Raw genomic sequence first — 288,358 nt, 5'->3', positions numbered from 1 at the left:
TCATCTATTTAAGACTTGAGGGTATTATTAGGATGTTGAATGGAGTCAGTGAAGATTGTGTGTTTATGTAGGTTTCCACGTGTGAATATCATCTATCACTTGCCCCAGTGCAGACATTCTGGAGAAAGAAATTATTCAATAATTAGTTCATAGTCAGCTTCAGATAATGAGAACTTGTTGAATTTTTTGACAGTTTTCTCTGTATTGGTTGGATTCTGAATCGCCCTTTGGGAAAGTGGCACAGCCATATCTGAATGGAATGGCAGAAGTCATAAAGCCAGCACAGCTGCTTGACGAAGATCCAGCAAAGCTGAGCCTCATGATGGCTGCCATGCCACCTTTGGTTTTCATCTCCACCTGTTACATACTTGGGGCACTTTTAATATTTGTACAATTTGGGGATGTTGGATTGATGGAAAATTCCTTATGAATCATTTATGCCTTCTCCCAGGAATGCTGCTTCTAAGATTCCCTAGGAAAGTCCTGAATATACTATTCCCTCTGCTTTTAGGGATATATCCTTATCTATTTGAAGTTCTTCCTTACACATTGGAGGTTGTGACACACATATAGAAGCCAGAGGTCTCTTCTTGAGCCTATGAGACATTCTTGAAACATCTGTTCCTGTACTTACTCAGGAATAAGATAATCAAAACAAAGTAAACTTAAAAGGGACAACAAGATTCAGTGGGCTAGAGAGGTTGGCCACAGTTCAGAGTATAAACCTCTTTCTACTATACACTCAGACAATTACATGGCACACAACTCTGCCCTTCACAGAGACATATTGATGAGCAAAGTATGGAGAGGAAAGATGATAAAAGTATGAGGTGTCAGGACCTCCCTTTCTTAGAAAGTTAGCACATGTAGAGCCACTGTGGTGTCATATGACCAAGGAACAACAAAATGCCAGGATTAGACATATAAATAAATTCTATAAAGATATAAACATTGTGTTATGCCAGAATTTGAATAATAACTGCAGCAGCTTTGGCCTGAGGATTTTTCTTGGGCACTCTGACCACTAAGAGTTAATAATACACTGCTTGGGACATGACAAAATGCCCGGGGTGGCTTGAAGATTTTTATTTTGGTCTAGTGTCCTTGAAGCAACCAAAGCTACCAGCCTGAGAACAGGCTGTCATATGCCTCTAGATTCTTAAAAATTGGGTTATGGGGTTAATGAGTAAAAATGATAGTTCTGTTTATTAATGATGTCAAAATTTGAGGGAAAATGATTGGAAATGATAACTCTGTTCTGTCATAGTTTATTAATGATGACTAAAAGATGAGCAAAAGGAAGTAAAACACATGTCCAAAAACAAAAATGATATAATTTATGTTTTAGAACATCATGAATGTATCCTTTCTTACTAAATTTTGTACAAATAAAGTAGCATTCTGGCTGCTAGTCGGGCTGCAAGATTCTCCTGACCACCATGGCTTGGCTCACTTCCTTCCCCCACCGACTCCTTATATTCTCTGTTGGGATCTGTCCCACTGGGGATGACTCCTGTATGCTTCCTCTCTGTCCATCTCTACTAAAATGAAACTAAGAAGTGTCCCATGTCTGATTCCTCTGTTGCCACTCTTGCATCCACCCATCTTCAGACCCTGCCCTCATCTGGAGCTGGGCTCCAACAGGAAAGCACATGTTTATGTCACAGGACTATTGTGGCAGTGCTACAGGTGAACCTATGTCTCCTGAGTAAATACCTGCCCACTTGTTCCTCTTATGCAGGGGAAATGCATGATGTGGGTTAGTCAGCACCGGTGTTCCCTTGATGATTTCCTGTCTCTTTGTGAATCCCTGCCTATCAGCAGAGTCCTAAACGGCACAGCTGAGGTCTCAATTCATGGGATTTACGCCATCTGGAAATGAGCTTTAAATTTTGTTCCTGTGTTGAAATTAGGGGTGTGATATAGCTATTACAAGGGACGCTGTGAGCCTGAATTTGATTTTGTTATGTGGAGGTAGGATGCTTTGTTAGAAGGAAAGTGCTTGCCCGGGGAGAGATGGGAGTGTGACTGAACTGCTAACTGCCCTCTTTCTCCCTTTTAAGCAGGAGACATATTTTGTTTTTAAATGAGATGACAAGCGAGAGAATTATCAAGACTCAGTGAAATTTAAGAATCTCCTTTCAATTTTCTCAAGTTCCGTTTAACCTTGCCTCTGATATCATTCTGTACATTACTGTCAAAAGACCAGCTGCCTTTGAAGTCGGGAAGCCCTGCTGCTGGCAGAGTCATGATGGTAAAATATAAGCAGGTTTGCGGTAGAGTCCTTGCTGATACACGGTGATGCCTTATTATGTGCGTAAAAGCACGCGTGTGGGTGAGTACCTAAAGACCCAGAGTGTGTGGGGCGGATATATGATAATGGACACTGAGAGGGAGAACTCATCTCATGAATTAGGGATGCCCTTTCATAATTCATGAGTTGCAGGCTGAGGAAAGACATGAAATCACCTGAAAAGCATCTGGAAGCAATCTGTAATTTTTAAGAGGCAGCCAAAGAGCCTGTATCTCTCCAGTACATGATGATAAAATTGTTTGTGTGGGATTATGGAGGGAGTTACTTGATACTAGCAAAACTTTTCACCGTTAAATGGCCTGAGATTGGATTATGAGGATACTTAGTAAGAGATTGATTGATTAAAGTGAAGAAGGTGGGTTAGGATTGTTTTCTTTGCACATGAAAAATCTTTTTACTCCAGTCTTCACACAGGAGTGTTGCTGGTGTTTACCAGAGTATGTCTAGTTTTGAAGATTAAAGTCATGTTAATCCCCTTTCCTTTTGTTATAACCAAAGATACTATATTTCAAACTTTGAAGCTATCTGCATATAGGTCAAACACACAATCTCTTCAAGTAAGTTCTAGGAAGTTGTCTTTTACCATTGGATTATTGCAGAAAAATTATATTAATGAGTGGTTTCCCATCTGGGTCTTGGAAAATCCTTAGTATACAGAACTATGGAAAGGATGTATTTGTTCTCTGACTTGACTTCTTAACTTAACCTGTCTAGAGATGGGAAGTATTATACCCAATACTAAGAAAGATGTACTTCCTCCTGCTGCCTTGTTCATGAGTAGCTGTGGTCATATGTAATTATAGCCCAATACCCATCTTGAGCTGCCTGCCTGCTTGCTTTGTTTGCCTTTTTTCCTTCCTTCCTTCCTTCCTTCCTTCCTTCCTTCCTTCCTTCCTTCCTTTCTTCCTTTTCTCCCATCCATCTTGTGTAGCCCAGGCTGACTTCCCATTCCTGCCTCAGCCTCACTAGTGTTGGAATTAAAGGTGTGTCCTATCAGGACTGACACTTCTTTTTTCTCTCTCGTATGAATGCCATTTACTCATCTTATTATAAACTCAAAAGACTTAATAATAGTGGACAGAATTATGTGAACTAAATTATGTACTAACAAATTTTGTTGACTGTTTGTTACTGGGTATTTAAATGTTTTCCATTATTAAAATTTCAGTACTTTGTTTTCTTAAAGAATTTTTTCCTTGCATATTTTCTCCAGCTTTTCGTTCGTTGTGATGTTGAATAATAGTTTGTGATTTTGCCTCGTATTTACACTAGCTTTTACCTTTCATACCTCTAAGCATTTGGGTGTAGTCATTTTAGATACTCTTTTTTCTATCTGTATACCTCCAGCTTATTCTGTTATGCAGTAGGGATGGTCATGTGTCTGTATTGTAAAACTCATCTTTTTGTTAGGCCTGATGATAGGAAACATGTGTCTAAGAACAAAGTAGACTTTGTCCAGGGGAGGGCAACAAATAAGCTTTTAATTTTTCTTCTATCCATAGGTACTAGGGGACATTTTTTATTAGGGTTGCTTCCATGAGAGTGGTTATGTCATGCCTAGGAGATAGCATTTCATAGCATGTCTCTACATCCTCAGGCTCTTACAGTCTCTTTGCATCCTCTTCCAAGATGTTCATGAGTCTCAGATGGGGGTGATAGAGATGTCTCATTTAGGGTGAAGCACTCAACATTCATTCTCAGCTGTTTTGCCTGTTATGAGTCTCTGCATTAACCGTTGACCACTACAAAAATAAGCTGCTCTGACCTCCGGTTGTAATGGTTGGGGATGTTATTATCAACTTGGCCTAGAACCACCTGAGAGAGATGCCTCTCGGCTTGCCTGTGGGAATTATTTTGACTGGGCTAATTGAAATGGAAGACTCACCCACTGTGGGTAGCATCATTCCTTGGGCGGGGGATTCTAGACTCTGTGAAGAGAGTGAGCTGAGCACACACAATCATTGCTTTCTGCGTCTCGACTGTGGATGCAGTGTGACCAGTTGGCCCCTTGATACTTCTCTGTGACTTCCTTGCCATGATGGACTGTGTCCTGGAACTCTGAGCCAAAATAAACCCTTTCTCCTTTAGGTTGCCTTTGTCAGTATATTTCATCATGGCAACAAGGAAAGTAAGAAAGACAGGTATTAACATAAATATTTGAAGACCGTTTGACAACATGTCCATTTAGTAAAACAACAATAGTATGTTCCCCTACTAAGCCTATTACCTCCCTAGCCGTGGACTTTTGACTGGGTTTACAGTACCAGGCATGATTTTCCTGCTATGGAGTGGGTCTCTAAGCCAATTAGAAAGCAGTTGGCTAACCTCAGAACCATCACACCACTGTTGTACTAGTGGGCACATCTTATTGGCAGGTCAATATTGTAGTACATAGGATCCACCACTGGGTAGGACTATTGATGACATTTTAACTCAGTGGTCTATATGCATAGAATCTTCTAGCTCTATGAAAGATAGCCAGCAGGGAAGAGGAGGCTTGCCACTCAGTTCCAGCTTAATTTTCCCATGCCCCACAATCAAAGTGTCCGGTGTCTTCAGTAATAGGGTCTTATTACCTAGTTCAGGTGGGCTACCAAGAATAATGATGATGCTTCTGAGCCTTCCCCATATTTCTTATGATAAAGACAGAGGTGATCTGAGGATAATTCACCCAGTACACAAATGGGAGAAATGTAGATTGGAATTTATAATTTATTAGTGTTGGTGAGGCATCATTCATTCTTTTCTATAGATTTTGAATCTCTGGGGGTTTCCTGACAGAGCCAAATGTTAGAGAAGTCCTTCGCATTCCTCTGCCAGGTGAAGTGAACGAATACAACCTGAGAGTGTGTGGTGAAGAAAGGCATTCACAGGTAATGTCCTTCTTACTGTTAGTTTGTGTCAGTTGGGAGTCACCTGGGAAGAGGGAACCTCAGTTGAGGAATTGCTTTAATAAAACCAGACTGGCCTGGGGGGGCATTTTCTTGATTAATGATTGATGTGAAAGGGCCCAGCCCACTGTAGGTGGTCCCATCCCTCATAGGTAGTCCTCCATTGTATAAAATAAGCAAGCCATGGGGCAGAGCAGTAAGCATTGCTTTTCTGTGGTTTCTTCCTCTTGGTTCCTTCCCTCAGTTGATGGATTATAAGCTGTAAGATGAGGTAAAACCTTTCCTCCCCAAGTAGCTTTTTGGTCATAGCTTTTATCATAGCAACAGACAGCAAACTAGGATTTTTATGTATTACTATTGGTATGTATCCAATAATGTTTAATAAACGATTTTTAAAACCAAGTCTACTTAAAGATCTGCATATCTAGGTGAACATTATCTTGTTCAAAGCAGTTTTGGAGAATTTATGCTCACTTTTCTACTCAAAGCATTTATAAAACATTCCTTTGGGAATTGCATCCCGGACTCTCATGGCATTGGTTTAAGCATCCAGTTTTCTGTAGGGGCATCTATCAGCACTGTGACTTTGTATTTGAAAAACAAGGTAAATGCCTGAGGGTAGGATGGTAAGTAGAAACACCGTGATTTTGGCCAAAATCAAAAAGAAGTAATATGAGGCAACTAGTTTTCTTTTTTGTTGTCTCTGTGTGTAGTTGAATCCTAAGAAGAAAGTGTGTATCTAAACAATGATAGTATTGTTAGAATAAGTGATTAGACTTTGTAGTTTATAGATAAACAGTATTTATTTGGCTTATAAATATTGTTGTTCCTTCTTATTAAGATCAATCAATCTGTCATGATTCTAGAAATGTTCCTGTATTAATCAGGTTAAATAAAGTGATATCTAAACTCTCTTACGCTGCATACCTCTCAGGCTTTTTAATTTGCCTCTTATAAATGACTCCCTGCAGATGTTTTGGAATGTTTCTCAAAGTGTTATTAGAGTGCTTGTTAAAATACACATTAAAAGTTTCAAATTACAGGGCTGGGGTGAGGTGGAGAACATGCTTAGCATGAATGAGGCCCTGGTTCAATCCTTCACACACTCACAATTCAGATTACTAGCTTCCTGTCATGTCAGTGTGAAATGGTGGGATAGGTCTGGGAATCTGCATTTTATGAGTGCCACCAAAGATTGCTATCTCTTGAAGAATAAAACCAAACTTCTGCTCAATATTTGTATGTATGTATGCATGTATATATATATGTGTGTGAGTATATATATATATATATACATATATGTATATATATATGTCTCCAGACATATATATACCCACACACATTTGTTTTATAGTTATTTACTTGATTTTTTTGTTTTGAATGCAGTAATTTATTATGCTATTTTGACAAAGAATTGTATAAGATCTTATAAGTAGCTTATAAGATCAAATTGAAGATATAATTGGATAAAATTGAATAAAAGACTTGGATTTTATAGCTACATTTGAAAGGGATATGCTTTTCCTTGGATGTAAATGGGTATGTCTAGTTTTCCTCATCTTGATGCCACACACTAAGTTGTATTAACATCTGCTTTTCAAATGTCCCAGGAGATCTAGGGCAAAGACTAACAGGGTGCCTGCGGAGGCCCTGGAATCATGCTGAGCTACACTGAGCATCCATCCAGTGCAGCCTTTTTCTGTAAGCATCATGCTGAAGATTGTGCTGTGCTTATGCTTTGGAAAGACAAAATGCTTTCTTTCTGTTGCCCTGAGATCTCGTGATGCTTCAAACCCTCCAAATGAAAGGAAATATTAACATGAAATGAAGCAGCTGCTTTGATAGGAAGCTGTTTTCATTATACTCCTGTAATTCTAAGTTCCATTATCCTCTGATGTTTTAAGAAGCACTAGTTCCCAGGGCCTAAGTGGAGGCAGTATTGTGACGGTAAAGAATGGCCACTAAGGAATCCTGCCAAAGATCTGTAGCCATCTCTAACTGTTCACCTGTCTAGAAGTTGTTTGGCCTGTTCTTGCCTCTTAGCTTCAGTGGGCAGAGTTTGTTGAAAGAATGATTCTTAACAGTGATTATTTTTTAACAGTCACACACCCTAAATATTGTACTTTTAGAAATGAAGTCCCCCCCCCCCAAGGGCAGGAGGACCTTGGGAATGGCAAAGAGAATATGAGAGCAATTATTATACCAAATATCCGTATATACGGCTAAAATGTGAGTGGGGATACCCAGAAATCTGAGGGAAGGGCTGTGTGTAGGAGTGGGGAGTGACTTGGGTAATGAAGGACTCTCCCGTTCAGATGTCTCACTGTCTTGGGAAGAGAAGATAGCGGATCCTGAAGGAGCACAGCAGGAGCCACAAGTGGTAATGGATTTGAAAGTGGACTCTCAAGCTCCTGAGGCAGTACGGCATAGAGCGCACATGATCGTCCTAAGGAGATGCTGTCGGCAGAATCCACCTGCTATGAATTTTGGATGTTCTCAGAACAGTAGGACAAATAGCAAGCAGACAGAGGCAATTACAGCTACTCCGAGCTGTCGAGAGAGAATTATGTATGTGAATATACTATTTCAGGGTTAAGAGCTGGCTACACAAGACAGCGGCGGTTATAGCCGCCTTAGAATGCAGCCTTGGTAATGGAATGCTGGGAACGTGAGTCACGCAGAGCAGCGTGGTGATGAAAATTCCTCTGTGGCTTCTCAGGCTCTGTGTGGAACCAGTGGGAGGCTATTTTAAAAGATGGTTTTGAATAAAAATCTGCCCTCGGGAGTTGTTTGGGACTAGGTTTTCTAATAGCACCAATGGGTCTGCCTGAATGAGTTATGGTTGGGTAGTCAGATAGCCACATAAATACTCAAAGTCTTAAGTTTTAAAATTTTTATTTGTATATACCTTCTCATAATCTCATAGGTTTGAATCTATATCTACTTTCTTTTGTGTATGTAGCTTTATTGTTTGTTTATCTCTTCCACGTTTATCTCTTCCCATAGCTCATGACTTTCATAATTTCATTCCTTGTAGTTCAGTTTGTTTCCAGCATTTTCCATCTCTTCTAATAGACTTGAATGGCTGAGGATATTTCTGTTTGATCACATGTCTTGTTTACTTTTCTGGTTTTTGTTTGTTTTGAGACAGGATTTTACTCATTAGCTCAGGGTAGCCTTGAACTCATGGAAGTTCTCTTGCTTAAGCCTCCCAGGTACTGGGATTACAGGTGTGAGCCACCATTCTGGGTTCTTGTTTTATTTTAGGCATAGTTTTTGAAATCCTTCATCGTTTTTGTTTAAGTGCTCAGGTCACACTCAGAAAATGACTCTCACATCTCCAGCAGCTCCACAACAGGAGTTCTCTCAATGTGGGCTTCAGGGGAGCCCTGTCATCCTTACCTGGGAACTTGTTAAAAAGGCACATTCGGGGTAAATCAGAAACCCCTAGGGCAGAAGCCAGAAGTTTGTGTTTAACAAGCTGTCCTGTTAATTCCAGGGCCAGTTGGAGCCTGACAACTACTCTGGACATAGTTGATGTTATGTGCTATTGTTGAAGTCACACACTTGGTCCCCTGAGCGGCAGATTAGGTGTTCTTAACCTTTCTGAACTCATTTGCAAACTTAACCAAATCACCTCCAGAAACAAAACACCAAAACCAGCAAACAAAACAAAAACCAGAACTTCCTCTCACACAGCCGCAAGGATCAATAACCTCTGACCTCATGCTCAGCCAGTGGTTTGGTTGGTTTCAGATGACCCAGTTATCTGCAGTTCAGTCAGCTCTCCAAAATAGTTCTCATAGCTGTGGTCTAGAGGAGATAGTTATCTACCCTTCTCCTCCAGCTCTACAGCCAGTGTGATTTAAATGGCTTCTTTGGGGTTGGTAACTGAAACCTGGAGGCCAGAACTTTATTTGCAAACTACAGTTTGGATTATTTTTTCACAAAAGCCAAATGTGTTCTGATTTCTTCCCTTGAAAAGTCTAATTTTTTTTTTTCTTATCTTTCTACCCAGCTTACTCTGTTTTTCTCTGAAACTTATCCTCTGTGGTAAGGCAGTTCACTACAAAAAGAACTTTTTAACTCTTGTAGACTTAGAGGTTTCCTAAGCAGTTGTTGTAGGTACTTCGTGCAAATAGTCAGTTGAAACAGTGTTTCAGGGAATGCCACTCCTCACTGCCCCAGCTTGTGGAGAAGTCTCCACAACAGTTCCTTAGGAGGGATGCTTTCTTCATCTCAGGATTATTCACCTTCTAGTCGTTTAGTTTTAAAGGACGTCCTCATGAGGACTGATGCGGCCATGTCTTTCTCTTGACTCTTTGCATGTTACATGTCAGTCCTTTCCCTCTGTCCATCCCATGACTAGAGGGGTTTTCCAAGCTGTTTTCTTTTCTGTAATTTTTTCCCCCTGCACTGTGGTTGGAATCCGTACAAGCTAAGAAGGTATCCACCACTGAACTACACTCCCAACCCCCAGGTCTTGTCTTTTCTCCACATTTCACCTACAGGAACCAGTGCGCTCTTCCACAGTGCCGGTTTCTTTGTGTCTGCCAGGTTCTCCCTCCGATGCTACCTTAGCACTAGTCTTTATCAAGGTGCGTCCCATTCCCACAACCCTGTCCTCCCATTCCCACAACCCTGTCCTCCCATTCCCACAACCCTGTCCTCCCTGACCGCATTGTTAGCTGCCTGCTAAGGTGTTCTGGTCTTAGTGCACATCCAAAACTGAAGCCATTCGTTCTCCCCCGAATCTGTGCTCCTTTTAGTTTCCCGATCTCCACAAGGGGCATCACCATCTATCATCCAAATGTTCTAACACTTTCTTGGCATTTCCCATGTTACAGCCAGTGTTGGGAGCTTCTGGGTAATTCTTCCGGAAGTCCAGAGATGGATTCTGTTATTTTTGCCATTTTTCTACAGGGGGAGAAACCAAAGCACATATGGTCAGGTTGTTTTCCTGTGGCCACAAAACCATTAGCGGAGACAGAACTCAGGCCGGACTGTCTCTATGTAGAACACCTGGTCCTAACTGCTGTGTTTTCCGACTTTCCTTTCTCAGGGGCTGTCCTAGTTAGGGTTATTATTGCTGTGATGAAACACCATGAGCAGAAGCAAGCTGGGGAGGAAAGGGTTTATTTGACTCATACTTTCACATCATAGTCCATCTCTGAAGGAAGTCAGGACAGGAACTCAAACCTGGAGGCAGGAGCTAATGCAGGGCCCTTAAGGAGAGCTGCTTACTGGCTTGCTCCTTGTGGTTTGCTCAGACTGCTCTCTCTCTCTCTCTCTCTCTCTCTCTCTCTCTCTCTCTCTCTCTCTCTCCTTGTTTTTGTTTTTCGAGACAGGGTTTCTCTGTGTAGCTTTGTGCCTTTCCTGGAACTTGCTTTGGAGACCAGGCTGGCCTCGAACTCACAGAGATCCGCCTCCCGAGTGCTGGGATTAAAGGCGTGCGCCGCCACCACCGCCCGGCTCTTCCTTCCTTCCTTCCTTCCTTCCTTCCTTCCTTCCTTCCTTCCTTCTTCCTTCCTTTCTTCCTTTCTTTTCCTTTTTTCTTTTCCTTCCTTCCTTCCTTCCTTCCTTCCTTCCTTCCTTCCTTCCTCCCTCCCTCCCTCCCTCCCTCCCTCCCTTCCACCCTCCTCCCTTCCTTCTTTTCTTTTTTACTTGTTTTTTTTTTTTTTATTTTGTTTTGTTTTTTTTTTAGGCAGGGTTTCTCTGTGTAGCCCTGCCTGTCCTGGAACTAGCTCTGTAGACCAGGCCGGTCTTGAACTCAGAGATCCACCTGCCTCTGCTTCCTGAGTGCTGGGATTAAAGGCATGTGCCACCACTACCCAGCCAACCTGCTCTCTTACTCAACCCTGACCACCGGGCGGGGTGGCCGCACCTATATTGGACTGGGTTCTCCCCCATCAGTCATTAAGTATAAAAATACCCTATAGGCTTGTCTTCAGTCCAATCTTATGGAGACGTTTTTCTCAGTTGAAGTTCTCTCCTCCCAGATGACTATAGCTTGTGTCAAGTTGACATAAAACCAGCCAGCACAGGTGACAAGGCCAGAAATCCAGGATTATTCTTTACCCTTCTCAGTCCTGCTTGTCTGGTTGAGCCTTTTGACTTCATATTTCTTAAAATGTGTTCCCCATCTCTGCATTCCATTGTAAGGTTTCTAGATTGGGTCTCTATTGTCTCTCTCTTACTATATCTCACTATAATTAATGGCTCTTCCCATTCATACCCCACCCTCTTTTTTTGAACTACCAGAATGTTATTCTTCCTAGTGTTAAATGTGATCTGAACACCTTTTTTTTTTTTTTTTTTTAAACCAGCCCAGTTCTTGTATATCAGTTACCCATCAGGTAGTCCCCTTCTAGAGTCTATTTCATTGTTGTGAAAGCCCTACCAATTCTGGGGACTAGTATGCTTCAGACAGTTGAGAACCACACTATAAGGCAGAGAGCTGCAAGAGAGTCAGTCATAACTGACACTTTAAGGAGTAGAAACTTAGGAGAAATGATGGGTTTTGATTAGTCTTTGCCTACTTTGGTCCTCAATTTCTTCTTCTTTTGGTGAAATCATAATAAAGAAATTCTAGCTGAGGGAACATAGTCTATACTTTTTGTGGATCGCCAGAAGAAAGATGCTCCATTCCACTCTACTGCCATGCTGTGGCCAGCCTCTGTAGTTGACTTTGCCTTCCTGAAGTACATCACCCTCCTTTACCTCCCTCTGAACCTTTGCATGTATACTTCTGTTCAGTGGATGCTCCTCTTCCAGGAGCTTGCTAAGCACCACTGCCTCATTGTTCAGGTTCCAAATTAAATTTCCCATCACCTGGAAAGCCTTCTCAGATCCCATTGACTTCTTTACATTTGGGTGAACCATTTTTCTGACGTGCTGCCAGAGGACCCCGTTCTTTGCCCATTCCTATGACTTGTTAAACTTTGTTTTAATTGTCTAGTTGTCTCTTTTGGACTTGGTGCTAGGTCTTATTTATTTCTGTGTTTCTGTCACCCAGTACAGATGCTCAATAGGTATCGATTGTATGAAAGCATTGGTATTTAAATGAGCTAAATAATGACTGCCACTTACATATGCTTTTATCTTACTAAACCACCTAGCAGATGATGTGTCAGGGTAGGATGAGGCTCACCTTTAAGTAACCATCAGAATCAATGACCAAACAAATTAAGGGACTATTTTTCTTCTAAGTAAATAAATACGGACCCAGACTCTCCATGGAGTTGAGTGCTTCTTTGACTGTCAGGCCCCACTGCCTCCAGCTCTCTGCTTTCCTGTGCTCCGGGTGCGATTCTTGTCCTCATACTGTGTTCTGGAGATGGAGCAGAACGCTGGCTGGCTATAGGCCCTCCTTCTAGTAATGACAGGAAAGGCCCAAACGCCAGCACTTGCCAGCCTTCTGTGTGCCTGCTTGCACCCTCTCTCGGGACATTCCTCAAAGGCCTTTTAGGAGACCTGTCATGATATCACTTGTAGCTGCCAGAGGAGCCCGGAGATTGAAATTTTGCCTGACCCTTTGCTGCTTGTGATTGATTGGTGTTGTGTTAATAGGGCTGAAAAGAATAGACAGTAACCAGCTGTCTTTGTAACGCAGGTTGGTATGATTTCCTCTTAAGTGATCATAGGCAGCGTTAGTGAGTAATTGGTAGAGCTAACTTCCTCCCTTTTCCCCCCTCCCTCTTCCACCTGCTCCCTCCCTACTTCCCTTTCCTTCCCATTCCCTCTGGTTTACCCACTCTCCCTCCTTTGTTCCTTCTTCCCTTTCTTTGGAATGCAGGGGATTGAGCAGGGCCTTTTTCATGCTAGGCAAGCATTCTCCCATGAGCCACACCCCTTTCCTCTTTCAGTGCCTGCACACTATGTGTAACCATCGCCTTCGGTAATTGGTATATCTATCACCTTAGACATTGTAATGGCGATTCTTGGTTGTCAACTTGACTACATCTGGAATTAACTAACACCCAAGTTGCTTCGTACACCTGTGAAGTCATTTGAAGTGGAAGACCCACTTTTAATCTGGATCTTTGGAGGTGGTTAGATAAACCTTTAATCCAGGTCTTTTGATGTTTGAAGATCCATCTTTAGTCTGGGCCACCCCTGTTGGCAGCTTATATAAAAGGCACTGAAGAAGGAAGCTTGCTTTCTTTGCCTGCTCGCTCTCCCTCTTGCTGGCAAGTCCATTCCTTTGCTAGCATTAGAGCCTACTTCTGTGGGATTCTGTCAGATACTAAAGACCAGCTGAGACATCCAGCCTCATGGACTGAACAACTACTGTATTCTCAGACCTTTCTTTGGTAGACAGCCACTGTTGGACTAGCTGGACTATAGCCTGTAAGCCATTCTATTTTTAAAATTATTCTTAGATTTGTTTTTACTATTTTATGCATATGAATGTTTTGCCTACTGTGCTACATATATAATTATGTATGTTATCCTACTGTGCTACATACAGAACACAAGTTCTTCCTCCTATCCAGCTGCCCATGTTCCTCCTTTTTCCACCTCTTCCTTCATACCCTTCTCAGGCTCTGGTAAATAATATTCTTTTCTCTACTTCTCTGAGCTCACCTTTTAGTTTTGTTCTTTAACTACTTTATTTAAAATTAAGTATTTAACTGTTTTATAGGCACTTACAAAATCTAAATGATCACTTTTTATCAACTTTTTTTTCTAGTGTTTTTTTTACTTGTTGATTTCATCATATACCTTCTCAAGGTTTTGTTGAAATGTTCTCTAGACCACAATGATAGAAGGGTATTGATCGAACTGGTAGAAGATTTGGCAATAGATATTAAGAAAGAAATGATCTATAGTCTCCCATTCATTCTTTATCTACAAAACCATCATGAAAAGTCAGAAATCCAAACAAAATTATAGTCATTTTTTGAAGAAGATTTCTAGTAGTCACAAACTGGAGGAAACTAACAGTTCAATAATAGGAGAAGGGCTGTATAAATGAGGGATATTTATGGAGGAGAAACACTGTGAAAATTGGATTATCTTTTGTTGGGGGTACCACGTAATGGCTTAGAATAATGCTCAGGATATGGTATTGACTGGACTATCCAAGAATCAAGATGGAGTATATATGCACACATATGTTTATGCTCCTAATTTTAAAGCTGGTGCAGTTATTAGAAGGCACACTAAATACTGCAAAGAATTATTGTAATCATCTTAAACTGAAAAGAAATATGAAATCTTAAAAGCAGTTAGTCTTTGTAGTGCTGAGTGATTTTTATTGTTATATACTTTCTCTACTTTTTCTGCTGTGGCTATTGTTAAATCATTTTAAAATTAATTCAGTTAAAATGTTTACTATTTTAGTGATCAGCTGATGCTTTGTGTTTTTATGTGAAAGCTTTTATCTGTTTGTTTTTAAGACAAAGCTGACTTGTTACTCAGGCTAGTGAAGAGCTCATTATCTAGTTCAGGATTACAGTGTTCATCTTGCCTCAGCCTGACTAATACTAGGGATTGCACACAGTTTTAATCCTAGCACTTGGGAGGCAGAGGCAAGTGGATCTCTGTGAGTTTGAGACCCATTTGCTCTTCATAGATGTAGGCTAGCCAGGCCTACACGGTGATATATGTTCTCTCTCGTACACACATACACAGAGAGAGAGGCTTGAACTCCTGGGCTTAAGTATTTTTGTCTTCCTGCCTCATCTTCCAAGGTAGCTGGGACTATAGACATGAGCCTTTGTATTGAAATTTTTTTTTTTGATGCTGGTATTTTAATGAAAGGAGAGTACATACATGGCAGAGAAAGTCTATATGGCTTATTATTTACATATTAGGCATTTCCCCCCTGCCTTTTTAAAGAGACCTTTTCTCTTAGTAATTTGGATGTCACATTGTAGAACCCAGTAACTTGGAATTTAAAAAAAAATGTCTGGGACCTTTTTTACTTTGTTGTTGAGGTATTTCCTGAAGCTATTGGACATAAACACACTGTGAAGTTTAAAATTTCACATTCCAGTAGTGGTGTCTTATGTACCCTTTACCAGGCTTACCATGTCATAATTTCTAGGATAATCCTATTAATATATGAATATATAATTGCCTTAGAGGCAAAGCTGAGGGATTGTGGTATGTGGTGAGTTTCATGTGAGTCTGTGAAAGAAGATACGGTGTTCCAGTGACCTACTTCATACAGTCTGTTGCCAGGAATAGATACATTTTACAGATAGATTATAGAATGTGAGATAAGGAAAGAGAGTATGAAAATTCTAAATATAACCCCAAATCCTGTCAGTTAGTAACAAACCAGATTTTATGCCAACAAGATTTATCTGGGAATTTAGGAGCTAGAAATAAGAATGCAAAGTTTGGGATATATCCAGGGGAAAAGGGAAGATTTGTGGGAACATTTTAGAGTCCTTTCCCACAGGCTGTTTGAGAAAGGGACACTATTGTGTTGAATTATTGCCCAGAAGCCAAATCCAGCCAGCCACCTATTTTATTTTTCAATGACATAGCGACTGAGCAGAATAAGGCATGGCAAATGTAAACTGCAGAACTAGGTATTTCCTTGCCTGTCTCTTTCTGGAGACAGTCTGTCAACCCCTATCTAAAGCAGTCTTCCGTGGGGGATTGTGCACCTAGAGGATATTTGGCAATGTGTTCAGACGTTTTTCGTTGTCATAATGTGTATGAGAGTGTGTGTGTCTACATGTGTGCTAGTGAAAGAGGCCATTGTACCATGAACAAAATGACCCCCCCCCCCCACAGCAAAGAATTATTTGTTCTAAAATGTTGAACATTGACGGAACTTTATGCTCCCTGAGCCCCTTTTTTGACTCATCTTAGTGGCAGATCTCTCTTACCTTGGCTTTAGCGCAGCCAAGGTCTAGCAAGAATCTTGCTGAAGTAGTTTAGTGAAACTCCTTCTCCCCTTTGATATTTGATCACATTTCTCATTTTTTTTTGCCCTTGATGTCTGATCACTCTGGCCTGTTTTCAATCAAAATCCTGTTAGTTCATTTCATCCAGAGCTCCCTACCCTCAATGTCTCCTTTTAGTCATTTTCTGTCTACGGACTCCTCATTCTCTCTCTCTCCCCCTCTCCCTCTCTGCTCCCTCTTCCTTTCTTCCTCCCCCCTCCTCTCCCTCTCCACTTTGCTGCAGTAAATAGTCTTGGCACCAATTTTGTTTGTCCTGAGAAAAATGTTCCTTACCATTTGAGAATAATTTCTCTTGCTGGACATAGAGATGCATGCTTGTACTTCTGGCACGTGGAGGTTGAGACAGAATGTTTGTTAGTTCAAGGTCAGCCCAGGCTGTGTGCTGAGTTCTTGGCCAGGCTAGCCAGCATAGTGAGGCTCTATTTAAAAAAAAAAAGTTTTTCCCCTTCTCAGTATCAATATTCAGACTAGATGTGCTCAGTACAAGTCCAGCTGTTGGACCACTCCAGCTGCTGACTCTGTATCTGTACTTTTCTCTGGTGCCCTAGTTTTGACTTCATAAAGTAAGAACGATTATTGATGGCCAGTGTCCTGTGCATGCTACATAGAATGTCACTCTGCATTCCCTTTCATTTTCCACAGGATTTAATTCTCTTCATTTGATTGATTGGAAATCATTAGAGCAGCCCCGACTCCTGTTTATGGATGTTCAGCTCTTTCAGGTGGCAGAGGGACTTTATGGTTACTACGAGGCCATTCTGAGAGGCAGTTCTAATGACTTGTAATTGCCAGTGGGGAAAATGGCCAGAGGACATGGAGAAATTTTAAAATTTATACAGAGAAAGGAAAGGACCACACAGAAAATTTTAATTAGCAACAATGAGAACCTGAGTGGCCAGTTTTTTTTTTTTTTTCCTGAGTCTCCAGAAGACCATTTTGAAAAACAACTGCTAAGTAATGTGGTAGAGCCTATTAATTTATATTTGTTATTAGGTTAATAGATATACAAAAATATATTTCTCCCCCTCTAGAAATAGATGGAGGTCAATCATTTCACTCAAATAAAAGCCTTCCATTTTAAACAAAAATGGAAGTGTTTAGGTGCCCTCTACAATCCTGTAAAATCAAGACTCACTCAGGAGATGGTCTGCTGTGTTTAAATCCTGGTTCCTTCCTTTGTCATTTGGAACAAGTTACTGAACCTCTCTGCCTCAGTTCCTTCAGCTATGAAGTGGGAATAATAGTATACCTCTCTCACAGGACTGTTGTGAGGAGTGTGTTAGTTTACACGGAGAGTATTTAGCCTGTTGTAACTGCTGCTGGAGCCTCATCTATTATTACTTATTTTATTGTTTCTTGTGGCCCTGGAGTAAAGGACCTAATCTTGCTTGTGATGTTATCAAGGTATTCAAGACAGTACATTCAAACATTTCCAGAAAGGAAAATCTAAGCCTAATTCTGTGCAGTTAGTCCCAAGATGACTGAAATTGTAGGCGACACTACGTATTTTTCAGTGGATTGCCCACCATGGTACGCCACTGTGTATTGAAAGCCTTTTTAGCTGACAGATTGTCATGGCACTGGAAAGTACTGCTGCCTCCGCCCTGAGTATCTCAGGGATGTGGGCTGAAATGACCGTCAGTTAAAGTCAAGTTTTCACTGTGCAAATATGGATTTGTAACTATAAAGAGCATCGGAGTGAAGCTCCCTATGGGGTTAGTTTTGGTGCGGGTAGTAAAATATACAGAATTTAAATTTCAGTGATCCCAGCAGTAATAAAGGCAATTTAAACATACAAATTCAAGTTATTTTATAGAATAAACCACCCAGTTATGGGAGTGAGGCTTTCTTAATTTAGGTTGGTAAAACATGAGTTTAGAAGGTTAAACATTTGTAAGAAATATATCTTTGCTGTTTTGATATCTAGAACATTTCCAAATGAAATGTGCTTACTTAAAACACCAAAGGCAATTTGGAAAGCTTTGTCTTCAAATTAGCCTGTATGTTTTGTATGTGTCTTATGGTCAGTTGTTCCTGTTTTACTATGCACATGCACACACATGAAAGAATGTAATAATGCTACAACCAAACTGGATTTCTTTGTTTTTTCTTAATATTTCTTTATTTTTATTTTATGGGTATGAATGTTTCTTGCATGTATGTCTGTATCACATACATGCCTGGTACCCATGGAGGCCAGAAGAGGACACCAGATCTCCTGGAACTGGAGTTACAAATGGTTGTGAATAGCCATGTGGGTTCTGGAAATGGAACCCAGGTCCTCACCCACTGAGTAATCTTTCCAGCCCAGAATTTTTTTTATTAAATAAATATGAAGCTTCTTTCTTTGAAAGTGGTTTTTAAACATCCACAAAACTGTGAGCCTCATTGGGCCAGTTGATAGTTCGGTTTTATTTTGTGTATTTTGGTGCTGACAATCAAACCTCTGGCCTCATACATACTAGACAAGTGCTCTGTCCCTGGGCTACACCCCCAGCCTTTACCAGTTGATTTTTCAGAAGGGAGAAACAAATACTCCATTGATCCTTTTGATCCTTTTTTTTTTTTTTTTTTTTTGGTTTTTTCGAGACAGGGTTTCTCTGTGTAGCTTTGCGCCTTTCCTGGGACTCACTTGGTAGCCCAGGCTGGCCTCGAACTCACAGAGATCCGCCTGGCTCTGCCTCCCGAGTGCTGGGATTAAAGGCGTGCGCCACCACCGCCCGGCTCCATTGATCCTTAGTGTCATCATTTGTGTGGCTGGTTTTCTACACCAGCAGAAAATTTTTGATTAGTTGCTATTAACTGTGACAAATGCCATGGGTAATGAAATTTTTTGGTCTATCTATTTTCTCCACTTTATTCAAACAAATTGATAAAACAGTCTTGCAGAACACTGTAGAAAATAAATATGTATTCTGCAAAAGCACAGGACCACAGTGCTGTCCGTTGCTTACTTAGGATCTAGAGATGCAGGGTCCTGCTGCTCTTGGCAGGGTCTGAATCCTGAAGTCCGTTTCCCTGAGAGCTTGTATTAGACTCTTGTACTTTATTGAGGTGTTTGCTTAGGCTCAGACCTGCAGTCTGTCACCATTAACACCAAGGTGGATATGGAGTTAATCCAATATTAAATCTTTTGCTTTGATTTTGATAACTATTGGCTTTCTAGTTACTAGGAAATAGGTATTAAATTGTTGCTTCTTAAATTAAGGTAGCAAAAGAATTTGATGTACAATATTTTCCTCAAGTGATTTAGTGCTATATGAACAGACAATTGTCAGTTATAAAGCTAAATAATTGGATAGTGCTATTAAATATAGAGCATGCCATAACAAACTCTAGCCCATCCCTTCCAAACTTAAGTACGTTTGTGCTCTTTCTCCCTCTCTCTCTTTCTAAGGGTTGTAGCTAGAATTTTCCTGCCTGGCCCACAGTCAGGACAAATCTCTGTTACCCGCCAGTCCCACAGCCACTCAGACCCAACCAAGTAAACACAGAGACTTATATTGCTTACAAACTGTATGGCCTTGGCAGGCTTCTTGCTAACTGTTCTTATAGCTTAAATTAATCCATTTCCATAAATCTATACCTTGCCATGTGGCTCGTGGCTTACTGGCATCTTCACATGCTGCGTGTCATGGCGGCGGCTGGTAGTGTCTCCCACTCAGCCTTCCACTTCCCAGAAGGTGGAGTGGGGATGGTGGGTTGAGACATTTTCTCTGTGTAGGCCTGCCTGTCCTGGAACTCACTGTGTAGACCAGTTTAGTCTTGAACTCAGAGATTTGCCTTCCTCTACCTTTGAAGTAAGCACTTGAGAGGATTAAAGGCCTGTGCTATCACACCTGGCTTCCAAACTTATCCCTTTAGGTTACATGTTTTTTTTCTTCTTCTTCTTCTTCTTTCTTTTGAGCCTAGGCTGGCCTCAAAACTGGGGTCACAACATCTTCTTGCCTTAGGCTTCCAAGTAGTTGTTGTGCCTACAGCTGTGTGCCATTACAGCTAGCGCCACACCCTGTTGTCTATGTTGCTGGATTCTGTTTGCTCTTATTTTCTTGAGGAATTTTGCACTTGTGTTCATAAAAAGATACTTGTATGTAGTTTTCCTATCTTTGTTTGGTAAGGTAATGCTGACCTCATAGAAGACTGGATGTATTCTCTCTGCTGTTTCCTGGGAGAGATTATAGAGAAGTGGTATGACTTCCTCCAGTGTCTGGTAAAATTCACCAGTGAACCTATCTACACATGGTCCTTTCTGGTTTGGGAGATTGCTAGGCACTGCATTTCTTTACTACATACAGGCCTACTTGGATCATCTTTCTTTTTATGTGAGCTTTTGTAGAATTTCTTACAAAGACTTAGTTAATTTCATTCAGGCTATTAAATCTACAGACAAAACTGTTCATAACGTCCCCTCATTATTTTCTCAGGGTCTGAGGGATTAGCAGTGATGGCCCAACCTTCATATTATTGATAATTTTTGTTCTTATCTTTTGTCTTTTTGTCTAATGGGGTTGAGCTAAGGATTATAAATATTATTGATTATGCCAAAAAAGCAGCTGCTGGCTTAGTTGACTTTATTGTTTTTCAATGTTCAGTTTTATTGATTTCTGTTGAGTTTTTATTATTTCTTCTCTTCTGCTTATGTAGTTTATCAGTTTTAGGTATTTCTTCTGCACTGATGTGCCCATTCAATGCTATCAATGCTATAATCCCCTCCTAAGCACTACTTCTGTAGCTCACAGATTTTGTATTTTTTTTTGTTTAGTTCAAAATCTTTAATAAATTTCTCTTGAGGTTTTTCCTTTGACCCATGTAGTTTTAGAACTGTGTCATCTAAACTTACCAGAAGCTTTTGTGCCTTAACAGTCATACCTTTACCCAAAGTGCAATTAGAGAATTGTTGCTCGTATAAAACATTGTGTACACTGGGCCTTTAATGGTGAGGGAGGCTGGAAAATGAGAAAGGAAGTCAAAGTTATTGAGTCATTTTAAAAATCTGGTCAGCTGTGTTTGTTTATCCAGTGAGCTTATACCAACATTAAAACACCCATCTAGTTGAATCACTATTGAAATGATAAAATTATGTGATAAAATGGAGAGAATAACTACATTAGAGGCTGGTCCTGACCAGTGGTATTAGCTTTCTGTGGTTTAAGATGGACAGGAGAGTTGCTTCAATGGTTAAAAACACTTGTTCTTGCAGAGGGCCCTGTTTGGATTCCCAGCACAACATGGCAGCTCACAACCATCTGTAACCCCAGTCCCGGGGGCTCCAATGTTTTTCTCTGACCTCTGTGAGCACCAAACATGTATGTGGTGCACAAACATACATGTGGACAATACATTTATACACATAAAATAATAGGATCTTAAATAATTAAATAAAAATAGATGCTAAAAAAGGGAAAGGTTCTAGATAGGAGATAATTTCAAATTAAAGTTTGTGATAAATACTATAATCATGGATGGGAAATTGAGCCAATATTTTATAAGGAAAATTAAAGAATTTGTTTTCAATATCTTCACCTAAATGGCAGGCCATCTTAGCATTGCCCAGAGGTGAACTGTAGTTAAGCCTGGAGAGAGTTTTTTTTTTTTTTTTTTTTTTTTTTTTGCTTTCAGTTAAGATCAGTAACATGACATTCATTTTTATTTCCCTGTTGTTCTAGTTCACCTTGTAACCCACTCCCCTTGAGAAAGTGCTGTGATAGGGTGGATGAGTTTCCTGTTACGGGGTGTGCTGTGGACATAAACTTGTCCACAGCTATCATGCCCAAGAACTAAAACAGCAGCCAGCATGGCAGGGTAATCCTAAGGGTGCGATAGTGATATGCATATCTTGGGAGTAACCAACCATCAATTGTCTAGTTGACTTAAGACCCACTCAAGAAGAGAGAAATTATACCTGGTACTAGAAACCTATCCAGGTCTAGTGACGTCATGGATCCTGGAGGAGAGCTTACAGCTACCACTTTACTTGGCATAATTCCTAACTGCTTTCTAAACATTCATCCTTATACCTATGAGAAGTATAACTCTCACTTCTCATTAAAAATAAACCTGTTTGCAAGAGATGGCGAGCATTACAGAAAAGCACAGCTGATCAAACTGAAGAAAACAAGTGACCATGGGATACGCAGCCTCAAATGATGCATCTGTAACAACTCTTGACTGAAGGCTTAGAGGGATTGTGGAAGCGGGGCTAGAAAGCTGTAAGAGCCAGAGGAACAGGAAGTCAGTTGTGAGGCTGTCTCCTAGAAATGCCAGGGAAGCTAGACTCATGAAGTGTCAGTAACATGACAGCCTAAACAAGATCTGAGCAAGGACTATGTAGCGGTAGACATACTAACATGGACAGGGATGCTCTTCCCCAGGCCAACCCTAGAGAAAGAACTGCAGGCAACTAAGACATGCTGATTGATAGTGGGAGAATAGTCTTCCTCAGGGAAGACCCCCCAATTGGTTATCCAGTACCAAATGATCAGTCACACACATGTAAGGCTGAATGGATAGTTATGTATTTAGGAATATATGTGTATACACACACACACACACACACACACACACACACACAACAAAGGAAAAGAGGTCATGAATTTGAGAGAAAGCAAGGAGCAGTGCATAGAAGGAGTTGGAGGGAGGAACAGAAGGGGTGACATGATATAATTATGTTTTAATTAAAAATAAAACTAATAAAAATAAAAAATATTCATTGAGAATTTCATATAATTACTAATTCACATCATTTCCTCCTACCCTCCTTCTCTTCCCTCCAACTCCTCCTGTGTTCCCTGAGTCCTTCTCAAATTCATGGCCTTTTCTTCTTTATTATTGTTACACACACACACACACACACACACACACACACACACACACACACACTCACTCTCATATAAATTTATAAACACAGCCTGCTGAGTTCCTTTTGTGTTGCTCGTATGTATATCTAAGATTGACTACTTAAGATTGGATCTTATCGGGGCTCATCCCTGGAGAAGACTGAGTCTTCTTCCCTCATCAATCTTTCATTGCTTATAGCACTTCATCTAGGGATGGGGCCCTGTGGGATTTCCCCCATCCACACTGATGTGTTGGTGTTATCATTTTACAGGTCTTCTTTAGGCAACGGTATTGGGATTTCATGGGTGTTGCTTCTCCGTCATCTGTAGAAGACACTGTTCTTGCAGTAATGCCATGGTCTTTTGACTCTTACAACTTTTCCATATCCTCTCCCACAATGTACCTTGAATCTTAGGTTTAGCGGTTGTATTGTAGAGGAATCAATTAGTGTTAGGGAGCCTGTGGTCAGCTGTTCTCTGCATCTTGTCCAGCTGTGTCTTTCTGTAATGGTCTCCATCTGCTGTAAAAGGAAGCTTCCTTGATGAGGGATGAGAACCATAGTTACCCTGAAGGGCAGCATGGGAACTCAAGGACTCAGCTTTCACCATCAACACAGCTCTGTTTTCTCAAGAATGTTACCCATAGCATGCTGGGATATTAGCAACCTGGCTGAGTAGACCTTTCTAGAGCTTCTGTAGTTGCGCCTTATGTTCACCAGCAGTCAGCTTTGTGTGTATCTGTGCAAATTTTACTTAGTAGTGTAAGTTAATAATTTGGCTAAATATATGAACCAATTAAATACAAGAGCAAAAGATGTTTCTTAGCAAACAAAGTTTAACACTTTAGAAAAACTCTTGAGAATGTGCCAACAAAAATTGCTTTTTAATTATGTGTGGATGATATACCATAAGCCACTGTGAAACTTGTAGAAACTTTACAAAGATTCTGCACTTATATTGTATTACAGGTGTCTATAATCTACATTAAAGTTACCAGTTTATTGAAGACACCAAACTGTAAACTATGAAAGTATGTTTTATATTAGAAAGATGATATCAGTACCAATCACCAGCATCTCATACACAAAACATCTACATAAAATAAATGACTGAATATATGTCCATATGTTGAAGTGAAAATAGCCTTTATAGAATTTTTATAGCACCATTGAGCAATCAGCTTTTTAAATTCATGATTAACTGTCCACTGTGATCATTCTGGGTAAAGATTTTTTTTTTTACCATATCTCTTACTACAAAGTCAGAACACTCCATCCCCAGTTCATTAACTTAAAGGACTTTGTGACTCATAACAGATATTTCTATGCTAGATTTTAGGACTGGTTGACTTCACAGTAATAAGGAAATACTCTCTCCTTCCTTTTGTTTTCCATGCATTTCTCTCAGGCTGGCTCCTGGCAGAGTTACAAAGTGGCTTCAGTATGTCCAGGAGTAGAACCAGTCCTATTCATTCTTTGGAACTGGAAAACTTCCCCGGACACCCATCTGCAGATGCTACATGTTTCACTGTCTGAAATGGGTCACGCTTAACCTGTCCCTAACACTGGTGTAATCCTGAAGGTAGAGTCAGACCTGAGTCTTTTGAGGCAGGCATGAGTTCCTTAATGAAGCCTGTACGGGCTGCTTTGTCAACTTGACACATACTGATTCACATGGGAAGAGGAAACCTCAACTGAGATAATCCCTATTTTCTTGATTAATGCTTGATGTGTGAGGGCCCAGGCCCCTGCCGACCTGGAGCAGGTGGTCCTGAGAGGTCTAAGAAAGGTAGCTGGCCATTGGTCTGGAGGGTAAACCAGTGGGCTGCATCCCTCCATGGCCTATGCTTTAGTTCTTGCCTTCAGGTTCCTGGCCTGCTTGAGTTCCTGCCTTGGCTTCCCTCAGTGATGGACTGGGATCAGGACATGCACACTCTTTTTTCCCCAGGTTGATTTTGGTCATGTCTTTATCACAGTGACAATAAGCAAACTCTAGGACAAAATTAAAACCTGTTAGCAAGAAGCCAAGGACAAGCTCGCTGGTGAAATGGCAGCCATGCTTACCAGTGACGGAAGATCTTCATGCAATGCACTGTCCTTTAAGCTTTTGATAAGAGCTGAGCAGCTGCAAAACTAAGGGCATAGTTGTATTTGCCGTGCATCCATACAGTACTGTTGTTCAGGAATGTATTCATTTAGTTCACAATGGATGCTCACTGTCAAGGGCAGGTTGTCTTGCCCTGTTGAAAAAAATTGTAGGAAGTCTAGCAGTCACGACTGAATAGATGGCTTCCCCACCTCTGCATGGAAAGGTCAGTGGTAATGTGGAGTAGCTGGTGATTGTGGTGGTTCAGATAGTTTTGTTCTCATCATTATTTAGTCCCCCTTTCATGGGAGTTTTCTTTCCCATTTCATGAGGGTTTGCAGAAAAAGAAATAATAGTGCTAATTTATAGCCTCCTATTTTTTCCCTCTTATTCCTAGCCACAAGATTAGGTGTGTGGTTTAAGTACAGCTAGTCAGGGTCTATTTTCCAGGCTGCAGCGATGTCTTCAGGGAAGGTGTGAGAATCAAGCCTCATGAGAGCCATTCTTGGGATTTTTGTGAGACAGTGCTTGAAACATTTATGGTTTTAGGATGGAAATGAAAGCCAAATGATAACTTGTTTCTGAGGTTACAGAGGGCAAAGCTGCCCATGGTGTAGGAGAGAAGAAAGCCTGTAGGCGGAGACATGATAAATAGAGGGTAAGGCGCAGACAGGTAAGAGAAAATGAATTTGGGGCAGCACAGTCCCAGTTCCAGTTTTTTTCTGTGCAGTGAGCCACCCCAATATCTGTCCAGCCAGATGAGTTAAACTACTTCCTGCTTTGTTTATGTGAACGTGAGTGGGGTTCCTGCCGCCTGTAGCTCCCAACATCCTGATTAATTATAGGCTGTATCTGAGGAGATATCTGAGGATAGTTCTGTGATATTCATTAGAAGGTTCACTTCAATACTTAATGTGCTTAATGAACTCCTATGGTCCATGATGAAGGTCCCACTCGCATTCAGTTTAACTCATGACCAGAGGAAAAATGACCTCAATCTGGAAATGGTCAGTGGTCAGTTCAAGTACTGTAGCTTGTTTCCAATACATGCTTCTGGGTGAGTGAGTTGAGAGACTTTTTTTTTTTTCTGAGAGATGTATATGATGGCATATGTTTTAAAAATATCTGAGGAGACTTACTAGATTGAATGGAATAGTTTTTAAATAGTTGAACTTGAGTTACTATTGGTGAGGCTGACTTGGTATCAGCAGTTGCCTGTCTGGGTTACCCATAGTTGATGAAATATAACCCTAAGAAAGCCAGGTGGTGGTGGTGCACACTTTTAATCCCAGCACTTGGGAGGCAGAGGCAGAGGCCAGCCTGGTCTACAGAGTGAGTTGAGTTCCAGGACAGCTAGGGCTACACAGAGAAACCCTGTTACACACACACACACACACACACACACACACACACACACACACACAATGTGGTGCATACATATCATTAGGTCCTTTAAATCTGAGATTCACACTCTCAAGGGACCTTCCTATTTTATGCTCAAAGTATATGTGAGTAGAATTCTAATTAATAAGCATGGAGGGCAGGAACAGAATTGATTTGGGGTCTGAGAAGCTGGGTATTTGAGGTCTGGAGACTCTCTGTGTCTGGCATTGCCACAATAAAGCAGTTAGAATTTTGGAACTTAATGTATCCAATGTTAATATATAACATTGGGCAGGGGCACCTGACTAAACGGAACCTGGATTGGACGCGTGTGTCAGCAATCGGCATTTCTTCCATTTTCTAAGACGTTAGTGAAGTTACAACTTTTACTTGTTTCTTCAAAGACAAATAAGGGACAAGTGCAGAGTGACAGCATAGGCCTGGTGCAATTTTAGGACGAGGATGTGGAGTTAATGTAGTAAAGCAAATGTTCAGTGTAGCAGCCCTTTACATTCTTTAACTGTATTGAGAACGTGGGCTGACACCAACCGTGTAATGGCTGTATTGAGACAGGGAAATGACCCTGCTCCAGTATGCCCTGGTGTGCACCCAATGGAGTGTGTTAGTTGTCCCAGAGTGCTGTGGACCGACAACAAAATTGTATGTTGTTCAAGGGCATTGATAATAAACTGAGTGGCCACAAATAAAACTGTTCTTTCATACTCTGACTAGCACTGAATAATTTGGGGTTTCTAAAAATGGGAAGGCATTTGATAATCTTCCGAGCTCCGGACCATCTGCAGACCAATTTCATTTGCTTGGAGTCAGATATGGAAAGAATCAGGAGTCAGACTTGAAAAGGCTCTTTTGACAGAGCAGGACAGATGATGCTACACCCAAGAGAATGATAGTCTGCCAAGACTTGGTCATCGACTTGACTTTAAGGATGTTTGCCATATGGTCTTCTCAGGAAGCTAAAGATCAGGTTTCAACATCTAGCACACACACATTAATAAATCATGTTATTGAACTAAGGGCAGGAACTACCGCTACCTGCACCTGGAAAGGAGAATTCATGTGGAGCTGTGGGAAGTGGAGGAAGGGAATTGACCCGGGCTGTGAGTGGTTGGGGGAGGGTGGTATGTTTTGGGAAGGATAGTTAATACAATATTTATTAGGACTGCAAGGCACTAGTTGAGTTTTCTATGACCTTTGTCAGGGAAGTATTCCCACCAAATAAAAAAAGACATCCGTATAAGAGTACTGAATTTCAGAATTAAAAACAATTAAATCCATTGGGAAGAGATTTGGAACTGTGGCAATCATTTTTGAAATTTATTTACAGACCAACTTTGCTTGCTAGGACAGAGGGACACCTTCCCATTTTTCCGAAGGAGAAATCTGTTGTGACATTCCATTAGCATTTAAGGCAAAGTTGAGACTTCCAGTGTTGAGCAAGAGCTGGATGATTCTAGCTGAGGTCTCCCACCCAGAGTAGCACTAGTGCCTACGGCTCTTCCTCTATCCTGGGATAGCTACAGCTGAGTTTTCAATGAATGATATGCTGCGAGAAAGAGACTAGATGTTTTAGAAGACAATGTTAAAAAGTTAGAAATCCAATTTAATATTTATTTAATTATATGTACTTTATACCAACAATATAATTACTATTATTAAAATAAATATTTACATATTTATCATATGCTTCCATTCAATATGCATTTATTAGTATTTGATAATATTGGCCTTGGATCCTGAATTCAAGCATCCCTCCTGGGCCAGCTCAAGTATCTGAGATTACAGGCCTGTGGCACTGTGTTCAGCTTTTAAATAAGCCCAGGGCATTAAATAAACAAAAGGGCATCTATGGTTACTAATTAACCAGTTAATTTTGGAGCTAGAAGGGAAACCAAGAACTTTGAGCATGCCGGGAAGACATACCGTAGCGCTGTACCACCAGTCCCGGTGTTCACTCTGAAGCTTCCGGTGGCCCGTAGGGAGGTTCCACTGCCCCTCGCCGAATTTGAGAGCATGTTGGGAACCAGTTTTGCCTCTGAGAAAAAGAGGCATTCACAGAACTAGAGGGCATCTGGCACTGAAAAACAAGTTACAGGCTAGCATTCACCAGAGAGATCCTGTTATATATTATTTAAGCAGAAGATAACTGTTGCAGGAGTGGTATTGAACTCCGAGTGTATTTCCTGAGGTATTTTGAGTCTGAAAGATTCAAAGGAAGACAGAATCTAGAAGATCTAGAAGCAAAGCCTGAAAGGACCGTTGTGAGGCAAAGGCTGGAGGAGGTGGCGTAGGAGGACCAAGCAGCCAGCAAGCTCTCACCTAGGCAACTGCTGACAAGGCCAGGGAGAGACAGAGATGGAAATGAGGAGAGAAAGCAGGGACTATGTAACAAACAGCATTTCCAGATTTTACAGGGCTCTGTGTTTCTGATAACTGAGTTTTAATTGACTCTAGAATATCTCAGAGACACAGTACTTACAAATGAAAAACAACCTCTTGGGAACTTGATATGTAGGAAAGACAGAATAGGTGCAGTACCTCTGGGGGCTCTGCCTCCATCAGTCTAGTGCGGACGTATATCTATGGGGCCCTGCCTCCATGCACAGTCTAGTGCGGATGTGTATCTATGGGGGCCCTGCCTCCATGCACAGTGTAGTGCGGATGTGTATCTATGGGGCCCTGCCTCCATGCACAGTGTAGTGCGGATGTGTATCTATGGAGCCCTGTGTCCATGCACAGTCTAGTGTGGATGTGTATCTATGGGGCCTGCCTCCATGCACAATCTAGTGCGGATGTGTATCTATGGGGCCCTGCCTCCATGCACAGTCTAGTGCAGATGTGTATCCATGGGGGCCCTGTCTCCATGCACAGTCTAGTGCAGATGTGTATCTATGGGGCTCTGCCTCCATGCAGTCTAGTGTGGATGTGTATCTATGAGGCCTGCCTCCATGCACAGTCTAGTGCAGATGTGTATGTATGAGGCCTGACTCCATGAACAGTCTAGTGCGGATGTGTATCTATGGGAGCCCTGCCTCCATGGAGTCTAGTGCGGATGTGTATCCATGGGGGCCCTGTCTCCATGCGGTCTAGTGCAGATGTGTATCTATGGGGCCCTGCCTCCATGTACAGTCCAGTGCGGATGTGTATCTATGGGGCCCTGCCTCCGTGCAGTCTAATGATGATGTGTACCAAGGTCCGACCATTGGCCAGTGTCATCTCATTTTGTGGCTTTGGAGTTCTTAGCCTTTTGCCAGGATCTGGCAATCTAGAGGTTTTTCATCAGAGCCCAGGAACAGAAGGCGAGTTGCTATTGCTGTGGCCCCAGGCTGGAGCTTGGTGAAGGGTTGGGGAAGAACATGCTGACTTGTACGTCCTCTCTAGGGGGTCAGCAGCATGTCGTTGATCCAGACCTTTGTGGACTTGGTAGAGAGGCTCTTGAGATCACCATTTGATATTTGTACTCTTGAAAGACTTAGAATCATAGGCTAACCCCAAATTAGCAATTTGGTATCAGAGCCCACAGAGTCATATAACAAAGTAAGGGCTGACTCTCTGGGTTGGCCTGAGCAGCTGAAACGTTGGAAAAGTCTGTTTCTCCACTAGGCTGCTCTTATAGTCCTTCTGCCTCCCCAGTGAGCTCTCCTTAGAAATTATGCATGAGTTTGTAGAAACAGTCCTGAAACTTCTGCCCCCTCACTCCAGGAAAATGTAGGCAATCCTTACAGCAGTTTCTCCTCTGGAGTTTTAGGGACATCTTCTCTGAGGTATGTATTTAACATTATTTGGGAACAATGTAAACAGCATTAGCATAGGGCTAACCTTGTACAAATGAATACTTAATAAATATTACTCGAGGAAAGTAAATGAGCTGGGAAGAAAGCTGACTCTTATAGCCTTTGGTGTCACTGGAAACATTTATTAAACTCTTTACCTTCATGGGGCACTGAGCCAGGGATGGTACAAAATACATTAGCAGATGTGACTTGTGCCCTTGAGACCCAGGGCAGCATTTGCAAGCTCATTCTTGTGTGAAGTGTGAGATTTACCTCTGTTATCATTCTCAGCTGACAAACAAGTAAACAGTAGTTGGGGGCAAGAAGAATGGTGGCCAGCAGAAGGCTGGCATGCAGGTAGATTGTACCCAGGGTGCTCCGTTATTACTCCATGCTCCTGGAAGCACTTTCCAATACTGTATTGTGTCAGAGTAGATGCCTAGGTATGTATAGTATAGTATAGTAATTAGTTATATTTCTAAGGTTCTTGTCTTTGTAGGTATAAATACATTTTTTAAAAGATTTACTTTTGGTATGTAGTTTGTCTATGCCAGGAATGTTAAGGTCTGGATTGGAAACATCACTTTGGCTGAAGAATGATTTATCTTTGCAGGGCAGGGTCTTTTAGGGAGGTCCAAGATTTCCATTACAGTGGGAGTATTGTTAAAGTCTATCTGGTCCCTGACAAACTTGGGAACTGGAAGCTGAGACTTGGTCTTTCTCCTCAGGCCTCTGCTTTTCTGCATTCCTAAATACAGCCGGCTTCCTTTAGTTTCCTCTTTTCATATGTGACCTAGGGTCCTGCCTGTCATTGGTGACAGAAACATTTTCTTATTTTGAGATAATTTTAGATTTGCAGTAAAGCTGCTAAAATAGTATGGAGGATTCCTATACATACACTCTAACTGGCTTCACTGAATGTTAACCTCTTTTGTCCTAGGGGTCTTGCTGTTCACAGAGTGATGGGTCTGAGGGTGGAGCTGGGGAATGGGGGTCTGGACAATGATCTTCCTCTAACTTCCAAGGAGTCTCCAACTGTGGAGTAGATTTTAGTGACCTAAAGTTTTAGCTTTTCATGAGAAATTTAAAAATTTAAAATGTTCTTCAGGTAATAGCAGTAGGGATCTCAAAGGTAGTGGGCATTAGTGGTTGTATTTCACCTGTGGTAGAATTTATGAAAGGAGAATTTTAATGTGAGAGTCCTTGCTGGGGTCTTGAAATACTGATCTGTTTCCTTAGTGTCTACACTGATCTCTGGGGATACCAAGTTGAGCTTTAAGATAGGAGTTTTTAATCAACAGTGTACAAATGCTGTGCTGGAGGTACATACCGTGTGCTGTGGAGAGCATGGCGGAGGCCTTGATGCCCTCCCTGATGGTACAGTCTTCATTAGGCTGCAACGCCTGGAAGGAACACTCCTGGCAGATGGAAACAATCTGTTCTGTCTAGTCCAAACTTACAATTACGATAGCCTAGGTAAATTTAGGGACAGTCAGCGCGTTGTCGTCTTACCAGTAGGTCATTACATTGTTGCCCATAAGTAGAGTGAAAACAGTCATTAAATGCAAGGATGTGCTGATTGTCTTTATCTTCCCAGTGCCACCCACTAATCTCCTTTAACTGTTTTTTTTTACAATGCATAAAATTCTTTATTTAGAACAACAAAGTATATGTATATATAATTCAATTTCAACTTCAAACCTGTACAAAGAAGTCAGGATATATACCTACCTTGAGAACTGCACCTACAGTATATACACAAACACATCACATTTTACAACCATCCTAACGGTTAGACTTCAGTCATAATAAGGCATGAAATAACTATTTTACTTCTTCATATAAAAATTAGAGTAGGTTTCTACACTTTCTAGAAAATGATTGTACATAGAACCTCTTAAAATATGTACCTTACTATATTGTTTAAGCGATGTTGCTTGGGAAAAATGTAGATCTGGACCGGTTTTGTAAAGGTGCCAATCTACAAATGTGCTTTGGTGTAGAGTATAGCTTATTGTCAGTGATATTTGTGTTTCTGCATTCTTGCACTTTAGTGCATGTAGAGACTACTTTGTAATTACTCAGTGCTCCATTGGCTCACCAGCTTGCCTTTTTTATAGGCTCATCAGTAGGTGGTGTGTGCTATGCCTTTCTCTGTGGTCCTTCTAGAGGATGTTCTGGAAATGGGGACATATCATCATAGTAGATTGGAAACTCCAAGTTCATACTAACAGTTTTCTGTAGAAACATTCCTTGTAATTAGGCCCTTCTGCCTAAGGAATGCAGACTATGTTTAGCCAGTTCATTTAAATTTCCTTCTGTAATCTCAGACATATATCTCTCCACGTTAAGTATTAGTTGATTGAGAGTGAGTTCCCATGAGCACAACTCAAAATAGAACAATGGAAACAATCAAAATAGCAGATGGACAAGTTTGGAAAATGTGATTTTGTATGTATGCTGGAGACCAGGGTGTATAGCATCAGGTCGCCATTATAACCGGACGTGGGCAACCTGATGCTATGCACCATGGTCTCCAGCATACATTGTGTTAGTGTCTGAGTCTTGTTTCCAGTTAGAGATTCAAGATGAGACATAGAAAGTGACGTGTCAAATACACATCGATGATCCAAACACTTGTGACATATTAAATTCCAGTGAAGATATCATATAGATGTCAGTGTGGAGAATTTCATTCTGATGAGCTGAAAGCTTTGATTGATTCTTCTTCAATGAAATTAAAACTGCATCTTTTTTGTTTGTTTGTTTGTAATTCCAGAGCACTGGTGGCAGAACTTTGTTTAGCAGCTCCCGTTGCGTGTTCAGTTTGCTGAATCCGGCTGTGAGGGCGTCAGTCAGGAACATCACCAAACCAGTTGTGAACACAGGTGAGAACCTGGATAGCCCTCTTTATCCATTCCTCTGTTGTTGGGCACCTATGTTGTTCTGTTATGTATTGTGAGTAGTGCTGCAATAAACATCGATGTTCAAGTACCTCTTTTGTAGGTTGACTCAGAGTCCTTTGGGCAAATTCCTAGGGGTGGTATAGCTGGATCATGTGGTAGACCTATTTGTAGTTTATTTGTGAGAAGCCTCCACGCTGATCTCCATAGTGGCTGAACTAACTTACCACCTCTTCAGCAGCAATGTAAAGGTTCCCTTTGGTCTGCATCCTTGCCAGCCTTTGTCATTGGTTTTCTTAATGACTGCCATTCTGACCAGGGTGAGAGAGGATCTCAGTGCAGTTTTCCTTTGTGTTTCTCCGATGGTTAGTGAGGTTGAGCGGTTTTCTCACATTTATTGCCCACTTATATGTCATCTTTTAGTAACCGCCTTTAGCTCATTTTCTGTCTATGTTATTTGACTTCTTTAGTTCTTTTGGGCTCTTTGTATGTTCTAGATATCAATCAATCTTCTGTCCACTGTTCTCTAAAGTGTCTCTTCTCCTGATTAGCTGTTTCCATCATGCAGGAACATTTTAATTCCATGAGATGTCATTTGTCCATGTTTGGCCTGATTTCCTGAGCAGTAGGACTCCTATTCAGAAAGTCCTTGTCCACCTGTGTTTTGAAAGCCCTGACTTCCATTCTTGCTTCTTCATTTTCTAAAGACTGTCTTTAATGAGATTTAAATGTTGGCGTCATACTTACTAGTCATGGTCTAGTTCTATACCTGCCTGAGAAACCTCTTCCACATCCTGATTTTTCCTTTGTTTCCCACCAACAGCTTTATGATTTTATCACTTGTATTCTCATTTATATTACCTCCTATCAAGTTAGTTTTTGTGAATGAGGTGAGGTTGTGGTCAAGATTTCTAGTTTTTCTTTACCTGTTGGATTATGCTAGTGACTTTGTGAAAATCTTGATTTTGTATGAGGAGGTCTGTTTTGGGGGCACTCTATTCTGTTCTATAGTTGTTCTTTGATAGTCTTGTACCATTTATGAAACTATTATAGTGTATATATTTGTGTGTATAATGTATGTGTGTGAGTGTGGGAATGTGCATGGAGGTCAGAGTACAACTTGTAGGAGCTGGTTCTCTCCTTCCACTGTGGTTCTGAGGACCACACTCAGGTCCTTAGGTTTACACAATGAGCATTTGTATCCAATGATTCACCTTTCTGGCTTGCACCATTTTTAATGGTTGTTATCATACTGGTGGCTGTTCCATAAGTCACGTGGAATCACTGGGCAATCTTGAAGTTTATATTTTTTTGCTGTTAAAAATAGTAAGTACGTCTGTTCAGCTATTGATATCTGAAAAGGTAAAAATTTATATACAAAATCCAAGGCAAATATTTATAAGTGCAGTACTACTATTTAGCTTTATGTAATATAGTCTAGTTTTTATTCTGCAGCAAATGAGGGTGCCTTCCGTTTACAAGAAAGTAGAATGAATGCTCTGGTTAGAGCCCATGATGCTCTTGCCATCTGGGAGAGGACAGTTTACTTTGCTTCTGGCTCGTCAGGTTTCTGTCTCTGTAATGAAATAAATGATAAATGTAACTTGTCTAGAAAAAAATAACATTTATTACAGGTTTGTCTTGATTTCTGCTTTCAGGGATTCCAATCTAAGGTTGGGTGGATCCATTGCTCTGTGCATCTAGTAGAAGTGCAGGGAGGCAAAAGCGGGGAACATCTCATTACTAGTGCTGAGGACTTACATCAGGAGCCAGGAATCCAAGCTAAAGGGGGAGAGACAGAGACCAGAGCACCCTGTCTGCAAGAGCATGCTCCCAATGACCAATGGGCCTTTCACAAGACCCTACCTCTTAAAGGTTTACTGTCTTCCCGTAGCACCATCCTGGGGACCAAGCCTTTAACACATGGGCCTTAGGGAACACCATTTTAAGCCACAGCAGCCTTGATATACCATTTTCATATTGTTTCTTTTATGTAACAACCAAAATTATTAGAGAATTAGAAAAACCAAAACCTTCAGTGGAAGAACTTTCCTAAAACGTAACTATTCTCCATGGGTCTCATAACATCTTATAAATATACATGCATTTGTATGCATGTCAGCTGACTGAAAATAGGAGGTGAATATCTGACCAATTGTCTAAAGGCATTCGCTCAATTATAGAAACAGAGCAGTGGTCATAACTCACCCTGTGTGTGCTGTCAGATGTGAAAGGTTATCTGTCTTAAGCTTTTTTATATGCTAACCAGAAAGGCATTTAGTTGCATAAATGATCCCCGAGGTCACATGCTTTTATTTTATGTGGGTATATACACAAAATTAGAGTGCTGTGTGAAGTATTTGTAAATGTTTAGCTGCCTTATGCAATCATTTATACACTTAGAGGAGACTTTTGCAGGAGAAGGCCACCCTAGATCTCATTTTAAGTATTGTGATGCTTTTCTTGGGGAAGATGGGTTTTAAGAAGGAATCTGTTATTTTTGGTAAATATTTAATATTTTCCACATCTTTTTCTGTGTGAACAATAAAATAGTTGTATATTATGGTATTTTAATGTGATTTCTTATATTTACCATAATAAAATTATTATCTGTGATAGAGGGACTACTGGTCTGGAAACTACAGTTTTAATAAATTATTTAGTCATCCCTACAGTCTAATCAAAGCTTGATAGCTCTAACTTGTGCTAAGTTAGATATCGGCACACAGAATGCAGAGGACTGTATCTTGGGCAGTACACAGAAAGCTGTGTAAGAACAGCTTCTGCAGACTTTACATATGCCTTTTAATTTGTCTGTGAGTGAGAGACTTCCTTTCTGGGTCATGTCAGTTATTTTTAACCAAGTAAAAACTCATCGTTTTTTTTTTTTTTGTATGAAGCCTTTATTTGATTGTTATCTATTGTAAATAGAACAGAATCTTTAGGAGGACTACCCTCATTTATTCTTTCTCTTTTCTACGTGTGGCATAAAAAAACCCAATAACATGAATGGAAAAGCCTCATGGTCCCCATGCTGACTCCATCTTTCAATGCTGACACAGTTTCTGGATCTCTGTGGGTGTAAGGCATGAGGACCACCCTAACCTGGACCCAATTCAGATTAATTCGTGAGATAGTTTAAGATAGAACTGATGGTTTTGGGGGTATTGGTCTTAACATTTTGAGATATGTTCCAGTGTGACTGGAAATGCTAAACTCAAACTAATCTCCTTCTGGTACTTATGATAGAAACATTTTTTTTTTATCAAGGCAGCAGAGGAACCTCTCTGAGATTCTCTTTAGAATTCTCCCAGGGAAGTCAGTGGAGATGTGACCAGGTAGGAAGAGGATAATCACAGCTGCTTGTTGATTGCTGTGTCTTCCCTGAATCATCAAGTCTCCCACTTTTCTGATGAGAAATAATTCAGAAAACAGGCCAGAACCAAAAACAAAGTTATAGAAGATTAATTTAAAATGAATTTCATCCTTTGGCTCTCTGTCTCATATAATCATCCTATTTTCAGTAACCTTTGATAAAAGGTGTCTGTATAGTTAATGTGTTTTTCCTTCCTGAGACCCTGTATCCCTCCCTCCCTCCTTAAATAAGAGCTGGGAGCTCACGAGCTTTTGTCATTCTAAAGCAGAAGCTTAAAACTAAGAAGGGTTTCTCCTCCACCCCTTTATACAATGCTTTGTAATGTTTTTTTTTTTTTTTTTTTTTTTTTTTTTTTTTTTGGTTTTTCGAGACAGGGTTTCTCTGTGTAGCTTTGCGCCTTTCCTGGAACTCACTTGGTAGCCCAGGCTGGCCTCGAACTCACAGAGATCCGCCTGCCTCTGCCTCCCGAGTGCTGGGATTAAAGGCGTGCGCCACCACCGCCCGGCCAATGCTTTGTAATGTTACCCCCAATGAGAATATGTTTGTTTTGTGGTCAATTTACTGTTTGGTGCTTGTGATTTTTCTCAGGTCTGACTCTTGCTGCTAATGAACATGTTCATTTATACTATGCAACTGTAGTATAGGCATGTTAAATAATTGATTGGGCTGTGGCAGATTGCTATGGTGATACATTTCGTTAAGGGGTCCTGTCCATCATTTGGACCACATGCTTCTGACACATGTGATGTAATTGTGGTTGATGTGGTTGGAGGAGAAAATCAACTTAGGAAGAGGTGGTATTTGAAGCAAATGAATGTATGTTTCAGAAGGTGCTTGGGCAAACTTGCGAATGACTTATACTGTTCTATTAAAAGGCTCACTCCCAGCTAATGCATCAGCATAGAGAATGGGTGAAGTGACAGATTTGTTTACTTGCTATCACAGTAGCATTTGATCATTTATTGCCTAAAATGGTTATTGTGTGAGGTTTACTTTCTTCCCTCTGTCATCCTTAGGAGGGCTTCCAGTAAGTGGAATTAATGCTGTCTTTAGTAGAGATTCTGAGGGGAAGGACATTTCTTTTATTCTTTGTTAAAAGCAAAACCCCCAAGCTGTTAGAGGAGGCCATTTTTGTTTATGTACCGTTCCAGCAAATATTCATTGAGCATTCAGCTGGGGACCCCCAAAAGCTGGGAGACAAGGGCACAAAACAGATATAGTCCTGTCCCCATAGTGGTTGTCTTTCCATTTGCCCTTAGCTCTTCCCTTTACTGATATCTTTTGCCTTGAAGAGGACTTTATTATTATATGTGTGGTAATGTGTTAGATTGTGTGTGTGTGTGTGTGTGTGTGTATGTGTGTGTGTGTAGATGCTTTCATGTACGGGTACATGTGGAGATCCAAAGTTGATGTCAGGACTCTTCCCCAAATACTCTCCATTTTGTTCATTGAGGAAGGGTCTCTCAGTTGAACCAAGAGCTTGCCAGTGTGGCTAATTGAAATAGCCAGCTTGCTTTAGAGATTTCCAGTATCTACTTTGGGCCCTGGAATTAAAGGTAGGCCCGCCATGCCTACTTGCCGTTTATGTGAGTCCCAAGGTCCCAAACTTCAGTCTACATGCTTGTGCAGCAAAGACTATCCACTGAGCCATCTCCACAGCCCCTAGAATACTTACCTTGTTCTTATCCTTTGTGGTTCTTTAATGTGTATATCTCTCAGAATTTTTTTGTTTGTCGTGCTAGGAAGTGAATCCAGGGCCTGGTGTAAGTATTCTACCAGCGAGCTGCCTCCTTACCTTTCAGTACTTTGTTTTGAGACAAAATCTCATGCAGTGTAGGATGGCCTGTACCGTGCTACACTCTCTGAAGCCAGCCTTGGACTCCTGCCTCATCACTGCTGATATGCACCACTACACCTAGTTTTCTCAGTAGAGGTCTGTGTGTGTGTGTGTGTGTGTGTGTATGTGTGTGTGTGTGTTTGTGTGCGTTTGTGTGTGTGTGTACATGTGAATGTGTGTGTGTGCACACGTGCAAATGTGCATGTTTACTTAGGTACATGTAGAGGTCAGAGGAGAACCTTGAATGTTGTTCCTCAGACACTGTCTGTACATCTTTTTTTTATTGAGACACTGTCTCTTGGTCAGTAACTCACCAAGTAGGCTAGGCTAGGCTGGTTGGTCAGTGGGCCCTGAAGATTCACCTGTTCTCCTCCTCCGTAGGGCTGGGACTACAAGTACAAGGCGCTATGCTCAGCTTTGTCAGTGTGGATCCTGGGGATTGAATTCAGGTCCTCATGCTTGTAAGGTTCAACATTATACAAACAGCTGAGTGATTGCCTTAGCCCCCTAGTAGTTACAACAAGCAACATGAAAATAAATATAAACTTCAGTGACGTAAATGGCACTCTTGATCTGTACCTTTCCTGTCACTGGGCCAGTGAAGTCAAGAGCAATCTCTTTTGGGTATTTTACTCAATTAGTTTCCCATACGTTTTTCCTATTTTTTTCTTAAATGCTATTAATTAATCTTATGTGTGTTTTTATTATTCCTAGGCGAAGTCTTGGGGAAGGATGAAATTGAAAGTTAGTAGAGAGACCCTAGCACATCTTTTTTTTTTTTTTAATAGAGGAAGAATTGGGTTGAGTTTAACTCATGATGGGATATCAGGAAGATTAGGACTGCTATCGCAATGTTCTGATTCACAAAGCCCCGGCTCTTTGCTCTCCTTGGGCCATATCTGAAAGGAGGCTTGAGCAAGTGATGCCCTATCATCTTGGAGTAGAAGTTTATAAGGCCTTGGATGGTGAGCAAGAGTGCAGACACTGGTCTGGCTGTGAATTTAGGCATGTGGGGCTATGACAGTGATTGGGCAATACAGAACTCACATACGTAGCACTCACCAGGAATTTTAGTGTGATACCAGCAGCTGGGAACCACTGTGGGGGTCTGGAAGCTCAGTGTGAGCAAGTTAACATTCCAGGGAAGAAACTGGCCCTTGAGCTTGGGGACAGGGAAGTCACCTAGAAGTGCCCTTGGAAGTGTTGAGTACTTGACATATAGAAAGTCAAGGCTCTTTGATTTTTGATCTGAGAAACTAATAAATATCTGACAGAAATAGGAATCATCTCAAATGGCAGGTCAGCTTCATCTCTTTTGATCAAAGTGGGCTTTCTGGCTGGCTCTGAGTTTTGATGATTATCTTATTTTCACATTCTGAAGGATCATTGAGTATTGCTGAACCCCTGCGTTTATACCTTTACCAGAGGAGTTTGGAAACATCCTTGAGATTCAGATTCCGAAGGGTTACTAGCTTTAAAAATTATGATTTTGTTTGTTGGCTGGGAAAAAAAAAAGAACAAAAGCAAAAAGCACTTCTTGAAGCTCGTGATTCATTGCTTATCACCTTGAGCTCTTGCCACTCAATGTCAGGAAGGCATTGAATCTTGTACAGCGGGAAAGCAGAGTAAACACTGTGGGTCTGCAAAGAGCAGCCCGAGCGCTGTTATGCCAGGTATCTCTCATAGCGGGTTGACCAGCAGACCCAGGCCAGTGGCTTTGCGTGTGAATTTTTCTGCCCAGCCTAAGCCCAGTGAGAAGCAAATATCTTGCTAATACAGCAGCTGCATTTGAACCTGGTCCTTCTGGTGGCTGAAGGCAAAAACTAATGGAAACAACTGACCTCAGGCCTGGCTGAGTAGCGGTCTGACAAAAAGTAAATCGAGATAAATTATGCTCTGGTCTGCTAGAGTACCCCTGTCTCCGTCTCCAGGTTTGATTTATGCAGGAGTGCTTGCTGCTGCTGCCTTTGAACCTACAGCAAACAAATTTTCTCTGTTATATGCAGATTTGAGGAAGGCAGTGAAGCAAGTCGCTATGGGGTGCACATCCAGGGCGTTGGGAGAAACCCATCACCCATTCTGCTGCAATACAGAACTCACACATTTAAACCAGATGGCGTGAAATGGAACAAATTGGGCCATAAGCCACGCAACACAATGAATGCTAAATGGGAAGGAACCCCAAAAGTGCTATCGGAAAACTGGTATGGTACTAAAGACCAGACTAGGAGGTGGGCATTGTGGCATGTGTCAGGCCTGGGGAGCTTGCTGTCTTGACTGTCATTTTCTAAATTACTTGGGTGGAGATAGAGGGAAGTGTTGCTTTTAGGTTTGGTGGTTGTTTGAGCGGTTGCTGTAAGGATGTTGGACAGTGTTTATTTTCTCATTCCTTAATCAAAAGCTGTCACAAAGATTAAAACCAGCAAATTTGGGCTTTGTTTCTATCTCAAGAAATCGTTTCCACTCAAAGGAAGCTGGAAATCATGGTAAAAATAGTAGCACTTCTGGACTTGGACTTTGGTATTGTATGTTGTGGAACTTCTTTTTATTACTTTTTTTTTTTTTTTTTTTAACCATTTGGACATAGGTTCATGTAGTTCAGTCTGGCTCACTGTGTTGCTGAGGATGACCTTGAACTTCAGCTCCTCCTGCCTTGGCTTTGAAGTGCTGGGAGTATAGGTTTATGCCACCATCTAGTTTATGTGGTTCTGAGGATTGAACTTGAGGTTGTGCCTCTTAGGTTGTGCCACACTACCAACTGAGACACACCTTCAGCCCTTCATGGAACTTCTTCAAGATGTCATTCACTCATAAGGGATGTTTTGTAAACCCCCCCCCACACACACACCAGGTATTTCTTGTGGCAGACTGTGTCGGTGGGAGGCATCTTTAGCCTATTTCAACTGAAGGAATCAGTTGCGCCCTCCCCACCCATTCAGTGAGGTTTAACAAAGAACCTTAGTGAATGCTTCCCTGCCCCTTTGTGGCCTCTTTCCGGGGTGGGCGTAGGCTTCCCACCTAGCTTGTCTCTGGTCACAGAGAACAGAGAGAGCCTTCTGTGACCTAGATCGTAGGAAGCATATTGTGAGATCCTAGGCAAAGACAGCAGCAGGCTTCAGGCAGGGCAAGGGCTGAGAGGCACTGGACACCCAGTGGCTGCAATCAAAGGCTCTTGGATCCCTACAAGTTCTCCAGGCCCGGCTGTCGTTCCTCACTGTACCCAGCTATTCTGTAAGCTGCTGGTCTGTCTCAGGCTTATCTGCTTCACTGCCTGCTGCCAGGTCACTTTACCACTTAGAATTGAACTAAGAATGTGAATGGCGAAATTAGTGGATCATTATCTCTGATATTCAAGCTTATTGAAGATTGGTGACCAACTTAGAGTTGCTTTGGATTAGGTTGCCACCCTGGTTTTCTCTGTTTCTTGTTGGCTAGCAAGTTATTGTTATTGGTGGTGGTGGTGGTGGTGTGTGTGGTCATGTACTGCTTTAGTGCAGAAAAGCATTATCTAAGGCTGCCCCCAAGCAGGGGCTAGTAATATTACTAGTGTCCCTCCGAAGGGTTATGGTAGGACATTGCACAGCCCCCGTGAAGAGCGTACTGTCATGCCCACAAGGTACCAGTAAGTTAGAGGGTGTTATCTCCATTTTGAAACAGCAGAGATTGGGGCCACAAAAGGTTAAGTACTGTGACTTAGTAGGGAGCAGAACTGGAATTTGAGACCAGATGTATTTGACTTCACTAGATCATGTTTTTAAACACTGGAAAAGCAGAGCTGGGTTGAAGCATCATGATAACACTGGACCTTTCTGCTTTTGGATGGTTGGGCCTTATGATTTTGGAGCCCTTCTTGATGACTGACTACTAGGACGATGCTTCACTTTCTCATCTCCAGGAAAAGACCTTCTAAGGAAGATTCCAAGTTCTCTGTCATTGAGAAGAAATAGTTAAAACTCAGTGCTTTTGGAGTGGGTTTGTTCTCACTATATCACAACAGAATCAGGATCAGGAGAGGGGTTCTCCAGCTGGGTTCTCCATTGCCAGGCAGGTGTTCTGATGCCCGCCGTCCTCTGCCACAGGTTGTCTTCCTCACTTAGGGGTCTATGGTACTTCCCAGCACTCTGAGTCTGGAGGCCAGGGCAGCGTTTGGGTTTTGACACAGAGCAGGCATGCACTACATGTTGTTTGAATAATTAGATAGAAGCGTGCGCCCCGTGCTTCCCCCAAGATCAGCTTGGTGAATCACTCTTCCCTCAAGCCTCAGTCTCGCTGGCTGTTCTTTGTTCGGGTTTCACAGCCCTGTGTGAGAAAGTACTTTATCAGATGCCTGTTTGGATTTCACCCTCCACCCTGTCGATTCAAGCTGGGTAACCTTTTTAAGTTACTATCTCGGAGCGTGTAGTATATAAAACACCTCTTAGTGCAATGTGTGACTCAAGAAAGCTCAGACGTTGCCAATATTACTACAATAATCCTAAGGATAATTATTGCACTTCTTTCCCTGGCCTGTTGCTACTCCTTATTCCCAAACGGGGGAGCTCTTAACTTTGATCAGCAGTAATATAATATTGGACTGCAGCCTTAATTCATGGACCTTTTTGTTTATATTCTGTTGTCACCCTAGGACTTGAAGCATTTCAAGTGTTGTAAAGCAAATTTTGTATGAAGATAATTATCATGCTGCTAATGTAGAGGGGAGCTGAGGTGTTTTAATTAATGATGTGCCAGACACCCTTTCAAATAGGGTGAAGTATAATTTTTAAGGCCTTCATCTACTTGGCCATAATTAGGGACATTTGGAACGTTCCAGCATAATGTCTGCTGATTTGCACACTTTCATTAAGCAATCAGGATTGAATGACCCAGTGCCCAGACTTGCATGGGATTAGGCTCCAGCTTTTGAGGTGGAAGAGCCTGCTTTCTGTTCTCCCTGGCTTGCTTTCTAATAACTTTTACCAAACCATGTTCCTTGTTCATCACAAGTAATACCATACACTTTTTTTTTTCTTTTGAGGCCTTGGTTTTTTATAGAATCCTGCATTTCCTCTTCGTTTTTACATTCTGAACCAGCTTGACTATGTCTGTCTGTTAGAAAACAGATTCTCTAAGCTCAGTGTATAGTGCATGCCTGGGTTCCCTGCACTAGAGGCTGGGGCAGGAGAATTGTGAGTTTGACAGCAGCCTGGGCTATACAGTGAGACCCTGCCTACAAAACATAATATTAAAGTATTAAATGTTTTCTATGACATACTAGTTTTCCTTGGTGTACAAGAAATAATTTAAGGGGGGCCTTGTGGGTCACAGGCTGTCGTGGTGGGTAAGAATGGTGGTAGGGTGGAAGACACTGTTCCCATCGCCTCTGCAGTCAGGAAGCCGAGAGAGACACAGGCTGGTGCTCAGCTCACTCTCTGCTTTTTATCTGGTCTGGAAGCCCGGTCCATGGGTTGGTGCTGTTCACATTTGGAGTGGATCTTCCCTCCACAGTCCAACCTCTCTGGAAACACCCTCATAGACACACTCAGAGGTGGTGTTTCCATGGTGATTTCAGTTACGGTGACAATGATGATTAACCGTCACATATGGCCGTGATTATTTTGTGGGTGTTAGAGGTAATTAGTAATGGAAATAAAAAATGTGAAGTTAGAGCCGTAAAAATGAGAAGAAAAGGAATGAGTTAAAAACTTGGGAACTAGAATGGACTTTGGATATTGTATCTGCCCCTCCATTCTAGATTGATCCCAGTAAGAATAGGGGCAGTGCTTGACATCTTCAGTATCATGTTCCTTGTACTGATGACTGTACCTAAACTGATGGCTAGTTGGAGGCCCACTGATCCCTATATAAATTACTTTGGTAACTACAGGGATGGAACCTGGATTTCCCTGGGATCTGGTAATAGATATATTAAGAAGGAAGTAAGGTAAAGAAGACATGAATCTGGAAGAATAAAAGTCAGCATAAGGGTACTTAAGGAATGTGTAAGAAAGTTGCAAATTAGAAACTGTGAACTTTGCTCACCAATAATTCATGTGGAAGAAACAAAGTACGTAGACACGTGGCATCTCAGAAATCAGTGCCATGTGATTGCTTTCAAGAGGCCTTTCAGGGCTGAGACAGCTCTGTGAGTAAGAGTGCATTGCAAAGCCGAGCTCTGTGGCTGGAGCCCCTAAGAAGATGGTCGGAGAGCATGACGCCTCAGGGTTGTCTTCTGACCATCACATGTACGCCACGGCACACCTACGCCCCAATAACCAATATATCAAGAGCTCTTTTAAATAGCTGTCTTACAGTGTTTCCTGTTGGATCTATGTTTTTTTCTTGGTTTTGTCATTTTACTGCTTAAACCAGGGCAGCTTTTCAAGCTCAGAATCATCATTAGTTTTTTCCTTTTCTACCTTAGGTTTATGATTCCTGTCCTGAATTTCATTAGTTCTTTTCCTTGCTGTTAGTGCAGATTACGCAATTTTAAATTCGTTTCCATTCATCAAATTCTTCATAATGTCATGTGAATTGAAAGGTATATCTCAGATATCTTCTGTTCATCGATTTTGGTCTTCTTCTCCCCAACCTCCTGTCTTTTTAGTGGAGGTCCCACTAAAAAGGGCAGGTCCTTTCTAACAAGAAAAGAGGGGTTCCTTCACCCATGGCATTTAGCCCATGACTGCCATATGGGGATGGGGAGAATGAGCAGGAGTCACTTGCTAAAGGGCTGGACCATTTATATGAAAGAGTCAGCTTCGGGTCTGTTTAGGGGTCTATGGGATGCATTTCCTTTAGCTCACTGGAACACAGATCATGACTTCCAATTACGTGGGTGTCTAGAAAAATTAGTTTTGAAAACCTTTAAAGTATGCCTGCAGACCTATTTACCAATCTACCGTAATTATTTATTGATCACATGTCATGTGAGCAGACCTGGCCAGACCCTGCTCAGATAGAATAGTAAAATTTGGCCTAAGGTTTTCTGCCTGTCATTCTGTTTGTGATTTAGGTTATTAGAGAAAGCCCATTTATGCTGAAATCAAGATAGATCACCTATGGGGGTTCTGAGTGGAAATTCATCTGTTTTCGCTGTCACTTTAGAGACTGCAGCACTTGTGTCTTCAGTAGTGGATTATGCACAATCACAGTGATGAACATATGAGCGCTTTTAATTAGTCTTCATGCCCTCTGTCTAATGCAATCAGAAGCCCTGTACCGGAGCAGAGATTTACAATCAATCGTTCATCAGCTGCGGAGGTAGAGGTAAACCCATTTGCTGTTAGCTTGCAACTTAAAATATCTGCTTTATGTAACCAGACAGACATCTACAAACTGAGTGTATTTTGAGCATGTAGACTTAAATCTCAAGTCGCAGATTGCTTTGATTAAGTGTAATTGTGAGAATTAAGGTGTCTCTGGCTTCCAGTCAGCACATGGAAAACCTCTCAGCTAACAAAACAGCATGAGAGAAAGAGCTTGAGGCTGGCATAAAGGCGCTCTGCGTTCTAGGCCCAGCTCTGCAAACCTAGTTTTACTCATTCTGAAATGGAAAAGAATTTTGAAACAATTGCTGTGGCCATCCTCATCCTATTACACTGGAGGTTTTTTAGGTATTATAGACGTATTATAGGTGCACGAAGGGTAAAGCACTCCCTCAGGCCTCACAGTGGCACAAAACCCACCCTGTCATTTGTGCCGTGCTCCCGTATGAAGTGGCTACTGCTAAAAGGCATGTCTGTCATATCCAGTTCTTGCTGGGGAGGCTGATCTCTACAGGATGAAGATTTGGAGACATGAATCCACAAAGATTTGAAAACTAAACATCGCTGAGTTGAGTACAAAGTGCTACAGAAGTGACGGGGGTGGAGGGCACATTACCTGAGTAGATCTGACAGAATTCTGCAATTTAAATAAAATTGACAGATCTTCTAATTTAATGGACACATATTTGTATTTTGATCTACTGTTAGAAACAATTTCCCCCTCTACAGTGAACTTTTAGAAAAAACAAGAGCATGTTAATCCTCTGTTAATTAGTCGCATGGGTGGGCACTCCTAGCACGCATCATTAACTGCTAGAATATTGGTGCAGCTTCGGGGAGCAGAAGTATTCACATGCATACATCTTTTGATCCAAAATTCGTACTTCTGGGATTTTTTAAAAACTGAAGACAAAATCATGACTATGCTTAGATATTTACTTAGAAGAATATTTTTGGCATACTGATTTTGATACTGAAAACTTAGAAGCAAACTATATATCTAATCATTATCAGATTGGTTGAGTGAATATATTTATTGTTATTATAATTGTGCCATTAAGATAGAATTTATTAATAAGAGGGAAAAGCACTCCCTATTGACTAGCCTCTTCCTTTTCTACTAAATGAAAACATGCAATACCAATGGCACATGTAAAAACAATACACAGATAAGCAAAACTAGTATAATTATGTAAAACACACATATAATCTCACTTTCCGGAAGTAACCATGATTGATATATTGGGTTATATCTTACAGGATTTAGATTATATGCACAGCACGTATGTATGTGTTTGTGTGTGTATGCATCTGTGTATATGCATATGTATATGTGCATTTGTAATTAGACACAGATATATAGATGTTGGCTTCTCATTTGTGTTACACTTTTAGCAGCAGAAGATATTTGGCCAGACAGTACATTCTAATGAGCAGAAAGACCTAACTTTATTTGGCATGTTAAAGATCTAATGGGAAAAGCCAGGCGTGCTGGCTCATCTCTTCCTTCCCAGGGCTTGGGAAGCAGAGGTAGGCAGAGTTCTATGAATCTGAGACCAGCCTGGTCTACATAGTGAGTTTCAGGCCAACCAGGGCTATCTAGTGAGACGCTGTTTTCAAAAACAAAATAAAATCCTAGTGTAAGGACAGTGCCAACATACAGTAGGAATCGAATAAGCATTTGGGAAACAGCTGAGTGTATCTGGACCATCATTCCAGGTCAACTGTTTGACTCCTTAGTTGTTTCGATGACTGGTTGTTAGTGCCTGGCAGTGTGAATGGGCCTCGTCTCACTTTTTTTTTTTTTTTTTCTTGTCGGCAACTGTAATGACCACGGCTCAAATAAATGCTCTTGTCACATGATAGATTATTAATTATAATTACTAGATACAATTACAGTTAATTATGTTTAGGATTGAAAATAGTGTTGTTGGCAAATGTTATATATATATATTTCACTTTAGATAGTGTTGCTAAATGCCACTGATAAGGGTGCCCTATGTTCCCAGTGAAAAGCATGCAGTGTCTGGCATTAATTACCTAATACACTTGAGAGCATGGCTTTTTCTTTTTCTGCTGGGGTTTTTAGTGAGGCAATCGTAGGTCCACATGGAAGGACTAATGCAAAGAGATGCCTCATACTCTTTATTCAGTTTTCTCCAATGGAAACATTTAGCATGATGAGTTTTGAGAATTCTTTAATGTTCTAGGTATTAATCCTGTATAGTGGGAACTGGATGTTTCCCAAGGGCCACATGTTGAAGGCTTGGCCCTCAGCCAGTCCTCTAGTGGTGGAGCCTCAGAGGTGGGGCCTAGTAGAAGGGAGTTAGGTTACTGTTGGTGTACTCTTGAAGGGGACAGTGTATCTGTTTCCTGACTGCCATGAGGTGAACTGTCCCTCTCCATCCTGTTTCCAGCCGTGATGTACTGCCTCGCTGTAGATCAAAACCTTTGAAACTGCAGCAAGAGGACTCTTACCTCCCTGTGAGTTGATTACCTCTGGTGTTTTGTTTCAGTGACAGAAGGCTGACCTGCACATCAGGATTTTTTTTTCTTACTCCATACTTTGTCTTTTTTTTTTTAAAAAAAAAATCAGGTTTTCCCTTTCCCCTCTTCTCACCTTCCTCTTTCTTTCCTCCCTCTTTTCCGCTCTTTCTTTTTCTGGCAGGGTCCTGCTGTGTAGTCTGGGCTGATCTTAAATTTACTAGGTAGCCTATGATGACCATAAACTTGTGTTACTCCTGCCTTAGCCTCCCAAGTGCTGGGATTTCAGGTATGTGCCACCACATCTGCCTGGCATTTCTTTTTATCTTCTTAATATAGGCTTTTACAGAGGAAGTTTTTAAAATTGAGATGAGGTTCAGCCTCTCAGTTTTTCCTTTAATGGGACATGCTTTTTGTGTCCAGTCTAAGGACCCTGCCTAGCTGGCATGGGCTTTTGGCTTCTTAAGAGACTCTCTCATTGTGATCCTAATTTTGTAGCATTAGATAACTGTGTAGGAAATGGGTTGGGATAGCCTTAGCTCAATCAACAATTGTTATCTTTTCCTTTCTTATATCTTGAGTTGGTGGAATGGAAAGGACCTTTTTATTTCATGCTGTCAGTGTTCATAAACTATCCACTTCAGAATGGAGCTGAGAGTCTAGGCATTATCCTCATTCTTTCTCAGTTCCTCTACTTGTAAAGTACACTCTTCATCCTTACCATGATGGTGGCAGTGAATATGACAGTTGAGTGCTAGGGTAAAGGGCTTTACCCGAATCGGGAGCAACACACCTTGAGTTTGTGTTTAGCAGGCTCCCGTAGGCTTCTCTCCTAGTAGAGCACAGGGGCATGATTGTGAACTGTCTGTGGAGATGGACTGGCTTTTCATCCTGCTTCCACCCCTTCCTTGCTTTACAGGCACAGTCATTTTTCTTAATCCTTCCCTTCAGTTGATTCATTTGCACAGTGGGAATAATGTTAGTTCCTTCCTCATAGGATTGGTCCAAGGATTAAGATTGATTCAAGTACTTTGTGTAAAGTACTTGGAAGGAGGACCTGGTATTCTCTTACCTTGAACACTTGTTGAACACAGATTCTTGGGCCTCCATCCCCATTCTTGCAGAATCAGAACCTGAAGGGATTGGCTCCCCAGGATATGTGTCTCAGGAAGACTACCATATTATTCTTAGGAATGCTAACTAAAGGATTATTTATTTGCATGAGCGTGCATGCGTGTGTGTGTGTGTGTGTGTGTGTGTGTGTGTGTGTGTAGGCCTGAGGGCCACGGCATGCATGTGCGTACATGTGGAGGTCAGAAGGCAGTTTTGTGGGGTTGTTTTCTTCCTTCCACCTTTATGTGGGTTCTGGGATTCAAACTCAGGGTGTTAGGTCTGTGCAGCAAGCACCCTTACCAACTGGCTCTGAAGACTTTTGATAGCTACTCTTGGTCCTTCTATGTCATATCTGTTTTTCCATGGCAGATGAACTTTGGTCTTTCTACAATGATGAGGTGGATACTTCTGTTAAGGTAAATACCTTCTCTATAAGATTACTACTAATGTTGCAAGATTATCTAGTTTCTATACAAAATAAAGCTATCATGGTCCTGTATATGCAGCCAGTTCAGTGGCCTGCCCCTAGGTCAGAAGATCATAGGGGTAGTGGGGTCAGTAACAAACAGAGGCATAGTTACCATACCCAAATGTCTCCAAATGCAAATGTTAGTAATAAAAAATAAATCAGTATTCTCCTACTATTTGTAGCATTCTTAAGAATGTTCAGAACAGACTTAGGAGGAAAACTGCATTTGCAAATCTCTCTGTGGCAATTTTCTTCTAAGTGGGCTGTTCTAGGCTAATAATTTTTCTACCAGCCTGTCTATTAGGGATTATCTCCAAGTGTAAATACTATGAATTAAACTCTCAGGATGATTTTAAGCTATAGGGGAGCAGTACATACTTTCCTTCCTGAGAAGAACCCCATGACACTTCTCCCCTGAGCAACGTGGCAGAAAGTTCCCTTCCTGAGTGGCTTGACTCACATTTCCTCTAAAGAAGAAATTTGATTTGGGGATGAGGGAGTGGGAGTGGGGGCTTGAACCTGCCTCTATTGAATGGACCAGGCTCTGCTAACTCCCCATGGGAGGCCTTACCTTGTTGAAGGAGGGAATGGGGGCTGGGTGGTTGTGGTGGGGGGAGGGGAAGGCTGGAGGGGCAGGAGGAGGGAAGAGGGGGGATCTGTGGTTAGTATCTAAAATGAATAAAACATCCTTAATAAAAAAAATAAAGAAGAAACATAACTGACTACTCTGTATAATACAATGAAGGTTTTCTCAGCCCACTGGGGGAATCCCTGGTTCTCCAGTGCCTTCCACTCCCTCTGGAAACACCTCCATCCCAAGGCACACTCCCTGCTGAGTGCGCTGTCTGGATGGCTATTTGCCATGAACTCTCAAAGCTGCAATTTGCTCTCATTGCTGATCAGTGTGCAGTGCTACAATAATTACATGATTTCACTCCATAACTCACAAATGGATTCAGTGTGTGTGTGGAAAGGAGTTATTTCCATGAAGTGGTGTTCTCTTAAAAGAATAGAGGCAAGTTGCTATGTGCCACAGCAGCTGTCACATTGGATATAGAAGAGACACCTCTAAATGATTGGTAAAGATGCTTAAAATATGAACAAGGGGGCTCAGTGGTAGAGTGCAAGGCTTTGACTTCAATTACCAGCACCATAATAACAAGCAAGCAAACAAAACATAGAAAGGTTTTACACTGAGATTGATTCTCACTGAGTTTTTCTTAGTCTCAGGCAGACCAAGTAGGACATTATTGATTATACCATTTATGAGTGTAGCTTATGCAAGAAAGACAAGTGAATGACCATCAACAGGCCTGTGCTTGAAGAAATCGCATCAGTGTATGTGATAACATTGAAAAATATGTTTGATTTCTTATTTTTATGATAAAACATTTAAGCTACATATATATGTTATTTTTATGATTTTTGTGTCTTTTGATCTACCAACCATCATCTAATTGTGGTACGATTTCTGTAATGGTTCTGTCTCAGAGTTGTATGCTAAAAACTGAACAATTAACCAAAAGCAGTGTCTATAAATATGTTAAGGAAATTCTCATTCTATAGTATAAGGTGAAGTTTTAATACTTTAAATACTTAAATATGAGTAATTACGCATTTAGTAACATGGAAAAGTTATTTCATTTTGTACTATATTACATTTATAGTATAAAATGAATAGTTAATAGTTAATTTTTTAAATACTTAAATACAAGTAATTATACATACAGTAAAATGGAAAATTCAATGTTTTCTTTCCCCATGAAAAATTCTTATATAAATGATGCCTACTATTTGATATTAGGTGATATAGAAGAATTCATGTTTCCAGTTCAAGGATTTTTAAAATATTTTGTAGCCATAAATCGAGACAACAAACTGGTACTACTTCAGACGTGAGCTGATAGTTTTATGAAATATATTGGAGGTGAGAATAGAACTTTATTAAATAAACAATAGTCCTGGCACACTTGTGTGACTGCCTCTGTTCTACACAGCCGTGTTCTTTGCCTGCACTTGGACTCTTGCCTCAGAGACAGAGGTCTGACGGATCAGGACGTTCTACCCGCGTTGCCACTCCCGCCCCTGCCTCAATCCAGGGCTTTGTGAGCATGGCTCCCTGGTCTGTCTGGCCCAGGTTTCCTCTAGGCAGTAATGTTGCAATCAAAGCAGGCAAGATAATTTGGATAAACCAACCATATAAGATTTTCTTCATACCATATTGACTTTGGCTTGAATCCATGAAAGAGATGTAGATGAAAAATATCCTCCTTGAAAGAGAAGATCTGCTGTTGGATATGTATTCACTCCCTAAAGGTATCCAGTCAGTTGGCTGCCCTTTGTGCCCAGCAGGCTATTAGGTGGAGCTTAATGTCACTTTTTCTTTGCTCTGGATTCTTTTCCCATTAAGGCTCTCCCCCATACAAACTTGTTTTAAGACTGTCTCTTGTACTAATAACGAAAGATTAGACAATCCTTTATTACCTGAGAATAGTAAATGCCCCAGAATATTTGTTGACTGAATGAAGTACTTTGCCAGTCTCCACAGACTTGTGTTTGCTAATAACCCGGACTGAAGAGAGGCACTGTCAGTTCCGTTAATAAAGCATGAAGTGCAGAGTGGGGATGCTAATGCAGGCATAATGTGGTGAAATTGCCAGCCTGAGCCGCTAATTGGGCTATAGCCACTGCACATACATTTGTACAGCCCTTTATGTTTCCTCATTTCCACCAGGAGAGCACATTCTTTTGAGACTGCTGTCTGTGTCATCACCATCCAGGAATATTCATTAAGTTCCTCCATGCTGGGGACTGTCGGGTTCCATCCCTTTTAATGAATGTGGGTGTCGAAGTTGAAGGGTGGGCTTTTATGTGACATTGCTTTGTCCTGGAAGGAAGAGTCATCTTGGAGTGGCCATCAGGGCGCTAATGATATCACGTATTTTTGTTGGCAAGCTAAGGCTGTGTCTTTAAAACAAGAGGTAAGTCAGCTGGTCTTGATGCTGGGAGATGTTAAGAGACAGGCTCTTTGTCAGCATTAGCCATTAGTCGGTCTTTATTCCGACCATAAATAGTCCCTTTTCACACAGTGGATGTCTGTGGGCTTTCCTATGCTCTTCTTGTTTGTCACCCACTGAAGTCCACTTCTTCACACACCGGGCCTTACTTGAATGGAACATTGGGTTGAATGGTGCTTTGTTTTGATTTACTGTTAGTCTTAAATGAAATATTTTTAAATTAAGTAATTGCATAAAACATTGGACAAAAGGCATAGAAATCAAAATGGAAGGAAACAGTTCTTACTTAGCCCTCAGTGGACTGTCAGATGTGACTGATCTTCCCCTTCTTTTGTTCTCAGTATTAGGTGTTTGTAAGTTCTCTTCGTTTCGTTTTTTGTTTGCCCAGCTCTGGGTTCTCACCAGCCCCATCTCTCATCAGCACAAAGATGTTTATGATATGTTCTCATTTCTTCCTCTGTCCCTCTGGTGTTAGGTTTTTGTTGCTGGGATAAGCACAGTGACCAAAAGCCACTTGGGGAGTAAGGGTTTATTTGACTTACAGGATAAAGTCCTTCATTGGGGAAGCCATGGGAGGAACCGGAGGCAGGAACTGAAGTGGGGACCATGGAGGAACACTGATTCTTGGCTTCCTCCTCCTGGCTTATTCAGCTGCCTTTCTTATGCATCCCACAACCACCGTATTCAGGGATGGCACTGCCCACAGCGGGCTGGCCCTCCACATCAATTGTCAGTTAAGAAAATGTCCTACAGATTTGCCTATAGGCCAATCTGATGGAGGCATTTACTCAATAGAATTCCCCTTTCCAAGTGGCCCTTGTTTGTGTCAAATTGACGAAAACCTAACCAGGACACTTCTCTTCTTTGTTTTCCCATGCTTATCTGTGTTGTGCTAATTTCTTTATATTCCTCCTTTGTCGTGTAACTTGTTTGCTCAGAGTTCTTTATAAATTTGCAATCACCTAGTGAACTAGAGATCAACTCTCTGGCCTGTGTCGCCCCTTCTGACCATAGTGCTTCTTGTACTTTTTTTATTAAGGAATTTTTAAATTCATTTTACATACCAATCACAGATCCCCTTCTCCCTCCTCCCGCCCCTCCCACCTCCCCTCCAACTCACCCCCCATTCCCTCTTTCAACAAGGCAAGGTCTCCCATGGGGAGTCCACAGAGCCTGGTGCATTCAGTTGAGGCAGGTCCAAGCCTCTCCCCCTGCATCAAGGCTGTGCAAGGTGTCCCACCATAGGTGGTGAGCTCCAAAAAGCCAGCTCATGCACCAGGGATAGATCCTGATCTTACTGCCAGGGGACCCCTTAAGCAGATCAAGCTACACAACTGTCTTGATTATGCAGAGGGCTTACTCTAGTCCTAAGGAGACTCCACATCTTTTGGTCTAAAGTTCATGAGTTCCCAGTAGTTTGATTTGCTTGTCTCTGTAGGGTTTCCCCATCATGATCTTGAGAGGGTGCCTGAACTGGCTTAACCCAGGAATCAGATCAGTGAGTCCCCTGCCATCAGAGAGGCTTCATCCAGTAACTGATGGAAGCAGATGCAGAGCTCCATAACCAAGCTTCTTGTACTTTTTAAGAGCAAGTCCTATATGCAGATAGGTTGTTTACTGCCACCTCTGGGATGACACTGTGATGGAACCTGGGCATTGTATTAAGCTTTGCCTGGATCAGATATTAGTTGAGCCCCTTTGCTCTTGTTGGCTGTACTTGCTCCTCTATAAATTGGGGATAGTAGTCTTTCTGCTGGAGACCTGTGAGCCCCGAGTTGTGTATGTATCTGACACAAAGGAAGACTTTAGCAAAAGGATGAACTACTACATTGACTAAATGCTCTTCTAGTGATTGTGTTAGTGGTGCCTAGTATTTATCTTTAGGCAGGTACTGTCCTATAAGCCTTGTGTGAATTTGTTCAAGACTTTCTCTGAGGAAAGAATTGGCAACAGCACCATTTTATACTTGAGAATTTGAGTAACTTGTATTTTCATGTCTTAGTTTCTTAGTTTTCTGCTGTTTTCATAAAATATCCCAACAAAAGCAACTTAAGGTGGAAATGGTTCATTTCAGTTCACAGTCCCAGGTTATAGTTAATCTGTCATCACAGGGAAGGAACTTGAGACATTGCAGCAGGAGCTTGAGATAGCTGGTTATACTGCATCCATAGTCTAGAAGCAGAGAGATATGAATGCTGTGTTCAGCCCTCCTCTCTAGCTTTTCATTTAGTCCAGGACCTGGCCCATGAAATGGTCCTGCCTACAGTTAAGATGTTCCTCCTACATCAATCAGTGCAATTAAGATAATCCCCCACAGGTATGGCAAAGGCCCACCTTCCAAGTAAGTCTAGATTCTGTTAAGTAGATAATTAACATTAACTGTCACAATACTCATAGCCAGATGAATTAGTCAAACTAGAATTTGGACCTAGGAAATCCGTCCCTAGACTCTGTGCTCTTATGCACAGATTCTGTTTATGTGGTAAAGTCCCTAATAAATGGAGAGAGAGAGAGAGAGAGAGAGAGAGAGAGAGAGAGAGAGAGAGAGAGAGACAGAGAGAGACAGAGAGAGATAGAGACAGAGAGACAGAAAGAGACAGAGAGACACACAGAGAGAGACAGAGAGAGACACAGAGAGAGAGACAGAGAGACAGACAGAGAGAGACAGAGAGAGTTTGGTGCTGCTATTCATATACTATGTTACATGTGTGTAGACCATAGACCTCAGTTGGGTGTCATGCCTCCCCTTCCACTTTTTTTTTGAGACAGATTCTCTCTTAGTGCTCACTGCTCCACACACTAGCTGAGCTGGCCTGAGAGCTTCCACAGCTCCTCCTGCCTCTTATCTCCCATGTTCTCCAAAGAGCATTGGGATTACAGACATGTGTGTTACTGTGTCCAGCTTTAATATAGGTTCTGGGGTCTGAGCTCAGATGATCAGGCTTGTGTGATGAGTGCTTATCCACTGAGTCATCTCTGCAGCCCTAGAAAAACCTCTTCTAGGACTCTCCTTGACCTCCCCAGCCCACAGTGACATTTCTCTGTCTGAATTCCTAGTGCATTTGGTAGACAGAGTAAGTTAGTAATTGCTAAAGACCAGTCTCTACTATACAGACTTACTTGATTATAGTTATTGTAAGTTATTGTAGAGAATTTGGAATATGGAAACACCAAAGAAGAAAATAAATACACTCGGAGATAACTGCTAATCACAGTTTGTATGTTCTTTAAGTCTTATTTTATAATACCATGAATATATGCACAATGCATAATTATGTGAGAGTTTGCCTTTATCACTTAGTATCATTCTAAATCATAACTGAATGTGAACAGTTTAATTGCTTAATTGGTCTATAAAGAACATATTGCTTTCTCCCAGTTTTCCAATGACTACAAATATTTTTGTAGTGAAATATTTCCAAGGTTGTCATCTTAAAGAGACTTCTGATAATCATGTAAAATCACCTTTTAAATAGTTTAACCATTTTATCCCCATCTCTATAGTAGGAAAACTCCAGAGTATTTTTCAGCTTTTGTTGATGGCTAGAATTTTTTATTTTTTATAAATCTTTGCTAATGGAAAGCAAGGGCCAGAATTTGAATGGCAATGAACCAAAAGTACCATGTGTAATAAGATGTGGTACTCTTTGAGTATGGTGTGGTTGATTTTTTTAACCGTGATGTGATAGACCTTATTAAATAGAGTTTTTGCCTTCTGCTTTGTCCATGAGCCTACTGGGGGCCAGGGAGAAGATGTGGTGGTTTAAATGAGAAATATCCTCCAGAGGTTCAGAGATTTGAACATTGGTGGTGCTATTGGGGGAAGTCATAGAACCTTTAAGAGCTGGGGCCTTACTGGAGGAAGCACATCCCTGAAGATGTGTTTTGAGAAAGTGTAGTCTTACCCACTTCCAGTTCATTCTCTCTTCGTCATGTTTGTGGCTAAGATACGATCTTTCAGTACCCGACTCTAGCTTCCTGCTGCTGTACCTCCTCTACCAGTCTGCCTTTGGGACCGTAAGCCAAAATAAACTCTCTTCTGTGAGTTGTTCCTGGTCATGGTATTTTGTCATGGTAACAGAAAAGGAACTAATACAGAAATCAAGTAGGATGGAAATTGGTACCAGGGTGTTACTACAAAGAACCCAACCATATTGTTTTCTGAAGGCAGGAGCTGTAATTTTTTTTTTCATTTTTGTTTGGCAGTACCAGGGACAGAATCCAAGACCTCACACATTTTAGGCAGACACTCCACCCTGAGTTTTAGCCCCCCCCCACCCCCGCCTGCATTCTGAAGGAAAGGAAGACACAGAGGTTTAGTGACAGAAACAATGTGACGTAGGAAAAATAAAGTGAGTTAGAAAACTGAAAACCAAATACCTGTTCTACCCCTAAGTTTTCAAGGTCACTAAATTTTTACTGTGTCACATTGTTTATTTAATTTAATATATTCACATAACTGGCTTCACTTACATGAAAGGAGGTACAGCTTATGACTATAGAATAAAATAATTGATGCTTCCTTTGAGCTCTTCAAGACTAAGGTAAAGAGATTCAGATTAAGTTAATCTGATAATCCAGCTTCCTCATGATTTGATCCTCTTTTCCCTACATAGGGCTTCTCGAGTGTCAGTGTTTAACAGATCACAGGGCAAAGAATATGGGACCTGAAATGTGGCTGCCCCTCAGTCAGAGGCATTGGTACCGCTTAGAATGTTCACTGCTTTCTCTTCCTAGGTTCTTTGTGGATGGGAGCTTAGGGGTGATAGAGTAGGTGGCTGTGTGGCTTTTCCCCCCTCTTCTGCTATTATATTGGGAAAGGTATGGCATGGAGTTAAACATTGGAAACGGACTCAACTTGGTTTTTGTCTGCCTTGGAACCAGTTCTCTGAGCCAGTCCCTTGGCTCAACACTGCTTTGTAGACTCTCAAGGTGGAATGCTGACTAGGCAGGTCTGCACAGCATGGATTAATAGTTTTATGTGTTAGTAACATCGAATGAAAAGTAAATGCAACCACTTAGCTGTTCAGTCTTTCTGTGGTATTGTGAGGATTTTAAGGTATTAAAAGGATAGTAGTTTCAAGGCTAGACACATGTTAAATTCATATCTCACCAATTACCAATAAAATTGACTAAAATTATGGAGGCAAACTATTTCCTTAGTCTTTTCAGTCTCTGATTAGAGTGGGTTCTTTCTATTCAGGAGCCAGGAGAGACTACTGGGACTTTGCTTTGTAAGTGGGGCTATCGATTAGCTCTGTTTGCCTTCTGAAGAGCTGTTATCAAGAACAGTAGACTTTGGTTGCATTCTGGAGAAGTGGCAGGACAGCCACAGGTATGGCCCTTCTCTATTATTTAGCTACACTTGCAGCCCCTGGAAAGAGTTTGTTTTTGAAAGAAAAAAAGTGAGTACCTGGCTTAGGTTTTTATTCTTGTTCTTGATGTTGTTGCTATTTATATGTTTATAAATTAGCCAAACTACTTTTTAGCCTAACATAAAGGATAAATGCCTTCCAAATGGCAATATAAATATGCAGGGCTTTAGGTAACATGATAACTTGTGTTACTTCCTAAGGTAGTTTGGTAGTCAATTGGAGCTATAAAGGACGGTGCGTTAGAAAATATCAAGTAAGCATATTGAAGCAGGCTTGACGTGTATTTGCCAGTTTTCTTAGTAGAGGTGGAGATCGCTCCATATTTGAAGGCTTGTACCATTTAAAATAATAACTTAAAACCTTTCCTTTCCTAATTACCTTTAGAAACCTCAGATGTGTTGTTTCTTAGGTAATTGATGGCTGTGTTTGCTATATGCCATCTTGGGTGCAGACTCTGAGGTGGGTATTTGTAGTTAGGATCTGTGCTCTGATCTATCCTTGGCCTGGGCAGAAGGCATTTATTATCAGCCATCAAGTCCCAAGGCCTGGCTTGGCCCTCCAGAAAGCTGGGATACTGGCCTCTCAGAGTTATTCTGAATATGGGATTATCATATTTTCTTAATCATGAGTATGGACTGCCTTCAAGAAGAAGGCTGTAGTCTTGGGCAAAGTTTCTATTTTTCAATAGAGATCAGTTTCTGGAAAAGGGCTGACAGCAGCAATGCTCCTCCCAACTGACAAGGAGACAGGGCTGCTTACACGTTCGTTGCAATGTTATTGACTCTCGCCATTCAGTAAAAGGGGAGGGAAGGAGATCCCCTTGTGTGTTCACCAACATATTTCTCATTGACTTGCATGAGGTTTTTCCTGTGTCCCTCTCAGCTATGTGTTCACACACACGTGGTACTAAGTAAGGAGCTGCTTTTGGGGAATCCATTCCAAGAACTCTCTGCAGACTGGTTCTTGATTTCTCCCTTGATATCCTCCCAGTACTGACCCTGCATCCTGCCAGCAATGTGACTTCTGCACACTGTGGTTCCTTCTTCTATAAAATGGAAACGACAGTCCCAGTCAGCCCATACAGCCACTCACTGGGTAGCTGTAAAGATAAACTGGCAATGTAGGGTTGTATCTGGCACAGATCGCATGCTCCCTGGTGGCCATTGCTACCATTTGCTGGAGCAAACATTTCCCCCAATATTTTAGTTACTATTAGTTATTGTACTATCGCTGTGAAGAGACACCATGACCAAGGCATGGAATCAACTCATGTGTAAAAAAGATAAGCTCCCCCTCTTCCAGAAGTTCTGAGTCCAGTTTTGAAAGAACTATGCCAGGTCCTGTGTTGCCATAGGGAGACATAGTTAAAATAATAGGTTTAGAGAGGAAAGATGTTAGTAGATAAGCTTAAGAAGATGCCATGTAGTAGGGACTTAAGTTCAGTACAGTGTTGTTCAGCTTGGCAAGTAGATGGATATTTTGCTGAAATTATAATGGGAATATTCTATTTTGAATTTTACTCTCCCCATCTCTGTCTGTCTGTTTGGCTCTCTATGTGTATATGTGTAACTCTGTGAGTATATGTGTGTGGTTTGTGTATATGTGCATGTGTACACACACCCACCCACCCACACACACACACACACCCACACACTCATGCATGTGTGTGTAGGGGCCAGAGGTCGAGGTCTGATATCTTCCTCTATTGCTCTCCACCTTATCTTCTGAGCCAAAATCTTACACTGAATTTGGAGTTTGCATTTTCAGCTAGGCTGTTTGGCCAGTGAGTCCCTGGGGTCCACCTTTACCTCCTCAGCACCAAGGCTACAGGCTCAAGTCACTATGTGTAGCTTTTCCCTGGTGCTGAGGATCTGCAATCAAGTCTTCATGCTTGTGCAGCAAGCACTTTATCCAGTGGACCACCTCTCCAGTCCTACTTGAACTTTGAAAAACAACTCATTCTTGGAACTATATACATGGGGCAGGAATGTATGTAACAATCGCCTTTAGTCCAAACAGGTGGAATTAGACTTTAGGGTGTCAGTTAAATGTGTCTACTTCCTTCTGATAAGTCCACAACCATTTCCTGAGCGTGTTATCATTATGCTGGGTAGATGGTAGTTTTATATACCTACTCATAGTCAGTGCATGTGAACAAATTTGAACAGTTTTGCCTTTTAAAAACCTTCACTATATAGTTACCCTATTTAATGACTTTGAAAAGATTTTCTCCAGAGAGAGAGCCAAAGTAGAATTAATTATTTTTTAATCACATTTTTTTTGATAGCATGTTTTGCTTTCTGGTTCTCCCTATAATTGTATAAGCTAGATTGAGGCGAGGATTCACAGGGGATCTGCTCAGACACTTGTTTGAAGCTCCCAGAGGTACTGGCTCTTTGATCTCCTTGTGAAGTGCCTCTGATCTTTTATTCTGTAAGGTGTTTGTGTGTCTGTGTGATGGATGTTTCACTGACCCTAGTAAATGGAAGAAATCTTCCCCAGCCCTTAAATATATTGCTTTCCTCGTTCTTTCCAAAACACATTCTTCTTGGGTAAGAACATTTTAGAGACATTTGGCACCAAATCAACAGGATTGTGGCCTTTAATGGAATTTGAAGTTCTGAGAAATGTTTTGATTGGTAAGAATTCAGTTTTGTTTCCTTTTCCTTGACTTCATCCCTCTTACCTGATAACAAAACAACCCCTTTCCTCCTCTCTGTCCTTTCATTATTTTTTTTTCTGAAACAAGAGTATCCGATTTCATTGAATTTTGAACCTTGGCATGTTGTCACTTTCCTTTTTTGACTTGAAGGAAAAGCTCATAGGTATACAAAGCAAAATAAATTATGAAGAAAATAGTCTGTGAGTTAAACAAAACCAACCAAAGTTTTGAAACAGAATTGGAAGGATTGCCATAATGCTATAGAGAGTCTAATCCATGATTCAGAAAATGTTAGTCATGTTGACAGACCACTGATTTGACTAATTACTCCATAGGCTGGATAGCTGATTCAGTTGCTCAAGTCACCTAGTAATTTTGATCAAATCAACGAGTAATTATGGGTTTTTTTGCAGGCAATAAATATAGAATACTGATTATATTAGATGGAAAGTGTTACTGTGATAGACTCATGTAAACTATTTCATTCTTATGGATGAAATTCTCAAAATAGACAATAGAAAATGTGTAACTTTCTAAGACAATCCCTTTATTCTTTCAATTAACAATATATTTATATGCAATATTCTCTGATGATAAATACTCAGATTTTACATGTCTTTAAATATGATAAATGTAGTTTTGGAAGTCCAAAGAACTAAACATGGCCGGATTTAAAAGAAAAATTCTCTGTATGGCTCTCACAGAAAGAAGCTATAGGTTAGCTGGAATTTATCATTGCAAATTTTCCAGCTCATTTATTAAATATTAATACTGAAGCCTAGTTGCTTATATTTGTTTTGTTTCTGTTTTATAATTATCCTTTCCCTTCCTTTTGAGAAATGTTTCTATGGAACATCCTGTTTATTACTGAATTTCTAATTGGCAGTGTTTTTAATACTATATTTGTGGGAGTAAGTTTAAAATATTTTAGAAACAAGAACATGTTTACTTAATGGAAAAATCTGTCTTTTAGTTTTATCTGAGCTGTCTCTTGGATCACTTACCTGCTTTAGAGTCCTTGCAGATGAAAACAGGAAATATGTGCATATGTATGTACACGGAATTTGGTATAGATTTTGGTGCACAGAATTCCTGTTTGTGAAGTTTCTCCAGGGTAGCTGTTGTGAAAATGTGTTGTAAAGTCACTTCATCCATTGTATATGTCCTTGTCTCCCTGATTTCTCCTCCTCAAAAAGCAAAAAGCAAAACAAAACCCCTAGAGGCCAAGGAAGGACAGAGGATGGTGACTGCTGAAGTCCAGGCCATTTGGAATGTATTCTTGTGGGACTCTAAGTGTCCACTAGCTGTGTCCTTGCCTGGGTGCAGTTTCTACGTGCCATCTCACTGTGCTGAAAGTAATTCTCGCACTCAATGATACGTATTATTTCTATACATTCTGACTCATAAACCTACTGCTTTATTGGGGCTTTAACCATTTATCCAACTTAATGAGAAATATGTTGACTTCCTTAAAGTGCCTTGCTAAGGGATACTTGGTCATAATTTTGAGTATCTTCATGCCTTGCCTTATGTACTTCCCCAGAGAAGTTGCAGGTATACATATACATTCTAATAGTATAGGGTCTGATCATCAATTTTTGCTAATTCTCTAGGGCAGAGGATGGAGTGAATCATCACAGATGTATAGGCTAATATCATACAAAATTATTTTTGTGAAAGGAAAAAAAAGAAGGAAAAAAGGTTTACTTTTTGCTTCCATATTCCCTTCATAATGCCGTTGCTTTATTTATTTATTTTTGTGGTGTCAGGGGTCAAACCTAGAGCCTTACATGTGCTAGGCCAGAGTCCTGTGTCTGAGCTGCATCCTGGGCCTCCTTTGCTTTGGAAAGATAATTGAGTCTAGAGTGCAGATCGCTTTGTAGTGCAAATAGGAACCCTTGCCTGTTCCTACACGTGGTTCCCACCTGAAGCTCAGACTCTAGGAGAGGTGAGGCACCCGTGTGAAACCTGTCTGAAGCACGACTTAATTTAGAACACAGTCTTTGATTTGCCTTTCCTTGTTCCTCCTTCCTAATAAAGGCATTGCCACACATGTATTAATTTAGTGACGTTTAATTAAGGAAATACAGATAGCCTGAAACCATCCAGTCCAGGCCAGTTGCTCCAGAGGCAAGAGTACACCAACTGAGGCAGGTGTAGGAGAACTGCCACCTCCAGCTGCTTTGGGGGCCTTTCTCCTCACGAGGCCAGCCTCTTTGCTGGTCTGCTTGGCAGGTGGTAGTGGCAGCCAGCCAGTCAGCCAGCCAGCCAGGCTTGCTGTGGCAGAGGAATTTCTTAATATAAGTCATTTTAACTTTTCCTCTTGTTTCTTGCAAAAGCAGAAGTAGGGAGCCTGAATTCAGGACTGTGAAGCAGAAATGGGAGCCTCTCTTACTGCTGTCAGCAAGTTACCCAAGGGCTTTTCTGTTGTCAGGTCTCTGAAAGGTCAGCAACGGATGGCTAGTCCTCACCCGTGTGCCGCGAGCTAGACGCGCATGTGCATGCAGGCACGTGAGTGGTGCACAGGCATGCGCCTCACTCCAGCAGAACACCACACGGTGAAGGGGGAACCGATCTCTTGTCAAATTCTGCCCTAGAATTCCACAAAATGATGCCTGTGGCAGGAGGAGCCAACCCTCAAGGTACTCAGCTCTGCTCTTAATTGCTGAATGTTTTGAAAAGAGAACGTTTAAGAAACATTCAGGTCCTGGAGAGATGGCTCAGTGGTTAAGGAAGAGCACGGGCTGCTCATTCAGAGGATTCGGGCTTGGTTCTCAGCACCCACATGGCAGCTCACAACTGTTTGTAACTCCAGTTTCAGGGCATCCAATGCCCTCTCCTGGCATCTGTGGGCACAGGCATGCAAGGGGAACACAGACACATATGGAGGCAAAACCACCCACACACAGAAGGAAGAAGAAACGTATTTATAGGTAATGAATGGTACTTGATTTTCAGATCAAATTTTAGTCTTTAAAAAAAAAAATAAGCCAGATTTTATAGAAGTTTTCAAAAATCCCTGAAGAAAGTCCAGAGTGGAAGAGTGGGAGGCATTAAAGCCACTGTCACGTGACTGTGGGGAAGCTGTAGTACGGGAGTCCTATCTGTGTCGGGAGAAAGCTTTGTAGTGAGCTATATTTATGTCGACTCACTCTGAGTTTTCCTTTTCTTCTCTTTTTCTTTCTATTTAAAAAAAAAATTTGGAGACAGCATCTCACTATGTAGTCCAAGCTGCTCTTGAACTCACAATCCTCTTGCCTCTGCCTTCTTAAGTGCTGGGATTATAGGCATGTGTCACTGCACACAGGTTTACTTTAATTTCTCTTAAAAAGAGGTCCTTGAAAAAATTTACTAAGAGTCTCTTGAAAGTCATCTTGGGAAGCCCTGGGATTGTATTTGGAGATCCACTGATCTCTTTGACAGAAAGCTTGACAAAACATTAACTTCATGATTACTAGAGCTATGAATGCCACAGATTGAAAATAAGCTGCGTAAAATTAATTCTGCTGGTATTATTGCACAGCAATATTTAAATAGCCTTTAAAAATCAGTGCTCTGTAAAAATGAGATCACCACTCTTCTGAATCCTTTACCCTTTTTCAACATGTGAGTTTTGTCCTTATTCATTTCGCTGGCCTTTAACTGCCTCACAACTACAGATGTGCAGCTGGCACTTTTTCTCTTAGCATGTCCACATCCACAGATTCAACCAACTACAGATGAAAAATATTCAAGAATAAAAATGTTGCATCTGTGTTGAACACATACAGACTTTTCTCCTTGTCTGTGTCCCTTGACAATACAGTATAACAACTATTCACATAACTTTTAAGTTATAAGTACTCTAGAAATGATCTTCTGTGTGGCAGGAGGATGTCTCTTGAACATCCACAGATTTTGGTATTTCATAGGTCCTGGAACCAAACCCCTGAGCATGCTGAGGGACAACAGAAGTTGGTTTTCCTCTGTAGGTGTTTGTTGTAAATGTCTTCTGAGCATTTCATGGCCAGCAAGCATGTTGTATTAAGCTGCTCATTCTCCACCAGACGGCTGTCCTTGTGCAGGTATTTGGCTTTCTCTGAGGACTCAGAAGAGACTGAAGAATGTTGTTATTGCTGTATTTCACTTGGACTTGGGAATTTTTCCTTTCACTTAGGATGTTCTTCTGCTTTTTTTGTTGGCTTGAATAATTAAGAATATTGAGTGGTGACCTGGCTCAGTGGGTAAGATCGCTTGTCTCACAAGCCCGATGAGCTGAGTTTGATCCCTGGAGCTCACCTGAATGTGGGAGGAGAGAGCCAACTCTATATAGCTGTCCTCTGACCATCATGCATGGACCATGGCACACCCCCATCCACCTAATGCACATGCACAAACACACCCCCCCACTAATTAATTAAATGTCATCTGCCAAATGGAAGTTCCTTTTCTCGTTGTTGTAATAAAGTGCCAGACAGAAACAACTTGAGGGGAAAGGGTTAATTCTAGCACTTTATTCTGGGAATCCAGCCCATCATGTCAGGAAGCAATGGCAGCAGAGTGGCTTGTGACCGTGGGGACAGAAGCATGAGCTGACTGGTTACATTGCAGTGACAGTCGGATGGAGATAGAAAGCTTGGGCTGGAACCAGGGCCAGGTTAGAACATGAGATCTACGCCCTACTTTCCAGTGACCCACTTCTTCCATCTCAGTCTCACCCCTTAAGGTTCTACAACTTCCCAAAACAGTGCCACTCATTGCTGAGGATCCAACTGTTCAAACACGTGCGTCTGTGGAAGACATTTCACATTCAATCACAACACTTTGCGTCTGACCTCCATAGGCCTATGGCCATCTCATAATGTAGAGTACATTCTAACTTTAAGAGTCCCCATAGTTTTATAACTCTAGCACTGTTCAAAGTCTCCTCATAACTCAAAGTAATCGGTTAGCTATGAACTTCTATAAATCAAAGACAAAGTCCCACACTTTTAGTTTACGATGATACAGAATGAATATTCTGATTCTAGAAGGAAGAAATGGCATAACAATGAAAAGATCAAAACGAAACTAAAACCTAGCAGGGTAATCATCAAATCATTCAGTTTCATGTCCAATACCTAGGGCTCAAGGTGACATCACGAGGGCCCCAACAGGCTGAGGCAGACCTACTCCTGTAGATCTGATATGTAACAAATGTAGACTCTTCCTTGGTTCAGCTCCACTGGGAACCTACAGCTCATCCCAATGGATGTGCTGCTTTCTTAGCATCTAAACCATCTGGGGTTCCCACTGACACTTGGGCTTCAGTTTCACACCTCCACACACCTCCACTCAGGAGCTCCGTGAAGGGAATACTGTCCAGCTACACATTGCCTGACTCCAACAGCTTGGTGTAAGTCTTCACAGCCCCATACATGTTCTGTTCTACATTTTTGCTAAGTGGCACTGTGGAGATGCTGCTGCCTTGATCTGCTACCAGCTTGTGATGTAGTCTGGCCCCCTTCTTCCACAACGCCAGTGGTCTTGGAGCACTGAGCCAGTGAAGACATTCCCCCTTGGCAGTCCATGCAAGGCTATCCTGGAACTCTACTTTCTCAGGTGCTATTTTCTCCTTTCAAGAGAATTTATATTTTTATATACTAGATGGACAGAGTCTTGCCCTCCAGGGACCTTTCCCATCACCCCAGTATAGAGTGGGAAGCTTCTCTTTAATTGCACTAACCTCTTAACAATAATGGCCATTTTGTCTACATTCTTAAACTTACTTATGCTTCTTTCCTTACCAGGCTTCACATTTTTCACATCTTTATTCTCTGTATTTTGCTCTCTTTCAGGTAAATCTGATTAAGAGCAATAAATAGTAACCCAAATGCTGTACTATATTGAAATTTCTTCCACCAAATAGGAGCTCTTGTACCCTCTGAAATGGCACAAGCACAGACTTGACTGTGCATTTGCATTAGCTTTGCGGTCTTCTCAGCTCCACCGGAATGGCCCAATAAACTCTGCTTTCAGCATCCTGGGACTTCTGTAACCTGTTGCTCCATACTCTTCCACATTCCTCTTGCAAACTACTTCCAATAGTCTATAAACCATATGGTTAGATTTTCACAACAAAACCTTATTCAGTGATACTCATTTTCTGCACTAGTTACTTTTCTCATTTCTGTGACAGAATACCTGAAGGAAATAATGGAAAAGAAAGATTTATTCTGGTTCATGGTCCTGAAGATTTAGTGTCATGGCAGGAAGGTACGGTGATGAGTGGGGTTTGAGGCTGTCCTGCCTGAAGTGTGACACAGCTTGTTATATTGCATTGGTAGTCAGGATGCAGAGCGTTGACCCAGACCTGGGGATGGGCTATAGCCAACAAGTTCTGCTTCTCAGCAACCCACTTCCTCCAGCTGACCCCAACTCTAAAGGTTCCCAGACTATCTAAGTCACATCACCGTCTGGAGACCAAGTGTGCAGGTATGTGAGTCAGTTGGGGACATTTCACGTTCAAACCGTAATATTAGCTTATAAATAAATTTGCACATGATTTGAAAAGTGAAAAGGGCTATACAATGAAAATAAGTCTCTCTTCCATTCAGTCCCCTGACCACCTAATGTCCCACATCCTTACAGTTCCTGTGTGTCTTTCTAAAGACCATCTCTGTTTTTTTAGGCATGGTAGTGATTAAAGGAATGTCCCTGTCTGAGGCCTGAATTAGACAAATTCCCTCTCTGTTCGTATAGGTCTTCATTATCAGACGTCACAAACCCCCACAGCTGTCACTAAAGTAGTAGTTTGGGATCTCACCTGTTAAGCTCTTTTGTACTCTACGTACTGTTAACAATGAATAAACTTTCAGGTAGCTTTTAAACTTTACTGAAGGATAATAGTTCATATACTTAGTTTCTTAAAGAGTCTTAAAAGTCACAAACCAAGTTTCAGGTATGAATTTGCATATTAATTTTTATTTTTTCTTTCTTCTTTGATTCTGCTTATCATTCAGTTGTAGGGAACTTCAATGTGACCTAGTTGGAAGGAAGCCCATTCTTGTGAAATTAATGTGTAAAACATGGTGGGATTATTCCTTGGTATATTAACAGTGCTCTGCAATCTTGTTAACTGTTTTGAAGCTTGCATTTATCACAGCTTGAAGCCATTTGGAATGTGTGCATGGTGAGAATTTTCTTTGTGCATATTCTCTGTATTAACCAGTGACCTGCAAGGTGGTGGAATAAAACAGGTTACTTACTGAAATGATGGACATTGAGCAAAGAATGGGTCAGAGTCAGACTCCACAAGTTGAAGGAAGCACAGGAGAACCAGGGGCTGATTTCTCCCAGTCTAGCATTGTCAGACAGTACTACGAGAGGGTGGGGGTGGGGGTGGGAGTGGGAGTGGGAGTGGGGGTGGACGGGATTAGAGCATGGGGAGGAGTTCCGTTTAATAATTTTGTTAGGCTCTAAGGAGAGGTGGTTTGAAACAGTTGGGCCCAAAATGACCCCCCTCTGCTATTAGTTATAATTGAGGGCAACCAGTCTACCTCTCTTCAGGTGTTCCCAATATTTGAAGAGTCATCACCCTTAGATGCAATTTTATGTGGTAAGCACATTTACGGTAATAGACTTTTTATGTATTTAGTAGCAACCAATTTCGGGCATTCCAAATGTACATTCTAAAACAATGAGTTTTTCTACTGACAGTTGTTCAGAAAAAGGAAAAGACAAGATTACTAATTGCAGAGTTACTGTTGAGTGGTTGAGTTTTAGGCTATGGATTCCTTAAAGGAAATGTCTTCACTACTAAAAATAATACAATTTCATTTACAACTAGAATTCTTATAAAGATAGTTATCCAAAGGCCTTTATATTTCTTTGGTGGTTATCTGATGGTAACAGCTGTGATAAAGAACATAAAATAGTTACTTGAGTTGGAAAAAAGGTTGAGTCCCAACCACTTAGCTAAGTGATGTTTTAAATAAAGAACTCCTCCCTTTCCTCCTCAGGTCTTACAGCTCTTAGAGGCAGAACTAGACACAGAGCCCTGTATCCTGTCTGCCACCTCCACGGCCAAGTTCTGAAGTCAAGACTTAATGCTTTAGTTCCCAGGCTTAGAAAACAGCTCTGAACTCTTAGCTCTTACTCTTTCTGCAAATCAACAGGACTCTCAGGAGGGGATGGAGCAGAAATGGAAAGGGAGCCTGCCCTGCCTTTCCATCAGGTTCCAGGTCCTGCTCTGACCTGGTAACTCAACACGAACGATGCAGCTTTGCATGTCCTTTCTCTCTGGGTCTCTGACCTGACAGGCTCCTGACCTCACCTTTCCTCTGCTCTTTTGGTCCACTGAAACCCTTTGTCATGTATCGTCAAATTCCCCATGCTCATTGGATCCTTCTAAGTAGGCTTGCAAATATGGGTAAGTTTCTCTTTAATAAAAACCTTACTTTGGTTCTGTTCTCCTTAAGGGTAGCCATCCCTTTGGCTTTACCTTAACTTTTTTTGATAATTCATTGTGAGAAGAAATTAATTACTTTTAAAAGATTAAAGAAGCAAAGAATAGTATGAGATTATGTGTAACTAAATGCCAAAATATTCATAATTTATATCCAGTCTGCTAGTGAGAGAGTGGCATGTTAAAAATAATTACTGGAACTTCCTGAAAAACAATGTGATTTTTGACACCTGCCTAAGTGTTGTAGCTTCCCAAAGGATATGAAGTCAGACTACCTGGCATGAGGTCGAGGCAGTTTTACACTGGGACGAGGTGGGATCAGGGAACTGCAGATTCTCAACTCGTTTCCCCTTGAGTTAGCTCACAAAGCACTGGTCTTTGCTGTGACATTTGAATGCGTGCACTTGAGTATGCTCGTTCTTATTCATCCAGTTTCCAGTTGATGATCGGCTTCTGAGGATACAGGGAAAAGGAACCCTCAGGACCTCCACTTTGATGATTGCATCCCATATTGTATAATTTTTGTGATATGGGACATATATTTCTTCTTTCTTTAATAACCAAGGACTAATTCATTCAAAACAGGGCCAATAAAACCACATATGATTCTTATGGCTGCATTTCCTGTTACATCAATATTTAATATGAATTTTCTTTCCATATTGATGAGATAAAATATTCTCATGTATAATATTAATGAGATAGAAATGTAGCCAATTAGTAATGTCTTTGGAAATAATATACACGATTCTATCTTTGTTGTGAAAATTTTGTGATGAAATACTAGGCTGTTATAAATACATTTTGGGAAGCTATCTCTTTTTTATCCTTACTCCTCCAAATAAAGAATTTAGTAACTACACCCTAAAATCTGTGTGTGCTATAATTGTTACAAATAGTATTTTGCACATATGAGAGAAAGAGAGAGAGAGAGAGAGAGAGAGAGAGAGAGAGAGAGAGAGAGAGAGAGAGAGAGAGAGAGAGTAGTTTGTTTGAAGAAAGAAAAAAATCACTGGTTAGAGTCAGAGCAGTCTATGGAGCTCTCTCAAGCATGAAATTTGAGTTTCCAGGCACATGTGTGTTTCTGGGAAGTGTTGGCTATGTATCAAGAGTGACAAGCTACACCCTAACACTCCCAATATCATATGGCTTAGACTAAAGAGAGCAGAGGGCACAGGGGAAGAAATGACTACCATTGACTACCATGCTTGTGACTCACACATTCCAGTTAGTGACCACTCACTGTCTCTAGCTTTTGGCTTATGTTTATCTCTATTTTTTTTCCAAGACAGTGTTTCTCTGTGTAGTCCTGGCTGTCCTGGAACTCACTCTGTAGATGAGGCCAGCCTTGAACTCAAAGAGATCCATCTGCCCCTGCCTTTTAAGTGCTGGGATTAAAGACATGCACCACCACTGCCAGGGCTTTAATTCTTTGGTACTGGGACAAGAGATGGGGAATGGAAACATCTAGCTTCTTGATGTCTGATTGTGTTCCGTGGTATGTTTGTGGATCTTCTGGCATCGATTTTCCTGTCTCCAATTTAGGTTATCTGACTTGCTTCATTTCTTCCTTCTCTCTCAAGTTTACTTTATGCTGTTGTTTTTATATTCATGATACATTTTGAATCTTCAGGCACCTGTCTTAAAAAGTGTGATTAGAAAAGCATAAACCAAAAGAGACGCATTTTTTCTAGAAAAGATAGATTCCTTGAGGGAGTAGGACCAGAGACTGTATTGCAGCCAGAAAGAAGAATATAACTTCTTAGCAAGTGCTCTGGACTTGGGAACTAGCAACTTAATGTTCTGTTTCTATCAAAACTGACTTGTAAGCTCAGAGTGTTGGTTAAGGTGTTTTCCCTCTGAACCTCATTCTTCTCTCTCCAAGAAGGGTAAATGTAAGTTCTTTCTGAGAACCGAATTAAGGCATCTTAGAGAACAGCTTTCTTCCCTTTATCTTTCCTTGGAGGCAATTGTCAAGGTATATGTCCCTTCTTTGCTTTGAAGAGGGGTTTTTAAAATCCTGGAATTGGAAAGCATCTTAAGTGTTGCAGTTTTCCAACCTCTGGGATAAACTAGATGCTTTGGGTATCTTCATTCTCACTGCACTCTCTGAATAAAGGCGTTGGTGGTGGACATATAATGCTTGGGACAGTGAGGAAGTTGACTCACAATCTGGTTTTATTGCTCAACACAAAGCTGCAAACTTAAATGTTGATAAGCATTAGCCAGGTAATCTAGGTGATGTAAGGAGACCATAGGGAAAACCAGAGCTGTGGGAACAGGCGAATCAATGCTCTACAAATGTGGGTTTGCCACCCTCATAAAGCGTCAGCTGGATCCAGTAAAGTACAGCTACTTGTGGCAGAGAGCCATGGTCTTTAGTGGACTGTGTTCATGGAAAACAGCCATTGTATTACTAGGAAATACAGGCTGGGGAACTCATCTATTTACAGAAAGCACGACTATACAAGTTTTCACAGGCTGTTTTCCTCAAGTATGTGAATGTGTAGTCCTTACAGGTCTTCCTTTCTATGTACCTCAACACTCTACTACTCTTCCATTCTCCTTTAAAAGCATACTCAAAATCATTTAGTTCTGCAAATGTCCATGACTAACCTCTTATTGACAATATTTTCATTTGGATTGTCCTCCCTCCTGTAGAAGCTTGTTTTTGAATATTTCATATTTTCTTGAGTTTAATTCTACACCCACAAATCCAACTTGAATAACCACTGGATCTGTCCTCATAATTTTCGCCCCCCAAGACAGGGTTTCTCTGTGTAACAGCTCTGCTTGTCCTTGAACTCACTCTGTAGACCAGGCTGGCCTTGAACTCACAGAGATCCACCTGCCTCTGCCTCCTGAGGGCTGGGAATAAAAGTGTGCACCACTATCGCTTGTCTGTTCTCACATTTTGTGGTTGTTGGAAAGGAGAAATTGATCATTGTTCCCTTTGTGACAACCCTGCACAAATCTGTAGTTATTTTTTCTTTCTTTCTATCTACCTATCTATCCATCCATCCATCCATCCATCCATCCACCCACCCACCAACCATCTATCTATTATCTATCTATGTGTGCGCACACACACTCACATATGGGCATGTCATGGCACATGTGAAGAGGTCAGAGTATAATTTCAGGAAGACTCCCTCCCTCAACTGAGTGGTTCTGAGGATTGAACGCAGGTTGTCTGGCTTGGCAGCAAGCCTTTCCTGCTGAGCCATCATATCATGCAGGTCCAAGTCTGAAGACTCTTATCATGGGCTGTTTCCCAGTGCTCTGATAATTATAATTACTTTCTTCTGGACTCTCTCCAATCTGTACACTAAAAGAAATTATATTCTGAACTCTACTCAGTCCTTTTCTGGGCTGATTGAACTGGCTGGATAATACTACAATCTTACTGCTTTTTTCAGAGATCCCCACATATTCAAGGTACAGTCTGTGACCCTAATATTTTTTTTTCCAGTGATGGTAGTGTTGTAGCTAAGATTTCTTCATATCTCATCCACACAATTCATTTTGCATTTCTAAATTTGCCACCTTTTACTCACAGCTAATAAGACACTATCTTGTTTTTGATGGCCATTCCTAACTGATTGTCATTCTAATCGATTGTCAACTTACTTGGAATATGATTATATTTCAGAAAAACTAGAAAACTTCACCTACTTTATAGCCACAAAATGATTGATTTAGAATCACTCTTCCTTCCTTCTGCTTTTTTCCCCTCTTTTTGTGATGTAGCATATCATGTATCTGAATGTTTTCAGTTTCATTGTAAAGTCATTGAGAAACAATACCTCAGTTGTTTTGGGCCAAGGAGGATGATGGTGTGTGTGTGTGTGTGTGTGTGTGTGTGTGTGTGTGTGTGTGTGTGTGCTCGCGCTTATGCATATGTATATTCATGCTCATGTGTGTGGGTACACATGTGTGCTGGTGTGTGTGCCTGTGTGTGAGAGTTCATGTGGAAGTGAGAAGTTGATGTCAGGTGTCTTCCTTGATTTAGTCCCTGTCCACTATATTGACTGAGGTAGGATCTCTCAGTTGAAGCCAGAGATCACTCTTTTGGCTCAGCTAGCTAGCCAGCTTGCCCTGGGGCTCTCCATCTTGGCTTCCTGAGTGCTGGGATATGTAGGCCACAGCACCCACCGAGCTCTTACGTAGGCTGCACATGTGCAAACACACTTTATGCACTGAGCTCCAGTCATGCAGCTCACCCAGGGTTTATTAAGCGGTTTTTTTTTCCTGTGACTATTCATTCACAATTTTCTTATCACTAGGTGTTTCTTAAAATTCTGTGAAAGTTGATAGCACAGTTTCTTGTTTAGTAGTGGAAACTAAACGAGTGATTTGGTACAATAACTTGTGGGTAGTAGTTGCTTGTAGTGGAGAGAAGAAACCCCACATGTTTCATACATGCATTTAGTTCAGCAGCACCTTAGTTTACATGTTTTTAGTAAGAATATGAGAGAATAGGAGAAGCTTTAGATTGACTATAAATAATATGGTATGATTATCATATAGCTACTGTTTGTGTTGGACTTTGAGGGTGTCTATCCTTTTATTTAAATTTAGTAGTTAGTGTCTTGTTAATAGATGAATGTAAGATGCATTTTTTTTGTTACTGTCATTACAGGTTTTGGAAAGTAACCATGAAGACTGAAGAAGTTACATTTTTAACATGATACTTGAAGTTAATGACTGCCTCCGACGTTTTCGTGGAAATTAAATATGACTTAGAAGTGTCAAAGGTTTATGATGTCATCAGTTTCGACAGAAAGCAAACTCCAGCAGGCTGTCAGCCTGAAGGGAGTTGACCCAGAAACGTGCATGATTGTGTTTAAGAACCACTGGGCACAGGTAATAAATGACCTCCACCTCCTCTGCTGGTCTCAGTAGCCCCCTCCCCCACCCCCAGCTTCTGCCATATTGAGCCAAGATTTCCTACTCGGTGACAGCTAGCTGGCTTTCTAGAAACTCTGGGTAGGACAGGCCCTTTCAGTCAATAGAAAAGCCGGTTTTTCTTCCTGATTTCCTATAGTATGTATCTATAAAAACACTTTTCCCAAAGGACTTACTTATAAAGCATTTGCTATGTACTCTGTTGAGTACTTCAAATGCTCTGTATTATCTAATCTTCCCCAGAAACCAATAAGGCAGTTAGTAGAGAAAGGAGAAGTTTGCAGGTTACATGACTGTCTGGAGGTTCTGTGGTCAGCGAATTACCAATTACTTCAATCCCTTGAGTCTAAAGCCCATGGGTCTAACGTCAGTACTCTGCCATTGTCAGGCCTGTGGACTCCATACAACGTAAGGAGAGCTGTCTGGCTATGCCCGAGTCCTCATCTTCTTTACTAAGCACATTAGTTTTTGTGGATGATTCATTTTGACTTCTCTGTGGCTCTTCTCTGATCTGCTGGTGTGAATAATTAAGGGTTGAATGTTTAGAAAATTTACCAGCCTGCCCCTTTCCTCGGGGAGCTTGCAGGTAGTAAAATAAACAAAATTGGTATTCTTTACTGCTTGTCCCATGTTATTCTCCCCAGGTGAGCTGGTAAGTGGCTATTTATGTGACAGTTTTTTAATGACTACCAGGTTCCTTCCTGTGTCTGGAAACAACACATGGGTTAAAGCCCTGAGCCTATAAATCACAGCAATTATGGGGGACACAGTTTAGATCAAAAGGGGCAAAACCAATTCTGCTTCTGGATTGTTCACACCTTAGAGTTGCTTTTCACTATCCATTGTAAAGCTCCCATGACTTTTTTCTGCTTTCCCATTACTCTGAGTTATTGTTCAGATTTTAATGGATTTACTGTGGGCATTGAGGACACCTCTGCTGTAGGGAAGGAAAGGAAGTAATTCCAGGTTATTCTTGATAATTAGATAACCGCCTTTGGCTTTGCACTTTTTAAAGCATTTTAAAGCAATGGCTCCAGAGTCAGCTAGTGAACCCTGAGAGATGTGGCCAGCAGTCCTTAGGAGGCCTGCTTCTATCTTTACCTGTTTGAATCATTCATTATGTTGTATTTATACCATGTGCAATGTTTCTGTGTATTACTACATGCTTGTCTATTTGATTTACTTAATTATTTATCCCCATTTTTGAGTGCACTACCACACTGATGGCGTTTTCAGCTTACCTTTCGACTGATGAGTCTACCTTTGGAATGTGAAATCTTTGCTCTGAGACCCACTATGTTTGTATATAGTACATTTGATTATTAACATTCCTTATGAGGTTACTGTGATGTGATCCATCTGGCTTTCAGTGTTGCTCTTAGAGACATAGATACATCACTGACCTCTTGACTCTGTGTAGGTAGATCATCTACCCTGCTCAATCCTGTCTCTTTCTCCAAAGCAGTTGGAGTGCTCCTAGAATGTCCTGTGTCAGGAATGTGTCTGCCTTTTTTTTTTTCATGTTGTTGAGAGTAAATATTGGCCCCAGAATCCTATTAGACATTTCCATATCTGGCATGAATGGCTTCAGCATTATCAGACACTGTGGGTTATCTGAAGCACAATGCAGGTGCTTAGCACCCTCCTGTTGAAATATATTGAGCTGAAGATGAGAATATCTTGTCAGAGGGAATGATGTTAGTCATTAAACAATTCCCTTTATAAAGGGTGAGCCTATCTTATGATAGTTCAGCAATTCCCTTAACTTTGGTTGGATTTTTTTTTTAAGAATGAAAGAAAAGACCTTTTTATCAATCTCTTTAGACTTAGCTTTTCCTTCTAAATAAATCTGGAAAATGCCCTCAGTCGCTGTTGGCAGAGGCTCTGTGGACCTTTCTATCAACTGTCTGAATGAAATACTGGTTGAGAAATAAATGCATGTGGGTATCTAAGTGGCTATTTTCCCTTAGAGGCTGAGTTAGCCAACAGTTCAAATACATCCCTGGAGCATCCTAGGTGGTAAGTGACAGGAATTAATTCAAGAGAAGGGGCTGTTCTGGGTGGGAGTGGTGAAGAAAGTCGTAGTGTAGGCAGTTTGGCTGTGGAAGAAGTTCTGATGTTAGAGGAAGAGAACATTTTAAGAGGGACATTGGTAATAGATGCTCAGTTTTGACATTTTTCTTGGTGAAAAAGAAGGTGGAGAAGGCAAAAAATTGAGGGTAAGGTAGAGCTGTGGGCTGGGAGTGAGTCCTTCAGCTGTCAGGACTGGCTGGTGTGCATTCATCTCTGGACTTGCATACCTTGGCTCTTCACCATAGCTTCTCCTGCTGGGGTGACTGAAGGCAAACTCAGGAGAGACAAACTGAACTCTGACATGCATACCTCTGTACCTGCTGTGACTACAGCCCCCCAACTCCCCCGAGGAACCAAGATAGCCTGAGAGGTCTCTAGGAAATGTGGCATAGTCAGGACTGAACAGCCACATTGTGTTTACTGGGGTGTGCCATTAACCACTCAGTACAATACTTTTGTATACCATAAATTAGGAAAAATGAAGGCAGCAAAAGTCTGCACTATCTGGAATTCATCTTTGTTAGGATACTTCAGTATAAATTCAACATAACTGACATGCATTTGACAGGCTCCGTTGTACTATTTATGAGTTGCTTCTGTGGCAGAGCTTGAGTTACAGAGCTAACATGGACAGAGAGAGAAGGGTGACTGCTTTCTGTCTTGGCCTCTACTGTCAGGGGCAACTAGTTCTGCAACTAGCTGGGCTCATATCCAAGGCAGTCCATCATTCCAGGGGTGAGGCCTTGAGTGGCCTAGTAGTGCACTTGAATTTCCAAAATCCCTGGGGCATGATGGCATGACAGAAGGGTGCTCCATAGACACCCAGGAGTAGCCTCCTTCCTAATAGTGACATTGGAGAATGTAGGCTTAGGGACTTGGGCCTGGCCCATGCTTCCTCTCACCATCTTGATTGGTTGTCTCGTGTCTTAAATCATCAGAACAGTAGACCCAAAATCCAGATCTATCTGCTACCCCTCTGGTTGGGCTTCCAGTGGCATATGCCCACCCACAGGCCAAGATGGCACAGACAGTTCCTTAGATCCTAGCTTCTGTGACTCCAGAATTGAAGTTGCTTGGCATTCGTGTCCACCATCATCCTTGGCAAATGTCCTGAAGTTTCACGCCTCTGTGCCTGAAGTACTTGCTGCTCTTTCTGCCTGAGCATTCCTCCATCTGGTTAAATGCTGCTTTCTGCAGGACTCATTTGGGACCTCATCTCCTCTGGACACTGTCCCAGCTCTCTCTCATGTTTTCACTCTGTGCCCACCATCACCGCAAGCTTTCTTTTACTGTTCCGTCAGACTCCTTACGTTACAACGGTATACGTAACATCTCCTCCCCAACATCATTGCGAAGCTCCTCAATATCAGAGGCTATTAGCGATGTATTTGTGTTTCCGGTGCCCATAACAGAGTATGGCATATTGTATGTAGTATAACATATCTCAATAAACTGCTGAAAAGCAAGGCAGAGACTAAGAAACACAACTTTAGAAGACCCAGGCAATTTAGGAAGCCACTTTAAACATGCATTAATTGTAAACCACTGTATAATATGCTTCCAGGAGGATCTCTGGACTTACCTTCAGGGATAAGGACAGTATGTACTTGTGTTAGATTTTTATAGTTATTTACAAAAACAATTTATTGTATGGCAGGTTATTGTCTTATCTCATTGCTATCTTTGCATTTTCTCAGTGGAAGAGGTCCAAATGGAAGGAATCACTGACCTACCAGATAATAAATTGCTCAAGTAAACGGGCTGGTGAATTAAACCACTTACCTACTGGTCACTTTTCATGACATGCTTATACTTTGTGACTACATGGACCTTGTAATAGTTATTGTGTCCTTTTTTTTAATCAGGAGAAGGGGAGTGGCAATTGGAGGAAGCTAGGCAAGGTAGTGTATGTCTGTATGTCTGTATTCCTAGTACTTTAGCAGCAGGAGCAGGGAGATCAAGAGTTCACCGTCAGATTAGGCTATTGAGTCCCAGGCTAGACTGGCCTACATTGCAAGACCCTGTCTCAAAAATAAGCAACAAAAGAAAAAATGCATTTCCATTTATCTAAAAAACAATCTAGGTCTCCTTTTTATGGAAACTTCTGTACTCCAAGAAAGCTGTTTTTAAAGACTTTTTTTTGTTGTTTATTTTATAGCATGCTTTGTGACTGTATGGACCTTTTTCTATTTTTGATATACAGAGGAAATAAGTTTTTAAAAATTAGAGAAAGCTGGGCATGATGGTGTATGTCTATAATGCTAGCCCTTGGGTGGCGGAGGCAGAAGGATCATGAATTTAAGGCCAGCCTGGACTAATAGTGAGACCCTGTGCAAGCAAGGAAGAAAATGTCAGGAATGTATAATTGTTACAGTAACAATGCTTGAGAAAGAAAGTACAATAGCTTTTCTTTTTCATCTTGGAAAGGGATGGCAGTGAGAAAAAAATGGAGGCACGGAGATTTTTTTTTTTTCTTTTTTGATGTCCAATACCTTTCTAGTGAAAACTAAAGGGTGGGTTTTAGGTCTAGTACATAGTGTAGAGCTCTGAGTTCCCTGACTCCATTAAAGAAATAGAGAACACAGTGCATGGATTTGACATGCCTATCTGCATTTTTATTTCTTGCTCTGTTTAGCTTTGCTTTTGGTGTGCGTCTTGTCATGGACTAAATGACAGAGAACAATGAAAGCCTTGGGGAGACAGAAAGTTTAGAAAGCTCCGATTAATCTTCTGAATATCTTAGAAAATTGATGTCTGCCAACATTTTAAGCACTTATGTTTCTTTCCAGCTTTACGAGCGGCCTTAAACTTGACAGCTGAAAGTGGACAAAAGCCATACTTCTTAAGAGAATACCAGCAGCTGATGCTCTGGACCCTAAAGTATGCAACAGCTCTCCTGTTGCATACTCACCAATAAATCTGATTTGTGATATGGCTGAGGCTAATGTTCTGTTCAGTATTTTTACTTAGATCCTTCTTCCTGTGTTCTTTTCATAGCTCTTATTTATCTTTTTTTTTTTTAAAGGTTTTATTAACAAGAGTCCTGGCTGGGTTATTGTGAGCTTGACACAAGTTAGAGTTATTTAGGAAGAGGACCTCACAATTGAGTAAATGCCCCTGTAAGACTTATCTGTAAGCAACTCTCTAGTGACTTTTCTTAATTAGTGATGGATGTAGGAAGGCTCACTCGTTATAGGCAGTGCCACTCCTGGACCTGGTCCTGGCTTGTATAAGAAAGCAAGCCATGTGGAGCAAGTTAGTAAGCAGCACTCCTCCATGGCTTCTGTATCAGCTCCTGCTTCCAGGTTCTTCCCTTGAGTTCCTTCCCTGACTTTGGATGGTATACTACAAATTGTCATATGAAATAACCCTTTTCCTCCCCAAGTTGTGTATAGTCATGGTAGTTTTTTTTTTAAGACTGCAACAGAATCCCTAAGACAGTGTGTATTAATTATACATAATCATGAATTTCATATTTGTAGTATCATGTGATTTTATCTTATTCACGTCTTACTACCCTGTTTTGTTCTCCTCTCACTCCTCTTGACCCTTGCAGAAAGAAACGTTTTTTGAATAAACCTGACAGTGGCGTAAACAAATAACTAGAAAGCATTAGCAGTCACTTTATGTCCACTTAACAACACAAGAGTAGCAGTTTCCCTGGTAGGGCCTGTGTCTTCACTTTTTGTTGTTTTAAACAAGGTCTCATATAGCTGACATTGGCTTTGAACTCTGGTCCTCCTGCCTCTACCTCTCAAGTGTTGGGGTTATAGGTATGTACTACCACACCCTGCCTTTATCATATTTTAAAATCCCAGATTCAGACAAGTCTGTGCAGCTGCTGGCTAGAGCTGATTTTATGCAAGTGGAGTAAGTAAACACATTTTACAAGAGGATTATAGCTTTAATATTAAAGAAATAAAGCCAGGCCTGGTGACACATGCTTATAATTCCAGCTACTCAAGAAGACTGCAAATTCAAGATCAGCTTGGGCTGCATAGCAAGTTCAAGGCCAGCCCAAGCAACTTAGATTCTGTCTTAAAAGCCAAAAAAAGGAGAAGCAACAGCAAAACAAAAGACTGAGGTCATAGCTTTAGTGGTAGAGTGCTTGCCCAGTGGAAGCCAAGGCCCTGGGTTTAATCTCCCATTATGAAAATAAGGTAAGACAGATGGATATGAAGGAAGGAGAGAGGGAGGGAGGGAAAAGTGGAGGGAGGAAAGAAGGAAGGGAGGGAGGAGAGAGGAAAAGAAGGAAGGAGAGAGGGAGGAAGGAAGGCAGGTGGGTGGCCAGAAAGGAAGGAGAGAGGGAGGGAAAGATGGAGAAAGGGAGAGAGAGAGAGGGAGAGAGAAAGGAAGTCAGGCAGGCATGGGGTGGGCAAGCAGGCGGGCTGGCAGGAGGGCAGGAGGGCAGGCAGGCAGCAGGCTTGCTTTCGACCCTGGTAAGACCTTGTACAGACAGGTACTCAAGGAATGTCCCAAGTGGAAAGGCTCAGCCGTTAAGTAATGCCGAGGATCCAGTGGAAACCTAACTTCTGTTGTAGTTATTCGGTACATACAGTATAATTCGGTCCTTGACAGTTAAATCCTCCCTCCCTTTCTGTGCACTGGAAAGTGTTGCTTAGTAACTTGAGTTTTTCCACAGTTGCCACTTTAAACCAGCATTCCAAAGCTTTTGGAACTGTGAATTTTCTTCATGTGGCTTTCTTGAAATAAGTAAGCTCCAGCCAAAGTCACATGATCACCTGTGTCTGGAAGGCATAGACCAATGGTATGATTGGACTGAAGCAAGTCTCCTGGCATTTATCACAAGGGATGATTCCTTGTTAGCTCGAGGTAAAATGATGTGATTAATGTGGACCTCTCCTTTGTTTCCTGTTTAGAATTTATCACTCTTTAATACACAGGCCCATTATCACTAACTGATGAGGCCCATTGGAAACCAATGGTAGGGACATTTGATATTCCTTATGAAAGAACTAGACTATTTTTAATTGTATCCTTAATATCACTCCTACCTAAAGGTCAAATGGCTTTGAAATTAGGTTAAATTTAGATGTTTTGATCTGATGGCAATTTGAAAGCCATTGTTCATACTGTTCATTTTGTGTTTGCTTTTAAATTATATTAATTTATACATGGAACTAAGTATGATCCAGGCTCATATTCCACACCTCCCCACACATGCCCTCTAGAGATGAAAAACATTCCTAGTTGTGATCATCAATACATTTATTTTTTTTTTTTACGTTTATTATTTTTAACTGAACTGGCTTGCTTCATGAGTGTAGACTTTTATCATGTGCTAATTAGTTTATTAAATATGATTTTCAGCGTAGTACAGTGGACTTGTTTTGTAAAGGAAATGTTTACAAAGTATACTTTGTTTGCTTTTAGTCTTTCTCCTGCTGTGGCTCTTCCAGCCTTATTAGTTGAGTTTTCCCTTCTGGTTGGAGTACCCAAGACTGATGGTGAACGCCTGAGAAGAGGCTTGCTTGAGTAACACAGCAGACCATCACAGAGACGGCTAAGCCTGCAGGGGGCACTGTGTGCAGCCTCACCGCCCACCGGTCTGGAAGGTTAGAGTCAGTGTAGTGGGTAAACTAGGCAGCAAGCGGAGAAGCCAGAAACTAGAATAGGAGGGCTTAATAGCAGCAGTCCCATGAAGATAGGGCACAAAAGGAGAAGATAAGTCCAAGTCACCCCGGAAGTCAGTCTGCAGCAACTGAGGGGATGCGGTAGTTTGGATAGAAGCTCTTCGGCATTTCAGTGCATACTGAGTTCCTGCCCGGAAGCTTCCAAGGCTCCTGCTAGGGTGGGAGCCAGTCCCAGGTGTGGCCTCAGAACCAGCCTGAAAAGCAGATCATAGGTATGTCTGTCTGCTGGCAAGGAAGGGAAGGCGAGGGAAGGGCCTGGGAAGGGCCCACTGAGAAGCAAGGCTCAGGATTTGTAACAACCTGGGCACAAAGGCAGTCAGCACTTGCTAAGCTTGGGTGCTCCGTGACTCAGAGCACAGCCCTGGTTACAACACACCCATTTCCCATGCAGTAAGACTACCGGCCAGGGGTGCGAGTGAGTAAAGGGCTCCAGGGTATCTCTGCCTTCCAGGTCAACGAACCCTTCGTCTCTGTGGATTATTAAAATCCTGCTCTCGGGTTTCTCTGCCACCCTCCCCGGAAAACTGTAGAAGGGAGCTGCTCTGAGGAGGCTAACTTACTGGATTTAAAAAAACCGCTAAACAGGGCTAGCGCTGGCTCCATCCTCTTGCAGAGGACCGGAAGTCAGTTCCTAGTACCCCCATCAGGTAGCTCACAGGTGCCTGTAACTTTGACTCTAGGGGATTTGACACCTTCTGCACCTTCTGACCTCCACAGGTACCTGCTTGCACATCACATACCTACATAGACATCGAATTTTAAAAACCAAAAGGGGCTACGCAGTTTTTATTCTGTCCTACAATTCTCTGTTCTCCTCCCTCCCTCCCTCTTTCCTTCCCTCTCAAAAACGGGGTCTCTTTATGTAGCTCTGGCTAGTTTGGAACTCACTGTGTAGACCATGCTAGCCTTGAACTCATCACAGAGATATGCCTGCCTTTGCCTCCAAAGTGCTGGGATTAAAAGGTGTGTGCCATCACTGCCTTGTAGTTGGTTTTTTTTTTACTCTTTAGGGGCCCACAACCCAGCTCCCAAATAAATCACACACGGAGACTTACTCTTACTTATGAATGACCGGCCTTAGCTTTGTTTATTTCTAGCCAGCTTTCCTTAAATTATCCCATCTACCTTTTGCCTCTGCACTTTTACCTTTCTTTATTCTATATGTCTTTCTTTCCTTCTTACTCCATTGCTGGCTGGGTAGCTGGCCCCTGGCATCCTCCTCTTCGTCTCCTTTTCTCAGTCCCCCTTCTTTCCCATCTCTCTCATTTATCCTCTCTCCCTGCCAGCCCCACCTATTTCTCTCTCCTACCTAGCTCTTTATTAGACCATCAGGTGTTTTAGACAGGCAAAGTAACACAGCTTCACAGAGTTGAACAAATGCAACATAAAAGAATGCAACTCATCTTTGCATCATTAAAAAATATTCCACAGCATAAATGATTGTAACATATCTTAAAATAATATTTCACAACAATGCCCAGCTCAGTTCTTTTTTAAAGATGTCTTCTAATAGGACTGGGAATGTAGCTCAGTAGTGGAGTTCTTGAACTGAAATCAATAATATATATAAATACAGGTTAATTAGTGAGAAGAAACTGAGTTGTGGTTGTATGGATTGTTTGGCTGTATATTGCACAAGTACATTACATACACAATAAATATTTGCTTAAACATGTATAAATGTATATCCTCATTTATAAATTTATATTGCTTAGGCATTCTAGAGAATTAGATTTTCAATAATTGTCTTATCAGTATTTTCCTCTTTTTAGACATTAATACAAAAAGCTTTTTTACTTATAGTCTGAGCTTACAGCAAAGAACTAACTGATCTTAAAATCTCATTTATCTTTGTTCCTTCCTCTACCTTCCCTCCTCTCTTGTTTCGATAGACAGGATCTCACTGTACACTTCCAGCTGGCCTTGAACTGTGATCCACTTTCCAAGTGTTGGGATTACAGGCATGTGCTACTTTGCCCAGCCTTGTTTGCTTTTCTTAATTTTTTTTTCTGATTTATTTTATGCATATGAGTGTGTGCTTGCATGCCTGTGTGTGTGCATCCTGTGTGTACCTGGTGTCTGCACAAGGCAGCAGAGGGTGCTTGACTCCCTGGAACTGGCGTTACAGAAGGCTGTGAGTTGCCATGTGAATTTAGGGAAGTCAGCCTGGATCCTTTGCAAGAGCAGCCAGTGCTCTTACCTGATGAGCCGTCTCTCCAACCCTGTGTTTGCTTTTTAGCAAAATATTTTATATATCACACACACAAAATTTGTGTGTGATAATATGATTCACTTACATTACAGTAGTTATATTGTATGGTGATGTATTTTAGTTATAATTCTCTTATTCTTGACCATCTGGGTCATTAGTATTTTTATTTCTCATTGTTGGAAAAGTGTGTTGACGCAAACATTTTAGGCATTTCCCCTCAAATCAGATTAGTAAAAGGGCAAGAACAATTTCATAACTGTTGCTACACATTGACGGATTATTTTTTAGAAAGACTGAGGTGATTTGGTGTGTCACTCCCTGTATATAAAGCAGTCTCAGTTTTAGACAGTCTGCACAGTCTGAGCAGAGTGAGAAATGTAATCACATTTTACCTGGAGGCCTAGCTGTAAATACAGTTCTCACAGGTAGATTCAACACATGCACTTTGAAATCTTAGCACTGACAAAGCACAAGCTGATTTGTCCTTCAGAATGCAGAACCTTCAAGGTAGGGCCTTTGGGGGCTGGAGAGTGTGTGGTGTTGAAGTCAAAGCCCCTTTAGGAGCAGTGTGTTACTGTGTTCCTCTCTGTAGATGCTCTCCAGGTAAGCTCAGTTAGGCCTGCAGGAAATCCTGCGGCACCCGAGAACATGTAGGAGAACAAGTGCTCTCTGGAGGGATGTGGCAAGAGGATGTCCAGTGGCTGCCTTGTGGCCACCAGTTCACAGGCCATATATTGTTTGGGTAGCCACTCAAGCAATGCCCTTCCTCATGAAAAACGTCAACTCAAAAGTGGGGTCACTTTTTCCTTTATGAAGCAGTATTATCAGCTTGATGATGAAAATTGATAGAGATTGCAGAGAGTATGGAGATGCATTCATTCTGTCATAATATATGTACCTGATCCACAAAGATTCCTCTCTCATGCTTTTGACAGGTGAGAAATGGAGACCTTTTCCTGAGAAATAGTTTCCCTGATTGCTCATGCATGCTGACATGACACTGTGTATTTGCCAGCTTCCCCAACAACTGAAAAAACTGTAACATAAATACAGAACATGTAACAACACATCATAGAACTGGGCCAGGAGGGAACTGCCGAAGGCAAACATTGCTTTATATGCTGTTCAGAAAGGCAAACAGAAGCAGAGATAGAGTCGTTGATAAAATGTCAGGTGGTTTAAAAAACACCAGGTGGAGTATTTTAAAGGGAGTGAATTGAATGGGATTATCATAGATATCCCGTGTCACTAAGGTAAATGGAAATTAAGATATAAAATGGTTTAAATTTCCAGGCACCCAAGTAGAAGTATTGGTGGACAGAGTGAGGTCAGAAACTTCAGATTCTGAAGGAAGGAAAGGAAATAGACCAAGGATGTGGCATGACCTATACAACAGATACTGAACAAAATGTATTTACCTTAGCCATGTGTTAGGTGGTGTCTAATTTTGTTTCATTAACTATTTTTATCACTATGTCCAAAGCTTTTGTATCACTCCAAACTTCAGGAATTTACTTTGTAATTGATTATCTCAGAGAGTTATTTACTTATTTATTTTGGCTTAAAGAACAAGATGCTCGGACTCCAGAGTTTGGTTCCTGTGTCTATGCCTTCTGTTAGAATTGACTCTACTTGTGCTGGGCCTACAGTTTCTCACTGTGCATTTATTGTTCCTGTTGCTGTGCTGGTTGTCGAGGCTGCCCCTCCAAGTGGAGAAGTGAGGCAGAGTGTTTATCAAGAGCATGGGAGGAGTTATGTTGCTCTGCTGGAGCCTTCAGAACAATTGCATTTATGGGAGAATATGGGTAGCCAGGTTACTTTTCACTTGTTTAATGCATTTGAAACTTAAAAGGCAATGTTGCATTATTGGTAGTTTAGAGGGAAAGTAACTTGTTTTCTCTTTGAATACCAAAGGAATTACTACTTTTGCATTTTTTTTTGCTTTTCTTAACTTTTGCACTATTGGCATATTTGATAATTATAGATATTTTATATCCAATGGCTCCTGTGTTTTTGTGCCAATTTGGTAAAACAAACAAACAAACAAACAAACAACAACAACAACAACAACAAACCCCCCCAAAAAACGGTGATGGTGTGTTTGGGGAATTATGGTGAACAGCAATGGATGACAGACAGGTGGTTGATATGTTGCAGGTTGTGAAGATCTTAGAGAAGCATGACCCCCTGAAGAACGCCCAGGCAAAATATGGGTCCATCCCCCCAGATGAGGCCAGCGCTGTGCAGAACTATGTGGAACACATGCTTTTTCTGCTAATCGAAGAACAGGCCAAGGATGCCGCGATGGGGCCAATTCTGGAATTTGTGGTCTGTGAGAATATCATGGAAAAGCTCTTCCTTTGGAGCTTGAGACGGGAATTCACTGATGAAACCAAAATTGAGCAGCTAAAGATGTATGAGATGTTGGTCACCCAGTCGTACCAGCCTCTGCTGCACCACAAGCCCATTCTCAAGCCCCTGATGATGTTGCTAAGCTCCTGTTCCGGAACAGCAACCCCAGCTGTGGAGGGGAAGCTGGTTGTCCTACTCAACCAGCTCTGCTCCATCCTTGCCAAAGATCCATCCATTTTAGAACTCTTCTTCCACACCAGTGAGGACCAAGGGGCTGCCAACTTCCTCATCTTCTCCCTTCTGATACCCTTCATTCATCGAGAGGGCACGGTAGGCCAGCAAGCTCGGGATGCTTTGCTGTTTATCATGTCTCTGTCTGCTGAGAACAGCATGGTGGCCAGTCACATCGTGGAGAATACCTACTTCTGTCCAGTAAGTCCCTTTTGTTGCTGCACTTTTCTCCCATCTCACCCCTTTCCTCTCATGTGACAGTAGTCAGTGCTCTCATTCCATTTGTTCCAAGTTGCGTCTTCCATGGAAAGACGCTCAGAGGAACTTGCTTGGGAGCAGCAGAGGTCCCCAACTTTCCCTGCTAAAATTTGGCTGAGCAGTGGCAACTCAGAATACACCTCTAGACTTGCAGCCATTTCTCAGTTCATTTTTATTGTGTTGGGAACATTTTTTTATTCTTTTCTAAGAGTATATGCATAGAGGTTGGTAAAACTTGCTCTTTTAAAATTCATAGCCTTTCAGGTTGACTTTGCTCCACTGAATCAAGGCATGTGGTAAGACCCCTCACAGCTACTTCTACAAATTAATTTATTTCTCAGCAAGATAATGACTGTTAGTTTTAGGTCTAGAGCATTGATTTTATTGAAAAATGAATACATATTTGCCGTAACAAAAAATTCTCTACTTTGTATAGTTTCTTAATCCATGATGTGGAAACAAAATGGTATATATTGGAGTAGCCAATGCCCAGTCAGCACTAGGAAAAAATGGGAGCAGTGTGGAATTTTCAGGGGTTCATAGGTCTCTGAGGGATTTTGGTGTTATATTGTTTGGATAGTAGCTATCAATACTTTCTAAGCTCAGTGAAAATTTCTATTGTCTATTCTTTTTATTAGTCTTTATACATCATGTAGCCTTATATGTGTGGAATAGTTTGGAGAGTCCTGGTGAGTTTTGTTGGAATAGGCAAGGCAAGTTGGTATGGGTAGATAAGAGTTTTTGCTATTGTTAGTAAACACTATATGGGTAATTTTAGACCAGTAGAAACACTCCCTCAAGGACATTTAGAAATATATGTGGTGGGTGGGTATGTGCTTAGCATGGGGATATGATGTTCGTAAGGAGGGGTTCACCTACAAATCTCGTAAAGTTGGTGTTCATAGACCATACGAGCAATACCGAGTGCCGGCAAGGATGTGGAAATAGGAATTCATATTAATTACTGGTGGAGATGCAAAATGGTACTTTGGAAGACAGTTTGATAGTTTCTTTTCTTTTTTCTTTTTGAAGTGGTTTATTTATTTATTCCTTTTTATGTGTATGGGTATTTTGCCTGCACGTATGTCTGTGCATGCATGCAGTGCCTGGGGAAGTCACAGGAGGGCATTCTATTCTCTGGAACGGAAGTTACAGGGGGTTATGAATCACTCTTTGGTTCTGGGAATCGAACCCAGGTCCTCTGGAAGAACATTCAGTGTTCTTAACCACTGAGCTATCTTTCCAGCCCTGACAGTTTCTTGTAAAACATGCTCTTATCATATGCTTTCCTTAGTATTACACAAAGGAGTTAAAACTTGTATCCACACAAAAATCTGAACATGGATGTTTCTAGCTGCTTTATTCATATTTTTAGTTGTAGAAGCAATCAAAATATCACCTTTACTTGTTAAATAAAAACTGATCCACCTAGATATTGAAAATATTACTCATCTAAAAGAAATGAGCTATCAAGTCATGAAAAGACCACAGGAACCTTAAACACATACTACCAAGTTGGAAGAAGACAATCTGAAAAGGATGCATGCTTTCTGATTCCACTAGATGACATGTTAGAAAGGAAAACTCTATGGTATCAGTAAAAAGAGAAGTATCTTCCAAAGTAGGCAGGCAAAACATGGGGATGTTTAGGGAAGCGAAAATATTCTCTGTGGTACTCTTAATGTGGATACATGTCATTGTATATTTGTCCAAAGCCACAGAATGTACAGCAGTATTGTGAATTCTTATTTGAACTGTGGACTTTGAGTAACTATAATGTGCCCAAGTGTTTCAAAATATGGAAAAGACAAGAACTTCTAAGAATATAAATTGATATATAACTTAGGAAAGCCATACAGCGGTGGCTACTAACATCACATATTTGCTTGTGTGGCCCTGAAGCTTTACTTATAAATATTGGCACAGGGATGTTCAGTTGAACAACGATTTAAAGAAAATAAAAGTTGAAATACATGAAACAAAAGATAATTAGACCATGATAATGTGTATTAGCATGTAGCTACACCTATATGTATGAAGACCAACAGATCTGAAAACATGTTGCACAATGAATAGGTAGCAAAGTTCCTACCATGTTAGCATTTACATAAAGCTTTCGAATGGTGCCTACCATTTTTTTTGGACACACACATAATTTAAATAAAAAACAAAACAAACAAACAAAACCAAACTAAGAACAAGAGTAATATGTGTTAAGTTCAAGACTCCAGTCAGTCTCGAGGTCGAATAAGGAAGAGGGATGGCAATGGTTGTGGAGTAGTACTTGTTCTGTTTGTTGGCGCTGTGGGTTGACTGAACCCAGATCCTTCCTCATATATGTACTCTACCACTCAGCCCCACACCCCAGCTGGTGCTGTGGCAGTTTTTGAAAAAACATGCAGAATACTATAAGGAAACTATTGCAAAATGATAAAAGTCTGATAAGTATTGCTGGTGGTTTTCAATTCTATTATTCTCTGCTTATCTGTAATAATTCATAATTTAAAAATTCAAATGCATTGAGAGAAGAATGTGGTGTTGTTTTAATGTTTAAATTTCCATTAACTGTGTTTAAGCTGATTTCACTAATTGTTGCTTTTACAAAAATGCATTCTAAAACATTATGCAGTTCATTAAAATTGGAGGGAAAACAACATTTCCAGCTGACCTTATTTGCTAAAATGGAAGACAAGTTTCTTGTGTTAGGTTGCCCCTCAGGATAGAGCCCATAATCTCATTTATACCCAGTTTTCCATAATTACATCTGACAAAATAATTAAAATAAAAAGACCCCTTTATGTTGCAGATAAAAGCATACTCTATTAACCAACCAGCTAAGGGCCACAATTGACAAAGAGCTTTCTCTAATTAGTATGATTGTCAAAGTGTGTTAGCATCAGGCTGTTGGAAGAGTAATGACTCTCTTAGCAAATTGGACCTCTTTTGGAAACTTTGTCTTCAAAGTTGATAGAAAGAGCCGGCTGGTTCTGCTCTCTCATCTCTTGATTCTCAAGAAAAGAAGAATACAGATGCCCTAGAGAGCAATCTGGTACCACAAATGGTTGGGCACTAAATGATCACGCCTCTCTTTTTGTTTTTATAACCAAATGTTGATGGTTACACTTAGACCATTTGTCACATGTTGGCAAAGAGAGCACAGAGCCTACTATACATAAATCAAGCAATACAAATCAGAGCAGGTGACCTTTAGATACAGAGCCACAGGTAGGAAGTTACTTATCCCATATCCAGAATTTATGAGGCCTTTTATTTTGGCAAGTTGTATCAAATGGTCTCCACCAGGTGTTTTGCTGCTAGCTTTCCACCAAAGCCATCTGCTAAAAATCTTCATTTGTGCTAAAATGAACCAAGTAACATGGGATGTTTACAGACTGACTCTAACTTGCTCAGTGATATGTGTGTACATGGCTTGTCCTTCCTCCATCGCCATATGCAAACCATTGCGCTAATCTTGCATGGGTTATTTTCTTTAATCCTTACAGCAGCTCCTGTAAGTTTTGAGAGTTCAATAACCACCAGGTAATGGCAGAGTCTGGCTCAAAACCACATTTGTCTGATACTAAAACTGCTTGTTGTAGCATTACCACACCAGACTGTCAAGAAGTTATTGCTTTTCACTGTTGCTATCCAGATGGCCCTCTATGGGAATCCTTCCTTCCTTTTTTCTTTTCTTTCTTTCTTTCTTTCTTTCTTTCTTTCTTTCTTTCTTTCTTTCTCTCTCTCTCTCTCTCTCTCTCTCTCTCTCTCTCTCTCTCTCTCTCTTTCTTTCTTTCTGTGTGTGCGTGTTTGTGTTTCCATGTGTGGAGGTATAGGTGTGTGTTCATGTGTGTGTTTGTGTTTCCATGTGTGGAAGTGTAGGTGTGTGTGTTCATGTGTGTTTGTGTTTCCATATGTGGAGGTGTGTGTGTGTGTGTGTGTGTGTGTGTGTGTGTGTGTGTGTGAGACACCCCTGGGTTTGATGTTAGCCTTCTTCCTCGACCCCTCTACCGTATCCACTGAGACAGAGTCTTTCAACTGAAGCTAGTTATTGCCATTTGGCTGTTGCAGCTTTCCAGCTTGCTCCGGGGCTTCCCCGTCTCCACTTGCTGAGCACTGGAGTTCTAGTCAACACACCTCCGGCTTTTATGTGGGTGCTGGAGACCAGGACACGGGTCCTCATGCTTGTGAAGCAAGACCTTTCCTTGCTGTGTCATCTCCTCAGCCCATGACAACTCCATTTAAGGATCCTTTTGGGAGATAAGTGGAGAGTACTTGGTTAATATTTAATGTACTGAGAATAAACATGTTTTACAATTTTGTGGTCTGAATCAATAAAAGGCTAAAAGAATAGACGGGCATTTTATTTTTAATTAGCTGTTGAATGCAGATATATGTGCATTTTTATAATTCAGTTTTCAAATTACACAGTGAAATTTAAAAGTAAATCACTTTTGATGTTAATTCTTGAACCTAACAAAAACAAAACAAAAACCCAAAACCGCCTCCACATCTGTTGCCTCTCTCTTACTCTGGTCCTGCTTCCTTGGCACCTCTGTATTCTCAAGGGTCTTGCTTGTGATCATTACCTTGGAGGCTGGCCTCTCCATCTCTCCTGGCCTGACTTGTTCCCCGTGTAAGCACCACGCTTGCCTATGCATGGCCCAAAGCCCCTGTTCTAGAAGAGTGTGTAATCTACATAAACAACTCTGAACTCAGAGCCTTGGAAGGGGAAACAGTTGTCAGTAGCTGTGATGACTCACACTCCTGTCTCGAAGAATGTGTGATGCTTTTTATTTTGCAGAATATTTTTCTCATAATTTTTGCCACTCTGAGGAAAATAGCTGGGCTATTTCCTAGCCCTGTCTTATGGTGGCAGGAACACGGTGAGGACACCCTGCCCTACCTACCAGCTGTCACTTCTGCATGGGGTGTGTCTTCCTGTCTGGGCAGGTTTCCTACAGTTCACATCCTAGCCGTGCCCTTTTGGAATACTCACTTAAAAAGTGAATATTAGGTATGTGTTATTTTTAATTACTGTCACTGATGTATGTAATTTGAAAATTAATGTTGCTGTAATTATATTGATATACTGAATAGTTATTCCCAGCTTTTTAGTCAGACAAATTAAGCTTGTCTTTATGAATTCATCTTCAGGGCCTCAGAGTGGTTAAGAAAGCAGGAGAACACAGAATTAAAGTCTTTGTTCTGTGGTTAATTTAGCATGAGTTAGCAAATGTAATTGACTTTTAAAATGTAGCATCAAGATTGGACTTCTCTTCTAGGAGGACTTTGGGGCTCCATATGCTTTTGCCAGAGGTTTCTAATTTATAACAGACAACTCATTTGGGTCACATTCAAAACTAGTATTAAAGTGATTTGTATGCGTCTGTTGACAAGGAATTAAGTACTTTAAATAGAGGCCATCTTCCTTGGGGACCACAGATGCCCTGATTTTTAAAGGGATAAAGGATCAATCTTGCTTACAACTATTCTTAGCACCGGACCTGAAATTAAGTAGTCAGGATTTTTTTCTTAAATCAGTGAGTTCATGTATGAGTGAATAAAGATTACTAGGCAACAGAACAAAGAACTCTATCTGTATTATCTCCAGTGTTGATATGGTCCATCTGTTTCTCTCACTGTCTTTTATAGTGTGGGTTCCTATACCATCTCAGCTCTTAGCTTCTCCTATGGTTTCCTCAGGTTTCGTTGTATGAAGACCGCTCAGCTTGTACTCTCTTATTGAATTCATTGTGTGACTCTTGGAGGTCACATTCGAGACTCAACACACCTGACTGTATCAATCATCTGTATCTCCAGTGTAGACTGATGTGACCAAGTCAGATCAGGAGAGATCAAGGAGACAGCTAGTAAGATAGTGTATTCCAGAGAGGTGACTGTCTCACCAATGGGAAAGGAGAGGTAGCAGTAGCTCTATGGACAATTTTTCCCCAGGACTTCAGCATTTCTGGCTGTAAGGCTTCTCTGTCTTTGGTTCTCCGTGCCAGGCTCTGTGGATTCTTTCATCTTGTCTTCCTTTCCTCATCCTCTTTGGTTTTATGCTCAAGTGTCATCTCCACATGGATGGCTCTAGATGGCCACCTCTAGCCCAGAGCACTCTCCCAGGCACCACACCCTAACAGCTGTCCATAGGGCTCTCCATCCAGGTGTCTCACAAGCTTTCTGTGCAGGGCCGTAGAACCCCGCAGGATGTGGCTTGTATTTACCTTTGTTTGTGTGGTCGGTCCTCCCTGCTCTGACAGCACTGGGCCTCTCAGTCCTGAGGAGACAGTCTCCTCTTTCTCCGTTCAGCTCTTGGACCGGCTTTCCTCTGCTTGAAATATTCTCCCTTCCGCCGCTCATTTTCTGGCTTGTTCCTGTTTACTCTTCAGCAGCCTAGACAGCACTTCTGAGACCAATTCCCATTTTCACCCCCGACCCGCAAGTCAGAGTGAAGAGCTTTTGTATATCAGCCGCATCCTAAATTTCCTATCGTGCGTTTTGAATGTTTCTAACACTATTATAATTCCTTGTTTGTCTCTCGATGGGCTGGGAGATCAGTGAGACATGCCACTATTTCTTTTCGGGGCCTGACTCGGAATACGTTCTTGAATGTTTCCATCCATTTGAGTCACTTCAGGATCTAGGCTAGAATGGTGTCTCTTGTAATTGACTTCTGTTTTGTTTTGTTTTCTTCTTTCGGTTTTTAAAACTGCATATTTATTTATTTATATTGCACGTGCCGTGAGTGTATGTGTGTGGGCGTGCACATGCCGTGGTGTGGTGGGGTGTGGTGGTGAGAGAACAACTCACTTGCAGGAGTCCGTTTTCCCCTTCCCCCCGTGTGGGTCCCAGGAATAAAGTTCAGGTGCTCAGACGTCGGGCACCCTTCCCTCTGAGCCATCTTGCCAGCCCTAGAGCTGACGTCTTGTGTACAGTCTGTGTCATTCTGTACGTTTGCTAACTCAGGATGGCTGGGACGCTTCATAGCTAGCATTCCTTCCCATTTGGGAAGCCCCTGGCCCTGCGAAAGTCACTGCTTCCCCAGTCTTCCATCCTGTAAGCGCTCCGCATCAACTGCGATCCAACTTAATGATCAAGTCGGAGAACTTGACAGCTTAAAGCTCTTAATCTCACTTGCCAGGCCCAAATACCATCAGCATTTAAGAGCTGGGTGCAAAGGAGAAAAGTAAATCCCAGTTTTGACTTAAAACCAGATGTCTGGTTAGATTATCCCAGCCATTTTGTGTGTGAGGTTCCACTTGATACTTCAGTGTAGACTCCCATTAGCTCCATTTGAACTGTATCCCAATGGCCTGTCCTTCTCCCCACCCAGTTCTTTCTTCTTGTTATATTGTTTGTGGTGGTTTAAGGAAATAATATATATGAAAGTATTTTCTAACATGCAAACTTGCTAGGACGTGTCAGTCCTGACCCTTAACACGCAAGCAGTCTTTCTCCTAAGTATATGCATAGCCTCTGGTCCTGGACCACCTCTATCCAAGGCTGCTTCCCATAGACTAGAGTATGTGCACTGACGTATTTCTCTGTTGGCTCTCTCCAAGTTGTGCTGTCCTGGGTTTCTTATGAGTTTGTCCCTTCCCTGAACTTCTTGGGTATGAGGCTCATATTTCGTTCATCTTTGTGTTTTGCCTTCTTATTTGCTTGACTCCTAGCCCATCATGGTGCCTGACCTAGAAGATGAGTCACCCTCACCAACCTCTTGACTAGTAGCTAAGTAGCTCTGGTTTTGCCTTGCTGTCTGCTGGGGTAGCCTTCCTATTCTATCCATAGGTAGTTGCTACCTTCTTATATTGCTAATCTCTCACTACTCTGCCTTTGGACTAGTAACCTTGGCATCCTTATGAGCTGTTAGCTATAGACCATGGACTTCAGACAAGACTATTTTGCCTTTTGTTTCTGCATGCAGGTACTTGCAACTGGACTCAGTGGCCTCTACTCGTCCCTGCCCACGAAGCTGGAAGAAAAGGGTGAGGAGTGGCACTGCCTTCTCAAAGACGACTGGCTGCTGCTGCCTTCCCTCGTGCAGTTCATGAACTCGCTGGAGTTCTGTAATGCCGTCATCCAGGTAGGCACTGCAGCAGCGGAAGCCATCAGGAGCTGGGGTCCGGTCAGAGATCAAGCTGTGCCGGGGATTAGCGTGCATAAGCACCACTCTCAAAATTCACCCTTCATCAATTTTGAGAAGTATGTACGGAATCATGAGGCTTTGCTCGAATCCCACTGAGTATCCTGAAAGGAATGAAAATGTTTGGTAGGCTTGTGAAAGTTTCAATTGAGAACAAATGAAAAGATTTTATTTTCTCTATAAAAAGTGTTATTCTGTTTTGATTATCCACTTACCCATCAAAAATAAGTTCACTAGCTGACTCATTAAATAGATATTTTTAGGCTACTTAAGTACTCCAAATTATAACCCTTTTACTTCAAGGTCTTTCTGGGAGCTTACAAAGGAAAACACTTTATTTTGCTTAATGGTGCACACACTACATAAAGAATATTGTTATCCCAATTGAATTGGGAAGAAGTTAACAATCTTCTTAGCTACACAAATTAAATTTGCTTTGAAATTGGCTCGCTTTAGGGGAAAAAACAGCCACTGAACTCTTGTGTATTTGGCTTTTTGATTAGATTTTTACCGTCAGATTTCTTGTTACTGTTTTCAATAAAAATCCAATTTTATATATGTTTAAGGGTGTACTAAGTTTTCATCAAAACTTCTTCTATGGAGCATAAATATTACCTTAATATTGGATTTATTAAGAAATCAGGTTTGTTTTATGGTGATTTTTTTTAGGGTGAGAAATGTTAGTTATAATCTGTTTATCTACCAAATAAAGAGACAGCTTCTGGAGGAAAATGAAAGTAAATTACTTTAGTTCCTATCTTATTTTTATTGCTAAGTCAAAGGAAGTTTTATTTGTATTTAAGATAAATGGATTACATTTTAAATTATTTTCCCTTTAATATTATAGTCTATCAACATTTTCTTGCAGAAATGTATGGAAATAAAAATGATGGAACTACTATTAGCTCTTCTTCGGATGTACACAGAGAGATTGTCAGTAATTTAAACAGCTAGCCTTACTTCCCTAGAAATTGCTTTTTACTTGATTGTTTGACTGAATCAATCTCTCTCTCTCTCTCTCTCTCTCTCTCTCTCTCTCTCTCTCTCTCTCTCTCTCTCTCTCTCTCTCAGTAAAGCTGGTGGGCATGGTGAAGAACAGGGAAATTATATATTTGTTTGAAAATTAAAGCAACTATTATTTAAAAACACTTAAATAATGATTTTGGGTTAGGGAACCCCTGAAAGGATTACTTATAAAAAATATTAGTAAAGGTTTGTCCATGTTACCATGTATTTTGAAAATCAAATTTGGGAAGTTCAGTACCACCAGCAATGTTTTCTGCTTTTGAATAACTGTCCACTTTTTATGAGAATGTTTTACAGATCCTTTCCTCCCTAATATAAATATCAGAAAATATATCTTCAAAGAAATCTGTTAGCAAAATAAGCGTATTTAATTATCATTTTTCTATAGTTACACTCTTAAAAAGGTAGCACAAATGGATATGGAGCCCAGAGGGAGTTAAGGGGGCAAAAATTATACTTTCTAATTTATTCATTTTAACTTATAAATATTTATGCATAGTCAGTCTATTCATTGTCTTTTTCAAATCAACTTTAAAATTAACATTTTTCTCTATATTTGGAAGTATAACTTTAGCTGTTTATGCTGTGATAGATATTTGGAAAAAATCATGTCATTGTGTGGTCTGAAGTATTATTTAACAACTGAAAACATGGCCCAAATTTGGGGTTCCATTTTGAATGTAAGATGTGCACAGAACTGCTTGGTCTTAAGATACCGTGGAGACTAAACCCTGTGTTTCACTTCTGTCTCAGGTGGCTCACCCTTTGATTCGCTCTCAGCTGGTCAGCTACATTTACAATGGATTCTTGGTACCAGTATTGGCTCCTGCCCTCCATAAGGTCAGTGATGGGTGAAGGCCATCTTCTGTCTACTATAGAACAGCTGAGGGAAACTGAGGGAAGTAGGCTCAGTGTAATGACTCAGCAGTGGATATAACCTTATTTTTCTTCTCTATCCATCCAAAGTTCTTAGTAGTGTCAAATGTGGGTCTTAAAAATAGCCCTGGTGTAAGTTGGATGGGGTCCTCTTGGTGTTGTGGAATGTCAAGTAAGACAGTCTGTGGAAGAGGTGATGCATAGTCTTTGACTCTGGGGTCTGCTTCAGTTCATGGGTGGAGCTGCTGTGAACGTTCTGTTAAACTGACCTCCGAGGCTTTGTCTTCCATTGAGAGTCATGGGCTGCTGTGGCCATGGAGAGGGTGGAGGTAGCACAGGGGCCAGAGCTTTGCCTTCTCCTTAACAGAATGTGATTTTCTATTATAACAATTATAAAGTGAAGCCACTTTAAGGTCCCATCAAAGGTTGGCTGTCTCTTTAGCACCGCTCTGAATTCCTTATGACTCTCATTTTACATTTAATAAATCAACTGATATCTTTTCCATTGAGAGTTGTTATGAGACACACATAGAATTCTGATTTTAAGGAGTCTTTTTCCCTGGTTGGGAGAGGAGCAAGAATTAATTTACAATGTGACTTGAGTGAAATGCCCGTCTTTCTGGATATTTAAATTACATTTTATGTGTTCTTATTTTGTGAAGTGGGAAAACCCAGGTTCTAGGAATGCTGTGGGTTACTGTGTGTGCTGATGGCATGTCTGGTCCATTAGCAGCTGGTCTCACTGGAGCTGTTTCTCTCTCGTTGTTCAATGCCCTTTGAGTTTAGTGGACACATTTTTGTGAAACAAACTGACTTGGTCTGATATGGGATTTCCTCAGGTTACTTTAGTGTTTTATAGACTCAAAGAGACCAAGTCTGTGGAATTACGGCTGTCTTGGGAAAGGTAAGGCATGCCGTTGGAGAACATGTGCCTTCCGTGTTTCTATGCTGTCCTCCTGTTGGCCAGTATTCTCCTGTTCTCTGTTCTAGGGTGGGGTGAGTGTCTGGCTTTGGAGGTTTCTAAATCTGTGGGGAGAAGAACTCATTTTTAGTGGTATACAGTGGTACTACGGCAAGTCTTGGCAATAATTATAACTCCCTCACATAGTCTTTCTTCCTCTTTCACTCCCAAGTTTTTCCTCACTGACCTACTGACACTAGATAATGCTGTTGATAACTATTGTAATCGTGATAACTATTATTATTATTTCCCACACTATGTGTTATTATAATTAATATATTTTAATGTTATAAACGTTGATGGAAATTCTTTTTGTGTATTAATGGGGTATCAAGTGATGTTTTGATACATGTATATATTAAGATAATGTTGAAGTTAAGTTAAACATATTTATCTTCCCAAACATGTATCATTTCTTTGTGCTGAAAACCCACCTTGTAACTTTTCAGGAGTATAGTACATCACTGTTATCTGTAGACACCCTACGGTGCACCAGCACCGCAGAGCATCTTGCTATGATCTCACTATAGCTTAGAACAGTGAGCTGTTTGTAACTGAGGATGAGCTCTGACCACAGAGCTGTAGTGGAGACCTTTCCACCTCACTTCCTCACAGCACTTAGGAACGAGTGAGGAATGGGCATGAGGTGTGTATGTTCAACATCTCAATCCACAGAGGTAAGCACACTTTCTGAGGGTAGGGGTCCCATATGTTCTGTTCTCTGGGATATGTCACTGCTGAGTGTGGACATCTCCTTAGACTGGAGAAGTATGGAAAACCAAACCAAACCAAACAGCACACAAATAGAATGTTTACTTTAGTACTGGCAGAGCACTGGCAATTGTTGGCTTCCCAGACAGTGCTCTATAAGAGAATGATTTTAGACAGCACTGTGTATACATTACCTGACTTCATTTTTAGAGTTATGTCCATAATTTAAAATTGGAAAATTTTAAAACTATGGAGTTAATACATGTTAATTTTTTAAAAGTCAATATAGAATGCAGGAGATGAAAAGTGAATGTTACTGTATGAGATTTGACTTTGCAACTCCCCAATTAAGATGCTTTCTTAATTTTTATCCATTATTGACAGTTCTTCTCAGAGTATTTCCATTTACTGTCCAGGGAGACCAAAGACTGATTGTTCTCTTATTTATTTTTTCTTCCTATTATCCATGGTGTGTGTGTGTGGGGGGCAGTTGTTCGTGTTTTTACCATTTAGAATTGAAAAGATTAGGAAGGCAGGGGCAACCTCTCCTCTACCTCTGGCTCTCTCAGCGACAGTGATAGGAGGGTGTCCTTGAGCAACAGCCCCGGGACAGATGTGCAGAGAAGGTTGGAGCTTGAGTGTATCTTGAGAAGCTCGCAGTGGGAGCATCCTAGTTCTTACATCTCCTCCTTGGGTGCTGAAAAGGTTGCTTCATGTCTGGGCTCAGGTCTGCTGTAGGAATTCCCAGTGTGTTTTGCAAACTTCGGGTCTGCTGCCCTGACAAAAGGGCCTTAGTTAGTCTTCCAAATAAAATTCCTTTGTGCACTCTCTCACCTAAATCATGCATAACTTTTTAGTTACCTGTCATCAGTGTAGGCAGCTTATAAAGGTGAACTTATTCTCTCTGCCTCATAAATCATACAAATAAATCCATACTTGAAATTCCCTCCACATTACAATCAGTATGTTTCCACAGCATTTCTTAAGCAGAGATTAAGTGTTGGAAAGCCTTGTGAAAGGCCCGGGAAGATGGCTGTCCGTGAAGTGCCTTCCACACAAGCTTGAGGACCTGAGTTGGATCCCTAAAAATCCATATTAAAAAGCCAGGCATGGTGTCTTGTACCTTGTGTCCCTGTCCTGGGGGACAAGGTGGGGCTGGGGCAGGTGGAGACGGGTGGATCCTGGAATTTCTTTAGCCAGCTGTCCTATCTGAATTGATGAACTTCAGATTTAGTGACAAGGTCTGCCCCAAGAAGTAAAGGTAGAGAATGAGGAAAGACGTTTGACACTGTCCTCTGGCTTATACACATGAATGTACACACCTCTACCTACCCTAACAAGTACATAAAACATGTGCACACCTGTTGCTGGAGAATTTCTCTCCAGCTCCCACCACCAAGTCCCGCCAGTCTCAGAGCCCACTTATAAAATAAACATACAGACTCTTACATTATTTAAACTGCTTGGCCATTAGCTCAGGCCTGTTATTGTCTAGCTCTTACTCTTATATTTAGCCCATTTTTATTAATCTTTACTTTGCCACATGGCTCATGGCTTACTGGTACCTTACATCTTCCTTGTCCTGATGGCGGCTGGCCGTGTCTCCCTCTCAGCCTTCCACTTCCCAGAATTCTTTTCCTTGTCCCGCCTATACTTCCTGCTTAGCCAATGGCCAATCAGTGATTTATTTACTGACCAATCAGCAACACACTTGACATACAGACCATCCCACAGCACACACCACATACCATACCCATGCACACATACGACCTTGTGAGTAGGAAAGATGGAGAGGGGCACGTAGTCTGAATGAAGGCCACCTCCGAGGTTCCTCCCCACCGCTGTGTATGAGGGTGGGACTCTACACTCCAAAGCTGTTCTCGGTGTGCTTCCTTCATCCAACACTGAGACACGGCCATTCCTCTGGGTTAGTGCAAAGGCTCACATGGTTCTTCTTCAAGGGCTGCATGGCTTTCTTCTGCAGTCGTGTCCAAGCTGAACACAGAAAGCTTTGGGGCCAGGAGTAGAGTTTACTGAACATGTGTGAGGCCTTGGGTTTAACCTCTAGCATGAGGAGAAAAAAAAAAGGTCACTCAGGAAGCTCTGAACACAGAACATTTTTATCAGTTCATTTGGTATACCACCTAACCTCACTAAGTGCATTTGTTATCTGGTCCTACCTGAATCATCTCAAGGTTGTTGATTTTAACCTACTTGTGTTAATATTTATATGTTCTTTGGAGAAAATATTAATACACCTGATTTATTTTGCTAACCTAGACCTTCTGAGGATTTTGTATAAACATGACAGATAAATACATCATTCTTTTAAAAGTTTTGAATTACCAAATACATATGGCCTCCAGAGTTTGAAATAAGAGATGGGAAGCCTACTTTGGACATTTTGGGAAAGGATTTTTTTTTATTTAATTTATCTATTTATTTTACATCCTGACCTCAGTTTCTCCTCCCTCCTCTTCTCCTACTCCCTCCCCCTCCCCACATCCACTCCTCTTCTCTTTCTGTTCAGAAAGGGGCATGCCTCCCATGGGTATCAACAAAATATGGCATATCAAGTAGCAGTAAGACTAAGTACCTCCCCTTTTATTAAGGTTGGGCAAGGCAATCCAGTATAAGGAATAAGTTCCCAAGAGCCAGCCAAAGTGTTAGGGAAAGCCCCTGCTCCCATTGTTAGGAGTCTCACAAATAGATCAAACTAAACTGTCACATATATTTAGAGGGCTTAGATCAGTCCCATGAAGGCTCTCTGGTTGTTGGTTCAGACTCTGTGAGTTCCTATGAACCAGGTTAGTTGTTTCTTTGGATTTTCTTGTGATGTCCTTGACCTCCTTGGATCCTACAATCCTCCCTCCCTCTCTTCAGTAGGATTCCCTGAGTTTGGCCTAATGTTTGGCTGTGGGTATCTGCATCTGTTTCCATCAGTTCTTAGATGAAGGCTTTCTGATGACAATTGGGGGACCCACCAATCTGATTACAGGAGATGGTCAATTCAGGCTACATATCCACTATTGTTAGGAGTCTTAGCTGGGGTCATCCTTGTAGATAAATGGAGCTTCCCTTGTATCAGGTTTCTACCTGACCCCAAAATGCCCCCCCTTTCCAGTCATTTCTTCCAGTACTCTCTCCCTCCACCTGCCTCCAACCTGATCCCTTGAGTTCCTAAGCCCACCCACCCCCAGTTCACCCAGGAGATCTCTTCTATTTCCCCTTCCCAGGGAGAGCCATTTGTCCCACCTTGGGCCCTCTTTGTTACCTAGCCTCTCTGGGTCTGCTGATTGTAGCATGGTTATCCTTTACTTTACAGCTAATACCATGTTTGTCTTTCTGGGTTTGGGTTACCTCATTTAGGATAATTTTTTCTAGTTCTATCCATTTGCCTTCAAATTTCCTGATGACATTGTTTTAAACTACTGAGTAATATTCCATTATGTAAACATACGACATTTTCTTTATCCATTCTTTGTTGAGGGGCATCTAGGTTGTTTCCAGGTTCTGGCTATTACAAATAATGCTGCTATGAACATAGTTGAGCAAGTGTCCTTGTGGTATGATTGGACATCCTTTGGGTATATTCCCAAGAGAGATATCGATGGATCTTGAGGTAGATTGAGTCCCAATTTTCTGAGAAACCACCATATTGATTTTCAAAGTGGCAGTACAAATTTGCACTCCAATGAGCAATGGAGGAGTGTTCCTTTTGCTCCATATCCTCTCCAGCATAAACTGTCATTTGTGGTTTTGATCTTAGCCATTCTGATAGATGTAAGATGGAATGTCAGAGTCATTTTGATTTGCTAAGGATGTTGAACATTTCTTAAAGTATTTGTCTGTTTGGGTTTGTACCCCATTTTTATTTGGATTATTTGGTTTTTTGATATCTAGTTTCTCGAGTTCTTTATGTATTTTGGAGATCAGCCCTCTATTGGATGTGGGGTTGGTGAAGATCTTTTTCCATTCTGTAGGCTGCTGTTTGTCCTATTGGCAGTATCCTTTGCCTTACAGAAGCTTTTCAGTTTCAGGAGGTCCCATTTATCAGTTGACCATCTTAGTGTCTGTGCTACTGGTGTTCTATTTAGGAAGTTCTTTCCTGTACATTCAAGGCTATTCCCCACTTTCTCTTCTGTCAGGTTCAGTGTAACTGGATTTATGTTGAGGTCTTTGATTCACTTGGACTTGAGTTTTGTTCAGGGTGATAGATATGGATCTATTATCATTCTTTTACATGCTGACATCTATTTATGCCAGCACCATTTGTTGAAGATGCTTCCTTTTTTCCATTGTGTAATTTTGTCTTCTTCCATAGTGTATGGATTTATGTCTGGGTCTTCGATTCGATTCCATGGATCAATGTGCCTGTTTTTATGCCAATACCATGCTGTTTTTATTATGATAGCTTGTAGTAGAGCTTGAGATCAGGGATGGTGATACCTCAGGCAGTGCTTTTATTGTAGAGGATTGTTTTAGCTATTTTGGTTTTTTTTTTTCATATGAAGTTGAATATTGTTTTTTCAAGGCTTATAAAGAATTGTGTTGGGATTTTGATGGGGATTGCATTGAATCTATAGATTGCTTTTGGTAAGATGGCCATTACTATGTTAATCCTACTGATCCATGAACATGGGAAATGGGAATGGGTAAATTTTTACAGATAGATTGAAGTAATGCTTTTCCAAAAGTCATATTAAAGAAAATGGTATTAATGGATGCAGTAAGTAATTCAATTCAGCTGTTAATATGTGTGTAGGCATTCCAAGCTGGTTGGTTATTTTTTTACTTCAGATTAAAGGGATACCTTGTCCACAGTGAGAGCTGTTTCTCTTGCATCTATTTGGTTAATTTGTCCAAGCCAATATTTCAAAGCTGAATGCTCATTGGTGGGTTATATTAGTCTGCGTTCTCAGAGAAGTGGGGGCCAAGGAAGGATTAAACAAACAGGGATTTTACTTCAGAGAGCAAGGAAGGAAGGTACTTGGGGATCAGGTTGACAAAACCACCACCACTGGAACTTGCGTCACCTGTCACAGTGTCTGAGGGAGAGACATGTCGCTTTTATCTGGTAGTGACACATGTCACTCTATTCATATTTCATCCTCTGAAGGTAAGCAAGTCCCCGGGTCACAGCCTCCCTCAGAGAGAAGCGTGATTCTACTGTTTTATCAGAAGAACTGTTTAGGATGTGAATATTTGCCCTAATGACTGTCATTCATGTTGTGTCAGGGTCCCAGAAGGAACAGGTGGGCCTCAGATTGTGCTGTGGGAGGAGCTGAGGAAGTCGAGTCGTTTTGAGAGGGTGACATTTCAATGCTTGAGAGCCGCATTAGAAGCCCTCCTTAGAGTCAGTGCCGTAAACCAGCCTTGGTGGTTGGTGTGGTTCACCACCTGGGTGGTGACTAAGACGGTGCACAGTGAGGCGGTCTGGCTCTCAGGCCTGGGCCTCAGCTGAGATCATTTCTGTGTCCGGGGTCTGAGCATTTGGGCCTGCCTGGACACTTCTCTTCCTTTGCCTCCTCCCTTCTACACAGGGGTAGCCTGGGCTTCTCCCAGCGTGGCAGCCTCGGGTATTGGGTCCCTGTGCTAGTCGAGGTCTCAGGATCCAGAGTGGCGCTTCCGACGGCTTCCAGAGTTATGGTGGACAGGCTTTGCTGACTCCCCTGGGGGGCCTTCCCCTTTGGGAGGAGGGGATGGGGGTGGGTTAGCGGGGGAGAGCGGAGGGGAGTGGGAGGAGGGATGAGAAGGGATCTGTGGTTGGTATGTAAAATGAATAAAAAATTTTTTTGAACAACAACAACAAAAAGAGTTATGGCAGAAGGAGCCAGTGTCCTAAGGTAGGACCTGGAACCTGGAGCAGTGTCACTTCTGCTGTATTTCATTGTTCGCAGCATCCCAGAGCCGCCGCCTTTTAGCAGGAGAAGCTGTCTGTTGACTTAAGAGTGTAAGGGAACCTGTGTCCAGTTTACTGGGACTACCTCACTGAGGTCTGAGTGTGCGTGGAAAGAGTCAGTGTGTGTAGAAAGTGCCTCCTGATGGGAGCTGTGAACTTCAGCCAGAAGCAGATGGGGTTTGAAGGTAAATACGGCTCCTTGTAAGCCTCCAGGACTCATAGCTCCCGGTGTTAGCATCGGAGAGCATTCATCAGCAAGGGCAGCTGGCACCTGTCATGTGCGTTTGGACTCCAGTAATTTCAGCTTAAACTTTTCTAGAAAGGCATTAGAACCTCGTTTTTTAATAGCTTCTACTCACCAGTTCTCCTCTGGAACCTACATCATAGTTAAAACTTACTGTGACAGCTAGAGATGCTAACAGCATACTGGGTGTGAATATGCATGCAGTAAAGCAGTGTGCAAAACACAGATGACCGTCACCAAATGTGATGTGTGATCACATAGTCTGGGCAGAGGGACAGTGTGCAGCAGGGCAGCACTGGGCTAGGGGTCAGAAGACCTGCCTGCCCTCTAGTCCTGGCTCTTCTGTCCCGTTTACTGGGGAGTGGCCCTGTGCCCAGCCTCCAACCTCTCTGAGTCTGTCTCTGCTGCTGCTGTACGGTGAGGAGAGCAGTTCCTCTTGCTGCCCTTGGAAGGTATGAAGATAGCATCTGCACATTTGGAGAAGCATGCAGATAAGCCGTCTGGTTGTTCTGGGAGAAACCCTGCCGTCTCCTCCGCAGCAGCAGGATAATGCTGTTTGTTCAGAGGCCATTTAGAGAGCATGCACAGGTGCTCCGCACTCTGTCAGTGCTCACAGGAAATGAAGGGGGCCGTGAAACCCTCTCATCTCGATGGAGTTTGTAATGGGGGGCCTCGGAGGCTGACATCTTAACCACAGACTTAGAGCAGGAAGGGATAGAAGAAGTGCTGTGACAGAGAAAGAGGCAGAGCCAGGTGGAGGCAGACGTAGGTAAATGGTTGGGAAAAGAAGTCCTCATGCAGAGCCTTGCTAGGTGAGCAAGGAGGAAAGGTCACTTGGGGACAGAGCACCAGGAGCCAGCATGTGGAGGAGCCTGTGTGGTCGGCAAAGGTGTCGGGGCATGGGGGCTGAGAAAGATGCTCGTTTGGTTCCTAAACCAGGGGCGTTCGTGTCCACTGTCATCAGGGCAGAGGGAGTCAGATGTACTGGGCGTAGGCAAGGCCTGGCAGTGACAAGGCAATGTCTCATGGCCTGCTGTCCTGAGAGGTGTGGACGAGAACAGAAGAAAACAGAATTCTAGGCATGGCGGCACTAACCTGTCATCCCAGTGTTGAGGAGGCTGAGGCTGGAGGATTACCCATGAGTTCAAGAACATTCTGAGCTATATAGTGAGTTTCAGCTCAGCCTAGGCTTCAAGTTAGTCCCCCATCCTCTCCGCCCCCACCCCTGCCTCACCTCCAAGGCTTCCCACGCTGGGCTGAGTTACCCCACAGGAACTCTCATTGCTCTTTATGTCTGTGCGCTACGCTGACTTGTTCCTCTTGAATGCTGGCATGTCCCCGGAATTGGCCCTCTGCTGATGGGCTCCTGCACAGATGGGCAGAAGTCTGGTGGGCTGAGCTTCAGCCACTGGTTTGGTTTGATTCTCCTTAAATGTAGACTATAAAAGCCCAATGCATTAGCAGACCTTTCTTTGTTCCCAGGCCAGCTCGGCTTATCTGCATACTTTTTTGTTGCTAATATAACCTTTCCCAGTTGCCCTAGAAGGCTTGAATATTCTCTAAACTTTTCTCTTACACTCCCCAAGTATAGACCAATCTTTTTTTTTTTTTTTTTTTAATTCTTTCATCTGTTTATTTCTTCTCCCAATGGTTTCACTTCAGGTCTTCATCTCTAGACATCTTGACCAGGGTTAACTTTCACTCGTGTGGCTCACTGCTGCAACTTCTCTTACTACCGTCTCACACTCTGATGGAGTCTAAGTCCACCACCCTTCTTCTCCTGTCCCCTGAAGAAGCTCTGCGTCCCTCAGTGTTAGTCTCCTCAGTGTGTTGAGCCCTCTCCAGGCCTGCCTGCACTCAAGCTGGGACGTGTGCCCTTGGGCCATGTCAGCCTAAGTCCCACACCTTCTACTGTCTGTAACTTTGGAAGCTCTAGGCTTCTTGCTTTTCTAGAGGTTTGGAACTTCCAGGGCCTGGGTTGGTTCTTCATTGCTGAACACACGTCTCTCTAATGTTGGGCACATTTTGTGTTGGACCCTGCCTGTCCTCTGACCTGGATGGTCTTGGATTCATGGTTCCCAGGCTGTGTGCCCAGGAGCCCCAGAGTTCTTCAGTACCCTTACACAGACACCAGGGTATTTTGAATTTGTGAGGGAAGTACAGAGACACCGTTGGATACCAGGTGAAACACTAGCTCAAATGATTTGCAGTTTCAGCATTAAGCCACATTCATTCCTTTCATGTGAATGGATGAGAATTCAGTGGGTGCTATCCTTGAAAGCAAGTGGCTCATAGCCGTCAGTGTGGAACAGGAAAGGAGTCTGCAGGTTCTAAGTGATTGTCCAGGTCGAGGGTGTCTAGTAGATTGTTAGACACTGACTAAATGTTATGTCATTTCAACTTAAATACTTAGTGATCAACATGTATGGGTAAGTGTTCTTTTGGCTTGGGGTGTGTCCTAAAAAAGAGTTGCGGTATATGTGGATCTTTGGGGCTGAAAATTTTGCAACCTCTGCTCTATTTTTTTTTTTTTTTATTCATTTGACTCTAGAGCAAGGTGTAGCAAACTGGAATTCAAGGGCCTACTTTGGCCTGTGGCCTTTTTTGTATATCCCCAAATTTGAAATAGTGTTTGCATTTATCAGTAGAGGACTAGATAAAGTATGGTAAATGGATAAATGCTATTCAGCCATTTATAAAGAAAGATTCTGACATACTATAACATCAATGAACAATGACAGACAAATACATGATTTAACTCACACAAGATACTTACTGTTACATTCACAGACACAGAAAGCAGAAAGGGGCTTCTCACAAGTGAAAGAAATGGGAGAACAGGGGAATCATTGTTTCATAGATACAGGTTTTCAGTTTTGTGAGATGAAAAATTCTGGAGATTGGTTGTACAACAATATGAACATCACTGAGCAGCATGTTTAAAATTGATGAGGATGATGTGGTTTTATGTTCTGTGTATTGTACTACAATTTTAAAAGATGGAATAGTGTTTTACATTTTCCAAGTTTTTCTTAATGCGAAAATATATAGGTTAGACTGTGCCCCACCCCACAACCCTAAAATCTTCCTGGTGCTAGGGGTATAACTTAGTGGTACATTGCTTACCTGGGATGTACGAGACCTTGGGTTCTACCCCAAATAGTAGTAGTAGTAGTGGTAGTAGTAGTGGTAGTTGTAGATGAAGTAGTAGTAATAGCATAAAATAAATATAACTCTGGATCTTTATAGAAAAAGTGTGCCAACCCCTGCCTTAGGGGCAGTATGGTGTCCTGTACATTTTGGGTGAGCAGCAAGTGTTTGGGGGTGACAATAGTAGAAAGAAGTCCCCATGTAGTAAGAGGAGGCATTGAGAAAGGGTTAGCAGTGGTCAGGACCAGAAGCAGGAGACCCAAATAGCCTGACTGGCTGTCAGCCGCCTGAAATCTCTGCCCAGGGGTGCTGTTGGCTTCCTGTATTAGCAGGAGAACAGTCGGTAGGCAGTGGGCCATAGGGAGTGTGCATGGGAGACAATTGCCTGAGCAACACCCTGGCACACTTGCAGGATTTCCAGAAGGAAATGAGGGAAGATGCTTGGAACTGTCTCTGTTAGATGGAGGAACTATCTCTGTAGACCTTGAGGGTTGTGTGCTAAGGCAGGCAGTGATTGGAGGGGAATTAGTCACACAAGTCCTTTTCTGCATGCAGCTCACAGGCATGAGCCATGGAAACTCTGACCTCAAAGCCTGTACCTTTGGTTTTGACAAAGATCAGCCAGTTATATTTCACTTCCTGTAAGTGTGCATGGAAAACCGAAGCAAGAAATCTACCAGAAAAAAAAAAAAGTGATTTTTCCACCATCTTCTGTGTGCTGCAACTGTGCTTGAACAATGTACATGGCTAGCATAATTTCAGATGTTTCCTTAAGGGCATGTGTGTTAGCTTCCTCTAAGCCACCGTGGAGCCCATTTGTTTTACAATCTTGCCTTGCAAACACACACATACATATTCATGATCTGCATCCTGCAAGCTTGATAATTCATGGCTTATTGACTTAAGTTGATGGATGGAAATTTGGGGGTGATTGAAAAGAAAAGATGGAAATTCCAAGAGGCTGGGCATGACCACACAAGATTGCCCACTTACCAATAATGTGTTTTGTAAGTGGGATGGGACAAGGACTTGAGTACATCCCAGTTTGGCTCTCCTGGCTCAGCATACTCTGGACTTTTATGCCCAGTGGAAGTCGTGACTACAGATTTTTTTTTAAACAATTAAATAGCGTCTTCAAGTTGTCATCATTATAAAATATGAATGGGCCTCTGTTGGGTGTCTAGCTTACAGGAGGAGCAGCCTGTGGGTATCTAAGGAGGGAGCAGAGGGGCTGCTGCCTCCCCACTGTTCAGCTCTGCCTCTCTCTATTTCCTGGGCTGGGAGATAGAAGAGAGGGCTCCAGGGGGAGGGAGGGTAAACAGTCCCCTTTCTGCTCCTCTGGGACACTTGCTGCTGGGGTTTGGGATGTGTAGCATGTTTGTGTCCTCTGTCCTTCTGTCATCTCCGCCACTTCTTGATGGGAAACACTTGGACATTTGTATCTGGTTCCCAATAACGCTGTGCAATTTCATTGGGGAAAAATGCTTTCAGTACAAAACTGGAAGAAAGGAGTCCAAGCGTGGCACTAGAAGCAGCTATGCTCACCACCGTACCGCCAATGCCCCCCCAGCGTGGAATTAGCGTGGCATGTTGGCTGTGGAAGCCTGGGATTTTTCTCTTTCTTTTAAACTTAGTGGTTCTCTGCTGTGCCTGTTGTAGTCGCCCTTCAGTTATTTGGTCACCAAATGAGACCCTGGCTCTGCAGCTCTGCAGTGGGCCACACTGGAAGTTGTAGCAGGGTGGCTTTGCTGCTCTTTACATTCAATAGTTTTACTTATACATTTCAGTAATTTGCTTTTTAAAGCCCATTACTGGCCGAGGCTTTTAATTACTAAAGGCTCTTGAAGTTGTCTTAGTTTTGCTAGGCCCTTACTTATTTTCCTGTAATGATGTTGGGGTTTAATTTTTTTCAATTCCTTCCCCTTTTCACTGTGCCTGGAGTGAAGACTGTGTCCCAGGAGTGAACTTGCTGCTCACATTGGCCCATAGACCGTTAGTGGTGTGAGGGGAAGGCCGTCCCAGAAGTGACCTGAAGAAGCAAGCTCATTCTTCTAAGAGGTTGCTGCTATTATCTCCAGCCTCAGGGGCCAGCACTGGCTAGCTTCAGGACAGGCAGCTATCCCCTGTATTGTCATCTAGAAGCTGGCAAGACTGTAAGTTGTGGGTGCCTGAGCATGGCAGGAAAGCTTGAAGTATCTGTTGCCATGGCCCCGTTAGGTTGTATCGTGTGCAGTGCTGGGGTGGTGCCTAAGGGACCACAGGTAAGGAGGCTGCCTCGGCTGCTGTCTTGGTTCTCTACCTGTTGCTGTGATAAAATACTCTGAAATAAACAGCGTGAAGGAGGAAGGGCTCATTTTGGCTTACACTTCCAGGGTGGAGCATGTCACTGTAGGGAAGCCATGGCCGCAGGAGCTTGAGGAAACTAGACACACTGCATCCACAGTCAAAAAGCAGAGAGAGATTTTATGCACGTTAGCCTTCAGCTTACTTCTCCATGTCATACAGTCCAGAATGGAATGGTCCTTGCTCCAGACTAAAATGGCTCTTCCCACATTAATTAACATATTCAAGATAATCCTCACAGGCATGCCCAGAGGCCCATCTTCCCGGTGATTCTAGATTCTGCCAGGTTGACATTTAACACTGTTGTGACAGTTACAGTGTGAAGGGAGGGGTCCAAATGGTTGTTGTGTCTTAAATAGAGTCTTGTGAAAGTGGATGGGCCAGTTGTGAAGATTGCCAAGGTTGGTCAGTGACTGCAGGTGAACAAGATAACTAAAAGGCCCAGTCCTGTGCCAGGCCTAACGCTCTGTGACATGGGACAGCAGTGGCACTGTCAGACGGGACTGCGACCTGCACATGCAGCGAGGCCAGCTATGGACAGACTAAAGAATGGCTCTGTCCAGCTATCTGAATGGACCTAGAAGAGTTTACAGGTAAATATAAGGGGCTTTGTCTTGGAAATAACTTGATTTAGTAATTGAAAACTGTGAGTCTGTATCATCTAATAGATCTATTCAGGTAATAAGTTTGTAGAAACAATGTAGATTCATGTAAAAAATGTACCTCAAAAATGGATTTTGGGATTAGCCAGACCTTAGTTTGCATGCGTCTGGTCTCCGGCTACTTTAATCAGCTTTGTGAGTGTGGCAGGGTCCTTATCTCTCTGTGTGTATATAAAATGACAGCTGCCTTCTTGGGATTTTGTGAAGAATAAATAGATACTATATTTGAAGTAGTTATCATTGTCGCTGATACTTATACGTACTAAATACAGTAAATACATATTGCCTGTCATTATTCATGAAAGTAGCCAACCGACTCTCTCAAATGAGATGGTATCACATGATATAGTGTCACCGCCTAGGAACTCTTGCCCCATCTCAGCCAGTGAGACACTGTGAATTTAGATAATTTTCTTCTGTTTCTTACTGTGCTTTTAGTTCACGGAAAGCTTTGTGTTTTCTCTTCTCCTGTTTTCTGTGGGATATGGTATCAATCCAGCTATCACAGTTTTACTCTTCTGTGTATTCTGATTCTCAATAGCAGGTGTTTTCAGACAAAGACAGTTATGTTGGGTTTCTTGAATGAAAACTCTTAGTCTGTGGAGGTTCCGATTTGACAGGAGGGCAGAAGCCTGAGAGTTTGAACCTCAGCCACCACTGAGGCTTTCCAAGGGCCACACTTGGAAGAACACTGACCTGTGCCCTGACCGCACTTTACAATTCATGTTACTTCATTGAACTAGGATTCAGAAGTCACAACGTGGTGGTGGACTTGAACTCTCAACTTGACAGAGTCTAGAATCACCGAGATGTGCCTTTGGCCATGCCTGTGGGGATTGTCTTGGTTTTGTTAATTGAAGTGGGGAGAGTCCGCTCCATTGTGGGGAGCACTCTAGTGGGGAGGATTCAGTCCTCCCCTGGCTGAGACCCTGGACTGTGGAGGAAGGGAGCTGAGCAGCAGGCATTTATTGCTCTCTGCTTCTGACTGCGAGTGTGATGTAACCGGCCACTTCAAGCTCCTCTTGTCTTGACTTCCTGCCCACAATAAACTTTCCTTTGACTGTGAGCCACACCCTTCCTCCCTGGATCTGCCTTTGTCAGTATCTACCACAGTGATGAGAAAGTAACCGAGACACATAGGTTTTAGTTTTCTGTGAACCTCCAGAGGTCTTCACTTAGTTACCCATCCGGCTTTGTCCTTTCTAACCCCACCCTGCACATTCACCCCTGCAAGATTATATCATTTCTAACCCCACCCTACACACTCACCCCTGCAAGATTATGGTGAACATCAAATAGGAAGGTGAACGTGATTTGAGAAATGAATTGTTAGAATGGGTAAGGGCTTCTTGTCTCACTATGACAGGTCAAAGTACTTTGCTTCATTTAAGGACACAGCAGCAGCAGCAGTAGTAGTAATAGTATTTGAAAGTGTGTAGTAAAAGGAGATGGTCGGCTCCATAAAGGTGTTTCTTCTCTGTTGTGTGCATCATGTTGGATTGAGAGAGGTCCTTTGTAGTTGGAAGGTTTCTCTGGTCCTGCCTGAGCCACACCCCCCCCCCATCATGGTCCTGCAGCCTGCTTATAAAATAATCATTCAGAAGCTTATATTAATTATAACTGCTCGACCATGAGCTTGGGCTTATTACTGACTAGCTCTTACACTTAAATTAACCCATAATTCTTATCTATATTTAGCCACATGGCTTGGTACCTTTTCTCAGTTCTGCCTTGTCATCTTGCTTCCTCTGTGTCTGGCTGGTGCCTCCTGACACTGCCCTTCCCCTTCCCAGAATTCTTCTAGTCTGCTCGCCCCACCTATACTTCGTGCCTGGCTACTGGCCAATCAGCGTTTTATTAAACCAGTGTACAAGAGCATTATCCCACAGCAGTCCTTCCCATTGTTGAGGATGGTGGCAAGTTCTGCTACTTACTGTGTGAAGTCAGCTCTGCTCTGCTGCGTGGTGCTGTCTAGGTGTGTGGGCAGAGTTATCAGTACTGTAGACACTTCCCTCAAATGGAAATGGGCTCAGCCAAGGACGACAGTGGTGCCTACTCACTGGCGTTACGTGTATCACAGAATATGGTAAGGTTCCAACCATTCCACCACACCCATTCCCACGGCACTGCTATGGTGCTGTGGGAAGAGGGAAATGTGTGCTTCTTTTAATGTGACTTCATAATAAAAGGAGGCTGGAAGATTTCATTGTCACTGTCACTGCTCTTCGTCACCTCTGGTGTAGAAAGATGATGCATACAGACATCCAGATCCATATACAAGCACATGCTTCCCTTCATCAGTATATAGAAAAACTTAACAGTCCATTCTGTAGCCTCGAATAACACTTATGGGCCAACTGTGAAACATAGAGAAATGATTAATGTTTATTGGGAAAAGCCTCTGGGAATATTAAATGATAGTAATAGAAGCTATTGGAACATTTACTTCTTTTTTAGAAAAGAAAATGTTGTAATTAATATCCTCTTAGGTCTTGTTGCTGAGTTTCCAGACTAATTAAGTACCACATTGTTGAGCATCTTTTAGTCAAGGCAGCTCCATCTAGGGCCCATGACGCATTCTTATCTGATACTAGGTATATTATTCAGGGACTGGAAGCCTAAAGCTTTCCACTCATCTTTCATGTTTACAGAATAATGGTAAATTAATTCAATTATGGCCATTTGTGACCGTAGGATCAATGGTGTTGTCAGCTTGGCCCATGGCCAACTTTATGGTGTCTTGGAAGCACCCTTATCCCTATAATGCTTTGTCTAATGATGAGCTTAACAAGAATAAATAAAACTGGCTGAAGTAAATAGAATTAAATTAGAGAGTGAAAAGGCAGGCAAACTTATTTATACAGGTGACTGGAACTCAGAGTGAAATAACACCTAATTGTGCAAATCCAAAAGGAAACCTAAGATTTAAAACAGGTATTGCTTTAAAAACATAAGGGAAAACATAAATTTTCTAGAAAGAAGGGAAAAGACTAATTACAATATTATTGAAGAAGCTGTGTTAGCTGAAGAATCATGCTTGCAACATGCTCTCTACATATAGAAATGAAATTGTTCAAGGTGAACTTCACTTCTCTGGGTTTGGTTAAGGGTAATTGGCAACATGTCATTGCCATGGTTGCTTGTCAAGATATCAACTCTCTGAATAAGCCCTGTGATATTTACATTTATGTCAAATGCTTTAATATAAACATGAATCAATTAACTCTAATCCAAAAACCCTAAATGCTCTGAAACCGCAGGCTGCACTTTGGATGAGTGGCACTCAGTGTATGGTGTTTAACTGTCCAGATTGCTTCTGTGTGTAAGAATCTATGTGTTTAGAGATTCCAAGTCCAGGAGATTTCCATTTCCTAGAGGATCATCATAGAGCACAGGGGAGGAGCTCATTCTTGTTTCCTGTCCTTATCTGACTCAGTGTTTGCCCAGGGCTGGGTGCCTAGACATTCGGGAGTATTTGTCAGTAAGTGAATTACTAAGATCTCAGTTTTAAAGCTTTTCACAGAGTGCTGGGTCCTATGTCCCAAGCCTGTACTCCCAGCTACTTGAGAAATTGTTGAGGTACGAAGATTGTAAGTTCGGGCTAGCCTGGACTACAGAGTGAGTTCAAAGCATAGTAACCTAGTAAAGCCCTGTTACAAAGCAATAAGTAAACAGTGGGCTGGGGATATAACTCAGAGGTAGAGCCTACCAAGCATGTGTGATGCCCTGGTTCAATCCTCAGTCCTACAAAACAAATAAACAAGCCCATACACATTGGTATATGAACTTTGTGAAACATTCTTTGTGTTTAAAGTTCTTATCAAATCTGGATGGAATAAATTTGAAATAGAAACGTGGTGTGTTATGAACACTTACAGAATGTGAGTAGTGGACATAATTCTAGAAATTATGTGTTCCTTATTTCTCAGTCAAAGGCATTAAAGACCAGAAAGGTGAGTTGACTTATAAACTTGGTGATGTTTACACAGGCGTTATTGACCAGTCTTGTACCCAACCCTCCAGTGCTATCTGCTCATTGTATTAGCTTTTTATTTATTTATTTTTGTAAATAAATCTTACTTAGGTCCATGAGACCTTCCATGACCTAAGTTTAACTTCTGGGTTCCCAAAGAAGAATTTAGAGAAAACTCTCCTTCCTTTGTTAAACACAAGATAGATTTCCATTTCTTGTCCAGGCTCTGGCACAATGCAGGGTGTTGCTTTGGTGCACCAATATTCATTTGTAAAGTCCTTTTCTCTAAAAGGAGAGTTTGCGCCACCTAGTGGATTGAAGAAGAGGCTCTTGGGGTGAGGGTTTCCGTGGCCCTCCCCTAAAGAGAAGAAAGGAATAGTTTTAGTTCATGCATCTCCACTCTCTCCCAAGGAAACCTTTATTAGTGTCCTGGAAGTGGTGTTCATAGCCCAGGATGCACATCACTCACTTTGTACCCCACTGTGCTGAAAATAAGCCACACTATTGCCCATGCTGCTTTTCGGCAGGGGAAGGAGGTGAGGCAGTAGGAACCCCATCAGCCCTGTTGGCCCTCCCAGCTCTCTCTTGTCTGGACTTTTTCATTCATTAATTCAAAAATACTGTAATAGGCCTTCCCAACATTGTTGGCAATCAGTTAAGTCCTGTTCTTCCCAGGAATTCCCCTATGGTTCTTTTGGACAATTATTCAGTATTGTACCAAATTCTAGGTTTTGGAAGTTTCCAAATTGCTCCATCTTCAGTAGAGATGCTCAGTCTTTTCATGTGCGCTGGGGAAGATTTGTTTTGAGTGGCAGGTGGTAGAAGGCAGTATCCATCTGCAGAGTAACTTGAAAACTGAGTGGCCAGGGCAGGGCCAGGTTTCTCAGCAGTGATTTTCCCTGTTATTGGAGGTGTCTCTCAGTTTCTTGCATTGGATTTTTCCTTGAAAAGAGTGATTGGTCATCTTTATAGTTAAGAGTACAGCTCAGCAGAAAAGCATTTCAAAAGCTCTCAGTTCACTGACCAGCAGAAGTATCTTTATTGGGGTGCAGTGTCTGGGAGGTATAGAGGACTTGAAGGTCAGAAGAACCATGTAGTTTTATAGTGGTGCAGGTGACAATCAGAATCAAAAGAGAAACTAGCCCAGCAGGGGGGCTATCCCAGCAGGGAGGTTAGCTGTGCAGAGAGGCTGAGTTAACTGGGTCAGGATGGGTCCTAAGCAAGGGTGTCTTTTGGGAGATCCAAAGATGGAATTGAGACCGCGAACAGCCACCAAGTTGTTACCCAAGTGTTTAGGGTGAAAGCCTTGACTCTATTGACTCCATTAAGTTAGGTTCAGTCACCTGTCCCTGGTATGCTAATTAAGGAGAGTAATTTTGAAAGGAGTTTTCTTCAGCATTGCCACATTGGGGAGAAAAACAAATAAAGGTCCAGTAACCCCCAGGTTAGAGTGTGGACATGAGGTTTTAATAAAGGACAAGAGGTTGACAGGATGGAGTAGCATTGGTCGGTCTTAGCTTCCTGTCTGTTCTGTCCCAACATTCTACAATACTGTGTTAGATGGCTAAGCTGCTAATGCTGAGGACGCAGCCTTGCCTTCGTAGTGAATTGGCCTTCTCTGGGAGAGTGAGTTGTCCCTGGAAGCTTGTATCTTCCTGGGATTTAAAGTAACTCAAGAGGAAAGGTTAAGGACAATTGCTTATCTCTGTGATGTCGGCCAAAGCACAGACACAAATTGAGGGCAGAGATGTCAGGCTCTCACCCTGTCTTCAGTTACCCTGTGAGCCAAAGTGAGGAGCCAGTGTTGGTTAGCAAAGCCAGCTTCCAAGTGCCTGTTTCAGTATGGTGGCCTTAAGAATGGGTCGTGAAACATTGGAGTCTGATGAGTTTGGTGAGCTCTTAGGCTTTAAGTCATGTACACATCGGAGGTCCCTCTCAGGGATGGAGGCCCCACTGTTAGCATACTACTGTTGGGATTTCGTCTAGAGGACTCCAAGTTTACTTCTGTGAGAGGCTCTTCTGGAGTAGGTTCTGAGTCAGACTTCCATTCCAGTAACTGTGGGAATGTGGGTGGCTCACAAAAAGCGTTTGTTCTTTCTATTGGTTTAATACAGAATTTCACCTTTACCTGTGGATTCCAAAGGTAGTGTGCCCAACCATTTCTTGGAAGAAGCTTCTGGAACAGAGGCCTGATATGACACTTGGAGCTGTTTTCTTTGGCCTAATAAACTCTACTGATTTGACTTGGCGAGAGGGGGCATGTGGAATGTTGAGAGGGCAGGGGGTGGCACCAGTCCTCTGGAGTATGGGGACCTGCATCTGTACCGTAGAAGACCTTGTCTGCCCACCTGCTCCAAGCAGTTGATACCAAGGTTCAGGTCTGAAGAATTTCTGCTCTGTTTTCAGAAGAACGGTTAGAATATTGTCCTGACATCTTCTCAGATGCTATAAAGACCATGAAACATTGGTTTGAACCTGGTCTCTTCCACTTCCTGGGTATTTGGGGGACAAAACTTTGAGTCTCAGTTTTCCTACTAACTGCCTTAAAGGATCAAGGAGAATTAGCCCCAATAATATGCCTCTAGTACCTAACACACTGTTGCCAAAGAACTAGGGTCCCTTGAACAGTAGTCATTGGGGGAACTATCACAAATAGTGCATAATTAATTAAGATGATAGTCACCAACAACATTCCTTTCTTCTTTTGGAAACAGCAGCTTCACGGCCCAGGTGCAGTTGTTGTCTAGTGGGGAAGACAAAGGGATGTTGAGGGAGGCTCCCCCAAGAAAGGCAGACTCGGAATGTCCCTCCCCACAGTCGGCACGTGATCAACCATAGTTTCATTACGTGTCAATCCCTTCACATGCAGTTCCTTGAATCGGTCACTTTCAGCACTGTGACAGAATGCTTGAGAAGACAACCTAAGTGGGGAAGGATTCATGGTTTTAATCCATGGTCACATGGCTCCATTGACTCTTGGCCCTTGCTGAGGTAGGACATCTTGGTGGGAAGCATATGGTTAAGAGAAAGAAACAAAGATGGGGAAACGAGTGGGGAGGGCAGGCAAGATTCAGGAATAAGATGTACCCTCGGGCTGGAGAAATGTCTCAGGAGTTCAGGGGTCCAGTTCCCAGTACCCACGTGGCAGCTCACAAGAGTCTGTAACTTCAGCTTCTGAGTGTCTGATGCTCTCTTCTGGCCTCCATGGGCACCAGGTATGCACATGGTAAACATATATGCAGGCAAAACAGTCATATGCATACATAAATAATTTTAAAAGATAACGCCCTTCATGCCTTGAGTGACCTACTTCCTCCACTCAAGTCTGTTTCCTCATAGCCCGGTCACCTGTGAACACATCAGTGGATTAATGAATTCATCAATGAGTTCCATTGATGAAGGTAGTTGTCCACATGATCCAGTCACCTCTCAAAAGTGCCACCAGCTGAGCATCTGCTGCTCATTCAGAGAGTATAGAATACAGGCTTTTACTTGAACAATGAGAAAAATACAACTTCTAGTGTTTATTTTGACATGTTATACCTGCCATGGAGTGGTGGGGGCATTGGGAATCCATGAGTTAGGGCCATTAGGGAAGCTGAGAAGCAGCATGAGTGACAAAGGATGGTGAGGGCCCCGTACAACAGCCATCAGTTTTGGGTTCTGTATAGACTCACTGTTGGGGTTGCCTGTATGCTGTCATGAGTTTGTCTTGCTACTGTCATTTGCCATGACTCAGCAGTATGTGGAGAACAACACACTTCACTGATGCCCTCAGCCTGACAATAAAAAGCATCTATGTGAATCAGTGTAAACTGAGTTTGCAGCCAAAGTAACCTGAAATAAAGTTCTAGAAAAGTCAATATGGCCTGAGTTCTGAGTCTTCCCTACCTGTGTTCTGAGGAAATGGGAAAAAGGAAAAATCAGTCAGGCAGGGATCACCAGATAGCATCTTCATGACTTTGGGAATTCATGCTGGAGAATAGGGCTTGTTCTGGTAGATAATGTTTCCTAATATTAAACGCCCCCCCAGAATTAGGTAAGCATAGACGCTGCAGTCGGAGAAGCACAGAAGAATGTGTGCTTGCTGCCAGAAACCTGGCTTCCAGGGAAGAGAGGGGAAGGGAGGGATAGATTCAGTCTGTCATCATTCCCTGGGGAGAAAGGCTGAAAGAGGCAGCTGGAAGCACAATGCCAGGAGCTCACTCCTCTACCCAGTCTTCAAAAGTCTACCCTTCCTTAGTTCTAGCAAGTTTATGAGTGGTCACACACACTTTTTAAAACCCAGCTATTATGTGTTGCCCCATTCCAAAGAACACATCCCAGGCCCTGTTTCCCGCAGAAGACAACTTGGATTCCTTTTCCTGGTTTTGCAAACCGCATCTAACCTGGCCCCATCCAGCCGCTGCTCTGTGATTTCCAAATGCAAATCTTAAGTCAGATCAGCGTTGTCACACTCTGCAGAGCCTGTCCTTGTCCCTGTGTTCTTGAGGGAGTGTCCCTTCTACTTCCTGCCTGTCCACCCCAGAGTGTATATGTTTAAGTCCCAGCACAAGCTCCACACTGAGACAAGCTTTGCACTTGAGCACACATTGATTTCTCTCATCTCTAAACCACCTCTGAGCAGTCATGTGAGATCAAGAGCTCGGGCTTAGCACTTCTGACATTGTATGAGCTTGGTCGGCCAGCGCGTGAGTACCTCCAGGGACAGACACTTTCTGTTCTGTGTATCTCCAGCTGCTTGTGTGATGTGCACGTGTAGTTCACTCAATAAATTCACTAGTGGTTGAGTAAATATATCAAAAAAGTGAGCATCTTTCTCACTATACTGGCCGTGTGTTCTTATGCTAGAGAGTAAGACACTAAGATACAGAATTCACGTTAGCTCTGAGTTTCAAGCCACTGACGCAGAACTGGAGACTCTCAGGATTTCAGAACCGAGACAGTGGTCCTCTAGGTCAATACTATTGTTTTACAGCTGAGAACGGTGGTGAGAGAAACAAGGCATCCTATTGGTTGTAAGCCATCTGCAGTCTTCGGCCTTAGACTGCTCATAATAAGCCATCAAGGTTAGTTGGCAGCTTTATGTTGGCCTTAGATGGTCCTGGGAGCATTCCAAAGTACGTTTCTGTTATCTTAGAAAGCTTCACTGCTTATCTTTTTGCCAAATTCTGTAGAGGAAGGTACTGTATGGATGCTTCTGCTACATCTCACTGCTACCCCTCTTTTATTGTGTGTGTGAGTCCACTGTGGAAAACTACAGAGTGTGTAAGCTTGTTCTATACCTGTAGCCACTAAGACAACAGAAAGTGATTGGCTTGCCTGTGGCCCCAGACACTAAGCATTAAATTGCAAGTGTCTTCTATTCTCACTGCAGATTATTTTATATTATCCCATGGTACTCTCAGCTACCTTAAATGGTTACCCATAGTCCCCGAGAGACTCTCAGCTGAGAAAGAAAGCTCATTTGCAAAGATCAAGGACAGTTACCACAGTGCTTAGTCACCAGGACAGGCCATTACAAGCCAAGCTCCTAAGGACAGCAGCTCTGATGGGGGTGCTGGGAGAGGAGGCAGCTCTTTGTCAGTGTGGACCACCACCAGGAGCTGGGATAGGGTGTGCTGGATAGCTCCCAGTCTGCCTGTGCTGGGGGAAGGCCTCTGTACTCATGTTGTGCTGTGTTGTATAGTGTTGTGTTGTGAGTGTAGTGTTATGTAGTATAGAACTGTGTTGTGTAGTATAGTGTTGTGTTGTGTGTCTTCATGTCCTCAGTGATCATGTTTATTTTGTAGAGAAATCCCAGTCACAACTAATCATGCTATTTTGATTATCTGTGCCATTGTTTCTTTTTATTATATTTAAAGCTTTTTAGAATTATAACTAAGAAATTAAATGTTAGCACCGATTCTTATTGGTTAGTAGAAAAGTCAGTAGAGAAGGTTATATAGATCTATATTTTAAACAGGTTTTAAGCACTGAGTCAGCGTGTTAATGAATTATAAAGTCACCTTGGGTCAAGATTAGCATTTAAAATGGAACCAAACAATAAATATCAGGATGCACACTGTGGTTAGTGCTGTGAGTGCTGTGTGTTGTTCAGTATGCGTTTTATGATAAGTCATGGTGTGATCAGTCTTGGAAACCCTGCCGTCATGCGTTGGAGGGTTGTTTGGAGGCTGGGTCACTGCATTCTATTTCTGCATTATTATGAGCTGTCAGTGTTGGCTGCTCTTCTCGTGTTCTGAAACGTTCATTCATTAATTATTTCAACACATTTATTTTGAGCACCCAGTATGTGCCAGGCACTGCTCTAAAGGCTGGGGAGGAGATCGCTGTTGAAATTTACAGAGGCAATCATCTTATCTTTAGAGAGCCCCTGTATTGGCTTGCATAGATTAAGCTGTGGTCAGAGACATCTCCCTTCAAAGATCCTTTCCCATGCCTCGCATGGCTTCCACTTATAGTCTCCCCAATCAGAACATAGGTAGCCACAGCTAGATACAAAGCAAACATATTCTTCGTTGTTGTTGTTTTTAAACTTTTCTTTTTTAAGATTTATTTATTTATGTATACAGTGTTCTATCTGCATGCATGCCTGTAGGCCAGAAGAGGGCACCAGATCTCATTACAGATGGTTGTGAGCCACCATGTGGTTGCTGGGAATTGAACTCAGGACCTCTGGAAGAACAGGCAGTGCTCATAACCATCTTCAGCCCCTGTTGTTTTTGAACTTTAAAGCCAGGGTTTCTTGCAAAGAGGGGAGAATGACCGTGGGGAAGACATCTCACAGTGTCTCTCACACACTCAGAGTTTCTTAGGTATTAACAGATTGGGTTTCTCTTGATGGCAAGCTGGGCGTTTCTGGGATTGTAAGTACAGGGAAGGCCCAGGCCCTGCAGAGCCATGGTGTAGAGTTGCACAGGTTGTCCACTGTACCAGAGCAGTCTGCAACTCTGCAGGGAGAGATGAGCTCACATCTTGGTCTCCAGACTTAATGCCTCGGCAGGGGGCTGTCTCCACAGACAGCACGGGGGTCGAGTTAAGTGGTAACTCTCTGACCAGACATCAGCCAAACCAACCACAGGCCAGGGAGAGCTACCTCTCTCTATCCAAGGAGACCCTTTCACTAATTGCCGAAATGCCCTGTGCGGGCTGTTGTTGGCTCGGAGGTGGGTCTCAGGAAGCCCACGGGTGGCCTTAAGCACCTGCCCTTGGGTGTGCCTGGTTCTGTGCCTTCAGCTACAGCTCTTCTTGCCTGGTTTTACTACTTGTAGAATCACAGAAGTGAGGTGACACACGGGTATCTACGGTCTTACCACACCGAGGAGCAGAGTTTGTTTTCAGAGGCTAAAGCAGGTACTGTGGCAGTCTCATTTGCTGACCTCTCTGCCATGGCTCATGTCCCCTCCTTCCCATTGTAGGAGAGGAAATTAGGATGATAAATTAAGCTTCCAGTTACTTGTGATTTGAAATGGGAAATTAGATTTCTCTCTTTAATTTCAACAAGTGCACAGAAGCGATAATGCCACACCAAAGAATGTGGTTCGTAAGCCTCGGAATTACGAGACGATAGGACGGGGCCCACCCTCCCTCACACAGAAGATGCAAAAAGTAACTCACACAAAACCCCACCTTATCTATGGAAGCCAGGTGGTGTTCACCTCAGAAACAAGTGCAGACAGACACAAGAGGGAAAACTCTGAAGTTTGGTGTGAATCATTTCTTCTTTCCCGTGCACCATCCTAAGAGAACAGTCAAAATCAATCAGCAGCCATGCCTGTGAGTTTCTCTTCAGGCAGGTGGTAAGAAAACCAGAGGGTGAGGGACTCAGCAGAGGCCATTGGCCTGCTGGGAACCGTCTTGCCATGGTTGTCTTTTGCCCCACACTGACTTCCGCAGGACAGGTTGCTCCTCATTTCTTTCTGACTTGCATTCTGCTGTGACTCTCCAGTGCCAGACGATGAGCAGGTTTGGGGAAAACAGAGAAGATTGGCCATGACCAGAATTATTGAATTTGTTCTGGCAGACACCTGGGCTGCTTCTGTCTCACCATTGTGTGGTATTTCTTTGTCGCTCATGGAAAATAAGCCAGGAGCGAAATCTGTCTTTTGTCATCCGAGCTTGTTTTTGCTGTAGTTTTTGTGCCTGGGAAAATTGGTCTAAATATAAAATTTCACCCCAAAATGATGCACTTAGCCCAGCAGGCAGATGGAGTCTGGGGGTGAAATACAGGCATGGCAGGCAATCCTGCCTTCCTGGAGTCAGCTGCTGGCTGAGACTCTAGCCCATACATTTCCCCTCCACTCATGGGTCGGGAGCAGCCTTACCAGAACTGAATAGGACTGTTGTGTTAATCTGGGAGAGAAATGGAGGGAAAGCCCAAGGAAGCATTTCTTCTTCACAGTGGGTCCCTTATCTGAGTTGCTCTCATTCAAGAGTATGGCTTGAGTTAGGTCTGTGTTTTCAATGAAGCACTATTCGGTATAAATAACTGCTCCTGTTACAGATATCAGCCCCAACATGGGCTGTGGACACCAGGTTTTATTTCTTTTTCTTCTTTAGTGACAGGGTCCCAGTGTGCGTCTCAGTCTGTTTATTGATTATGCTCTGAGCACTTGACGGTGCACGGTGTCCTTTGAGAACTGGCTCAGTGGGTTAGATGTACATGTTTCTACAGAAAGTTGGCAGTCTTAAAGGATGGATAAATACATGAAGGAAACTGAGAAATGGCACTGACCTGGCCGCAAAGATAGAAGTGGAGATTTGTATGAATGGAAAGTTGCCCTGGGGGCAGGGACACATTTCCACCATCACTTATTAAAGTGAGGGCAGGCCACGGAACACTGGAATGCATCCACAGGGCTTCCCTCCAGACCTGTTGTATGGCCAGAGACAGTAGTCTGGCCTTTGAGTTTAGAGGAGGCTATAGCAGGAACTCGTGACTCAGTGGGCCAGCCTCAGACCTCCTCCTCCTCTGTCTTGGTTAGGGTTTCTGTTCCTGTGAAGAGACACCATGACCACAGCAACTCTTATAAAGGAAGACATTTAATTTGGGTGGCTTACAGTTTCAGAGGTTTAGTCCACAATCATCATGGCAGGAAATGATGGCATACAGGCAGATATAGTGCTGGAGAAGGAGCTGAGAGCTCTATCTTTGATCCACAGGCAATGGGAAGTGAACTGTGTCACTGGGTGTAGCTTGAGCGTAGGAGACCTCAAAGCCCACCCCTACAGTGACACACTTTCTTCCAACAAGGCCATATCTACTCGAACAAAGCTACACCTCCTAATGGTGCCACTCCCTATGGTGGCCATTACCTTTCAGACCACCACATTCTCTAACCCTGTTCCTGGAGGAACTGCTTTTCCAGGAGGGATTTTTTTTTTCTCTTTTGTCTGGGTCATTGGAGTTGGTTCTGAAAGGTTGCATGGATGCCGTGGACTGAAATAATATGCTTAGCAGAGTCCTTAAATGCTCAGGGGATATTCAGCAACTGATAGACAATGATGCTTTTATCATTTTTCATGTTGCAAATAGTAAATTTGAATCCCAAGGCAAGAGTCTTTATCAAACAATTAGTAAACAAGAAAGAGATAGATGCCATTTTCTTTGGAATATCCCTCCCATCTTTGCTTTCGAGTTACCCCCACCCCAGTTTTCTCACCAATTCTGGCCCCAGAGTTAGACTGTGAAATCTACTCTTATATACTGTTTGCAGTATGCCTTCCCTCCCTTCATCCTTCCTTCCTCCTCTTTCTCTTTAGTATGTACAGGCTATCCTAAATTCCTATGCAGCCCAGGCTAGCCTCCTTGAACTCAAGTCCTTACGCCTCGGCTTCCCACATGCTAGGGTTACAGACACATTTTTACCATTCTTGACTTGGAGTATCTCCACAGCTGAACTCTGTTAGATGAAATTTAATTATACTGGGTCATATATTAAATTATTGTCTGGTAAATTACATTATGAAGCCAGAGGGTACAAATAATATGCATATAATATGGGACAAGAAGCTTTAGAAGTAGCCCTTTGCCAACTGCTCCAGAGAGGTGTGTGGTGGGGGTTGGTTTGTGGTTTGTGAAGGGCAAGAGAAAAAACATCTTTATGTTGTAAGAAGAGTGACTTCAACGTGGCCAACCCTTTTGTCAAGCAGAGATCTCTTAGACATGGCTGTTTTCTGCTGGCAACCTCATTATTATTTCTTCTCTAAACTATTGTTCAGCTGGTCCTGTGGGATTAGAACGAGGTTTAAATGGGTGAACATGGCAAACAGAAAATGTTTTAGAGAATCCAATGGCCCTGGCAAATCCATCCTGCCCTAGGACACACTTACTCTTTGGAGTCTCCTGGGCTTATCTGTTGTAGTGACCACAGCCCCTCCTAATTCTGCAAAATGCTGACAAGGAGAATTAGAAGGGCTTTGTTTCTGGAAGAGCTGCTGTAGTGTCCCGCCACTTCCCAACGTAAATTTGGACAAGCACATTTGTCCTGACTGTCACCAGTACCTCTGCTCACCCGATCCTCAGTTTATTTTAAATTGATGCCCCAAATCAGAAAATAGTAGCCATTTTGTTCCTGTTAGTCCCATCTTGCATTGAGATGCATAGGCATTGTCTTTAATTCTCAAATACTTGTAGATATTGTGGTTATCCCCATTTTACAGAGGAGGAAGCAGCTCAGAGAGAGTGAATGGCACAGTACAGCCCACACAGTAAAAACTGTTAGGTTTGAACCCGGGTCTGCCCGCCTGAAAATCCTGTGCTCTTTCTAAAATCCACTGTCTGTCCACGACTGGCAATCATGCTCTCTGGCTCTAGCATGACTCCCTTGCTCCTAGGGTAGACCTAAGTCAGGTCCCAGTGCTGGCCTTTGTGTACAATAACAAACAGAATGGTGTTGGCTGTCTTTCTGTCCTCATCGCTAAGTGCTGAGTTTCAATGTGTTCAACAAATGTTTGTTGAAGAGGGCCATTCCTGAAATGTGGGCAAAGTTAGGAACCCCAGAAGGTACCATCTCTATGGCGGTCAGCAGTATGCACGACAGGCCATCTCCGTCTGCACTGACGACAGAATGGGGTATAGAGAAAAGGTTGAGACTGGCTTTCATTTCAAACCTATTGTGTTACAGATGCCCTCAATGTAGCCATCACTTTCATTTCCTTCTTTTTAAAGTATTTTGGGAATAAGTAACTCAACTTCATGACATTGAACGTCACCTCCATCCTTCTCAGCCTGCCTCTGGCAGTGGCATCAGTGTACTGTGTGGCCTTAAGGTGGAGGAGCAGAAGGGAGACAGGAGGGGGCCTGATTCAGCAGCTACAGACTATTTTCAGACCTTGGGTAACTGAATCTTTTCTGTCCTGAATTTTTGGCTGACATCTGGGGTGGGCCACCCTTTGGGAACCAGGATGTCTGTCTTCCCTTTTGCACTTGAATGTGAATCTGGGGGTCTGTGTCCTTGGAAGGGAGAGGTGGCTGTGAAGAGCCCATCGGCTGCTGCCCTTGGCTACCCACAGTGGACAAGCTTCCTGTCCATTGGCTTGCTTCTCTGGCAGCAGCTGGTGGGCTTCAGCATGGGTTCAGTAGAGACTTTCTCAGTTCTGTTTCCTGTGATGTAACAAGTCTCCCTTCTCGCTCTGCTGATCCTACTGTTTCTCCACACTGCTTGGAACCATGGGGTGGGAGAACTCACCATTGACCCATGGAACCAGCTACTTAGTTTACTCCTCTGCCTCAGAGAAAACGCCAAAGAAAGGTGGCTTCTGTCCTATAGAGGATGTCACAGTCACCTGACCCCCACTGCCTGCCACCTACCTGAGTGACAGAAGGTAGGATCCATCTGTTTGCTCCAATGTGACTGGATCACAAAGAAACAGCTAGCAGATGGGAAATTTATTTTTCAAGACACATATAAACCAGTCATCACAGAGAGGACACTGGTGCTAATTTAGATGCAAATGGGATCACCCAACTAGAGCTGATTACAGAAGGGTCAGAGTGTCTATATGCTCAATTTCACTCCTACGTATCAAGTTAATGTGCTGCTGCAGTGTGGGCATGATAGCTGGGCTTTTTTTTTTTTTTGTATAGAGTTTTGACTTTGTAGAAGTAGAATGTGGCATCCATCTCCTTTTAGAAAGAAAATAGCGGTCCATTTGGTCTGTTTCTCAAAAGCTTGAAATTCTAATAAAGAAGGGGGGGATCCCTCTAGAGCTTGTAGGCTAAGATAAAAAGAAGTAGGATGACTATAAATTCAGTTGCCATCCTGCTCAGAAAGCCGGGGTCAACTCTGTGTACTTTGCTGAGCCATAGCCAGAGCTGGATCGCTGGTGGCAATGGACCCGCACAAGTGGTTTGGAGCTGTGTGAATGTACTGCTTGTTGGATGACTGTGCTTCTCACACTCAGGGCTTTGTACACTGGCATATCACATTTCCTAGGCACACCAGTGAAGCGCCTGCACACAGTGCAATTTGTATGTATTTCTAACAAAATATATATGCCTAAGTTCCTCAGAACAGAACTTGCACTTACTACATTTTCTATTTGAAAATGGTCTAAACCATTAGTGAACCAGCAAATTGAATTCATTCACCCAGTCTCAAGCTATGTTTTTTAGAAAACACAACTTTAAGGGACTGGCAAAGGCTGTTGGCATGAAGAAAGAACCAAGCAAGAGCTAAAGGAAGATGGAGAAAGTAGGTAAAGAAAGACTCGCATCAGCGAATGGACCAAATTGGACTGACAGTATTAAAACCAAGTCCCCAAGGAAGGCCTCCGTTCTAGCACTTGGGCTGGGGAGCAAGCAGAGGCAGTGCCTAGGCAGCAGGTGTATTTATTCTTCAGGTCACAGCTGTCTTTATCCTATCGAGGATGATTTTGGGAGTGGGTGGAATTTGAGTTTTCAAATGCTCCTTCACTCATTATGGCCTGCCTTTAATATGAAATAATATTCTTAAGCTGCGGCATGTGTAGACATTGTTAATTTGAGTGACAGGTTAATTTGTATAGCTGGCTAGTTTTGTGTAAGTTGGTAGCTGCCTGTCATCCTTTATAGAACAAGGTAGACACTGACAATCTTATGAGACAAAAGGTCCTCATGCTACAGCTCGTTGTCCTTCATCATTGACTAGTTAGTTTGCGACTTCTGTGTTTTGCTAATGCTGCTCTGGAATCCTAGCAGAAGGCTCCATTTTGCATTCCTCAGGCTGAGCGTCTTTCCTCTGTGGTTATCGTTAGCTTTCAAGTGATCACACTTAGGCTCTCAGTCTTAGCCTCATTAAGGACGTTGCCTATTTGGGAGGATTAGGAGAAGTTGCTGAAAGTACGATAATGGGGCAGAAAAGCTTTTCTGGGATAAAAGGCTTTGAAGGATACAGTGCGGGCAAGAGGTAGAAGGAGAGGACCACTGGGTTTCCCGGGTTGGGGTATTAGTTTAAGGTAAGTGTGACCTCAATCTATAAAGAGTTTGCAACTTGATATTTAATGGGATTGGGTTTTTAATATTTATAACATGTTATGTAAATGCTGTCCCCCAAGTGCTTCCTTAAATCCTCTTAGCTTATTAATGACAGCTTTGATTTCTAAAAAGAAATAAAATCTTTTCATTTATCCAGCCTAAGAGTAGTAAACAATAGCTGCTCAACACCCCCCTTTCATGTTGGCCCCTGAGGACAGACTTGGATTCTAGCTAGTTGATTGCTGGGCTTTTGAGCTTATTAAGGTCACATGTGACCCAGTGGGTATAGCTTATGTAGCACTCCTGCGGTAAAGCAGCTTCTGGGAGTCTCGTGACATGTCAGTTCAGCAGTGCTTGGTAAAGTTGGAGACTTAGTATCAAAGGAGCTAACTGTCAGCCCATTTGGAATGATTCCGTTTTTCTGCTTTTTTCTATTTATATTTTTTTGTCTTGATCATTTTGGTTGAGGGTTCCATCAAGCGATCCCAATGTTGCAGTCAAGTGGATGTGAATAGTTGAACTCCATGTTTGTGGTTGAGCATCATTTCCTGTTTAGCTGTGTTGAGTGGCATTAATTATTTTGGAGATCTTCACTAAAAATGTACCTACACCCAGATGTGGTAGCACACACCTGTGATCTTAATGCTTTGGAGATTGAGGCAGGAGGATTATTAGTTAGAGTTTAGCCTGGCCTACATAGGGAGGCCTGTGTCAAAAGCTAAGGGTTGAGATGGTAGTGCAGTGGATGGAGAGGAAGCTTGGGTAAAATTTTATTCCCAGAAGAACACATGCATGAGCATACACACACACACACACACACACACACACACACACACACACACACACACACAGAGAGAGAGAGAGAGAGAGGGGGGGGGGGAACAATGAGGAAGGACAGATGGAAGAGCCTCCAGGACACATGTTGAACAAGGCTTCTTCGGTGTTTGTCTAGTTGGAATTCCTTGCCTGAGCCATTTTACCTGACCCTGGGTACACAGGTGTATTCCTTACTTTTCTCGTTACCATAACCAAATATCCAGCAGGAAGCAACCAGAGGAAAGAAGGGTTTCCTTTGGCTTATAGTCTAGGAAGGGACACTGTCCACCATGGTGGGGAAGGGGTGGCAGCAGAGGAATCGGTCGCACAGTGTCAGCAGAAAGGACGCAGAGAGGGCAGGAGTCAGGGCTGGGTTCATGGCCTCCATCAATGACACCTCCAGTGAGGCTCTGCCTCCTGAGCAGCACTACCAGATAGAGATCAAGTGCCCAACCTATGAGTCTATGAGGGACATTACACGTTTTTATCACAGTAGGTATATAAAATAGGTATACAAATTATGTGTTTATATTAATAAATCATGAATTTATGTAAAACAATTATTTGTTGCACATACAATTTTGCCATTTATTAAGATGAAATCAAAGTTACATAGTGACAAATGTGCCTATTTATTTTCCCATAAAAAATTAATTCTTGACTGAATATTTAATGCTGTAGGATGTGGAACATTTTCATAATTGATTGATGCTTAGATTTTATAACTGTCAGTTCTGAGACCATCAAGTCACATGAATACCTACTACGAAGTTAGCAGTACAGTTTAGGGTCATTTCAGAAATTGTTGGAAATCCTGACCTAAGCCTAATTAAAAATTAATTTAACACTTTTTCCCCGTGAAACTCAAGCTAACAACTCAAACAGCAGTGTTTACAAGCAAGCATTCTAACATAATACAATCCAAACATATAGTAATTCCATACTTATGTGCTGAGTATATGGTGGTATATTATGTGGCATGCAGTATATGGGAGAATTAAGTTATGTTCAACTCTGGCAGATATCAATTGCTGGATCTTTGAGGAATAGCTGCCATTCACCTCCGAGGAAGTCCTCTGTGTGCGCACCTTTGTGTACTGTAGTAGGATGGTTAGGTATGGACCTCAGGATAGTTTTAGACATGTCCCCTGCAAGTCCCACTGGAGAGCTACAGAAAGGCTAGAGCAGCTAGCTGCAGAAGCAGGACAGTGGTGAGATGCACTTTTCTCAGTCTCACTTATTTGCCCAGAGTTGATATTCCCTGCTTCTGCTTCCTTTACTGTATTTGGGCTACAGAGAGCCCTTTAAAGTGGACGGACAACTTCATATGGTGTGAATGCTTGTGTGCTCACACTATTGCTACCAAGCTGGAGGAGGGTGTTTGCACTCCAGTGATGTGCCCTGTCACTCAGAACACCATTGTGGGGGGTTTCGGTGGATTCTGAAAGAGTGAATTCATTTGGGCTTTATTACCATAAGGTCCATTATGTATTAGAGTAAAGAAAGGAGACAGCTGATTTTGTGATATTTTACCCACCTGGACTCATCTATCCAGAACACAGCTGAGCACCAAGAACTTATAAAAAGTAATTCAAACCACCAAAATAGATAGCGTCAAGCCTTTATTCACAGATGCAGCCATTCATGGCCTATCTACACTCATCTCGAAGCTCTGGACATCTGGTTTCTAAACTGATCTGTGGGTTTTTAAAGCTGAAAATTAAAAGGAGAAGAGGAATGTAGTATAAAAAGAATGGCCCTGGTAATGGTACGATTAAAGTGACACTGAGCACTTTGAAAGGGAGGGAGAAATGGAAAAGAGGAGACACACTCATTCACAGAGCATTGCCATCTGCTTCATTTAGAACCAAGTGCATGGGGTGGGCCGGGGTGTTTGCAGCACGTGGTATTGGAACTCCGGAGCTTGAACTGTGCATTTGGTGACTTCAGTGCATCCAAGGTGGACGTTTCTGTGCCCAGCAGAGACATTAATAGTTTGGTGATAACCTCTAGATAGAAAGATCAGCTGCTACATTCTGCTTCTAGGAGAACAGGGAGCACATAGTAGCTCTTAGAATCAGCATGTTTAAGGTTGAGGGGCTGAGGACATGCCTCAGTCAGTGAAGTGCCTCCCATGCAAGCCTGAGGACCCAGGTTCAGATCCCTACCATCCATGTAGAAATGTTAGGTAACAGTGTGTTTCTGCAGCTCCATGGCGAGGGTAGCAGACACAGGCAGATCCCTGAGGGGCCATTGGCCATACTAGTGGAATGAGTGACCTCCAGGATCAAACAGATATCCCCTGCCCCCCCCCAAAAAAAAATCCCATAAGGTTTAGAGTGATCAAGGGATACACCTGACTTTGACCTCTGGCCTCCACTGTAAGCCTCCACTCCTCAGCTCTGTGAGAAACCTAACTCCAGTCTGATTCCCTGAAAGACTGACTTTTTTTTCTGAATAGGAAAAGTATATAGGTAGAAAAATCTGAATTTGTGTTATAAAAGTCACCATTACTTTATTAAGTAGTAAGTTCTTATAGCCCTTTATAAATAATGTTTTATGTGGGGTACTCATTTATAAAAATATTGGCTTGCTGCTTTCCAGGAACACATCTGAGAGAACATCTGTAGCACTCCATGTCTGCACCTCTCTTTTGCAATTTATTACATGATCATTTAATTTGCTATAGCTCAATTTCCTGAACATAAAGCATGTTCTTATGTTTACAGCTCCTTGTACATGGAGGATCCCAGTAAATGTTTATTGAATGACTAATAATGAGACAAATTACACCAAACTTTTTAATTATTTCTTTATTAAGCATATAAATACTTTTCATAATCTCTCATGCCATTTTGAGTATGTACTAAAACTTTTATAGGGTTTAAACTGCATTTGACTGGAACCGTCAGAGCATGTGGGTGCCTTCCCTGTCTTTGTGTAGCTAGAGTTTTCCTGACTGGCCCACAGTCAGGACAAATCTCTGACACCCGCCAGTCCCACAGCCATTCAGACCCAACCAAGTAAACACAGAGACTTATATTGGTTACAAACTGTCTGGCCGTGGCAGGCTTCTTGCTAACTGTTCTTACAGCTTAAGTTAATCCATTTCTATTAATCTATACCTTGTCACATGGCTCGTGGCTTACTGGCATCTTTACATGCGGCTTGTCATGGTGGTGTCTGGCAGTGTCTCCCCACCCGGCTTCCTGTTCTCTCAATTCTCCTCTCTGTTAGTCCCGCCTATACTTCCTGTCTGGCCACTGGCCAATCAGTGATTTATTTATTGACCAATCAGAGCATTTGACATACAGACCATCTCACAGCATCTTTGTGTTTCCCCGCTGAGCTACAGGGCAGGTGTTGTGTCCCATGGACATGTTGTTGGCTCAAGTGGTTTCATGGCAGTGTCCCTGTGTTGAGTGGGGGTGTTGGGGTGAGTCTCTGGCAGCCTTGGGAAGGTGACTTTCTGTGCTCACTGTCATTGGTTCCAGGTGACGGTGGAGGAGGTCATGACCACAACTGCATACCTGGACCTTTTCCTGCGCAGCATCTCTGAACCAGCACTCCTGGAGATCTTCCTCCGCTTCATCCTACTGCACCAACATGAAAATGTCCACATTCTGGATACTCTCACCAGCCGAATCAACACCCCTTTTCGGGTAAGGAGAGCTTCCGAGGAAGGATGCATTCAACTCAGATTCTACAAAGGAATTGTTTGGGGAATGAAATTATGAATATTTCCCTCCATCCCTCCGTGCTTTTCCACTTTCCTGCAGCTGTTATCCTCTTTCTATTTGAGTAGAGATAATTTGATAACTTTTTCCCCCTGTCAGGTGTCCCTTTGTTAGGGAGGTGGCACTAAGCTCCCACCCACCCCCACCCCAATTTTCTCAATTTGTCTGTGTCGATGCTTCCTTCTGTGGGACTGGCAAAGTGCACTTCTGAAGGAACAAAATTCTGAGAACATAAAGGCTTAAATGCAGGGAAAGCCAAGGAACTGGAGTAACCAGGGCCTGAGGTAGCAAATCTCTGTCCATGCTGTTTTGAAGTGAAAGTCTGGGAAACTGTGGGTTTAGGTTTTCATCTGTAGCCCCACTCAACTTGGAAGAGTCATTAAATACTAAGAGTGTCACCCAATGAGTGTCATCCCTCCTCAAAGACTATCTGTTTAACGTCAACAACTGTATTAAAAGCAAAAGATAAAAATCTAACAGTCTATCTTTGAGTTTATAGTATATGTGTGTTACATGTTTAAAAATAGTATCACAGAGAGGGAGAGGAGAGAACAGAACTATACAGGAATACTATTTCTGTATTTTGTTTGAATTAACTTAGTTTAAGTCCAAAGTAGAGTCTGATAAGTTTATTGGAAGAACAAAAGCAACTACTAAGGAAAAAAAATATTATATTTTATGTATTATATTGTATGTATTCATAGCCAGGAGGCAGGCACTGTAGCACAGGTCTGTAATCTAGCACTTAGGAGGCTGAGGCAGAAAGTTTGCAAACCTGCTTGGAATACATAGCAGGGCCCTGTCCCAATTAATTAAATAAATAAATAACTATGAATAAAAATTAGAGAAGCCGGGCGGTGGTGGCGCACGCCTTTAATCCCAGCACTCGGGAGGCAGAGCCAGGCGGATCTCTGTGAGTTCGAGGCCAGCCTGGGCTACCAAGTGAGTCCCAGGAAAGGCGCAAAGCTACACAGAGAAACCCTGTCTCGAAAAACCAAAAAAAAAAAAAAAAAAAAAAAATTAGAGAAATTTGTGGTGATATTTTATTTGTGCTGAAATGTGGTGATATTTTATTTGTATGTTAATAAATAAAGTTTGCCTCAAGATCAGAGGGCATAGCCAGCCATAAACAAAAGTCACACAGTGGTAGCACACGCCCTTAATCCGATCACATGGCAAACAGAGTCCCTGTGTGTTCAAGGACACACTAGGGAACAAGTGTGGTGACACACGCCTTTAATCCCAGTACCAACCATAAAGACCTGGAGGTCTGTAAAGACAGGCAATGACAAGGAAGTGAGGTAGCTGGGCTAAGAGCCAATGAGAAGGCAGAACAGCAAGGCAATAAAGGCACAGGTTAGACAGGAAGAAGCTGGTTCTCTTGGGAAGCTACGGTGGCATGGTGAACTAAGGTTAGCTGGTGGCTCTCACTATTTCGGATCTCTACAGCTTTCACCCTGTATTTGGCTCTGTGTTTCTTATTTAATAAGACTGTTTAGAAATTCGTCTACAGAAATTAAAGTGGTATACTAGGAAAAAAAAAATCTCATTTAATATTTTACCTGCTAGGAGCAAGGTCCACATTCAGCCTTCTCTAAGGCAGACCACAAGCCAAATCAAACCAACAACAAGGCTCAATGAATGTAAAAGGATTGAAACCATGTATATTATCTGATTACAGTGAGTTTAAATTAAAAACAACATTGACAGAAATTTGAGAAATCCCCAGGTAGGTAGATATATACATATTGTAAACAACATACTCATAAATACCTACAAGATCAGGAAATTACAAGGGACAGGATAAGTTGTTTTGAGATGTTACCACATGGATGAACCTTGAAGATATAACACTAAGTATCAAAAAGATATTACAGCCAGTAACAAAAGCATGAACTCTTTGATTGTATTTGTCTGAGGTAGATAGAAAAACAATAGTAAAGCTTACAAAAACAGAGGAGAATTATGGTTTCTAGACACAGCAGACCATGAGTAGTGGGGGACTTCCTTAACCTGAGCCAGGTTATCTATGAGCTCTGAGCTAACAGTGGAGAAAGCATTCCCTTAAGAAAGGAGTAAGGTAAGAGTGTGCTTGTTAATTATTTAAGCAGTGCTTCTGTTTATATAATTAAGCAAATAAAGACCCAGATAATTAAAGCTGCCTGCTTTTTAGATGGCATAATCTTATATGCAAAAAAAAAAAAAAAAAATCCTAAGGCCTATGAGGTCGGTGAGGCTGCAAAAATACAACATGTACAAAATCAACATTATTGTTATACAATAGTGAGTGTTTTAACGCCGCTTTTCCTGTTGCGAGGATAAAATTTTCTGACAAAGACAGCTCCTTAAAGGATGCAGTGTTTGCTTTAGGTCAAAGTAGAGTTCTTCATGGTAGGGACCTCAAGGCAGCGGGAGCTGAAATGGCTGGTCACATCACATAGTCAGGGACACAGAAGGATGACTGCGTGGATGGTGGGGCTAGCTTCACTTTCGTGTGGCCCACAATTAAAACGGGCTTTCCAACATCAATCAAGGTTGTTAAGATAATCCCCCACAGGTGTGCCCAGAGGTCTACCTCCCAGGTGATTTTAGGTTCTGTCATATTGGCAATAACACTAACCTTCTGAGTGAGCAATTGAGAACAGCTCAGGACCCAGAAGCTACCGTGACTTTTGTAATTGGGTGTCTCCCCTGCTTGGTAGTCCATTGTTCCTTCGTAGAAATTAGAAGTTGAAAGAATTCATGTGTTTGTTAAAAAATATTTAGTTTCATTATTCTTTTTGAGTGAACTCCTTAAGGAAGTAAATCCTCATACTTGAAGCACTATAGGAAATGGAACCAAAGAGAAAAATTTGCCCCAACACCAAGAGAGAAACTGAGGCTTAAACTGAACATTCTAAAGAGAGTTGGCCAGGTTTTGAGTGCTTTCCTGTGAGCCCTCTCTTGTAAATAACCAGTGTCACATTTGAAGACAACTTAAAAAAACAAATTGTCCGAAGAGGCGGTAGGAAGTTCATATGTGTGTCGGGAGTTGAAGGGGCACATTTGTATTATCTGGGTCTTTGATTCACAATATGAGCATGAGTATTTCCCAGGCAGCCGTTAGGTTGCTAGCCAACTCGTCCCCTGGGGGAACTGGTATTTGGAATACATTTTTCCTGGCAGCAATGTGTGTTTTATGAAAACTGCTAGGGATGGAGAGTCCATTTGGTTGTGTAATTCTGATTTATTTGTCACCTACTGGGGGTGGAGTTATCAGCCTGACATCTGAAGCCGTGCTGTGTTTATTGTTCCCCCAGCTCTGTGTGGTGTCCCTGGCTCTGTTCAGAACGCTCATCGGTTTACACTGTGAAGATGTGATGTTACAACTAGTTTTAAGGTGAGCTTCCATTATTTGTCCTCGTTAAAGAAGTTTCCTTTGCAGTGTTACTGTTTTGTTTTACTTTGATAATGTAAATGAAGTCAGGACAGTGCCTCTAAGGAAGAAAATTATTAAGAGAGCCAATTTAATTTTTTTTTGGTGTTATCTCCTAAAGTTAATTTTGTTTCATTATGAAAAGTTTTTAGTGGGGGCATTTGTATTGTATTATGAATGTGTTCCTGGAAACAATAATGAGAATGTTGGAAAATTCTGCAAGTATTAAAGCTCTTTGGGGTCATGGCTGAACTTTGGTCTCCTGGGCCACTCTTTGTTGTTTGCGCTCTTAAGGGACCCTTTTTATTAAAAACAACTCTTTTTTCAAATATAAAACACTTGGATGTGGTTTTCAGCCTTTTCTTTAGTAACATTACAGTGTGACTGTCCAGGCTGTGAGCTTCGGTTGAGAGGACAGCATGAAGCAGATGGATGTCAGGGCTCAGCACAAGATGGCAAAGCCAAACTCCAGGAAAGTGGGGAAGCTCTGAGGATGCTGCCGTTTGAGGGTGGGGGGGTCTGAGTGCTCTTCAGATGGTCTGTTTGGTGATTAGGCAGCAGGTTCAGCAGCCCCCAGTCTGCCTTATCCCCCTCTCCGCCTGCCATGGGAACCCCTGCTTCTGTGAAGGAAAGTGACTGTGTTCCTTGGGAACATGTGGTTCTGTCCCTAATCCTCCTGCAGCACTCCAGAAGCACCAGGCTAGTCCCAGTCATTGTCTTTCCTCCTTTGTGCTGAACCCAACCCCTAAATCCTGAATGCACTCCTCCAGTGAGACCCGCCCTAACATGAGATTCAGGGTGTGTAAAGGGGGCCCACAGAACTAAGATCCCTACAGGAAAGACCATGCCCCTGTCCTCTGTAACCACTATGGACAAGGCAGGGACAGGCCAGGGACTGTAAATTAACTTCCTGTAGAGAAGTGTTTGTCCTATCATCTTCTCTCAAGTGGGCTGGTGTCTAGACACACAGCTCCGCTTTCTGGAGGGTGGGAATGGAAGAGTGGAAAGCTTTGGGAGCAGAAGCAGGTAGGCCTGACCTGAGGAGCTCTGCTCTAAGAGGGCGTGGCCAGCAGGTGTAGTGTCAGAGGATCAGCCTGTGCACTGGTGAGTGCTCTCCTCCTTCCTTAGTGGAAATAGGGAGCAACAGTGGAAGGAAGGACAGGGCGAGAGGGAGGCCTGGGCTTTCCCTGTCTTCCACTGCGTGTTGACATGACTGGGGTGGGAGTGACTGAAGAGGGGCTGGGAACACAGCTCATGTGATAAGGGCCTGCCATGCAAACGAGAGGACCTGAATTTGATCCCCAGAACCCACTTTAAAAATAGCCGGTGTGGTAGTGTATGCTTGTAATCCCAGTGCCGGGGAGGCAGAGACAGGATCTCTGGAGTTCCCTGGCCAGCCAGCCTGGAGTAATAGTCGAGTCCCAGGCCAGTGTGAGAGCATGTCTCAAAATAAACAAGGTAGATGGTGTCTGAGGAATGATATATGAAGTTGACCTCTGACCTCCATGTGTATATATATGTACACAGAGATAGAGATTGATTGATTGATTGATTGATTGATTGATTATTGAGGTGAATCCAGGATCACTGAGATGATAGGTAGCTCTAGGAAAGCCAGGGGATGTGAAAGGTCCGTTCTGGGAGTGGTCATTGCACAGGACTGGTCAGAAAGGCAGATTCCCCCAGAACCTGGTAAATCAGAAACCCTAGAGGTGGTGTCTATGAACTGTGTCTTACAAACACTGTGGAGGGTCCTGGTGTACCACCAGAGTTGGAGTGTCACTGGCTGGAGGGATGGTGGGTGTGAGTATAGCATCCTACAAAAAGTGGGAATTAAAACCGAGTCTGGAAAAACTTGGTGGCACACTCTGGAGGGCCTCACAGATTGTTGCTTTATGGGAGACTATCATTTATAAGATTTTTAAGTAAAACAGTGTTTTTGAACTTTTAGGGTTTAAATCAGGTCATCAGTAACTAATCTCAAGGCATTAGCAGAGAACAAATCCGATCATAAGGACACAGCTGGTAGTCTGTTTTAAAAGGATTACTTCAGCTCCCCAGCAAGTCTCTACCGACAGACAGAATGCATTAGCAGGGCCTGAATGAAATCCAGCAGAACAACTTGGCAAAGCATTTTTTTTTATTGCTCAGAAGCAGGCTTTTACTCAAGGTGGGCAAAGCCTTGATTGCATTTGAATGTTAAATTCCTAAATGCTGCATCGTTGATGGCAGAGAAAACAGCTGTGTTTTCAGGGTCCCTGAAATGGCAGTGTCCCTGGTCAGGTCTGAGATCTATCACTTCCCCACTGTGGGTCACCAAGGTCTGGCAAGGCTAGAGTGGCAGGTTTGCTGGCTGGACATCTGATGACCTTTACAAGATGAGCTCTGACCACGTTTTGCTCAGAATATTCAAATCTGTCCTCAGCAATGGTGTTAAACATGATTGCATCTGAGAGCCAGACCTGGACCTTATGAAGATGAGAAATGTGCATGTGTCCAAGTCAGATCTAGTCAGTTCTGTGATGTCCCAGAAGGTGCCTGCAGGGCATGATGCTATTACAAGTTCTGAATGGAAGAAGTTCTAAATTCTGGGCCTGAGGTTAGAGACAGACCTGGCCCTAGGTTCTCTGGCTAGCTATTTTTCCAGATGGGTGGATGGGTGCTAATACAACACCACAATTGCTCTTTCCTGAACACTTCCTCTATTTCCAACTCTATCTGGAGTACCAGAGGACCTGAGAGGCCTGTGCAGGAGACCTCTGGCTCCCGCTCCTCCCTCTAAGCCTGAAGATGTGCTTGTCTCACTTCTGGAACATGCTGCCTCATAGCATTGTTGAGAGGACCAATTATGGTGACATCCATGAAAGCATTTCGAAATAATGCAGGGTATTATATACACTTAAGGGAGGGGGACTTTCTAGAAAATGTATTTTAAACTCCTAAGAATAATGTCTTTCTGATTTAGAATCTGTGCCTGAAGCAAGGACAGCAACAAACTTTATTCTTCTCGCCACTTAAACTTTGTTGGAAAGAATATAAAAATAGATCATAATCTCCCTTTCAGTTTTGCCTGCTGTGCAGTCGTTTGACTGTGCGTGATAAGCTTGGAGGTCTGAGGGCCCATGCAGCAGCACAGGCTGTGGGGATCCTCCTAGTGAAGGTGTTCTGTCTGTCTGTCTGTATATCTGTTATGTATCTATCTGTTGTAACTCAAGCACTCTTAAATATTGACACTTCAAAGTAGTATTCTGTTCATCACCGTTGGAGTTTCTCCTTTGGCAAAGGGTCAGAAGAGTCACCTGAAATGAGATTCCCAGAGAGGGGGTAGGCCAGTGAGCAGAAAACCCAGGAGAAATTGCCCACGTGCAGCTGAGAGAGGCCAAGGGCAGGCAGGGACTATTGACAGGTAGTGATGCGGCAAACTCCTCTGTTCCAGGAATTCCCCAGTTCTGGTGAAAGTCAATTGCTATACCTTAGCTGCCATTTCTGAATGTTCTCGTTAGGGTGTTTTTGTTTTTTAATCAGGTTTGTGAACCCCATTGCCTGTTGTGTTCAGACAGGAGCAGTTTTACTTGAAGCGAGGCTGTGTGTACGTTTCAGGAACACTTCTGTCTGGCAAAGGAGTTGGGGATCAGTGACAGAGGTGGACAGCCAGCCCAGGGAGAGGTGGAGAGGAGAAACATGGCTGGACTTTGAAGCTCACTGATGGCACTTGCAGTTTTGTGTCTGGGGTCCAGGCTTCAGTTCATCACTGCTGCCATCCATTCGGTGTTTCCTTGTCAGTACATCACTGAATAGTGTGTGCTCTTTGTCCTCACTGGTTAGTCACTGACCACTCTGAGGGGTGGCCTACTTTTTAAAAATGTGTCAAGAATATCATGTATATATATAATGTATTTTGATCATATCTACCCGACTCCTCCTCCCACTTCACCTCCCATGTCTTCCAAACTTCATGTCATCTTTTTTTTGATGACTTAAATGATGCCCAATGAAAGGTTTTAGAGAGTTGGGCAAGTGATGGAAACCTGTGTGCATAAGTGTAACATGGACAGCACTGTTTATTCCGGGTATATTGGGAAATGACTTAATCTGGACATTTAAAGACCGTATTTCTTAGTCTGTGAGCTACACGTGGTGGTGTTGACCTGTAATCCCAGTACTCAGGAAGCTGAAGCAGGGGAATGATGAGTTTGAGGCCAGACTGGGCTACACAGTGATTTGAGGAACATAGCATTTCAGTCAATAAACACACACAGAGATCTCTAATTATTACTCCCTGGATTTAAGTAAAATCTCCAAACAAAATTACGTAGCATGTAGTCAAAAGATGGCTTCATAAAAAAATGCCTGTACTAAATGCTCACATTATTTTTCTGTTAGCAACAACCATATTATCTTGGTATTTATCATTTGGGAAGCTGTTAGCATTTATTCTGTTCCCTACCATTCCTTCAAAAAGATGGAAGGACACAGGGCTAGAGTATGGTGTGTGTGTGATTACCCTTGATTTAAAAAGCCAACAGAGCACCAGTGCTGGGACCCCTTGGGGGGTCGTTCACTGGGGTGCCTGTCCCCATTTCCGTCCCATAGAACCCCTGCTTTAACCAACAGGCATCTCCCTCCATTTACGGAAGAGGACATTCTTAGCTTGTGCTGAGAACAGGTATTTTTAAAGTCGTACATTGTCAACTCTTTCTTCTAAAATAATTTCAAGCTATCTACTGGGTGGTATTTGATAAATAGCTTTATTAGCTTTGATCCAGTGCTCCATTTTTGTTTAATACTTCAAACAAAGAGTAGAAGCATGTGTATCAGTTTAAGTCATGAAACATGATTGGGTTGAGCTGCAAACAGGCATCGAGTTCGTGCAGTCCATGAAAACACTGAAGCTGTTGATTCTATGAATAGTTAATGATCCACGTGCAGGTACAGTAAGTCCCACGTAACCTGCATTGCTGTAGACCTGGCCAGCCTGGAATAGAAGAGTTCCCATCGGTGCTATGGGATTCCTTGCCTTGCCTTTGTCCTTGTCATCTCATATCAGACCTTGGCCCTCTGGGAAGCAGCAGCCATCACCTCCCCAAGCCAGAGCTCTTATGTACATTCATGAACATGTCTTTCTCCCACCATTTTCACGTGGTGTCTGCCCTTGCTCTGGCCCTTTTTTTAGGAGCTGTTTCACTTCCATTATGTCCTGGCCCCTGGCTGCCTGTGCCTGCCTTCCACCCAGCTGCCCCCCAGTTGCCTCCATCCTCAACTGCCCTGAGGTGCTGGGCAGCTGGATTAGCTGTGATGCTCTCTGAGTTCCAGCTGGCCTGTGTTCAGACAGAGGTGGGGAATGCCTCTCTCCCCTTGTCCCCTGTATTACTAAGGCATCTCAGTTCACAGAGCCCTTAGGAGAAGGGATGTCTTTATTTTCCACCTGTGCCATCCAGCCTCGGTCCTGTACAGTTCAGACCCAGGTCTCCAAGGTGTCTGGACAGACCCGTCTCCTCCCCTGTGCTTCCCTCCCACTCTGTTCCTCTCTGTTCTTGTTGCTTTCAAGAAACAGCTTAGATGTGGATGCCACCACACCAGAGTGACTGATGGGTGAATCTGGCTCTTAGAAACAGCAGTGTGTGTGCGTCCATGAGGGTGGAGGGAGTGAGGAAAGACAAGACCCTATTACCTAGCTACACTAGGAATTTAAAGGACTCAAGAAATGGCTTGATTTGGGGAGAGCGGCAAGTTTGTGTTTCATACCCCGAGAGTGCTCTTGAAGTGACCACTTCGAATGGATCAAGGGCATTGAATGTTTTTCTCCTTGACTCAAGCTCCTTGCCGCAGATGGGCCATTAGAACAAACAAGTTTCTTCATTGGGATCAACGGGAGATGTGGGGACCAGTCCATGATTATAAGCCCCTAGACATACCCTGTGAGCTGTGCTTCTCAATCTCTTTCAGGGGATTCTTAATTACAGCTTGTTTTCCTCTGTGCTGCCTCTTTCTCGGGAGCTGAAATGGGAAGTCAGAAACATTCTGGTTTACCGAAAGGTTGTGGTTGCTCAGATGGGGGCTTAGGCTACTGTGAAATTGTCTCTGGCCTCAGGTCCTTCAACCACTTGGTCCATCCTTGTTGAACTGACTGGTGCAGTGTTTGCCTTCAGAATGGGCAGCCACTCAACCCACCCGTTCTGCCCACAGAGCTCGGTGGTGTGCTCAAGTGTGTCTGAAACAGATGATGGGATCTTCTGTTCTCTGGGTTCATGTTAACACGAAGATGCTTTCAGTCACCAGCCAGCCTGCGCAGCGGGGTTCAGCACTCCCCACTGAACTGTTGGGCACCATTTTCCCTCCTGTCCCAGAGAACAGAAGAGGCTGTGGAGGGGTGTGCCACCTTCACCGAGTGCCTATTGTGGGCCAGAGTTTTAGGAATCCAAAGACAAAACTATTGATGAAGCAGTCCTTGCTCTGGTAGCACGCATTCGAGGAGGTAGATTAGAAATATTCATGATGCGAGATTAATAATGCTTCCACGTACACACAGTGGAGGGAGAGAAGAGCTGCTGTGCCTTGGAGAAAGGAGCTGGGAAGCCTCCCCAGAGAATGTGGTGCTTCCACAACAAGGAGCTGTCAGGTGGAGAAGGGGGAAGCCTCACTCTGGATGGAGTCTGTTGTGAGTTTAAAGGCGTAGGGTAAAGAGGGACATGAGAGGGTATTGGAGAGGGCTAGAAATGTGCTGAAGAGAACAGTTCTGTCAGAAGGAAGAAGCCCTTGGCAGGCTTTTAAGCAAGGGAGTGAATAACCAGTGTGCCGCCGCTCATGACTGGTTCCAGTTGTATTTTATGGCGTCGTTCGTGGTAGTGTTTAGGGCATTGCAGAGACGTTGAACTCTGGCTCTCTGTCATTCCAGGTACCTGATCCCCTGCAATCACATGATGCTGAGTCAAAGGTGGGCTGTGAAGGAAAGAGACTGTTACTCCATGTCCGCGGCCAAGCTGCTTGCCTTGACGCCCGTCTGCTGTGCCAGTGGCATCACTCTGACACTTGGGAACCAAGAAAGGGATTACATCCTCTGGTCAAAGTGTATGCATGATGCTTCAGGTGGGAGCACGTTAGGATGGTCTTTAAACGTGATGCCGAATCCCTCTCTCGGCCTGGTGCGTCTCTCTGGGTAGACAAGATAACGGCAGGGTGAAGGAGTAGTTGGAGCTTTTTCTGCTGCAGAGGAGTTGTAGAGTCTGTAGTTAGTGTTCACCAAAGCACCTGCCTTCACCTAGTCATTTCCACAGATTTATATGTCCCTTTTAGTGGTGTCTTCCAAGTCCAAATGTGAAAATAATGTATTAACACATCTTCTAAAACAAAGTGGGTTACAAGTGTTCGGTCTGTAACCAAGACAGACCTGCTTTTTAATTTCCAAAATTCAAAATTCAGATTAAAAATGACTTTCCAAAACTGGTCCGCTACTTTCTCTGTGCAGTCACATTTAAGGATGTGAAGGGAGTAAGTAAGTAGTGCTATCATTTGCAGATGAGGAAACAGACTTGGGGAGAATTGACTCGGTCATGGTTATGGCACTGGCAACTTCTCTGATTCCCATGCCCCATGTTTGTTCCGTATCCTGCCTCTGGAGTTACCACAGATGTGTGTCCTACTGGGGACACACAGCTAGCTGGCAGGATTCCTGTGCAGCAGTTAACTTTTCCTCTTTTCTGTGAAATAGTACCTTCCCCAAAGGACTGCTCCAAGGGTAGGTGAGTTCAGGCACACAGAGCTCTTAGGAGGCTTGCCCGGCACGTAGCCACTGCTCAGGAAATATTTCTAGGAGTAGTTTGATGTCTTTTTCTGTAAAGTGTGTAAGAGAAGCAGCACTAGCCTCTGACAGTAGAATGGTAAACAATGAGGTGTGTATCTGAGGTAAACTGGACTGTGTGCATACTCCTAAAGGCTCAAGCCTGATCCATTACGAAGGGGCACAGAGCTCACAAAGATGTGGCGCCAGAGTGTGGAAAGGGTCTAGAGGAGGCCAGCACTCGAATCATCCATGACCCTGCCACAGATAGGGGCGGATGTTCTTCTATCTGTGAGCAAGTGGGGAAAACCGTATCTATCATATAGGATTATTAATTTCCATGCCAGTGATAAAGCACTTACAGTATTGTAGATACTTAAGGAATGGTGGACAGCATGTTTCCCCCCAAGTCTGAGTTTTTTCTAGACATTTCATTTTCCAGGAAATTACAAATGTAAATACAGGCGTTTTCACAACTATTTCAGTTCTGATGTTGGAACTTATAACATGAAGTCAGTCACCTTTAAACACAGGACACCTTCTCGGGTTGAAATGACTGTTGTGATTGACGGTGACTTGGCTTCAGGAGACCGTCTGATATGTATCAGCATCCTGATTATTGCCAACAAGGTGCAATGAGTTAATTGCCTTTTCTAGAAACCCAGGATTTTTCTACTAGAAAACCTGGTTCTCAAATGAGTCATTAGCCTTCCACTTTATTATCAAAATCAAAATACTTTAAAATTATTACATCCTGTGGCAAGCACCACATTAGGAACACTGCCTGTCATCCCCTTGTCCTGGAGAGTGGCCCTCATCAGCTCTTGTTTCTCTGATGACTAACATTGTCACCAGAGAAGTCAGGATCCCCTCCATTCGGGTCCCTCATCTTGTTAATAAATGAATTTAGAAATGGACTCCGAAGGAAACTCGAAGACAATTTTAGTAGAATTTGAGGGAGAAACACACGGACAGGCAACTGTAAGTCTTGGCAGATGGTGGGAAGAGGGAGATGAGGAAGAGGAAGAGAGAGGCCATGCCTCATGCCCTTTCAGTTAGGGTCCCAGAAAGCAGGGAGACCCTGCAGTCGATGAGCACCAGCTACACGCAGTGTATGACACAGGGGTGGGGTGTGGGTGGGGTCTTCAGAGGAAGAGTGAGGCTGTGCCTGGGTTTCTGGCCAGTATCCAAAAGAAAAAGAGAAAAGAAGGAAAGTTAGTTTTCTGAGTAATTCAGAAAATCTGGAAGGCTCCATAGCAGAGGCTCTGTAAGAGGCTGCATGAGGAAGGGGTTTCTGGGAGGGGTGAGTGCATTATCTCTTTAAGAGGATAATTATTCTTCCCATCTTCCTAGCATATCTTCAGGTGAACCAGCTTTCCCGTGGGGTGGACTCAAGGCCAGGTGATTGACAGCCCCAGCTAGATTAACTCTTAAGGGAGGAAACAGTAGCATGTATGTAAAGCTCTGATTTCATGTGTCCTCCTGGGGCCGGAGGCATTTAATTTTTTTGACCAGGAGGCCTGAGGAGTGAACAAGCGGGCGCTTACCTTTCTGGTGTTGCCAGGAGATGGGAGGTAGGCTCCAAAGCTGACCATGAAGGAGGGGACCATGCTCATGGGCCTCTCCGGCTGTCTGGTTACCTCACAGCATTACCTACAGTTTCTGTAGCCCGCACCTGGCAATTTTGGTTTTATATCTTCTTGAGGGTGGAGTGTCTGTCACTGTCTTTCCCTCTTAATTCAGCGTTTATTATCAGAAATAATGTAACTAGCCATTGCTGACCTAAACGGATAGCAAGTCCCCGACTCATCCCCACCTCTCTTCCTGATGGCTGTTTGTTCCTGCACAGGGCCCGAGGAACAGCCGCTGCCAGAAGCGCCCTGCCCATCTCCTCCACCCGGCCCTCCTTCCCCTCCTGCCCCCGCAGCCTGCATTGTGGAGTATGGGAAGGCCCTGGACATCAGCTACCTGCAGTATCTGTGGGAGGCCCACAGCAACATTCTCCACTGCATGAGGGACTGCAGGGTGTGGTCAGCCCTCTATGATGGGGACTCACCTGACCCTGAGACCTTTCTGCAGAGTCTGCCAGAGGAGAGCCGAGAAAGTTCAGGCCAGCCAGAGGCCAGACTCCCTCAGCAGCACACCAGGACAGCAGGGCAGACGAAGGACAAGAACCAGTCAGAGCTGGAATGGGATGACAGCTACGACACTGGTATCTCATCTGGAGCTGATGTGGGCTCTCCTGGGCCTTATGACGATGTGGAGACTCCAGCCCCACCGGCACCCGTGGAGCCCCCCAAACACATCCAAGAGATGAAGAAGAACGCCATCCTCCTCTTCAAAGGGTCCTACATAGAAGAGTCAGACTTCCAGGATGACGTGATGGTATACAGGCTGTGTGCTGAGAAGGACTCTGAGGACACCAGGGAGCCACAGGGAGACATGGCTGACCCACCAGCTGAGGCCCAGCCCCAGGACCAGCCTGAAGCCCAGAGTCCCCCCATGAGCAACGGACCTCTCTTTAGCCCTGATCCTGAGGCAGAGGCACGGCCCAGCAGGGAGAGTTCAGACCTGTGTCAGAACATGTTCTCAGAAGCCAAGCAAGAGAGTGAGCCCGATGCAGCCTTGGAATCAAACTCGGAGTTGACAGCCCCTGCATTTGAGGCGGAAGTCCAGTCAGACCCGCCCGTTGCCGACTCAGAGAGTGAAGATTTCATTGCACAGTATGACCAAATCATTCAAGAGCTGGATTCTGGCACTGAGGGCTTGATGGACCAGAGAATCCCCTCCTCGGACCCCCTGCTTCTGACAAACCAGGAAGAGAGTCGAGAAGAAGGCAGAGGAGAAGAGGAGGATGACTTCGACTCCCTCATGGCAGAAGCTCCTGCTGTGGAGACCGTGCCGTCCCCATTTGGTGTCAGAGAGGACGCGGCCTTCACCAGTCGCCATCCCGTGAGGACTCAAAGCACCCCGTTCACAGGTGACAGCCTAAGTTGCTTTGTGGTTTCCACTTGTGCTGTGGTAAGAGGTGAGGGTAAGGTGTGTCCGTTTACCTGACAGGAGTGAAATACCTTTTTAAAAAAATTTAATTAATTAACTAATTTATTTATTTATTTGGGTTTCCCGAGACAGGGTTTCTCTGTGTAGCTTTGCGCCTTTCCTGGATCTCACTCTGTAGCCCAGGCTGGCTTCGAACTCACAGAGATCCCCCTGGCTCTGCCTCCCGAGTGCTGGGATTAAAGGCGTGCGCCACCGCTGCCCAGCAGGAATGAAATATCTTTGCAGGGAGTGAAGGGGCAGTCTTGTTTTCCATTCCTACTATGATGGATGTGTTTGGTTGGCAAATCAAGCTTTACGTTGTCTTCTGTCTCATCTTCTCCCGATGTTCCTGATAAAGTCATAGGTCTGATTGACCACACAAGAATCGAGTCATTTTTTAAAGCTGCTTTTCCTTGAATCTAATTTATTTTTCTCCTTAGCACTTACTCGTATGTGTATTGTTAAAACAAATATATTTTGCTGTTAGAGGGAGTGCTCCATGATGGTGATGTGTTTGTTCTATGGTCTGTCCCCAGTAGCCAAGAAGTGACATCATGCTTGAAACACTTGCAGGATGACGGTTGGGTGAGAAGAAGGGCACTGCCATTAGTTGGGCTCTCGCCCTAAAGGAAAGACTTAACCCCTCAAAATAAGACTAGATCCACATACACTAACCACTTTCCCAAACGTGTATGTTCCAGCGAGAACACTGCCAGCAGCAGGGAGAATCTGTGTAAGGCAGAGGGCTAAGACAGGGTCTAAAATGAGCGCGTCAGCCGAGGAAGTATGATAGAAACCATGAGTAACTGTTAAGCAGGAAAGTCTGAATCTACACACACAGAGGGAATTCCCACACATAAGCGCTCAGTGTGCCCAGGGAAGGCTGGATGACGTTTGATAGCAAACAGAAGTGCTGGAAGAAGCTCATGACACAGAGGGACAGACAATGGCCTTGGAGTCACCCTCTGGGTGTATCCTGGCTCTTAACACTTACCAGGCATGGGGCTTTGGTGTCCTCATGCCTCTGTGAGGACAGACTGAGGTAGAAAGGGCACTGCTATTGTTCTTACTAGTGACCCTCTCAGAATCAGTTGAGAATTGTTCTTCCTGGGGAGCAGCTTGGTGAGGAAGGACATTGTCCCCACCTTCTAGGCTCCCCATAGACAGATGAAAAAAAAAAAAAAAAAAGATTGCCTTCTAGCCCAGTCACAGAGATCTGCTAGGATTTCAAGGGGGCTCCCCACCCTTCTCCCCCAATATTTATTCATTTATTTACTGATGCCTGAAGATGTATTTAAACAGGGAGAAAGCTTTTAATTCCACAATTATCAGGCTTGAGCTTCTAGCTGAGATAGCATTTCAGTGTGAACAAGTTTTAATTAAAATTGAGCCAGTTAGTCAATCATAAGTTAAAAGGATTAGATCATCTTAGGTTTCCAGTAGATGGGGAAGGGACAGAGTTGGGGAGCCAAGTGAGGGAAAGGGGCCTACGTCAGCTGCCTGTCCTCTTGACACACCCAACAGGAAGAAGTCCCAACCATGTCCTGCAACCTTTTTGTGGGACCTCAGGTTTAAGTCCCGGCTAAAGAAGGCTGCCGTTTTAGGGTGCCAGCTTCCGTCCCTGGGAAGTATGTAAATTGGGGGAAGAAGTACAGCTTAGGGGAAAAGCATGGAAAACAACACCATATCATTAACATCCATCATATGTGTGTGTCTACACCGGTGAGCTGGTAAAATGTAGGTTCCTTGGTGCACATGGCTCATTATACCGAAGATCTTGCCTTTTCCCTTCCTCTTTTTGGAACTTGTACATGGTGTCAGGAAACATCTTTCCATGTGTGAGTTCTGTTGTTTCCAAACTTCCAAGTATGGGCTGAGGTGGTAGCTCACCTTCCCTTTCTCCACACGATCACCAGGGATCAGCAGCAGAAATTAATTCTGTTGAGGTGAATTTGCTTCGTAGAAGTATCATAGTATTCCACTTTTTAAATTTCATTTATTTATGAATATGACAATTTTTATTGATCCTATGATATTCGGCAAGCTCTGTGCATAGGACCTAAAGACACAAAATTAAAAGAATATACAATCATTCACAGAGACACCAACAAAGAATTTTGTTTTCAGTGCAAAATGGTTGGAAATGGGATGTGTTCCAGGCGGGAAGAGAGCCCAGTGGAGGGAGGGTGAGTGCCACACAACGGGGCTCTGGTGGTGAGTGGAAGAGGAGACAGGGTTGTGAGACTTTTCCTGGGGATGCATGATTAAATGTCTGTTTTCCCTAGACAGGCACTAAGAGCAGACAAGAACCCAGTCTATCCAAGTTAGAGTGTTGAACAGCGGGGTTTGTTGGGGCTCCTTACATGAGCGTGTATGAAGGGTACATACAAGAGCATGGGTGACTCAAAGGAAGCTGCATCCTTGAGAAGCCCGTCCCAGCATGGGCGGTGACTCACAAGCTGCATCCCCAGAGGTCCCTGCACAACTTGCAGGCAGCTATACCAGAGTCTCCTCCCCCCCTCCAGCAGTCTCTAACTGCCCGTGGAACATTGAGGAGAGGCCTTATGAGTCTTGCAGGTTCATAAGTTTTCTGAGCCTCCTAACTTTAGTTAGCTTCTAAGTCTTAGGAGCCTCCCTCCTTCCCCCAGAAGGAAATGGCTGACTTTAAGCTGGCAGTGCGAACGGAAGTGAAGAGTATGGTCTCATAGGGCAAAGGTGGGAGAGGAAGCCCAGGAGTAGTTGATGTCTGCTTGTAGAGAGTCTGGGCCAAGATGAAGAAGGGGGACCTTGTACTCCTGGCCAAGCATTAAAGTTGGAGTGAGGCATGACGGCCTCAACAGTGTTGTGGAGAGGGTGGAGGTGGGGAGAGGTGGTGGCAGGAAGAACAAGCAGGAGACCTGTTATTGCATCAGAATTTAGGCTGTGCCCTTGCTTGACCTGGGAATTGTTTCTAGAGCCATTTCCACAACTTCTGTGCCAGACTCATACTTCGGTGCCACACATTCACCCATCCATGCATCCATGCATCCATCCATCCATCCATCCATCCATCCATCCATCCATCCACACATATCCATCCACACATCCATCCATCCTTCCATCCTCCATCCACACATCCATCCATCCATCCACATATCCATCCATCCATCCATCCATCCATCCATCCATCCATCCATCCATCCACTCATCCATCCACACATCCATCCACATATCCATCCATCCATCCATCCATCCATCAATGTACACACACACACACACACACACACACACACACACACACACACACCTAGGAATCAAGGTAATATGCTGGTTAATAGCCCTGCAAAAAGATGGTCCAAATTGAAATTCTGACTCCACTATTTCCCAGTTGTGTGTATTTAGCATTCTGCCTTATCTTTAAATGGGATAAATAATTAACATACTTCCTAGGATAATTTTATCAAGTGAATCAGTACAGGAAAGGTACTTGGAACTCTGATTTCTGTCTAAGATGTACTTAATAAATGTTTTCAATAATAATTCAGATATGACTTTATCGTATACATACAATGTTTCTATAATATACTAGAATCTATAATAAGGGTTTCTTCTAGAAGGTGGCCTATTTTTCACTTTACACCTTTATACTGTATAAAGATGCATGTGTTTATGTATGTATGTATGTCATTTTAATCTCGTTAAAATAGAAAGATTATTGCTAGAGTCCAGACAGGATGTGAAAGGACTGTGTCTAAGGCAGAGATGCAGAGGTGGAAGTGAAGGTGAACATTTAGATGTTTCCAAGGTTGGATTTGTGAACAGAGCTGACTCACAGAATCAATGACAACTTTGTTTCAGAATTGAGAAATGCAGGGAACAGACTCAATATAGACCAGGGACTGAGCATTTGAAAGGCAAGAAATGAATGCTGTGGGGGGGAGGAAGGGACAGTGAGGACTTTCTGAAGATTTAGCTATTCTGTGGATGTTCTGTTCCTCAGCTTTGTGGGGCTGTGATAAGATGTCTGAGGTCATCGCCTCTATTTTGGATCACTGTTTCAGAGGACTCAGTCCATTCACTCAGCCCCATTGCCTTTGGTCCTATGATGTGTAGAATGTGCCCAGGAGCCTCCCATCTCATGGTATCATGGGAGCAAAAAAGAACAAGGACTATCAGGATCCCATTAGCCTCCTCAAGGTATGCCCCTAGTGACCCAATTGCCTTCTACTAGGCTCCACTTTCTAATGTTCCGCCACCTTCTTATAGTGCCGCGAAGGGGACCAGCCTTCAGTAAATACATGGGCCTTTGGGGGACATTCACAATCTAAACTAGCAGGTGGGGAGCTTATTGTCCTCCCAGAAATAGAGCGGCAAATATTCACCCTCCACTTCCAACGTTTCCTGTGACTTTCTGAGAGTAGTGCAGTCTTCTGATTTTCAGATGCTTATGGTTCCCCTGGCAACTGCTTTTTACTAAGCAGCTTTCTTTGATGTGCTAGAAACCAGCTAAGAATAAAGTCAGGATTCGGAGTTTAATGTATAGATTGTTATTGCCCATGCCTACGAATGTATAGTTAGCATCATTGGTGGATTACAGTGGCAGTCTCCTGTCCTTGACTTAATGCACTGTCACTTTTAACCTTATTCTCCACCTTGCCTGGGAGTTGAGCTATTTCAATCCCCCTTGTAGTAGTGATGGACATACATGTCTACCCTAGTCACTGATGGCCGGCAGTATTCGTGTCTGTAGGTAGGGTGGCTAGATGCAGACAAGAATACTCTGGGCTCAGGGAAAGTACATTAGGAACATGTTTTGTTGAAGGTTCAACCTACTTGATTATGTCTTTACTAAACAGATTTTTTTTTGGTATGGAAGGAAACAGATAAGGAAGCAGAGATGTCAGCACCTGGGGGTGGAGTGAGGGTGTGACAGACGAGAGACAGGAAAACAGGCCCAGCGTAGAAGAGGGTAAGGAAGGCAATCGGAAAGAGAACTGTACTGCGGTGACTTAAGAACCCCAGGGACATTTCTGCAGTTCTTAAAGGGACAGTCATTAGGTGCTTTCAAACCAACATTCCAGTCTGTGGGGTTTCTGGGTACGTTTGGTAGACTTCCACGTTTGTTTGGCAAGATTCTCCAAGGCTCATCAATCCCCTTAGGGTTCATCACCCAGTCAGCATAGAGAGTGGGTGAAGAGTTCTGCCAACCCTTCCCAGGGATGGTATGGCCTGTGAAGGGATCGTACCTCCCAGGGCCTCTTAGAGATCCTGACACAGGATCACTGCATTGCCCATCCATGTCAGTGTTCAGCATAGTTGTGTGCTCTCATTTCCCAGAGAGCTTGAGTCCTTATAGGGATTTTGCCCTTCGCTGCTGGCAGACTTCAGCATGAAGCATCTGGAGATGAAGTGTGTTTGTGTCACACTCGCTAATGGTGGTGAAGTCTTCATAAGGCGTGTTTATCTGTCAAGGGTTATGTGCATGTCTTATAAATATTCCTGGGCTTAGTGGCATCATCAACAGCTCCACTGGGGGAAATAGAGAAGTCTCATCGATCTTGCTTAATGGAACACTTTTATGGTAAAAATTTAACACATCTCCAAGTAATTTTATTAATTCCAGATTTATTATTTTTTTTGTTTTCTTTGTCCTCAGTAAACCAACACATAAACCATATTAACTTGTTACCAATGTGAAGCAGAAACAGCTTCCTTTGCTAATATATATATTTTTATGAACTGCTTTTGTAATCATACAGCTTGGCATTTTGAGACCCCTGTGTCACACTGGACCACATTTCCTGAGACTGATCCCTTCTTTCTCTCTGGTCAGAAATAGAAAATGCAGATACCGAGTTGCGAGGCATCGCCAGGCCTCCATCCAGGGCCTCTGCATTCACCTGGTCTCCCTTTCCCACTCCTCTGCATTGTGACACTTTCTGAGGCAGGGCCTCTCTCAGGTGTGTGGATAGGATACACAGTCCCTGGTCACATGTTAAACATTGCTCAAACATGTGTGGTACTCTCCACGAAGACTTGTTGCTATGACACTTTCCGTGGCCTCTTACATCTACATGTAGTCCACAGCACCAAGAGATAGTGAATTGCAGATTTTGAACACTGACAGAATCAAGGAATGAAGAACCAGTGTAGAGAAGCAACTTCAATCTTTAAAAAGTATTTAGTGTCTGAGCTTTTCAGAGTCCTTTCTAGCTTTCAAAGTATTGAAGGTGGTTGAAGAGTCAGGGTGTTCGCTCTCACTCACATGAGAAGCAGATATCTGTCATGCGTGTTCACACCCTGGGCCCAGGGTGGTTCGTGACCGTGGCCCCAGTGACTCTGCAGCTGTAAGAAGGTCCCACATGGCCAGCCAGCCCTGACACTGTGTGTCCTCCCTGTAGGTCCATTCATCAGTGTGGTCCTGTCAAAGCTGGAGAACATGCTGGAGAACTCTCTGCATGTCAACTTGCTTCTCATTGGCATCATCACCCAGCTGGCCAGCTACCCCCAGCCACTCCTGCGCTCCTTCCTCCTCAACACCAACATGGTCTTCCAGCCCAGCGTCCGCTCTCTCTACCAGGTATATTATAGCCACACCTGTTCCTTTTCTCTTTCCCTTCCTCTCATGGTTTTGTTAGTTTTCAAAATCCCACATTCCATTAATTTGCTTTCCTTCCCTGTCCTATTAAGCTGGTTGTGGTGATTATTCTAGACAAACTGCAAATCTTCATTTAGTTTGATGTTTTGAGGGTACCTTACCAGGACCACACAGGCAGTTAAAAATGAGCAGGCATCTGATACCATTAACAGTCCCCGTAATGAGGGCTGGACCCAAAAGATGTATTGGTAACAGTAGACTTTTGCTGTAGAGCAATAGCATCATTCATGTGGTTTTTGACAGGTCCTTGCGTCTGTGAAAAACAAGATTGAGCAGTTCGCTTCCGTGGAGAGGGACTTCCCAGGGCTCCTCATCCAAGCCCAGCAGTACCTGCTCTTCCGGGTGGACATGTCTGATGTGACCCCTGTGGCACTCACCAAAGGTCAGGAAGCTCTCCCCACTGTGTCCGTCCCAGCCTGGTCCCACTCCCCCACATTCTGGGTTGCGTTTGCAGACATTGCTTGGCATCTGGACCCTAGGAGCATCAAAGGATGTTTTTATTCGTGTCCATCTTAGAACAGCCTCTTCTCAGATCTGAGGGAGGGGCTTCCTGGTTTCCACAGAGGCTCTGGCTGGCCATTCATTTTCCTTGCTGAGGTGGTTCAGGGAAGGAGCTGATGTGCGAGATGGTGTTAAACTCCAGTAAATCACAGCACCTGTGGACCACAGAGAGGCATTATGTGGACTCCTGGAACCATCTTTCGGCCATCTCTGCCCTGCAGATGCCATCTGTTCTCTTTATTATATTTTCAGAGCATCTTGCACACACACACACACACACACACACACACACACACACACACACACGTGCTTTAGGACTCTAGGAGGTGGACGCTGTTAGGATGAGAAGTGAGGATTGCCCTCAGCCTGATTCCTGACAGAATAGCCCTGCTGGCCCCTAGGCCTAGTGAGCACTGCTGCTTGGCCTTGTTTTGGTTCTGGTTAGACAAATCTGATGTCCATTGTCTTCTGAGCTGTGACATGGGCCCTGGTGAGCACAAACGAGCCAATGTCCAATATTGCTCTGGCTTTACCACAGTTGTCCAGGTGTGGAACAAGGTTTCCATGGGGCAGGTAAGCAATGAGGAGACTTGGGCCTAAGGGCTAAGGCAAGTGGCCAGGAACAAGGCTGGGAATGAGAGGCAGAAACATAACTCTGGGAGAAATTCACACCATTAAAAGAAACTGAAAAGAATCTGGAACTGTGTGCAGCCACTGGATCGTGTCTCTCTGTTTGCTCTCTGATCTTGGTCACTTTGCTTCACTGGGTCTCAATGTCTCTAGCTATGTCTGGAGTTGGGGCTATGGATGAAACCCAGGGCCCCCAGCAGGTTAAGCACACACTGTACCACTCAGCAGCATTCTCTACCCTTCCCTTGACTTTTAAAGGAAGGATCTGTTCATCTCTAAGGTACTTTCTGGCCACAGCAAGAACTCTGGTTGTGGTGAGCTTCTGGGGTACTGTAGCAGATTTCAAAAGGAAGTTGCCGAGGTACCACTGGTAAAATGGTGGGCCGGGGTTTAACTTGTGGGACTTTGAAAAGTGAAGGCAGGCGGTTGAGGGAGGGAAGGAGGGCTGCGTTGGGTGGGAAGGTGGAATTGAGACCCTGAGGCCTCTCAGCCACACGGGCCACTGATGTGTGAGCTCTGCTGCTCCTGAGGAGCTTGTGCTGCTGTTCACCCTGTGAGAGAAGGTGCCTCATTTGCCTTTGTGTTTGATAGGTCACTGCCAGAGCTTGGTGGCTTCAATCATGGCTGTCTCCGATTGTGTACGAATGCATGTACAGGTGGGCTTGGGGTGTGTGTGTGTGCCCTGACCCCAGCCAGCTTGGCCGCTTTGGCCTGGACCCACTCACGTGGGCCATGGCGGGATGTCTAGGATGGCCCACACATCTTTGCCTATCGAGTGGGGTGGTAGGATGTTTCTCACCACTTAGCAGGTTAGTTCAGGCTAGCAACACACCTGGCTGTGGAGCTCCGGGAGTGAGAGCGGGAATGTAGCAAGCCCCTGAGGCTCAGGCTGAGAGCTCACTCAAGGTCAAGTCTGCCACTTGGAGTTGGCTGAAGCAAGCCTCTGGGTGCTATAAGTGGGAAGACTTGTCAAGAATGGTAGCCACACACTGTCCACTAGACAGAAGTGGCTCAGTCTCCTTGCTTCATTTGTATTTTATAGTTTGTAAGGTGCTTTCCTATTTCCTAGACAGTCAACTTCTGTTGTTGAACAGCACTGTGAAGTGGACAGGTTACACTGGCTCCATCTTCACATACAAAACTAGTACGGCCTGCTCAGGGTAGTCAGCCAGAGGGCTGAGGCTCAACTATCTGAGAGTATCCAACCTCATTCACAGAGGCAAGGGGGTGCATGCATGCACGCACACACACACAAGCACAAATGTGTGCATCCTCAGGAGACACTACAGTGAACCGTAGCCAGCATATGTGGAGTGGGCAGGGTGGGCATCACTTGAACCCTAGCTTGGCCCTGGATCACCTTGTTCGGCAGCTGTGGTTAGGGGATATGTGCTCAAGAACTTCTTACCACAGAAGTCCTCACATTAGTCAGCTGGTATCAATGCTTTTAGGACCCTGACACTCGGGGGACTTGATTTGTAGGAAGCTTCTCTTGAGAAAGAAAACTTTCCCTTTAATTGGTTTGTCTTAGTTACTTTCTGTTGCTGTGATGAAGCACCATGACCAAAAGCAATTTGGGGAGGAAAGGGGTTGTTTCAGTTGCACTTCCAGATCCCAGCCCACCATCACAGGAAGTCAGGGCACGAACCTGGAGATGGGAAACGATGCAGAAGCCATGCAGGGGTGCTGCTCACTGCTTTGTTCCTCATGGCTTTCTCTGTTTGCTTTCTTATAACAGCCAGGACCACCAGCCCAGGGATGGCACTACCACAGTGAACCAGGCCCTCCCCCATTCATCATAATCAAGAAAATGTACCACAGGCAAATCGGGTGGGGGCATTTTCTCAGTTAGGGTCCCCTCTTCCAAAGTGACTCTACCTTGTGTCAAGCTGGCATAAAAGCAGTCAGTGTAGAGTTACTTAGACTAACTTTCTAACTGCTTTTTAGTTAGCCAAGTGACACTCTCCACTGTAACCAGAAATCCAAATCTCAGTGAGATAGCTTTCTGTCACCAAGAACAGAGAGCTGGCTTCTGATGTCCTTGTGATATGATTGCCACAAATAGGTCCTGTTCTCACAGGGCTGGAGCAGTTCATGGTGAGAATCAAGTGCAGGGCCACATTATCTGGGTCTCCAGTTCTGTGTGCCACGCCCTTTGCCCAGCCCTGATGCCAGATGAACGGGACATTTTCGCTGCCCAGCTTCTGAAGTCCTCTGAGTCAATCTTGAACACCTTCCACAGCCGCTGTTCAGACCCCGGGCACCATTTCAGAATCCAGTCCTGGTCCTGTTGACTGACACTTCCTTCTCCTGCTGCTCCCTTTGGGTGTGGACATGCTTGTCGGGCCCTTTTTATATTCAGCAGCCAGAGCTGCCCACCATTTAGCTTCTGCACAGCCTTCACTTCATGGTGTCCCCTCGGAAAGGCCAGCCTCCTCACGGATGCTTCCAGCAGCAGTGAAGACCACCACTGCTCTCACGACAGGGAAGCAGAGGACTGCCTGTGCCGGCTACACAGACCAGTCACCGCCTACTGAGGGTTAGGGACCTTTTCAGCTTGAAAAAAGAAAGGGAGGGAGGGAGGGAGGGAGGGAGGAAGGAAGGAAGGAAGGAAGGAAGGAAGGAAGGAAGGAAGGAAGGAAGGAAAAGAAGGGAAAGCCAGCCCACATAAATACTTTAAAACTATGCAACAATAGTGCTGGGCTCTGACTTACACTCAGAGCCTCTAACTGAGCTCTGATTCTAGAAGGGTGGCCCTCTGATTCTAGATGTCGGCCCGTTTTATAGAGAAGGAAACTGACCTGGTGAGCTAGGCCAGGTGATCACTCAAGTCTGCTTACTGTGACACACTGAAAGTCCATTCCCTGGTGGCAAGCCAGCTCAGGTCCACCTCAGCAACTGTGGGAACCGCCCGAAGGATGTCCTTGCAAGTTTCTAGACTCCTTTGCTACTCTTCTGCCTCATGAGCAAAGATTCTTGGATTCAAACGGGGCAGATAAACCTTAGCAGTGACACTTCTAATTCACAAGTCACGCTAGATACATACCCACAAAAGCCTGGTTTAGAGGAGGGGCGAGTTTGAAAGAGAAAGCTGGAAACGAGGAATGCAAGGCACTCTGGAGAGGAGCAGGAGTGTGAAGAAATGTGGGTCACACTTGGTGCAAAGCATTTTTGGTCTTCAGGAATAGACCGGCCAGAGGCTGTGAGACACGTTCTTGGGTGGGTTTGACCCTTGGAGACACTAAGTACAGCACAGGTAAACGAGCAGTGTGTGGCTGAAAAACGGTGCAAGCCTCTAGTACATGGGGCAGGAACCAGGGAGGGAGGGAGGGGCTTGAGGGGCTGTGGAGCAGGAACCGCACAGGCCGTGGGAAGTCAGCGGCAGCTGAAGAACTCCGTATGCAGTCTATGGCCCCTGTGTACTTGACACCCAGTGACTCACTGGATCCTTAAGTCATCCCAGGAGCTTTTGACAGGTCAGTGGAAGCAGAAGTACAGAGAGGTGGAGCCACTTGCCTGGAGTAACCAAGCCAGGAGGCGACAAAATCTGCTGTTAGCGCCTCTGAAGCTTAGGAGGATGTAGGTGAACAGAAATGTGGAGATGGAGTTCCAGATAGTGAGCAGCGACACAGCATAGACTCTGGTCTGAGCAGGAAGCCTGCGAGTGTCCCGATCCCCAGTGGGATCCAGGCCAGCTTCATCAGTAAGCTTGGATGGCCCGAGGGAGAGCTGTGGTGCCTGAGGAGCAGTGTGGAAGGGATTGCCAAGGCTGCCCTGTGGACCTCCACGTTGTTCCCACTCTTGTTCATCTCCTGTCAGGACATGTGAGGAAGAATTTCTGGTAGGGGTAGTGGGGGACATCTTCTCAACTTCTCTAGTTCTCTGTGACATGAACTGTGATAAGCTTTAATCCAAAAGGATATTTAAAGCAGCAGAGCGGAGGATTTTTTTTAACACTGAAGACTATCGTAGTGAGCTGTGGAAAGTACTATAAATGTCAAGCATTTTTAGTGCTGTCGTTAAGCAACACTCTGAAAAGTGTTGAAAAATGGGGCTGAATTCTAAAAAGCAGCCAAAATAATGAAGAGCTGGAATATAGAGATCTAGAAGGAGTAATGAGATCATTTGGGTAGGGGGCAGAAGGTGGCATAAATAATTCCTACAAATATATGAAGGTTGGAGAGCCCAGGAATTAAAGAGTCAGGGATATTGGACCATTTTAATTAATAAGGTTGATATGGTCTAAAAATGCAAATCAGTTAGATATGTTAGAACTTGGGCCCTGTCATCTCAGACTTGTGTTACTGAAACGGGGATGCAAGCCTCTAGCAATGCTCTATAAACGCTGGCTTCCCAGCCTTTGTTACCACTGGATCCTGATGGCTGCATGAGATTCTTAGTCTGGTCCTCGCCATTATTTCTGGTGATCTGGAGGAATCTCTCACCCTTGTGTTTTGAAGCTGCAGGACCCAGCCAGGAGGAGCTGGGGTTTCTGGGAAGCCCTGGAGGTCATGGCAACAGCTGCAGAATACAAGAGCTTAAGGAGCTGCACCTGGTGACCAGGACTCCCCCCCCCCCCCCAACACACACACACACTGGGGTGTTAGGAGAGCAGAAGGGCCACAGGTGTCCTTGGTAAATTTCCCATGAGCCCAGTCTCCACTCAGTTGACACTAGTGGTAGCAGGTACTGTTGGAAGTCCGACTCTTGTCTGTCTGTCTGTCTATCTAATCTGTCTGTCTATATCTATTTATATCTATCTATCTATCTATCTATCTATCTATCTATCTATCTATCTATCTATCTATCTATCTAATCTGTCTGTCTATATCTATTTATATCTATCTATCTACCTACCTACTTACCTACCCATCCATCCATCCATCCATCCATCCATCCATCCATCCATCCATCCAACCAGGGGTTTGCTTTGTTGCCCATGCTGATCACATGGTCCTTCTTCTTTGGCCTCACAAATAGCCAGGACTTCAGTGTGCCAGCACAGTGTCTGGCTGGGAGTTTGTCAACCCTGTAGTCTTGCCACAGCTATGTATGAGGTTCCCTGTGTAGAGTTTTAGGCTAACAGTCCTGTATTAGAAGCTGAGTGCTAGCTGTTATCTGCTGGACAAGCTGGTCATGGAGCACTTGAAGGCTGTCTTCAGGATCTAGTCAGCTGAGGAACTGCACCCAGGACTATTCCCTCCCCTAAAGCACTTGCCCCTCTCCCACACACTTGTTATTTAGGAGTTCCAGGACTGCCGTTTTTCTGCTTTCAGATCCCATTCAAGAGGTCTCCAGGACAGAAGGAGACAAGACCCTTGTGGATGGCCCTCCACGAGTGCTTCAGCCCTTCCTGAGCCACAGGGCCAAGGTGCCTGGGGCACCCCCAAACCTGCCTCTGCCACTGAAGAACACCATGCTGGCTGCCGCTCTATTCCCAGAGTTCCTGAAGGAGCTGGCAGCCTTGGCTCAAGAACACTCAATTCTGTGTTACAAGATCCTGGGGGACTTCGAGGACTCCTGCTGTTAGCTTTTTATACTACTATTTTAATAGAGATTCGGTTTTATAAGGTTATAGTGTCTTGACTGAATGTTAAATGCAAAGCTGCTTATCCAAAACTGTCTACTTTGATACTTCCTGACAATACTTGATTTGTAGGGAGGGTTTCTGCGTGCATCTCCTCTCTCCAGCCGGGTCTCCCCTTGTTATACAGAATGTAGATCTCTGGGCTGGCGGTCCCCTTGGTGGGTCTTTCTGCTCAGTTTTTCCTCTTCACATGATCTGTAGTTGCTCTTCCATCCCTTGGAGTGGATCATTCAGCTTGTAGCTCAGACAGCACCGAGCACACACTGAGGTTCTGTGACCTCTGCACATCTGTGGTGGGGGTCAGCTCTTCGGCAGCCTCAAGGAAGCTCCTCCACAGCTGTCTGCACATGCCTGGTAGCCTCTACCCTCTGTAAACTGCAAGAACAATGTGGAGCTCCGCCTGCCGCACAGGCACACATCATCTGCCGCTATGAATTTACTCTAGGACTTGCAGTCTCTCCGCACGTATTGCCTTATTTGTGGGAGAATCCCCCAGCCCCGGCTGTCCGCCCGAAAATTCCCACGGCAAGAATTTGGAATGTGGGGAGTTTCTTCCCGCTGCAGCTTGAGAGCTTGCTCTAGTCACTGGAACACAACCCAAACCCAAGACTGCCTTAATTTAGGAAGATTTGCACAAAATGAAGCATACCTATGCAAACTTTGGATCCTAGGCATTTGATCAGATGAACAAAGTGTAGTATCATATACTTATGCAAAAAAACCCAACCCTTATTGTTTAGGTGTTTTATGAAAAGAAACGTTAACTTGTGCAGCCATAGAGGATGTTTTTTGTGGGGGTGAGCAGAGTTTGGAATGGGTACAAAAGATAAAATTATCCTGATGGCAACTTGTAAAAACACTGGTTGTTATTCTCTTTTGCTAATAGGTTGCACTTTGTAGAGAAGTGAGCACTGTTCAGCTCATGTTGGTGGCTGGGATGGAATGCATACGGGTCCCAGGGAGCTTGTAAAGCTAGATGCCTACTGGTGACTCCCTCTTCATGGCCATGGTGTATGTCTAGTATCCAGTTGTGGAGGATACGCCAGTGGAGATGTACTGGTGACTCTGGCTACTTGCCAGCCTGCTCCTAGCAGCATGGTCATACTTCAGCCACAGCCATACAAAGACAGGGAAGAACCCAGAAAAAACGAGACCACAAACAACTGGTATTTATGATTATTAAAGTCCCCTTATGTTCAGACCCAGCTCTGAAGTGAGAAGGTGGAGGCTCCCCAATGGAGGGATGCTAGGCCCAGCTCTGTTCTTTGTGGGCATCTCTGCTGAGCCCCAAGGGTGACACCAGTTCCATTGGTTGTACCTCAGGAACACTAGTATGTCATTCAGGTCCTGGTACAGGAGGGCATTGCAGAGCTGAGGGGTCTTTGTAGGGTCTTGAAGCAGCTTTGGATTGAGGAAGCTAGAGAGCCAGACCATGAGACAAATGCCCTGGAGATCTGGCCAGGGCTGGGTGAGCTTTAGGAGCCAGCCTAGCAGTATATCATAGGCTAAACAAGGATCCCTGATACCTGTTCATGGAACATTGCTGACTTTACATTTGTCCTGAAAAGCAGTTTGCCTAGCCATGGTGCAGCAGCCAGCATGGGGAAGGCCCAGTAAATTGGCCTGCTCTTGTCTTCCTGATGAGTGCCCTCAAGTCTCCATTGAAAAGGAGAGTAGCTTCAGTTAGTGAGAGGAACAGCTAGAGGAACTGTTACTCCTTCAAACCCCACTTTGTCTGGTTATCTGTGTTTGCCACATCATGGAATGCTGAAGCCGTATCTGCAAATGGAGTTCTTTAGCTTTGTGGTTTTATGCCCGTCAGTATCTGTATTGATTCTTCTCAAGTCCTTATTTCTTTTTTCTTCTTCCTTTAAAAAAAATATGCTAAGCAAGCATGCTGCTACTTGGCTATACTCTCTACCTTTTCTACATATTTATTAATTTATTATACACCCCAGAGTCCCCTTTGTGGAAGGTGCTTGTTGGGGAAGAGTGACTGTGTGTTGTTCTTCCCCACCCCACCCCAAGGTACTGACGTAGACTTAGGTTAAGGGGGAAGGGTCTGGAAATCAGATTCCCTGGGGTGGGATGTTGGTAGCAAACTCACTTGGCTCTTCTCTGTTTGTTTCTGAATGCTTACAGACTTCCTCAAGAGGGCTGTGCTCAGAGTTTTACAAAACGGAAGTCAGAAAACTGATCTGGGAATAGAGCATCGAGCACCTCAAGGCCCATGCAGTTGAGCTAAGTAGTCAGGAATGGTGTGGACATGCCCAGAGCAAATCGGAGCTATAGACAGAGAGCAAGTCCCATCCGATGATCTGAAGAGTGAACACTGCTCTAGGCAGACAGGTGACGACAGGAGCTCTTTGTGGGAAGTAAGAGTCGCAAGGTAGGTTATTTTAGTCCTAAAGTTCACAGGTTGAACCCCCCTCCTCTCTCTGTCTCTGTCTCTCTCTGGTAGTACATTTTGGGAGAGAAATTGTAAAGGTATCTGACATGTCTAAACTATGGTCCAGGGACTGTGTCCTCTTCCTTTGACGGTGTCACCAGCTGGCATGCTTGAGGAGCAGCAGTAGACACTGCTGTTTGGCACAGACCCTGGATTGGCGTCGCTGTGTCTAGCCCGATGGACCTCAGCAGGGACAGGGAGAAGAGGGTTCCTGGAACATCACAACATCAACCTGGATCCATAATTCAAGGTCTGATTTAAGGTCTAGACTGAGTGAATTTTATGGTTCAAAATACATGAGCACACCGGGATAGTTAAAATGGATTTTGAAAAAATCTGAACAAAGAAAATCCAGTGTAGATTCAGTCTCAAATAGTTTCCTGGGATGAATTCCAGTCTCCCAGCTCTGGAGCGCAGTTACAGGAAGAACTAATTAAAGGTGGTTGGATCATTAAACCCTTCCTTTCTCTGATGGAGCCACTGGAAGATGGCCCCCATTTGGTTTAACATGGTTGGGGAAAGTACGGTGACATCCCGAGAGTGGAGTGATGTCTGTTGTGTGACACGGTCTCCATACAGTGCTTGGCAGTCCTCAGTAGCAGGTCCTCACCAAGTGGCTTGTATTTAGGTTAGATGTAGTTGTTGGTTTTCAGCCCACTAAGACATCTTGAGGTGGGGTGTTGTCACGTGAATCGAAGCTAGAGACTGGATCTGTGACTGTCTGGGGTTGGTCTAGTTGGGGCGGCCAGTCGTTTGCATCCCTGCAGTAATCACGTGAGCTTGCTTCCAGCTCCATTTAGAGGTCTAAAGTTGTAATGTGGCTACCCATTCCGGATTAGTGTACCCCAGGTTACTTCAGAAGAGAAGTCTGGCCAGCATGGTGGAGCATGTCACAGGCATGATGTTAAACATGACTATGTTCCAGTTCTCACTGAAGGGCAGTCTAGTTGGGTTGCTAATTAGCAGCTGGGTGTTTACAGAGATGGCTATCGGGCTTGCCATGTTCATGAAATGCTTTATTGCAGGGCAGCTATTCTTGCACATGCCACTTCAAGTCACTGGCCTGGGACAGTACAGTTTGCTGCAAACCTCGAGTCATTTCTGCCGTTAGCTTTTCCCGAGGCAGCGGTTCCCTGGCAGCTGAGGCCACAGCAGCTTTAAAACATTTAGGGGATATCTTAGCCCTTTCCATGTCCTCTCCCCATCACATACCAGTTTAGAACAACTTGTCAAGAGTGTGTACTCCACCCTTAAGTCTGTCAAGGAAGGAGACATTTAAAGAGAATGGAGTTGACTTTTTCTTCTTTTGGAATGACCATCACAAACCTAATGCTTCACAAAAAGCTCTTGGATGACTCAGAATGGCTTCTGGGATAATTTTGCCTCAGCAAATCCCCTTTACATCCAGGCATTATTAACTCATTACTTGTTTTGGAGGGCAGATTATTTCGGTGGCTCGTTAACTGGATAAACAGGGCTTTAGCAAGAGATTTTCTGTGGAGCTCTTTAGGGGAACAGGACCACAGGAGAGGGAGAGGGAAGCTGGGTGGGTCGGTATCTGTGGCTCCTTGTCCCAGAGCCCGCCGGCTGATGTGGCTGGTTTTAGCTAGAACTGGTCACAGCACGCTGTGTTCTTGTCTTTGAAGATGTGAGTTCACCCAGGTCACTGTTGCCCACACAATCCTGACCACAGGATTTTGTCCCTGTGTTCATTCTGGGTTCTTTCAGGGCATTGAGACGGGCTGTGTCACCTCAGAACCTAAAAAGGCAGGCGACGGAAGTGCTCAGGCCAGGTTATACTCACTGAGCTGAGGCTGCACAAGCCTGTCCTCAGTGTGTCAGGTGAAATGTCCTGGGCCAAGTCTACAAAAGGAGCGCCAACAGTCAGGCCTCTTCTGTCCCTGCAGACACTGGACACGGGATCTGGTGCTGATGATCTTAAAAGACTCTGCTCAGTCCTGACCTGGGAGCCAGGGGAAGCGGACTTCATGCATTGCCTTCTACTTGCCCACCCATGGGTCGTGGAAGAGCACTCCCCAGGTGACTCTGTCTAGAACCTGCCAAAGCAGCCCAGTGGCCGCATCCACACTGCTTCTGGCAGTGGGCTAATTACATGGCCTTCTAGATGGACTGTTTTCCCTCATTAGTCTTTGGAGTCCTTGAAATGAGAACAACTAAATTCAATCTAATTGAAAGACACAATATAAATTGTGAGCCATGCCATAGGCTACAATACTGAGATGACCCACTTGAAGAGGTACATTCTCAAACCTTTCATGGCTATTTCCAGATTACCAATAATTATGTTAAGAGGGGGCAGGGATGGTACTGACCTTGGTAGAATACTGGTAGTTTTTCTATCCGTGCCTTGAGAGAAGTGAACAGAAGTTCCCCTCATGCATGAACCTGGCAAGTGTAAAAGGCTGGCGTTTGACCGAGAAGACCCAGAATTGAAAGTTGTGGTGGTTAGCAGCCCCTCTTACAAAGGGAGGGGAAAGCTGCCTGGACATTTGTTCCTTGGGTTAGACGAACTTATATTCCCTGTGTTAGCTTCCCAGGAGGACCATCGATAAGCCACGATCCGGCAGGTGCATGGTTTGGGCCTGAGCAGGCAGAGGTGGCTGGGGTGGGGCTGGGTTGAGAAATCACCAGTTTCCAGCACTTTCCCCTGCTCGGGATGGCTTCTGAGTCACACATCCAGCTACAGGTGTGTGGATTCCACTGACAGATGGCAGTAGCCTCAGCTCTGGCCCCAACTCATACATTTTAATGAGAGTTCCCCTAGCTGGTACAAACAGAACCAGACCACATTCATGCTTGTGCAGTGATGGAAGGCCTGTGCACCGGCAGGCCACCCTTCCTGAGTTTTAAGGTGTTCTGTAAACACATCTTTCAGATGTGTCAGAGCTGGCCTTGGCTTTTCCCTGGAATCTGTGCCATGTATGACCTCTAGCCGCCTGGTTTAGGGTTTCAAGACAACAAGGGGACAGGGTGGTTGTGTCAGAGCTGGATGGGAGAGCCTCAGAAAGACTGTGCGAGGGCATCGCCTCTGGGAATGCTCACTCCATATGCTCTTCTCGGTCGACAACATCGGTTCTGGAAACGACTCCTACCCAGCTGCACCACCACCAAGGTGAGGCCAGGGCTTCAGCTGTCAGTGCTTTCTGAGAAGCTTGATGACCAAGCCAGAACCTTTGGTAAAAATGGAGTTTGTAAAAGTGAACCTTACTGTTCTCTATGAATTTGAATCTGAGCCCTCTGGCCACTGGAGCTCAGGCTTGCCGAGCCACAGGCTTGCCGAGCCACAGGTGTCCCCTCTCTCTCTTGTAGGGAGGTTAGCAGAAAGCCCTGCAACAGGCAGTCTTCGTCAGGGAACACAATGTGGGGCCCGGGGCTCCCTGGGGGAGGTAACGTTCTACAGGGCATCTCCTCCTGCTCGTCGGAAATAAACCACAGCATTGGTGTCCACTCTATCTCAGCTTTTGGCTGGGCAAGGAGCCACTGTCTGGTGGTGGAAGTGGGCTGTCTACTCTCCCCTATCCCTCAGCTGCCCCTGGAAGGATGGCCCCCAGCAATGATCTTACCAAGCTGGAGAATCTGGTCTAAGATGAGGGCCTCCAAGGTTTCCCCCACCCCCTTCACTGACAGTTTGACAGCTATTTCTAAAACACATTTGGAAAACTAGTCATTAGGAGTGTGCTGTGTCTGAGGGAGCAGGCACGTAAGAAACAAGGGGGTGCCCAGGACTCCAGAGAGGGATGGAGGCAATGGCCTTCCTCACCACCGTCAGCTGTACTTCAAGACAGTTAAAGGTCAACATTCTGACTTATTAGTTTATGATCTTATTATTGCCAGGTAAAACAAGTCAATGTTTCAGATCTTCTCTTTGATCTTTTTTTGGCCTAAAGCATTGTGTTGGGGAAGGGTGTACATCTCTGACGTGGACGTTAATTTTTATGGCTATTTTAGCATATATCTTATTCATTAAATTTATCTGAGACCGTCTGTGTCCCTTTACTCACTGGGAGCTGACCACACAGTAGAGCCTGTACTCATCAGCAAATGAGAGCGCCTACACCTTCCTTCCCACCCTCGATGAACAGTGTTTGTGTGACATGAGTTTGGGTGGTTGTTTTCTTCCTCATAAGCTCACTTGTAGGTCTTAATATACTGTATCCATAACATACTACATCCATATTGCCATCCCAGTCTGTCGGCCTTCAGTACCTGGCTCCGAGGAAGCATTCACCGGCATCTGCAGTTGAGACATAAGCTTTATTCTGTTTAGAATTCCTTCACAGTAGAACATGCTATTTCTTTAACCAGGGCTGGCATCATCACAGAACCGTTTCCAGACAGCGAGGCAGACCTCCAGCTGCTTCCCAGGTCATAGGGTCTCAGCGGACACATGTGTGAAATGTTACCTCCCAAGAGGTGTAGCTTGGCCAGGGACTGAGAGACACAAATTGTACCCACACAAACACCAGCGTTCACGGGCTCCTGTTCTCAGGGCCACAGTGTCCTCCCTCAGGTAGAAGGACCTCACCACATATCACAGTGACAGCTTCTTCTCCAATATTTCCTTTATCAGAGTTGGGTCTGCTCGGCTGAGGCTTGCTTTCCGGACCAACCCAATCAGCTTATTTATAGCTTTGGGGTTTCTTTTCTTCACATCCATCACCTGTAAAAACAAGTTAGGAGGTGAATTAGGAGACTCATACCAAGAATCTGCAAGCTTTCCACTGATTGCAAATTAAATTCAGGTCTTTCTTCCCTTCATGGAAGATGTAAAGTGAGGAAGGAGATGAGGGGGGTTAAATCGAGAGCTCTCTAGGCTCCTGTCAAAAGGGCCCTGGCTCCTCTGCTTCTGATTAGAACAAGGGAATGGTGATCACAAATGATTGCTGCGGGACCCAGAACACTCTCCTCTGGGGCTACAATGACACAGGGAGGAGCCTGAGTCAGTCAGCTCTGTGATGAGCATCGGGTATAATCAGGCAGGGGTGCCTCTCAAGTTCTCTAGTGCCATTGGACAGGCACCCCTGCTCCCTGCCAACAAGAGCTGCTCCTTAGAAAACAAACCTGCAGGATGGCAGCTCTCTCAGCGAGCACTGTGGCAGGGAGGGGGTGGTAAGGGCAGGAGGGACTGAGCGACATCAAATAACCACACACTGGCCTCTCTCTGCAAGTGTCCTGATTGGCAGTTAGTGTACTTGAGTGCCGCAGGATGAGTCTGAAACCAAGTGTGTCCTTATCAGTCACTGCAGATGGGGCAGGAAGATGGAGACTGCTGGGATGGGGTGGGCTCGTTTCCCCATCAAGGGCTCTTTACAGAGCCGTCAGCGTCCCTGCGCACTGATAGGCGGTGTGCATTATTCTGAAAGAGATACTAGTAATTTTTTCCCCACTGAAAATCTCTCTCTAGACAATATGATTAGACCTGGGGTGGGTTGGGAGGGGGAGACCTGCAACTTGGCATGGTTTTTCTCTCTCGTGCTATGCTAAGAACACAAAATGACTTGGTTTTCAGCCATGTTTCTGTCAAAGGATTTCTCTGTAATTTACAGATCATTTTCCTCTTGGTCTCATCCCTCCTCTCCCAGGCCACAGAACTGAAGCATCCCTGGTCTCTTCCCTGCTTGCAGCAGGTCCTCCTGACAACATGGAGGTGGCCACACAGAATGTAAATGACAACTCTGGGAGAGAGTGCCAGACCCCCCAAGTTAAAACCTGGGATTGGAGCCTTGACACTGCCCCTTTAACTCCACAGAGAGCAAACACTAGCGAACTTTCCTCACAGGACAAGAAGTGTGTTCTTCTTCTGATTTTGTCTCTTTGAGTTTCAAGTGCTGACACTAAAGTAGGGATGGATGGGCTGGGCCAGCCCTCAGGAGGGAGGGTCTGGGGTGGCAGCAGGAACTGTGGACAGATGTCAAGCTGACTCATTCCTGCTGCATAGGAAGACCTTGCTCCCATTGGAGATAGTCACCGCTTGGGGGTGTCCATCTATGGTGGCCTGGCAGAGCTGTTCCAGGGCCTCTCGATCCTGCATCAGCTCCAGCTGCTGTTCTGACACAATCTGGGCTGCTGTCTTCCCCTCGCCCTTCCACAGCTCCTCAAACACCTGCAGGTGGGGAAGGAGAGCGAAGGAGACACTCAGCACTTCTGCCACCTCTGTGTGCCTCTGGGGTGACGTGCACCACAGGGAAGGGACTGCAGATACACCTAGCACCTAGCTACATGGCCTGGCCCAGGGAGAAGCCACCATCCCTCCCATAACCTTCCCTGAGGCTGGGAACATCTCCCTTCAGCAAGCCCAAGTTTCTCCTGGGGTTGGCCCGCTCCTCTCTGCAGAGGATGAGGACTCCGTCCAGCCACGTGTATTCCCATTTGATGACTCAAGCCAGGCAACCTGTCCTCATGGAGGGCTGGTGCTGGATCTATCTTGAGTCCACTAAACTAATTGAGGAGGTGACATTTCCTAAGGGACAGACCACACAGGCAGCAGGAGGGAGCAGCTCCAGAGCATGCAGTCCAGAGCAGCCCGCTAGCAAGCAGGGCTGAGGGAGGCAGGAAAGTGACCTCAGAGAGAAGGTATAAAATAGAAAAGAACTAAAAACAAATCACAGCTCACAGGCTCCGGCCTCCCTTCGCTGGGTCCTGTTGGGAGAGCTGAGCCCACTCTGACCGGGATAAAACGCCAGTCCTCTGCTCATTTCCCTACTTAAGGAAGAACAACAGACCCCAGAGGAACGGAACTCGGGGAAAGGCCAACACTGTGGAAGGCCCTGCTGCTTGGGTTGGTTTCCTCATCCTTACATCCAAGGGAGGATGCAGGGCGTCTCAGCTTGGCTCCCGCCCTCAGCCTGCAGCCCTGACAGGAACATTCCCTGTCCGTGGTGCCTCTATGCAGCCCTCCCTCCAGGAAAGACTGGGCTGCAGTAACCAGCACTCATGACAACGCATAAATGGAGGAGGAGGAGGAGGAGGAGGAGGAGGAGGAGGAGGAGGAGGAGGAGGAGGAGGAGCTCTGGATGTCAGCAGGACGGCACTGCCCAGTGAGGGCAGAAAACAAGCCAGGAATCTGCATCGTGACTTGGGAGGCACCAAGCCTGTTTAGCTGGCCAGGCTCCGGTCCTAGAGGGTCAGGTGCCTCTGAGGTGAGTCCCACTGTGAGTGTTTCATGGGACCTCTATGGCCACCTCCGCCTAGTCCTGGTGGCCCAGGAAAAAACAGAAGAAACGTGAACCACAGGCCTTCAAATAACATAAGATGTTCAGTGAAAACATAGGACACAGATCCTCAAATCTAATTCATAAGAAAGCAACCCTGACCAGGAGGGAGCTGTGAGAGAGGTGGAAGGTGGTCAACTTCTCTGTGTTTGAGCTGAGCCAATCAGCCCAGAAAGGCGGCTCTGAATGTGCTGTATCTGGGTGGGAGGCTGCTCAGAGGCTTAATGAAGACTACAGGAGCTGGAGGCATGGCTCAGTGGTACAGAGCTTGCTGTGTAAGCATGGGGACCTGAGACTGGCCCAACCCTGGCAGGCAGAGGCAGGAGGATCTCTGCAGCCTGCGGCCAGCCAGTCTAGTCAGATTGGAAAGCTGCAGGTTCAGTGGGGTCCTTGTCTCAAAGACTCATGTAGAGAGCAATAGAGGAATGTGGGCCCAGCCCTCCTTATTACACAAGTACTTCTATTAATAAAAGCTAATGTCTGCCAGCTAGATTTATCATGACTTGGTGAAGTTAACCCCCATCCTTCAGGTCATCTGCACAGACTCCTAAAGAAGTCCCCCTAGCTCAGGCATCCAAACCCAGAAGAGAAGATGGTCCTTAAGCCCAGCTCGGGACAGATCCACCTGCAAGACCGTGTCACAGAGAACGTGCAGGGCAGCTATTCCCGGTAAGGAGGCAGAGCTGCTTAGCACACATGGAGAGGCACCCTCCCAGCTCCTCCCAGCCCGTCCTGAAGTCACTGGGCCACTCCTGGGCCAGGAAAGCACTTCTTGGGCCCAGGAACAGGCTGACAAAGGAGTCTTTCCTCGCCTGGGACCCAAGACTCAAATGCTGGTTGGAACTGCGCTAGGTGCTGGGGGCCACTTCACCGGATGGAAAGGAATGCCCTCTACGACAAGCACTCCTGAATGGTAGGTTGCTGCTCTGGGGACGGGCTAGCAGTACAGAGTCACATGGCTGAGTGGTTCCAGGAGCCTCTACCTCCGAGTTAGAAGCCACAGCTGCCCACTTCACATACCAGTGGCTCCGCAGCCCACACCCAGCTTTGGGCCTGATACAGCAGACTCCAGTTTCCAACCCTTTGCTCCTTCCTATTTAAGCAAGGGCTAGGAGCTCCTGGCTGGGGCCCAGCAAGAAGGAAACCACTGAGGGGCCTCGCCCTGCTGTCGTGGCCCTCTGGCCTCTCACATAATGGCCTCTGTGGCCCAGGCTCCCACTGCAGCATAATCCTCAGCGACTGTCTGTTCATCTCAGGAGATAAATAGCCACCAGCAGTAAGGGGAACACGAGCTGGGAAGCCCCAGGTGGGGCAGAAAGCCTATATCCTTGGGGACTGAATCTATACTCTTACTTGCTACCCCACCATGAAAGAAGGCATACAGGCCCCTCACCTGCCATTGCCTGCCCTAGGCTTTTGAGTCAGAATAGAAAGGAAAGGCCTATTCAAGAGAAATGTCATGGAAGGAGCCATGTCCCTACAGAGAAAGCCCCCCCCCCCACTCCCCTCCCCCGTCAAAGGCAACTGTAATGAGAGGCCATCCCTGTAGGAAGTGACCAACCCAACAGAAGCCCCTGAGGAGGCAGGGCAGACTGAGGTGTGCAGAGAATGTTAGCACCTAGAGAGAGACTTCAGTCACGTGACAGTGTCAGTACAAGGTGCATGGTAACATTTCTACATCTGAAAAGCTTCCGGTGTCTTCTCTCAAAGGCCCACTCCGGAGCACACGGAGGAGGTTGGTTAAATGGCACTGAGTGTGTTAAATGTGGCTTTCATCTCTACGGACCCCATCTGGCCTGGCCCCACCAGCAGCCTTAACTGGATAATGCTCAGGAGACCAGGGACCTTCCACTTTCATAAGCTACAAACATACCTGCCATCATCCCCTGAGCTGTAGGCCGGCCAGCAGTTGGGACATCGCCTGGGCCTCCTTGGACTATGTGCATGTTAGCTGTGGTGCTGATAGCTCTGGAGTCTGATGTGTCCCAGTTGGTCCTGTCCTTAGCAGGAGAGGTGATGGGACTGCCACCTGCCACTTCATACACAGACCTGGCTCCTGAAAGAGGACCGCAGGGTGCTTTTGTCCACAGTGGCCAGGAGGTTGTGCATTACGGCACACAACCTTCAGGTTTCTATTTCTGAAAACTAGGGCTGTTTCACAGTGGACACCTCTTCCTGCCCTGGCCCCGGAATGCGGAGGGACTAAGGCTGTAAGCCTCAAAAGCCCCACTGGACCACCTGGGAGGGGATGCAGTGACATGTGAAAGGGCACAACTAATTGGTAACAATGTCAGCAAGAGGCAGGAGGGGAGAGAGGGATTAATAACAAATGACAACACAAGGAGGAAGCTCTCTGGCGTTCAGGGCACTCTCAGGACAGGGTGAGTCTTTGTGCACATCTTTACCACCAGGCAGCCATGCAGGTAACTTCAGTCATACATGCAATCTCTTCCGGTGCTCTCAGCGGCAAAGCCAATCATCAACAGGACCAGAGACTCTTTGTTCAGCCAAGTTTCTAAAGCCTAAAGTATACTTTGTTGGACTCTTCTGTTAACATGTTAAAATTAATTACAACAGTTTTTATTTAAGAGACAATACAAAAATAAGATGCAAAAAGATGTTTAACACAATTAGTCATTAGAGAAGTCCATCTATCCAGTGAGATACTACTTCATATTCAGGAACATGACTAATAAAAATCATGTGTGCTGATGACGCCTTAATCCCTGCACTCAGGAGGCAGAGGCAGGAGGATCGCTGTGAGTTCGAGGACAGTATAGTCTACAGAGTGAGTTCCAGGCCATTGGAACTCTCTCCAGTGAGAAACCACAGGAGAACCTGCTGCAGCCCCTTAGCTGAAGCAATGGGGCCCTCACTGCGTTCTAAACCCTTACTCTTCCAGAGAAGTGGGGCTCTCGGCTCTCAAAGGCGCCTCTCTTGTAGCAGACAGAGACCACTGCGGAAAACCACAGCTGGTCAAGACACAATCACAGCTGATCTTGGGGTGTTCAGCCCCTACTGACACTGCTACAACACAACCCCCATTCCTGGGGCTCAGGGCCCAAAAGTCTGCTGTGAAACTGGATCTCCTAGAAACGACAGGGAGCCTCACCCATGGAACCCCAACACGGTGGCTGCGTAAACAAGACTGTAACAATGGCAACATTGGTAGACATGCTGTTGTGGAAGGGGAAGCTCACAGGTCCCTACCCCTAGAGAGGAGCTACAGACAGTTACAGACTTCGGAGAGGGAATCGGCTGTCAGCCAATACCAAGTCATCTCTGAAAACATATACACATAAGCAATTACTTTAAGGGACTCGGCAAGTTTTTGTTGGCTTGGTGTTTATTTATTTGTGTACACACACACACACACACACACACACACACACACACACACACACACACACACTATTTTCAAGACAGGGTTTCTCGGTGTAGCCCTGGCGTCCTGGAACTCGCTCTGTAGACCAGGCTGACCTTGAACTCAGAGATCCACCTACCTCTGCCTCCTGAATGCTGGGATTAAAGGCGTGCAACACCATGCCTGCCTGGCCTGTGTGTGTGTGTGTGTGTGTGTGTGTGTGTGTGTGTAGGCATGCACGCACGTTCATGTGCATATAAACAGCAGTAATAATTAAAGAAAAAAAGGCCATGAATTTGAGAGAGAGGCATGGGGATGATGGGAGGGTCTGGAGGGAGGAGAGAAGATGGGGAAAAGATAGATATATTTAATTTTTAAAACTTGCTAAAGTAAAAAGAGATCAAGTCCTGCCAAGAATTGTGGAGTACCTAGAACCTTCTACACGGCATGGAGAGTGCAAATAAGGAATGATGCAGCCACTTAGAATAACAGACAAGATAATCACACATTCCAGAGATGCCATTCCTGTATCTATACCCAAGAACTTGGAAAACATGCATATTAAAGGAGTTATACATGAATTTCAAAGCTGCATCATTCATAAAGTTGGAAATGACTGTCCATCAACTGACGCATAAAATGCAGTATACTTGTAGGATGGACTATTATTTAGCCATGAATATGAAGTGCTGAGGAGATGGCTCAATGGGTAGAGTGCTTGCTGTACAGGTGTGAGGACCCGAGTTCAAATCCCCACGACCTACACAAGGACAGGTGTAGTGCATGCATCTGTAAACGCAGTGTCCCTCAGTGAGATAGGAAGTGTCTACAGGAGAATTCCCAGAAGCTTGCCAGCAGCTTGCCTGGCCTACATGGAGAAAGAGAAGCCCTGTCTCAAACAAGGAAGAATCGAGAACTGACACCTGTTAATGCCCTCTGCCCTCCACATGCGTGCTTTGGAGTGCACATGTGCCAAACTCAACCAAACGTGCACTTCCACAGCATCACAGACATTTATTTACATGAGGGTAAAAGAGCGAGTACCCATGATGTCACAACACGCATGGACTTTTAAAACACTGTGAAGGAATCGGACCGAAGGGACCACATGTTGTATGAGTCTTTCTACACTAGAAGCCAACCACAGGCAAATCCAGAGACAGAGGACAGACTGGGAGAATGTAAAGGCAGGGAAGAACTGCAAGTTCCTTCCTGATGCAATGAAAGCTTCTAACTGCGTGAACAGAGTGAACGCCAGCAGGATTTTAAAGAGGCATGCACCACTCACTGAGAAGAGCTAAGGGACCATGGGCTCTGCATTTTGCAGTGAGAGACCATGGGAGAATGATGGAAACCAGAGGCCTGTAAGATAGAGCCATGAGATAACAGCATAGAGAGAAAATGCTGGCTGGCACCTGCTGCCTTGGCTGGACGCCAGGGGCGGGGCCTCTTCCCCTGCAGAGGAGAGGGCGAAGGGGAGAGTCTCAGCAAAGGTTAGTGGAGGTGTGGGCAATCCCAGCTCCTGGCAGGTGTGGAGGTGCGGGCAATCCTAGCTCCTGACAAGTTTCACAAACTCACAGGCTTCAGGCCTCTTGGAAGTGTCGCCCCAAATCTGCCCAGGTTCCTGGCTGTGGAGAAGGACTACACATCTTCTCCCTGCAGACCCTGGGGTGCTGTAGCTGTTGGAACACAGTCCAAGAATGGAGTCGTAGGAGAGGAATTCTGAGTGCTTGTGAGAAAACTCTAAGAAAGGAGGACAAGAGTCTTGGGAGCTCAGTTTCTTTAAAATACGGACTTGTCCTTGGAATGTGTTTGTGCTCCTCCCCGGTGAGCAGACAGGAAGGACTACTTCCGATTACTTATTACAACTGGCCATGGCTATTCGTTTATGTGCATCTATGGAAAGACCTGTTTCTGCCTTGTGCGGCTTGTCCTTGTGGTTCTGAACCTTCCTAATGCTGTGACCTTTTAATACAGTTGTGGTGACCCCCAACCATAAAATTATTTTCACTCCTACTTCATAACTGTAATTTTGCTACTGTTATGAATAGTAACGTAAATACCTGTGTTAGCTGACCCCTGTGAAACAGTCATTTCACCCCCAAAGGGGTCAGGACCCACAGGTTGAGAACCACTGCCATAGACATTCCACTGCCCTGGCCAAGCAGAGTGACGTAAAGCCACTGAATGTCTAAACAGCAGGGGACAAGTATGATGACACAGAGGAGAAAGGAAGGTACCACCCCCAAGCGCAGGGCAATCGAGTGTCTCACCAAGACCAGGGATGTGGCCAGGGGTGCCTACGGATTCATACCTGTGCCAGGTCTGATGGCAGTTACTCAGACATGTCTGCCACCCCCGTCAGCCGGGTCCTATACTGGCTCCTCTCAGGAACAGGGCAGGCAGCCTGATATGTGCTACCATGGGTGTTTCAGCTGAGTTCTGGGGAGATGAGTCCTGGCTGTCACCTCATCCTTGGCCACACAGTAAAGGGAGCATCTGAGGGGAGTTCTGCCCAGCTCAGGCTGGGTGGGGTTTCCTTTTCTTTTCAGCACTGAAAGAGTTGGGGCAAGAAAAGCTCCAGCCATTGCCTTAACTCTCTGGATACATGGCCAGTCCCCACCCCCAAGATCTTCCTTCTGGGTGGGTATCACCTCAGTAGCTGCCATTATACCCAAATGTGACTGCTGGCCACTAGGACCTGTCTAACTGTGACTGCTGTTAGGAATGACTGTGAGTGCTACAGTGGGTGTGCATGTGTGTGCAAAGGCATGTGTGTGTGTGGGGGGGCATGCACACATGCATACTGTTCCTGTCCTCACCTTTCCCTGTCAAGTACCTGTCTAAACTCCTGTCTACTCAGAAGACAGGTGTTCCAGGCCCTGACTACTGCTGGTTCTACCAATGCTACACGCCCTTACACTAAGATCCAATATGGACAGAGTCTGAGGAAACCCCCGTACCTGATAGGACAACAACTTCCAAATGTAGCAGTAGCCACACAGCACCCAACACTGTGCTGTCTATGCCACACCTACTTGAACTGCTACTGGATGATTTAAAAGAAGTGTCTTGGTGAGAATACAAATGAACAGTTAAATGAAACTAGGAAGGGCATGTGCGACAGGAATGAGAAATTCATCAGAGATGGAGATCTGGAAAACGAATAGAAATGCTGGAAATGAAGAGTTCATTAAGTCAAATAAAACTTCAGCCAACTGTCTGCAGCAGAGCAGATTAAATGAAATAAAGAGTAACCAAGCTTCAAGACGGGTGTTGTGAACTATCACAGTCCAACAGGAAAGGAAACAGGAAAAAGCAGCATTCAAGCTCCCGGGGACTCCACTAAACAACCTGGCTATGCAGATCTGAGGGAGGAAGCAAAGGCTCAGAGCACAGGAAAGCTGTGGGGTGAAGCGATGGCAGAGGAGGCCACAGCCCTATACAGATGTGACCAGAAAACATCTTCACCAGTGTTCTAATCAAGCTGTCAAAAGGACAAGAAAGGACTGACTTAAAAGCAACACTGTTAGAATTACAGCAGATTTCTTCTTGGAAACCTTATAGGTCAGGATAAAGCAGAATGGATAACTCCAAGTTCTTAAAAAAAAAAAAAAGCCAAACAAGATTATTATGCTCAGCACAGTTGTCCTTCAAAATGAAGGACAAATAAAGACCCCGTATGACAAGCAAAAATCAACCAACACTATGAGGGATGCTTGAGGATAGAATTAAGTGTCCAGAAGTGAAAGACCGCTACCATCATGCTATGTGATCATTAGCAGAGTAGATGTACATACAAAAGAGAAATAGAAAAGAATCCAATATTATCAATACAGCAAACAAACATAAAGATGAACAGAGGAAAAATAAAGAATATTTATCTGCAAGAAAATCAACAGAATGGAAGGTATAAATTCATACTTTTCAATAATAATATTGAATACAAGTAAGCTAAATTCTTCAATTAATATATACAGATTGGTTGAATGAATTAAACTCAAGACCCAACAAAAGCTGACAACATGAAACTCATTTCACAATGAAGATCATACAGATACTAAAAATGAAAGGATGGGAAATGGTATTTCAAGCAAATGGGTTAGAACAAAAATCATAGGGAGGGACAATAAAGGTCATAACAATCATTAAGGGTTCATTTCATCAAAAATGATCAACAGTTATAAATCAATATGCACCCAATATTGTGACATCCAGTTACAGAAAACAAAAACTACTAGGTCTAAAATGAGAGACAAGTTCCAGTGTAGCCATGGAGATTTGAATTCTCCACTCCTATCGGTGGACAGATCACCCAGGAGCAGTCTCAAATTCAGAGTTAAAGTATATTACAGACGAGTGGACTTAACAGAAATCAACATAACATTTGATTCAATAGCCACAGAATACAAATTCTTTCCCTTAGTGTGTAAAACTTTCTTTACAATGGACAAAGTTGTAACAAACTCAAGGTTAGGCTGTAGGGTGCTGGTAGAGTGCTCACCCAGTGGGCACAAGGCCCTGGGTTCTGTCTCTAGCATGGAATACTCCCCACCCATACTTAGGAGCTAGAGGTGTAACTCAGGGTACAGTTCAACCCTAATACCCCAAAACAAACACAAAAACCAGAAAGCAAGTTTAAAAGCTGAAATCATATCTTCTGTATTTTCTGATCACAACCTAATGAAACTAGAAGTCAATAACAAGTCAACTTTAGAAGTTACACAAGTAGGTGGAAACTGAAGACACACTTTTGAACAAATAGTGGGTCACTGGGGAAGTCAGAAAGGAAATGGACAATTTTCCTTCAAATAGTGAAAATGCAAACAAAACAAAACAAAAAACCAACATTCCAAGACCTGCGATCTAAGGCAAAAGCTATATTAAGAGGGAGGTCTTTAGGGCATGCACTAAAAAAGGAAAAAATTTAAAAAGGCTTTTTTTCTTTTGCGCACGTGTAGTGTGTGTGTGTGTGTGTGTGTGTGTGTGTGTGTGTGTGTGTGTGTGTGTGTGTTTTCACACACATATGGATGCACATCTGTGTTTGGTATGTGATGTAAGTGTCTTTCTGAATTGTTCTCCATCTGATCTCTCACTTGAATCCAGAACCCAAGTTTACTATTGAGCTTGCTCCAGGAATACCCAGTCTCCACCTTCCAAACACTGAGGTGGGCTACCATGCCTGTCCATGAGTGCTAGAGATCGGAATTCTGGTCGCACACAGAGTCATCTTCCCAGTCCCCCAACCCCCAACCAGTGATATAGCTTAAGGATTTAGAAAAACAAGAACAAACCAAACCAACTAGTAAAGAAAGGAAATAAGAGGACCGGAGCAGAGAGAGTGGAAAAGACAACACAAAGGAAGTGAGGTGGTTCTTTGAGGAGATAAAACTGACAAGTCTTTAGCTAGACTAACAAGACAAGACCTAAAGTTAAAAAACAAAAACATGAAGCCATGTGGCTGGCACACAGCTATAAATCCCAGCACCCTGGGAGTGTAGACAGCAGGACAGCATGTCTGTTGACAGCCTGAACTACACAGAAAAACCATCTCCAACAAACATGAGAAAGGAGACATTACCACCTATACCATAGCAATACAAATTATTAGGGATTATTTTGAAAAATTTATATTAACACATTGGAAAATACTTCCTAAGTAAAAAATATCAGCAAACTATACATTTAATGAAAACAAACTTAATTACAGTACAGCCTCTTCCTTTTGAAGTCTTCAGCTCTCTGAGTGTCTGTCTGGCCGCCTCCGGCCCCACCTCCCTTTTCTGATTCCTTGTACATACACATGGTTAGCGTCTGAGATTGATGTTCACCCAACAGCAATGACGATTACATTCAGGGTAGCATTTGAGAATCTATATGTTTAATGTATCACTGAAGGGTTCTGTCTGTCTCTCTGTCAGTCAGTCAGCCAGCTGAAAGCAGGGTCTTCTTAGGTAGTCCGGCCTGGCTGTGAACTCACTATGTAGTTCAGGCTAACTTCGAACTCTGGATCACTCTGCCTTAGTCTCCTGAGTATTGGCATTACAGGCTTATACCACCATGACTGGCTACTTAAATCCTTTACGGTCAATAAACATAATATTCATTACTTATGCTCAGAAAAATCAAAGAGTAGAAAATATAAGACAAAGTCCCCAAGGCCTTGAGCCGTGAGGGAGATTCCCCTAGCAGCACACACTACACACTGCAGGTCAGGTATATAGAGGTTTTTCGAGACAGGGTTTCTCTGTGTAGCTTTGCGCCTTTCCTGGAACTCACTCTGTAGTCCAGGCTGGCCTCGAACTCACAGAGATCCGCCTGCCTCTGCCTCCCAAGTGCTGGGATTAAAGGCGTGCGCCACCACCGCCCGGCTAGGTTTATATTTTCATTTCATGGCCTCACAGAAGTCAGGGTTCACCTGCTCCTTTAGACATGCTGGACGTTTGACAAAATGCAAACGTGTCTCTGTCTGTGGCTGAAGGCAGCTGCCAGCATCTTCCAGCCTTTCCATTTCTCCCCACTGGAACAATCTCACTCAGTACACTTGGTTTGTGTCTGTCTGTGTGTGTGGGCGGGGGCAGGGTGGATAGGAAGGACAAGGGGAGGGTTTTTCCTTCTTTCATTTCAAACGCTACAACTCACCTGCTCTTGCGTGTAGACACAGTGTTTCTGCCCCCAAGCCATCTACTCTTTCCCCCACTGCCGAGCACTGTCATAAACATTTGTAATTCTCTGACATGCACGGAAGGCAAAGCCTCTCCTAAGTGCTGGGTCCCTGTCTTTGACAGCCTCACACGAGGCCGCTCACAGAACCTTCTCCAGCTCCTGTCTCCAGGTTCACAGCAGAGAGCTTGGAGTATGCCAGTGGTGTCTCATAATTAACCAAAAGCAGCTGCTTCCCCACGCCTCACTTTGTAACCTGCCACTACTGTCGGAGTATATAAATATTAAATGCAAAAGGCACCATTAAAATAACATTAGGTTTCGGCTGCAGCACTGACAGCTGCACCCGCCGTCTCTGAAGTTGAGAGGAGGCAGCCCCTAGGTGTTCTGGGTCCTCATCTGCAGAGCTTTCTGAAATCTAGGAATCACTCACCCACCTAGCCCTGTTAGTGGAGGTGGTTGGGAGGCGGATGCTTGGCATATTCTCCTTTCCCGTATCTCCACATCTAGGTGCGCATGGAAAGTATCATCTCCCGGGCATGGAGCAGACTGACCCCAGCTCCTGACTGAGGACCAACTCTCAAAGGGCAGGTCTGTGACAGGACAGAGGCAGCCTTGGAACTGCCTGTGAGGACAGGAGAGGGGCAGGTGGACAAGGCCAAGCTGTGGCTTCCTGGCCTCGACACTGGGGAGGCTACCTGGGAAGCAGCGTTTGGGGTGGACACTCAAGGAAAAGCCAGGCAACAGCAAGTTCTCCCAGGAAGCTAAAACCAGAAGCCAAATCCCTCTGCTGACTCCTGGTGCCGCACTTTGCTGGCTTCCTACCTTCGCCAAGTGAAATCCTCCAGTGTTCAAACTGACGGGCACTTAATACTTCAGTCATGAACATTAACTGGGATTGTGGAGCGATGGGAAGTCTTCTGGGAATGTGCACATACCTGTTTAGCTGCTGATGAAGAAATGGCTTGGCTGTCCAGGAGGTCAAGGAGCTCGGCGAGCGCAGCAGGTGTGACAGGACTAGCGGCCCCAGAAAAGAGGAAAAGTCAACATCTTACATCAGCAGGGCCCACTGGCTACCGGAATCCAAACGTTCACTCTTGTAGGTTTAAATAATCAACCATACCCAAGGATGAAAAAATAGGCTAGCTGGGCTCTATTATTTTGTATTTTAGGAGAACAAGTTTTTGTACTGGTGTGCTTTTTAAAAGTTTTTATTTTACCACCCAACAATAACAGCTGTTTGATGGCAGGTATAGCAAAAGGCAACTGCTCAATGTAATTAGTTCAAAAAAGGAAGTAACTGCAAAATTCATGAACCACAAAGGGGCAAAAAATCCAGTAATTAAATATTTCAGGCTGAAAGATCAGCCTGAAAAATTACTTCACACAAAATAGCTAATAAAGCCACTTTCCTGAGTGTTTTTATGCAAATATAAATTTCTTTTCATTGGAAGGAATTTTTCCATAAGGGAAATGCAATGTTTACCTCATAGGCCTTTTATATACAATGTCCTTGTACAATCTGCAGATTCTTAATGGCTTTCTCAACACAGATGGGCCTAGAAACTCACAATTTCTCTACTTATATGATGTGACTTATTGGAGGATGTAGCAGGAAACTTCAAAGTTCTTATTAATAAAATCAAACCCGGGGCCAGTTATTGGGGTGAAATGCTGGATGGTCAGAGAGACAGAACAAGCCACAGCTAACCTCACCTGGCCAACTTCTCAGCTGATCTTGTTTCCTCAGACTGGAAGCCTCTGTGTCTTCATCCCAATGGCTCTCAGCTGAACTGTGCTGCTAGAAGCCTGAAAGCTTAACTAGCCAAATGCTTCTAGTTTCTGGTCCTCACACCTTATAAACCTTTCTGCCTTCTACCACCACTCCCTGGGATTAAAGGCTCACTTTCTGGGATTAAAGGCGTGAGTCGCCATGCTTGGCTGTATCCTTGAACAGATGGATTTCTGCCTCTGGAATGCTAGGATTAAAGGTGTGTGCTAACATTTTCTAGCCTAAGTATCTTGTGGCTTTTCTGTTCCCTGACCCCAGATAAGTTTATTAGGGTACACGATATTTTGGGGAACACAATACCACCACAGGAGGACACTCTGACAGAAAGTTCGGGGAAAATGAACACTGTGTTACTAACTCACACTCAGAGAAGAGTGGGATAGGTAAGCACTCGGATTGCTGAGAAGACAGTCATAGAGCACATCTTTACAAATACACATCTAGCCACCTCTAAATATCCACAGTAACTAGGGTAATGAAATGACTATCTGAAGTCATCACGGGACTAGTTAAAATAGGAACCGTTTATAAATAGCACCTAAGTGTGTCAGTATAAAAGGACTCTGAAGCACTGGAGCACTTGAAACACCTTCTGTACAAGTCTTGGCTCCTGTCACTCACTAGTCATTTCTTTAGAAACTTTTGGGTAACGAGCAGGGAACTATAGCTTATCCTCAGTGGCAGTTTCCATGAACTCCAAACCAACAGTGTTCACGGTCACCACGTTCTAATTCAAGTCCCTTACCTAGGGTTGTTCATTTAGTCTAGGGAGGTCCATCATCCTTAAACTACTGTTTACTCCAAAGTACGGAAAAAGGGTAATTCCAAATGGAAGTTAGGTTTGGAGACTATCTAGTGTTACCACACTCCTACTCAGAAGTCTAAGAACTATCCTGTTAAAGCCTATGGGGCAGAAGGCTGCAAAGTAAACACTCATCTTTTCTAACCTCCCATCTTTACTGGCAAGAAATAAGAATCAGTTTATTTTCAAAATGTAGGTTGCTTGGATGTTCTAAAATCCATAAACTACAATCACCACTTATAGTGTAGACCATATACAGAACCCATAACAAACACTGAGGGTGCACTAGGCTTTTGGAACATGAAGAGAGGTCCCCATTCTCAATGATCACCATGGTCCATTGGATCTGCTGCTACAGGCTACCATAGGTAGGGTGGCTCATAGACAGAAACATTATTCTTCCCATTCTCCAGGCTGGAAATTAGAGATCAAAGTGCCACAGAGCCTGTAGTTAGTGAGTTCCTGCTTCCTGTTCCTGGTACCTTCTTGCTGTGTCCTCACAAGAGTTAAAGGGTAAGCTAGCTCTCTAAGACCCATAGAAAAGCACTAATCTTATTCCACAATGCTCGACATCCCAGACTCCATTTCCTAAGACCACAATCTATGACTCTGGAACACACACAACAATTCATACCATGATGCTATGAAAGATGTGAAGTAGAGAGGGACAGAGAAAGAATGTAAGATCACATAAGAAGGAAGTACTCTGCCTTACAGAAATTCATCACATGACCTTAATTGATTAGTTTGCTTATAAATTTTCTCTATAGATTTCTCGAGTGATCTAACAGCAGATGGGATTTCTCAGTCACATTTTTGTTCTCACAACACACTGATGCATAGTAGGCCAATAGTTCCTGTGTCTTGGGACTTGCTTGGACAATTGACACACTACACAAACAGTTGCTCTTTGGTACCTAAGGGTCTGGTATTCAGAATACACTATCCCACGGATACTAAAGCCTGTGGATGCTCATGTCCTTTGTACATGGTGGTATAATCATTTAGAACCTACGCACTCCCTTCCCTATGCCTTAATTTCTTGATTACCCACATAATATGATATGGACGGTTTGTAAACAGTTGTTACACTGGGTTGTTTAGGAAATACTGGTAAGAAAAAAGTCTGTACATATTCATTACTGTTGTAATTTTTCAAAGGTATTTCCAATCTGTAGTTGGTTGAATCCCAGATATGGGAGGCTGACTGCAAATTGCAGCTATGCCAGGGATAAACTTGTGAGACCATGACAAAGATCAGTAGCTGTCATACTGATCCTGAGAGACACCCTTCATCAGTTAAATAAATAAACCATCAGAATTCAGACTCGGTGGTGGCAGCAGCATAGCCTACTAATTTGCTGCTGTCAGATAATCTTGGATTCTGGACAGCTAATGTGTCTCCATGAAAGAAGAATCTGACACCTCAAGGTTAAGCTTCCTGTACTCGACTCTCGTCGATTCTGAACAGGGTATCTCGGAAAGAGTGGAATGGGATCATTCAGTCCCCTACAGCTCTTTTAGGATCACAGCTCCAGCTCCAGCTTGGATCCCAAGAGCAGACCCCCTGACACTACGCTCCACCCCCAGGAAATGGCGGCCCATCTCAGTCCTACACTTACCTCAGCCCCATATCCCTCTTCTCTTGTGCTAAAGCAAGACTCAAAAGGCTCCTGGAAGAAGATGCAGAGGCCTGGACTGCCAAGTGGCACATGCTGTTCACTGATCCTTTTGTTCTCTTATTTTCTGGGGCCCCACGTGGCACCCCACTCCTAACTATTCTCCAGGCTCTCGTTCTCTGGACATGCCCTTAGCTATTTCCTAAGAGCTTCGGCTGAGAGGTGCAGTGCTTTCCAGATGCTCTCCTTTTCCCATGGCATCTAACCACTCCTCACCTGCCCTGCACCCAGAACCTCCCCCACATCCTCCTGGGATGCTCAGCTCCCTTGTCATGCAGCTAATTTAATCCTGTCCCTTGTACATGCTCAGACCTTCCTTACTGGGAAACATGCTAACTGATCCTGCAGCTACTTGCCCTGCTTGGCTTAGTACCTTCTGCCAGTAAATAAAGGACTGAATGAATGAGTAAATCGACATTTGTTACCACTGGCCCTCTGGGAGCACATGTATTGGGATTACACCCTACCCTCTAGAGAAGCTCTCCTCTGAAAAACCACACGCTCACCAGCTGCTGAGCACCAGCTTTCCCTCCTCATGTACCCTGTACCCTGACTCGAGAGGAGCCCTTCTCCAGGGCTGTCACTTCTGTTCTGGATCCTCTTTCTACCTGCTTCATTACGGGCTTCCAGAGAGGCCAGAAGCTCACCAAAACTATGCGCTCTACACGGGACAACAAACTTCAGGAAAAAGCCACATGGGAAATGTCTGAAGCTTGAAAAAAGAACGGAGGTGGGAAGTACTACCCAGTCATGGTGAGGCAGCTGGCTTTGCCACACTGGTCCTGGTGGCTAGAGAGGTTCACAAACTAAGGTTAGCTCTGTGGTTAGGCTGGCACAGTCAGTGGCTACTGTATGAATATAGTTTGTTCCCACTGAAACTCTATGCTGATATGCTATCCCTATGAGGTACTAAAAGAGGGGACCAGGAGGGACCTTTAAAAGGTGGTTACTTTGAGTGAGTGTCCAAAAAGCCAGCTTGGTCTCCCTCATGTTCCTCGTCTCTCACCAAGTGATGAAGCCCTACATGGCAGTAGGATTCTGCCAGCAAGCCCATCCATCAACATACAGGCACTCAACCTTGGGTCAGAACTAGGAGCCAAACTAATCCTCTCTCTTTAGATGGTCCCTAGTATGTGTCAACAACAGAAAAAGGACTACGGCACCCAACTGGCTAAAAATCCCTTCCACTGTGTGGTCCCTGGCTTCCTCTTCATGCGATTTTGGGATGATAGTATACTTTTACTTGGAATGGAATACCTTGAAGAGATCACTATATGCTAGTGCCTATGAACCCTTCTGAGGAAACACTAGGGGGTCCACGTTCACTCAACAGGCTCATTTCCTTGTTATGGCAGAAGTTGTTGAGAAGGCTGTTCAGAGAGTCCACTAAGGATCCTGCAAACACCTTACATGAGTGCCAGTAAGAGCTCAGAGTGTCAGGAAGGACAGGCAAAAATGTGTTATCAAGGGGAAATTTCTAGAGGTCTGCTTGCTGTCTGGACTCATCAGCCCACAAGTCCTTATACTACCCTGAAGACATTCTTACTGAAATAACTGGACTGTGTAAAAATCAATGTGAGAGAAGGGCGAGGGTGGGTGGGTGGGGAGACGGACGGACAGACAGACAGACAAAAAAAAAGGCTGCTTAGCAAACTTCCAATTCACAGACCAGCACAAAGACACTGAGTGGAGAGTCAGGGTGACCAACCAGCATACAGACACTGAATGGAGGAGGGTCTTGCTTGCTGTACCTTCTTGGGGAGGTCATCTGATCTCTTAGGGTCTCAGTTGCCCCATCTGCTCAATGGAAGAGCTGAATCTGAGATACCAAAGTTCTCTCCCAAGATGAAATTTCAGGGGCTCACAAATTGCAACCATCAACACAGTGACTGTAACTTCAAAGCTAAAAGATTTCCACTTCTGGACATTGTAGCCCCCTTTCTTCTTGGAACCTTCTTGGCATCTCCCGGCTCAAGTGAATCTCCCTGCTCTCCACCCCACTGCACTGGATACACACATCGATGACGCTGCTAACACAGTTCATCTCCATCCCCACAGACATCACTCAGGCCTCCCCTCACCAAAACCTTTCCAGTCTTCAAGGCTGTGGCATGGTTGTGCCACCTTCACACTCTCCCAGATGGCTCCCATCCTCCCTTATGGGCCACAGTACTGCCAGCGGAAACCAGTGAGTTTCTGAAGAGAAAGGTTCCAGCTGGGGAAATGGGTGACAGACAGAAATGCAAAGGACGCTGTGGGACTTCAGGTTGGAGCATCCCCTGTTGGACACAGCCATGGATGTGCTGAGGTAATGTCACAAACACTGGCCTGGGCTCCCTAATCCATGGGGACCTTAACAGGACCCTGCCATTTTCCTAGCTGCCACAATGAAACTCTCTTGCTCATTCTCCATATTTAAACCTGTTGCTCCTTTTGGGTGTCTGCATGTTTTTAGGTTGTGGTAGTTGGGATGACAATGACCCCCACAGGTTCATACTTCAATGTTTGGTTCCCTGTTAGTGGAATTTTTAGGAACGATTAGGATTAGGAGGTGTGGCCTTGTTGAAGGAGGTGTGGCACTGGCTGTAGGCTTTGAGGTTTCAAAAGCCCATGCAAGGCCCAGTCCTGCTCACTCTCTCCGCCTTGTAGAACAGACATAGCTCTCAGGTGCTCTAGTGCCTGCCATGCCTGCCGCCGTGTTTCCCACCATGATGGTCATGGGATTACTCTCTGAAACTGTAAGCAAGCCTCAATTAAATGCTTTCTTTTATAAGTTGCCTTGGTCATAATGTCTCTTCACAGCATTCAACAGTGACTAAGACATAGGTACATACGCACATGTGTGCAGGTGTAAGTGTGGCAGCCAGGGGTCCACATGAGGTATCTGTTAGGGAAGATTATTTTAAGGTGTGTTACTTTTGCTTATGTTGCATTTGTTTAACTCTGTGAAGCTGTGTTACTGTGCCTGTCTAAAACACCTGATGGTCTAATAAAGAGCTGAATGGCCACTGGCGAGGCAGGAGAAAGGGTAGGTAGGGCTGGCAGGCAGGAAGAATTAATAGAAGGAGACATCTGGGTAGGAGTAGCCAGAGAAGGAGGAGAACATCAGGGGCCAGCCACCCAGCTACACAGCCAACCATGGAGTAAGAGTGAAAGTAAGATATACAGAAGTAAGAAAAGGAAAAATTCCGGAGGCAAAAGGTAGAAGGAATAATTTAAAGTTAATGAAAGCTGACTAGAAACAAGCCAAGCAAAGGCTGGGCATTTCTAATTAAGACTAAACCTCCATGTGTAATTTATTTGGGAGCTGGGTGGCGGGCCCTCAAAAGAGCAGAAACAAACAACAACAGGCATTTTTTTTCTGAAGCTCTCTACCTTTTTAAAGAGCAGGTCTCAGGGGGATGCAGGGCTCACTGATGTGGCTAGACTATGGGGCTCCGAGATCCGGCTATCTCCCCCTCCTTCTTTACAAGTGTGCTGAAGCTCTGAACTCACATCCCCACGTTTGTACCACATGAGTGATCTCCCCAGCCCCTCACTCTTTCTTTTGGCCATGTACCCCTTCTTTGAGTTCTGTGACTCCTGACTGTCCTTCTACTCCCTGACATTTTTGCCCATCTCCTTCTTTGTCCTGCTTCTGAGAAAGGCATGGGATTCATCCTCAGCCACTTCAGGCCACTGTCTTTCCAAGGGCTCCTCACTGATTTCACATGCTGCCATGTGCACAATCTGCTCCACAGCACCACAGTGACTCCAGGTCTCACCTCAAGATCTCCATGAGTGTCCTGAGTGAGGACACTTTCACTCTGTGAATGTCTGACTAGCCCCGTGGTCCTGGGCCAGGACACTTTCTCTCTGTGAACGTCTGACTAACCCTGTGGTCCTGGGCCAGGACACTTTCTCTCTGTGAACATGACTAACCCCGTGGTCCCCAGCTTGGGTCTTAGCTAGTCTGCTGCCTTCTTCACCTCTAGGGCTTCTTTCACAGAAGTGCCTATGCCTGTCCTGTGAGCTGCTCTTCCCTGGTTGCTACAAGGCTGAGTCCTAACAAGTATGCAGAACGAACGAGAGAAAGTGATTTACACATCCTAGACATCACCTGTCAGCTGTGGGTCCCCATGCCTTGAGCGCTGCACACCCCACTGTGGGCTTCTGCCCTACTAGCCGCTCAACTCTAAGCATCCTTCTCAGACCCTCTGCCTCTTCCTCCAGCTCCCAACAGCCCTCAAAAGACTGCCATCTGTTTCACCTTGCACATGTGAGAAATTTAGAAGTGGAACATGTGAGAGAGAATGGTTCCCTTGTTCTATCTCATTTCGGCCAGGCTACCACCATCTAGCCATAGGCCCCTATCAGGAGCACTGCTCATCAGAAGTCTCATGAGATGCTCCCTACTGGCCATCCTGACTACTATCTTACTCAGCTAGAGGCTGAACTGTGCCCACCCCACAATATACACACTGAAGCTGTGACCATCTGATGTGCCGCTATTAGGAGGTGGAAACTTCAGGGAGTGACTAGGGTTGGCCGAAGTCATGAGGGTGGGCTCCACGATGGGATTAGGAACCTTATGAGGAGAAACCACAGAAGTTTCTCTCCTTCTTTTCCCAATATCCCACCATTGAGGATACACAGCAGGCTGATGGCCACTTGAAGTCCACAAGGGAATAAATCAGCTGGAACCTGATTTTGCTTGTTTTTGTCCACCTGCAGAATTGTGGGTAATCAATGTCTATTTAAGGGACTCATCTTGGATACTTTGCTATAACTGTCCAAGCTATTAATATATGCCATATTCCTCCAGCATGGAATTGGAGTAGCCCTGTGATCCACAGTTTGGCCTAAAAATCCTTCAGGTAGCTCCTGGTCATCTCTCCAGCCTCTCACCTACCTTTCCAGCCTGCCTACCTCAGTATCCCAGAGCCTTTGGGTTTTCTGAGTTCACCTGGCTGGCTGCTTGTCTGATCATGGAACTTCTAGATGTTTGTACCCTACACTCCGACTCAGCCACCCCAAAATTCTTCCGGGGTTGGTTTCTCAAGGTTCATTTCCTGAGAATTTCCCTGGGCCCCACACAGGCCCCAGTTCTGTGCTTTACAGTGGTCTGTGCATGCCTCTAGCACAGCAGGAGCAGACCAAGGAGACTGCTGTTTTCTTAGGGGGTTGGATTGGCCACAAGTGAGCCAATTATTCGTCTTGTTCTCCTTCAGCTACTAAGCCCTAGCATAGTACCCCAGCACAGTACCCTAGCATACTACCCCAGTAGAGTACCCCAGCACAGTACCCCAGCATACTACCCCAGCACACTACCCCAGCACAGTACCCCAGCAGAGTAGCACAGACAGTGCATTGCGAGATTTGAGCACAGAGTGAATTTTCAGATGGGCTGGAGAATATTTTTAGAATGTGGAACACAAAGGGATGTTTGTTGTCTTGTTAGGGGACTCTGAGGGAGAACAGGCAGAGTAAAAAATTCACACTGTCCTATTTCAACCGCCTCTGGACACAGAGTTCAGGATAGAGAAAGAAAGCAATCCCCAGCCCTCACTCACCTCTCACTGACTGCAAGATTCTGCTGCTTTAAATAGTACAGGAAAGTGTTCAGGACCCAGTTCGTCACCTTTTTTGGCTCTGCCCTAGTTTCTTTTATCACACTTTGGAAGAACTCCAGTAGGCCAACTTCATTCTGTTGAAAAAAAAAGTTACACTTATATGTGTATGCATCTGTGTGTGTGTACGTAGTATATACATACATAGATATACACACACACACACACACATCTCCCCAGACTGGAAGAAACGACTGCCTTCTGACTCCACGAGACATCTACTCTTTCTCAACCACCAAGCCGTCACCAGATCAGTCAGTTCATTTTCAGCCAACATAAAACCCTTCTGCTCTGAATCCATAGACTTTCCCAAAGGAATGCATATATTTCAGAGTGCCTAACTTCACGGACCTGAGGACAGCGAAATTCACTGTCCCCACACTTGCCTGCCACTCAGGCCCCTGCCAGCCATCAGTCCTGGGTGGTGACGTGGACTTGCATGGCTTGACTTTGATGCCCTTCCTCTCTTCTGTCCTGTCCCCTCCTAGACGTCCTGGTAACCACTGGCAAAGAAGTAACAAATGGAGCATAACCACATGTATTCTTCTTCATGTTGTCCTAGGAGGTGGGCAATGATGCTGGAATGTTCCAAACCAAGCAAGAAGATGTACACGTGTGACCCAGTGAGACTAGCTCCACAGTGGGTGGAGGAAGCCTCTGGATTCCAGGCCTTCTGAGACAAGCTGGTGTGGTAGCCTCGCCTCACCTCATGCTCTATGAGATATTCATCTGGGTTGGCCCAATGACGAGACTTGTTTCATAGGCTTTACTGTTTGCGCCCCCTCTGGACTACAACATGAGTTACAGCCGCACTGTTCCTGTTCCTTCTGTTAAGTACAGCCGAGTTGGTTCTGGTCACAGAAGAGTCTGGTAAGAACCAGTGGATGGAATAAGGGTCTCTTGTCACCATGTGCCTACTATAAATCACATGTGAACACTCATCCTTTCTCATGCCACATTCACCTTTAAGTACTAGGGACTGCCATAATTATGCATGAGAGTAGCCAAGACACTTATTAAGTTATATACTGTGACTACTCAGTGACTGTCATCAACTCAGAGTGATTGCGCTATCCCTAGTATTTCTGATAGAAAAATAAAAACATATTCTATTTGTAGTAGAGGCTTAAATCTCCAAATGCAGATGGTTATGTTTTTAAAGGTTTAAGTGGTGTGTGTGTGTGTGTGTGTGTGTGTGTGTGTGTGTGTGTGTGTGTAGGTATATATAGAGCGGGGGTAATGTACACGTGAGTGCAGGTGTCCATGGAGGCTAGAGGTAATGGTGTTGGAGTTATAGGTAGTTGTTCCAATGTGAATTGTGGGAAGTGACCTCAGACCGGCTGCAGGAGCAGAATGCACTTTTAACCACTGGGCCATCTCTCTAGTCCCCAGATGGTGTATCTTTAAGCAGCATATTTTCCTTACCCACTGAAATCCAAACTAAACATTATCCTCAAACTATTCTTATGTTCACTCTGCAGCTAAACCTCCAACCTTTCCCACTTTCTTAGAATCCTTCATTGAGCAAAAGAACATTCTAGAAAAACAAGATACTGAGAAGAAAAAAGACATACTAACAAAAGTACACTCCAACTTTAGCTACTGTACAAGTTTTAATATGTGCCTGGGCACACTGCTGCTAAGGTAGAAATCCCATAATAGACAGTATGTAAGTGGCCTTTCAGATAAATTCTCTGATGACAAGCCTACTGAATAATCCCACAATCACGGCTTGCATCTCCTTTCAAGCTATCACTATTATTCTGCTCATGCTAAACTAGGGCAAAAGGCCACCTCAGCAGCCCAAACTTGCTTACAGATAAAGGCAATCTAGGTAACTTGAAGAGGAAGTGTTGCTTAACTCTGTTAAGTCTCCAAACGTCTCCACTGGTTCATGAGTCACTGGGGAAGAAAAACTGGGCTCTGCAGTCACTGGGGAGGCAGAATTCTTGTTCTGATGCAGACAGGCTGGCCCACCAGTGGAATGAGCCGCCAGGAGGAGACCTTTCTGCTTTGCGAGGAAAGCTTTCCAAATCCACCTAGAAAGAATGCACTCGGGCTTGCAGGCTTGGCTGAGTGACTGCCATGTGATGACTGCGCCTCCACCCTTGGGTGGTTTTATTATTGGATGGATAACACTGCGAGTCAGATTCCTGTTTGTCTTCTGCCAGTGCTGTGATGAAGGCTCTCGAGCTGGAACTCTACTTCACTGGGGGATACAGGGCTTCAGTGCACAGTTTGAAGAGGATGTGAAACTTGCAATGGCAACAGGGTGAGCTACAGGGAGTGAGGCTGCAAGAGGCTGCTGCTGCCGCTGCCTAGAGAATAACTGATCAATTAGAGCTGCATGGGGACTGCCTGCCTGCTCTGCTCCTTAAAGCAGCAGTCCACTTCCCAAGGAGAACATGTGCGCATGCACGCACAGGCACCATACACACACACACACACACACACACACACACACACACACACGTCTGCTGCTTTCCACAGTTTTCTTAGTCCCACAAGATTGGCAAATGCTAATAAGCTTGGCACAAATCTCTGAAGTCTCTGATGAACATGGCAGCTCAGCCATCTGGTTTTGTCAGGAAAACAGTGGACCTGTAATTCTCTTACACAAAAATCATATTGAGAGCAGTACAACAAGGCTCCTGGAGTAGGCCTTTAGTATCTTCCCCCAAACAACAAGCCTTGATATATCCAAACCTCAGCCACACAGCAAGTCAAGTAGTCTCCCGGCTGATGTGACCACAGCTGTTCTTTCAGAGATGTCTGGAGCAGCAAGGACCACAGATCCTGCCTTATGGAGAGCACCAGGCAGTCGTGCAGTTCCTGGACTGCAAAGCATCTTCGCCACTTTTTAATTTCATTTCTCAAAGCGTTCAGTTATACACAGAGCCAATGTCAAGTCAGCTGCTTAGGCACTAACAGGAACCCTCATTACTAATGGATTTGCCAGCTACCCGATGCTGATGAGCGGCAGAACAGAGGGGTAACCTTGCCCTTACTGCCTGCTCTAGGAAGAAGCCTCAGTTTGCCCTTGTGCTGGGCTCTGGAAGTAACATGCTCCTACAATGTCTCTTGTAGGCTACCATCAGTGATGGTGAAATGTTGGAAGACCATCCCTGGGAAACAGGATGAGGGCTGATTTCTCAAATCCATGTCTTGTTCTAAGTCACATATCCTGTGATCCTGATTCTGGTCCAGAAATGAGGCTGGGCTGTATTTATAGGTAGAATGAAACCCAGTACAGACAGCTGCCCAGTAGTACTCAGGAAAAACTGGCTGAGGAACAGCTATTTATGTGACAGGGAGTGTCCTTGGCTGCCTTTTGGGACCTTGCATTAGCAATTCCAGGCTGGTCAAGGGCTCTCAGGAGTAGTAACTAAATATGGGATTTGTGCCTCAATTTATCACCATCAGATCCCAAGGCCACCAAGGATAGCTGGAAGCTCAGGTGGTGTTAACCTCGATGGGTTTCCTAAACACACACAGCCATGATGCTTAATTTACAAATCTGATACAGTAAGCAACTAAGAACAACAAAACAGAACCACCATAATATACTGTGCTAGAAGCTTTTTTTTTAACTTATTATTATTATTTTTTTTTTATTTCAGAAATTTCCCATTTGCTCTGCTTGGCCCACAGCTGACTGTAACTCAAACCTTGAGAATATGGATTGGTCAGGATACAACTACTGCACTTGTTAGCCACAGACGACAGCAGGGCCCTGTGGGCAGCTGCATACTCTGTTGCTGCTCATGACAATAATGCAGTGCCCTCGGGTTCATGCTTCCTGCTGTGGGGTATTTGTACACTGTGTGAAGATGTTTGCTGCCATTGTGTAATAAAACGCTGAACAGCCAATAGCTAGGCAGGAGAGTGTAGGTGGGACTTCTAGGGAGAGAGAACTCTGGGAAGAAGAAAGGCGGAGTCAACAGACAGACTTGGAGGAAGCAGGATGGGCACAGAGATGAGGTCACACCACGCGGCAGAACATAGATTAATATACATGGGTTGACTTAAGTTATAAGAGGTAGTTGAGACAAGCCTCTAAGCTAAAGGCCAACCTTTCATAATTAATAGTAAGTCTCCTTGTCATTATTTGCAGGCTGGCAGTCCTGATGAGAAAGTACTACTACACTTCCTCCATGTTATTTCATTCAGTTCCAACAGTCTCATGAGCACACGATCAGGCCTCTGCAGATGAAGGCACTGAGGTACTTGTGGCCTTGAGGTCACCCAGCCAGACAGCAGCAGAGCTCTGTAGGCTGGGCTCTCCAGGGGAAAAGATGGAGGCGGGTTTGCTGCCTTTCTGGGGACTGAAAGTGAACACCAATTAATGCAGGCACAATGTAAGCCACATCTACAGAACAGATGTTCCCAGCACTTCTATTATATTATGTCTGCCAGCTGCTCAAAGCTTCCTGACATTAGAGATGCCACAGATGCCCCGATCAGTTAGCTTAGACTAGAAGGAGGTGGCATGCTCACTATCTGCCTGTGCAGAGGTATACCCAAGTCATGTGGCATGACACACATCTGTCCCCAGGTCAGGAAGGAAGACAGTGGCACACACACCATCCATTCTACCCCAGGTGGCCAGAAATCCCCATGTGCCTCTCTTCTGCAACACCTCCCTCCCCCTCAATTAGAGAAATGATGAGGCACTCATCAAGGCCCTGCCACTACACTATTTTAAGGACTCCATTTTCTTTCATTAATCTGAATACTATGCATACTCAATTACTGCACTCTAATCCCCTACCACAGGGAAGTCAAGTGGTGGGTTTATAGCTCCAAGCTGATAACAGCCGACTACCCAGAAGGCCCTGTACCTACCCTACATGAGCAGCAGTGGTTTCTTCAACTGGGTAAGGCTCTAACATGTCACCATGCGGCACTCTGTGGAGTTCAAAGTAGACTCTGGACCCATGGTGACAAGGGTGTGAGGAGCAGAGCTCTGAACATCTGTGCAGATGTTTAAGGGGGACATCAACTGTCCATCTAGAGACTCTGTTGTACCTTCATTATACTAGTGGCTCTGGTCATCCTTACAAAGTGAGACAAACAAATTCGAATCCAACAACTTTGTAAATTATGGCCATGAGAATAACACCAAATGCTAGTGTCTGGGGTGGAGATGCAGTAAAATGGGCTATAATAGCAATGCTTTTAGGCCAGAAAGTAGAAATTGCATAGTAAAATGAGGGCCTGCAATGTTCAGGTGGTAGTGACTCAGGTCTGTGATGTGAACATGCTTGTCTCTGGGCTGACAATCTTCAGTGAAAGCTCCTGTGAATGGCAAAGTTACTTATGCAGCCAGGTTTCTCCATGGGGAGAACAAGCGACCCGGCAGTGTGAGGCTGGCCTAGGAAATAGGACTCTCTCTGGGAAGACAGAAGAAAGCCAGAAAACCCTGAACCACTGCTCCAGCTGCAAGCATATATGGGTCCATGGAAGCTCCGCATCAGCGCCATGAGCCCTGGGTGTACCCTTCAGGCCTTGTGAGGCAGACAACTAACTGTAGCTCTGCCTTCTTTGCTGGGCCTCACAATCCCTACCTAGGGTTGCTCCCACTGGGTGTGAGAGCTTCTAAACTCTGAGCGAAACTCTCAACCGTGTTACTTGTGCTGTGTTCCCAGAAAAGCCGAAAGCACACACATCCTAAGCTGAACCAGCAGCAGCTCTCTGCAGAGTGCCTTTAACTAATGTAAAACTCACTTTGGCTCTTGGAGACATATTTACTCGAAGACAGAATTTGTGCGTAATCAGTTTGGGAATGCACATTTCCCTTGAATAATCAAAATATAAATAATTAAGGTAATAAAAGTTGACAGCAGAGTGGCAGCAGAGACTGTGTCTGCAAGAACGGGGCCCCCAAAGTGCGCTGCTAACAAATCAGTTCTGGCTACAGTCACATTTCAACTAGTCCAACCCAAGAGAACCTGGGTTGCTCAGGAGGAGCTCTGTGCTGGGGCTAAATGGCAGAATGGGGCACCAAGGCAGCATAGAGCAGTATGGATATCCATTACCTCCAAGCTTTGCTTGCCTGAAACCTGAAATAAAATCTCTTATTTGTCTCCCAAAGTATATTATTCCACAAACAGGAAATCAAGTGTCAGAACAGGATTGGGACCTAGGCCTCTGAGGGTCCCCAACTGGGCACTAGGATGTCCCCCTCTTCTTGCACTTTTTTCTCAACAGACAAAGGTCAAATGCCTTGGAGCCCAGAGCATCCTCCCTTAAAGTGCCTGTCACTAGTATCTGAAAGGAATGAAGCCGTGCTTTTGCAGATCTGTCTATTCTACATTACCAGAAGAAAAGTTTGGTGATTTTTTTTCCCCCAAGCATGGAATAATTGTAAAGTACCCTTAAGCTGGCAAGCCTGAATGCAATTTAGAAAATGAAGAATAAAATCAATTTTAAAAATTGTGTGGAGCTGAAATATGGTGTGCTCCAATGTTGACCAAATGGATTTTTCTTCAGCAGTAGTTAAAGATGATGACGCTGCACCACAAGAGCTTGGCCAGTCTAAAACCAGTCACTATGGCTTCAGATAAGATTTCAAGCTATTAGCTTTAGAGCAGTACTACATGTGGGACCTACAGAAACTTGCCATGGGGACTGTTTAATGGGCAATCCATCCAGAAAGCAAACCAGACCCTTTCTAGCTTACAAGAGACCCAAAGAATAAGCTTCAAAACCAGTTCATTTACCAATCAACTGACACTTCGTTTCCTTGTCCTTGGGAGACATCGTCACCTTTTCTATGATATCAGAATCAAAGACTATTCCTTCCAATGGAGAAAACGGAGCTGTCCAGTAAGATGACAGGTCTCAGTCTGACTACAAAGCCTCACACACACACACACAAACGGTAGGTAGCACAGGTTACTGGTTGGAGGGGAAGTGGGGCTGACGTCACATTTTTCTGCAGATTCACGGAGGCCAGACTGGATTTTCATAAACTCCTGCTCTGCATGGTTCCCCCTGAGCCACGTTTGCATGTTGCCTGATACCAACACTCTTTTCCCTGGAATCAGACTCTGGAAGTCCATTTAACTCTCTTTACAATCTTTAGACTCAATGAAGATTCTGCTATGTCTACCATCTTTGGGGTGTGAGTCATCCCCTCTTCTGGGGGAGCTCTGACTGCCTATGTCAGATGTGAGAGCTTTAACTGGGTTGGGACTACCCAAACTGTGAAGAGTAACAGGCCAAGTTGAAGTCTGTACAGAGGGAGAGGACACCAGCAGGTGCAGCAGCCCTCCCCAAACCCTGACCTGGGGCTGCGGCAGCTGCTCCTCTACTGCAGCTCTGTGCAGATGACTCATCTATTGTTCACATGCACAGGCAGCTGCATGAGAGCTCACAGCAGGTCCTGACCAGGTGCCTCATCTGCACCAGACTCAACAACACAGGGCCTCAGAAAACCAGCCCCACAATCCCTACCCACTGCCCTAGGTAGGAGCACTTCTCAGTGACCCAGACCAAAGGCCCCAGGTACCTCCAGCAGAAAGTTTAAACAAAATAAATGAAAATGTACAAGACAGCTCATGTTACCTTTGACCTAATTTTTCCACTTGGAAAATCAGCAGGACTTGTGCTGTTCATTTTCCATTGCAGTTGACTGATTTTCACAAAATTTAGTAGACAACATTTTATGTTTATTTATAGCACAGTCTGGCATCTTCAAAACCAACAAGAGTGTCTAAAAGCTTTCAATGAACATGTACTTTCTGACTGAGCTTCATAAAAACAATCCTGGGACTGTATTAAGCATTAAGTTTTAGCAAAAGTAAAACTCAATTTCCTCCACTAATGAAACGAAGGCAATCAAAACCAGTCATTACCTAAAACCATTATTTCCACTTGGCATGGCCGCACATTGTGCGTGTGAGCAGGGAGCAGAGCTCAGAAACATAAAGCATGGTCCAATACGAGTATGAAGTTCCTTACAAAAAGGTTCCGTTTCCTCATGTGTAACAGGAGAGCACCTGCCTTGGGTGCTGTCTGAAGCAAATATGGTAAACGGAAGAGCATGCTGCAAGCAAGCTGCCTTTAAATAGACTGCTTGGAAAAATGGCTACCATCCTGTGTGTTTCCTGAAAGAAACAAGACACTCAGGCTAGGAGGTGATGGTCCCATGAAAATCAGCCTAGAAGATTTTGGAAAAAAAAAAAAAAAGCACATGCATATAACTCTAATAATTCTAACTGTTCTTCCAACATCCACAGACTCACAGAAGGTATTGCTTTACTATCAGAATCTCTGGTTTTCTCTAACCCTAATAAATAGATCTCAGCTTCTACATTTCTACATTAATCTTTACAAATGAGATTAGAAAGTAAGTCGGTTTGACTAAGACGGGGAAGAAGGTTAGCTAAATAACTTGAAGTCTTCAGTGGGTCAAGATCCAAATGTGGGTAGAGAAAATCAGTATACAGGTTTCGTTTTGAGAGGGGATTCTCAGGACGGCTAGGAGAGAAAATCCAGACTAGGGGTAATCTGCTAAGAACAAAGCTGGAACATAGTGTGTGAGACCAAGTGACTGACACATGGCATGACCGGAGCAGTCACTTCAGTCTGCTCACCAAGGGTGCAGCGATGCTTACACAGCCCCATGGCTGTGCTGGGTTGTCAAAGGGTGCTCTATGTATCTGGTCTTTAGAAACTGTCAGGAACACTACTTCTTAAGGATTTTCATGTGTAATACAGTAGTATCCCATTCATTCAATCATCTGTCTGTCCAGGCAATGAGACCTACTACATGCTTGATAAGACAGCAGATGCCAAGGTATATTAGCAAAAGTTCTGTAAATGTCAAAGACGATACTAACAAAACATAATTTAGTGTTTACTGCACAGGAAAACAGCAAGATAAATCAAAAGTGAGTTCAATTCTGAAGGGTTTTTATTTGTGGGGAGTATATGTGTGTGGGAGGTGCACACACTACTTAATTAAATAAGAAGTCCGAAGGCACTGAGCTGAGTGGAAGCCACGCGGGCACACCTCGACCACTGCCATTTATTTAATGAATACTCCTGGGCACTCTTTAAATTGAAAGATGGTTCATTAGATTTGTGCATCTGCCCTTCTCAGCAATCTGTTGTGTTTCTGACGAAGGCAGAAAAACATGAACACATCATTGTCGGGAATGTTATGAGTAACTCAGCTTCCAATGATTATGGAGTCATAAAGGGCTCAGGCTGCCTAATTTCGGGAAACAATTTGTCTGAATCATTCTCTGTCTGTTCCAATCTCCAATTTTTATTCATTCTGGAAATCTCAAGGACAAACCCTTTTATCTTTTTGTTTTATAAGTCACCTAATACATTATTTCCATCTATAAATATTATGTCTTAAAGGTACTAAGAAAAATAAGTATAAAAAATGCTCCCCCCCAAAAAACAATCACTTCCTTGAAGTTTCAACATCTTGTTCAACATCTCCTCTGGGCTCCTCTACTCCATTTATCTACTGTAGTCTCCCAAGAGCTGACCAGGTGTAGTACCAGAGTAAATGTAAACACTATGAGGGGATGAAGGGGGAAACAATTTTGCTCCCCACCCAATGCCTGCTACCTTGGAGAGTTAGTTTTCCCTAAATAGGTTCACGAACTATTCAAACAGATGCACCCCTTTGCTACTGTCCTTAACAGCACTTATTCAAGGCCTGCTGGGCGTGGCCCAGAGAAGACTAAGACACAAACATACATATCAACGGCCTGACTTTACAGAACTTATACTCAGCAAAGTGCGGCAGACACATTCCAGGGGCCAAGTGTGATAACGTCAAGAGTTGCTTTTCAAGGGAGTGAAACAGCTGTGTTCAGAAAACCCTTCTCTTTTCTTACAGAGGAAACTGATATACAACAACAGTTCTTAATTCATATTCATTATCTTCCATCTATAAATATTATGTCTTAAAGGTACTAAGAAAAATAAGTATAAAAAATGCTCCCCCCAATAAAACAATCACTTCCTTGAAGTTTCAACATCTTGTTCAACATCTCCTCTGGGCTCCTCTACTCCATTTATCTACTGTATTCTCCCAAGAGCTGACCAGGTGTAGTACCAGAGTAAATGTGGATTCTTCTTGGAAATCGGGCTAGAGCAAAGAAATCGTCAAGAAACTTTGGTGCATCGCAAACTACTTCAAATGTCTGGCTTGAAGCCAGCTGCTCAAAGGTCAGATGGAGAGATAGCCTTGACCTCTATGAAGCCAAAACCCTTGGTTCCCTCCGTTCTTCCCTGAGATGAGCTGCAGAATGCTAATAAGATGCAGGTCTGCAGTTCAGTGTTGGGTTCGGGTGGCAAAAGTGACGGGGAGACATGTAAAGATTAAGAGTTTGTTACAGCAACTGTGCTGGCTAGTTCTACGTCACCTTGATATAAGATGAAGTCACCAGAGAGGAGGGAGCCTCAGTTGAGAAAACATAACCATAAGATCAGGCTGCAGGCAAGCCTGCAGGGCATTTTCTTAATTGGTGATTGATGGGGGAGGGCCCAGGCCATTGTGGGTGGAGCCATCCTGGGTTCTGTAAGAAAGCAGGCTGAGCCATCCATGTAAAGCAGGGCAGTAAATAGCACTCCTCCAAGGCCTCAGCATCAGCTCCTGCCTCCTGGTTCCTGCCTTGTTTGAGTTCCTGTCCTGACTTCCTTCAATGATAAACTATGATGTGGAAGTATAAGTCAAATAAAACATTTCCTCCCCAAGTTGCTTTGGGTCATGGTGTTTCATCACAGCGATAGTCACCACTAAGACAAAAATCTAAGAAATATACACGAGTTGTAAGGAGCCCAGGTCTAGAGATGTTCTGTACAGGATGCTGATCAGCTGAGTTCTGCAACTATCTGCTGATGGCTCAACTAGCTGAATGACAGCCTGGAGCAGTGCTTTCCTTTAGGACACTGGCCAAGATACGCTACTAACTTAAGTGCAATGATAGTTATCTCAGGTGAATGTATGCATAGGACACAATGGCACCCCCCTGGAGGCAATGATCAAGTCAACCTAGAGTGCTAGAAAAACAGCAGTCTTCTTAATCATCGGTCAGAAAACAGGAGTTCTCACGCTAGGCACTGTTTACTCTTGAAGCAGCTGACTTATGGAGGATAAAAAGAACCAGTCAGCCAGGAGTAGGCTGCCTAGTGCACTGTAAACCACTATATTGTGGTTATTAAGTGTGTGTGTATATATATATATATATATATATATATATATATATATATATATATATATATATATATATATATATATATATCCTAATACTCCCATATACTTATTGGATCATTTAAAAAGCAAGAATCCAGTTCCACAGGTTTTGTTGATCTGGAAATGACAGGAGTTCAAGGCCAGCCTAGATTACATGATACTCTGTCTCAAAAAATACTCAAAACCAACAAAACAACTTCCCAATTTCTCCTGTTGACAAGAAGATGACAACTGTGACAGAATGCCACCCTCACTGATGCTGCATCACTTTACTGTTGTCGTGGCAAAGAAATCCACAAAGCCCCAAGTAGTTCTTAAAAGGATGGAAAATCCCTAAGCTACCTAAGGGTATCACATTCTCTAATGGCCCAAAAGAGGCATCCCCAAGCTTCACAGGACGAAGATGTTTAGTAGTTTGCAACATTTTATACAGGATGTTTTCTGGCTTTTGGGAACCTGACATCCTGTCATGGCTCAACATGATTAAGACATCTAGAAACTCTAAACATTGATATGTATTTGGTCCTGCAGACACACTCGTCCTGGGGACACACTCATCCCTAAGATCTGAACTAGCTTCCTAGTCTCCAGGGCTCCTGTGGGCAGCTTGGAGGTCGTTTCCTCTTCTGGTGTGCTGAGGAGGAGCAGGTGAGCATGTACTGTCAAGGGCAGCAAGTGAGGCACTGTGCCTTACCCCTCTCAGAGTATCTGGATTAGGGGAAATGCACCTGACAGTGCATGCAGGGACTCTGTGGGGGAAATGCACCTGACAGTGCATGCAGGGGCTCTGTGGGGAAATGCACCCGACAGTGCATGCAGGGGCTCTGTGGAGGAAATGTACCTGACAGTGCATGCAGGGGCTCTGTGGGGAAATGCACCTGACAGTGCATGCAGGGACTCTGTGGGGGAAATGCACCTGACAGTGCATGCAGGGGCTCTGTGGGGAAATGCACCTGACAGTGCATGCAGAGGCTCTGTGGGGAAATGCACCTGACAGTGCACGCAGGGACTCTGTGGGGGAAATGCACCTGATAGTGCATGCAGGGGGTCTGTGGGGAAATGCACCCGACAGTGCATGCAGGGGCTCTGTGGAGGATCATCCAATCTGCCGAGCTGGGCTAACTTCGGATCCAGTCGACACTTACCACTAATGTGAAGCTGTGCTCTGGCAGCATCCCATACTGCCGGACAAGCCTTTCTCTGGTTGCACTGGGAAGCTCAGGAAGCATGTCCCGAAGCTGGTCAATATTGATCACCTGCTGAGAGTCTGCATCTGAAGGCAGAGATGTGGCATCGTAGAGCACTAAGGGAGGCAGGTTGGGCTCTGGCATAAACCTAAACAAAGAGAACAGATGGGATCTGAGTCTGGGTGTCTGGATTGATTAGAACCACAAATCTAACAACGATGGGAATGCTCTGTGCTTAGGTACAAAGCCAGAATACTTGCAAAGGTTTCTGAATGTCCCAGTGAAAGATCACACAGCAAACCCATTCTTCACATTACAGAATAAAGATGGGGAAAGGGTGGCATGGAACCGAGCCACACTCTGGTTTATACCAGTGAGGAAAGTGTCAGTGGGCTGGAGACTGAAGGACAAGTGAGACAGTTTACCCGTGAGGAAGAAAGATGACTGTCCCTACTTTAAATTCTCTACTTTTAGCAGTACTTGTACAATAAATTAAAAGTCAAAGAGGGAAGAGAGGGTTCTTCCCTTCTTGAGAAGTAGAACAGAATGGATTTTGCCTAAATGAAATGTGGAAGCTAGTGGGGAGGGAAAAAGGGTGAATAGGTGCAGCCTGGCACACTATCAGAGTAGTGAACCTGTGTAACGGTGAGTTCATGCCGCTAGACAAATGCCAAAACCCACAGAATGGACAGCCAAGAGTGAATGCATCTCAGTGTAAACTATGGATTTCAGGGAATAATGAGCAGCAATACGGTTGGTTCACGGTTGTAGTAAACCATATTAATTGAGTGACAGGAGCCTGGGAAGAAGTACATGAGAACTCCACTTCCCATTCAAAGCTGCTCTAAAACAGTCAGTTGTGAATACTCACATGGACTACAGTACTGCATTCATCTTATGAAATCAAATACAACTTTGCTTGTTCTGCTTCAGCGCTGCTTTCCCTCTGCCCAGAGCCAAAGGGCAGGGTAGTGCTCTGCAAATGCAGGGTAGTGCTCAGCCATGCAGGGTAGTGCTCAGCCATGCAGGGTAGTGCTCAGCCATGCAGGGTAGTGCTCAGCCATGCAGGGTAGTGCTCAGCCATGCAGTGAAGTGCTCAGCCATGCAGGGTAGTGCTCAGCCATGCAGGGTAGTGCTCAACAATGCAGGGTAGTGCTCAACAATGCTGGGTAGTGCTCTGCAAATGCAGGGTAGTGCTCTGCAAATGCAGGGTAGTGCTCTGCAAATGCAGGGTAGTGCTCAACAATGCAGGGTAGTGCTCAGCCATGCAGGGTAGTGCTCAGCAATGCAGGGTAGTGCTCAACAATGCAGGGTAGTGCTCAGCCATGCAGGGTAGTGCTCAGCAATGCAGGGTAGTGCTCAGCCATGCAGGGAGGACCCAGAGCAGAGGTAATTCCTCAGTGCAGTACTAAGTCTCAGCTGTGGGCAGTCTGTCCTCTGGAAGCAATAGGAAGCCCAAGAGGAAGGTTTCTGGAGACTCAACAGCTCTCTAATGTGGGGGTTCTAGGAGAAGCCACTGGCTGAGTTAAAAGGCAAACTCCATGGTCAGTAGGAATTATAGGGAGCAGCAACATGGGAGAATCAAGAGGGTGGAGAAGTCTGAACCTAGAAGACCGCTGTAACAAAAGCCCCTGCCTCTGACAGGCACACGACAGGAGTATGGCAGAGAAAGTAGATCACACTTCACAAAGGAAAGCCATGCGAATTCCAACAACTTTAGTGCTAGAGCTTCCATCTTTGTAGTCTGCTGAATTCTGAGAAAAAGCAAAAGGTTCAATTTATCTTAAGTCTATCGTTATTGTTTTATGTGAAAATCTTCTGTTACATAACAGCTCCTCCCCCAGGGTTTAGGAATGGAACCCAGAACCTCTCACATAATAGGTGAGTACTCCATGGGTGAACTAGTGCCCTAATTTGCTTATCTTGGGAATGAACTAGCATCACCTGAGGTTTGAAGGGACCCTCCATTAACAGACCGATCTCTTTTTCACATCCTCCCAATATATTCCAGAATTACTAGCAAATGTAAGCCTAGGCCCTCCCTCACCTGCCATTCTCTTAGTTAAATGACAGCATCTTCGTTACAGAAATCTGTGGACAGGTATCTTCCAGCAACTGAATTCCTATTAAAGAAACTCTGCAGCTATCAAGTCAAGAAAATATCACTTCTCCTAGTTTACATATAACAAAATAAGCAATCTTGATTTCTTTCATGTAAAAACAAGTAGTTGCCCAAATTCTCCAGCATCGTTATGCTGATTTTCAAATGGATTTGAAGTGTACCCCGATGAGGAATAATCACCTGTAGTCTTGTTTTCCTTCTTTGTCTCTCATGGGCATGGTGCACCTGCAATAGGCAGAGCAGACAGCATTACGTCAACACTGCATGCAACTGGCTGGACCACGTGCAGAAAGGGGCTTTACTATGTATGGGCTGGAGCTCAAGTATTTCCCGCGAAGGCTGTATGTTAAAGGCTTGGTCCTATTAAGAAGAGGTAGAAACTTTAGAAGTGTCAGAAAGAGATGGGGCCCGATGGAAGGCCTTTGGATCACTAGAATATGCCCTCAAAGGAGATTGTGGAAGCCTGGTCGCTCCTTCTATCTTTTGTTTCCTAGTATGTTACTTTCTTCATGCTTACCAATACCGGGTAGAAACAACTTAGGAGGAAAAACAGGTATTTATTTTAGTTTTTGGCTTCAGAAGTATTAGTCCATCATGATGGGAAAGTATGGCAAAGCAAACAAAGAAATGGAAATACAGGAACAGACAAATATATATACTCAAGGACATGCACCCAGAGACCTCCTCCTTTTACCAGGCCCAACTTCCTAATAATACCATCATAGGACTCCATGAAGGGATTCAACATTCATTAACCTGGGGGCTAATGGTCTCTGAAAACACCACTAGATATACCTAAAGGTATGCTTTACTAATCAAATCAAGCTAACAATCAAGATCAGGAGTTTAGCTCAGCCATGTGCTTGGGGCATGATGTACCACCATAGGCCAAATCACAGACTGAAACCTTTGAAACCGTGAACCAAAATTAACTCTATAAGATGAATAGCTCAAATATTTGTTATAGTAACAGCTGTCAGGCATAGGGCTTTCTCAATTAATGACAGGCAAATTCAAGCTCTTCAGATTTTTATGGGCTCTCCTATGGACTGGATCTTCCTATGGCTCTCCTATAAATAAAGGGAAATGCTTAGAAAAATAATTTTGTAAAAACAAAACCAAACTGCTTCAATATTTCGTGTATGTGCAGACAGGGACTGAACCCGGGGTGTTAAAGCATTTGCAGCAAGCATTCTATTGCCGAGCCAAACCCCAGCTAGCTTTCAGACAAACTCTGTAGACTTTTGAGCATTCTTTGGTATTTTACTTAAAGTAAAAAATCTTAAAATTCAGACTGAGAAAAATTAGGATCCAAGTTATCTAAACCACCATAGAAAAGTATCCGTGGTGGTGTGAATGAGAATGTCCCCAGCTGACAGTGCTGTTTCAGGGGACAGTTCAGTCATGCTGAAGGAAGTATGTCACCCGCAGTTCAGAGCTTTGCCCATTTGCAACTTGCTCTCTTTGGTTTGTGTTTGTGGTTGAAGACTTGAGCTCAGGGTTTCCTGCTCCAGCCACTTACAGCTAACCCTCCCTTGCCATTATGGATTCTACCTCTGGAATCACAAGCCAAAATACATTCCTTCTTCCATAGGCTGCTTTTGATCATAGTGTTTTATCACAGTAACAGAAAAATAACTGGTGCCGTATCCCTACAACCAGCTCTTAGCCCTTTAAGCATCAAGCTTAGGCTGTGAGAGGTCTCACAGATGATATAAGGGAGTAAAAATTCTTCCCACAAAGCAGGAAGCAAAGGGTAGCCTAGAGCTGAGACTAAGCACTTCTGTATAACCTTGGGTCAGCTGAACTCCAGGGCCCAGAAGACCATGTTTCATTCCAATGGGATGCAGTGATCTTTTCTCTTATGGCTACAGAGAAGCTAAGGACCTTTGTTACATGACCAGTCCATGGCTGAGCCCCAACCTCTGAGCTGTGGTCAACAGGCTTATCAATACAAACTCACCCCAGCTTATAATCAAATGAACGAGTTTCATTTAGAATTTCACCTCCATTCTCAAGTTCAGTGATTTGCCTTTGAATTTCATAGTCTATAAAAAAACACAGCAAGTTAGTATATTTTGAATCCCTTTCATCCATGCAGGCAATAATTAGAAACCATTCTCAATTCTTAAGTTAAAGGAAAAAAAAGTCAAGGAGACTATTTATGATGATCATTCCCTTGTAGGTTGTATTTTCTTCTCACAACTGGGAAGGGCCTTAAGAAGCCTGTCTCTTCCCTCCTCTCTCTTTCTTTTTTGGACATCTCAGCTCAAAGAGATTAACAACCTAGTACTAGACAACCTAGACTACAACCTAGACTACAGACACCTCGGTAGACGGATTGGGACTGCTGTGTAGGTCCAGTGACTGCAGATCTAGGATTATGGTCTATTAGAATTCCTTATCCTGGGACTAGCAGATGGGTCACAAGGAACCCTGGTAACCCTCAAAATTTTTATACAAAATATGGGTGAAAATGTATGTACACTTTTGGAAAGAGAATAATTTTCATTTTATTTTCCAAGATATCTGTGACCACTGCTTTGTAACGCATACTCCCACTACCCAACAGAATAGATGGACTATGCCAATCAACACAGCTAAACATGACCAAAACACAGAACAACTGCTAAGCCCCTTTGCAAAAGTAAGCCTTCCCAACTTCCTACCCCACGTTCCTTGCTCAGACCTTTTAATCTGGCTGCTAAGAGACAGCAGCACCAAACTGGTCCATTTGTATCCCCCCTCCCTCACCTGAATGTTCTCCTTGATTGACCTGAAATGATGGCTAAAAGGTCCAACATGATTTGAAAAAACCTGGTGGGAAAATTACAGGCTTGGGGAATTAAGCCCATGGTGGCAAAGCTTTGGTTCTGCTAGGCTGTGTTTGAACACAGGTAGAATTCTGACTGTTGCTTCAGAGGGCACTTCATATTCAAAAAAACATTTGGGGCAGCTAAAAATACCCGGGTTCCCATACCCGTTACAGACAAGCTGTAAACTCTGGTTGCCTGCCTCTGGTTGGTCATCGCCTTGTAGATCAACACAGCCCTGAACACGGCACGTCCAGGGTGAAGGCAGATTCATTCCACTCATTCCAAGCTCCTTCACAAATGCAGGTTCCAAGCACGAGCCTCTCGCCTTACCCCTTTGGTGGCTTCAGAAAGTGGACTATGTCCCCTTTCAGAGACAGGAGTCACTCCTTACCCTTATCCTGCTGTCCCATGAGTGATCCCTTGAACCATCTTCATGCCTTTTCTCTAGAAGTCTGTCCCTTCAGGTGTCTGCATTAAGGCTGGCTAATCATTTCAGGTGTGGACACGAGGTTTACACAGGCGAGAACAACCTCTCCGAACCGCGTTAATCCTCTCCCCCAGAGACCCAGTGCCCACTAAGCATCTTGGCTGCGGCCCTGCGAAGGCCACAGCTTCAGCAGGCTTGCTGTCTGTGTACTCCTGACAGGACTCACCCCTCCCTCCTCTCCCGATGTCTCCGCCTTTAAAGTCTACTTTGAGTCTTCTGAGACGGCCTCCCTTAGGCTGTTTCTAGCTTCTGTGGAACTGCCCATAGAGCTAGCCTGTTCTACATGAGCTGTTCTTGGACATTTGTCATCAGTGAAATGTTCACTGTATACTCCACGAAAACCAACCTTGACTGAACAGGCACATGCAATCTACTAGCTGAAAACAGTAAAAAGTAGAAACATACTAACCAAACAGACTATATCCAACCTAAAGAATGAACTTGACTTCATAAAGCGTATGATATGAGGTAGGACACAGCCACCATATCTTGTAAATCCTCCCAAAGCAGGTGGAGTCTATTTCCCTCCCTTTGGGTCTGGCTTGAATTCACGTTGCTTTGAAAGAAATGTGTCCGAAGTGACACTGTGTGAGTTGAATTCCAGAATTGAGGACTCAAGTGAATCTTGAAGGCTCCTGCCTCTTCCATCCTGGGATCCTCCACTGGCAAACACAAAAGCCTGGGCTACACAGAGGAAGGACAAAAGACCACACGGATGGAGAAGCCTCCAGTCAGAGGGCCCCACGTGACTGAGGCCGTCTCAGAGCTTCGCTTCTGCTAACCTGACGGTTTCCGGAGCTGCAGAACTACTATCTGGTCCACAGGCCTGTAAGAACTAGTGATCGCTGCAGAGCCACTAAGCACAGTTGTGCACTACAAACGAGAGGTGACCGATACACAGAGGAGCACACAGGAGGTGAAGGTGACATTCACCTATGGCCTTGGCCAAGAACCTGAAGCTGTTGAGATTCTTCACTTCAGTCCGGACGCCCAGAGGTTCCCCAGGGTGATGCACTGATATATTGGCGTCTACTCTCAGCTGACCCTCTGGAAGGAAAAAATACAAAAACTGTAGAAATTCTTTGAAGCAATGTTTGTAGGGTGTGGAGACGTCGAGGTAAGTAGTGTCTAACTTGATTTTCTGTCTAGTTAGAACAACCTAGCTTTGGAGGGCATATCTGGCTCTGAAACATAGTTATTCCCCTGCCACGGCAAGAAGTCAGAGTCCTGAGGTGTGAGGAAATAGACTGCTTCTTGTGCACACACAGACATTCATGATGCACAAGCTGGAAGGATCTATCTAGTGTCAGTGTGCTAAAGGAGAATAAGGTTATTAAAATCGAGGTTCACTCTTCAGTTTTACTCCACGGTTATTTTCCATGTATCTGAGCTGGGTTTGGGGGAAGCCTCCAAAATGATTATGTGAAGCCCCTCCAGTGCTCTCCAGTGAAACAGGATCTCTATGTGTTTTTAGGAGATTTGTAAGACAGTCCTTGAGAATTTACAGCTCAAGGGCAGGAGCTGAAATCTGGGCTGTTCTCCCTCCCTTCTCAGGCACTGTAATGATTTTCTTTCCATAAACAGGCATCTGAAGCCTCCCTGGTTGCCATGAGGATTTGCTGAAGCAGAAAGACTGTAGCGAGATGGGTGGAAGGGTGAGAAGAGAGCTGACCCATCCTTACGGGACCTTCTCCGCCCTGGAAAGCTCCTTGGCTTAGGAGACACGACCCTAAAGAAGCAGGTGGCTTGTGGAAAGGACTAAAGGCTTTTGAGGAAGAAGAGAGAGGCAAAAACCCCAAGACAGATATGAAGACAAGAAGTAATCACATTTTCTATCTTACAAAGGAAAGCTCAAGTTCTAGTCTCCAACTTTATGTGCAATACTTACAACAAGATGGGAAGACAAAATCTTGCTCTTATTATTTATTTCCTGAGACACAGCCTCACTATGGAGCCCTGGCAAGCCTTGAATTTACCATCCTCCTATATCAACCTCCCAAGTAGCAAGGACTACAGGTGTGTGCCACTGCTCCTAGCTCTTAGGTAGGTTTTTAAATTTAATAAACCTGATGATGGGCTAAATAAATTCATTGCCCAAATGTTCCACAACAAAAACATATTCAAACAATTAAAAGAATCAATAAATCCCATGTCAGGAAAAGGAGCGCTCTTTGTCACCCCCACCCCGGAGCTGCAGCAACAATCCTCTATCAGCCTGAGACCACTGCTCAACCGGGCACTGCACCCCTCCCCAGCCTCCCCTGAGAACAGCTCCCCACTCTGCGGCCAGCTCTGAAAGGCTAACAAGATGCCTTTCGGCTCGGGAAGGGCTCCACCTATTTTGCCGGTTGTGACTTTTCGACAACTGCACAGATTCCACATTTGCTGATTTTTAAATCAGCTTTTGAACAAGTCACGTTCTTCCGAATTTTGAGAAGTGGCACCCACTTAGGAACCTTGATGTCACCTTGTATTTCCTACTTTGTCCTTTACCTCCAATCTATCAGGTCCCTCCAGACACGCTCAGATTCGTCACTCCTCTCCATTCTGCTACTGCAACCTTTGAGACCACATCCTGTCTCAACACAGCAGGGCTTCTTGTCCAGTCCCAACGATGTAACTAAGCAAGACTATCATGCTGGTGTGGTGTGGCTTTTATCATGTCCATTGCTTACTGGAGCACAGCGGTCCCACTGTGTCATCTCCTCTACTTCATATCTAAGATCTTACTTGGTGAGATCAACAGGCAGACCATTCATTCCATGGGAAAGCTCTCCCACCGCTAGATAGGGGAGCAGTCGACTGTTTACTCCATTGGAGCTTTTTATTTTCATTTTTCAAAGAGATGGGAGTGTTGAGACAGGGTCTCATGCCATTCAGGCTGCCCTCAAACTCACTATGTAGCTGAGGCTGGCCTTGAACTCCTGGTCCTCCTGCTTAGACCTCTGGAGTACTGCGATTACAGATGTGTACCCCATATCTAGCTTTCCACTGGAACTTCACCCATGTTACTATCTCTGTGTCCCCTTAGGCTCAACCTCCAAGACTACATGTGAGTGTTCCTTCTCTCTACTGGGCATTTCTGTCAGGAAGCGAGTCTCCCCGTGGAGGTCCTGCAGCTTTCTCAGAATACAAGGAATATAAGCCATATACAAGAGCCAGTGACTGATACCTATTGTGAACTAAGCTTTTTGCTAAGTCCAGAATGGAAAGGCCTTCGAGGATGGGCCCAATTTTCAATCCCTTCTTGCCCTCCAAGGACATGGGCCTCACTAATCCTCTGTTCCATACAAGTCATCAATCTTTCTAAGCATTCCTTCTGATATGTATACACGTAATAGTGTTTATTTCTCATTAAGAAGATACATAAAAGCCTCAAAACCTATTCCCATGAGCCCAATTTTCCCACCATCAGCCATCAGCCATTTCTCTGCTTTCCCTCTGGGCAAATCCTCTCTAACAAGTTAGTGCACACATTGTCTCCACTCTCTCAACCCAGTGAATCCTAACCCTCCACAGCCTGGCTTCTGTCCTCAGGTCTCTCAAGATGCTTTGTCAGGGCTGCCACAACCCCCATGGTGCCAAATCCAGTGGACAGAGACACATTCTGTTCTCACCTCACTGTGACATATCAATTAATCCTTAGTTTCCTCTGTCTTTTGAGACAGGACCTTAATATACAGCTGAGGATGGACTCAAACTTGCTATACAGCATAAGCTGGCCTCGAACTCACAATCCTCCTGTGAGCCAGGATTACCTTTACCTGGTTTCCTTCCTTCCTACATCAGTGTTGGTCACTGAATGCTATCATGGTTTTCCTGAACACTCAATTTGCACTTCATTTGCTTGTGTCCTTTTCCTAGGAAAACACAGGACTCTTTTCTTGACTCACGTGCTTTCCAGAGTGTTTTACAGTTTTAAATATCATCTGTGTCCTCATGACGCCTAGATCTCCATTGGCAGACTTCTCCTGAGCCCTACTCCAGGCTTTATAGGTATTCCAGTTTCCAAATCCAAATCCTGACTTGCCGCTTTGCAAAGACACTCTTGTCCTTCTCTTCCCGTCTCAGACAACGCCACAACCTGCTTCTTCAAACTGCCTGGAGGCCACCTTTGCTTTCCTCCCGTGTCTGCTCTTCCGCAGCAGCCTGTCGTGAGCCTTCTTCCTAAGAACCATCTTGAGTCTACCCATGTCTCCATCATCCCAGCCACCATCACTGTCCAGCAGCATCACTTTGTACCTGATCCCTCACTCTCCAATGGGTTCATGCTTCTCTCCTGGACCATCTTGAGTCTACCCATCTCTCCATCATCCCAGCCACCATCACTGTCCAGCAGCATCACTTTGTACCTGATCCCTCACTCTCCAATGGGTTCATGCTTCTCTCCTGGACCTGAGATCCACTCTCCACAGCAGCTACAGTGGCTTCTAAAGCACAAACCAGTCTAAGTGTTCTCTCACTCAAATCCTTTCCCTGAGTCCCACAACACCTGGATGCGTACACTTCCGACTCCTGCCCACTGCTCTCTGTTTGCCTTTCTGCCTTTTCCTGCAGGTCTGCCACCTTCATAACCTTGGTGGTACTTTCTGAGCTCTTCTTTAGGCCAGGCCCTTTGCCTTAGCTGTGTCCTGGAATGCTCATCACCTTGTTCTAGGCTGGCTAGGGCCCTGAGTCATTCTTTAGTTCTTAACTGAACATCAACTCTGCCGAGTGGCCTTGAAAAACAAGACTGTCACTTTCCAAGTTGTTCAGCACTGAGATGCATTTATTGCCTTAAAATAACTATAATAGTTATTTTCATTTTTTCTCTTGATGTAATTCTTCCCAAGGGTAAGGTCCTCAAGGCAGGGACAAGGCCTTTTTCAGAATCTTGAGCTGGGTCTGACCCATTGTTATTATCCAGTGAAATGAAACCCCATTGAATGACGAATTCCAACACACTGGTATTTTCCTGAGCAATAAGCAAACAGACTGGTTTCTGTCTCACACTGGTTCCTAGTGAGTCTACAACCTGACTAGAACTAATCTATAATTAGAATCACATGAAAGGCCCATTAAGCTCAAAGGAAAACTGCCCAAGTATGCTGAGCTCTGCACGACCAAACCTCGATGCTTGGGAGACAGTTTAAAAAAAAAAAAAAAAAAAAAACTCGAGGGACCTTGAATTACTACTCACTTTCATGATTTAGAATTCTAATTTGGAAGAGGAATAAAGGCATGAATTTTCATCTCTCCCAGAGAATCCCACACTACATAAATGTCTGAGGAGAATCACTTAGTGTCCTGCCGTGTTGAAAGAGAGTTCACTAGCCTGGATTCAGATATAGTATCAGACTTTAACAAAAGACATTCTACCTCGTGAAGACAAAATGCCTTTTAAACAAATTAAGTTAAATTTCCTCCAGTGCATGAAAGCCTTACCAGTCAGGTTTACCTCCGTGCATTCTGTCCTACTGAGGGGGCCTTCCTTCCCTCATAAGAATGTCATCGAGCTCAACTTCCATCTTCTCAGAGTGGACAGCTGTAACAGCTAAGCTACAAACTACACCACTGAGCACCGTGATAGACTAGTCACGTCTTCTGAAACACATCTGAACAAGAATAAAACGCGGGCACAGAAAACTGTTTCCGCAAACAGTGAGGGTCTGAGGCCTGGACAGGGAGGTCTGTGGAGACGGCCGGTCTTTCTACTGCTGAATAATCTCCAGAACTGAGAACAGAACATGAGGCAGGACTGATTAAAAACCTCGGTTTGCAGTGCCGAGATAGGCCTCACACATGCTAGACAGGTGTTCTACCACTGAGTACATCCCCGGCCCAATGAGATCAACGTTTGCTGACTACAACTCACAGGACCCACTCATCCCAGTGAGCGGAAACTGGAGACAGAAGTGTGCGGCACGCAGCCAGCACAGGCCTTTGTCAGACCCCACGCTGCTCTACAGCCGTTATCACATCCACTCTCTGGAACAGGGCGGTAGTGACAAGGGTACCTGGACACCCCTGTGGCATTTCAAACCACGTCCCTACCAGAACCCCAGACCTGCTCTTACAAACTCACTCCTCTCCTCGTCACCCAACGACTCCCTGCCTGCCTTTCTCTTCCATCTCTTTCTCTCTACACAACGACTTGAGAATGACTTCTAAAAGTGCAGGAAATAAGACTCCAAGAAATCAAGTAACGTGCCCAGGTTTGCACTGCTAGAAGGCACAGGCTTGGACGCTATCTCGGATCCAGGCTCTCTGTCCACATTCATGCTTCTCCACCTACTACTGCTCTGAGCAGGTCCCTATGGCAGCCTGATGCTGTATGGCTGACCACTGGGAAGTGTGGTACCAAGTGGAAACAAGGGAGGCACACTTGGGCTCAATCCCAGTGCAGACACTTGTAACGAGTCTTGGACAAACTTGTAAACAGGCATACCACTATCTCCCAGGAATGTTGTAATGTTTAAGTTACAGCATAAACTGCTTTAATAAGCACATACTAAACCTTCCAACTAGTAGCTAGTATTACTGTTAAGGTACTTAGTAGGTCTATTTCTGTTCCCATTCAGATCAACACACTGCTTTGGGGATCTCTTTTAACAGCAGCGACATGCTGAACACGAGAAGGAAATGACTTAGACACTGTGCTCATTAGCAAAACTACCAGGAACTTACTAAATGGAGCCCAGAACAGTTCACACTTCAGTCCCTAAGCACCGAGTTTACTGGTCTCCAGTGGCACCTCTTCACGACAGCCTTCAGTTCAAGTGCAGCCCCCAGGGCTGACACAACGGTCTCACAGTGGCCACATGAAAAAAGGAGCAAAGACATTTAGGCTAAGAAAATGCTAATGGCCAGGGAAGTTAGACTCTTAGGCCTCCAGGCAGCCCTCAGTGCCCCAAAGCACTTCAGAACAACTCACGCTTCCTGGCTGCTGTGCTGGAAGCAAAGCTGCCCGACTTGTGTTGAGAAGAAACAGAAAGTGTCACAACAAATGAGATTTAATTGACCTGCTCAGCTGCCACTGACTCATGAGCTCTTGCCATTGTGGCTTCCCTCTTTGCTAGGACCCAGAGAGGACTCTCCCTCAGCTCACACACTCTTGGTATTATGGCTCTCCTCTTTGCTAGGACCCAGAGAGGACTCTGCCCTCAGCTTACACACTCTTGCTATTATGGCTCCCCTCTTTGCTAGGACCCAGAGGAGACTCTCCCTCAGCTAACAGGTGTTCATTTATTCCATAGGTTTGCAGGAGTCAGTGATTTTGAGAATATCTAGGAACTTTAAAAACATGATACAGAATCAACGCTTAGCGTATTAATGGCTAACCATCCAACCTGCCCATATTTCATTTATGTTCTGTGGGCAAAAAGGAGCATGAGTGATAAATGGAAAATAGAGAATTCCCTTATTCTAACATGGTCTTGTTTCTATAAAAGAAACATGTGAGCAGCTAACCTTTATGCCACTCAGACTCACAGGGGTTGTTTCTCCAGCCTTTAAGGATGAATGAGAGCAAATAAGCAATCTTGGTCTTCAGGTCTCACTTGTACCACAATTTGGAGTTATAATTTATCATTTGTAAGAGGTCTTATGTGACAAGTGTGGCGTTAAAAATTCAGAAGACCCTCTGTTACATGCAGACACATTATGTGATGTGATACGGGTGTCCACAGTATTATGCACCAACAGGGAGATGAACATCATCATTAATGGTACTTACTAAGTGCACACTGTGGCCACTTTAATGTGCATGCTGTGGAAAGAAGACTATAAATGCAGAGCTTGTATTCTGCCAGGGAGGGCCCCCAAGGGTGCTGGGAGTTTTCACACCGCCTCTGGGAAGGGAAAATGAGGGGAAACCGTGGGAGAGATTTGCTCCAGGGACTTAAGGGAAGGTAAAGGAACACTAGGCAAAGGCCAAGACAGAGCTGCCATGAAGAAACAAGTCAACAGACCTAGGACTTGCTAGAAATAATGTGTTTCGTTATGACACTTTCACTCACGAATTTCCATCATACTCCAGACCCAACGGTCTCTCTCCTTGAACTTGAAGACCAAGACAGTTTGCTACAATCTTTTTCTTTTTGTAGTGCTAGGACCTCACACATGCCAGGTAAACACTCTACTGAGCTGTATCTGTAGGCTGGAATAATCACAGTATTTGTTTATAGCCAAAAAACTGGCTTTTCCTGCACACACATGAAAACTTTTACTCCGTTTTAAAAATCATTGGTTGTTATTGTTGTTTCTTGAGATAAGATCTCACTGTTTGTCCCTGACTGGCCTCAGACTCTCTTTGTAGATCAGGCTGGCCTTGCATTCAACAGAGAACAAACTGCCTGCCTCTGCCTCCCAGGTGCTGGGATTGAAGATATTTTAATTGTACAAATGAATGGGAAATAGTTGGATATTTTACTATCTGCATCCACAAAATATGTATACATAGATACATAGTATTATTACATACTATGTATGTAATAATCAAATCACGGTAGTTCACCGTTCCAGATGGACGAAAATTTTGCCAAAGAAGAGAACTAGATCTTCCCAAAATAGTAACTGGCTAGGTATGTAGAACTCACAAAATAAGAATTATTATTCATGAACAATGTTCTCTTCTGAAAGGTCTGAACTGAACACACTCACGAATCCCCACAGTTCTCATGCAGCAAAGTGGAAGAAGGTAAATCTTGCCTCCTGACTCGTATGCTCACATTCTCAGGCTCAAGTTGTATGCAGTGTTTTTGTGTTTAGTTTGGGTTTGGGGCTCCTAAAATGAGCCCAAGGGAAATTCTAAGGGGGAAAAAGAAGTGGGGTGCAGAAGGCTAAATACAGAATGTGCCAGAAGCAGAGAGGGGGATGACGCGGAGCAGGGACACTGCCCACGTAGCCTCTACCTGCCATGTTCGCCTGGCTGGTTCCCAGGGCTTGAAGGATCAGCTGCAGTTCCCTGACAGCTATGGCTGCCTCCTCTCCACAGCACAGGTCAGGCTCCAGGACCACTTCGAGCAGGCCAACTCCTACCAAAGAGAGGCGAGTCAGCCTGACTTGGTCTTGACAGACTCATCAGCTAAGGAAGTGGAGAATCTTAGGAAAGCGTGGCATCAGTGCACAGCCTCCAAAGCAGCCCGCCCGTCCCTCCTTCCCTGCTTCTGCCACTTGTCGATTCCTAACTCTGCTTCCCTTCTGTCAGTGTCCACTTACGGACATCCAGCTGTGGGCCGTGACAAGGCAGACAGGTCTGCCCGACTTTAGGGGTGGGTAATTGGCAAGCCTAGCAGTGAGCACGGTTCAGACTGTGCTCTCATCAGCCCTGCCAATACCACACAGATATTTTGATCTGCCAGTCAGGCTCCTGTGTCTGCTTTCTCAATTGGTTTGGGAAAGTCTAGAAGGGAAGAGAAGTGCCCAAGACCCCAGAGCAGAGAGGGTTGGAGGAAGTAGGGCAGACCCAGCCTACCGGCTCTATTCAAATCAATGAGCGTCTGGGACCTCAGGTCATCATGGAGGCTCTTGCCACTGTCCTGCTCCAACTGGATTTGCTTGATCCTCACCGTCTTGGTGGTCACCTGACTCCGTTTCTTCCCTGTGTAGGTACTGTATGTCAAGTGCCCCTTGGCAGCAATCGGGAACCTCTGCTGGGTGATCTGGTAGCCCGCCTGCTCACAAACCAACATGGATTAGTCACTAGCCCAGAACTGAATGCTGGGGTTCACTTCACGTTTAGTTTCACATCATAAAGGTTGTCTTGAAACAAACACAATGAACAGGAGAAACAAGGAAACAACAACAAAACCTTCGTTTATACAGTGCTGCCATAATTCAGCCTTTCTTCTTTTTGGCTTTTCCCATCACCCCGTTACCCACCCCAAGTCTCTCACCCCCAATAATGATGCAATTAGGAACAGGAATCCCATCTTCCTTGCTGGAGTGCCATTTTTGAGAGTAACAATAATCTCATTGTCAGAGGCCCCTAAGAGAAGAATTTATTGTTTTCATTTAGCTCATTAGCCTAAATTCTGCATCTCATTACCAGGCTCCTGCTGGGCCCCTTATTAGGGAATGCCAGCTAAGCAGTTAGCCATCCACTTGCAACTCGGCTTGCAGCAACTGCCACTGCATTTCAGCTTGTTTGGGTTCTGCTCTTTGGGGTAGGCAATCTGCCAGCTGCTCTTCCCTTATTCCTCTGGCCAGAAGGTGTTGTGATGTGCTCACAATCCGCTAACGGACAGCACACAGCACAAAATAACTGACGGACGTTGCGAGGATGCCTGCCCCTTCTAAACTGAAAAGAAGAATTACTTTCAAACACACACTGGGAATGCAGGGCGATGGGAAGACTGGAGATAAACAGAGAGTAATGGCTGAAGCATCTGCAGTACCTGCCGGACACCGTCATCACCCTCATTCAATCTCACCCTCATTCAATCCCACAAGCCTATCTAGTACAGGCAAGGGGGGACAAGGGTCTTGCCCAAAGCCACACACAGAACCAGGAGATCTCCAGGCCACATGGGCCCAAGTCGGTACCTCTCCTTACTAGGCCAGTGAAAGACTTTTAAAATTTTTACTACTTCAGAAATACAAGTAGACATGTCAAATCATAGCGTGTTTTATGTGAGCTTCAAGGTTTCTGATGCAGGAGGCCTGGAGTAGGGCTGGAGAATTTCTACTCCTAACAAGGCTCTGGGAAACGCTGACACTGGATGCCCTGGGGAACTGAGCAGAAGGCTAACTCCCTCTCCACCTAGAGACCTGAATTCTGGTTTGGGTTGCTGGACGAAACACCAGGGCACCTTGCTAAATATGAGTTCCAGATAAACAACAAATGAGCTGTGTTATACGCATACCTTGTGCAACATTGTGACCACCTGTTCTATACATGCTGAACTGCTCAAGCCAGGAAGAACAGGCTAGAGTCCAAACATTTCCAGGGTTTTATGAGTCAATGATACACAGCTCACCTAGCATGAGCAAGTCCTCAGGTGCCATGCCCAGCACTGAAAAATTCAACATTTCGTTCTCATTTATACAGCAGAACTTGTGGAAATGGGGGCTGTGGGGGAGCTACAGAATACTATTTACCTTGCTTTTTATTTATGTCTATTTATGCCCTCACCACTAAAACCCAACTCTTCCAAATCTTCAGTTCTGGGAGAATAAAGCACGGCAATGTTTATTGCTATTGTTTTTCAAAATTATACTTACCTATCAGAATAGCTGATTAAATGACACATTATTTTCAGAAACCCATTCAACATTTCAATTTTGTTCCAGTGCAATACTATGAAAAATTGCCTCTCGTTCACACTGGCACCACTTTAAAACAGAAACTTTCTAAGTTTAGGGGAAAAGCAGGTAAATATTGAGTTTGCTGCTCAACTAGTTACTGTTGTTTGTGCTCCTTCCGGCTCCCAGGCCTGCCTACTACTGCCCAGTTCCTTGCTCCTTGGGAGATGACACATGTCTCCCGAGGAGCCAGCCTTCTTATTAGGAAAGTCTGCATGAAAGAGACACGTCCTCACAATGTTTGCAGTGACAGTGGCTACCCGCGGCCGCATCAACCACGGGGCTAGCCTTTGTCCTAACAGGCAATTAGCACCAAACACCATGGCTGGGAGAACCTGACAGCACTGGCCTCTCCTGGTCCCCGTTCAATTATAAGCGAACCAACAGAAGTAGAGAGTAAGCAAGGAGTCAGAGATCAGGACAATCTCAGCCAATCTAGTAAACATCGGGGGGCCTCTGCTTTCATTAGGGCTGGGCAGAACCTCCTGCTGCGATGGACAGAGGGCTGATTGAAAACACGAGTGGCACATCCCCTGGCCTTTGCTTCCATCCCCCAAGGCAGGCGGGCCCAGCTCTGAGGACTGTAAGGGCAGATCACACAGCATACTTACAGGAAGGTCTGCGTAGAAGTAGTGCTTCCTGTCAAACAAGGACTTCTTGTTTATGCGGCAGTTGAGTGCCAAGCCAGTCATCACCGCGGCTTCTACACACCTCCTGTTGAGAACCTTGACAAACACCACACAAGCTTCTTTTAGAGCCACAGGCCACACAGTTGCTCCTCTCCTACTCTGACATCTTCCCTGAAGAGTCAAAACTGTTATCTCTGGTTCTCTGTGGTCAGCTCTGCTTCACAAGCTGACTGCGAATCAGAAAAATATTTTTTAAAAATGTACGCAACAGTGGGGCCCACTGGGCACTTAATAAATTTGCCATCCCAGGCACCCTTCCCTGGTATACAGCATCAGAGAAAAGAGTTTCAAAATGCTCACTAGAGCATTACTACATGACGGAATCCCTTGTCCCTCACTGAGGATCTGTGAGGCAGTGATTTGTGAGGGAGGGTCCTGGGTCTACAACTTCCTGCTGTGGTGAAGTGTGACATGGAGAGGCAAATGGGACCTAAGAGGCTGAGAGGGTGGCTGAACCGGCAGAAAAAAGAACAAACTTTTAAGAACACAATGGCCACGGCGATTTTGTCAGGGGCTGGGCTGGGGTGATGCCTCCTCCGGGCATGGCCACCTCCTTCAGAGAGTGCTCTCAGTGCCTTTTGCTCTGGGCTTGGCAGGGTTCCTGGAGCTCCCAGGTTTTATTGGACCCAAGAGACAACTAGACAATGTCCCAGTGCCAAGGTCAGAAACAGAATTTCGGAGGTTATGAACTAGACACTGACTAGGTAACACCACAGTAAAGGAGACAGCTAAGTTCTAGAATCAGGTCCATGTTCCACTTCTCTGGATATCTAGTTACAACATGCCTCAGTTTTCCAAAAAGGGATATGACCTTGTAGAATAGATAAAGTAACACCTGGAACACATACTAACCCCATTGTAGGGACTCAATGGCTCATCAATAACCCATTGTATTTTGGGAAAGTCAGTGAGGCTGCTGAACTTGAGGATTAGATTAAGTTCCATGTTCTAATGGAAGATCTGTGGTATTCTCTGATGTAGTTGGCATTTCTCTGTAATATTATATTTAGCATATGACAGTATTTATATCTACTAGGTTAATGTAGCGAATGCTTTCCAGTGAGAGTTTTCACATTAACTTTTTTACTTGGGCTTTTACAGCAGCCCTCTAAAGAAGGAACTTAGTACTATCCCAGTATTTCAGTAAAGGGAAACTAAGCCCCTCCAAAGAGGCCTGAGAGACCTGGCTAAGGAGCCCAAGTGATAGGTGAAACCTCTCTGAAGCACACACATGCCCTTGCCTGGGTGGCAAGCGGAATACCTGTGACTCAGTGACCAGCATTCTCAACTGCGAAGAGAACTGATCGGTCAAACAGACTAGAAAGTAAACTGTATAGGAAACCATAGACGGATCTCTAATGACAGCAATACATAAACCCCCAAAGGAAACTCAATAGATTCCCTCTAGAGACAATATCACACCCATCTTGAGACCTACGAAAGTCGCCAATGGAGTCATCTCCCAGCATTTCCAAGTTCTCCATTCCGGGTCTCATGATATGTCAGCTCTACAATGAAAATGGCTTTCAAGGAAAGACATGCATGGGGACCAGGATGATCTAATGATCAGTGTGCTTTTACGTGCCATTGTCTGACATCTCATGGAACCGTGTTAATGCGATACTAATAGAGCCCGTGGACAGGGTCAAGGCACACAGGCTGCAGTGCTGGAGCCCCAGCACTGAGATGTGCTCTTCCTGAGGCTAGGACACAGCCTGGCTGTGTGCATTCTTTACCTCCCTGCTCTACATCTAATTTGCTGGCTGGCTGCCACTGGCTTCCCAACTTCGGCTTTCTCTCACATTTTGGTCCAGCATGATTGCTCCCCTTGGCACAGAGAGAACCCAGGTCACTCTGTTCTGAGCATGCACAGTAAGTTGCCTGTTCCTGGCACCAGGAGGGAGTCTGAAGTTGTGGGTGATCACAGATTCTCACTGTGTACTTATCAAGAACACGGGCACTTGAGAAGCCATCAATTTCCAAAGACTAAGAATGCAGTAAAACACACAAACATTAGAGTGATATTGAATATATTTTAATCTTTTTCTGATGATTTAGGAGCCCTTAAGTACTTCAGGGTCAGAATTATAAACATCAATCATCACCACACTACAGTTGCACAGAGGGGCTAGTAAACAGAGCGCCAGCTAAAAGAATGCCAAGAAAAGAGAATTTATTATGATCTTAGTCACGCTGCTTGTGACAGATGGAAGGCCAGGTCAGCATGTTCTGGGGACAGAACTAAAAAAGAAAACTTCAACTTGAGCTAGCTTCATTCCAAATATTTCCTAAATGTTTATAATGTGCCAAACACCAGGACACAGAGATAAACAGGACCGTGTCGTGTCCCTGCCCCAGTCGTGATCATCAACCTGTGAGAATGCGACAAACCCGCCTTTCCAAGTCTAGATTCCACACCAGAGTCATGCTGTTAAAAATATATCCTGTGGCATTTTGTTACCTGAAGTCTCTCAATGGTCCAAATAGCCCCAAGACAAAAGGCCAAGCTCTGGCATGTTCTAGCTCCTTCCTCCATCTACAACGCCGTGTCTTACTATGCCCTTCCCTCACTCATGGGTCAGTTCTCCTATACAAACCTACAGATCCTGACTCTTCTGCCCTGCAAAGTCTAAGTGCCGTCAGCACTGCCATAGCCAGTTACTATCCTTCTATGCACCAACCTTGCTTCTGTGCATCTGACCTGGGCTTACATCACAACGACCGGGTCCGCTCCACAGTTATATACACAATCAATCACCAATCTCACGAGAACGGGATTCCTGTTCATCCTTCCATCCCTGGACTGCCAGAATCTGAAGAGACTCATGAACAGTGAACTCAAATGAGGATGAAGGGAACAGGAAAGTTTCACAGAGGCAGTGACGGCTGAGTCTCTTTCTAAGTGTTACCTGTCACCTTCTGGCCTTTGAACTCATTTCTGGAAGTTCTCTATGTGACCAAGTGATTATATATAACATGATCAAAGGAGTAGCCTGAGAATCATAGTTCAAACAACCAACTTGTCCTGAAGAAAGCATGTTCCAGAATTTTCTTTCAGTGACTCTAAAGAGTATAGGGCTAGCCCTACCAACTCTTCTGAGGAAGTAAGTCAACAACCCCTGGTTCTCATACACATACCTCTCTAAGCTGAACCTTCAAAAACTCCCCTTTGGTGTCAGGTATGACCCACAGTAAGTATTTACTGCACACTGCTGGGATGTCAGGAGGAATGCTGTGTGCATCACATACATCTGTAATCTGAAGGTAGACACTGTCATGATCTCATTATGGATAATGAAGGGAAGCATCAAGATGAGGTCATTTGGCCATGATAATGCACATTTTAAGACATAGGACAAGAAGCCAGACTCCAGAACCCAGACTCTCAACCACTACACTCAACTCTGAATCTTCAAGGAATACAGCAAGTTAGTTTTAGCTCTTAAAACTACCAACATCTGCCACAGCTCCAAAGCAGCACCTCCCAAAACACTCACTGTAGACCACTTAAAGCAAGTGCTGCCTCTGATGTTTTATTTCTTACCAGGTTCTAGCTCTATAGATCTGTTTCCAAATGCTCAGCTCCATGGGTGCCATGTTCAACTTTCTGAAACACTCAGTACACTCAGTACACAGTCCTGGTATATAGGAGGTCTAGTGACAGGTGGAGCTGTGGATTTTATAAATTAGCAGAGAATGTCCCACTGGTAGACTTCTAACACAAGAACTCATACTATGACTTCTCAGCTAGAAAGTTAATTCTTTCATCAGGAAAGAAGGAAGCTGTGGCAGGTAGAGTGGGGAATGAAATGCACAGTGGATGGATAGTCAACAAATTTCATGACTAAAAGAGAAAGGCTGGGGGGATCAGAGCCTGGAAAAGAGAATCAGGAGTGGTGGGCAGTAAATAGGTTCTTAGAAAGAACCACTATTTGGCTTGTCTGTAAAACATGAGCAGGGTTGCAACCATAATTTTTTTATAACCTGAAATATACCCAGCTCATAAGGCTTCAAAAACAACCCAGAAAGATGCCTGGGACCTCCAGAAGAGGCTGTGACCTCAATATGACAAGCAGTCTTCTAGTCTGGAAATTCATTTTGCTTTATTAAACAAGCGTGTCCTGCTCCCTGAGTACCACAGACTTTCCCTGATGCAGTGCCAGCACATGCAGAAGAGTCACCAAATCCCTCACCATATACTGATTTCCCTCCTGTATCCTCTGGTAATCCAGGACTCCAGCCAAAGCCCACCCTCTTCCACCAAGGTTTCTGCCCCTTCATCTGGCCAGAGGCTCTCCTCCAAGTCTTCTTTCTCCACACCCACTCCAGGATAGCCTTTGTTAGAGTCAATGTGTGCAGATACTTCTCTGATTAAAGTTCTCCTTCACTGCTCCCCTCTACCAAGGCTGAAGGTCAAGTGCTTGGAGACTCTTCAGAGCCCTGAAGGAGCCCGTTGAACAACCCTCTGGCCCCTCTTGCTCTACTACACCAGCCCAACACTCTTCCTTTGGCCACACTAATGTGCTCCTCAGTACAAACTGCTGCTTCTACAAGCCCCTTGGATGTGTGAGCTCTTACCCATCACTACTGCAATACAAGCATTCCTTCTTGGCTCCCACTGCCCTCAGGGAAGCACCACCCCCTTCCCAGGCTGAATTCCCAGGGGACAATCAAATCATTCTGCTTGGTTCTTCTTTTGCCCTATCACCTAAATATAATACCAAATTGATTAAACATTAGCTGAGATGATGAATAATTTAACATCCCCTTTATCAACACCCCAACAATGATAGCTATGAGATAAAAGCAAAGCTGTTCTAGAAATGCATCAGTCGGGAAAAAGAAAATATTCTTCGCATATAAAATAGAACAAATTAAGACCAAAGACTTCATTACCCAGATGACAGAAGGGTGAAAATGTCAAAGAGGGCACAGTGAGGCAGCTAGGGGCATTCTCCATGGCACAAAGCCACCCTATCCTAGGGCTGCAGGGACAGGGGAGAAGGGTGGGGCTACTGGAGAATACTGGGAACAGGATGGATCTGCATCCCAGGAGCTGGAGTCACAAAAAAGAGCCCACCACACACACACACACACACACACACACACACACACACACACACCACAGGGAGGGGGAGATGCCAGCAAAGGCAGAGAAGGAAGAAGAAGCACCCATTACTTCCTTCCTCCTAGCTGCCATCTTTCAGCAAAACATTCTGTTGGCCAAACCCAGCTAAGAGCCAGCTGACATGGGCCCTAGCGCTGTACCAGAAAGAGCAAGGAAATGGGAGACATGGATCTGAGAACATGCAGGCTTCGACTGTAACAGCATGCACATACATTTCTCCATCTATTTCTGTGACTTTTTCTTTTGATAGATAAATAAACAATAAAATGCTGCATTCTCAAGTCTGTCTGGCCAACATAAAACTACAAATTATGTGGGCTCCTTTTTCATACACTGCAGGCAGAATGATGGAATGCTACTAATTTTATAAGGAACGTATGTAACTACTCCACCTGGCTTGAACTGAGTGAACTCTGAGTCTGCATCTAGGACTAGGAAAGGAGTTGCCAGGCAAACTGAAAGAATAAAGGCTCATAGCCTACTCAAGTTAATTCTCTAGGATTTAAGCATTTTTATGGGAAATTATATTAATTACAAATATAGTTCATTAAAACTATCTTTAGGACCATTATCCTAGAAAATTATCTGGGGTGTATTTCAAAGGAAAAAATCCATGTTTTCCCAGAGTCGTCTGCACCTCACACCACTCCTCTGTTGGTCCTACTCTGCCTCTGCCTGGTGAGCCCACAATGCTATGACAACCACAGTCTAGTGAGTACCATTAGTACCTCTGAAAGTTGATGTAACACAGCAAGCCCATGTCTCCACTGAAAATCCAGCTACTGAAGCATTAAAAGAAAGACTATAAGGCCATGTCTCCCCAAAAGCCCAAATGGCAATTATTCTGTGAAATTTATGCTATATATGACACATCTGATAATTAGGATATAGCATGGTAAATGTTGGAATTTATGGAGAGAAAGTAATTAAAATTTATTAAGTAAAAATAAGGCAGTAAAACGGGCCTTTATCTTACTACTAACCATAAATTTGTTTTAAAGAATGAACTCCCTGATTCATATTCAAAGCAAGCTGCCACATGATATGTTTTATTACCATAGAGGAAATGGTTTCCCACTTCCTTACCCCTATACCTCTCCTCACCATGGAGACCTTCCATCAACCCCTAAACAATTACAAAATCTTTCTGCTACCATAAATAGACTTGATGAACTTGTCAGTCAGTGAAGATCACTTTTAATGTAGAATTTTACCATTGAAAGTGCTGGTCGGTATACAGTCAATAGACATATGTATGTGGATACTACACAGCTTACATATGTTCTTCATGTTTAGCACAGGGAAGAAGATGCATGCTACATCCCCTCTGTTTAAGTCCCTCTTTAACAAAGAGGGGAATCAAATAAAGGCAAGAGCTCCTGTGGAAAGAAGAGAGTGTGACTGGGGGTTCCAATGGCCCAGCTCTACTGTCCCCTCTAATTCTAGTCATCTTGTCCTAACTCCACTCCACACAGGGAGTCAGACGAGGGTAAGAACTGCCTTGATCCAAAGTACCAGAAGCCTCATTTTTCTCCGGCTTCTGCCAACTAGCAAGTTCAGGTATCCCAGAGCCAGCTCACATCAATGCCAGCAAGCCTGGCTGTGGGCACTAGAGCAGACACTCCTGTTCTTTCCTGGATACTAAGGTCTGACATTAACCCCGGGGGATGTAAGCACAAGGAAGCAATCCTATGGCCCATGTCAGCACTGGGCCTATGCCCAACTTGGGTTTGTTTTTTCAAAAAGGGAGTTCTCACACAACACTGCCTGGCTATTTGGTTCCATGCTGGCTCTGGAAGTCACTGATGTAGTCTCATCTTTGGCCAGTTAGTCAAGTTAGATGGGAAAGTCAGAGAGTGGCTGGCAACCAGTAAAATACAAAACTGGGTATGCTGGTCTCCTTATGTTCTCACAGGTCTTCAGCAGTTACTAATCAGGTACTACCCAGACGTTTACAAATCCTTGAAACAGAGCAAACTGAACCAGACAGACCTGAGTCTGAATCTCTTTTGTTGGGGGGGGGGGGGTTCGAGACAGGGGTTCTCTGTGTAGACCAGGCTGTCCTCGAACTCACAGAGATCCACCTGCCTCTGCCTTCTGAGTACTGACTAAAGGCATGTGCCACCACTGCCTGGCCTGAATCTGATTCTTTCTATAAGTTGCAATTGCAGTCTGAGCTTTACAAGTGACCTGACCTCTCCAGGTCTCAGTTTCCTCATCTACTGAGAGAAGAACCTTTGTTTTGCAAGATTGTCCCATACATCAAAAGGAAAGACATTTGCTCTGGCAGACAACTGGAAACACTGGTTTCAGAAAAGGGGCATTAATATAGGCAAAGTGTGCATCAGGTGGATCTTTCATTTGCAAGTGTTTCAAGGAAACCCAGGGAATCTAATTGGAAAAGGTTCAGACAGCTCCACAGAGTTATTAGCCTGGATTCCGAACCCACGGCAAGGTATGACAGGTGTCATGTTTATGTATTACGTCAACATACTATTTCCCCTTAAAGGATAACTGGCACCTTTGCAATAATCTCCAGGCTCCAGCAGTATAGAGACCATATTTCTTAGTGCACTGGGAAGCTGCCTTGCTTCATTTTCTGTCTTTACAGTGAAGCAATGTTTTCTTGAACAACACTGTGTGCTCACCTGTGGCAGGAAGAGCTCCCATTCTCAAGTGAAAGAAATGAATTTATAACAAGCTGGGCATGTGTTCCCGCCTTCCTCCACACTGCCCACCGTGGCCACACAGCTGTGACTTCCTCTTTTAAGGTAGTGGGCAGCTGCTTTTGAAATGCAATGAGTTCATGGAGAAAAGGCACAGAGAAGACATTGAGAATCAAGGGAAAAGACAACACCAGCCAGCCAACCACATTAAAATAAAAACAAATAGTTCTTTTTGACAAATTTTGGGATGGGGCCAAGATTTTTAATGTAGAACTACTTCCCCCTATTTAGTCTTTCCCGTTTTCCTAACTTAAAACTTCTAAAGATTATTTCCAGGGGGAAAGACTAAAACGTACACTTCTTATATGTCCCCACACAGAATGTTAACTTTTCTGACTTGTCCGTAAGTTTACAAATGAGACTCTACACCGAGAGAGACTGCGTGGGATGGCAAACTGTGTCGCATCACTGAAATCTCAGGCACAGTAGAGGGTGATAAGAAACACTGGCGTGAGGAGTGATAGCCCTAAAGATCAAGCCAAGATTTGCTTTCTTCCACACACAGATTAGCTCAGTACTAAGTTGAAAGATTTGATTATGGCTGAGAAAGACACAACTGGCTTGAACCAGCCAAACTCTAAGTCAAAAAAGCCACTGGGTACTCACTGTCATTATGCGGAAGAAACTGGGGGGATAAAAGCCTGTGACTGTCAGAAGCCTTCCTATCAAAAACTGCACCTGAGCTGTCAGCAGCCCAGGGATGTCCTGAGAAGTGAGGCTTTCCAGATGCTTCCACGGAAGACACAAAAGTTACGGAAATTCAAGGGAAGCAGACATGAATGTGTGTGCACATACCAAGCTTCCAGTGTGCAGTAATTGGTGCTAATTATGGATGCTTCAACAGTATACAATAAGACACAATCACTGGCCTGGACATTTTTTAAAATATTAATTTGTGAAAAAGAAAAATGAAATAAGGCAAAGGAAAGAGAGAGGGGAGAGAAGAAGAGAGAAAGAAAAGAAAATAAGACAACTTCAGAACTAGGGCAGCTAACTGCAATGTACAGTCTTTGACTACATTCTGGAAAGGGAAAACAAAAGACACACTTGAATATGAACTGCCAAATAATGATACTGCATCTAGGTTAGTTTTTCTGAGTGTGACATCAACAGGAATCCATACAAATGTTCTTTGTTCTCGGGTGGTAGATGCAGAAATATTTAGAAATAAAGTGCTATGTTATCCATAACTTACGTTCAAATGGCTCATCTAAAGTGGGGGACAATCTAGGTACAAGGAAAATATTCACTGTACTGTCCTTTCAGATTTTCTATAAATGTGAATGCTTTCTAAATAAAAATGTAGGGGAAGAGTAGGAGTAGATCCTGCCTGAGAGGATAAGATGCCCACACCAAACGGAGCGGGACACAGAGCTGGAGGAGGTGGGACTGGTGCCTGGTGCTAACTCATAAATCACAAGGGTACCTGAAGCCTCTATTCACTACTGCTAAAAAAAGGGTTGGAAATGAAAGCATCCCATACACTAACTGAATCTATCAAAACCGTCCTATGTCACAGATCCAACAAAGTTATAGGATACTGTAAGACCCCTATATAGGCAATGAAGTATGGTGCAACTCTCAGTAAAAGGGGACAAAAAATATTTGTGAACAGAGAATTCTATAATATCTATATAGAACCTAAAAATCCTACATATAAGTAGCCATGTATATTTTTATGAATACAAACAGAAAATTCATTCTTTTAAAACATATTTTATCTAATATTCATACTTGCATATATATTTGGTGATTAAATCCACCCCCATTGCTTTCTCCCATTCCCTCCCCTAAGAATTATTATTTTACCAGTTATATCTTTTCTCATTGAAACACATTTATCAGGGTTGGAATAATGGCTCAACCATTAAGAGTGTGTACTGTTCTTGCAGGGGACCTGAGTTCTGTTCCTAATGATGTTAGGAGATTCACAAGCATGTGTAACCCCATCTCCAGGGTGTCCGGTGCCTCTGGCCTGCCAGGGCACCTGCACTCTTGTGCACACTGTCATACAGAAACAAAAGCACATACAATAATTAAAAACAAAATTTAAAAAAAAATACATCCAGCTTTCCCCAAAGTTATAGGCAAGCTTATTTTCATTGATACTATCATTCTGTTGCCTCATTATGTAAATATGTATGTAATTTTCCAATTTGTGCTTTTCTGAAAGAAAAGACTTAGGGTTTCTGTTATTGAAATTTTAATATTAACTATTAGTCAGATTACTGTGCTGTCTAAGTTATTACAGGAGAGTGGTGGGTATCTACTACAACCATCCTATTTGCCATGATAAGTAAGTGTTTATAGTTTAATGATGAAAAGTCAAGAACTGAATAGTATAATAATACCAAATAAAATCTATGTGCCACTTGAGAGTCCAGGAGGTGCTTCCAGACATGCACTTCTCTGCATGGATGTAAAAACGGAAGGGAATAAGAACTAAGGTAAATAAGCCGGCTACATTATTTAGTGATGAATAAACAAAGGTGATGATGAATGGCTACAGGATTCTAAAGGTTTACAAAAGCTGTAAAAGAAAAATCTCTGTTATATTTTGTTGGAAATGAACAATTAAGTACTGCAGAAGGTGACACAGACTGGCAGCAAGGCCACGCTCACCCATACTTTAGGTAGGTTGCTGGCCGGCCTATGTCATCGGGTACATCAAGCCCTCAGCTGCCTCACCTACCAAGTGGGGTTGGTGCTCACTGGTGTGCTATGAGAGTTTAACAATCACAGATTCATGAACGACAAGGACCCTTGATTACCATTCTTGCTTCTTTCTATACCTGTAAAAGGAGATTCAAGTATCAACATTTGGAATGAAATATCTTAAGGCTCCTGGAAACACTAGTGTATTTTCATTTCTACCTATTGTTCCTGCCAGCTCCAGTCTTTTCTCCAAGGATGTGGCTGGATGTGGAAGGCTGAGAGGCATCAGGCTCACTAGCAAGAACTCTCTGCCATGAGGAACAGAATGCTCTTTGAGGAGCTTAGCCCAATTACCCAACTCTGCCAGAATCATCCAGCCCACGTTTGCCATCTCTGGATGCCAAGGCAAAATGACTTCTTAGCTTTGCCAAGATTGTAAAAAGAGATGAGGGAAAATGTTCCCCAAGATGTCATGATATAGAAGGCAGCCAGATTTTCTCCAGCTCCCCAATGCTAAACATGGAGCTGAAGGCACATAATAGTGTCCACCCTAGGATGGCCTCTCCAGAGGCCTCAGACAGACCACAACTACATACTTGTAGTGTGAACAAAGAATTCCACAGAACCCACCCTAAATGTCTCACATCTCCTTCCAGATATGACACAAATGACAAAAATAGCCTCATGCTCACTTTCTTCAAGAGTTCAGGCAATCTCCATTCCCTTGTCCCCATATAGTAGGCCTTTCTATGCTATACTGTCCCCAAAGAGTCACTTTTCTGACAAGTGACTTGAAAAAAACGAACTGGTCACATGTGGACTGGCTGTGAAGAAACAGCATTTCCAGCGCAGGTTCCTTGTCTAACTCCTCAGAACGAAGCCGGAAGGAGCTGTTTTGGCTGAGCAGCACAGACGGCCACTCCAACCACGTGATCATCTGTTGGCAGATGCAGGTTCTTCCTTACAATGGGAAGGCATGCAGTTTGAGGAAGCCGAGGTCAACTTGGGCAGAAAGTATTAGAAGCCATTTGGCTACATATCAAGTGTATGTATCAATCAAGTAATTACCAAAATGAAGTTGATACATTCCTCTCCACCTGCCTGGCTGCAGTTCTCAGCGGACAGAGGGAGTAGGATTTTTATTACCCCTTAAAACTGCACTACATCTTCTAGGAGACTCTGCTAGCTCAACCTGCCCACCCCCAGCATCACAAGGACACCCTGAGGTAAGCTCGAATGGCAGCCACCAAGTGCTTTCCCAAGTCTGCTGCAAGGTTTTAGTTCCAGAACTGTCCATGGAAAATGAATGGTGCCCAGCAGCATGACTTCAGGCTGCATTTTATTACAGGCTTCTGTATAAATCACTGGAACAAAGCCTGTGCGAGCTACCTGGATGTCAGACAGAAATAGTGTCACAGAACACTGTTAGGTATTTTTTTAAACTACTACATATTTATATCACCAAAAGATCCCTACGCTTTGTACTCCTGGTATCTTTGGTAATATGCTGATATTTTATTTTCTATACACCCTCACCTCCTTTTCTAGTGTTATAGTCTTTTTGTGCTGTGTAGACGAAGTCCATCTGAAACAGTTCAGAGTTCTAAGTGTGGCACTGGCCCCTCTAACAAGGGCTCTTGAAGCCCTTCTTGTTGGAGGACAAATTCTAAGAGAAAAAGAAACCGATAAGGGGGAATATGGAAATGGGACGAAAGCCCTTCCTAGACACAATTCCCATGGCTTCTTGCTCAAAACCAAGCCTGGAGAGCCAAGCCTGCTGCCCAGGAACAAGGTATTGCTGGAAAAGAGCAGACTCCTGAGAGCGGGGCTGGCCTGTGGGCTGCTCTGTAGCTCCAGAAGTCATCTGGACAGGCTGACAAGGTCCTTCCAGGTCCCCAGGGTGAGGACAGAGGAGAAAATGGACTCCAAGTCTTCACTGCTGCTCCCACCAGAGCAGCTGCTCCACTAAGTTCCACCCCCATTGTCTCTGCTGCTCCTTCAGAGGAATGAGATGACATCATTTCCACACAGAGGTCAAGGGACAGATTCATTAAGGATGAGATAAGAAAGGCCGTTGCTGTAGTTTACATCTAAAATGCCCCCAAAGGGCCATGTGCAGTTTCCACCTTCGTGAAGTGTTAGCTCGGGTTCTGTGCAGGCAGGAGCCAGCCCTAAGGATGGATAGGCTGCTCAGGCAGCTCAGGTCAAAATCTCTAACGCCGTGCACCAGGACCCTCAAACTAAAAGATAAACGACATACACCTCAGATGGGAGCATCGGACTGTAGCCAAGAAAGCAGGTCTCTGAAAAGACTCACTCTCAGGCAAATCACTGATGGATCCCTATCGTGATCCTTCATCAACCAGACTTACAGAACACATAAGGCAATCACTGACCCTTAGCTAGAATCAGAAAAAAGAAAAAAAAAAAAAAAGCAGAGTAAGCTAGTAAGATCACCAGGTGCTGTCCGATACAATTACTAAACGCAGACTATAAAATAAGCAGATTACAGTTCTTGAAGAAACAAAGATCCTAACATATTTTTAAAAAGGAAGACATTATTTTTAGAAAAACAAGATATCTGAAAGAGAACGACACTGAAATTAAAAACAAAAAACAGACACGTTATAGAAGAGACACAATAAAGAGAAACTCAGCAACCTGGAAGAGTATAGAGAAAATCAGCCAAAATGGAACACAAATTATAAAGTCTAAAATAATGTTTTGTTATTGTCATGATTTGAATCCTGGCAAGGTGCCTGACGTCACAGCTGTACTCAATGCACAGACCGTGGATTTGCAGTTAGGTTAGATCTCCTTTCTTCTAAGCACATTTCTTTTCTTTCTCCGGGTTTAATCAGAGGTCATCATACCTGGCACATGCAAGCAATGTCAATGCCCTGTATGTATATAAGCAGACAGGAGTACATCTTTAAACATATAAACGTGTGTGTGTGTGTGTGTGTGTGTGTGTGTGTGTGTGTTAAAGGTATTCATGTTTGAGATATATACTTATAGATTTATCTATCTCTAAAATAATAGCCACTTACATAAATCAAAGTTCTTGCAACTCCTTTACAGAAGACCACAGACTGGAGGCTGGGTTGTCAACATGATCGGAACTATAACCAACTAAATGACCTCTTCTTCTGGGTGAGTTTGTGAGGGTGTTTCCTGAGCATAGACTGGGAGGGGGATCCCCTGTAGTGAGCAGCACCTTCCACAGCAGCCCACATACAGGAGGTCTGAGAGAACAGTGATGCTTCTCTTGCCTGCCTACCTTCACTCTTTGCTGGTGAGTCCATCTGTCCTGTTGCTGCTACTGCCGCCATTCCTTACTGACATTGGAACACAACTGCTTCTATCTCCCACCATGGACTGAAGACCCAGGCTCTGCAGGAACCTGCAGTGCCAGACAGTGAGTGCTAGGGCCTCCAGCCTGGCAGACTGTGCAGGCACCAGGTTCTCGGCCTTCCACTGTATGACAGTCACAGTTGGACTACCCAGCCCCAACTGCACAAGCCACTCTACTACATCTCCTTTATAATATATATTCACTCCATGAGAGTTCTGCCCCTCTGGTGAATCCTGACTAACACAGCAGCTGATTATTAAACTGAGAGGAACGCTGGTCCTGAGTGGGTGATTGTGTGACTGTGGATGGGCCAGTCACAACGGCACTTCCTTTATCTGTACATTAGAAAGACCAGACCAAGTGACTTAAGCATTTCTTTCTACTCTGGTCTCATGATATCTGCACCTTCAAGAATGGCTCCTGCACTGTCTGCATACTTTACTTGTAGGACAGAACTCTATGCGGAGCTTTGCTTGCATTTACTCTAACAATTATAATGACCTGGCTTTCTGGCTAGTGGAGATCAGAAATAAGAATTCAGAAGTGGGAAACGATCAAGAAACAGCTTCTAGAGTCTAATACATCGACAGTGGCTTTAAAAGAAGAAGGAGGAGGGGGAGGAGGAGGAAGAGGAGGGGGAAGAAGAAGAAGAGGAGGAGCAAGAGGAGGAGGAGGAAGAAGAGTGGGAAGTAATGGTTGCAAACATAAGGAGAAACAGTGTACTGTGAAATCTAAAAAGAACAGGCTATTGCTAGCATTTACTGTGTGATCAGATAGCTTCGCACAGCTCAGCTGCTCTTCAAGGCCCATTATATTACATCTCCAGCAGTAACTGATGTTGTTGATAACCTTAAACAATCAAGTAAAGATTGTCTTACGTTCAAGACACTCTATTTAAAAGTTGGGAAAACACATAATATATTTTAGAAAGAGACCCATAAAAAAGTTCTAGATGCTTGGAAATTCTTCCATACCTTCTCTTCATGTGTGTCTGTGTGTGTGTGCTGTGTGCACTGTTATCAAATTCCTAGGGGTGGGCATCACAACACATTTATGCTCCTTTACATGTGCTTTATTGTTAGTAGTATATACTCTTGTGAATAAAGGTTCTATAAAATGTACTAAACAATGTCCCAGTTGCCAGAGCCAATTCTAAACACCTCTGATATGGAAAACCCCAAATGCTTTTTAGACAGTCTGACAATGAGAAAAGCAGAGATCATTTTTACATAAATGTATGAAAAATGGCTTTCATTGTCTTTGCCCAGTTTTGGGAAAAAGAGGCCTTGTGTTTGCTAGGGAGTTCTATGGTGCATACAGATAAGAGCTCCCAGATAAACAAAACAAGAGCAGGTCACAGGTTTCCAATTAATTTCATTAATGGCACAACCTGATTATCAGAGGAACTTATATACTGAGTCACACTGAGCACCCCTACCTGCCGGGGCAGAAGGGGGAGGTGTCCTCTCTCCTTCCTCCTACTTAGAGAATGAACCAGGGCTCAGGCAGTTGAAATCACAATGAATGAGTGTACATGTGTGTTCGAGCATGCAGGCTTGCACAGGCATATATTTCAAACTAACTTGATGCTTGGCTAAAATCTCATCATTCCTGGAAACATCTGGACCATTATAGGATGAATAAACTTGTAAATCCTATGATAATTTAGCAAATAAACATGTTTTGTTTCTAATTTTCATCCTATTTCTCATCAAGAGTATTTCAACAAGAGAAACTGGAATGATATTGATAAACAGGAAATAACCAACTCTAAGCAAATAATCTAGGATCCTGTTTATAGTTCTACAGGCCAATAATTAGTTAATAATTTAAGGGCAATGGGTACCATAGTAGGAAGTTTTACTTCGTCAAAATAATGAATGAGGCTTCACCCTCACTAATAAAAACAAAGAATGTTGTCCTTGGCTTGGCTGTAATCCCGCCAATAAGCAGCAAAATGGGCTGACTGACCTTTTCAGTCTGAAGATTCATGATAGAATTCCATAAAATTCTAAAACTAAGGTAAAATAAGAAGATAAAATGTCTGTACTCCTAAAAACCATTCAGAAAGGTCACTAACTGAGAACCAGGAAGGGATGTTCACCCAGAGGTCAGGATGGTAGCCTTGACAGAAGCAGACATGGTAGAGCTCCTCAGAGAACAGGGACAGAGGCAGGGAAGTCATTATATTTATACATACATACATTGGTACATACTGATGTTCCTAAACGACACACATGCACGAGCACACATCTACCAAACAACAGTCAAGCTCAATGCAAGAGCGAGAACCACCCAGGGCCAAAGCAATGCTGGGTTTAAGGCCACGTAGTGTCCAGGGCAGCCACAAGCGTCAGGGCAGCTCTGGGACAAGGGCATGAGCTCTGAAGCCACACGACTGGGTTTTAATCCTGGCTTCTCCACTTACCTTCTAATTTCAGTAACCATAGTAACTGCCTCAATGGGTTGTTAGGAGGTTAAAATAAGCTAATATGCCACAGAACAAGCACTCTGTTAGTAGATCATTATTGTGAACGCAGCTGAAAACTCCAGCTGTGGGCAACTGAAAACACCCTGGAGCAGAAGTCAAGACTCTGAGCCCACGAAGGTGGAGATTTTAAGTGGCTCCCTGACAAAAGCTTTAAGCCAAAATGCCAAGTCCAGTCAGAAAATCTGCCACCACCTGGAAGTAGGTGGGGGAGGTCACCCACCTCCAGTCATGGGTGAAAGACAACTTTGAGTAGGCAGACTCCTGACCTTGGAGCTGGCTCCAGTGCGTGGCAGGATTTTGATAGTACCTAAGCTGTAGGGGGTCGAGAAATTAATGCAGGAACTGTTCATCCAATAAAGACCAATGGGCCCTGGTGGAAGCTGTCATGAATTCATCCTAGAGACATCTTTACAGTCCAGGGTACAGTCAAGTTGAAAATCACATTGAGCACAGAGAACAGATGATAACAAATCCACACCTGGAACCATCCTGGCTAACACTTTCAGAGAGAACAAATTACCTACAGAGACAAACTCCTCATCAGCAGTAACAGATGCCCGAGAATAGTGGAATCGCATCTTCAAAGTGCTGAGGGGAAATAAATGTCAACATGGAATTCTACACTATCATTCAAATCTGAGGGAGAAGCACAAACAGCTTGAAGTACACAAGAACTCATCACCCACAGACCCAGAATGCAAGAGACACTACCACTAAGAGGAGTGTGAGGCACAAAAACGTGTTTGCTAGAAGAGGACAAAATGATGAGGCCTTCCTCAGCTTCACATGCTCAAACCTACAGAATGTATTTGTGCCTCTGTAAGGAGAGTCCCATCTTTCCCTCGGTCTACAGCGGGGAGTGGTCCTTCCCCCTTGCTCTCAAGATGTCTGCTTTTGAAAGATGCTTTGTCTATGCATCCCTCCCACTTGTCTTTACTCACTTAACTTTGACTACTTTAACTGCTAATGAAAGGCAGCGGTGTCCCACCCCACCCCCAAACACCCGGTCATGTTCCTGGCAGCAGCCACCTTCAGATCTTTGGGCATTCTCCTCCGCTATTTATCTTCCTATTTGAAATAACACTCTGTGCCAGGAGACCTTTGGAAAAATCCATCACCTGCCGGTGAAGGCTAAGGCTGCTTGGCCATTTGCCATCTGACAAGCCCTCCTAAAACCTGGCAGGAGGACAGGCTTGGTAAGCTGTGACAATGAATGACACGGTACACTTGTTTTTAGAACTTGGAGCCACAAGATGTGGCCCACTTCAGTTCCAGAATTAACTGATGCTATTCCCTCACCTTGAAACTCACAACAGGAAACATTCCCCCACCACTTTATACAACTATTTCATAAGGACTTACTCATGCTTTATTATTTTATATCTATTTAAAAAAATCGAATATGTTCACCCCTGAGAGCTCGCCCTTCATGATAAGCGGAGTAATATGAAAGTCCATGAAGCCAGGCTGCCAGGGCAGTTGACTATACCAAGAACAGGAGCTCCAGGACATGCCAGAGCTTGAGTATGGGTGAGTGTTGTAAGGATGGAGGGAAGAAAAGGTCTTAATTATTTGGCCTTTGAGAACAAAAATGGAAGAAATTTCACCAACAGAACCTGGAGAGCAATATAGGAAATGTGACTTAATTTTATCTTGTGTATAAAAGAAAAAGAAACCTTGGGGAAAAAAAAATCCCCATGACCAAAAATCTGTCTCTTCAGAGCTCTAAATTGTTTACTATTGCCCAATTAAAAATGTAAACACAAAACAATAAAGTAAAGGAAACAGTAGCAAGTCCACTCCCACCCCTCCTCTAAGAGAAACAAAAAACAAAGCCAAGCTACTGACTACAGGTCTGAAATGAAGAGGACTATTAAGTGCCCAAAGCTGTTCTTGAAGAATATCCCTCCCTCCCTCCCTCTTTCACTTTAGTTTAGAATGTGACTTCCAATTATAATAATTATGAGTTTAGTTTGCTCTTCTCCCTAATATCTGAGTTGTCATAGATTTTGTTACATCAGGGTCCAGTGCTTCTATTATTTCTTCAGTATGCTTTCTACTGAGGGATTTCATATGATTTTATTTCCTTTCTAGAACATCCTGTCTTCCCCTAGTTGATATCCCTTTCATTTGCTTCTTTGTACACACTTGGTGCTCATTCTCCTTAGAGTGCCCAGCTTATAGACACCTGCTGTTTGCATCTCCCCATCTTCTCCAGTCCTCTCTGCTGGAGCTACCTTCCTCCTCCCTCTGCCAGCTGCAGGGCCTGCTGCACAGCTGGCTAACTGGACTGTTCATTCACTATCCAGACTGGACAGTGAAAGCTGCCCATTGAACACTGACGTTATTCTACCAGCACACTTGACTATATAGTAGCGGGGCAGAATTCTAGTTGGAATGATTTATTTTCTGCTAAGAATATTTAAGACTTTGCTCCACTGTCCTCCAGATGTAAGTGCTGCTGCTGAGAAGTCTACAGTCTCTCTCATCCCAATCCCCTGCATATGACCAGCCCTTTTATTTCCTCTCTCTTAGCTGCTTCAGGATCTTCTCTTCAGTCCTAGTGTTCACAAACTGCATAGCATGCCTACATCAGAGGCCAATTTTATTCTTCGTGTTGGGTGGTTGGCAGGCCCTTTCCACTCAAGAGATGCAGGTGCTTTGGTTCTAGGAAACACAACTGTGTTGCCTGTGTGGAAGGGTGGGTCCTAACACCTATTTTCTATCCATCAACTACCCAGGCTGAGTCTTGAATCTTCTTCTATTGTTCAACTTACTTCATTATCTGTTTTGTCTTTGGGAAGATTTTGTTGACTTTCTCTTCTAACTCCTTTGGAGTTTTTGTTGTTGTGTTTGTTGTTGTTGTTGTTGTTGTTGGTGGTGGTGGTGGTGTGTGTGTGTGTATGTGTGTGTGAAGTAGGCAAGGTCACTATAATTTTAATTTTAAGAGCTCATTTTTATTCTTCTCTGTATGTTTGGATGTTTACTAAAGCATTTGAGCTTATTTTCACCCTTTCTATATTTTACCATTATCTACTGCCTCCTAGCTCATTTAACTTTCATTTTTATTAAGGACTCTGTCCGTCATGTTCTGGCTGGGTTTCTGGCTGTCGAGCTACACTTTGAAGTGAGTTAGTCAAGTGCTCATTAACCATTCTATGTGACTCTCCAGGGCCTGCTGACTGGTGGCCTCCCACTTGAGGCAGTCAGGAGGCTGTTGCTTTCTTACTGGGAGACAGACCTCCAGCCCTCTGCAACATTAGCAACCTGAAAGTCCTCCCTCTAAGCTCACACTCTCCACAGCCATCATTATAGATTCTTATCTGGAGAAGGAAGGGAAGAGGAAGGATGGACAAATCAAGCCACTTGAATGTCTGGAAAAAAGGCAGACATAAGGTATCAATGAGCATTAGAGGTTAGAGGGCAGACATCAGTGCTATTCACAGCTGGTGGCATATGGAACATGTTCTGATCCCTAGTGCTAGTCATAACCTGCTTTTCTTCTGGCCTCTTATTTTAGTTAGGGTTACAATTACTGTGATAAAACACCACGACCAAAAGCAACTTGGGGAAGAAAGGGTTTATTTGACTTACATATCCTCAATTCATTGAGGGAAGCCAAGGCAGGAACTCAAACCAGGCAGGAACCTGGAGGCAGGAGTTGATGCCATGGAGGAGTGCTCCTTACTGGCTTGCTCCTCATGGCTTGCTCAGTCTGCTTTCTTATAGAACCCAGGACCACCAGCCCAATACCACCCAAAATGGGCTGGGCCCTCCCATTAAGTGATTTCTTAATTAATCACTAATTAAGAAAATGCTCTACAGGTTTGTGTACAGTCCAGTCTTAGGGAGGTATTTTCTCAATTGAGGATCCTCCTTTCAGATGACTCTAGCTTGTGTCAAGTTGACATAAAACTAGCCAGCACCTGTCTGTACAGTCCATTTACTTTCTGCTTTGACAATTTATAAACTCCTTGTATCATGGCTGCCCATCCTATGTTTTCCTCAAGCACACTCTATTTCTACTACTTACACATGTATTAGCAGGTACTATCACAGTGTGCTTAGTTGCTCCATGAGGGCAAGATGACCTGGCTCACAGCTGTCTCTCCTGAGCTAGTACAGGACTAGCACTTGGTAGAGAGAAAAAAAAAACCCTAAATCAGGAGATGATACCATACACTTTGAACATACTCAGTAAGTGTTTACTGACTGCTCTCAGAATATTCTAAAGCACTACTTCTCTTAGAGGCACTTGAGGGTTCTGTAATCATAGGCATCTCTTTAATGGTCAGCAGACAAAATAAATCAACATAGACCAAATGTGCTCTACAGAAAAAGACTTTAGTCTATCTGAAATGACCCATCACTGCTTTCTGAACAAAGCAAATCTCTAATTTATAAGGACACATTAAAATAAAACATAGTAGCCTTCTATTTCGCAAAAGAAGTATTTTTTGAGAAATGACTTTGTCTAATACACTATTACAGCTCACATAATTTTTCAATGTATCTATGGTGATGGGGGCATTGGGTTGTTTTGTGGTCTAGAACACTGAACTGATAAAATGCAAATAAGGATACCGGCTGTTATCTGTAGCAGTTACTTTTGCTGTCGCTGGCAACAAAATTGTGCTTAATAACTCAAGGGAGTCTTTGTAAAGATGAAAGTCACCAATCACTACGGATTAATACTAATAGGTTAGATTTATGAAGCACTTATTACTTGCAGTGACTAAGCATCTTAAAAGAGTTTATTCATTTAATTCTCATAAAAATCCAATGAGTCTAATACATTACCTTCACTTTGAAAGTAAGAAACTGAGGCAAAAGATGATTAAGTGATCTATCTGCACATATATTCTACTCATCTCAATGAAAATTTTATCTTTAGCAGTTTCCTATGCAACTAAAACATCTTCATAAACATTAATAGTGGCTTCATAATACTCTACTATATACATTTATCACAATTTATTCAACCATTCCCACACCACTGGGGAAATTCTGGTTGCTTCCAATTTCACATTATTACAAACAGTCCTGATGTAGACATCTCTGCAGATAAGTCTTTACCCACTTTTAAAAAATTGTTTTCCTAGGGCAGACTCCTAAAAGATTCAGTGGGTCAATAAATACTTGTTGGATGACTAAAATATACAAAACAATATAATTTTGCCTTATGAGATTTTCTTCTTACTTTTAGGCTCCCTATCCCAAGAACAAATGAGTATTATCCTATATTTTGTTAATCTTACATTTAACCAGTAAATACATATTTATATATATCATATAATCATGTCATATAAGTATATTTATATCATATATTTACAAGTTAAATGATGTAATATATAATGCTGTATTATATAGGCTATATATGTCACATATATATTTATGTGTATATACTCATATACATATATCATATACACATAAATACATATATACAAATTGTTTTATGCACAAGCTACATATATTTTCTCTAAATAGCTAACCAATTTTTCCAAAACTATCAATTAAGTAACTTATTCTTTTCCCAATGACTTTTGTTCTTTGTTGTGTGTATGTATGTATGTATGTATGTATGTATGTATGTGTCTGTGTGTGTGTGTGTGTGTGATACATATACCCTCATGTACACATTATTCTCTTAAACATCCATTTCTGAGCATAAAGAAATAATAGGATAAATAGGTAGATCACTGAATCTACACTGAAAAGAAAAAGGGGAAGATATAAAAATGACAAAAGGTAGACTACTGAATCTATTATGAAAAGAAAAAAGAGAGAACATGGATATGATAAGATAAAAAGGGAGATTATGGAATCTACTTTTAAAAAGGAACTACTTGTTTTAAATAAGATAAGTAATGAAAATTTTTTGGTCTGAGTTTATCAGATGTTACTGAACTGGACATTGTTAATATATATAAAATGGAGTTTTTATCTGAATCTGTCAAATGTTAATAGACTAGATATCGTTAATGTAATCTTGACTGTGTATATTGTATATACTTACTGGATATAATTTTTCTTGTATTAGTTATAAGCTTTTTAAAATTTTAGACAAAAAGAGAGGAAATGTGGTACTGTATTCCCCCAAACATTGTGCATGCCAATAAACTTATCTGGGGTCAGAGACAGAGCAGCCACAATATTAAACATAAAGGACAGGCAGTGGTAGCACACGCCTTTAATCCTAGCATTCCAGAGGGAGAAATCCATCTGGGATCTCTGTGAGTTCAAGGCCACATTGGAAAGAGCCAGGCATGGTGACACACGCCTTTAATCCCAGGGAGTGAGTCTTTAATCTCAGGGAGTGATAGTAGAAGGTAGAAAGATATATAAGGCGTGAGGACCAGAAACTAGAAGCATTTGGCTGGTTAAGCATTTGGCTGGTTAAGCATTCAGGCTTTGGAGCAACACAGTTCAGCTGAGGTTCATTCCGGATGAGGACTCAGAGGCTTCCAGTCTGAGGAAACAGGACCAGCTGAGGAATTGGCAAGGTGAGATAGCTGTGGCTTGTTCTGTCTCTCTGATCTACCAGCATTGACCCCAATAACTAGCCTCAGGTTTGATTTTATTATAAGAACTGTTAAGATTCCTGCTACAGATGTTTTCCCCTGCTGATTGATTTATTCTGTTTGAGGGGGGGAAGCAACAAGATCAATAAAGTGCTATATTTTAATACATTGATGAATCATTTGTGTAGAAATAGATACATTAGAAATACAGACGGATATCTAGACAAGAGATAGGAGCTCTATTTGAGGGCAAAAGATTCCTCAGGAAAACATGTAAAACAGAAGTGAGATCTGAGGAGGAGAGCATGTGAAACGAAGACATAGAGTTGGTAGAGGACAGCAGCCATGTGAGGAGCAGCAGTGAATGAGGTAGGAGAAGGTGCAGGAAGGAGGGAACAGCATAAAAGTGGGAAGCATCATTGTGAACTACAAATACTTGACAGAACTGATTACACAACAACATACTATTCCCCTCCAGTCTTCAAAGAACATCACTCAGGTTCTTCATTTGTTACAGGTAACAGATGCAGAGTAAAAACATCAGATATAACACTGTGTCCATGGGTCTCAGAGAAGTGTTCTACACCATTTTAAATTGAATGACAGGCAAAGAAGAGAGGAATGAAATGCTTTAAGTGACATCTTAGTCTGAGGGTTTTCTTTTTTTTTTTTTTTTTTTTTTAATTTATTATGTATACAGTATTCTGCCTGCATGTGTCCCTGCAGGCCAGAAGAGGGCACCAGATCTCATTACGGATGGTTGTGAGCCACCATGTGGTTGCTGGGAATTGAACTCAGGACCTCTGGAAGAGCAGCCGGTGCTCTTAACCAGAGCCATCTCTCCAGCCCCAGTCTGAGGGTTTTCATATTCCTTGGCTCACGGACGGAAACAGATCCTTTAAAAAGAAGGACACTTCTGAAGAGGAGGCAGATCACCCTGCTGGAAGAACAGTCATGGAGACTACTGGAGCCACGAGTGCCGCTGGCTCTGATGAAGAGAAACAACCCCTTGCTCATGCAAACTCCAAGTGTAGCCCTTTTCTGCTGTCCCAGGCTCAGTGTCAGACGTTCTCAATGCACTCAGTTTTACTGACCTGCTCATCACAGAGCAGGAACTTTCTAGGGCACATAACAAGTCTTTGCAAATATGCTCACCTGCTAGTTACTCTGATCTGTCTCTAATATTTGACTATATTGAGGGACAACAGAAGACTCTGTTATCTGTTTACAGAAAATGTGCCGAACTGCAAAAATAGTCTCTAAATGTGCCCCAAGTACTCTGCTAGACACCACATTCTCAGCTGAGGAAAAAAAAAAAAAGCAATAACAAAACTCAAAAGTTTACATCTAGACTCTTGGTGGTCAACTACCACCTAAGGAAAACAGGTTTTCACCTGGGAAGGGAAAAGGCAGACGTGCTGCAAAGGTGTCTCTTCTCAAGCAAACAAGAACTCTTCCTCCAGAGACGGACACCGTAAGAGAACCTGACAGGAGGGGAGCACAGGTCTCTGCACCCGGCTTCCTTCAGAGGGACCCACCAGCAAGTGAGCAGTGGCCAGGGGCGTGGTTTAGATGGATGGGATTCCTCATGATGAAAGGCACAAATAAGAACCAAGTTCTAGGACTGAGATGCTGCCTTAATCCAATCAAAGCTCTGAGTAAAGCAACACATGCAACACACTGCCAACAGCCTGTGCGGTTCAATCTGCCTTCACTTGTATTTAAACGTCTGAGAGTACAGAGCACGCTCATCACCGCCTTGTCTACACATCCTCCTAAAATGGAAACTCCATTCAACTTGACAGAGAAGTTCCTGAACAGAATGTGAGCCACATATTAGTTTAAATATTTACACTGCTCCCTCCATCTTATTCTTCAAAATGCAACTTATTACATAAAAATACCACACTAAAAGTCTTGCTGAGGGTTATACTGGCTCAGTCACTCCTTGGGATCAAGTGAAAATGAGTAGCCAAACCAATAATCAGCTCTCTTTATATTGTAGTTGTCTCTTTTCTCCATTACTGGCTGCTTCTTAGCTTTTAATAACCACAATTGCTATTGATCTTCCACTGTGAAATCACATAATACATGTTCTTTCCTTGGACTTCTCCCTATCCCTCCATGTACTCTACTTGCTTGTAAGACATATCAGCCCTATCCATCTTTAAACTCATCCTAAAGCAAGGATCTTTGCTCATTTGTATCAGACCATTCCTATAAGTTTCCGGTGTATGATGGACACTTACAAATGCTTGTGAAATGAGTGAGTAGATGCTATGAATACATTAAGATTTAGAAACAGAATTAGAGACAAGTCCTTATAAACAATTAATGCATCATGTTCAATCTAAAATTCCCTAAGAAGTACTTCCTTAGAGTGAGTCAAAATATTAAAATAAGGAACTTTTTATTCATATTCACTATGACATAAACATTTTCTATATACAGACTATATAAAACACCTTACCGGCAAAGTTCCAGGCAGAGATGCATCAAAAAAAGAAACCAGAGAATTTGGGGGTGCTGCAAAGCACACCTGAGCTCCAGAGAAGAGCTTGGAGTTGGAGGAAATCTGGGCATGAATTTCCAATCCTACCACAGCTGCCCATTTGTGTTCACTAAAGAGAAAGAAAATGGTTAAAAAGTTACATTTGTCACCACAGATAAACTTTTATAAACCTACATTTCAAATGATAATAATATCCTATTTGTGTTTTTAAACTAAAATTTAATATGCTTACATTTTAAAATGTGTCATTTTATTGATGAGTACTTCATTAGCTAATAAATATTCAGTAAATATAAAGGTTTATCTTCCCATCATTATTTAGGTTTAACACAAATGCCAGGATTCTACTACTAGAAAAACAACGGATAAAGAATAAATTATCAACCACATTTTGAATTCACTATTAGCAGCATGCAGGTACAAGGAGCAACATGCCGATACCATAGACCACCACGACATAGTATTCTTGAAACTTACAAAAAGAAAAAAAAAAGAGAGAGAGAACAGTAAACCATCAGAGGAGACATTTTTTTCACCCTCTAAGTCACATTCAGTTCCTGAAGTCTAATTATAAATTCTTTCATTTGTTCATACTTGATTGCTAGCAAATCTTAGTAAATGCTATGAAATGTCTCTTATCTGACCACTTCTACTCTGGTGAGCCAGTACTCAGTTCTCTGGGGAAATGAAATTCCCATTCCACATGAAATCTATGTATGTACCTATCCTGCACTTCTCCCATGCAATTTTCTATACTATATGGGTTTTTCTTCACATGTATCCAGTTCTGCTTTAAGCATTTTAATACATGAAGTTCTACATCAAATGAGAAAAAAGACTAACTCCTTAAATTTTGGACACAAAGCTTGCAAGTGAGAGGAAATAAACTGAGAAATTCAGAAATTCGCCATGCTCTAATTACTAATCAAAATATTTCTGCTGTTTCATTGCACGGAAAGGAAATGGTCTAATTTATGAAAAGAATAGAAATGAGATGCTTTTGAACATTTTTCCTCTCTTCTTCACTGAAATGCTAAAAGAATGCCAACCTCAACAAAATATTAGAAATTTGCCTGATGTTTCTGTATTTTAAGGCAGCTTTAAATCATATACCGAAGTACCCAACAGCTGTTCAGGATAAGCAAATCTTTACATAATCAGGGGGGAAAATTCGTCAGTCGACTTCATCCTCCTAGGTTGAACATGCTCATCATAAAATCACAGCTAGCTAGTGTTTTCTGACTAATAAAACTTCTAATGACATTAAGCTCTACTATCTGGGGCTTCGTACAAAAGCGTTTTCTATCTTTAGATTACTGCTAGCCCGTAGTAAAGCTAAATGTTTGCTACATACAAGCCAAGTCTAGTGTCACAGACCCACGCTTGTTATTAAGACTAGGGAATCCAGTCTTCTGTCTGCGAAGACCGCTGGAGTTACACTCGCACGTTGTCCAAACATGTCTACTTTAGGACAGAAGTTTAAGTGTGAGAGTGGGGGTTACAGGCCTGGTTTTGTGTTTTCATTTAGACTTCAGTTGCCCATGTTATACAGGTGCACACCCTCCCGCCCACTAAAACCCTCACTCAGGCTGGGCTACGGAGCCAGCATCTCCGTTCAGCACTTCCATTAGACAGGCAAAGGTATGAAGATTATATACCCTTTCCTCGGCTTCTGAGCCTTGTGGAGGGAAAGCTGAGTCACTGAACTCTGTCCCCTAGCCCAATTGGACGTGGGCCCAGTCTGAGTCCCACTTCGGGGGCGGGAACCACCGTCAATCCACGTTAACGCCCAGCGTCTTCCAGGACAGCTCAAACGCAGCACGGACGCCGCCATTGCATCTCCAGAGTCCGGGTCAGGTGATCTAGCCTCCCTCTGCCGTGAGGCTCCCTGGGAAACGTAGTTCTGGCAATGCGCCACAACGTTGTAGGCCTGGACCGGAAGACTACTATTCCCGGCAACCCAACTCAAAGGCTGCCGGAAATCTGTTGGGGAGGGGCGAGAAAGAGAACCAGAGAAGTGGGAGGGTTTCTGAGTTCTGTGTGACTCCTCCTAGCGGGGAGCTGGAGAGGTTTGCGGCTGTAGAGCATGTGTGTGAGTTTGACAGCTTGTTGAGGGAGAGCCAAAGCCAGGAAGCCCCACCAAGGATTTTATAGCCGGCTTAAGCCTATGAGTTGAAACAAATGACCCTGATATCACCACGGAGACTTCCTGGATTCCTAAACACATTTATTTTCTCTGTCTGCTAGCGCAAACACTTTGTACACTAATTTGTGCATTATTTCAGCCAATACGTATTCGCATGCCTGCTATAGACCTAGTCCAATTCTTAGGCATCAGAGATGAAGAAGAAAGCAAGACTTTATGGCTGTTATTTAAGAATTGACATTTTAGGGAGAGGAACGTATAGAAAATAAGTTTTTAAAAATAAGATGTTTTCAGATAGGCATAAAAGCACTATATTTAAACAGAGGTACTTGGAGACAAACCTAGATTAAACTTTTATGTGCTTCTTTGATTTACTATTTTTTTTCTCAGCCAGCATCTAAAAAATTATGTTTAAAAGCCTTGATAGAAACAACACCTCAATGGATTTCTTTTGTTGTTTGACTTCAGAACTCATCCTGATCTAGGGATATTGCTCAGTGGTACAGCATTTGCCTACCATGTAGAAGGTGCTGGGTTCCATCCTCAGCAAGGCAAAATCAAACAAAATCCTTCATATCCCTTGTTGAAATTCCGGGTGATTTTTTTTTTTATTTGAAAACTTAGTCTAGAACAGTCTGCATGCACCTTTATCCAATTTTAACTCTCCACATAGGACCTAATAGTTATCTAATGTTTCTCTTCGATTTCAACAGATCCTTGTTTGGTATTCACCACAATATTTTCATAGTAGGCATCTCAAAAATATTTGAAGTAGTGCAGCGTGGAGAATGTATTTGACAAAAGACAGTGGGTGCTGTTAAGAGGGTATGATTTTTAGAAAAGAGATGCTGTATTGAGGTGGTGATGAAGGGCAAAATAAAATATCTATTTTCAGCAGATGTGTAAGGTGAGATTGAGGGACCTGTTGAAAAGTAGGGGGTGGGGAGCATAACTTTTGGGTTTCTGACTTACGTGTCTGAGTGTCTAATGTAAGGTAAAGAAGCCAGAAAAGAAAGCCATTTTCTGTGCAAACTTAGGTACTTGATTGCGTTGGAGATTTCCAAGAGGAGCAATCCGGCAGAAGTCATCAATGACTGATGCCTGAGTATAGAGAAAGAAAAGATATGTACTCCGCATATTTCATACTGATTGGTTTTCAGTTATTGATCACTAACCTGCAGATTAGACAGCTACAATTTATGATGCTTCCATTAATATTCACAAGAAGTTGTGGTATTATGTAATAGAGTCTCTCCATTTGGAAAAATAAAGTTTAAACTAACACAGAAATAATTCAGTGGTTAAGAGCACTTTCTGATCTTCTAGAGGCCCTGAGTTTTGGTTCCCAGCACTCATGTCCAGTGACTCACAATTGTATGTAACTCCAACTCCAGAAGATCTGACACATTCTTCTGGTTTCTGCAGACACCTACACACAGCCCTCCCCATCCCTGTCTCTCTCAAACATACATATAAAAAAATAAAATTTAAAAAATGATTGTCACTTACTTTTCTATATTTTCTACTTTTTTTTATCTACTTCCAATGAATAATCTGAATTGCTTCAGCAGAAATATTTTTGCATAACTAAAGATGAAAATGAAAGGAATGAAAGTGACTGGAACACAAAGGTAGAAAATGGTTTCAAAATGTATCTCTGAATAGTTCCTTTTACAGCATGTGCATATCACTCTTGAGGTCCTTGGTCTCTCTTCTGAGTGCCCATGTTTTCTACCTTTGCTGTGTATGGCTCTGCTTTTTCCTTCTCACTCAGCTTCTTGGGTGGTTTTTCTGGTCAGTAGAGTTGCCGTGAATGCAATGTGCTTTCACCTTTCCTAGGACTGCAGAAGAAAGGCAACACTGAGAGCCTTCCTACCTCACCCTTAGACAGCATAATTAGGAGACAGTTCCCTCCCTCACACGGAGTATTAGGCCAGTTTCTGAAATCACTAAAGAGAATGCGAGGACACAAAGAACAGCCTGCTTTCTGTACAAAGTGCACTCCAGTGGAAACCTATCCAGATTCATAAAGCAGTATTATGCAATGACATGCTGTCACTTCAAAGGCCTCCACCCCGCCACTAGAGGGAGAGAAAATCCTATGCATGTAAATGTATTTGCTTCCTTTAACAAATGGGGACCTTCCAGTTTGGGGCATTTTATGTCTAATCATGGACTTCCAAAGGCCTACAAGAGCTAATAGTGAAAACAGGGACTTATCACTCATTTTCCTGGGTTCATTCTCTATCAAGATTATCTCTCATTTCCAGAAATGCCTATTGGTCTTGGTTTCTTGGTGGTGTCTAGGAGGGGCAGTGTTTTCCAAACATCCCTTGCTCTTCAGGGAGGACAGTTCTTCTACCAAACCTTCTTTCCTGAGACCATTTCTTGCCTTCTTTCTGAATACCAAGTATGTATCTATCTGTCAGAACTCTTACTGATAGACAGCTTTCTGGCTGAGAGAGCTATTTTAGATCCACAACAAGGTGGCTGTCATCTGGAAGACACAGAGATTTTCATTTTCAAGGCACTCAGGAGGTAGCAGGACAGAGTTTCTAACCGCGTTCTTTTCAAGGCAGGGTCTCAGCTCTCCCCTCCCCCCAGCATTATTCACACAATACAAGCAGATTTAGAATGTGTTTTTAAAAAGATGTTTGAGCCAGAGCTAATTTTCCGTTGTGACTTACAAAGGAGACTGGTTAGGAAGTATGTCTTAAAGAACATGCTAGTTTGCGTTAGTCCTTTCCCGTGTCTTGAATGGTCAGAGTTGGAATGGCCTGGTTTACCTCTCTATTTGACTCAGCATCTTTATGTATCTATATAAATGCATTGATTTCTAAACACAAAAATATTCCCCCAAATCAAGACTGTGTTTAAATGTGGCCCTTCCCATTTTCCATCCTTTTACTAATGTGCCATGGAGGAAGTGATATGGAAAAGGCATGTGTGTGCTAAGATTTGTAACTTCTTCCATACCGTGTGTTACAATGCGAGGGGCGTAATACAAGTGGCACAAAGTTTCTGCTTTTTAAGATGAAGCAAACAATTTTAATTGCAACATTATAATTTCAAATAAAATTAAAAGATGGCATCTGCTGTCGTGGCAACTGTATCTCAAAATCTACTTGAATATATGTGCGAATCTTAAAACTGTGTGAACTACTCTTTTCTTAAACTACTTTTGTCCTATAGAAACAAAAGCGATGCTGTAAAAATTCTTAGCAGATGAACACATAAAATATCCCTTATAGTCTAACAGAGCTGGCTGTGGCTTGTTGTCATAGTGTTACTTAACACAGTAATGAGTTTGATCTCTCTGTTGGCTGTTGTTATTTTCTATTTGGTTTTTGGCTATGGAAAGAAGCCCAGTGTTGAAATTTCAACCATGTGCATAGGAAAGGTTGGTAGTAAGGTCAATATAAATTCCCTATAAAAAGAAAGCAACAACAAAATTCATTTAAGATGATGGGCATGTGACAAAAACTGATAAGACTATCTGCATGTAGGAAAGTGACGGGAACAACGGAGGTCATGTTTTTGAAAAGACGTTCTTTAAATACAAAGTTTCTTCTTAGAAAACCCCACATTTTAAGATCCAGGGAAGCACAATAGGGGGAAACAAAGACTGGGAATACATGCCTGCTGAGCAGTTGGGAGAACAGGATTCATTTCCTTTTATTTTTCCATTAAAGTCTTGCTTCTGATAAAATACTGATGTGGAGGGAACAATTGCCTTCTCTAGAAGATTGCTTTGGGGCAAAGAAATCTATAACCCTTTCTTCATTTCCAATGCAAGGAAATAGAGCACCCGGCTCAGGGCCTTGGTGGAGATGAAATGCCAGCTGGGAAGACGAGGCCAGCACATCGTTATTAGGCCTGGCCTAGGAACTATAATCTTTTTGTGGTCTTCTAACTGATTTCAAGGAATAGCTTGCTGTTCTAAAAATATGACTAAGCCTTGGGAAGAAACAGGAATTATGTATCAGCAAAAGTTCTACCTGCATGTATCCCCTTGACTCATCACTTGCTCGAAGGAAGATAATCCAGAGTTGTAAGTACTAAGAGCTAGAAAACATTCAACTCCATGTTTCTGCAAGCTCTGGTTTGCATTTCATCGGAGCCCTGCAAGACACTAAACGAGTTCTCTATTTTGTGCTTTGGAATTGAGTATTCTAGCCATCAAAGCTAGAGAGTTTGTGCACATGGGTGTACACACACACACACACACACACACACACACACACACACACGCACACACTCCTCTAAGCACAACTCTCATTAAAAAAATGCAAAATAATAACCAGTGGCTATTCAGTTTCAAAACAGACATTTTTGTAAGTCAGATGGTTCTCTTGTTTTGAAGCCAGAGGATGGTGAAGAATAAATGTATCCCATTAAAGAACCATTCAGCCGGGAAGTCTGGGGAGATGATGGCTCAGTTGGTAAAGTTCTGTCTGCCCAAGCATGAAGATCTGAGTTTGGGACCCCCCACACCCATGTAAAAAGTTAGGTGCTGTGTTGTGTATCTATAACCCCAGCACAGAGGAGGCATCTCTGTGTACAGTTTCAGTGAGAGACTACACCTCATAAATAAGGTGGAGAGTGACTCAGAAGAGGCTCAACATTGACCTCTGTCTATAACATAAACAACATGCACATGTGTGTGGGCACACACACACACACACACACACACACACACACAACCTCACTGGGACACATGAACTTTGTCGAGACCTTTCTCCTAGTGAATCAACTCTTCTTTGATCACTGAGGGGAAAAATCCATCACGTTCCACCTGATGGTGGTACAGACGAGAACAGAACAGCTTATCTTATAGATCCTGTCAGAGAATTGGTGTCGCTACCTGTGCATGTCTGAACTGGTATATCTGATGTTGAATCAAGAATAAATGAGCTACACAAAGCAGTAAGGGCTGAAATGTTGGTGGCTGAGCCTTTAGGGCCACCACAGTTTAATGCATAGCTATTGAGAGGCAACATCGTGCTCTATGAAGAGGTGCTGTATTGGATTAAAATCAAGCAGCAATCAAATGATACAACTGCTGAGATAAATGCAGAGAGAGGGGAGAGAGGGGGAAAGTTCTCAGCAATTCATGAATACTAATTAGGAAGGGAAAGAGCAGTGCAGAAATTCTTTGTGTCTCCTTGGAACCTGACTCTAGAGTCTAATTCAACAATAACATTGGATGATGGCCCAACAGTGATTTCAAATTGATGTTGTTCAAACATTTAGATCAGCCTTGCTACTTAAAGGTATTTTCACTCCTCTCTACATACAGTAAAACTGAAAAGATACAGTGTTAAGAATGGGACTGAATATTGTGTATTTCAAAAGGCAAACATGTAAGAATATATAAAATATCACTCCAGCAAACAGTGGTCGCATTTCAGTCTAATATTTATTTGTATTCATTCTATAAAGTTGTTTTCTCTATTATGGTTGCTGTTGTATAAATATACCTCTGAAGAATATTTTACAGTGATGCAGAGCCCATGGATTTTTAAAAATGCTTTCAGATTTATTAAATAACTTTATTATCTTTTACTTACCACAGTTGAACTTGTGCAGTTTCAAACAATGTTATCATGATTTATGTGGGCCAGTTTGACATTTCATAGTTTGTCAGAGTTGAATGACAATCACAGATGTCAAAATGAAGTGTGTGGAGTTTAGAAAAGAAAATCTTTGTCTTGCTTAGTTTTCTAGGCAAAGCATCATTTTAGATGCTGTGGCCTTTCTCCTGGGATCTGCAGAGGAGGTCACTGCTATTTAACACCCTCCCTATGACACTTGCAGTGCCTAAATCAATGGTTTTCTAATGACACTTGTAGTACCTAGAACAGGGATTCCTTATGACACTTGTAGTGCCTAGAACAGTGGTTCTCCATGACACATGTAGTACCTAGAACAGGGATTCCTTATGACACTTGTAGTGCCTAGAACAGTGGTTCTCCATGACACTTGTAGTGCCTAGAACAGTGGTTCTCCATGACACTTGTAGTGCCTAGAACAGTGGTTCTCCAAGACACCTGTACTACCTAGAACAGTGGTTCTCCATGACACCTGTACTGCCTAGAACAGTGGTTCTCCATGGCACATGTAGTGCCTAGAACAGGGTTTCCCCATGACACTTGTAGTGCCTCGAACAGTGGCTCCCCATGACACCTGTAGTGTCTATAACCATGGTTCTCTTCTTCAAGGACAGCCATAAGTATTTTCATGTTGGTATACATTTTCTTTCTTTAAATCTCCTTCTAAAATTTTCTGCTAGACTTACCCAACTTGGGTATGAAGCATCGTTTATTTCAGAGTGATAACACCCCTTTGCATTGGCTTAGGCATGCACTGGATCAAATGCATTGTGCTATGTAAGTTAACAGAAGTTCTTCTTGAGGTTGAAAAAGCAGTTGGAGTATATGTTTTGGTTGGATTTGTATGGCACCATAGAATCAAATGTTGTGTTTCCTTTTTCTTCTTTGAAAAAACATTGTTGCTCATTTTCAATTGTCAAGAAACAGCAAGCTTGGAAGTGGTAATTTTCACTTGGTCTGAAATATAATTTGGCAAGACAGGCCAAATTACAGAAAATCAATTAGTTTCTGTTACAGGAGTTGAGTATCTGAGGGCTGTTCTGCCTCTGGTTACTGCAGCTGATGTCTGTTTCACTGCAGAGGATTTCTTTCAAGACAACTACTCAGAGACTTTTTTCTTTCTAGGGCAAAAACCTGATTGTATCTGGGTATTTAATCCTTGTCAATTAGGATGGAGGCAGAAATAAATTTCTTCCTTGAATTACTTCCTCTTTTCCTGAAGTTTTAGGCCACATGCTGTTAAAAGAGCAGTTAACATTTACTTGCTGAAGCATGGAATTTCAAAATATTAAAATTCTAAGTCTATCATCTGTGTCTTTTTATATACAGTGATGACTATAATGGTACCAAGCATGGGCTTTCACATCAGCCTGATCTACGCTAATAACACTTCTCTTTTGATCCAAAGATCAGCCAACAAATTGGACAAACATATCTAGGCCCGGTTTTCAGTATTCCTAATGTCACTTTTTATATATTTATATTGGAGCATGCCTTTCTGGAAAGAGAAACCTTGCTCCCCTCCCCAAATTCCCTTTGTCCTTTTCTTTATTTGAGGATTTTTGTCACAAATATTTCATTTTATTACTACATAATTTCTGGTATTATATCCAGGAAAACCCAAGAGATTTCAAAGTAGGACACACACACACACACACACACACACACACACACACACACACACCATAAATGATACTGATGATTGATTTAAGATTGCTGACTCCATTTTCCCTACTCTAGACCAGGGCAGCCATAATCAGTAAAATCCTTAATTAACCTTGACTTGCACTTAAAATAAGGTGTGGATATAAAAGAATTATTTTAAGGGGTTGTGAAGCAACTCAAAACTTGTAGTGATCCAAGTTATAACTCCTGTGTTATGTGGGGCCCATAATTAGCTTTTTAAAAATCAAAACACTTTTTAAAAATAGTCTCATATGTTGAATTCCAAGCATGGCACTGCTTTTTGTAGAGGAATTTCTGTAAAATGCAAGTTTATTTATAGATTACAAGTGACTCAAAGATGTTCCAATAAAAAAGAAAATGATACTCTAGAGTCTTTGTTCAGGCTGTTTGGGGCTGTCTTGGAATGTTCAATTTACTCCAAGGGATTGCTTTTAATCTTCTGCAGGAAAAGGAATTTCATAAATCGAAATTGTTGGCCAGATGGAATTTCCTGATTAATTTTTTAGTGTTAGGTATTAAACATAATAATGAAAAAGGGAGTTCTAAGAGTAAACCCGATTAACATTTCATAAAAGTTATTGCTCTAAATATGGCTTACCTTTCATTTTACAGTTGCTACTGGCTGCCTCCTTGGAGAACCTCATTGTACTTTGAAAAATCGAACATGGTCAACTTGCCTCCTTCCTTCCTCCCCGTCTTTCTTTCTTTTTGCTGAGCTTCTTTCCCCAGTGTATACAAATTCCTGGAGTCCCTACAAGGCCGTCAGCACCACTTTAGAGCTTACTTTGTCCACTTCTTTATGGGCCTTGTTGGAATGTTTTTAACAGTTGAGGGTATCGAGTCCTGGTGCTCGAATCGAGTTGCTTTTGTTGTGCAAATTTCTAATGCTACCTATAATCATACTGCTGGATCCCAAAGTTTAGGGTCTTAAGTGGGCGCCCCAAGAACCCAGACTAGTCCAGTTGATGCAACAGCACGAGGATTTATTAAACTTCTGTAAAGAAGGGCAAACTCTGCTCCTAAGAGCAAGAGCCGCATCTTACTGCAGCCCCATAAGGGCTTTTAAAGGAAAAACCCAAGAAACCCACAAGATTACAATTCCCATACAATTTCATGGCCTGATCACAGAGGGGGTACAGTTACGTAAACCTCAAGGGGGTATCAGGGCGGGAGTGGAGCTTACACACAGGTCACGGTGGTCCTTCCTGGAACACCTGCAACTATCCCAGTCACAGTTGAGCACATCTCTTAAGAGAAATCTTTTTACATTGTTATATTGTTACAGGGGTGATTGAGTAGTGGCTGAGTCAGGTTGCCCTGGGAACTAGATTTTTAGTTTCTCATTTCCTGGTGCTTGAAGTTTCTCTCTTTCTGAGGCTTGGGAGTGTAAGCCTGAAGGGCTACAGTCTTTCACATACACTAGCATATATGTTTATAAAATTGCTCTTCGTTGCTGTGGGATGTTCTGTATGGCAAATGTGTTGCTCTGATTGGTCAATAAATAAAACACTGATTGGCCATTGGCTAGGCAGGAAGTATAGGCGGGACAAGGAGGAGAATAAAGCTGGGAAGTGGAAGGCTGAGTCAGAGAGACACTGGCAGCTGCAAGGATGAGAAACAGCATGTGAAGATGCCGGAAAGCCACGAGCCACGTGGCAAGGTATAGATTAATAGAAATGGATTAATTTAAGCTGTAAGAACAGTTAGCAAGAAGCCTGCCACGGCCATACAGTTTGTAACTAATATAAATCTCTGTGTTTACTTGGTTGGGTCTGAGCAGCTGTGGGACTGGCAGGTGAGAGAGATTTGTCCTGACCATGGGCCAGGCAGGAAAACTCTAGCTACACTTCATGATTTTTTTTTCTTTTTCCATTTGCCATTTTCCTATGGTATTTGATCGTTTCCATTCTTTCTGAAGCTCCGTATAGTCATCTGAAATTCCAGGGATTGGAAATGGAAAGTTTGAAAAGAAAATCTGTTCTTCTAGACTGTGAGATTGTTCGAGGACAGTAATGGTGGTTTCTGTTTCTGTGGCCTTTCTGTTCTGTACAAGTTGTTACAGGTTACCATCTACTCACTGCTCTTGGGAACTATTTCTCTGTCCCCAGTTCCCTTCCTGTGTTACAGATTGCTGAACTGAACCACTACTCAATTCCAAGGTTAGCCTATAATTCGTGGCATCCAATGCAAAATTAATATTCAGAACGTTATGTAAATGGCAGCCACACAGCATTAAGCCAAACATGGACCCCTCCAAACATAGGATGCAAATGCACAAGCTGCAAGTCCAACTTTAGCCCCACTTCGCCCCAGCTGTGGCTTTATTGAGTACTGTGGGAAGGGACTCTCAGACCCAGAGAAGAAAAACAAAAACCAAAAAAAACTTGGTCCAACTATGTAAAATCGGGGACCCAGTTTGAAGAAAGCCACTGATGTACAGAACACACATCTTTCTGATGAAGACAGAAAAAACTAGTCAGGCAGTATATGTGCAGGGATCTTAAAGATGAACATTTCAGCATCTTGTCCTTGACAACCGGTTCTGTCTGGGCAGAAGCTGGAATTGTCTTTGGTTCAGAGGCCAGAAATACCAAACTAATTAGGGCTCTAGTTCCTCTCTGGTTGCCTGCCTTTATCTTTCTTTTCCTTTTGTACAGCAACTTTAAAAAGCATAGCTGTCTGGAAGCTGAGCATGCTCAGATACTTCATTGGCTCTGGAAGATGTGCCTCAAACTCTAGTGTAGACAAGGGATAGAGAGCTGTATAACCGCCTGGTGGGTGGAGCAACTAGCCTGGCCAGCTCACCCTGCCCCCATGTGTCAGCTCAGTAAACTTTACTAACTCTTAGAGTGGAGCCCTCTCCTGCTATACAAGAACTCTGCCCACCTCCCTTTTCCTAAACTTTCACCTATAACAAAACTCTTTTCTGGACCTTACCCTTCCACTCTTCTGTGGGACAAACGACCCAGAAGACCCTGGCCTGGGGTGCCTTTGGAGGCCATTGATTATTAGCATCCTGGCTCCCTAAGTTATTGATTCCCTGAGGTGAAAAAGGCTCTGTTACAGCTGAAGACTCCCTGTTCACCTTCCACAAGCATCACTCTCTCGCTGGCAAGAAGTGTAGAATTCCACAGTCCCAACATAACTGTCTAAGACCCTGATGGTCCCTGTGTCTTTCTGCTGGTCCACCCCTTGGTGTTCACTAGCTTTAAAGCTCTGGGGAGTGAGAACACTCTCTAGTTCTGAGTTGATAACCAGGTTCCCTAAGATTGACTATCTATAGTCAATGTTTAGGTTAGTCTGTTTAGATTGCCGAAGAGTGCCCACAGCTCCTTTTCCTCAAATTAATACAGCAGTCATTTGCTTGTGGGCTTAGTGGTCTAATGACCAGTGATATAAGAAAACAAAGCCTGACCATTTAAGGCTGACCACCAGCGCGGACAATTTTTTTTTTAAAGCCTTTCAGTTACAAAATGATGCTGAGCTCTTCCCTAGGGGAAAGTGTATTGAGGCCAAAGCCAAGGCCTCATGCCCCAGGGAGGCCCTGTCTCCACATAATCTCTTTCTCCTTTTCCAAACAGTATGAATCTCAAGAATGTTTTGAAAGAGAAGTCAAGAAATACTGATAAGTAAATAAAGATTGGTTCCTGGGAGACCACTTGACAGGCATTCTTCTGGGAGCTCATTGTAAAAGGCAGTATTAGGGGCACAGCACTATTTCCAGGGACTAGGGTCTGGGCTGATATTTCATGAATTTTTTAATGACCATATTCGGCCCCATCACACACACACACACACACACACACACACACACACACACACGCTTCTTTTGCTACCCAAGTATTTTATCTTGTTAATTAATTAAACAAGCTGCTTTTTAAAAATGATTTATTATTAATTGTGTATGTACATGTGTATCTGTGTGTGGGTATGTTCATATGAGTATAGGTGTTCAAAGGAGGCCACAAGAGGAAAATGGATCCCATAAGGCTGCGGTTATAGGTAGTTGAAAGATGCCTAACATGGGTTCTCTATGAGAGCATCAGTTCTCTTTGCTGCTGAACCATGTCCCCAGCCTTAACTGTCAGCTGTTGTGAGATAGGGGTTTACTATGCAGCCCAGGCTGACCTTGAACTCATGATCCTCTTTGCCCCCATCCCCTGAGTTCTGGGATTACAGGTATGCGCCACTGCACCTGATTTTTATGTTTATAATTATTTGAAGATTTTGTGATGCTTCCCAGCTTGATCTCAAAGTGGTGGACTTAGGTGAACCTTCTGTCTCAAGTATTTTAAAGTAAAATATCCATAGTGTATTAGTTACTGTTCTATTGCTGTGAAGAGACACCATGACCAAGACAGCTTACAAAAGAAAGCATTTAATTGGGGGCTTACTTACGGTTTCAGAGGTAACCCTGAAAGTCATGGTGGCAGCATGGAGGCAGGCCGGCAGGCATGGCGCTGGAGCTATAGCTTAAGAGCTCACATTTTATTTGCAAGATGGAGGCGGAGAGACTGGGCTTTTGAAACCTCCAGTGACATACCTCCTCCAACAAGGCCACACCTCCTAATCCTTCCTAAACAGTCCTCCAAATGGGAATCAAGCCTTCAGATATATGAGTCTTTGGGGGCCATTCTCATTTAAACCACCACACATAGATCGAAATGTGTTCTAGTGAAAAATGAATAATTCCTCCAATATACTTGAAATTTAGGGTCATCGATACAGAGTAGTTTGCTGCAGTATATTTAAGCAACTTATTCCTAGGAAGATGTTTTGTAAAAATAATCACCTCTCTGTCGATCTATAGTGGAGAATGCTGGGCTCTTGCACGGTTAAAAACTCCTATTTTCGCAGCGTGTATGTAGACCCCTCCAGACCATTTTTCCTCCGCTCCTGGCTGGGTTAATATGCAGAGCCCTGCCTTTGTGCACGGCCTCGGAGGTGAGAAATTGATATGTGTCATAATGATGGCTTGCTCTTACATTAATATTTTCCATCCTTTCAACTGGATACACTTAAGCCTTTTATCGCCTGAGTGAAAACAGGATGAAACAAAGGTGAGAAGCGTTGGCCCGGAAGTGAGAGGAAACCTGCAAAGCCAGTCGCTAAGGAAAGGCTCCTCTACACAGGTCCAGAAGCTCACGGCCATATGGTTTTCTGGAGCTTTCCCAAGACAGTCAGAGGATCAAAATTATCTTTTCGTGGCCATTATGCAGTGTCACATCTTACAGAGCCAAAGGAATAAATCGCAGACATGCAGAACACACACCCCTTCAGCCTCTCTCAGGCAGGCTGTCAACGCTGCAGTATTAATGTGCGAATCCGAAAGGGCAGCCAGAGCCTGAAGACTTTTTCTGCTTCACTGTTCCTCACTGTCCAGCCCCCTAGCATAGAGGGACGAGAAAGCCACAGCCGGGCCTTTGTCCTCTTCACAGCCTTCCCTAGGGAGGTACTTTTGAACTAGAAAAAGAAACAGAGGCAAGGAAGGACGGAGAGGGAAGAGATGTCGTTGGACAAAGAGGGGGAAGGAAGCCAAACACTCAGGAACTACCTAGTAAAGACACTGGCACAGAAATCCGACGACTACCGCCTGGCCTAACCGGTCACGTGCACACTCCCCGTGCGTCACCCCTTCTCAGCCCTCCTCTCTTGCCCTGCTTCTCTATGGTTTGTCCTCCACAGCTGAATGGTTCAGAGTTCTTTCCCTCTCGGAAACACCACGATTCCTGTCAAACCACAGTTTAAACTTTTCAGAAAGGCTCTGGAGCTGTCATCTCTGCACCTGAGGTCAACAATCTGTCATGTGCTGTGGCTTTTCCAACTGTCCGCTGGAGCCCTCCACCCGGATATCGTGCAAGCACGTTGAAATGAATCCGTCCACCACCTCAGCATCTTCCCTCCGGAATGCGATGTGCCTTCCCTGGACTTTTGTTTTTTGTTTTCCTGATAAGCCATTTTCAGTTGTTCCAGTTATAAGGATTGAGATTTTATCTGATTCTTGCTTCCTCTATACTGCCTTGTGTGTTTGGTGATTACCAGGTGTCTAGCACCCGAGACTGAGTGGAGGCGGTCCTCTAGACGCATACTAGGTGTGTGGGCTTGGATTCTAAGTGAACCTTTGGATAGATTGGGTTGAGATGTTGATGGGACAGTTTATTGGGTAGTTGAGAGCCAGTGGAAAATACCAGTCTAGAGAACTAGAAACCAGGAGTTCTAGCACTTAGCAGATGGAGGCTAGAGGATCAAGAGTTAAAGGTCATTCTTAGCTACATATTGAGTTAGAGGCAAGCTAGGGCTACACAAGATCCTATCTCACCCAACTTCCAAAACAACAACAACAACAAAGACCCACAAAACATGCAATGTGTGTTAATTACTTATAAGAAAGCTTGGCATTGGTTTTTTGTGTTTTTTTTTTTGGTTTTTTTTTTTTTTTTTTGGTTTTTCGAGACAGGGTTTCTCTGTAGTTTTGCGCCTTTCCTGGAACTCACTTTGTAGACCAGGCTGGCCTCGAACTCACAGAGATCCGCCTGCCTCTGCCTCCCAAGTGCTGGGATTAAAGGCGTGCGCCACCACCGCCTGGCTGGTTATTTATTTTAATGCCGAACATATTATTCTGACACAAGCTGATTGAGCTATTCTGCTCTTTGCATTTCCACATAAATTTTGGTTGGAATCAGCTGGTTAACTCTATGAAAGTAAATTGCTGGAATTTTGGTTGAGATGAACCTGAACTATAAATTAATTCAGGGAGAGAAACTTTCTTAGCAACCTTGAGTCTTGTTTAGTTTATTTAGCTCTTCAGTTACTTCCTGCAATGCTTTGAAGTTTTCAGTGCACATGTCTTGTCTAATTTTCTCGCATTTATCTGTTAGCATTTTGTACCTGGTGCTATTGTAAGTGACAGGGCTTTAAATTTGTCATTGTCTTTTACTGGTGTGTGGAAATACAATTGAGTGTTTTTGTATATTGACTTCATTTTAAACATTGATAAAAATTACTTCTTACTTTTATTAGCTTTCTGGCAATTTACATCAGATCTTCTACATTTACAATCATATAGCCTGAAAACTAGATTAATTCTGCTTATTCCTCTTGACTCTAGGTACTTTTTTTTCTTGTTTTGTATTAAGTAGAATCTCCAGCTTAAGGTTAAATACAACTGGTGGTAACTTCATTTGTCATCCAGTGCTGTAGCTGGCCGGTCGGGCCTCTAGCTGGCCAAGCAAGAGTTTGATACCCTGATCCTCCAGCTTCCACTTGTGGGGTGGCAGGGATCGTTATCATTTGGAAAATTCCTATCTCCTAAGCTCTTTTCCTCTCCCCACCCTCTAGACAGTGGTTCCCAACCTTCCTAATGCTGCGGCCCTTTAATACAGTTCCGCAGGTTGTGTTGACCCCCAACCATAAAATTATTTTCGTTGCTACTTCATAACTGTAACTTTGCTACTGTTGTGAATTGTAATGTAAATCACTGATATGCTGGATATCTGATATGCGACCCCTGTGAAACAGTCATTTGACCCCCAAAGGGGTCAAGACCCACAGGCTTAGGACCACTGCTCTAGAGGCAAGAATGTTCAACTCTTGGCTGCTTGCCTACAGTACACCTTCACACAACAGCAACAGCGTTTCTTTATACAGAATATCTACTTATTTTACTACAGGAAACAAGGATTTCCACTCCTTGTATTTGCCTAGTCACTCCCTCCCCCCTCTTGTCTCCCAACATAATTATGCCCCAGTTTTACTCATTCAATATTTAATGCTTATATTTTTATGAACATGTTACTATTATTCAAAGTCAATCCACGTAGTATACTGTAATTATATACCCTTTACATTTTTTTAAAATTTCCACCTACTCTTCTTCTTTGGCCTTGAGCTTCTAATCTCCTTGCCTCTACCTCTCAAGGGTTAGAATAACAGGCACATACCATCATATTCAGCTTACATTTATGATAAAATGTTCATTGAATTACTTTTGTGTTTGCCTAGAGTCTTCTTTCTAAGCTTTTAAATTTTATTTGTTATTATTTTGTATGTGCATGACTGGGGGTGGGGTGTGCCATAGCACACATTTAGAGGTCAGAGGACAAGTCTGTGGAGTCACTTCTCCCCTTTCACCCTAGTGTGGGTTTCAGGGATTCAACTCGGGTGGTCAGGCTTGCAGGGTAAGCACCCTTACCCTCGGAGCCATCTTGCCGGCCCATTATTCCTAAGCTTCTGGGTAGATATTGCTTCCTCATATGGTCAAATCTACCTTTTTCTATCCATTTCACCTTTGTTTTACAAATATGCTGCTGAAGTCCTGTTTTTCTTCTTGTTTGGATACGGTCTACTTGCACAGCTCAGCTGTCTTTGTCTTCCTGAGCAATCCCAAGATCACTGTCATTTGGGATTTCCCTTCATTTCGTAAATAGTTCCACATTCTGAGTTTCCCATTTTCTTGTTCTCACCTTATGTCTGTTTTCTTAGTTTCTTGGTTTTGTTTTTTTCTTGTTATGATAAGACACCCTCCAGTGTCTTCTTAAGAGAGGATATAGTGACAGTCAATAGGCTATGCTTTTTCAAATGTGTGTGTGTGCTTAATAGCATATATATGTATATATAGTATTTTTGTTTTAGCCTCATGAGTGATTGATGGTTTGGATGGCTTTAGAATGTTATGTTACAAGTAATTTCTCCTAGATGTTTCCTTCTTCTTTCTCAGACTTCTGAAAGCTTTCTTCTGCTCTAGTTTCTGCTGCTGCCTTTGAGAAGTGACATGACATTCTGCTTCCTAGTCCTCCATTCATTTTAGATGCTTTTATGATTTTTTTTTTTATTTCTAGTGATTGGACTTTCATCCTGATGTCTCCATATGTGCGTGTTTTTACATATACTGAGTTTGATACTGCATTGACCAGTTCAATCTGAAAATTTATTATTTAGTTCTGAATTTAAAAATTTGGTTTTGGTAGTTCTTCCTGTTTATTTCCTTCCTGGAGTTCCTGGTGTGTAGATATGGAGCCCTTCTACGTTACTTGACTCTGAATATTGTTATTGTAGTTTCTTTTAACACCATTTCAGTAAGCAGCAGTGGTAAATATGTAATTTCAGGCCTCTGTGTTTAACTGCACTCCTCTATTCTCTTCTCAGATATCTCTATAACAGACTCTCCCACCTACCACATTTTCTTCAGGATGTTTACAGAAAGTGGAAACAAAAGCAAGTAAATGAGAGTAGAGCAGGAGCAGGTGCAGGCCCTTTGGGCATATTATTTACCCTCTGTTTATTGTGAGGTTTATTCATTTCAGAGGACAGGGACAATAATGCCCACTTTCGCCATGAACAGAGGATGCTAAGCAAAGGAACATTGCTGGAAAGATACATGGTAGCATATGAGTGTGAAAAATTAAAATTCTCAGAAAGGGACATAGACCCTCCTGGTGAATGCTTAATTAGAACTTCTTGTTTCTGCTTTTGATCAAAGGAAACAAAATAAAGCAAGAACCAGGTGAGATTAAGATAATCAGTGGAAAGGGAGACCACAAAAGCAGCCTAGGCAGTGGGGTGGAGCAGATGCCTTTCAGGTGAGTGATGGCTGACAGACAGGATTTACACCCTGATACTGGGACTTACTGGGCCATCCATAAATGTCCTTGTCTGCAAAATGAGGAGGGAATACCTAATTTTCAGTGTTTTTATAAGAAATAGACCTATAGGTGGCGCGGGAACAGCTCAGTAGGTAAAACGCTTGCCATGCATACAAAAGAACCTGAATTGATAGCACCCAGGAAAAAGCCAGATGTGATGGTACATGCTTGTAATACCAGCACTGGGGTGGTAGAGATGGGAGGATCTCTGGGATTGCAGGTAGCCAGTCTAGCCAAATCAGTGAGCTCCAGGTTCAGTGAGAGACCCTGCCTCAGAAAATAAGGTGGAAGACAATTGAGGAAGACACAATGTTGACTTCTCACCTCCACCTGCACACAGATGGACACACACACACACACACACACACACACACACCCCAAATCTAAAAATAAAATAAAAGAAATAGACTTACAGAGGTAAAAATAAGTCCTTGGCACACAGTGGTCATTTCACAAATAGCAGTGATAGTTAGGTCTTGTGTCTCAAGAGCTGGCTTTCTGGGTTTTGCCTCATCCTATCATTTATGAGTCTTGTGATTCAAAGGCAAGTCACTCAAACTCTCTGGGCTCATCTCCTTCTCTGTAAGATGATATAGTAACCAGTAGCCACCTCAGAGGACAGTTATGAATATTAAATACGCCAGTCAATAGAAAAGTGTGTAGAATGGAGTTCTGGTGCATAATCACTGCATAATAAACATCAATTTATTGTTGTTAGCTACTAAACAACAAGACAATTTCAACCATGCACCAAGTCTTCATTTGGGGCACAAATAAAGCTGCAATTTAATCTGTGTGCTCTGTGTCTGTTCAGGCTTCTATAACAAAATATTTTAGGCTGGGTATTTTATAAATGAGATAATTTTATTGTTCATAGTTCTCAAAGCTGGGAAGTTCAAGACTGTGGCACCAGTAGATCTGGTGACTGATGAAGCCCCATTTCTCTCCAATGGTGCCTTCAATGACTTCTCAAAATATAGAAAGGTGGATGAGCTCCCTTAGGCCTCTTTAATGCAGAGACTGACCCCGTTTAAGTGGCCTAAATTCTCATGACTTATTCTCTCCTTAGGTATCTATCCAGAGATTAGACTTCATCTAAATTATGGTAACCACAGCATGTAGTCAATACATTGTGCATAATAATAATACAGATTATCTTTCCTGGTTCCAGGGGGCTCATTACCTAAAAGACCTTCAGTCCCAAGACCAGAGGCCCTTAAGCCAAGAGTGAAATAAAGGTATTTGAAGACATTCTGCACTGTGGTAGCTAGTTTTATGTCAACCAATCACAAGCTGGAGTCATCAGAGAGAGAGAGAGGACCCTCAATTAAGAAAATGCCTCTATAAGACTGGGCTGTAGGCAAGCTTGTAGGGCATTGTCTTAATTAATGATTGATGAGGGGGGGGCAGGCCATTGTGGGTAGTGCCATCCCTAGGCTAGTAATTCTGGGTTCTATAAGGAAGTAGGCTGAACAAGCCACATGGAGCAAGCCAGTAAGCAACACTCCTCCATGGCTTCTGCATCAGCTCCTGCCTCCAGGTTCCTGCCCTGCTTGAGTTCCTATCTTGACTTCCTTCAGTGATGAAGTGTAAGTGTAAGTCAGTCGAACAAACCCTTTCCTCCCTAACTTGCTTTTGGTCACGGTGTTTTATCACAGCAATAGTCACCCTGACTAAGACAAGCACTATGGCTAAGTCCTGATTCTGATCCTGAAAAGTGATGCCAAAGTCCTAAATTGGGAAATAACTAAGGAAAGAAAGATGGATTGCTCATAAGCAGCTCTCCAGAACTTATGAGAATTTTCATATAGCTTCTGTCTTGGTTAGTATTCTATTGCTGTGAAGAGAAACCATAACCAAAGCAACTTATAGAAGAAAACATCTAATTAGGGGCTTGCTTACAGATTCAGAGGGTTAGTCCATCATCATCATATAGGGGAGAATGTTATAACAGGTGGGTAGGCATGGTGCTGGTGAAGTAATTGAGAGCTCACATCCTGATCCTCAGGGAGAGAGAGAGAAAGACAGAGACAGAGACAGAGAAAGAGAGAGAAAGCCTGGGTCTGGTATAGGCTTTTGAAAATTCAAAGTCCACCTCAAGTGAGCCACACCTCCTAATTCTTTCCAAACAGTTCACCGACTGGGAACCCAGCATGCAAACAGATGAGCCTATGAGACCTATTCTCGTTCAAACCACCACATTCTGCTTCGTGGCTCTCACAGACTTGTAGCCATATGAGTAAGTAAACTGCATTCAGTACAGCTTCAAAAGTCCAAATAGTCTTTTCCAGTCTCAAGACTGATTAAAAGTCTAAAATGTTTCTTCTGAGACTCAAGGAAATCTCTTAACTGTAACCCCCTATAAAATAAAATAAAAAAATCAAACAAACCAACAAACAAAAGCAAATCAAAAATGGATCACATACTTCCAACATACTTTGGCACAGCATATACATTACCATTCCAAAAGGGAGGAAAGGGGGCATAGGGAGGAAATACTGGACTAGAGCGAGACCAGATCCCAGCAGGGCGAACTCCAAATTCTACATCTCTGTGTCTGATGTCAAAGAGCTCTTTAGATCTCCAATTCCCTTCGGATTTGTTGACCGCAGCACACTTGTCTATCTGGGGCTGGTTCTACACCACATCTGCAACTGTCAGGTATCCCATGGCTCTGACATTTCCAACAGGTTTGGGTCTCCAATGCAAAGCGGGCTTCACCTTCACAGCTTCATGCAATGACCTCTCTGGGCCTCCATTCAGGGATTTCCCTACCATATGCTTGTCCTAAGAGACTTTCCTTAACCTCAGAGAAAAACTCCACAACCCTCTTCCTGTATCCTTCTTAGCTCTAATTCAGAACCACATGGCCATAGCTGACAAGTTCTTCTGCTTGCTGGTGCTGGAACCTGGTCCCCTCCTTGAATTACATTTGCACAAAGCTTTCTGTCCTTGTTTAGGCTGAGGAGATCCACAGCCTTTTCTTTTCATGGGTTGGAGGATCAGCTGGGTGTGGTCTTACCCTGAGGACACCACTCCCTTTATTCCATTTAACTTTAGCCTTTTCTTTAACTTTCTCATCATCTTGAACAAGACTTGGGTCCAACATTACATTTTCTAGTGCTGCTTTTCTCCACAAACTGTGCATTCTGTTATTTTTCTTTGGCCTGCTTGCTCCTTGTCATTGTAGATATGCCTAAGAGTGATCACAAATAACCACGTAACACAGTCAATTCTAGGCGGTCTTGATATCTCCTCTGCCAATGCATTAATTAAAAAACTCTTTAGTTTAGCTTCAGGCAGATTTTTAGATTAAGGGTAAAAAACAGCCACATTTTATTTTTTGCCAAAATATCATAAGAATGGTCTCTAGGCCACTTGTTAATATTCTCGCTTCTGAAACCTCTTGAGCCAGGCCTGTCTAGTCCAAATCTCCCTGAGCACTACTGTCTTCCATGGTCCTACTACTATGGTGGCCCATTAAGCCCTACTTAAAACTTGTAACTACTTTTCTAATCCCAAGTCTCAAAGTTTTCCATATTTCACCAACAAGCAGCATGGCCAGGCCTTTAATAGTAATAACCCAGTCCTGGTACCTACATCTGTTCTATTGCTATGAAGAGAAACTATGACCAAGACAACATACAAAAGAAAACGTTTAATTGGGGCTTGCTTATAGATTCAGAGGGTCAGTCCATCATTATCATGGAGTGGTGGTGTGGTGGCAGGCAGGCATGGTGCTGGAGAAGCAGCTGAGTGAGAGCTCATATCCTGATCTTCAGGCAGCAGGCAGAGAGGGAGAGAGAGGGAGTTTGGGGGGGGGGGGGACTGGGGCTAACATGGGCTTTTGAAAGTGACATTCATCCTCCAACAAGGCCACATCTCCTAATCCTTTCCAAACAGTTTACCAACTGGGGACCAAGCATGTAAACATATGAGTCTGTGGGGGCCGTTCTCATTCAAACTGCCACAGCTTCAGAAACCATTTCCCTACCATTCCATCAGCTACAAAAATGAGTAGCTACAACACTGACTGAACTTTGAAGTCACCCCTGAACCAGCTGCCTACTCCCATCCACTGCCTAGGTTAACTAGTGATGCCTGCTGAGCTTTTGGCAGCCTGGACTCTACCCCATCTTGTCATCAGCACTGGGCTGCCTGGCACTGACAGCCTCATATCCTAGCATGGCTCCTAATGACTGAGAGGGCCGTGGTGCTCAAACACTCTGTGACTAATTGTTGGAAGAATAACTTAATGTGGGAGGGGGCAGAATAGTGACCATGCCTGTGTTCGTATGGTGTCATACATCATGAAATATAAATGCCCTGTCTAGTTCAGCACTGTTTCTTCCTCTCCCACACTCTCACTATAATGGTTTAGTGCCTATTTCTGTTATAACTGCGAACTTCTCAAAGGTGTGGACTAATTTTTGTCATTGGTTGTATCTGCAGAGTGGATAAATGAACACATTCATCCAGTCAATAGATACTTGCTGAGCTGTAAGCAATGCTGTGGCGATACAGTAGAGCTTGAGACAGATGTGGTCTGTGATGTCACAGAGCTTCCATTTTTAAAAATGAGACAACACATAGATGAGCAGCTGAACAAGCCTGATTCCAGAGGGTGATAAACCTCACAATCTGCCGATGATGCAATTGCACTTGGCACTTCCCCACAAGGAAAAGCACTGTGTTCTTTGGCCCCATGTTCCATCTCTGTGTCTAAGGCCTCTCCAAAGGGAAGAAGGATGGATCTAGACTGCTAACCTGAAATGATCCAGCCCTCCAGCACGAGAGAAGCAGTCGCATGGCTTGAGTGCTTTAGCTTGTCCTGCAACTTGCTGGCCAGTGGCTGGAGGTGACACACCATAAAACTCCCCAGGCTTTTTAACGGAGAGCTTTACAGGAGGGTCACAGCAAATCTGTGCCCTGTAGTTGGAAGTGTAAAGGTACAAATTTCAGATCATTTGAATGAAGGAAATTTCCATACTCCTTCTACCCCCTTTTCTTTCTCCTTTACCATGAAATAGAAAAAGCAGTAAATTCATCATCACTCCCTATAAGGAGGAAACTGGAAACCACCATCAACGGAGTTCTAATAGTAGGAGCCCATTGCACTTGTAAAATATGTGTATATGCAGAAAAGTTATTTTTGAATAATATAATAAATGTATTGTGATGATTTTACATGCCTGAATAATAAAAGAAAAATAAATTTAATTGGCCCAAACCAAATTTGCCCTTGATACGTGTAGGTAGCTCCCACAGAGATAACTATACAAAAATGAAGGTGATATTTGGATCTCAGCATAATGTGTGTCGTCCAAAGGTAGAGATCGATCTTCAGCATGTGTGCATGGGCTCTGCATCCTATGTTGGGTTTGTGTGTATGCCTGGGGTCCTGTGTTTCTACCCACAGCCTGGGATGGAGAAAGGCTGTGAACCACACTGATTGGGGGTCTTGTGTTTCTACCCACAGCCTGGGATAGGGAGGTGTGTTGAGAACTGAGGTGACTGGCAGAAGCTAAGTGGGTAGAAGAGAAGGTGAAGAGCATTAGTGCTCTCCTTCCTTCTCAGTAAAAAGTTTTCGCACACACTTTTGGAAAAACTTACATTTTAGGAGTTTCCATGGTGGTGGTGACTTCTGGTCTTCTGTGATTAGTACTATGTAGGTCACAAAAGGGACAAATAGCAAATGCCATTTGCTTCTCTGCACTGGGATTGCTTGGCTTTGTTTATGAGCCTTGTCCTGTAGACATTTGAGCTAAAGTGGGGGTAGAAATAAGAAAGGTGTGATAATAACTTTCTCACTGGTGTTACCAAATGCCTGGCATAAAGGAAGAAGGCTTTTCCTTGGTATAAAGTCCTCCATGGTGGGAAGGGCATGACAAAGAAGAAATGCTCACAGAGTATACAGCAGAGGGGATTTACTTCATGATAGATAAGGAGACAGAGACAGAGAGAGACAGAGAGGAGGGATGAAGGGAGAGAGAGACAGAGAGAAGGAGAGAGGGAGGGAAGAAGTGTGTGAAGTGTGTGTGTGTGTGTGTGTGTGTGTGTGTGTGAGAGAGAGAGAGAGAGAGAGAGAGAGAGAGAGATCAGAAGGGACCAGGAACCTTCAAAATCACTCATCCCCAATTACCTACTTCTTCTAGGTAGGGCTTATCTCTTAAAGTTATACCATCTCTCCACACAATGCCATCAACTGGAAGCCAAGCATTCAGCACATGAGCTTGCAGGAGACATGATCAAACCATAACAGCCATCTTCCTCACTTTTAAAACTAAGCTTCAGAATCCTAGAGTGGGAAGCTGGGGTAGCGGGGGTTGACATCCCTTCAAATTTGTATGAAGTCAAATTTTATAAAGTGAAATGATCAAAACAAATTATGTATTTATTTAGGCACCCATGGAAATTGTGAGGGTAAATTATTCCAAAGCAATTACTCTTCAGAAAAGAGTTATTATTCAATTTCTACTCTTGCTCCTAATGTTTCACTTATATTTATATTCATAATGCTATCAGAACACATTAATCCAGGCAAGACACTAGCCAAGAATCTTAGCTATTAGTTATTCTCTGGATGCCTTTCTATATGCATTTACAAGGCTGATGAAAACACATACATACACACAGACAGGCAAACAGAGCCACAAACACACACTCCTCCCTTGCCCACAGTACAGTCATTTGTGACAGGCTAATTCCTAGTAGGTACTCAGTCAATTGGTTTCCCGGCTTAGCTATTCATCGTCAGACAGGGAGTCTGTGTTTCCCCCCCCCCCCCTCATGCACTTCCAGTTTACAGAATGGTGCCAGACTGGCATCTTGTCTTGTGACTTGATAACAGATTCCATTAATAGTGCATCCAGTGGCACTGACATCCAGTCCCACTCAGCTGGGGGCATCTGGCAATTAGTGCCAGCCTGGAGAACTGCAAGGGCTGTGGAACCAGTGCCAGGTCATACATAGAGGCTGGCTGTGATTCACACCCTCTGTATGCACAAGGGATTGCAAAAAAAAAGGGAGCATTGAAATGAAAAAAAGATGAGGGGAGATAATGGGTCCAGACCTTCTTGATATTTGCCATCCCTGCCTTGTGAACTCTGGCATGAAACAAAACCACCATTGTTTCCCTAGGTTGGGCTGAAGCCTAGTTCAGTACTCTATTTATTCCGCAGCTCATTGCTGGGGCTCCGTGATTGTCATTATCATTATTAATGATGGTAATAATTGACAACATGGTAAATAACTTGAAAAGATCTAGCTTCCTGAAGAAAAAAAAAATGTAAGTCGCTGTAAGAATGACTCTTTTACATGGAAATAAATAGCACATTTGTGTTTTGGTACTTTAAATTATGTCTTTGCTGGCTGAGGCTGGAGGGCACAGGGCTCAGTTTTAAACTCCAATAAATGAACAAATGGATTAGCATTAGGCACAGGGTACATGTTGATCAAAACCAGTCATTTGGACTTTGGGTCTGTAAGCACCCATAGCCTTCCCGCTTTCCTTCTCTTGCCCATCATCACTCATTCCTGGATCTGCAGAGCTGGCCTTCCCCGGAAGAGAAGGAGAGCATCACTTACTGCTACTGAGATTTTAGGTTATGGCAATGAGAATAGCTCTTTCTGCCCACAATCCCCTCCACTAAAGCTGAAAATGTAAATATACGGAAAGCAAGAATCTGGATCTGGAAACCCTTGGGAAAGTCCTCGCCCAGCCAACTTCTCTCTCTGACGTTTCCCCAACAGCATGAAAGACAGGCCTAGACCATCACTCTCTGAAAACCCGAGTTAATTATTTTTTCCACAACACTTGCCAAAGTCACTGTTCCATGGTCTCACTGAGTCCCTTCGACCTGTGTCAGGAAACAGTTCCCCACATAGTAAACATGTTTACCTTGGCAAATAATTTCAATTAAACTGGAACTACGTTTAAAAAAATGTTTAACAATGAAAAACAATTGCTCAAGCTTTTTCATTGCCTCTCTTTCTGTGACTTACGGTGATGTCTAATAAAGGAATAAAAACTCCAACATGATCTATGGAGCTTGACGCAGATTGCTTTTTGAAGTAGTTTGACATGAATGTATTTGTGCAACTGAACTCATCTGTTTTAAGAGATGGCAGAGTAGATTTTACCTAGAAAAAATCCTTTAGAGTTCTAAATATGTATCCTCCGGGGTCTGCATTTGTTTTTGGAATCTGGTAGAAAAAGATACGAATCCATTTCAACTCGGAAAGCCCTTCTTGAAAAATCAGCTCAGTCGACAGCGTCAACTTGGTCAAAGTAATAATAATAAAGATGATGATGACATCTCCTAGGAAAGCAGATTGAGCTTCAGGCCCCTGTTCTGTGGAACACCAGCAGCTGCGCCACATCTGCACATCACGAATTGGCATTCCTCCCCCATGCCTCTGTCCCTGAGATTTCTTTTCTTAATGCCCTAAAAGCAACTCACATACACTGGGAGAATATCATGCCCTGTATTCAAGCTTTGTCCCTGATTCCTCATCTTAGATAGCTATGCACCTGGGAAACTTCCTCCCGTGCACTTTAAGATGGAGGTTCATCTTTGTCTACCACGGGCCCAGCTCCTTCTGGGGCCTTCTAAGTAGTTTTTTAGTTTTGTTTTGTTTTTTCCTACAGTATGGATGAGTCCTTTTCCTAAGGCTCAGCTTTGTTTTGGCAAAGCTTGCCACTTCGGAGCAGCTTGTGCCCCCAACCACTTCTGTGCCACTCCACAGAAAAGGAGCACGCCACTGTCTAGGCAAGGAGCTTCCCCCGAGCTGAATACCCTGTCGAAGCCCCTCTTATATAGTATTTGTAGTTCCCGAGAGTTACCACTTCAAAAATGTGACTGTCTTAGTTACTTCTCTGTTGCCATGACAAAATGCCATGTCCAAGGCAGCTTGTCAAGAAAGAGTTTACTGGGGGCTTGCTTACACTTCCAGAGGGTTAACGTCCATGACCCCATGGTGAGAAGCCTGGCAACAGGCAGGCAGGAGGGCGGGCCTGGTACTACAGCAGCAGCTGAGAGCCTAGGTATCTTCAAGCACCAGAGAGAGAGAGAGAGCTAACCTTGAATGGCATGGGATTTTAAAACTTCAAACCCAGTGACACACCACCTTCTCCAACAAGGCCATGCTTCCAAATCTTCCAAATCCTTCCCAAACAGTCCTACTAACAGCAGAACAAACATTGAAATATGTGAGCCCATGGGGGCCATTTCTATTCAAGCCATCACAATGACATAAAAGGGTGGCAAAAAAATAACAGTGCTTTGGTTCCCTTGAAGATTCTAAGGGATTCTTTGGAAGGTCTCTTTCCTGGCTTCTGGTGGTGGCCAATAATCTTTGACATTCATTATCTTAAGGCATTCATCATCTTATGGGTCAGCTGACTGTCTGTTACTGTAAAAGATGTCTGAGATAATCAACTTACAAAAAGAGAGGTTTATGTTGGCACATAGTGTTGGGGGTTTCAGTCCATGCCAGGCTAGCCTCATTGCTTTGGGGCCCGTGGTGAGGCAGCATACCATGGCAGAACAAGGGGTGTAGCGAGCTAACTTGTTCGCAAAGAAGCAAAAGGAAGAGGAAGAGGAGGGGCTGGGGCCCTAATGTCTGTTTGAGGGCAAATCCTCAGTGACCTAATTTCTTCCTGCTACTGCCCAATAATGCCAGATGCTGGGGACCAAGCCTAAACACAAGCCTTTGGGGGACATTCACGAGCTAATCTATAGTACTATAGAATTCCAATCTCTGTCACTTCTTTATACAGGAGACGTTGTCCCCTGTGTCTGTCTGTGTCCTGTATCTCTTTACTTATCAGGATGGCAGTCACAGCAGATTAAACTCCTCTTAAAACAAAATATGACATCATTTAACTTGATTCCCTTTGCAAAGACCCTACTTCTACCAAAGGCACTTTCTCAGCTATGGGGCATCAGTGCTTCAGTGAATAGGTGTGTGTGCGTGTGTATTTTGTTGGTTTTTGCTTTTGTTTGTTTTTTATTTTTTGTGGGAGCACACAACTCAACTCACAATACTGTAAACTCTGCTTACCTGGTCACTTTCTTTTTAACTTCACTGTGCACTCTCTGGGGCTAGTTCTGTATCTGCTATTTATATCCCAGAGCCAGGAACATTCCAGTGCTCAACACATGACTGATTAAGGAGTAAATAAACTCTCCATGTTCATAATGACGAGGCCAGAGCTTGTCAGCACTAAATAGAAAAGCACCTAATTCAGTTATCCTGTGAAATTATCAAATGGAATGGGTAGAAATAATACAGCTCCACTTTGTGAAACTAGTTTCAATATTTCAATAAGCCTGGCAGAAATGGTATGTAATGTCCAAGGGAAGGCTTCACAGGATAAAAAAAAAAAAAAAAAAGTTGAATATCTTTGCCCTCAACTCAGAATTTATATTTAACTGCCTGTGAGAGGCTCAGCAAAACTCTTCTCAGAGCCTCCCTGTGTGGCACTGCAGGGGCAACGTGAAGGAGCCAAGGCCTGGGCTGGGTGGTGTCTTCTGGAGTCCGGAGCAGATGGGGGCTCATTCACTCTTAGTGTTAGCATCACTGTCCTCATTAACTAGCCACAGCAGCCTTGGCTGCTCCTCTGTGTCCTCCTCTCTCTCCTCCTCCTCCCCTCCTTGTTCTTTGCAGGCTTTGGCTTAATAGTTCCCTCTGCACCATGCACTAAAGGAGTCTGGAGCTTCCCTGGCTTTTCTGTATTAGGAAGGAGTATCGTCCCACGGCAGAACACCACCATTATGGGCCCTTGATAAAGTGGATATTAGAGTAATTTGGAAAATCCTCTCAGTGAAAATGCCTGACTTGTAAAACTATTGTTTTACTGCATAATCCTCTTTGGCATGTCAGAGCCTAGCACCAGCCTCCTGCTTTTTCTGGTTACATCTGCAACTTTAACTTTTTAATCTCCTCCTAAGCAGATGGACACCTTGGGCCTATTCATATAAAAAACAAACAGGAAAAGCTGATTAAGTATTGGGGGAGGCACTTCCAATTTGCTAAGTAATTACAAGTTACTCAGTGACAGGTGCCAAAGAGGGAACTGACTGTGTGAGGAGATAGCGAGAATGATTCTGCGGCTGATTCCAGAGCACTTCCTAGCCCACCAAACCACCCAGAGGCCGGGAAAGACTTAGGCAAGTGCTCCAAAGGACCGTATCGTCATCAAGGCATAGATATGTTCTATTACCATTTCATGGTAATCACTTAACTTTACTCTGAAAAATTTCTCACTTTTTGTCAGATTGTCAAGCATTCTCTAAGTATTCTAGTTTAGGGTAAGCCTTGTAATGCTCTCAGAAATCTTTAGCTAGTAATTTGGCATTCTAGATTTGAAAGATCCATCATTTCCACTGTAGAAACTGGAAGATAGAGGAGGAAGAACTAAATCTTCTGCGAGGCTGCAGTTAAGGCTTGGTATATGATCCCCTACAATTCATTTTTATTTATGGTGTGTGTGTGCGCACACACACACACACACACACACACACATCATAAATGTATTGGCAACCATGGGGGTCAGAAGAGAGTATCAGATCCCCTGGAGCTGAATTTACAGGTAGTTGTGAGCTGTCCAATATGGGTGCTAGGAATTGAACTCAGGTCCTCTGGAAGACCAGCAACCACTCTGAACCACTGAGCCATCTCCCTGCCCTACAATCCCCTGAAGAACAGCACATTGATATGCAGAATGTTTGGGTATACCAGAATAGAAGAAGCTCAGAGGGTCTTAGAAACAAACATGTTTCTTGGATCTCTGCCTTCCTGTTTCCAGTCCTTTCTCCCCACTAAGTGGGTCATAGAAACTAGAATTCGTCTCCCCAAAGCGAGTTATAAACCTGGAGAGGTTACTCTCTGGCCTCTGTCACCCCAGAGGCCCTGAGGTGTCCTGCCTCATACACAGGGTGAAGGAATGTCTTATAGAGACCCAGCAAAGGATCTGAATAGTCAGCCCTTACTGTGTTTCCACGTCCCCAGCTTATTACCAATAGGGTAGATTTGTGGGCACTCATGTTTCTCCACAACTCTGCAAGTGTTTCATCAGACTTAGCGTAAAAATGCAGTTTTTTTTCTGGGTCCTTCAGTCTAAATAGTTGGAAGCACTCAGGTCACACAGAACTTCAAGAACATTTGTTCAGCTCTTCTGTTGTTAATCTGTCTTGTTAGACAGACGCCAGCTTTGACCTTTGCAGGAATCGGGAAGGAATCATTGCTTTTTTCCCCAGAACACTGACAGTGTTCTGATCCTGGCCTGCACATTAGACTCACCTGGGAAGGTTTACCAAGACATACAGGGAAGAGTGTGAGCGTTCATTATTACTTAAACCCTGGCTTCTGGGCTAGCACTGGGGTGCTGAATTCTCAGAAGATTTCCTTCAGATCTCCGTAGTCACATTGGATCTTGCTGCCTGTGTTACACACACACACACTCTTCATCCTCTGCACCTCTCCTCTTGATATCAGTTCATTGATCAGCCTGAACATGTGCCACAGTATTGGACAGATGAAGACATCTATGTCACTGTGAGACCTGTGGTGTCATCCTGTAGCAGGAATCTTAAAGAGTCTTATAATAAAATCAAACCCGAGGCCAGTTATTGGGGTCAATGCTGGTAGATCAGAGAGACAGAACAAGCCACAGCTATCTCACCTTGCCAGTTCCTCAGCTGATCCTGTTTCCTCAGACTGGAAGCCTCTGAGTCCTCATCCAGAATGAATCTTAGCTGAACTGTGTTGCTCCAAAGCCTGAAAGCTTAACCAGCCAAATGCTTAACCAGGCCAAATGCTTCTAGTTTCTGGTCCTCATGCCTTATCTGCTTTCTATCACCACTCCCTGGGATTAAAGGCTGCTTTCTGGGATTAAAGGCGTGAGTCACCATGCCTGGCTGTTTCCAATGCGGCCTTGAACTCACAGAGATCCAGAGGGATTTCTGTCTCTGGAATGCTAGGATTAAAGGCGTGTGATAACATTTTCTAGCCTAAGTATCTTGTGGCTTTTCTGTTCTCTGACCCCAGATAAGTTTATTAAGGTACACAATATTTTGGGGAACACAATACCACCACATTTCCTCTCTTTTTGTCTATGTCACTGTGAGACCTGTGGTGTCATCCTATCCAGTGTCACTGTGCCTGAGCAAGTATAGGTATTTTACCCAGGTCATGTCATGGGTGACATGTGACTTGTTATAGCAGTGGCGCCCAGCTAAAGGTCCAAGCTAGAGTGCTGGGATACATACTGAATGTAAATGTCTACTGTCTCTGTAGTATTTGCTCATCAAATGTTTGTTTTCCTTTTACCCAGAAGTGAGGGGATTAAGAATAAAACTATTATTTCTTGAGATCCCATAATTCCCTTGTCCAGATTCCTCAGTATTTGTGGAACAGGTCCACATGCGTGCATTTGGTTGTTGTGGGGCTCATGAGATCCTGAAGTCTTCTTGGATCTCTAAACCTGGGCCATCTCTAAACACAGCTTGCATGTGCTGACTCTGAGGAAACACTTCCCAGAAGGTTTTACCTCAGTGATGCTGGTCTCTTCTTAGTCACCACAGATTTCTTAGCTCCAGCTGACCATTGTCAAGTGTCCCAGTAAAGCAAAGTAAGGTTATTTATGTATGAATTCAATAGGAGCCCAGGGGAATGAGTTAACCTAGCAGAGGGGTCCAGAGACTAGGATGGATAGATATTCAGAAGCCTTGACTGGTTCCTTATTCCATTCTTTCATTTACTGGTTCAAGAAACATTGATTGTATACCACTGAGTTGGAGGGCTGTGTGTACCTGGCTCACTGTAGGCATACTTCAAATATTTGTGGAATAAGCTTATCATTAATTGGTTTGACCGATTTGTTATTTCTTATACTTTGTCAGGTTACTTCTACGGTGACAGTAGATCAGGACTCCGCCTCTCCTCTCTCTCCAAGTTAACCTTTTCCTTCAGGCTATGTACTGGAATGATGTCATGTCTGTCTCATTCCTATGTCCCCTGCTGTATCACCATGTGGCTTTTCAGTCATAATATTCAAAAATATAATTTTAGAGTTTTCTATTCCCTAGGAAAAATTGTGGTTCACTTTAAAGTTGTTTATAAATGATTTATACTCTACTTTTATGTTTTTGTCTTATTTTTCTGTTCATGTTTCTATAGCTTTTTGCTTACTTTCTTCTCTTCCTCCATTTCCTCCAGTTTTCTTTAGGATTAAGAATGAGACATAGTAAAATAAACCTTTTCTTTTAAAAGAGAACTTACAGAAGAAAGAATATACTTATATAGAATAAGTACACTCTTCTTTATTTGTGTGTGTGTAGTGTTTATATGATTGCATGTGTGTTTATGTGCAAAGTTGAAAGTCAACATTAGTGTCTTTCTCTATCCTTCTCCACCTTGTTTTTTGAGCAGGGTCTCTCACTGACCCGGAGCTCACCTATTATCTAGGCTGACTGGCCAGTGAGCTTCAGCAACCCACTTTTTACTGGCCCCCAGAAGTACTGGAGTTACAGATGTGTAGTGCAGTTCCCAGCTTTTATGTAGATGATGGGGATCTGAACTCAGGTCCTCACGCTTGGGTGGCAGACATTTCACTGTCTGTTTCAACTCCCTTTCGATTAATTGTGAGCTATGGTGTGAATTTCCTGAGCTAGTAAAATGAAACCACAGAAGGCACTCTGCTGCTTTTATGGTGTGGTTTAGCCCTGTGGTCCCAGTCTCACTGCTGGACAGTAGATTCTTAATAAATGTTCACTTTAATAACTAGAAAGAAAGCAAAGAAGCATAAAGACTCAGTGGTAGAGTGTTTGCCAAGCATGTGCAAAGCGTGGGTTCAACCCAAGCATGGAAAAAAAAGGAAACAAAGAAATAATTGAAATGGAAATCAAGATGTAGGGTCTCTGTGGGTCATTTCTCATGTCTGCCTTTTTTTTCTATCAGCCCTGGCAATTGCAAATTTACTGCATTTAATTTTAAATTTACTAATTAATGGGCAATTTATTTTTCATGGAAAAAAATCATTGTTTGAGTACTTATCAAATTGATTTCTTCAATTAATTTTAAACTTTTGACTTATTTTTATCTTACAAACTTGGTCTAGACTTTGTAATTATTCAAATAAATTACTCATATAAAACTACTGGAAAGTTAAACAGTTAAGCTTAGTCTCATAACAGCAGGAGCAAAATCCAAACTTGGGGAACCCCATTTTCCAGAAAAGGGGGCTTTCTAAAATGAGAGTGCTGTCCCTTTGTCCTAATTAGAGTTATTATTTACTTGGCTTACACTGCCATTGTTCACCATCAAAGGAAGTCAGGACAGAAACTCTAGCAGGGTTGGAAGCTGGAGGCAGAAGCTGATGCAGAGGCCATGGAGGAGTGCTGCTTACTGGCTTGCTCCCATGCCTTACTCAGCCTGCTTTCTTTCAGAACCCAGGATAACAATGGACTGGGTTCTCCCCCCATCAATCACTAATTAATAAAATTGTAGATAGGCTTGATTTTTTTTGTTAATTAACTTATTTATTTTACATCCCAGCCACAGTTCTCCCTCCCTTTTCTCATCCCAGCCTCCCCACTTTCCTCTGTTCCTACCCCCCAATCTACTCCTTCTCCATTTCCTACAGTTTGATCTTATGGAAGCATTTTCTTAGTTGAGGTTCCCTCAGATGACTTTAGCTGTGTCAAGTTGACAAGGAGTCAATTGTGCTGGCTAGTTTTATGTCAACTTGACACACAAACACATCATTTTTCAACTAGAACCTTTCCTTTCTCATTTATCCCCAAGATAGCATCACAAAATAAAACATAAATAACTTTAAAAGCCCCAAATCCAAATACATTGAAAGTTCAAAAATCCAAAATCTCTTTTAAAATTTCAAAGACTCACAATTGTGGGCTCCTGTAAAAATCAAAATTAAGCTAAATACTTTCTTATTACCAGATGGAAGGTCCAGGGCACAATCATAATCAAATCAAAGTAAAACCCAACTCCAACAGTGTAAATCACTCAATGTCCAATATCTGTCTGGGATTCACTCAAGATCTGGGTTCTTCCAAAGGCCTAGATCACTTTTCAGGCTCTGCCCTCTGGAGCACACACAGCTTGTCTGGAGCACACACAGTTCAGGCAGGTTCCATTTCACCACTAATGCTGTTCTTGGTGTTCATCCCTCAGTACTGGCACCTTCAAAATGCCAGGGTCTTCTGCTGTAAGTGGACTTCACTTTCACCAATAGCCTCTTCTGGGCTCTCTTCATGGTGCCAAGCCTCAACTTTTCCTATGAACTCTTTAATCCTGGGGCTTCTGCTGCTACTCCAGCTGCACCTTCAGCAATGCCTCTCCTGGCCTCTCACAGTGACAAGACTCAGCTTCTTTCCATAACCTCTTCACACCTTCAAAACCAGCGCCACCCTGGGTGACTCTTATACTATCAAGTTTGGCTGCCAGCACAAGGTACAACCTTGGCCATCTCTAAACACAGCTTGCATGTGCTGACTCTGAGGAAACACTTCCCAGAAGGTTTTACTTCAGTGATACTGGTCTCTTCTTAATCACCACTGATTTCTTAGCTCCAGCTGAGCATTGTCAAGTGTCCCAGTAAAGCTAAGTTTTCACTTCAGTGGTTCTGGTATCTTCTTTATCATAGCTGATTTTTCAGCCTCAGCTAACCAGAATCGCAGATTCTTAACTCTAAATAGGAAACTGCTCTCATAGAGTCATTAAGAGACCCCCAACTTCCCCTGAAACTTTACGAGTCAGGCTTCTATCATCTGCATTACTTTCAACATTCTTCCAACACAGAACAGCTTACCAAGCTTTGAACACTCAATGGCTTTTCTCACCCCAAATTCCTAAGTTCTTCCACAGTCCTCCAAAAAAAAAAAAAAAAAAAAAAAAAAAAAAAAAAAAAAAAAAAAAAACCACCCACAAACAAACAAAAAAAACCCAAAACCTTCATGGCCAGGTCTGTAAGCACTACCCTATTCGGGATACCAATTTCTGCCCCAGATATGGCTACTATTGCTATGCTGAAACACCACATGCAAAGCAACTTGGAGAGGGAGGGGTTTATTTGGCTTACACTTCTACATCAGTTTTCATCACTGAAGGAAGTCAGGACAGGAACTCAAAAAAGGTGGGAACCTGGAGGCAGGAGCTGATGCAGAGGTCATGGAGGGTGCTGCTTACTGGCTTGCTCCCCATGGCTTGCTCAGCCTGCTTTCTTTTAGAACCCAGGACCACCAACCCAGAGGTGGTACCACTCACAATGGGTGGGCACCCCCCGCATCAATCAATTATTAAGAAATAGTTAACAGGCTTGCCTACAGCCTGATCTTAGGGAGACATTTTCTTAATTAACTGCCCCCTGCCTCAGATAACTTTAGCTCATCTCAAGTTAACTAGTTTAATATCTGTTTCTGCTCAAGATGTGTTGGGTAGTTCTCTTCCATGAGTTGTCCGTTAAGGGCTGATGGCCATGATCTTAGCTGTGGTCTCTGTTCCCCACACTTGTCCATGGTTCTTTCGCTCTAACACCACCAGACGGGTGTCAGTCACTGGAAGTGTCCTGTTTCACCTTTGTTTCCCCAACCATCTTCTCCTTTCTCATGCCCAAAGACTGCCTGGGTTTCTGTTTGAAGATGAGTCTGTCATTTAGATTTTTTTTTTCTCTCTTTGCTGGATATTGGTTGATGTATTTGTTGGTCAAATTTATTACCCAGTGAAAATGTCAGCACCTGCAGGCATCTTCACAGCCCTTGCCACATTTCCCGAGATCCGCCACCCGACTGCCATGCTTACAGAATGTCATTTTCAGCAGAAGTTCCCTGACCTTCACCTGTTCCATGAAAATGAAATTTCGTTTCACGGTTCCTCTTCTCTGCTGGCTTTTGAATACAGAATGTACATATTTGAAAGTTATGCTTCCCAGTTTTTTCTTTTCCTGACTCATATTCATAATTTTTACATATCGACCACTATTTTTAGCATGAAAGTGTAATCAGTTGGCTAAGAGATTCGAAGTTATAGATTTTCAACTATATAAGCAACAAGTTGCATACAGATTCCTTGTCCTAATTTGATATATGATTCCTACTGCTCAGAAGTCTGGGAGGGGGGTGGAAGTTATTTATAAATAGCTGAAGAGGATTCACCAGTCAGGTGCAGAGGTAGGAAGAAACACAGGAGGCTTCTAGTTGCCTTGAAATGAGAGAACTCTGACAGATCTTAAAGCGCACGCAGTCTCTTCTGTGAGCCAATTAGTGATAATTGAGCCTTGTGTTAGCCAGCAACTTCTAGTTTGAGTAGCGCTCTCCACTTCCCGTCCACAGCTCAGAGGAGAACCCAACAATTAAGTGCATCTGGCTTTCTTGGTCAGTTACTGAGACAGAAGCCATCACGTCTCCACTTTCGTGCCTCACAATGTTTTAAACAAAATGCAATTGAAAACGGGTATCTGTATTGACTGAAAAACAGAAAATAAATAAGGACCCATCTGTCACCAAGAACACTGGCCTCCGGCACCTTCATCCACCACAGCGGCCCCTGGCTAGTCCTGTCCACTTCGCTGCCCACGTGGAATGTTGGCCACAGGCTGTGGCTGGCCTGGTTTGCAGCAGAGTCAGCTCAGAGGTAAAAAACAAATGAGAACACTTCACACTATTCTTGCTCTGAATGTGAAAGTTTTTCAAGGAGGCCAGCTCATTCCTCCTCAAACCACTACAGCTTTTCCTGATGACTCCTGATAGGAGTGTGTCATAATTAAAAGACAGTGTCACACCAGCGAGTACCAATCATTAGGGTTGACTTAGGAGCTGTCCGCCAGGTCTAGATCCCTGGGGTGACTTCTGAGCACTTGTCTTTAAACTAACTAGCATCTCTCCTTACCTCCCTCAGTGACCCACGTTTAGTGGAATCAACAGAAGGGCAAAGCAAAGATATACAGATGTGTTTATCTGAAAGCTGTTGTTTCTGTGGGAGTCAGTGATCAGATTCAGGGCCTTGCACACACTAGGCTAATGTTCTACCACTGAGCTACACTCCCAGCCTAGTAACTTGCTTTTTTTTTTTTTATAGGGTAATAGTCCCTTTAGATTGTGTTACAAGAAAGCTAGACATAACCCCAGGGAGAAGGGAAAATAAATAGAACAGCTTGGGCAGGGGTGGTGGGAAGGGGAGATCCCTTGGCCAGCCAGGATGGCTTGATATACCATGTTAGATGTGATGTTCTGGGGAGATTTGAAGTTGGGCAAATAAGGACTCAGAACTTTCTGGAGTCACAGCCAGAGAGGGCCACGAGTTTGCATTTGATAAGATCCTGCGTTTATGACGCTGTCACTTTAGGGGGAGAGCCATTTCTGAAAGTTCTGGAATGATTTATGGTAATTCAGAGACACGTGTCTGGACTGGTGCTCTTTGCTGAGTGAAGATGACGGTGAAAAGTAGTGTGTCCACATCTGTTGACAATTAAAGGTTGCTGGAAAATGCTTGTCATAAATTAGTAATGAGGAATTCACAAAACTGTGCTTTCAAACTCCCTCCTCCTCCTTTTCGGAACAGAAACAAAACAACATGGCTGTGGAGGTAGCTGAATGCAGAGCACTACTGTGCGTGCTTGAGGCCCTGGGTCCCAAGCCCAGCAAAGCAGCAGTAAACTCAAACCAGTACACACTTGTGCACAGATGGAAGATCAGAAGCCTTTTAATACTCACAGTGCTAATCTGGAAGTGGGGGCTCCTTATTTCTTTGTAACAAAATGTACTCAGAGTTTTTCTACAGAGGGCATGCAATAGAATCGTGAAAAATTAAACATCCAGATTTGCCTTTTAATACTGCATCTGGTTTTGAGGTCATCAAGCAAAACAAGACAAAAAACTTGCCAGAAACCCAGGAAATGGAATGGAAATCAGAAGCCTGGGTCAGTCAGGTGGGAGCCTCCAGTGGATCAGTCTTCCCAAATGTCCCAGAGCAAAGGATGGCCATGACAGCTAGCCAGGGTTCAGATAACAAACCAAAGAGAAAGAGAGAGGCTTTTATTTGAGTTGTCAGCCTCGGCCTTGAGATACAGTGCAAATGGTTTTAACAGCCAGATCACATCTTTGTGAACAATGCCACAAAGATAGAGAAGGAGCATTATATTTTTTATCTCCAGATGTCCTGAATAAAGTACACTTGGTTCCAATTTCATCTTGATAGCACATCACAGATCAGGGTGACAGCCTGCCCAGAAGGAGCATTGACATTGGGGTAGGTCTGGTTTTTTCCACTCTGGCCGGAGAAGCTCTGTGTGTTGTCATGAGCACGTGCCCAGTGCCGATCCATTACGTGCCCAGTGCCGATCCATTACCGTTACTGTCTGTCTCTCCGAGAGTCTTCTTGCCTTAATGGATTCCTCAGGTGTCACAATGTCCTGGCCTCTAGAGAATGCAGATGGGACATGAGTGTCTGCAAGGATCCCATCTAACTAAGCACGCCATGATATCACCTACCATCTGCCACAACATATGCTTAAAAGACTCAATTTACAAACTGAGTGGGCACTAAAACTCAGGTTTCCTGGCACACATGTTCTCCAGGGTCAACTTTTCATTGGATTCTTCAAAGGTACTAGGAAGTAAGACAGTGATGACCTTGTACAGGTTACTGGTATAGGGAGGACTTCACTCACTGAAAGCTCTGTTTATCTGCATCTCAGATAAAGACCCATGCCAGCTCAGGCTGTGCCGTTTGACTTGGGGCTTTGCCTTACCTAGGACCAACAGGAAAACCAGAAGAAAGTCAGAGGCTAGGGACAATGTCCATAAACAGGCATCTCACAGTCCGCAGACAAGACAAAAAGCTCAAAATTCAAGCATGGTCTCTGTGGAGTTACTATTCTCAGGAGTATGAGTCAGCATATTGTGGACCCTGAGGAAACGAAGCAGAGTCACAGGAGGAGGAAGAGGAGGGCGGAAGGGGAAACAGGAGGAGAAAGGAGAGGGTAGCTTCACATGCTTCCCTCCCCGGGTGGTTGGGAATCCTTAAGCACAGGAACAGTACTCTGTGTTTCTGTTGCTCAGAGCTCCTAGAATGCTCACGAATGGACCATGAAAAAGTATAACCAGAGGTGGGACAGGGTGACACCCCTCCCCTCACATAGGCCAGTAGACACACTGCACCTTCATTGACTTGAATGGGCCATGGAAAAGTATAACCAGAGGTGGGACAGGGTGACACCCCTCCCCTCACATAGGCCAGTAGACACACTGCACCTTCATTGACTTCGGAACCTTTTAGCTCTGTCCTGAGTTCCTGGTCTTCCCACATGTCTGAGCTGTCCTTCACCATTATCAGTGATGAGGGATTTTGGTGGTCGAATGGCACAAGTCACACCACCCTGGACCTAGCTGGGAGAGGATCATGCATAATTAAAGCATCCACATGATTCTTTGGAATCAGACGAGGACCAATCTTGCTATTCTCATCCTATTTTATTTCTCTTAATTTGTACCTGTAATCCATCCATGTCATAACAACCAAATGACTGGTCCATGAATGAGTGGTAGACATCTTCCTTTGACAACAATGCCTCCCAAATGGTCTCTCTGTCACCCCCTTTTTTTTGTTGCTCCCTCCCCATCTCTCTCTAGTCCTTCTTGAGAAAGCCAGGGTGATACTTTGGAAACACCTACCATTTCCTGTCACCGCTCTGTTCCATGGTCCTCACTACAACAGGACAGAGTCACTGTAGGACGTAGTTCCCATCCCCAGGCCCTGCAGCCTGGCTTCATCCACGGCTCTCCTCTTGCTGACTTGGTGCTCCACCACCCCAGGATCTTTGCACTCACAGTTTTCATGCACCGAGTGTTATTCTAGGTACCGTCACCCATCAAGCCTCTATGTGGGTCTCTTTCCCACTGAGATCTAGCCTAATTCTCTCAAACATTGCACTCTCATCCTGCCATCCCTGGCTCTTCCCTGCTTGATATTTCTCTACAACACATAGCAGTTATTATCTAAAGAATACATAATGTCTTTTTTTTTTTTGTATTGTCCATGCCGCTGTCCATACACAGAATAGGAGCTTTCACAGAGGCAATGATGTTTAGTCTATTTTGTTTACAAACACAATTATGCCTTAGAGAATGATGCCCCATATAATATAATGTGCTCAAAAACTATTTGTGAGTTGAACTGCTAAATTTTATAGCAGTCTTGTGGGCAGTTTTCTTATATACTGTTTTATATATTTGAAAGGTCATGTCTGATTGGAACAAGAGAAACCTCCGTAAAATTGTATACACACCCTCTGGAGGCTGTAAGGCAGCCTAAGCCTAGAGTAGGCTGTAAGTGGCAGCCAAGGGGCCTATGGATAGACATTCACAGGAAAAGACTCTTTGAGAGCCGTATGTTTCTTCTCAACTGAAGCTGTAATTCACTGGCTGAGGAAAATGTGTGTCCTATTTTCTAGGATGTGCTGGGTGCAAGGAAAGGGGTCACTTCCCCACCAATATTTCCAACAAATAATTTTTGAATACTCTTTTTAAATTCAGTTTTTGGAGATGGGGGCCTCACTGTGTTGCTTAGGCTGGACTTGAACTCCTGAACTGTGGTGGTTTGAAGAAGAATGGCCTCCATAGGCTTATATATTTGAATGCTTGGTCACCAGAGGGCAGCACTGTTTGAAAGGTTTAGAAGGATTAGGAGGTGTGGCCTTGCCGGAGTACATGTGGCCTTGTTGGAGGAAGTGTGTCACTGAGGGTGGGCTTTCAGGTTTCAAAAGCCCATGGCAGGCCTGGTCTCTCCCTCGGCCTTTAGATCAGGATGCAGCTCTCAGCGACTGCTCCAGTGCCTGTGTGCAGCCATGTTCCCTGTCATGCTGATCGTGGACTAAACCTCTGAAACTGTAAGTAAGTCCCCAGTTAAATGCTTTCTTTCGTAAGTTGCCTTGGTCGTGGTGTCTCTTCACAGAAACACAACAGTGACTAAGACACAGGCTCAAACGATTCCTGTATCAGTTTCCTCAGGAGCTGGGACGACACGTGAGTGCCAGCATGCTCAGTCCCATTTTATTGTTTTATTTCATGTATGTATAAGGTGTGTGCGCATGTTCACATGTGTGTAGGTGCATGTTTGTGTGTGGAGCCTGAGGATGACATCAGGTGTCTTCGTTGGTGGCTCCCCACTTGAGTCATCAAGGCAGGGTCTCTCAGTGGAATCAAGAGGTCACCAATATGGTCTAGCTGAGTTAGTTAGCTTGTTCCGGGGATCCTTTTCTCTTCTGCACTGGAATTACAGGTGGGCTGCCACACCCACCCAGCATTTACATGGGTTCTTGGGCTCCAAACTCCAGTCCTCAGACTTTGTAACTGCTGAGCCAACTCCACAGCCTAGCTCTATTTACAAATACTGGTAGTCAAGGTAGGCACGGTTCTGTGTGCCTGTGGTTCAAGTTATTCAGGAGACCAAGGTAGGAGGATCACTCGAGTTCAGAAGTTCAGGACCAATGTGGGGAACATAATGAGATCCAATCTTTACAAGGCAGGTCTGGCTGATTGTCACTGCCTTACGTCTAACTGCACACATTTCCCCCCATGTGTTTTGTTTCATTAGAAACGTGGACATGAGCCGGGCGGTGGTGGCGCACGCCTTTAATCCCAGCACTCGGGAGGCAGAGCCAGGCGGATCTCTGTGAGTTCAAGGCCAGCCTGGTCTCCAAAGCGAGTTCCAGGAAAGGCGCAAAGCTACACAGAGAAACCCTGTCTCGAAAAACCAAAAAAAAAAAAAAAAAGAAAAAAGAAACGTGGACATGAATGATGAAAGCCCATGGATTGCTATTGGTTGTGTAATTGAAATAGCTGCAGTAGGACCGTAACTTCCGAGGCCTTTCAAAGGTATTACCCGAGGCTTTCTCTGACCATATTTCTGTGTACCAGTCCCATTGGCTAAAAACTCCATTAGTCTCTTGACTTCTCATTTGAATTGATATTGCTATTGAAAATCATATTCTAAAGATGGAACAAGGTAATACTCATTCTTTACAAAGCCATCTTATTGTGTTTACCTTGATG

At 43.6% G+C, this 288,358-nt stretch overlaps 2 protein-coding genes across 2 annotated transcripts; one reads left to right on the top strand and one right to left on the bottom strand.

Annotated features, from left to right (window-relative positions):
- The first annotated feature begins 73,774 nt into the window (after positions 1 to 73,774).
- On the top strand, positions 73,775 to 160,445 carry Fhip1a (FHF complex subunit HOOK interacting protein 1A). The gene is made up of 11 exons (XM_059265557.1): positions 73,775 to 73,996; positions 86,135 to 86,761; positions 94,749 to 94,907; positions 96,747 to 96,833; positions 132,585 to 132,752; positions 136,127 to 136,206; positions 143,138 to 143,328; positions 145,869 to 146,999; positions 153,439 to 153,617; positions 153,939 to 154,077; positions 160,103 to 160,445. Exons 1-11 carry the CDS (start codon positions 73,892 to 73,894, stop codon positions 160,354 to 160,356), a joined length of 3,120 nt encoding a protein of 1,039 aa, XP_059121540.1. The 5' UTR covers positions 73,775 to 73,891; the 3' UTR covers positions 160,357 to 160,445.
- A 6,673-nt stretch (positions 160,446 to 167,118) lies between these two features.
- Gatb (glutamyl-tRNA amidotransferase subunit B) lies at positions 167,119 to 247,191 on the bottom strand. The gene is made up of 13 exons (XM_059265556.1): positions 246,858 to 247,191; positions 245,158 to 245,308; positions 219,734 to 219,847; positions 217,294 to 217,492; positions 216,731 to 216,853; positions 208,773 to 208,886; positions 206,500 to 206,584; positions 204,717 to 204,761; positions 202,373 to 202,562; positions 189,947 to 190,080; positions 181,060 to 181,138; positions 168,852 to 168,986; positions 167,119 to 167,543 (listed from the first exon to the last, which is right to left on the bottom strand). The coding sequence occupies exons 1-13, from the start codon at positions 247,031 to 247,033 to the stop codon at positions 167,415 to 167,417; spliced, it is 1,674 nt and encodes a 557-aa protein (XP_059121539.1). The 5' UTR covers positions 247,034 to 247,191; the 3' UTR covers positions 167,119 to 167,414.
- Between the last annotated feature and the right edge of the window lie 41,167 nt (positions 247,192 to 288,358).

The sequence above is a fragment of the Peromyscus eremicus genome, chromosome 6, assembly GCF_949786415.1.
Source record: "Peromyscus eremicus chromosome 6, PerEre_H2_v1, whole genome shotgun sequence".
Taxonomy (NCBI): Eukaryota; Metazoa; Chordata; class Mammalia; order Rodentia; family Cricetidae; genus Peromyscus; species Peromyscus eremicus.
The sequence above is the reverse complement of the archived record's forward strand: the minus strand, read 5'-3'. Positions and strand labels throughout refer to the sequence as shown.

Excerpts from the sequence above, each read along its gene's own strand:
- Fhip1a (XM_059265557.1), top strand. The coding sequence starts at position 73,892 with ATGATGTCATCAGTTTCGACAGAAAGCAAACTCCAGCAGGCTGTCAGC. Across the intron at positions 94,908-96,746 it reads TCTGTAATGCCGTCATCCAG|GTGGCTCACCCTTTGATTCG; the intron begins GTAGGCACTGCA and ends CTTCTGTCTCAG. Across the intron at positions 153,618-153,938 it reads GCGTCCGCTCTCTCTACCAG|GTCCTTGCGTCTGTGAAAAA; the intron begins GTATATTATAGC and ends GGTTTTTGACAG.
- Gatb (XM_059265556.1), bottom strand. The coding sequence starts at position 247,033 with ATGGCGGCGTCCGTGCTGCGTTTGAGCTGTCCTGGAAGACGCTGGGCG. Across the intron at positions 245,309-246,857 it reads GCTCAGAAGCCGAGGAAAGG|TGAACACAAATGGGCAGCTG; the intron begins GTATATAATCTT and ends CTTTCTCTTTAG. Across the intron at positions 181,139-189,946 it reads AATCTTGCAGTCAGTGAGAG|TCCTGTCACACCTGCTGCGC; the intron begins GTGAGTGAGGGC and ends TGGGGCCGCTAG.